General features: G+C 37.8%; 43 protein-coding genes, 2 long non-coding RNA genes and 3 pseudogenes across 57 annotated transcripts; 21 read left to right on the top strand and 27 right to left on the bottom strand.

The window, feature by feature from the left end:
* Nucleotides 1-3,954: 3,954 nt before the first annotated feature.
* On the bottom strand, nt 3,955-10,813 carry LOC110758747 (PHD finger transcription factor). Of its 5 annotated transcripts, none has more exons than XM_021960666.2 (10): nt 10,594-10,813; nt 6,779-9,439; nt 6,483-6,615; nt 6,285-6,373; nt 5,762-6,003; nt 5,480-5,566; nt 5,293-5,392; nt 4,912-5,119; nt 4,670-4,741; nt 3,955-4,374 (listed from the first exon to the last, which is right to left on the bottom strand). In XM_021960666.2, exons 1-10 carry the CDS (start codon nt 10,786-10,788, stop codon nt 4,145-4,147), a joined length of 4,017 nt encoding a protein of 1,338 aa, XP_021816358.2. In that variant the 5' UTR covers nt 10,789-10,813; the 3' UTR covers nt 3,955-4,144. The 5 variants fall into 5 exon arrangements, with proteins under 5 accessions (XP_021816358.2, XP_088111726.1, XP_021816356.2 ...); XM_088255600.1 differs by having other exon boundaries at nt 4,670-4,802; nt 10,594-10,810; XM_021960664.2 differs by lacking the exon at nt 10,594-10,813 and adding an exon at nt 9,567-9,919.
* Nucleotides 10,814-23,773: 12,960 nt separating this feature from the next.
* Nucleotides 23,774-25,605, bottom strand: LOC110758656 (2-oxoglutarate (2OG) and Fe(II)-dependent oxygenase superfamily protein). Its single transcript, XM_021960567.2, has 3 exons — nt 25,075-25,605; nt 24,378-24,699; nt 23,774-24,142 (listed from the first exon to the last, which is right to left on the bottom strand). The coding sequence occupies exons 1-3, from the start codon at nt 25,521-25,523 to the stop codon at nt 23,912-23,914; spliced, it is 1,002 nt and encodes a 333-aa protein (XP_021816259.1). The 5' UTR covers nt 25,524-25,605; the 3' UTR covers nt 23,774-23,911.
* A 2,068-nt stretch (nt 25,606-27,673) lies between these two features.
* On the top strand, nt 27,674-29,306 carry LOC110758721 (PHD finger-like domain-containing protein 5A). Of its 2 annotated transcripts, XM_021960637.2 has the most exons (3): nt 27,680-27,829; nt 28,471-28,620; nt 28,781-29,306. In XM_021960637.2, the coding sequence occupies exon 3, from the start codon at nt 28,802-28,804 to the stop codon at nt 29,132-29,134; it is 333 nt and encodes a 110-aa protein (XP_021816329.1). In that variant the 5' UTR covers nt 27,680-27,829; nt 28,471-28,620; nt 28,781-28,801; the 3' UTR covers nt 29,135-29,306. The 2 variants fall into 2 exon arrangements, with proteins under 2 accessions (XP_021816331.1, XP_021816329.1); XM_021960639.2 differs by lacking the exon at nt 28,471-28,620 and having other exon boundaries at nt 27,674-27,829.
* Nucleotides 29,307-31,158: 1,852 nt separating this feature from the next.
* LOC110758722 (protein PSY3-like) lies at nt 31,159-32,293 on the top strand. The gene is made up of 2 exons (XM_021960641.2): nt 31,159-31,267; nt 32,002-32,293. The coding sequence occupies exons 1-2, from the start codon at nt 31,180-31,182 to the stop codon at nt 32,145-32,147; spliced, it is 234 nt and encodes a 77-aa protein (XP_021816333.1). The 5' UTR covers nt 31,159-31,179; the 3' UTR covers nt 32,148-32,293.
* A 354-nt stretch (nt 32,294-32,647) lies between these two features.
* On the top strand, nt 32,648-36,531 carry LOC110758708 (internal alternative NAD(P)H-ubiquinone oxidoreductase A2, mitochondrial). Its single transcript, XM_021960624.2, has 8 exons — nt 32,648-33,294; nt 33,734-33,947; nt 34,052-34,212; nt 34,436-34,501; nt 34,866-35,029; nt 35,389-35,503; nt 35,754-35,933; nt 36,015-36,531. The coding sequence occupies exons 1-8, from the start codon at nt 32,842-32,844 to the stop codon at nt 36,165-36,167; spliced, it is 1,506 nt and encodes a 501-aa protein (XP_021816316.1). The 5' UTR covers nt 32,648-32,841; the 3' UTR covers nt 36,168-36,531.
* A 295-nt stretch (nt 36,532-36,826) lies between these two features.
* On the bottom strand, nt 36,827-38,579 carry LOC110758730 (selT-like protein). The gene is made up of 4 exons (XM_021960647.2): nt 38,319-38,579; nt 38,166-38,236; nt 37,500-37,818; nt 36,827-37,332 (listed from the first exon to the last, which is right to left on the bottom strand). The coding sequence occupies exons 1-4, from the start codon at nt 38,499-38,501 to the stop codon at nt 37,210-37,212; spliced, it is 696 nt and encodes a 231-aa protein (XP_021816339.1). The 5' UTR covers nt 38,502-38,579; the 3' UTR covers nt 36,827-37,209.
* Nucleotides 38,580-48,534: 9,955 nt separating this feature from the next.
* On the top strand, nt 48,535-53,518 carry LOC110758659 (U-box domain-containing protein 44-like). The gene is made up of 5 exons (XM_021960570.2): nt 48,535-49,253; nt 49,334-50,131; nt 50,513-50,819; nt 51,038-51,502; nt 52,248-53,518. Exons 1-5 carry the CDS (start codon nt 48,798-48,800, stop codon nt 53,345-53,347), a joined length of 3,126 nt encoding a protein of 1,041 aa, XP_021816262.1. The 5' UTR covers nt 48,535-48,797; the 3' UTR covers nt 53,348-53,518.
* Nucleotides 53,519-58,882: 5,364 nt separating this feature from the next.
* Nucleotides 58,883-61,202, top strand: LOC110758660 (acyl-lipid omega-3 desaturase (cytochrome b5), endoplasmic reticulum). The gene is made up of 8 exons (XM_021960571.2): nt 58,883-59,301; nt 59,440-59,529; nt 59,665-59,731; nt 59,900-59,992; nt 60,108-60,293; nt 60,377-60,457; nt 60,610-60,747; nt 60,873-61,202. The coding sequence occupies exons 1-8, from the start codon at nt 58,994-58,996 to the stop codon at nt 61,062-61,064; spliced, it is 1,155 nt and encodes a 384-aa protein (XP_021816263.1). The 5' UTR covers nt 58,883-58,993; the 3' UTR covers nt 61,065-61,202.
* A 6,132-nt stretch (nt 61,203-67,334) lies between these two features.
* LOC110758749 (omega-3 fatty acid desaturase, chloroplastic-like) lies at nt 67,335-71,234 on the top strand. 2 transcript variants are annotated; one of them, XM_021960668.2, is made up of 8 exons: nt 67,335-68,445; nt 68,548-68,917; nt 69,277-69,343; nt 69,437-69,529; nt 69,607-69,792; nt 69,882-69,971; nt 70,054-70,191; nt 70,298-71,234. In XM_021960668.2, the coding sequence occupies exons 2-8, from the start codon at nt 68,562-68,564 to the stop codon at nt 70,490-70,492; spliced, it is 1,125 nt and encodes a 374-aa protein (XP_021816360.2). In that variant the 5' UTR covers nt 67,335-68,445; nt 68,548-68,561; the 3' UTR covers nt 70,493-71,234. The 2 variants fall into 2 exon arrangements, with proteins under 2 accessions (XP_021816360.2, XP_021816361.2); XM_021960669.2 differs by having other exon boundaries at nt 67,336-68,445; nt 69,891-69,971; nt 70,298-71,233.
* Nucleotides 71,235-71,497: 263 nt separating this feature from the next.
* LOC110758748 (uncharacterized) lies at nt 71,498-73,157 on the top strand. The gene is made up of 2 exons (XM_021960667.2): nt 71,498-72,647; nt 72,769-73,157. The coding sequence occupies exons 1-2, from the start codon at nt 71,708-71,710 to the stop codon at nt 73,095-73,097; spliced, it is 1,269 nt and encodes a 422-aa protein (XP_021816359.1). The 5' UTR covers nt 71,498-71,707; the 3' UTR covers nt 73,098-73,157.
* Nucleotides 73,158-75,067: 1,910 nt separating this feature from the next.
* LOC110758684 (zinc finger (CCCH-type) family protein) lies at nt 75,068-78,420 on the bottom strand. Its single transcript, XM_021960597.2, has 2 exons — nt 78,263-78,420; nt 75,068-77,636 (listed from the first exon to the last, which is right to left on the bottom strand). Exon 2 carries the CDS (start codon nt 77,618-77,620, stop codon nt 75,518-75,520), a length of 2,103 nt encoding a protein of 700 aa, XP_021816289.2. The 5' UTR covers nt 77,621-77,636; nt 78,263-78,420; the 3' UTR covers nt 75,068-75,517.
* Nucleotides 78,421-84,174: 5,754 nt separating this feature from the next.
* Nucleotides 84,175-88,747, bottom strand: LOC110758683 (Double Clp-N motif-containing P-loop nucleoside triphosphate hydrolases superfamily protein). The gene is made up of 3 exons (XM_021960596.2): nt 87,159-88,747; nt 86,501-86,747; nt 84,175-86,309 (listed from the first exon to the last, which is right to left on the bottom strand). The coding sequence occupies exons 1-3, from the start codon at nt 88,331-88,333 to the stop codon at nt 84,420-84,422; spliced, it is 3,312 nt and encodes a 1,103-aa protein (XP_021816288.1). The 5' UTR covers nt 88,334-88,747; the 3' UTR covers nt 84,175-84,419.
* Nucleotides 88,748-95,466: 6,719 nt separating this feature from the next.
* LOC110758743 (Ribosomal protein S18) lies at nt 95,467-98,715 on the top strand. Its single transcript, XM_021960659.2, has 6 exons — nt 95,467-95,605; nt 95,921-96,022; nt 96,265-96,629; nt 96,885-96,980; nt 98,009-98,068; nt 98,152-98,715. The coding sequence occupies exons 2-6, from the start codon at nt 95,923-95,925 to the stop codon at nt 98,353-98,355; spliced, it is 825 nt and encodes a 274-aa protein (XP_021816351.1). The 5' UTR covers nt 95,467-95,605; nt 95,921-95,922; the 3' UTR covers nt 98,356-98,715.
* A 1,053-nt stretch (nt 98,716-99,768) lies between these two features.
* LOC110758657 (putative serine/threonine-protein kinase-like protein CCR3 pseudogene) lies at nt 99,769-102,469 on the top strand (annotated as a pseudogene).
* A 1,617-nt stretch (nt 102,470-104,086) lies between these two features.
* On the bottom strand, nt 104,087-107,528 carry LOC110758744 (phosphoinositide phospholipase C 2). 2 transcript variants are annotated; one of them, XM_088255715.1, is made up of 9 exons: nt 106,741-107,528; nt 106,334-106,530; nt 106,068-106,203; nt 105,797-105,961; nt 105,495-105,694; nt 105,281-105,398; nt 105,002-105,154; nt 104,807-104,893; nt 104,087-104,500 (listed from the first exon to the last, which is right to left on the bottom strand). In XM_088255715.1, exons 1-9 carry the CDS (start codon nt 107,044-107,046, stop codon nt 104,198-104,200), a joined length of 1,665 nt encoding a protein of 554 aa, XP_088111841.1. In that variant the 5' UTR covers nt 107,047-107,528; the 3' UTR covers nt 104,087-104,197. The 2 variants fall into 2 exon arrangements, with proteins under 2 accessions (XP_088111841.1, XP_021816353.2); XM_021960661.2 differs by having other exon boundaries at nt 105,495-105,691; nt 106,741-107,525.
* Nucleotides 107,529-107,871: 343 nt separating this feature from the next.
* LOC110758648 (phosphoinositide phospholipase C 4-like) lies at nt 107,872-112,551 on the bottom strand. 2 transcript variants are annotated; one of them, XM_088255714.1, is made up of 9 exons: nt 112,183-112,551; nt 110,331-110,527; nt 109,942-110,077; nt 109,615-109,848; nt 109,305-109,522; nt 109,046-109,163; nt 108,709-108,858; nt 108,504-108,590; nt 107,872-108,353 (listed from the first exon to the last, which is right to left on the bottom strand). In XM_088255714.1, exons 1-9 carry the CDS (start codon nt 112,498-112,500, stop codon nt 108,060-108,062), a joined length of 1,752 nt encoding a protein of 583 aa, XP_088111840.1. In that variant the 5' UTR covers nt 112,501-112,551; the 3' UTR covers nt 107,872-108,059. The 2 variants fall into 2 exon arrangements, with proteins under 2 accessions (XP_088111840.1, XP_021816252.1); XM_021960560.2 differs by lacking the exon at nt 112,183-112,551 and adding an exon at nt 110,921-111,386.
* A 2,739-nt stretch (nt 112,552-115,290) lies between these two features.
* Nucleotides 115,291-116,650, bottom strand: LOC110758692 (putative pyridoxal 5'-phosphate synthase subunit PDX1). Its single transcript, XM_021960606.2, has one exon. It carries the CDS (start codon nt 116,414-116,416, stop codon nt 115,478-115,480), a length of 939 nt encoding a protein of 312 aa, XP_021816298.1. The 5' UTR covers nt 116,417-116,650; the 3' UTR covers nt 115,291-115,477.
* A 447-nt stretch (nt 116,651-117,097) lies between these two features.
* Nucleotides 117,098-120,220, bottom strand: LOC110758690 (O-glucosyltransferase rumi-like protein (DUF821)). The gene is made up of 6 exons (XM_088255717.1): nt 119,994-120,220; nt 119,327-119,907; nt 118,726-118,915; nt 118,559-118,623; nt 117,819-118,029; nt 117,098-117,646 (listed from the first exon to the last, which is right to left on the bottom strand). The coding sequence occupies exons 1-6, from the start codon at nt 120,084-120,086 to the stop codon at nt 117,302-117,304; spliced, it is 1,485 nt and encodes a 494-aa protein (XP_088111843.1). The 5' UTR covers nt 120,087-120,220; the 3' UTR covers nt 117,098-117,301.
* A 761-nt stretch (nt 120,221-120,981) lies between these two features.
* Nucleotides 120,982-124,559, bottom strand: LOC110758742 (E3 ubiquitin-protein ligase APD2). Of its 2 annotated transcripts, XM_021960658.2 has the most exons (11): nt 124,429-124,559; nt 123,999-124,309; nt 123,528-123,634; nt 123,298-123,423; nt 123,066-123,162; nt 122,473-122,547; nt 122,312-122,394; nt 122,081-122,227; nt 121,863-121,935; nt 121,419-121,767; nt 120,982-121,293 (listed from the first exon to the last, which is right to left on the bottom strand). In XM_021960658.2, exons 2-11 carry the CDS (start codon nt 124,306-124,308, stop codon nt 121,218-121,220), a joined length of 1,443 nt encoding a protein of 480 aa, XP_021816350.2. In that variant the 5' UTR covers nt 124,309; nt 124,429-124,559; the 3' UTR covers nt 120,982-121,217. The 2 variants fall into 2 exon arrangements, with proteins under 2 accessions (XP_021816350.2, XP_088110168.1); XM_088254042.1 differs by lacking the exon at nt 124,429-124,559 and having other exon boundaries at nt 120,982-121,309; nt 123,999-124,406.
* A 1,052-nt stretch (nt 124,560-125,611) lies between these two features.
* LOC110758695 (peptidyl-prolyl cis-trans isomerase CYP19-4) lies at nt 125,612-128,108 on the top strand. The gene is made up of 7 exons (XM_021960608.2): nt 125,612-125,767; nt 125,924-126,002; nt 126,300-126,347; nt 126,440-126,463; nt 127,247-127,429; nt 127,556-127,631; nt 127,827-128,108. The coding sequence occupies exons 1-7, from the start codon at nt 125,702-125,704 to the stop codon at nt 127,963-127,965; spliced, it is 615 nt and encodes a 204-aa protein (XP_021816300.1). The 5' UTR covers nt 125,612-125,701; the 3' UTR covers nt 127,966-128,108.
* Nucleotides 128,109-128,841: 733 nt separating this feature from the next.
* On the top strand, nt 128,842-130,420 carry LOC110758675 (protein BEARSKIN1-like). The gene has a single exon (XM_021960585.2). It carries the CDS (start codon nt 129,071-129,073, stop codon nt 130,013-130,015), a length of 945 nt encoding a protein of 314 aa, XP_021816277.1. The 5' UTR covers nt 128,842-129,070; the 3' UTR covers nt 130,016-130,420.
* Nucleotides 130,421-130,459: 39 nt separating this feature from the next.
* Nucleotides 130,460-136,001, bottom strand: LOC110758685 (smr (Small MutS Related) domain-containing protein). The gene is made up of 11 exons (XM_021960598.2): nt 135,060-136,001; nt 134,798-134,823; nt 134,420-134,536; nt 133,513-133,598; nt 132,598-132,830; nt 132,305-132,381; nt 132,175-132,231; nt 131,620-131,687; nt 131,432-131,538; nt 131,263-131,333; nt 130,460-130,959 (listed from the first exon to the last, which is right to left on the bottom strand). Exons 1-11 carry the CDS (start codon nt 135,634-135,636, stop codon nt 130,837-130,839), a joined length of 1,542 nt encoding a protein of 513 aa, XP_021816290.2. The 5' UTR covers nt 135,637-136,001; the 3' UTR covers nt 130,460-130,836.
* Nucleotides 136,002-136,777: 776 nt separating this feature from the next.
* MIK (pfkB-like carbohydrate kinase family protein) lies at nt 136,778-139,617 on the bottom strand. Its single transcript, XM_088254238.1, has 2 exons — nt 138,355-139,617; nt 136,778-137,243 (listed from the first exon to the last, which is right to left on the bottom strand). Exons 1-2 carry the CDS (start codon nt 139,210-139,212, stop codon nt 136,947-136,949), a joined length of 1,155 nt encoding a protein of 384 aa, XP_088110364.1. The 5' UTR covers nt 139,213-139,617; the 3' UTR covers nt 136,778-136,946.
* Nucleotides 139,618-139,992: 375 nt separating this feature from the next.
* LOC148294103 (uncharacterized) lies at nt 139,993-140,919 on the top strand. The gene is made up of 2 exons (XR_015836377.1): nt 139,993-140,176; nt 140,312-140,919. It is a non-coding gene; the product is annotated as an uncharacterized LOC148294103 (long non-coding RNA).
* Nucleotides 140,920-142,785: 1,866 nt separating this feature from the next.
* On the bottom strand, nt 142,786-144,437 carry LOC110758717 (HSP20-like chaperones superfamily protein). Its single transcript, XM_021960632.2, has 5 exons — nt 144,279-144,437; nt 144,048-144,196; nt 143,906-143,954; nt 143,655-143,797; nt 142,786-143,088 (listed from the first exon to the last, which is right to left on the bottom strand). Exons 1-5 carry the CDS (start codon nt 144,325-144,327, stop codon nt 143,002-143,004), a joined length of 477 nt encoding a protein of 158 aa, XP_021816324.1. The 5' UTR covers nt 144,328-144,437; the 3' UTR covers nt 142,786-143,001.
* Nucleotides 144,438-147,141: 2,704 nt separating this feature from the next.
* On the top strand, nt 147,142-150,588 carry LOC110758716 (vacuolar cation/proton exchanger 3). The gene is made up of 11 exons (XM_021960631.2): nt 147,142-147,502; nt 147,618-147,685; nt 147,804-147,832; nt 147,930-148,126; nt 148,203-148,415; nt 149,203-149,322; nt 149,445-149,561; nt 149,653-149,706; nt 149,802-149,918; nt 150,004-150,094; nt 150,198-150,588. The coding sequence occupies exons 1-11, from the start codon at nt 147,200-147,202 to the stop codon at nt 150,260-150,262; spliced, it is 1,374 nt and encodes a 457-aa protein (XP_021816323.1). The 5' UTR covers nt 147,142-147,199; the 3' UTR covers nt 150,263-150,588.
* Nucleotides 150,589-155,386: 4,798 nt separating this feature from the next.
* LOC110758646 (NAD(P)-binding Rossmann-fold superfamily protein) lies at nt 155,387-156,535 on the top strand. Its single transcript, XM_021960558.2, has one exon. It carries the CDS (start codon nt 155,387-155,389, stop codon nt 156,533-156,535), a length of 1,149 nt encoding a protein of 382 aa, XP_021816250.2.
* A 1,237-nt stretch (nt 156,536-157,772) lies between these two features.
* On the bottom strand, nt 157,773-170,060 carry ABCG31 (pleiotropic drug resistance 3). Its single transcript, XM_021960626.2, has 24 exons — nt 169,560-170,060; nt 167,885-168,005; nt 167,688-167,776; nt 167,303-167,387; nt 165,782-165,944; nt 165,549-165,625; nt 165,278-165,422; nt 164,549-164,850; nt 164,189-164,470; nt 163,624-163,940; nt 163,386-163,546; nt 163,164-163,267; nt 162,878-163,034; nt 162,699-162,761; nt 162,455-162,582; nt 162,032-162,364; nt 161,643-161,933; nt 161,460-161,543; nt 161,190-161,323; nt 160,821-161,048; nt 160,131-160,302; nt 159,953-160,040; nt 158,508-158,674; nt 157,773-158,404 (listed from the first exon to the last, which is right to left on the bottom strand). The coding sequence occupies exons 1-24, from the start codon at nt 169,883-169,885 to the stop codon at nt 158,141-158,143; spliced, it is 4,281 nt and encodes a 1,426-aa protein (XP_021816318.1). The 5' UTR covers nt 169,886-170,060; the 3' UTR covers nt 157,773-158,140.
* A 3,608-nt stretch (nt 170,061-173,668) lies between these two features.
* Nucleotides 173,669-178,205, bottom strand: DDB2 (damaged DNA binding 2). Its single transcript, XM_021960650.2, has 11 exons — nt 177,837-178,205; nt 177,659-177,749; nt 177,407-177,534; nt 176,574-176,696; nt 176,351-176,439; nt 176,091-176,211; nt 175,525-175,616; nt 175,101-175,230; nt 174,699-174,947; nt 174,416-174,612; nt 173,669-174,258 (listed from the first exon to the last, which is right to left on the bottom strand). Exons 1-11 carry the CDS (start codon nt 178,050-178,052, stop codon nt 174,036-174,038), a joined length of 1,659 nt encoding a protein of 552 aa, XP_021816342.1. The 5' UTR covers nt 178,053-178,205; the 3' UTR covers nt 173,669-174,035.
* Nucleotides 178,206-179,921: 1,716 nt separating this feature from the next.
* On the top strand, nt 179,922-180,278 carry LOC110758674 (uncharacterized). Its single transcript, XM_021960584.1, has one exon. The coding sequence runs from the start codon at nt 179,922-179,924 to the stop codon at nt 180,276-180,278; it is 357 nt and encodes a 118-aa protein (XP_021816276.1).
* Nucleotides 180,279-188,036: 7,758 nt separating this feature from the next.
* On the top strand, nt 188,037-190,010 carry CPT4 (Undecaprenyl pyrophosphate synthetase family protein). The gene is made up of 3 exons (XM_021960552.2): nt 188,037-188,689; nt 188,807-188,874; nt 189,431-190,010. The coding sequence occupies exons 1-3, from the start codon at nt 188,246-188,248 to the stop codon at nt 189,876-189,878; spliced, it is 960 nt and encodes a 319-aa protein (XP_021816244.2). The 5' UTR covers nt 188,037-188,245; the 3' UTR covers nt 189,879-190,010.
* A 6,219-nt stretch (nt 190,011-196,229) lies between these two features.
* LOC110758689 (E3 ubiquitin-protein ligase AIRP2) lies at nt 196,230-199,127 on the top strand. Its single transcript, XM_021960604.2, has 5 exons — nt 196,230-196,501; nt 197,150-197,300; nt 197,788-197,854; nt 198,043-198,277; nt 198,754-199,127. The coding sequence occupies exons 1-5, from the start codon at nt 196,437-196,439 to the stop codon at nt 198,962-198,964; spliced, it is 729 nt and encodes a 242-aa protein (XP_021816296.2). The 5' UTR covers nt 196,230-196,436; the 3' UTR covers nt 198,965-199,127.
* A 48-nt stretch (nt 199,128-199,175) lies between these two features.
* On the bottom strand, nt 199,176-200,845 carry LOC110758688 (ammonium transporter 1 member 3). Its single transcript, XM_021960603.2, has one exon. It carries the CDS (start codon nt 200,607-200,609, stop codon nt 199,215-199,217), a length of 1,395 nt encoding a protein of 464 aa, XP_021816295.2. The 5' UTR covers nt 200,610-200,845; the 3' UTR covers nt 199,176-199,214.
* A 366-nt stretch (nt 200,846-201,211) lies between these two features.
* Nucleotides 201,212-204,340, bottom strand: NPC1 (non-specific phospholipase C1). The gene is made up of 3 exons (XM_021960602.2): nt 203,004-204,340; nt 201,868-202,044; nt 201,212-201,712 (listed from the first exon to the last, which is right to left on the bottom strand). Exons 1-3 carry the CDS (start codon nt 204,106-204,108, stop codon nt 201,387-201,389), a joined length of 1,608 nt encoding a protein of 535 aa, XP_021816294.2. The 5' UTR covers nt 204,109-204,340; the 3' UTR covers nt 201,212-201,386.
* Nucleotides 204,341-204,596: 256 nt separating this feature from the next.
* VLN1 (villin-like 1) lies at nt 204,597-212,969 on the bottom strand. The gene is made up of 23 exons (XM_021960600.2): nt 212,730-212,969; nt 212,401-212,512; nt 212,040-212,139; nt 211,713-211,781; nt 211,070-211,306; nt 210,609-210,786; nt 210,402-210,534; nt 210,107-210,272; nt 209,677-209,827; nt 209,479-209,567; nt 209,233-209,388; nt 208,856-208,924; nt 208,565-208,633; nt 208,318-208,455; nt 207,957-208,085; nt 207,568-207,715; nt 207,406-207,416; nt 206,413-206,553; nt 205,994-206,119; nt 205,697-205,759; nt 205,392-205,605; nt 205,126-205,307; nt 204,597-204,872 (listed from the first exon to the last, which is right to left on the bottom strand). The coding sequence occupies exons 2-23, from the start codon at nt 212,454-212,456 to the stop codon at nt 204,759-204,761; spliced, it is 2,739 nt and encodes a 912-aa protein (XP_021816292.2). The 5' UTR covers nt 212,457-212,512; nt 212,730-212,969; the 3' UTR covers nt 204,597-204,758.
* Nucleotides 212,970-213,729: 760 nt separating this feature from the next.
* Nucleotides 213,730-215,834, top strand: LOC110758669 (RNA recognition motif (RRM)-containing protein). The gene is made up of 3 exons (XM_021960581.2): nt 213,730-213,998; nt 214,100-214,397; nt 214,768-215,834. The coding sequence occupies exons 1-3, from the start codon at nt 213,826-213,828 to the stop codon at nt 215,650-215,652; spliced, it is 1,356 nt and encodes a 451-aa protein (XP_021816273.1). The 5' UTR covers nt 213,730-213,825; the 3' UTR covers nt 215,653-215,834.
* Nucleotides 215,835-216,309: 475 nt separating this feature from the next.
* On the bottom strand, nt 216,310-218,656 carry LOC110758670 (uncharacterized). The gene is made up of 4 exons (XM_021960582.2): nt 218,212-218,656; nt 218,067-218,112; nt 217,807-217,967; nt 216,310-217,715 (listed from the first exon to the last, which is right to left on the bottom strand). The coding sequence occupies exons 1-4, from the start codon at nt 218,398-218,400 to the stop codon at nt 216,690-216,692; spliced, it is 1,422 nt and encodes a 473-aa protein (XP_021816274.2). The 5' UTR covers nt 218,401-218,656; the 3' UTR covers nt 216,310-216,689.
* A 134-nt stretch (nt 218,657-218,790) lies between these two features.
* OTP81 (Tetratricopeptide repeat (TPR)-like superfamily protein) lies at nt 218,791-221,274 on the bottom strand. The gene has a single exon (XM_021960580.2). It carries the CDS (start codon nt 221,223-221,225, stop codon nt 219,009-219,011), a length of 2,217 nt encoding a protein of 738 aa, XP_021816272.1. The 5' UTR covers nt 221,226-221,274; the 3' UTR covers nt 218,791-219,008.
* Nucleotides 221,275-222,327: 1,053 nt separating this feature from the next.
* LOC110758655 (UDP-glycosyltransferase 71K1-like) lies at nt 222,328-224,106 on the top strand. The gene is made up of 2 exons (XM_021960565.2): nt 222,328-222,934; nt 223,045-224,106. The coding sequence occupies exons 1-2, from the start codon at nt 222,385-222,387 to the stop codon at nt 223,953-223,955; spliced, it is 1,461 nt and encodes a 486-aa protein (XP_021816257.2). The 5' UTR covers nt 222,328-222,384; the 3' UTR covers nt 223,956-224,106.
* A 1,117-nt stretch (nt 224,107-225,223) lies between these two features.
* LOC148294102 (UDP-glycosyltransferase 71K1 pseudogene) lies at nt 225,224-226,849 on the bottom strand (annotated as a pseudogene).
* Nucleotides 226,850-227,786: 937 nt separating this feature from the next.
* Nucleotides 227,787-229,422, bottom strand: LOC110758700 (UDP-glycosyltransferase 71K1 pseudogene; annotated as a pseudogene).
* Nucleotides 229,423-229,558: 136 nt separating this feature from the next.
* On the bottom strand, nt 229,559-232,669 carry LOC110758704 (pleckstrin homology domain-containing protein 1). 2 transcript variants are annotated; one of them, XM_088255158.1, is made up of 2 exons: nt 232,038-232,669; nt 229,559-229,739 (listed from the first exon to the last, which is right to left on the bottom strand). In XM_088255158.1, exon 1 carries the CDS (start codon nt 232,500-232,502, stop codon nt 232,065-232,067), a length of 438 nt encoding a protein of 145 aa, XP_088111284.1. In that variant the 5' UTR covers nt 232,503-232,669; the 3' UTR covers nt 229,559-229,739; nt 232,038-232,064. The 2 variants fall into 2 exon arrangements, with proteins under 2 accessions (XP_088111284.1, XP_088111283.1); XM_088255157.1 differs by lacking the exon at nt 229,559-229,739 and adding an exon at nt 229,880-230,171.
* A 139-nt stretch (nt 232,670-232,808) lies between these two features.
* LOC110758701 (RING/U-box superfamily protein) lies at nt 232,809-235,835 on the bottom strand. Its single transcript, XM_021960616.2, has 2 exons — nt 235,678-235,835; nt 232,809-234,499 (listed from the first exon to the last, which is right to left on the bottom strand). Exon 2 carries the CDS (start codon nt 234,490-234,492, stop codon nt 233,104-233,106), a length of 1,389 nt encoding a protein of 462 aa, XP_021816308.1. The 5' UTR covers nt 234,493-234,499; nt 235,678-235,835; the 3' UTR covers nt 232,809-233,103.
* Nucleotides 235,836-237,021: 1,186 nt separating this feature from the next.
* LOC110758702 (Quinone reductase family protein) lies at nt 237,022-238,765 on the top strand. Of its 3 annotated transcripts, none has more exons than XM_021960617.2 (5): nt 237,022-237,179; nt 237,606-237,720; nt 237,799-237,892; nt 238,005-238,270; nt 238,398-238,765. In XM_021960617.2, the coding sequence occupies exons 2-5, from the start codon at nt 237,695-237,697 to the stop codon at nt 238,621-238,623; spliced, it is 612 nt and encodes a 203-aa protein (XP_021816309.1). In that variant the 5' UTR covers nt 237,022-237,179; nt 237,606-237,694; the 3' UTR covers nt 238,624-238,765. The 3 variants fall into 3 exon arrangements, with proteins under 3 accessions (XP_021816309.1, XP_021816311.1, XP_021816310.1); XM_021960619.2 differs by having other exon boundaries at nt 237,138-237,179; nt 237,995-238,270; XM_021960618.2 differs by lacking the exon at nt 237,022-237,179 and adding an exon at nt 237,230-237,252.
* Nucleotides 238,734-244,093, bottom strand: LOC110758699 (anthranilate synthase alpha subunit 2, chloroplastic). The gene is made up of 11 exons (XM_021960614.2): nt 243,619-244,093; nt 242,990-243,174; nt 242,702-242,891; nt 242,149-242,300; nt 241,684-241,799; nt 241,151-241,397; nt 241,006-241,062; nt 240,614-240,766; nt 239,898-239,978; nt 239,595-239,681; nt 238,734-239,292 (listed from the first exon to the last, which is right to left on the bottom strand). The coding sequence occupies exons 1-11, from the start codon at nt 243,782-243,784 to the stop codon at nt 238,969-238,971; spliced, it is 1,758 nt and encodes a 585-aa protein (XP_021816306.1). The 5' UTR covers nt 243,785-244,093; the 3' UTR covers nt 238,734-238,968.
* Nucleotides 244,094-256,225: 12,132 nt separating this feature from the next.
* On the bottom strand, nt 256,226-260,841 carry CDC6 (cell division control 6). Its single transcript, XM_021960561.2, has 17 exons — nt 260,470-260,841; nt 260,253-260,343; nt 259,945-260,165; nt 259,709-259,783; nt 259,513-259,622; nt 259,187-259,293; nt 259,050-259,109; nt 258,867-258,940; nt 258,685-258,735; nt 258,527-258,576; nt 258,141-258,279; nt 257,758-257,847; nt 257,484-257,546; nt 257,296-257,391; nt 257,068-257,160; nt 256,844-256,957; nt 256,226-256,541 (listed from the first exon to the last, which is right to left on the bottom strand). Exons 1-16 carry the CDS (start codon nt 260,692-260,694, stop codon nt 256,925-256,927), a joined length of 1,578 nt encoding a protein of 525 aa, XP_021816253.2. The 5' UTR covers nt 260,695-260,841; the 3' UTR covers nt 256,226-256,541; nt 256,844-256,924.
* A 1,975-nt stretch (nt 260,842-262,816) lies between these two features.
* On the bottom strand, nt 262,817-264,509 carry LOC148294101 (protein FAR1-RELATED SEQUENCE 5-like). Its single transcript, XM_088255763.1, has 2 exons — nt 264,245-264,509; nt 262,817-263,679 (listed from the first exon to the last, which is right to left on the bottom strand). Exon 2 carries the CDS (start codon nt 263,654-263,656, stop codon nt 262,979-262,981), a length of 678 nt encoding a protein of 225 aa, XP_088111889.1. The 5' UTR covers nt 263,657-263,679; nt 264,245-264,509; the 3' UTR covers nt 262,817-262,978.
* Nucleotides 264,510-268,415: 3,906 nt separating this feature from the next.
* LOC148294100 (uncharacterized) lies at nt 268,416-269,581 on the top strand. The gene is made up of 2 exons (XR_015836723.1): nt 268,416-268,721; nt 269,368-269,581. It is a non-coding gene; the product is annotated as an uncharacterized LOC148294100 (long non-coding RNA).
* Nucleotides 269,582-271,004: the final 1,423 nt, after the last annotated feature.

Raw genomic sequence — 271,004 nt, 5'->3', positions numbered from 1 at the left:
AACACATGAGTTATGATCTTCAAGAATATGAGAGATGTTTTTTTTTTGGGGGGTCAAAGAGATGCTTCATTGAAATAAAGAGAAACCAACATAAAGTCTCCAGGAAGGAGGGAACAACACCTCCACTCAACCAGACAACAGTAAGGCAAAGAGAAACAAAACTAACAAAGAAAAACTTAGTTGGAAGGTCATTCACTAAGACGTCACCATCGGGTGCATGTTGTTGAAGTGAGTCTCCTAATTAATCAAGGAGATTTATTTCTTTGATTAATTAAGGGATTTACTTTCCTATTTTATAGATTTATTTCCTTGGTTAATTAAGAGATTTACTTTCCTATTTTTATATAGTTGTCAAATCATTGTATAATTAGGAGATACTTTCCTAATCCTTTACTATATCTAATTCCTTGTAAAACATTCATGTAAACTCTTATATATACCTCCTTATGGAGAAGAATAAAATAAGAATCTGAACATATTCAAAACCATATTCATATTTTAGCATGGTATCAGAGCAATCGATCCTCAGTTGTCTCTAAATTCTTATATCAAATTTTCTCCTCCCCTCCTCTTCAAGGGGGGGAGGGGGAGTGAAAAATGATATGTTTCTCTTTATCATGGAGATTTTGCCTCTTTCTTGACTCCGACATCCCTTCTCTTCAGGGGGAGAAGAGAATTGAAGAGAAGTTTCTATGTTCTTAAGCCGTGTTCACAGGGTTTCTGTGTCCTTTAGCCTTGTTCACAGGGTTTCTGTGTCCTTACGGGTTCACAGGGTTTCTGTGTTCTTTAGCCGTGTTCACAGGGTTTTTGTGTCCTTTAGCCGTGTTCACAGGGTTTCTGTGTCCATTAGCTGTGTTCACAGGGTTTCTATGTCCTTTAACCAAATTCACAGGATTTCTGTGTTCTTAGCCGTGTTCACAGGGTTTCTGTGTTCTTTACATTCCTCATATCGTATTCCTCGTACCCAAAATCACATTCCTCATATCGTATTCCTCGTATCCAAAATCACATTCCTCATATCGTATTCCTCGTATCGTATCGAATTTTCTTGAACCACAAACCCAAATCCAAATCCCTCAAATCTAAAGTCCTCAAATGCCTTATCTCAAATTTCTCATACTCAAATCTCAAATTTCTCATACTCAAATCAAATCCCTCAAATCTAAAGTCCTCAAATGTCTTATCTCAAATTTCTCATACTCAAATCAAATTCCTCAAATCTTATACACATACCTCTCAAATCCAATTCCTACATCAAATTCTTCAAATCAAATTCCTCCAATCAAAATCCCTCACATTCTCATATCACATCTTACTTCCGCTGCGATGTCAGGAATCCCTACGATTCTCCCTCTTATTGCAGACTCAAAATGACCGGTCGCCCGAAGCAAACGACCGGTCGCCCGAAGCAAACTACCGGTCGCCAAAGACTCTGCCTGAATTGCATGGATTATCGACTTGGGTGCTACGAATTTCATGACTCACTTACCAAGTTGGGCATTTGTGACGTATATGCACCAACTTGAGGAGGAGTGTTGAAGTGAGTCTCCTAATTAATCAAGGAGATTTATTTCCTTGATTAATTAAGGGATTTACTTTCCTATTTTATAGATTTATTTCCTTGGTTAATTAAGAGATTTACTTTCCTATTTTTATATAGTTGTCAAATCATTGTATAATTAGGAGATACTTTCCTAATCCTTTACTATATCTAATTCCTTGTAAAACACTCATGTAAACTCTTATATATACCTCCTTATGAAGAAGAATAAAATAAGAATATGAACATATTCAAAATCATATTCATATTTTAGCACATGTCAGCCTCTAACCAACCCAAACTAGGAACTAGGAGGGGGGGAAGCCCATCCGCCTACAGAACAAAGACTGGGGAAGATGGGGGTCTGTGTAGCCAGACATCCTTGCTCATCCTCAGTCTCGCACTCGCCACAATTGAATCGGCTACACCATTACGCCTACAAGGGATCCAGGGCCAACTGCAATAACTGAAGCAATTGCAACGCCTCGAATAGCAGTAATAATAGGATAGATAGACCACACGCTTTTACATGATCCCCCAATGATATTCTGAAGCAACACTTTCGAATCAGTTTCAACAATTACCCGTTGTACACTCACCAATGATCCCCCACTGTGAGAGATGTTTGGTGAGCTATAATTGGCCAATGTCTCCATTAGGTGTATTTAGGAGGAACCTGCAATGCAACTTGCAAAATGTGTCTAGTGCTGCATGAGCAGCCAGCTACCAGAATTCAAATCTTTCACAATCATTTATAAATGAGTAATGCTATGAGTAATGGCACATAAGGTGGTCAGCTAATATGATCAATTTTGTGTGTCTAAATAGCATTACTCTTTATAAATTTCCTTTTTTTAACAATACGATATTCTAAACTAGAGAGGAGGATTTAAACTCAGATGAAGGGGCAGACATACTATCCTTACATACCTAACTCACCTGCCAAATTTTAGATTTATAAACATATGCAATTTTGAGTGAAACTAAACAATTCCCTGCTTCCATTTTCCTTTTAGCCTTTGGGGCGGTGTATAAAATTGGACTAGGTTATTATTATTCTAATTGAATTGGATTGGACTATTATTTGCCAATATTGGATTGATAGGACAATTTAAGTATTATAAAGCATTTTTACTCCATATTAAGTTCTATGGTAAGGGTGCCATATATGGACTATAGATGTGGACTTTCGTATTAATCACATGATTCATTTGAAAAGTAACTTCACTTAAATTTAATGAAATAATCATGTGGCTAATACGAAGATCCACATGAGAAGTCCATATATAGCACCCTCACTATAGAATTTTGCTGGACTGAAAACCGATTGATGTTTCAATAGGACACTTACCAAGTTCTCAAGTGATTGATAAGTGTATATGCATATACGCAAATTGTTCAATTCTTATGGGAAGATTTGAAACGGATAAATTTATAAGTAACGTTAAATTGATATATGTATATGCAAATTATGTATAGGCCTAGGTAATGTTCCGTTACAATACTTATGTTATCATGCATATATACTTATGATATTAGACTATGATTATAAATACGCATTCAAATAAGAATCGATACAATCAATATTTCAGATTTACAATATAACATACTTTGTTGTCAAATATTATGACAAAATAGTATTTCCCTGTGCATTACACACACAAGGAGGTTAATTAGTGTGACTATAAAAAAAACACAGTGGAAAATAGAGCGACAAAGCGTCTGGTTATACACGTGAAGCGTTGTTGTTCTTCATCTTGGTTCTTATTTAAGTATTTTTCTAGTAAGGTTGGCATCAAAGCCAATTATATTTTGTTTTTGAATTTTTTTTCTTTCTAAAAGTAATAACTTAATTTCAATTTTGTTTGTGAAAAATGAATTGCTTGGAATACTATTGGACTGAGTGCTGTGGGCCTTAGCCATATTTCACTTATAGGATAGGACTTGATATTATGAGATAGCCCATTTAGGAAAATCCATAATGGGTTAGGGTTTACATTAAGCCATATATGCATTCCTTTATATATACGTAGCTTATGGGGAATGTCTTTGCTCTTGCTTCTGACCTAACAATTTTTCTAGCCTCCTTGTCACTCTCCAACTCAGATGCAAAATTAGGTACAAACCAAAGGCTATGAAGAGTTCTATGAATTCCCAAATTATAGGACAAAAATATTAATGTGAAATATCTCTCTCCTTATTGCTTCTCTCACATGTACAATATTACAATTATCAAAATAACAGTCACAGCCATCACTAAGACAGTAGACTGTGTGTTGTACCCAAAGGATCATCCAATACCATGCTATAGTAACATGTTATTAGACAAGGCAAGTGGGCTGAAAAGCATTTGATGTTTGATTGATCATCATCAGTTTAAGTTGGTATTAATTTGTGTATGCCGTTGGATCATATAAATAAATGGGTTGGCAACCTTCTTCAACTTTTTATAAACATGATCAGGCTTCAAAGAGACACCAAGCTATACTTCAAAATATGAACAAGACACCAAGCTCTCCCCCCACCTCCTTCCTCGAATGTTATGTACAAGAAAGAACGCCATATACATCCTCAGGCAAAAATTTGGAAACCGTACTAATACGTCTATGCAACTACGCCAGCAAAAAACATTCGCTGCACACTGCTGATTACGTTACATTCGATCATAGCTGTGAAGGTAAAGCATAAATCAGCTTCCATTGGCGGATATCCTCCTTCGCTTGTACTGCTTGTAGTAGCCATCCCATGCCCTCTTTTTAATGGCATTTTCCATGGAGGAAAACTCTGGACTGCTCTCACCGAAACATGGTCTACTTTTGTTGCCAGCAGCATTGCTGGTGAAAAATTGCACGGTCAATAATTGTGCACATGTAAAAAGAAAGCTTATGTAACTTGAATTAAACCAAAATGAACTAACAGGGGATTGATATAGGCTGGCTATCCAATTTCTTTTTCTTAATTGAACAAGATTAATTTTCATCCAAACTGCTTTAACCACAATTAAATCAATTGCACAAATTCTTTAAAATGAATGCAGAAGATTATCAGCATCATGACTTTTTAGTCTTAAAGAACATTATGAGTATCATTTCAGTTTCTAGATATAAGGTAGTGAGAGGTGAGACATACTCCACTCCTTGGTGCGCAATTCCGCTATCCTCAATTTGTTCTGCTTGATACACTTCAGAGACAGCACTGGACCTATCAACATCGACATTATCACGACTTTCATAGGTATCTAAACAAAGATCAAGCTGGGTTCCTGCAAAATGGCATATAAGAAAATGTATGGCAATTGGTATGGTAACTCGATGGATATCATTTTATCTCTCCGTGCAAAAAGAAAAAAAGGTGAAGCACATAAAAGATACCTTCTAAAGGGACTGCCTCAGTTGGAGGGTTTTTCATTAACTGTTTCTGACACATAATGGTACCCTGAAAGTCCAAGAAAGTATAATCCAGAAACTGTAGCCTCTCAGAAGCTGTCATCGTAGAGAACCCAAATGAAGTTGTCCATGTGTTTAGTACACTGGGGACAGCTGGCAAAACCAATCTCTCCACGCCTAACTGCATAAGCATCTGAGAGAAGAAAAAATATGGAGACAATAATGAGAATTTGACAAAATTACTTACATGTGCAACAGGTCCAGGTAGTACGGTCCATCTCACTTAATCATCCATAAAAGGACGTAAAATTGAAAACGAGCAAACTCAGATTGTCACAACAAATTGTAGGAACACTGATGCATTACCTTTTCAAGTTCATCCATTAGTATACGACACATTCCAAGTCGACGATATTGAAATCTGGTAGCAACAAGAGGTACTTCAGCCACCTTGTCTCCAAAGATCCTTCAAACAAGAAAATAGCAATTTAGGAATCAATCGCTTAGGACACAAAGCTCACCCATTTTTAATAAGAAGCTTAATAAAGCTCACCTTACAGTAGCCACAGTGATTAGTTCGTCATTTCTCTCCAAAAGCACAGTATAGAACCCTCGGAAGTTCAGACGATTGAGATCTGACCTGCAAAATTCCAACGAGTCTTAGGAAGTGAATAAGAAATTGATTGAATTATCACTAAATTAAATTTAAATGATAAACACTTGTTTATAGGGGAGAATCAACATATGTCTTGTGTGCCAAGCTCAACTGTTATCAGTATTTCAGCAAGTGACGCCAACAAAACAAGTTGTGACAATGACAGTTTGAATTTCTCACCCTCTAGTGAAGATGATATCTTCTACAAGATCTCTCCTGGTAAGAGGTTCCTTAACAGGCACAAAACACTCATGCATCACATCAAGAGCAACATTGAGTCGGCTGTAACTCTCAATGGCATCAATATCAGGTTCATCAGTATCATGAATATCAGACTTAATGGACTTGACTAGCGACCAAGATAGATTGTTATCTCCCACTGGAATCTGTTTCCCTAGAAGCTCGTGGAGGCCTAAAAATATCTGAAAATTCAAAACAGTCGTATCCAAAATTATCAACCTGGGGTTAAAAATGGATTGGACAAGTAACTCGTTCATATAATGTTAGCAAAAGTAAGATTCATAACTCGCACTAAAACATCTGACAGAAAAAATACAACACTGAAACTCTTTCAAAATAATTTAGATCTTAATGGAATGAAGAAAAGATAAATGCATGCTTCTGGTTTTTCTTTTCTTAAACAGGCTAAGAAACAAGCAACTAAGCTCTGAAGGGAAACAAGGTGATGACATGCTTGAGATACCTTTTTACAATTTCTGGTGCAAAACCAATTTCCTTTTGGATCGCTTTCCAACTTATCTGCACCCCTTTTCCTCAGGCACCCTTTGTGATCTACATCAAATTTAAAATTTAAAATCACAAACTTTTCGAATGTGTGCCCACATACACAAAGTTCATAGGCGCATCTGCTATAAGAGCTAAAACAGATAAAATTTCATACATTTATGCTCGCATTGACCACAGGTGAGAACACTACTATCATCCATAATAGGCTCTTTATCTTCTTTGAAGTTGGTTTGGCCACAAATTCCACAACAGCAAGATGCACAGAACCAGTCACCATCTGGAACATACTGCAGAAGCAAAACAATTTATGACTGGGACAAGAAGCCAAGAATCTCAAACACTTTTTAGGAAAGGATAATTTTTTTTCTTTAAACGAAGAAAAAAAATGAAAAAACTAACATTTTCCTTTTTATAGTAAGGCATTAGAAAAACTCAAGCAAAACAATCTACCTTCAAGCCAAGGCAACTTTTGTGAAATGATGATGGGCATTGATCACATAAAATTAGGTCACCACCATAGTGACACACGGTACAAATGTAATCATTTTCGCCACGGCGCCAATTGCCCTTTATCCTATCACGTGGTTCTTTTCGCAAGCTCCTCTTCCTTCTATCATGCATAATTTGCATCTGGCAATCTAAGAGAGACCTACCATCTTCCAGAAAAATATTTGCAGAAGGACTGCAGTAACTACTGCCAGCATGATTCCCAAAGCAACTAAGAGTATACACCTCTTGGCAACAGCTGCACCTGATCCCCTCACGAGTTATCCTCCCTTCTTTCATTGGATGACCATCCTTTGTGCTACGATGATGTACTTTTGCCCTTGGTAAAACCACATTATTGTCTATCAACCAAGATAAGACAGTACGAGGATTGTTGTGCGAGGAAGTTGATGTAACTGCTTCCTGCACCCATTTGCTTGACCTAAGCACACGAGTTGGGGGACTACCATCTATACCATTTTTTAATCGATTCAAAGCTCCAGATACCTTTCTCCTTTTCAACTTTGGAGGGCTGGTACATTGATCCTTTGTTGATCCATCTGTTCTACCATGTAAGTAAGGCTGTCTTTGAAGTAAGTCAGGTGCAAGATCTGATAAAGTATCATTTCTCTTCCTTCGGCGTTTTCTACGACCTTGAACTTTCACATTACCAAGTTTACTCGATTGTAAAATGCTACCAGAATCTCTAGACCACTTTTTGGACACAGTCTTTAACGGTACCAAGCCTTCCTGAAAATCCAAATTACTTTCTGCAGAACATAATTTATTTCTAGTCAACAGGCCCTCATCTTCCTCAACAACATACATGCATTCAGCAAGTCTTTTTTCAGAAACTCCTTCATCCATACAACTTTTGCATGCACTTTGAAGTGTACGATACAGTACTCCGCTGGGTGACCTGTAGTGCAAGTTCCTTGACTTTGCATTCAAGTACACGAACACCCACCCCACAGCTGAGAGGTGCTTCTTTGCTTTTGAAATCATTTTTCGTAGTTCCTTCTTGATTGCCTTGCCTGCTGCATGCATATAATATTCCACAACTGCTTCAGGGCAATATTCAGGTTTGAAAATAAATACCTTGGAGCAAGGAGACTCTACTTTCTGAGGATAATAATTAGGATGTTGAATCTCTTGTGGCTGTTCAATGAGAAGAGACTCTTCTGCTGAACCATGCAAATCCTGATGTGCATCTTGAGAGATTGAAAAAAGTGTATCTTTCTTGCGTTTCTTCAACTTCTTACACACTTGACGAAGAGAGTACTCGTATTCTCCAGCAGGAGACAAGTATCGTAGTCTGGGCCCGCCCTTATCCATTGCACGATGTATTTTCCAGCCCAAGTATGAAATATGCTGCTTAACAACTGTTGTTGAGCATTTCAAAGACATTCCCTTAACGGAATCTGCATATTCATCAACAGCATCAGGGCAAAACTCAGCTGGAATGTCCAAAGGTCGCCAATCTAGGGTACTTCTGCCTCTGGAATTAGTACTACAAATTCCATCATTGCTGATAACAGAATTGGTGCAAGAATTTCCATCAAGATTAGAAGGAAACCCCAACAAAACCTTAGGTGGAACACGCACCCCTTTATTTTGGAAGGATATATCAGAGTACTCCAAACTATTCAAATTTGGTCCTTCATCTCCTACCACAGAAATCAATTGATCCCTATAAGATTTCTCTTGAACCTGTTCCGTGCAGGTAGAGTCTGGATTGATAGACAAACCTCCATTTAGATGCCGTTCATCAATAACCTCAGCACTGCAGTTCAATGCCTTATTTACAGCATCTTCACGATCAACTACCAAATCACTATTCAGCAACTCATCAACAGGTACAATAGCCAAAGAGTCTGCCATATCTTCTTTAGGATTCATATTAGCATCAGAAACAAAAACAGCTGACTCCAATTCTACCTGGGTTTCTTGTGAAAAGAATCCTGACTTGTCTAATGCCCCAAATAGTTCATCAACTGTGATGCTTATGTTATCATTAATGACCTCCAAAACCAGCTCTTCCCACACATGTCTCCTTAAAGAAGTCCACTCCCTGGCCTTCTCGAAGGCCTCTTTTTCTCGCACGTCATACCAAATTTGCTTCACAGAAACGGCAATATACCTCTCCTGATTATATTGCTCAAGCAACTCAAGAAATATCCAAGCTCCACGCCGCTTCCAATTTTCTGTAACCTCATCCCAGTCATGAGTAATTCGCAAAGTGTCAATCCGAGCCTTTAGTTCATCACCCAAATCCGGGAAGAAGATCCTCCTCTCCTCTGAACCATCTTCATGATCAAAGATAACACCTTCCCACCAAGCCTCTAGATGATACACATCCACACATAGTCCATAGGGAAGGTCCCATTCCCCTGGCTGGATGTGAGGGGGTGTTGGCCTTATACACCCACGATAGTTACTCCAGTCCCGAGTGAATGAGCCAATACCATCCAGAATGGGTGAAACAGACACAACATCAACCAGATTATCAGACCCGTCATCATATAGAATATGGTCGTATTGAACTTGACGACAACCTTGCTTCTCGCATGCAGTAACAATCCCGGGGTGCCACGACCCCTGAAACCCATCTTCTAGACTCCTCACCTGCAAAAGTTCAGATTTTTATTTATTTTTACACAGATCTCGAAATTCCTAATGAACACTTTGCCATATCTATAATGAGTACCTTCGGGAAACAAACGAAGTAAAGAATAAGCATAATATCCATTACCTTAATGAGAACCAAAATCAAACCATGCATAAATGGAAAAATGAACCTAAATAAGCCATAAACCATAACAACGAGAGAAACATTAAAGGCAAGGTAGCCATAATCAATTTTGGAGAATTTGGCTTGAACCCAAAAGCTATTACAGAACACAAGGTAGCACTGGACCCAGAAATTAGTTTTTTTTTTGTTAACAGCAAACAACATATAGACAGAGTAGCGAAACATAATTTAAAATTTAAAAACAAGAACAAAAAGAGAGAGAGAGACTAGCAGGGGAAGAAAGTAAAAAGTTAAAAACAACCCAGATAAAGAAATAAAAAATTCCTATAAAATAAAAACACCCAAAAAATGGGTTTGGATCCTCTCCTAGGCTAAAAGTATACCAGATTTTGAATCGCAGCCATATAAGAAAAACAAGGGTCCACATTGGACCACATCCACATCATCTAAGTTACAGTCTTCTTCTCTACAAAAATAAAATAACTCAAATAAGGGAATTTCAAAGGGATTCACAGAGTTAGGGGCAGAGGGTGGCCAGTTTGCAGCTTGACAAGGTGAGACCTTTAGTTAAATATAAATCATCTCTAAAATTGCTCTACAAACCTTTTATTGCAAATACGCTTGCAGAAATTTGAAGCTCTTTTGTTGAAGGGGGAAGCAAAAACCCATTTTCCTGATAAGGATTCATGAACATCAGTGAAATCGGCTGGCATGCATTGCTCTTTGAGCCCCCAACATCCACACTCTGCTTGCTTGACTTCATAAAATTGTGTTAACTTTGCTACCTTTTCTTAAAACTTGTCTCTTTCCTTGGACACATCCACAAAGTCGCTATCTTTCTAAAACCCCTCTTAAATCCCATGTTTAAATTATTTTCTTTTTGCGGAGAAGAAGAGTGTTTTGCTTTAGATGATGCACAAAACCCAAAACAAAGCCAAAAAAATACAAAATACACAACAATCACAGCCCAAGAACTCATTTTTCTGCAAAGCCCAAAAAGACTAAAGCTGAAAGAAGGTGACATTACCTCAACTTTGTCACCAACAAGAAGCTTTTTTTTATTCTGAGTCCTGCGCTTTCTCTTCCTAAGGGAACCCAGTTCTTCAAGGTCCTTGCCCGCCATTGAAGCCGAGCAAAGAGAGGCAACGAGGGTTGAGAGAGAAGGGTTTTTGGTTTGTGTTCGGAAAGTGCGAGAGTTTCGGTCTAAGAATTCAATGGGCATTGGAGTCTATTGGGCTTTTTATCAAAACTTTCAATCTCAGTCGAATTGCTTTGGCACCAAGAAACAGACTGACACTCCGATACTCTGCCCCTCTGACTACGTTAATAAACTCTGCTCCCGTTTCCCTCTTCCGCCACGTCAGTGCCGTACGTACGGAATCGTGAGGTGGTAGGATCCCGTTTCTTTATTTGGTCTTTCTGTTTTGTACCCTTTTAAAATTCCATTGAATAAAATAATGAGGTGGAGGGATTGTCTGCGGCGAGGTGTATACTATGAAGGTTTGACGTTCGAGGCCTCAATAAGGGCCGTTGATATTGCGTTTAGGGACTTGGTGATTCTCGCGGTGGGTTATTCGCCGTTGGATTGTTTTGTACGATTAGGGGTGAAGAAATAGGAAACAGGAGGAGGCATTGAAGGGGAAACTTTCCGGTGCAGAACAATTGGGATTTGGGCAGATATAATTAGTAATCGACTTATTATCACAAAAGGTCCCTAAGGTTTACGAAACTATCAGATTTCATCCTTAATGTTTTTTTGTGTCATTAGTGGTCCTCAAGGTTAGTATGTATGATCACAATTGGTCCCTGCCGTTAGATTCCGTCAAAAACTCCGTTAGTTTGCTAATATGGCATATATATATCACAAAACATCCCTGAGGTTTACACACCTATCACAAATGGTCCCTGCAAATTTTTTTAATTTTTTAAATTTAAAATTCATAAAATTTTGGTTTTATTTTTTAAATTATTTTAAAATATATATTGTATTTTAAATACACATGACACTATATTATTTTAGATGTGGGCTCCACATAGATGCCACATCAACAAACTAATGGAGTTTTTAAAAAATAATTTAAATTCATAAAATTTAAAAATGAAAAAAACCAAGGGTTTAGGGATTATAAATGATCCTTAAGGTTAAAATCCTTATATAAATGGTTTTTTCATTTTTAAATTTTATGAATTTTAAATTATTTTAAAAAAACTTTATTAGTTTGTTGGTGTGGCATATATGTGGAGCCCACATCTTCAAAAATATAGTGTCATATGTATTTAAAATACAATATATATTTTTAAATAATATAAAAAAGAAAATCAAAATTTTATGAATTTTAAATTAAAAAATTAAAAAATTTCGCAAGGACCATTTGTGATAGATGTGTAAACCTTAGAGATGTTTTGTGATATGTATATATGCCACGTCAGCAAACTAACAGAGTTTTTGACAGAACCTAACGGCAGGGACCATTTGTGATTATACATACTAACCTTGAGGACCACGAGTGACACAAAAAAACATTAAGGATGCAATCTGATAGTTTCGTAAACCTTAGAGACCTTTTGTGATAATAAGCCTTAGTAATTAGCTATTGCAAATCACATTAGAAAAATCACTCATAAAATTGTTTATAAAATACATCAAAATAATTATTTACGGGTCAGTAATACGAGAAAAATTTAGTTGCAATGGGTACAACACTGTTTTGTTATCCTCAACTAATAATGTTATGTCATATGAAAGTGTTGTCACGCATGTTATAATGTTATTGGCCAGGAATAACAAAATAGTATTATCCCCATTACAACTATGTTTTTCTCATATTCGCTTATCCTGATTTTGAGATTAAGAAATTATTAATGTATTTAAAATCAATAGCTACTAGTAAGTGACTAGGAAATTTCTTTGTCATTAGAGATCAGGTGAACTAGATTACTAATAGTAATCAATAGAAGTGATACAAATAATTTTAATTGTCAATACATTCTTGACTTCATCAATTTTGGAAATGTATTTTAGAATTATTTCTTTAAATTCTGTTTTGATTTTCATTTTGGCATGCAAAGGAGATCTTAAGGATGGATGGTTACAAGTAAAGTATAATCCTTTTCTTTCTCATGTGTTTTTGGCCCCTGTCATCTCCCTCTCTCTCTCTCCTTTGACTATCATATTTTATATCAAAAAGACAAATCTTTGATATGTTTCTCTCCATACCATGTACATTATTCTTTCATTCCTATATAAGCAGAAAAGGCATGGACCAAATTATGCATGAATTGACTTTCAAGAAAGAAAATTATGCATGACATCCTTTTATATATATATATATATATATATATATATATATATATATATATATAAAATTAGGACGTACTTCAAACTTAAGATATTAATTAAGTAAGAGAATTGAACCTTTAATATAACATAATTATAATCTTATTTCTTCACCCACCTTCACCACTTGAGCCAACTCTCTTGAGTTAATTCTTAGGGCTCTTTTGGAAATGCTTCTCTAGGAAGTACTTTTAGTCATAAACACTTCTAGCAAAAATATTTTTATTATAAAAATATTGAAATTTTCATTAAAAAAAAATTTCAAGTGCTTCGTGAAGAAGCACATACCTAGAAGCACTAACGCTGTCATAAGCGCTTTGGGTTGTCAAAAAATGCTTTTGGCTATTCCAAAAGCACTCCCACACAACATGCCCTTAGAGCTTCAACCGTAAAATTTACGAACTAAAGTCGATAAGGTCAAGAGGATGATTTTCATTGTTCCATGTGTGACATTTTTTTCCCGATATATGGAATTTATTTATTTATTTTAAGACTTTATAAGCATGCATGCATGAAGGCAAAATAGGAATTGTATGAAGCTATATGTTCTCCCATTCTATAGTTATTTTCGAAGAGCTCCCACCATCAGTATGAAAGTGCATCCAATACTTCTTATATGTTCCTTGATTTAATTCATACTAGCGCCTCAAGCATGTGCCAATTGGTTTTATTTTTTATTTTTTATTTCATTTTTAGAATTAAGAAAAGATAACATGACTAGTTATGTTCCATAAAAGTATGACCTATTATATGATTTTGTTTTTAATTTCAATTTTTTAATATGAAAAAAGTGAATTTACCATATTATCCTCGTTTAATTAATAATTTCAATTCTTAATGTTTAATTAATAATTTCAATTCTTAATATTTGAATTAACCAAGGGCATTTTCTGGTATTTTGAATGTTTCACCATTCTCTGCCTTTGCTTTATATATATGGATATATATGGATTCACTTTATCTGATTAAAGAAATTTATTGGTGATTTTTACAATTAATGTATTTTTATATACACGCATAATTTGCTATCTAACCTTCTCTTTCTATGGAAAGTTTCGCAATATTGTTTTGTGCATTTTATAACGTAAAGATCAAATTTAATAGTTACATAAAGGAAATTTTATAGAATGTAATGTTATTTTTCCTTTCAGATTCGGTGTCAGAATTCTCATATTTTTTTTATTTAAAAAAGAATTAGTATGTGTCCTTTATACTCTTTATTCATATTGATTTAATAAAATTATATCACTTTTTTATATGAAAAAATATCTCCACTATGATTTTTATTGTTTGGATTTAATTCTATTATGTCTCCATTATTAGGAAGCTGTTTTTTTTTTTTTTTGGTCAAGTATTAGGAAGCTGTTTCATTGCACCAAAACGCACCTAACTTCAGAGACTGCAATATCTAAGGCCCAATCACCCCTGTGAAGCTGATGATGATCCTATCACATCACACATGTCAAGTGTCAATTCTCATCTACAATAAATTTGAAATTAATTATCAGAACCATAAAGTAATCACACCGGACTTAAAACTATCTAAAGCTCCAAGCTGTTCAAGCACTCGAAGAAGTTGTGCATTTTAAAATTGAATTTAATGCAAACAATCTCCAGATGGAAGGCTATGCAGGCTAAAAGCATTCACAATAGAGGGTGTATAATGGGGTGTATTTTAAATATACACCCTTTGTTGCCGGAATCATCTCCAATTGAAAGATATAATTGGTTATAAAAATACATCACAATCATAGAGATGTAAAATTAGATGCACATTTGCATCTTTTTCTACATCTTTTGCAACCAGAACCCACAAGAGAAAAAGGGAAAGAGAAGGATTGGAATTCAAAATGGAAGGCCCAGATTTCATGCAATTTGCATTGCACTTCCAATGGCCCAAATTTCTACATAGATATTTTTATGTTAGTTTGTAGGTAAAATCATATGTTCTCTAAATTTAAATTTTTTTAGGTCCATTTTTTGGAAAAATAAAATAAATCTAACACGCACAAAATTAATTTTAAAAAGTTAAAACAAAAAACAAACAAAAAACACAAAAATGAATTATCACAAACAAATCGAATATGCATATTTGGATTTACATCGTTTCCCATTGGAGTAAAAAACGTATTTACACCCCCTGAATGAGTAAAGGAGATGTAAAAGTGGCTTTACACCCCCGAAAATACACCCCCCCACTGTGGATGCTCTAACATATGAGATTCGAGCCTACCTTTCATTTGCTTAATCATGTTTAAAGGTATAGACCCAACCCAATTATATATCCATACTTATGCATGCTCACTTTTCTAATACTTTATATGAGAATTTATGTGTAAATAAAATGCGAAGTTGTCACGGTTTAGCAACAATTTTGATTTATTTCATAGGGAAAGTAATAATGTGCATTGGATGGAGCAAGTGACATTACATAAATTGCGGACATGTTTATTTACGTGGAGTGAGAGAAGTCATGAATCGAGAAAGTTAAAATTTTGATAGAGAATGAATGTGTATGAGATCAACTACGTACTTCAATCAATCTAATTTCTGATTTTTGAGGTATTAAATTGCGGAATTTAGTGTAGAACCTACATAATTCTTTTATTCATTACGCATTAGCAAACACATGAAAGTCAAGAATTAGAATAATCTAATATCCATGTGTTTATAAACTCATGCGAAATCAAAAATCGATATAATTTCAATACCTATTTGAGATAAGTAAATTTTAATACCTAGTGGCGAAGCAAGGATTTCATGTGTGTGGGGGCCTCTTACAAATTATAAAGAATCAAAAATTCGAACTCACAATACATACGAAAAATAGTATATATATATCACATATGTCAAGAATTATATTGCTTATTGGTTGCAATCATAATTGTCCTCAACAAAGGGATAGAAAAATACATTCTGAGCAAGAAAAATTGCAAGAGATAGACAAATAGTAGTGATTTAGCAAATATCTTTAAAGCTTTCTGATCGGTGCATAATTACATATCATTTTGTATCATTCTAACTTATGATTTGGTTATGTTTTTGAGTTAAACTTGTGCTTTTAATAAGTTTTGTGTTTGTTTCAGTGTAATAATCTTGAGACTCATTAAATGCATTTTGGAGACAAGTTAGCTCATCGGTGTCTGCAGATCAGTCAACTTCACGAATTGGACTGTACTTGCTCAAGAAGAACCAGATGATGAGCCATATATCATTGGAAAGATACGGAAGTCTAGTTTCTGGAGAATTTTACGGTTCATGATTCCAAGTCTTCTAGAGAAAGTTATACAAGTTTTGGCAGCTTAAGGTCAAATTCGGCAGCATCTGCGTTACTGGGCCAAAAATGACATTTGAGGGTCTTTCCGATTTTTTCTTGAGTTGGGCTGCATATGCTTGGAAAGATAATTCAAAGGGTTTGAAGATCCAGATTTTTCCAGATTTTGTAGGAGGGAAGATCAAGCCCAAAACAAGCCCACAAGCTGACTGCAATGAAGTCAATTCCAGTCTATTTTCGGCAGTCAACTTGCAAGGCCCAAAGGGCATGTTTGGTAGGGCTCACTAGATAGGACTGTGCTATATTGTACCTGAAACCCATGTTTGGTTTGAAAGGGGACTAATTTAAATGGGATTGTGGAGCCCAACAGTAAACAAAAAGCCTCACTAGCTCTTCCAATTTAGTGAGCCTCAAAATCGGTTCGCAAAATAGCGATTTCGCTAAACAGAGAACGCGAGTCCGACAATAACCAGCTTCTTCTTCTTCACCTAGAACTATAACCACCATAGACCCAGCCAAACCACCAGAATCACCACAGACCATCGTCAAACCCAGTCACTCGAACCAACCACCACCAATTCAAACTCAGTCACTCGAATCAACCACCATCAATTCAAACCCAGTCACTCGAATCAACCACCACCAATTCAAACCCAATGGAACCACAACCCAATTGAACCCAAATTCAACAACCACTGTCAAACCCAATTGAACCTTCCAAGAAATCATCCACCATGATCAAGAAAACTGCAAAGGGAGACACCATTAACGGAGATGTGGGCTTTCTTGTATGAGACTCAGAGAAGGAAGTCATGAATTCCCAGTCTTGAAGTGGTTTGACAAAAATTCTAAAAATTAATTGGTACCCATTAAAGGATTCTTCTAGTAAATGACATAGAAGCCATCAAGTTGAACTTATGGAATAAATAGCTGGTATTGAATTTTCAGCCTCTGTCTCTCTCTCTTTCTGCGCTTTTTCTCACCTAAAATCCTTGACCACTCTCTCTTTCTCTCTCAATAAAGGTTACAGCTTTCAATCTAGACAGTTTGATTAAGAAGGAAGGAAGAAGAAGAGAGGAAGAAAGGAAAAAAAAATGGGGGGGATGGCCTCGGAAGGAAGAAAGGAAGAAAGGTAAAATAAATTTAAAAAAAGAGAAAGAAACGGGCTGGGAAGGAGAGGAAGAAGAAAAGGAGAAAAAAGAGAAAAAAAGAAGAAGAAGAGATAAGATAGTTTTAGCAATCTTTAATTAAAATTAAATATTAGAATTTTATTTATTTTTAATTAAAATTAAATATTAAAATAATTATTTTTTAGTCCGACACAACACCAAACATAGGTCTTCACTATTTTTACAATCCAGCTTCTTAGTCCGATGCAGCACCAAACGTAGGTCAGGACTTAATCCAGCTTAGGCCAATCCGAGTTAATCCGAGACAGTCCTAGGATTTAGTCCAGTCCATGACAGTCCGCCGTGCCAAACGACCCCAAAATGTACACCTATACTGCTCCGATGGGAATACTTTCTTCATAGAAGTTGTTCCAATGGGTGTCTATGATGACATATCCAAATTTGAGCCCCATTGGAGATATATTGAAACCTCAGGCCTTCCTACACCAAGTCTGGTTCAGAATAATCATTTCTTTTCAGCAACCACAATTGAACACCTTTGAAAACCCATGTGAAGAAAGCTTCAAGAGCAGCAAAAGAAGTATGGGATGAAATTGATTCCAACCACACTAACATAGACAAGATGAAGTGAGAGTTATGAGTTGTATTAAAAGAGGAATGGTGGTGTTGGAATTCATCATGATGTTCCTCCCTCTTAGCCCTATAAATAGAGAAGTCTTCAAGCTTCAAAACACACCCCAAGGGGGGGGAGCTCTCAAACACTTCTCTAGAGCTCCATTCCCTTATCTCCCTCACATTCTCTTAGTTTCCTTTCAAGTTGTCAATTGTTGTAACAAAATGATTTTACTAAATTTTCCTTCAAGTTTTCAAGTTCTACTTAAATTTTATTTGTAATGTACATTCTTTCTTAAGTATTCAAGTTTAATTAGTTTCCAAGTTTCAATTATGGTTTTTGTTCTTATCCATTATGCTTATAAGTTAATATGCTAGTTTGAATGATTGATCACCATTTAGGCTTGCATGTTAGCTATCTTGATTTGAATTAAGAGTAGACACCATGCTTTAATTCGAATTGAACTATGGATAGGAAGAGTATGTATGGACATTCGACAACAGGGATTAGGTACATACTTGGTTGTTTAAAATGTTCTTCTATGCTTAATGGGTTCCTAATGCTTAATTTTAGGTTAGACAACAAATGATCAAATTAGGGAATTAGGAACACAAGGTTAGGACCAAACACTATGGCTTAATCATACTTTAGCTAGAATCAATCTGTTAATCTAATTGAACTTGGGAACTTATCTACTTGAGTTATTTTCTTTTCTTTCTTTATTGTTTTTCTGTTTTGTATAGGAAAACTGAATTGGATTATTCAATCACCAATCCATGTGGAATCGACCTCGCACTTACATATGCTATATACTACCGAACGGCTCGTGCACTTGCGAGTATCACAAGTTGAGGATGCAGCTGAATCCATTTTGGTGCAGCTAAATCCATTTTGGTGTAGCTGAATCGACGCAACACTTCCCCCCCCCCCCCCCCCCCCCATTAAACCCAATAGAAAGAAAAAATCAAAATTTCACAAACTAAAAAAAACCTTAGGTCCCTTCATGCATTCACATCATACATGAAAAAATGTTTTATGTAAAAATATTGACTAAGTATGAAAAATAGTTTTTCGGAATAATCATTTTCTCAAGATAATTTTTGGCGGCTTTTATTCCTTACACATCAAATAAGAAAACTTGATTTTATGGGATTTTAGTATGAAATATATATTGACTTATGAGCCATTATTTTTAGCCTAAATCATATTTTTCTCTAAAACCGATTTTTCATATTTTGATTTGGTTGGAATTTAATTTTCTAGTATTTTTATTTGAATCCAACTAGGGGGTACTTCCTTTGTAAACTTAAGTAAATGGAGTATTATAAAAATAAATGAAAGTAAAAGGACAAAGACATTTACTTAGATGTTGAAAATGGAAATAAGGTAATATGTACACCTGGAGTGCACAACTACCAACTAAGCAAATGGGCAATTTGAAGCACCTCCTTGTGCCTTAATAGATCCTCCACAACACATGTGGGTACATATCAAAACGTAAAGTATTTGAAATAATATACATATAGAAATACATAACATTATATTACTTTTAAAATATAAAAAAATTGAGTGGAGACCCGTGACCACACTGGTCCCAGTGTAGCTCCGCCCTTGATAATACCCATTCGAGATAAGTAAAAATGTTATAAAATGATGTTCTATTGAAGCACAAGAATATGAAAATTATTGTTTTTATTTTCTAAGAAAAGAAAGTTTGATCCTGTGGACTCTACAAAAGGTAGATTTTGTTATGAACATAGTATGAAATATCGATAATATCGACGAAATATCGAGGATATTTTGGATATTTCGAAACATATCCATGTACATATCGTATAAATATCGACAATATTGACGATAATATCGGAAAATATCGATGTCGATAATTTCGCTCACATTTCAGCAATATTTTGTCAAAATATCGGTGCAATATCGCTAAAATATCAAAAATATCGATGCAAATGAAAAAATGAAAAAGGAAAAAGAAGAAGAAAAAAAGGGGAAAAAAGGGAGAAAAAAAACACAAAGGGAATTTGAACCCCTCTCATTTTACTCCTCCAACACCTTAACCACTATATCACTTATGTTTTTGTGATAATATGCTAAAATATTTATATTTATATTGTTTTGTTTTGAATTCTTTTTGCAAGAATCAAACTTTCACATGAGAATGAATCTTTAATCCATTTAATGTTATTGATTATTTTATTATTCATTATAAGTACTTACATTACTAAATTTCTCTTCAAATTGTTGCTTAATTACTTAAATCTCTATAATTATTTTCTTTATCTACTATTTAATTCTTCCTTGGATAAATTTATTTATGTTCTTAGTTAATTTTCAATCTTCACTATTATTTTTTAAGCATGGTAAAGTGCCTAATTTTCATGAAAAATCAAGTTGGTTTACATCTTTAATTATTTTTATTTTTTGATAAATAATAAATATAAGAACGTGTAACATGTCCAGTGAATAATGTGAAATAAGGTTACTCATGTATCTTACAATGTAAAATATTGTACTAAACAATGATAAATAAATTATTAGGGGGGTGTTTAATTCTCTTTCATTAATTACTCCAGATTTTCTAAGTCACAGAGTTTGTCAGCTCGCAATATAATCAACTTAAATCACTCAAACCCACTATGCAATGCATTTCCTTCCAATTTTTTGTGTCAAAATAATAGATGATTGACTAAATAAACTTCTTCTAAAGTTTCATTAAAAATTTCCATGTATTTATCACAATTTCCGTGGTTTTTATTCAATTTTTATCGATATCGATATTTTTCTGATATTTCCATCGATATTTCTGTGTTTTTGAACCACCAATATTTCTGAAACTATCGATATTTAAGACCTTGGTTATGAATCTTTTGTATGATTTAGGCCTGTTGGCTTCAATTTGAATTTCGAAATTTTGAAGTGTTTTTAAGTTTCTGAGCTGTCTTTGGTTTCTTTGCGTTTTTTTTGGCTCTCTGACATGTCTTATTCTTGAAAGTGAAGTAATGACATCTCTCTTTTATATAGGCATCAAATTCAGAAAGATTCTGGACCAAAATTTTCGTCAAGAAAAGACGAACAGAAAGAGGCAGAATATAGACATCGAGAAAAAAAAAATTTATTTTATTTGCTTGTGATTTTGTAAATGAATTCTATGATGAATTCTGAACCATTTTTTAGCCATACAAAAACTAAAGCTCTCGTTGCCTTAAAACTCTCTAGTCTTTGTGTTGGGATTGATTTTTCATTCAAGTTGGTTACACAAATTCTCTATACTTTGCTTTAGTGCAGGCGGGCTATTTTAGATTTTAACTCAGGGCATTGTCTGTGAAGTATATATCACTTTGCATGTGGCATCTCGAAAGTCAAATTCATGGACAACATATATTCGATAGCGTAAAAGTATGTGTGATTGTTTGGTCTAATACTTGAATAGGCTATTGTAGGGGTGGGCACGGTACGGTATGGTACGGTATTGAGCCCGTACCGCTACCGATACCGGAAATTTAAATTGGTATGGTATGGTATGGGATTATCGTTTATCAAAATTGGTACCGTACCATACCGTACCGTGTCGGTATCGGTACCATTTAGGTATAAAAATGACACAACTAAAAAATGAACCAATTCAATATTCAACATATTCATTTACCAAAATAAGTGATGCCTAAGTTACAAATTCAAAGATTCAACATATTCAATTATCAATATCCAAATCCTAATCAACATATTCAATATCCATCAACATATTCAATATCCAAATCAACCAAATCCTAATCAACATATTCAATATCCATTGAATATAACATATTCAATATCCAAATCAACCAAATCATAATCTACATATGCAATATCCATCAACATATTCAATAGAAAATTATATATCTGAATAGTATTCGGTACGGTACGGTATTGATCGGTACCAAATACTTGATACCGCTACCATACCATACTCTATTGGTACGGTACGGTACGGTACCGAATATTGATCGGTACCGAATGAAACGGTATGAAATCGGTATGGTACGGTTTCGGTATTTCGGTTTTAGATGCCCACCCCTAGGAAAAAAACTTGCCTGCACTGGGGATAGGACTACAGTCCTATCCCCCTCCAATCGCAGCCCGCCATGTGTTCAATTTTGTCAGAAAATGGACAAGTGGCGAGCTGCGATTGGAGGGGGATAGGACTGTAGCCCTATCCCCGGTGCAGGTAAGTCTCTCTCCACCCCTAGGCTATTGTGATACCATGTTTATAATGTGAATATCTAATTTAAAACCAATTGATAACCGGTGTATAAATCCAAAACCATTAATGCATGACTTCTATTTTCGATGCGGATTGAATGCTCACCTTCTACAAATGTTATTTGCCTTGTACGAATAAGAATAAACTTCCCTTCCATGAATGCTTGTTATCTTTCAAACACTAGCCTATATACTGAACATTGAGTTATTTTTGCCTCAAATTAACATGGTCCACATACCGGCAAAGGAATGAACAAGAAAATAACTGTTTTTTTTTTTCTTTCTAAAAATTGAATTCGAAGTTATAAATTATTTCAACATTGGAAAGATAAATACCACTCATTGGTGAACCCATAAATTTTTTAGCGGAGATACAATTTTGGCCAGGATTTATTTATCTTTTTTTAAAAACAAGCGTGTTATGCAGTAGCCAATGTCGGCTTTTATTTCTTCAATACGTAAGTGTTAGGTTATTCTTGTAAAACTTTTTGTAGATTGAACATCTAAGGCTTTTTACCTAAATTGACCTTAGATCCCTTCATGCATTCACATCATACATGAAAAATTATTTTATGTAAAACTATTGTATGAAAAATGGTTTTTCGAAATAATCATTTTCTCAATATAATTTTTGGTGGCTTTTATTCCTTACACATCAAATAAGAAAACTTGATTTTATGGAATTTTAGTATGAAGTATATATTGACTTAATGAACCATCATTTTTAGCCTAAATCCTATTTTGCACTAAAACCGATTTTTCATATTTTAATTTGGTGGGAATTTGATTTTCTAGTATTTTTATTTGAATCCAAATGGGGGGTACTTCTTTATTTACATTGAAAACTTAAGTAAATTGAGTAATATAAAAATAAATGAAAGTAAAATGACAAAGAAATTTATTTAAATGCTGGAAATAGAAATAAGGTAGCAATGTGCAGCAACGCTGTGCAGCACATCAACAGACTGACTTCGTTTAGGCTTTTCGTCGAACACCTAGGCCCCGTTTGGCTCATGGGAAAGGATGCTCGGGGATGGGAAATCAATTGCTTTCCCATGTTTGGTAAGTCTATGGATGAGAAATGGTTGCCTGGCACATAGGAAAGTAGGGAGAAAGTAATGCCCTCTTCTCAACTTGAGTTTTGTTTTCCCTTCTCATGGGAAAGTTTGGGAAAATAAGCCAATATTCAATGCACATTTTTCATGACTATTTTGTTCCCATTAACAATTTAGAATTACAATGTATCATTAAATGCATTTTTTTAAAAATTTGATTTAATATGGGTATAATTGGAAAATTATACAAACTTTGTTTTCCATTCCTACCCAAAACAAACATGGGAAAGAAAATAAAATGAAATCTCCGGGTTACTTTCCCGACATTACCAAACGTGAGAAAGGAATCTTTCATTTCTCATCCCTTGGAAAATGACATGGGAATTGATTTCCCCTCAAATCCGTTTCATGAACCAAATGGGGCCCTAGAGTGCACCTCCCAGGACTGAACATAGGTGCAATATGCAGCACTTATAATGGTTTTTTGGGCGAGGAGAGGTGCATTAATAGGTTCGCCATTGGTACCACTAAACAAAGTGCTCGTTGATGAAAGAAAAAAAAAACATTTTTGATTATATCAAAAGTAAAAAACAAAAGGGTAAAAAGTGGCGTTCGTAGAGCACACAAACATTTTGTTTTTGTGCATAGCCCACAAACATATTATTGAGCCCATTAGCAACATCACTTAAACAGCTTCACTAATCTTGAACTTCTCAAGCCCAACCTTATACCCAACTGTTTTAATGTCTTGCTGCACTTGCTCTTGAAAATCACTGTAAGTAAAAGGCTTGTACTTTGAGCTCCGAATCACGCTGCCTTCACCCGGGAACACAAAGTAGCAGATTGAAATTCGCTCTTTGTTTTTGTTCACCTTCACTCTGTGTGTCACACTCTTATATTTGTCGTCGCTTATTGCCTAAAATTTGAACCATTCAAGAAAAAAATATCATCAAACAAAATAAGAAAAAAAGCCAAGGACAACCATCCACCAACTCGTAGGTGAGCGACTTCCAATCGTTGATGAATTATATCTACTACGTTCTCTCCATAAGACATCAACGATTGAAAGTCAATTGCATGTGCGGGGTCCGTGGATGACTCTCCCCATAACAAAATATATAAAAAAAACTCTAAATTATTTCTTAGAGGACCTGCATCATATCTCCAAGGTTGATAATTAGAGTGTTGGGAATTGGCTTAACAGTAAACCAGTCATTGTCTTTGAGAACTTCAAGTCCACCGACGTCATCTTGGATCAAGATTGAGACCACAGAGCTGTCAGTGTGGACGTCCAAACCCCATGCAGAGTTAGAGTTGGAGCAACGTGGGTAACGGTAGACACGTACAGAGCCAGTAGAATTTGATAAATTGGACTTCGATTCTATTGGATCCAAACCAAGGTTTTTTAACATAGCTTCAAATATAGTTGTGGCAAGTCTAGCCAGGTGCTTTCCATATTCTTCTAGCACAAGGCTTGTGAGACACAAAAAAGTTATAACCCTTTGTTAAATAAGTTCATGTATAAAAGGAAAGAAAAATAATAGCCTATTTACGCGCAAACACCATTTCGCGTTATAAACAAATCACAATGTGATACATATGCATAAATTTTATTCACTTTTAGTAAGTCAATTTTTGCATGTTTCATGCCACAATTTGCAGTTAAAAAAAGAAAGACTTTTTACCTGTAAAGAGCCCGACAATGTTTAGATGAAAGTTAGAAGAAAAAATGAGACTTTTTTTGTTTTTTAGGGTAAATACACCCAGCAATCAATCAATTGAAACAAAATTTGAATTGGGTCCAGTTTTTCCACACAAAAAATTAAAAAACCAATAAAAAAAGGGTACCTGAGAGATGCAACTATGTGATTATCAGCTTGAAATTGATTGAGTTGAGCTATGGGCACGTTGAACCCTTCAACCAAATTGATATTCTCCAGAGTACCCTTTCTGTATAAGGCTGCCCCAGTTGGAGTAAGGGCAGGGGTGCCCCAGAAGTAGGACAGAGGGCTGGTGATTAGGCTCTGTTTGGATTCAAAAGGCAGAGAAAAAAACGTTTCCGCATGGTCTTGAAGTTGGCTCAAAAGGGTTGGAGGAACCCCATGGTTGACCAAACGAAAAATGCCCCATTGCTCACAGGCCTCACCAAGCTGCTTGCCAAGTTTCAGGCTCTGGAGATCCACCAGGGGTATCGGATCCTCCAAATCATGAACCGGGTTGGCTTTTTCATCCGAATCTACGATCTGGGTCGAATTGTTGAGTGAACGGAATGGAGGAGGGTAAGATTCAGAAGCCATTTTTTTGCACAGATGGAAATCATCTTCTCGGCCAGGCTGCTTATAGCAATGAGGAGCAGCCAAGGTTCATGAAGGTGACAGTAACTATTTTTTAGTGAGACCAAGACATTTGTTTATTCTTGGAGTGGGACCAGGATGTTGTTTTTACGTGTTTTGCTGGTGACACCTGTCCTATGGTCCCTCCTGTGTCTTGTCTCTAATAACTATCTCTCTGACCCTCGCAATCTAAAAAAAAGTGATGTATAGGAAAGGTAGCCCTTAAATCAGTCGTATCATAGGTCTGTCTCAGATATCGCACATGTGCAATTTTTACTGATTCATATTTAACCATAATTAATTTAAACGATTAAGAGTATTTATTCACGTATAAAATATCGAAAACATAAGTGAATTGTATATGGCATATCATGGGTAAACATAATACGAGCGTCAGTCATTCATTGTTGTTGATTTGTTTTTTTGGATCAAAGTGAGATAACTTCATTGAAACAACAATGTCATAGTACAAAAGGAGAACGGTACTTTAATAATGTAACAAGTGTGGCCTCATTAAAACATTACCTTTAAAAACCCCGAACTTGAGGAAAATCCGATAAAAAAAAAAGTGTATCAACTACATCATAGCCAGTAGATCATTTGTTGGTATGAGTCTTACAATAAGTTTTATAGATCATTTGTTGGTTCAATTATTTGTGGGGTCTTCGATCTTATAATAAATCTTAAATCAATCAACGAGCAACATTTTATACTTACTTGTATTACCTTCCAACTGTACAAGAAGGCAATCAAATATGTATTCAAATTTACTATATTCATGCAGTGATTCTTATTTCATTACCTTCCTACATCTCAAATGGGTTATTGACAATTTAACAAGGGAACTGATTTCCCCACTTCTCTTTTCTCCACTTACACTTTTTTTTGCTTTTTAATATTTTTTAATCAATTTTGTTCTCTCTTTCCTATTCTATCCTTACCCTACATTAATTAATTTTTTACTTCAATTTTATATTATTTCTTTTTTATTTTATACATAATTTTCCAACTTACACTCCATTTTCAGTATTAAAGGGGAGAAAAAACCTAATTTCTTACTCGATTAAAGGAAAAAAAATACTGAAAATAGAGTACAAGTTGAAAAATTAAGTATAAAGAAAAAGACAGTGGCGGAGGTAGAGTTTGATATTTGGGGGGGCCACAAGCTTAGAACTATGGGATTTTTTGTGCAATCTATACTATACTCTTCATACAGTCAAAGACGTGAGAAGATGGCCATCTCAGGCGTATGAATAGCTCCACCACAAGAAAAAGAACTAATATAAAAGTGAAGTAAAAAGAAATTAATGTAGAGTAAGGGTAGAATAGGAAAAAGAAATAACAAAATTGATTAAAAAGTATTAAAAAGAAAAAAGGAGTGTAAGTGGAGAAAAGGGAAGTAGGGAAATCAGATCCCTTTAACAATTTACTATATTCATAGCACGTGGCTGATCTTATCTAACTAGTTGCTCGTTTAGTCAAGGTACAAACACTATGACTTTTATTTCATTACCTTCCCACAACTCGAATGGGTTTTTGACAATTTAGTAATTATAAAAGCATTGAATATTTTGTTGAATCCATTAGTACCCTTTTATTATATTTTTTAAGAACCTGTCTTATTGAGATGGGTGATGGTATATTTAACTTACATATACTACACGAATAGTAGGACTCGAACCTAAAACTTTACTTCGAAAAATAATTACCACAAATCACCACACTAGCAAGTCATTTACAAAAGAAAAACTAGCGGAGAAATAGTACCTTTTTGGACAATTTTCTTGCATCCATTTAAATGTCCTCCTGAGATCTTTGGCACTTTCGCTGGACCCCGGTCGATCTTAAAAAGTTATTGAAAGCTGCTCTTTTTGAGACACTAAATTTTGTCCTTTGTTAATCACACTAATTTTTTGTATATAAAAGAACTTAATATGACTCTCGGATTCTTTGTCCCCTTTATGAATAGTACAAAAAACAAAGGTCCCAACAAAGCAAAAGTCAAAAAAAAAGGGCCCAAACTGCAAGACAAAAGCCAATTTCGCCTTTGAAGCTAGTATCCATGGAGGCCCAATTTTAAAACCGAATTTATGGTGGGCCCGGCTTGCCACACCGACTCGAAAATCTGGATTGTTCTGAAATACCAAAGCATCTCTCCTCTCTCGTATAAAACATGGATTAGCAGAACTTGTACTAAATTTGCTAAACACCGGCGCCAGTTAGCACCTCGGAGAAGTTGAGGACAACTAAGCCTACTGTCTGTGGCGCAGGTTAGCCCTCTGCCAGATACTTTATTTATGTTATCTTCGTTTTGTGAGTTTGGTTTATAATTTCTTTATATATATATTTTAAAATTTGATGTGGTTAGTATTGAAAAGAAATTGTTTTTGGTATTTGGGTTTTTGTTTTTTCTCCAAAATTTGTGGCTTAGGCGTTGGCAATTGAAAAGAAAATGTTTTTGCTTTTGAATTTGATTGATGTTCTTATCATGCTTTGTGATTGTTGCATTATTTGATGGCTCGTGTAAACTTAACGTGCTCTGTCTGCACAAAGTTCTCTGTATTTGTGGTAATGTATTGGGCAATGTTTTCTTGATTCAAGAAATACTTTGCTGGTATTGACAGTCTAACAACGAGCAACATGTTAAATGAGTGTTCGGGTTTACATCGTTAAATGGGTGTTCGGATTTACATTATGTCAACATATAGTTACTGACATGTTATTTTGTATTAGACTGTGTGACAGAGAATATATTAATCGTCATGTATTTGATTTTTAATTAGTACTTTAATGTTTGAGCTTTGTTTCATATAAATTCCAAATTTGAATAAAAAAAAAGGGTCCCTTTCCTCCATTTGATGTCTTCAAGTCTATTGAGGCCACCATTTGATTGCATTCATGTTCGCTGCAGATTACTTGCTCTCCTCTGAACTTGGTCATTCTGCAAGAATGGCGTCTGCCCATGTGACTTCGGTTTTGTATCTGCTTCTGATGGGGTCTGTTTTGTTCTATTGTTTGTTCCTATGCATTGGCGTGACTTTGTTCCCTACTTGAGTGGCAGGTTGTGTGCTTGTTCGTTTCTCTATGTTGGCTTTTCGGTTGTTCTAGATGTTGGTCCTGCCTGTGTTTTGTAGTCTAGCTTCTCTAAATTCATTCATTTATAGAAAAATTTCCATATTCAAATGCTAATAAGACCATCCAACATGGGCATGTCTATGCAGGTCAATACAAAATAGCGAGGGATGGCCAAGCATCACCCTGATCTGATTATGTGCCGGAAGCAACCTGGGATCGCCATTGGGCGGCTGTGCGAGAAGTGTGATGGCAAGTGCGTCATCTGTGATTCCTACGTTCGTCCTTGCACACTTGTGAGGGTTTGTGATGAATGCAACTACGGATCTTTTCAAGGCCGGTGCGTTATCTGTGGGGGAGTTGGAATTTCAGATGCCTACTATTGCAAAGAGTGTACACAACAAGAGAAGGATAGGGATGGATGTCCAAAGATTGTAAATTTAGGCAGTGCCAAAACCGACCTCTTTTATGAAAGAAAGAAATATGGATTTAAGAAAAGATGATCATAAGCATCATCACATGTACTTTGATTTTGTATTTGTAGAATGTAGTAATTTATGTACTTGGGGAGATTATGGCATTACTAAATCGAGGAATATCTACAAAAGCGAGGAATTAGATCAATTAAGGGGGTTTGATGATCTCATATCTATTTATTTTCTCTCTCATTCCTGACATCCGATTTACAACTTTTTCTACTTCAAGTAAACATATCACAAAATAGTATGAAGTACCATAAGAATAGGCAGAGAAGTCGGAATTGAGAATTGTCACCATCAAATTTGTATGCTTGTTTTTGGTTGCCGACTTCAAAACGATGAGTGATCGTGGAATCAATCAAAACCACAAGCTGAACATTATGACGCTAAGTAAAAATATAACTTTTAGTGAAATACATGGCTACATATATATGAATCTAGTGTTTTAACTTTGATGGCCGAAGGTCAAAATGGAAAGCATATGTCACTTGAAGAGGTCCGTCCAATTCCCGTCAAGTCACTCAAGAAACAAAAGAGAAAAGGAAATTGTGACAATTTGGACGATCTCACCATTAAAGCATTGTGTCGACTAACCAACAAGCAAGCGTCAAGCATATGCTTGTAAAACCAATTGTAGGCTGTAGCTATAGGTGCTTTACCTATTTACATCAAGCCCATATGCTTAGCAAAGTTAATTTCTTAAATGGATGAAGCTTGGTAAGGCTCAGTGGATGAAGCTTTTCAGCTCTTGCATAGACTTCTCTAGGTTCATATTCCCTTTCCATGCAAATCTTCATTGCAAAGTTCAAACGCATAATGGAAGCTAACTCTTCGTCTGTGTTATGTATGGGTGGGCATTTGAATTAATGAACATAAGGATTGAATCGAAATAATCAGAAATTTTGTGTTGACACCAAGAAAAAAAAAGTTTTGATTCTACTTATGGGTTTAACCATTACAAGCAAAGGACTCACTAGTGTAGTGGTTTGGAGCAATTGCTCCCCGATTACTTTTTCTGGGTTCGAGTCCTAGCATCCATGTAATGTGCGTGAGTTTAGTATGTTATCGCCCCTCTCAATAGGAAATGTTCCTTTAAAAAAAAAAAAACTTTAGTTCAAACCAAACTGAATTAGTAGTATTAATTTTACTTTAAAAAAAAAAAAACCAAATCCTTTTGGAGGCCCAATTTATATCCAAATCATTTAGGCCTAACTTATACTCAACTAACCCTAAGGCCCAATTGATGCCCTTAATTACCTCACCGTGTCATTATATAGTGAGGGCGCCCTTGAATGAGGACTTATCTCTTAATTATTGGATCAAATTGATTAGTCTTTAGATCAAATTGGTTTGGTACCAAACAACAAACCGAACTAAACTCAGCTAATCAATCAGTTCGGACCGAATCGAAGATGCGGCTACGATTTGGTTGATGGTTTAGGGGTAGAATCAATCAAGCCGAATCGTGTCCACTCCTAACCCTAGTGTTATGTCATCAATTTTTTGGGCAAGCCAATATTTGTCTTTGTACTAGGGTGACATTGTAGCACTTCATCGCCAGACGTGGACTAAAAAAAGCCACTTTTGAAAACAAGTTGCTGCCTTTTCCTTTTCTGGTAAAAGAAGCGGTCATTCAGGACAGCAACGCCGTTGACCTCTAAAAATCGATGGACATAGATCTTCAGATGCACTGACACACAATCACGAGATGGTCTTGCCTTTGTTCATTCATGTGTGAACGTGACAACCATGATTTATAATCGTCGTCAACTCCTATCCTAACAGTCCTATAATAATAATATTACACAAATATGCAATCACTTTGCTAAACGGGTCTAGCATGGTGAAAAAGGGCATTGATAGGTTCGAGCCTCCATAACATCTTGATTGTGTGTGTGAGAAACCCCTCTCCTCTAATTTAAAAAATGTGCAATCACTTTGTGCCACGTCTTATGTCTTCAACCAAAGCCATATATATATTGTTGAACGTATAAATACAGCAATGATATTGGTCTCCCCTCTATATCCTTCTGCTTCTGGATCGAGAAGAGAGAGAGAGAGAGAGAGAGATGGGATTTGGAGGCAGTCGGCTGTGCTTGTGTCTCTTGCTTGCCTTTGCTTTAATCTCCTCTGCCCGGAACAACATTCCATTTTCAGGTATGCATGCATGTTGATTTCTCCATTCTCAGGTATATATATATATCCTCAAAACTAATTGCATAAGATGAGCAACTGAGTTTTGTGGACATGGGTTGGGGGAAAAAAACCATGATTTCCAAAACCATTTAATTTTATTCAAACCCAAGTATATATAGAGGAGTTCTGTAAAAACTAGAGATATAGAGGAGGAGAATCATTTTGTTGGAAATTAAATCTCAAGTGCTGCATACATTTGTCTCATTATGATATACAATAATATCTTAATATTAATTAAATCATGATCAAGATTAATCTTTTTAATTTTTTTCATTGAGCACCGTCAGGTATCCGTTGTTTGAGTTTGGAATCAATTTGGAAAATGGGGGGAGGGTTTTGAAGTGCGTGCAACACCAGCTTGGTTTTTGGCCTTACGGTCTCTCATCTCATGCATCCCTATATGTTTGTCTCTTTTATATGCATTCTATATTTGCTAGTGGTGCTTAATTAGGACACTAGTGTCACAAACTAATTGAGACCCAATATAATATAGTTATGTATGTTGTCAGATTGTATGTCAACGTAAGAGTTATGTTGTTAAACTGTGAATCTAAACCATTGATTAAATTCACAGTTCGGCAATAAATATATGTGTGGGATGATTTCATGGACTAAAGATTATGTAATGAAGGCTAATAATTAGTTTTTTTCTTTGTTTTGTGTGTTGCTGGTGTGTTTGGTTACACTGTTAATAGATGATGAGGTGGCAGTGGCCATGGAGGGTAGATCTTTGATGGTGAGGACAGACGACTACAGTGACCCAACTGCTAATCGTGGGCATGATCCCTCCTCCTCCTTCTCTAGAGCCAAGGCTGGGGGCCGCGGTGGCCGAAAAGGCTAGCTATGGTTGAAGAGGCACATATTGCTCTATAATATATAAACATGTTTTCGTTTTCTTTAATTGGCTTAACCAAAATTTGTGCTTACATGGCTCTTGTTTTGCATTGTATGTATGAACTTAACACGGCCATGGCGGATTCACTTGAAGATGACTCAAAAATTTAATTGTGCGGGTTTCAAATTGTGCAACGAATTATATTGAAAACTGAAAAAGTTGATATATATATATATATATATATTCCAAACTTATTAATTTGGAAAAGTTGATACGTATTCCAAATTCATGTTTCCTTCTAAAGCTAGCTAGGGATATGGAATTGTTAATATTGTAAAGTGCAAATTCCACCTTTATTTATAAAAAAAGACAAAAAAAACCGTATTATAATTCAACCTGGTTAAGGTGTGGATTGTTTCTCTAAATTTACAAAGAAAACACTAGAAACGGGACCAATAGAATTAAGGTCATCCAAAACGTTTTGCCCAAGCAAATGCTTCGTGTCGACAGGTGTAACAGTTGGAAACTGCCACGTTTACAAGCTGTAAACACTCTGCCACAAATTTAGCACAGCAGCAGAAAACGACACCCGATATTGTTGGAAGCTTCTTCTCCTTCTTCAAAGCTTCACATATATGTGCTGTAGATCACTCTCTGCTCCCAATATCCATTTCACTAGACGACGCCGTAATCCTACACTATGGCTTGGTTCAGAAGCCTCATCCAAGTCTCAGCCGCCGCCAGATCAGTGACCAAACCCAGAATTTCAGACCCATTTTCTTACACTCTGCTCTCGCGCTTCAGCTCGGAGCCGGCTCCGATCCATGAGACTCCGGCTCCTCAGCCGCCGATCCAGTACTCGGGTCTGGGCCCCACGAAGCCCGGCGAGAAGCCGCGGGTGGTGGTCTTGGGCACGGGTTGGGCCGGGTGCCGGCTCATGAAAGGCTTGGACACCGATATATACGACGTCGTTTGCGTGTCGCCTAGGAACCATATGGTCTTCACGCCTCTGTTGGCATCCACCTGCGTTGGGACTCTGGAGTTTAGGTCCGTCGCGGAGCCAATCGGGAGGATCCAACCTGCAATATCTCGCGAACCCGGGTCGTATTTCTTTCTTTCTAATTGTGTTGGCCTCGAACCTGATAAGCATTTGGTACGTCTTGTGCTTTTTGGGGTTTTAGGTTTTCGTGGAAAATATGTTTGTGAATAGTGAATTGGGTATCTCTAGATTTAGTAACTTTTTGGGTAAAGTTTGAATCTTTTGCGTAAAGCATGACATGGGTAATTGTTATTTAATTAAAGTTTCTCTTTTCCGGAATGGAAAATATGAATTATTTAGTTTATGTATTGTAAATCTTTGGGGAAGTATGATTTTTCAACTGAAAGTGTCTTAGTTTTAAGTTTTAACAAATTATTTGATTCGAAGATTATGTCTAGGTGAAGACTCGAAGAATGTATGTTAGTGGGAAAGTGCTACACTGTGATGCATATAGAGTTACAAGACTAGCCTATTATTGGTGGATAAAATATTCAAAATCTTGGAGATTATTTGGATTTTACAATGCAAGAAATTTTGGTTTTGGGAAATGAAGGTGCAATGCGAGACTGTAACCGATGGAGCAGAACCCTTGAAGCCATGGAAATTTGAAATTTCATACGACAAGTTGGTAATTGCATTGGGAGCAAAGCCAACCACTTTTGGAATACAGGGTGTAGAAGAACATGCAATTTTTCTTCGTGAAGTCTACCATGCCCAGGAAATCCGCAGGAAGCTGCTCCTAAACTTGATGCTGTCGGATGTTCCTGGTATGTACTGCAGTTAGATTTTAAATTTAATTACTTGAGACTAACAATAATTTGATGTGAGCTCTCGTTGTATATTTCACTCATGGATTTTTGGCTGGGGGCAGGTGTTTCTGAGGAAGAGAAAAGCAGACTCCTACACTGTGTTGTTGTAGGAGGTGGTCCCACGGGAGTTGAGTTTAGTGGTGAACTTAGTGACTTCATTCAGAGAGATGTTCGACAAAGATATTCCCATGTGAAAAATTATATTCATGTTACCTTGATTGAGGTTTGTCCATTAAATCTTTGCCATGGGATTCAACCTTGTTAAATACTTTTACAAAATAATTAGATATAATGCAGTCCATGCAAAAACTTAAAAGCCGTCAATTGTTTTTTTTTGAGGAGCTGTCAACTGTTTATTGTAACAGGAAAGTAGATTACCATTTCAGACTTAACCAAATCTTTTTGAAAGAAAGTATGGAAATTGAGTAGTGTTCTTGTCTTCACAGGCAAATGAGATATTATCATCATTTGATGATCGCTTGCGGCACTATGCTACAAAACAGCTGACAAAGGTAAGAGATATTTTATTCATAAAAGAACCTATTGGCTGTTATTAAGCTTGTTCTAGTTTTTCATAGTGCCCGCCTATTCTCATACTGGAATGTCTGGTCTGCCTTTAGATGTGTAAAAATGTCTTTCTAGTAATTAGTGAAAGCAAAATTGAAGCCCAGAAGCCCAGTTTCTACTGTTTGTGTTGGTATCTTCTCCCTACTACAGGTGGACCAAAGATTTCTGTTTTTTGAGGGATCATTTTTAAGCATTGATCTTATGTAATGGCAACTTTAAATGCTAATCCATGGTATTGGAATGACTGCTAAAGTTAATTTCCCATTGAATCTCAGGAATGTTCATGATTCATTTGATTGTTTCTCTCAGTCAGGAGTTCGTCTTGTCCGTGGGATCGTCAAGGATGTCAAAGCTCAGAAGATAATTCTTAATGATGGCACCGAGGTTCCTTATGGGCTGCTGGTATGGTCTACCGGTGTTGGTCCATCACCTTTGGTGAACTCCTTGCCACTTTCAAAAGCTCCTGGTGGAAGGTAATACCTTATTTGCTTTTATCAAAATGGATTTCTTCCTCATCTCAACTACAGAAGTTTCTCATGAATCTAACCTTGTGGTGGTTCTTCTGATTTTCATCTTAAAACCTTGCAAATTTTCATAAACTTTGGTATCTTCTGTTGAACTTTTAACATTTAACTTCTTCTATCCCCTGTTTAAAAAATTTCCATTTGCCTACCATATATATTTGTTTGCTATCAATGGCCTTTTGCTTTGTCGATCATAAGGTTTCAATATGCTTTTGGTACATGTTTCCACTTGCTGCCTCTTTTCACTACCCAAATTGTTAAGCATGCGTTTGAAATGGCATATCATATTAGAGTTTCTCTGATTGCAGGGTTGGTGTTGACGAGTGGCTGCGGGTTCCTTCCGTCCAGGATGTGTATTCAATTGGTGATTGTAGCGGTTTTGTTGAAAGTACTGGAAAACCAACCCTTCCAGCCTTGGCCCAGGTTAGGAACTGTTTGAAGAATAACTTGTGCTAACTGCTAATGTAGTACAGAGAGTAGTTGTAGACCTGTAGATCCCCATGCATGTGAAAGTCCATAGGCTTTGAATCATGGTAGTAAGTTGAATTTAGTTCTTTTCTCTTAAAAAGTGATTTCAGATTTTACAGTCTATTGTTAAGTGGTGGATACTGGTGATATAGTGTTACTGGTGTGGTACTAGACCTTTATGCATATCTATTTCAAATATTTGAAGGTTGCAGAGAGGCAAGGAAAGTATCTGGCGAATTTGTTGAACAAAATTGGTAAAGCTGGTGGAGGACGCGCCAACGGTGCAAAAGAATATAAATACGAGGATCCATTCGTGTACAAGCATTTAGGAAGCATGGCAACTCTTGGGAGATACAAGGCTCTCGTCGACCTCAGACAGAGCAAGGTGAATTTCAAGCCACTTCTATGCCAACTCTCTTGAGCTTTAAGTTAAGATAGCTTACCTGTGTAGCTTATCTATTTTCAGGACGGAAAAGGCTTAGCTTTGGCTGGATTCACCAGTTGGTTTATATGGCGCTCAGCATATTTAACACGAGTCTTGAGCTGGAGGAATAGATTCTATGTGGCGATTAACTGGGCTACAACTTTTGTGTTCGGGCGTGATATAACCAGAATCTAGATTCAACACGGAAAGCAAGATACTTAGTAGGATGGACAATGCTACTAGGTGATTCAGGCAGCACTGTGGCAATGACCGAACTGCGGTGGCACTGATCATGTGGCTGCGAGTGCTGTGATGGTGACTGTTGGATTCAATGGGTGATTGCTGGCAGGAGTGGCGGTTGAACCACTTCCATGGGAAATCCTTTTTTTGAATAAACTACAATATATGATGTGGAAAATGATATGATTGCCATGTCATTATGTAAACTAGAGTTTCGGGGTATTACTTGGTGCCCTACACGTTACTTTGCCTATGATCATGTCTATGACCAAACTTGTGTACATGCATTTTAGTGATTGAATAACCGGTTTACATGACATATTGTGGCTATTTTATATTGTGACTTGAGCTCTTACAAATCAATGAATCATATTCGCTCATCACTTGGGTGAATTGTTCACCTTGCAGTTCTCTTGGCAATGCGACCACCATGTTCCGTTAAATCTTGATTTCTAACGTTGGACATTATTTCTTATCAGAAGTTTTAAAGAAACGTATAGCATGTTACATTCCTGACCAAGTTTCTTCTTCTTCTTTTTAATCCAAACATTCAAGAAGGTTCAATATTTTGTTAAAATACACAAACTCAAGCAAATTGCAAAAGCACGCACAAGTTGAATTTCAAGAACAAAACTGGAGCTTGTTCATAGTGGAGTTTTGGGTCTGTGGTAAAATATACTAAATACATGCAAAATGGAAAATTAAAACCAGTGTACAATCCCAATTTTGAGTAAACACGGGAATTATATTCCATCAAACGAAATTGCCTAACAAGTTTCAGCCTGTCTCGGTTAATATGCAGAATAAGATTATCATAGTCACAACCCATCTGCAAAACATTCTATTGAGGTTTGTACTTTGTATGACAGGTAACAAGTCATGGCACCACCCAGCTTGAAGCCTTGAACCTACTACGCAACCAGCTTTGAGTCTTGAACTTATGCAAGATTACAACTCCAACAGTAAGGATTCAGACTTTCCGAACCCAACTGAAAGACTAGGACCATAAAGCTGCAGCTCCAAGGCCATCTGTGATTCTTGAACTACCCAACTTTGCAGCGATGTCATCCCTTAGTTCAATCTCACCTGGGAATCTTCCCTCCTTCAGCTTAGAGAAAACCTGGAATATACAAGAGCACAGAAGCTACAGTCAATCATACGCACCACTAAAGAAAAGCATTATTGAAAAGGCCAACGCATGTATTCACCAAACAAAATAACTGAATAGCAATGAAATTCTAGTTCAAAGCACACATATGGCCGAACAAACGAAAAGGGTTCACCCACCAATTCATCGTTGAGGAAAACTTCAAAAGCACCAGTGCCTTGGAGGAAGGACTGCAATGCATTGCCAAGAAGCCAAGTGGATGCGATGGTCCCAAATCTATTTGCACGCAGAGAGTGGTACCAAGGAGGGGGTGTCATAATCCCCAACATTGGAAAAATTTGCTCGCCCGCCATTACTATCCCAAAAACTCCAACTTGAGCAACGGGAACCAACTTGCTGAGCACACGCTTTGGAAGGGGTGGGGGGTGATTCAAAAGAACGACATGAATTCCAGGAAAAGAAGACTCCAACATCTTTGTTATTGTTACTGCATTCCCCCTACCAAAACCAACTCTACTCATAAGTAAACATAGCTCAATTCTTTTTCCATGATTCAATCTAACATGTGAATGGCAAACCAAGTAGCACATCACATATCTCTTTTGGAACACAAATTGGGAGCTAACATATAAATCAAGAGCATTTAATGGGTTGGAGGACAAAGCCCAGGATCAGAATAACATTCCAAAATTTCTATTGAATAGCTGTTCAAATTGATCTTTTATCATCTCACATCATAAACACAACATATACAAGCCAAAATCTATGAAGCAGGTGAATATAATAATTTGACACAAAATGAAAGACCCAATACGAGAAAGGCAGAAAAGAAGTAAGACAAGTACTTGTAAGAGCAAGAGGTGCAGAAACTAATCTTGACTGTGCTGCCGGCTCCGAGTCCAACAGCGCTTGGTTTCTGAAATTCAATAAAAATCAAATCAGCGCATGAAGAAAACGAGGGTATCAATTTTGGAAAACAGAAAATTAGTTTGAAGTACCTGTGAGGGGAAGTCTAGGGTTTCTTTGGCAACTGGTGATGGTTGGTGTTCAAGGTGGTGGTGGTGATGGTGATGGTGGGGAGGCTTATGGGGCGGAGGTGGAGGTGGAGCGAAGAGGTTTAGGAGGTCGGTGCAGAAGAGGAAGAGCGGTAACCCTAACAGAAGAATCTGTGCGCGATCCATTGCTAGAGTCTACAGAGTAGAGACGACGGAGAGAGAGAGTATGTGTGTGTGCGTTGGAGACGAAAATGGTTCTTCTTCTGTTGTAGTCTTTTACTTTGACTCGACTGGTTGGTTGGGATAATTTGGGCTCAGACCATTCGGGGCAGCCCAATAATTTTGGGCTGCCGGCACAGAACTAATACATGCATGGAAATATGGGGTATATTAACGATAGTCATTCTATGGGCACCCAATTTTCTCTAGCCACTTGTGTTGACATTTCAAGAAAACGAAATTTGCTTTGATTAGTCAAAACACATTTACAAGTATACCAAAAACTAAAGAAATGTAACTAACTATGTGGATATGGTCAGTGGAAGATGAGATGCAGTGTAATTATCCCCTATATACCATGCACGGGTTTGCATTAACATTAAGCAAACTATTTTTTTAATATATAAAAGCGATGTTAGAGGAAGGGTAAAGCGAAGGAAGGAATTCAAATTAAATGATAACAGTTCTTAATCATTTGAGCTACAAGAACCGAGTACAATTCAAATATTTTTAATAACAATTTAAGAATTCTTAGCCCTTTTTGTTATTCAATAAAAAAAAAACTATGCTTGGAATTAGAATCTTCTTCAATAAAATGAAGAGAGAATATAATTAGACCATTGACCAATTTCTGATATATATAATATTGTTGAGTAATTTTTGTGTTATAATATGTAGGCTTTTTATCACAAAATGTCCATGACGTTTGCGAAACTATCAGATTGCATCCTTAAAGTTTTTTTGTATCACTCATCGTCCCTAACGTTAATATAGGTGCTCTTAAATAGTCCATCTGTCAAAAAATCTGTTAAATCCAGGGATATAATCGTCAAATCAATCCAAAATCATAAAAAATATTTTATAAAAAATTTCCTTCCCTTCTCTCTTTCCTTCTTCTTCTTCTTTCTCTTTCTTTTCTTCTTCTTCTTTCTCTCCGCCAGATTCCTCATCTCTTCTCTCTCTGTTTCTCTCCTTTTTACGTATAAAATAAAGATGTCCCCAGCCAAATTGACATCTCTAGACTAGTTCTGTCCAACTCTCAAACAGTTAAAGCTTTGCCTCTTCTTCTCTGTCACTGTAAGTTGTGAGAGCCTTGAACTTCAAATCCATCTAAGCTTTTGAATTTGCTCTAAAGAAATAGCAACAAGATCTGCATATTTACTCTGCATGAGGAGCCCTGCATACAAACACAGCCGGCCATTTTTCCTCATCTCTTCGCTCGTATTGTGAGAATAATTGTATATATTTGAAGTTTTGCTAACCGGAAGAGGTGTTTGTGGTGGATCGAGTTCATGTGCGGCTAGCTCGAGCCGAAAAAATTTCAATGGCAATTTGCAGTCAGAGGCGCTAGAGGAACTGAATTCGAGGGTGGGATTTATCATGGGCGTGTCCTGTTTCCGAGGAAATACCCATTTAAGCCTCCTTCAATCATACCTTTGACAGAAAATGGTGATTTCAAAACCCATATCAAGATCTGTTTGCGACTGGATAAATGGCAGCCATCATGTAAGGTGCAAGATGTTTTGGTTGATTTCATTCATTCAATGCCCACCTACCCAGATGATGAAGTGTGTTCATTAAAATGCAGTAAGGAAGAAAGGCGTGCCTGGCCATCAAATCGCGTGCGGCAGCCACAAAAGATAGCACTTTTGACTTTGAACGTGAGGGAAGGGAAATAAAATATATATATATATTATAATTTTGGATTGATTTGACGATTATATCCATGGATTTAACAGATTTTTTGACTGAGGGACTATTTAAGAGCACCTATATTAACGTTAGGGATCATGAGTGATACAAAAAAACTTTAAGGATGCAATCTGATCGTTTTGCAAACGTCAGGGACGTTTTGTGATAAAAAGCCTAATATGTATGGATGTTACTGTTGATTTGTAACATTATGTGGTTATTTTCTAGTTACACGTTTTTTTTTATAATACAAATGATAGTCTAAATTACAACCCTCGGTTTGGATAAGGAAGAATAACTCCGAATTTAGTTAAAATTCGGGAATTTAAGATGAGAAATTGACAATTCCCTTGTTTGGCAACGTAAGCGCGAAATTTATTAAATGACACACATAAAAAAATGTGGAAATTGGGGCATTCAATTTCCAAGTTTAATTTCCACCAAAATAGGCTTCATTTCACAATTTTCATAGTGTTGGAATTCATATTTTCAAGTGTGCCAAAACTTAGGAAAAGCAACGCCAAAACTTATGATAACACTCCTCTATACAAATTATCTTATGCCAAATCTAAAAGATGCAAACCATAGAAGGAAGGAGAAAGAGTTCTTCTTGAGTTATATGTCCTCTGCATCAAATCAGATGTTGAAGGCACTCCCAATTGAGAAAAAAAAAGAAGAGTATGTTGTTGATGTTTATTGCACATGGAGAGTGATTTGGTTTGCTAATATGCTCTGTTTTTTTAGTCTGATAATATGCTTTGTTTTTCTTTCTTTCAATAAGTTGACTTATGTAGTTCATCAAACAATATATTATTTTCCTCTTCGTAGAATACATTCTATGTCTGTTATCAGTTTTTTTTTCTTTTGACACAAATGTGAGTTATGAGTTAGAAATCAATTTTTTGAAATATTTAATTTTTGTCATTTACAATTTACATGAGCTATCCAAACAATAAAATTTTCAATTTATGTCATTTACAAAATTTGACATACATAAATCCAAACACTGAAGTCTTCAATTTCTAGAAATTGAAATGATGGAAATCTAAATTCTGTCACTTTAAAATTTTATGTAATTTTCAATTTCTTCATCCAAACAAAAGCAAGGAGATGAGTTTTTCACACACACTATCAAAGTGTCATAAGGATTCGAACTTATTTTTTTATTAGAAAAATAATTCATTGATTAAAACATCGAAGAATACAACCTAAAAAAGGGAAGGAAAAAAACTAGAGGAGCAAAATAGTGGCCTCATTAAAACCTTGCCTTTAAAAACCCCCAAGGGAGGAAATTCCGGTCAAGGAAAAAGAGTACCACAGCTCCCCTCTACCCACAAAAACTAACAACTCATTCCCTCCCAATCTTTTGCTAAGAAGGCCGATAACCACGACAGCACAACATCATCCTAAACAAAAAACTGCCTGTGTCGCAGACCAAATTGAGCTAATTCATGAGCAACAACATTGCCCTGTCGTGGTTGATAGATGACATTCACAACATCTACTTGCTCCATTAACCAACAAAGGTCGCCGACAACATTCCCCACATGACTCCACCAGTCACCTTGACTCGATAGAATAGACACCAATTCCATTGAGTTAGAAGCAAGGATGAGTTGGCGATAGCCCCGTGAGAGCAACCCTAACAAACTCACTCTGGCAGCCATTGGCTCGGTCTCTAAGACATCCAGTCCCAATAGCCTTTCTCCCGCAAATCCAAAAAGAAAGTCGCCATTATAATTTCATAGGCATCCTCCCACTCCTCTTCGGCTTCCCTTCTTGCTCACTGCCCCATCAACATTAAGGACTACCAACGGGTAATGGGGTTTAATCCATCGAATATGTCGGGGTTCCTTAGGTGGTTTCACAAGGGCATTACACTCCTTATATCTCCTTGGCATTTCAAAGGTCCCCTCCACCACGTCTTTCAATTTACACACATATTTCCCATGTAGCCAGTCATTTCGTAGCTGCCAAGCTTTCCAGCACAAGTATGCAAATTTTTCTAAAGCCAAAACAAAGAAATTCTTAGCTATCATATCAAACAAATAAGCAAATAAGCCTTCATTTGCCACCTCGCTAGCTCCAAAAACTGAACAACACCAGAATTGCTTGATCTTTTTGCAACTCCATATTGCATGAAGTGAATGTTCTCCTTTTTTCACACATCTTCCTCATAAAGGGGATTGCAGTACATGTCTCTAGAACAAATTAAAAGCTATTGGTAACACGTTTGAGCAAGCCCGCCAGATAAAGAACTTAATCTTGTTTGGCACCTGTAACTTCCAAACTTTATTCTAGAAAGCAATTTGAGGACCCAAATCAGACCCCCCCCCCCCCTCCCCCCGCCGCCGCCGCCCCCCTTCCCTCACTTCATCTACCCACTGTAACTCACACTGGTGTAATGCAATACGATAACCACTGTTTACAGTATATTTTCCATTTTTTGAATAAAACCAGTACCTACTATCCTCCACCTATACAAGAGAACCCAAAGAAATTCTGAGTATCGCTGCTTGATCTTCGTCCCCAAATAGGCTTTCAAGTTTTACCATATCCCATACCCCGAACCAGTTAAAAGTTAAGAAACAATTGCATCTGGTCGCACTCCAGTGGTGAATAATGGCTTAAAAATGGATGGTTTTGGAATATGTCGATCTTGTAATATCCTTACTGGGCTGCCATTGCCGATTCACCATACCATGCCTTCCTCAATAACTTGTCTCCCCCACATAATAGATTTTCAAATTAAAGAAGGAGAGTTGCCAGTAACAGCATTCATAAACTTACTATGCGGAAAATACCTTGCCTTGAAAATTCTTCCCACCAAGGAGGACGAGTTCTCTAAAAGGAGCCATGCTTGCTTTGCTACCATTGCTTTGTTGAAAAAATTCTTGAAACCAAGGCCCCCAAGACATTTTGGTTGACATAATTTCCGCTAACTCATCCAATTTCCTCTCTTTCCTTCCTTTCCCCACCAATACTTGGCAATCATAGCCGATAGCTCGTGACGGAGGCTTTGCGGCACTTGAAAAACTGTCATTGTGTAAGTAGGCAGCACTTGAGCAACTGCTTTGATGAGCACTTCCTTTCCAGCAGTTGACAAAAGCTTTAAATTCCATCCATGCAATTTTTTTCCAAAGCATCTCACGAACATGACTAAACATTTGGCTTCTGTTGCGCCTTGCGAGAGTGGGCAGTCCCAAATATTTTTCATGGTAGTCCACAATCTTCACCCCAAGAAAAGAAGAAATCAAGTGCTTCATGATAGGATCAGTGTTGGGGCTGAAACAAATGGCTGACTTATCAAAATTGACATGTTGACCTGAAGCCTGTTCATAGAGTCGAAGGATATGCTGTGAACAATCAAAGAGATGAGCATTACAAAATAAAAGATTGTCGCCGGCAAAAAATAAATGTGAAAGGGTAGGAGCTCCCTGGTCAATTGAGACTCCCCAAATTCGTTTTGCATGTTGCGCACTAGTAAGCAAAGTTGATAATCCTTCCGCACCAATAAGGAAAAGATATGGTGAGAGAGGATCACCTTGTCGTAGTCCCCGAGAAGGCACAATCTTTCTAGTAGGTACCCCCAATACTTGCACTGAGTAGGTGACGGTTGTTACACAATCCATTATCAAAGCCACCAATCTTTCGGAAAAACCCAATTTGTTAAGCATCACCCCTAGGAAGCCCCACTCAACTCAGTCATACGTTTTTGACATATCAAGTTCCAAAACCATCTTCTTCAATTTACTTCGACCCCGACGCTTGATAACATGAATGCTCTCAAATGCAGCAATAATATTATCTGTAATCAATCAAAGTGTGATTTATGTCTTTAACACTAGCCCCACCATTGAGACAAAAAGCCACCACCTCATCTCCCAACAAATCCCAGTATTTTTGATAAAACAATGCCGTCATCCCATTAATCTCCGGAGATTTTGTCGGGAACATCTGACCTAGAGTGGACTTAATTTCTTCCCTTGTGAAAGGAAAGAAAAGTTGCCTTTGCTGCTCTTGAGAAACCACAGTCCTTACAACCTCCAAAATTTCACCATAAGAATTACTACCATTTGACGTGAATAAAGTTTGAAAATACTTGCAAAAGATGGAGCCAACCTCCTCGCGAGATGTACACCACTGCCCCTGCTCATTAAAAATCCTCTTTACTCTATTTTGTCTCCCTCGATGCTTAGCTTGCTCATGAAAGTATCTTGTGTTTTTGTCTCCAAATTTGAGCCAAGAGACCCTTGACCATTGTTGCCATAAAAGTTCCTCGTGCTCCATCAAAGTATCAATTTCACGTCTGAGGCCCCCTTGAATCTGTAATGTGGCCGAGTTTGGTTCTCATCCCAGTGTAGAATCCAACTGACTCTGTAACCGCTTAATCTTTGTCGGAATATTACCCACTGTTTCTCTATTCCAAGTTTGAAGGGAAGATTGACAGGTCTTTAATTTATCCATCACTGACCCAGAGCTCCCTACCCAAGCATTCAAAATGGTTTCCTGACATCCATCCAATGTTGTCCACATCTCCTCAAAAAAGAACTGTTTCACCCATTGTTGTCCGGTTTGGTGGGGTAAAACATATAAGCAAAGGTAGATGATTCGACACATGACAGTTGACATGCAAAGTGAATATCTTTGGGCATGCTGACATCATATCTGCATTTGCCAACAGCCTATCTAAACGAAGTTGTACATTACCGTCACCCTACTGTCTATTGTTCCAAGTAAACTTATAACCTTTGAACTAGAGTGAGAAAGGCCCACAGTCCTCAATAGCAACCCCAAAATCACGCAATTGTGACATAGGTCTAAATCTCCTCCTCTTATACTCACTAGCCGTTAAAATTTCATTAAAATCTCCCCCCCACCGGCCAAAGTCTAACAACATCCTCTGCAATACGCCGCAATAAGTCCCAGGAATATTTGCTCAAATTCATTTATAGGTTACCATAGAAGCCAGTAAAACGGAAAATGGTATTCACCAATCCCCCAATTATTGCATCAATATGACCTTGCGAAAAGGACTTGATAGTGACCTGGACATCGTGTTGACATAACAAAGCTAAACCTACTGCCATCCCATCACGACCAACACTAAAACCTCTTGAGAAACCCAACTTTCAAAGCACCAGTTCCATTTGACATTCAGTCTTCTACATCTCCATTAAGAAAACTAAACGAGGTTTTTTATTTTTGAGCAAGAATCTTAGAGCCCGAAATGTTCGTGGATTGCCCAAACCACGAACATTCCACACTAGGATCGTTATTTCTCGTGATGGGCCCATGAACTAGGACCCATCACGGATTTTCCAGTTGGACTGGTAGTAACTGTAGATTCTACAACTCCATTTTGCTTATTAGGAACTCCTTTGATTTGGCTTCCTCGAGGTCGAGCACTGCCCACTATGAAACCCCTACTTCTCCCTTTTGTACTTCTTCCTTCTGGGGATAGAGGCTCATGTGAATCGACAGTTTGAGTTTCACCTCCCAAAATACACTGTTTTTCCTACCATGGTGCAATAGGAACATCCCCCCTACCATTTTTCTCCCCAGCCAAGGAATAGGCAGCTATGACTGGCACGTCACGAAAGCCAGTCATAATATCCGTCACAGAGGGCTCAACCTTCCCATCCTCATTAGGGGTAACCATCACTCGTTGTTTCTTGGTATTTTGCTATACTGGTGAGACTTCTGACGCAAAGTCTACAGTCAGACTAGTCCCAACGTATGGAAACTCTTGTATGTCATTTGGGCGTGGTCTCACAACACCAGTAATTTGATTGTGCGGGACCCGAGGTACTCCTTCCCAGCCCATAAGCCTTCCTTTGTGAACCATTTGCAGTACAAATGCTAAACACATCTTTCATCATCGTTGTCCACCTCCTATATTGTCCATTAACCACCGTCCCCGATTGTCGCAATGCACAATTTGACCCAACATGGTCTAATCTTCCACAAAACAGACAAAATAAAGGCAATATTTCATATTCAATTTCATATTCAATTTCATATTGCTTAGCAGGTTCATCATGGGCAAGTGGTTCAGAGATCTTTAGCCCTACCTGAATTCTTAGAAAACTCCCCAAGCAGTCCCCGTTTAAGCAACGGTCCACCTGAACAAAGTTACCCAAAAAATTCCCTAATCTCTCCCCCATTGCTAGCGTAAAAAATATGGGAGGAATACGTCGAACTTGAATCCAAATTTTTTGGAATTCCAATAGAATCGACAAGTAGCGCCTTATCAAAAGTCCAAGGTGACCCTTGCATAACCTTTCGCCGATCCAAATTAGTTTTCAAAGAGAACAAAAATCGCAAATGATCATTAAGTTAGACCGTCGTAAAACCCTCCCTGGTATGTCAAATCTTCTTCATGGTACCTATGAATGACTCCTTATGAATCGATTTGGACGTAAGAAGTCTCCCCACCAGGAGGAACCACTCAGCCTTCAGCGCTCCGAGTTCCTCAATTCCAGCAACCTCGAAAGCTTTAGCATCCGAGATTGCCAGAGTGCTCGTCATCCCATTCGCCAACTCATCCACAGTCTCCATTGCCACGTCTAAACATCGATTGCCAACTACAAAAATACATAGACACCAAGTCTAAAGCCTCCCAATCGTGCCTTCCCTCTCACTCATAGATTAGGAAGCTCTTCTTTTCAGTCACCGTGAGCTGCAATCCACTAGAGTATGCAAAACCCTAGCAACCGCCATAGACTTTTTCTAAAACCCTAACCTAAAAGGAAGGGACTCGTCACTAGGTATTGTTTCTCGATTGTATGAGAATTCGAACTTCAAACTACTAATCCGCAAGGCAAACCCATATTTTCCTTGACTAGACCCGGCCGCGGTCCCACGTTATTATCACTGATTTTGATAGATGCAATAACCAACTTAATATACCAATATTGAAAGGGTATACTGCCGATTTACCCCCTGAACTTGAACATAATTCTCAAATTACCCCCTGACCTTTTTTTTTTAGTGAATTAAGGGCTCGAATTAAATTTTATTATCAATGTTCCCCCTACCGTCAAAATTCGAAGATTTCATCCATTAATCCGTCAATTTGAGGGTTATTTTGGTCATTTCAAGTTTGGTAGGGTTGGACAGTCACCATCTCCATGTTCATATCTCCCTCAGCCCCCTTCCCCTTCTTGGACCTGCAACAGCCCCACCCCACCCCACCCACCCTCCACTCCATTGCCTAGCCCTCCTAAACAAAGTTTCGCAGCACACCCATCCCTCCCAAAATAATAAAAATTAAAAAATAAAATTGTGACTATCAACCAGACCCATACCTGCAACCCACGACCACCTCAAGCACAAAATCAAACATGATATCTCCCTTAGCCCTCTTCCCCTTTCTTGGACCTGCAACAGCCACACCCCACCCACCCTCTGCACCATTGCGTAGCCCTCCTAAAAAAAATTCACAGCACACCCATCCCTCCCTCAAAAATAGAAAAAAAGAAAAAGAAAAAGAATTGACCTATACCTGCAACCCACGACCACCTCAAGCACAAAATCAAATCTGAAATGCCCAATTTCTCTTTCTTTCTCTCTTTTTACCCAATCCCTGACAGCCACAACCACCCTCACCTCAATCTCTTTACCCAACCTCTCAAATTCAAACGGCCATTGGAGCTTCATGAATCATGATAATTCCCAGAAGCCACTTGTGCCAATTAGAAACATAGAACATAGAGTAGAGAAAAAGAAGCACAAACCCTACCTCCTGCAACAAATTCTCTAGAAATTTCAGCAGCCCCACCCCTCTCTCTCTCTCTCTCTCTCAATTTCATTTCCTCATCCTCTCTCCCTTCTCTTAATTCCCACCCTCGATTTCTTCTTAGCTCCCTAATCAAAGAGGTTTTGTGAGGTGGGTCAGGGCTACTGGGTTTGAGGGTTTGGGAGGTGCGCAAATGGGGGAGATTAAGGTGGAGCTGTGGGGGTGGGGAGGCGATTGGGGGCTGGGTGGGTAGGGTTTATACGCAGGGGAGGGGGCTCTATTTATTAAAATGATTTTTTTTTTCATTTTATATGTCATATTATTTTATTTTACAGTATTTAATTATTTTTAATATATGAAATGACCAATTTGCCCTCATATTTAACGGCAAATTGGATGAAATGTTGATGATTTAGACGGCAGGGGGAATATTGATAATAAAATTTAATTCGAGCCCTTAATTCACTAAAAAAAAAGGTCATGGGGTAAATTGATAGTTATGTACAAGTTCATGGGCAATTCGGCAGTTTACCCATATTGAAAAACAAAACGTAAATACAACTGTTGCTTCCCAATCCTTCCCTCTTCGGTTTTTGGCGCCTCGTCCTCTCTTCTTGGTCGTTGAAACTTCAACTAAAATTCTGCACATGGTGGCTCAAAATGTAAAACAGAAGAAAATTAAACAAATAAAAAAACCGTCGGATTGGAACCTGAAGCTTGAAGCTTGAAGCTTGAAGACAGTGAAGAGTATGAGTCTCCATTAAATTTAACACTCAGAGTTTGACTTTGTCTCCTCTTTCCCCAACCAAAACTGCGAACGCGGCAATGCAATGACGTCATCGTCGTTGTATTCCTCCTCCGTCTCATCGGCGGTGGACTCAATCTACACCTCGCTCGCCGACCTCTGTGCCCCTCACTACCACCAATCTCCCTTTGACCTTCCTCGCCGCTTCTCCGGCTTCGCTAATCGCCTCCAGCTGTCACTCACTCACCTCACCCGTGCCACGTCATCGCTCGACGCCCTCCCCCCCTCCGTGCACACCGCCCTCAAGGGAATCGCGGCCGACCTCGCCGCCGCGCTTGAAACGCTGTCGTTTTACAGAACCAAAGGGAAGATTTCCGTCCTCATCAACTGCCTCTCCCTCTGCGATTCCCTCGGAGACCGTACGGTCGCCATCTCTGGATGGCTCGCCCTCCTTGACCTCGCGATTCAGGACCTGAACATCCCCGATCTTCGCAAGAAGATCGCCGATCTCTCCAGAGATATGAAGCAAGCTCACTTCAAAGTAGGTCAAGTCAATCCGTCTTCGAGTTTGATTCAATTATTCTGAATTTTATTTTGAAATTGGGGATTTTGATTTTCTAGGTTACGGAGAAGGAAGAAAGAGTTCATCATACACTACAGAAAGAAGGACGAACGACTCAATCGAAGACGAGCAAAGCCGTGGAGAGCGCGATAATCATGGACTTGGCTCGAGCGCTCGGCATCGACCCTGAGAATCACGACGAGCTATCCAAACAGATCAGGCTTCTCAAAAACGACGTCGCCAGGTCGAATTCGGTGTCGGAACGACGGATTCTGGTGTCGTTGGAGAGGATTGTAGATAACTGGGCCATACGGCCCAATATCTCGGCTTGGAAAGCCGGGATGGAGTTCGAAGACGACGACGTTCACATTTCGCCGTTTAAGAATTTTCTGTGTCCGTTGACGAAGGAGGTGATGAGGGACCCAGTGGTGCTCCAATCGTCCCAGACTTACGAGCGGACCGCCATTAACTACTGGTTCGAGCGGTGTCTGGAGGACGGTCGAGACCCGACTTGCCCGGTCACAGGTGAAGTTCTCGGGTCACTGGAGATGAAGCCGAACATTGGACTTGCTGGGGCTATTGAGGAGTGGGTCAACAGGAATGTTGAGATTCTGGTGAAGATTTCAGTTCAACATCTTAGCAAAGAGCCTCCTGTGGTGGATTGTTTGGAGGGAGTGTTGGATAATGTTTATAATATCTCAGAGGAATACCCCAGTTGTAGGTATAAAGTTAGGAATGCTGGGGTTCTTGTCCTCATTGTTAAGATGCTCAGAAACAGTTCCAAGAGTATTGGGACAAATTTGAGAAGCAAAGCTCTCATGGCTTTGCTTAGCATGGCCAAGGATGAAGAAAGCAAGGTGGGTTTTTTTTGTCACTTTCTCTAGTTTTTTGGCGCTTGTATGAATTTCAAGACTCAAACCAGTTCTTATTGATTATAGTCATTGATATGTGCACAAGCAAGTAGCTTAAGATTGTTTCTAAGTGAGTAATAATTAGTGGGCTGAGAAGGGGAAGGTAGAAGGAACCAGAAGAACAAATTTTCGTGGTGATTTTAATCCTTGAGATGCTTTTCTTTAAATCATGGTATACTCTTTCATGCTGAAGTTTTTGCTCCACTATGCCTAATCACAGTTTCTTGTCATTGTAGCTTTTTGTATTTGATTTTTGTATCTAGTAGGACCTTGTGGTGTGTCTTACATTTTGACAAGTTTCTAATAGAATGTGTTAAACATTATTAGAACATCATGCTTCAAGAGGGTATCACTAGATTGGCCATACATAGTCTTATCGGGAGCTCAGAGAAAGAGAAAGAGTATGCTGTGAAATTGTTACTTGAGTTCTCTAGTGACAAAGCTTGTTGCATTAAAATTGCAACAGAAAAAGGTGCGCTGGTTCTTCTCTCAAGCATGGCAGGAAACCTAGAGCATCCTGGTTTATCCAATTTAGCCGACGAGGTATTGAAGCAGATGGAAAAGGTGGAGGATAATGTTCAGTATTTAGCTGCGGCAGGGAGGTTTGAACCCTTGCTTACTCGACTTTGTGAAGGTATGCCTTCTATTAGCTTTTACTTGTCCTTCTGAAAATCATTACATTGTCATGGATTACATATAAAAAATCAATTTTGCAAGTTTATTGTACAAACTAATGGAATCAAAACAGGAGAGCTGGAGAGATCCATCCTTTTTTTCCCTATAGACTGCACAGTGTATGGTGTGATTTACATTCACATGTTATTATGGAATCTAAAGTCTTTTTGTCAACAGGTTCTGACGATGTCAAAATTGAAATGGCATTTATGGTGGGAAGTATGACCTTGACAAATAGCAGCAAGGAACAAATAGCCAGGCAGAGTGCGAAAATACTAATTCAGATGCTATCCAAACCAGAAGGAAGAGCAGCAAGCTTGCAAGCACTGTACAACTTGTCAGGTCTAGATGACAATGCAACCATCCTTGTAGATTCTGCTGTACTTCCCGCTCTTACAGATGTCCTTTTCAAAAACCAGGATTCTTCGCCCGAACTGAAAGAATTGGCTGCATCAACAATGGCTAATATAGTATCAAATCCAGGGAGCTGGGAATTGGCACCTGCTGACAAAGAAGGGCATCCTGTGCAGTCAGAATCATTTATATATAGTCTTTTGAGGATTTTACCTCTAGCATCCCCTCAATGCCAAATATCTATTCTCCATATCATATACGGAATTGCATCGTCCCCACAGGCATCAGGTTTGTTTCATTTAGTTTATGCATTAAATAATACTTTCATTAGTTATGGAATCATACCTTCCTATATATATCTTGTTATATCAATCTCTGCATTTAATTTGTGTTCACTGCTGTGTAAGTTCGTGCTTTTTTATTTTCCTAAATTTATTTGTTTGAAAAAGGAATCAGGAAAAAACTTTGTTGATGCAGTTAAACGAAATCCTATTATAGTGACTGGGTTATATGTTGTTTCCCAAAGAAGGCCAAATCCAACATATTACTGGAAAATTGGCTTTCCATAAATGATATTTGAAAGAAACAAAGAAGATGATCTCCATAATTGGCTTCCCAGAATAATTTGAAAAAACAACCTAAACCTCTATGCTGCAACAGCAGGAACAGGGCTCAAGTGAAGGATCTAATTTTTAACATCAACATGACAGTGGTTACCTTTGTTTCTCTTCTCCTTTACATTGTTGCCTCTGGATCTTAAGTTCTATAACCAAAATCTAATTGTATAATTGTTGTGCTTTACTCCTGATCATATATACCTGTGTGGGCTTGCTGCTGATAATATCATAAAATCCAAATTCTAGGAATATGTAAACCACTGTAGGTGAATTTATCTGCTGAGAATCGGTTTCTATTTTGTTGCTACATTTTATGGTTGTGAATTGTATGCATAAGAGTATCTCTCATAAAACGGAAACTCAGACAATTACCATGTTCTAACATGAGACCCGTGTTTTATTATTTCCATTGGCAGAGTCGGTAGCCTGTCATATAAAATCTGGGGAAGGGATTAAAACCATTTTACCATTCCTTGAACACCCAGAAGTTGAACACAGAATTCATGCTTTTAAGCTTACAAGACTCCTCTCAGATAGGTATGGTCAAGATATAGCTAATGAGCTAAGGCTTTCTACCAGGCTTCCCCTGTGCAGAGACAAACTCTTAGACCACCTTTCAACCGATAGTGAGAGATCCGATGCTGCATGCATACTTGCGAACCTTTCACTCTCTGAAGATGAAGTGAAAACACTCCTGGGAGTTGGTTTTGTAAAATGGACGATTACTACTCTAAAAAACCAGCGCCAAGCTTCCAGTGGGAGGATTTCACGGCCTGCATCAAGCATGTTGGAAGGTCTTCTTGGTCTTTTACTTCACATTACAAGGAACCTTGAGCCCCAAACTCTTGTTACATTCAAAGAGCACAGCCTTATCACTATCTTCCGTGAACATCTTGGTTATCCATCAAACCCAAGAGTGAAACAACTAGCTGCCCTTGGATTGAAAATCTTGTCCGAGTATGGAAGGTCACTAGTGGAATCAGAACGACCACCTCCCCATGGAATGTGTTCTTATCTGGTCTTCATGTGTGGACGCTCTTCTGAAGAACCTTCGACGTGCCCAATACACAATGCTCCATGTGAAGAAGACAGTCAGCTGTGCTTGTTAAAGAGTAACTCCATCAAACCCCTCGTTGATCTACTTACAGACAGCGACACGAGTGTTCAGATTGCTGCAGTGGAGGCACTGTCCACTCTTGTAATAGATACCTCCAGCAGCTTCAAAAGAGCAGTGGACGAGCTCGAACAATTGGGTGTGATCAAAGCCGTGATTTCTCTTTTCATAGAAGTTCGTCCGGGGGAGCTTCAAGAGAGAACAACCTGGATCATAGAGAGAATATTGAGAGTCGACAACCATAGACATTCTCTAAATCAGTCTCTGGTTTGGGCATTGGTGGAAGCCTTTAAGCATGGCAATGCCAACACAAAGAGACATGCTCAAGATGCTCTCACGAATCTGAAACAGTTATCGGCGGTTAGCGGAAAGTCCTCGAATCAAACTCGGGCACAGAGGTAGCCGATGACAGACATGGAATTTTTGTTGTAATTTTTAGTGAGTTTCTCTGTCTCAATTTGTAAATTTACTGTATAGTTGTGCTCTCAGTCGCTCAGTTTTGCATTCATTGTTGTAACTTGTAAGAAATCAGTAGGGTGTTGAGAATTGCGAGCTGCCTGATTTTCATCTTCAGTTAAACTCAAGCTTGATTTTCATCTGCATTAAAATAACATAAAAATAGGAGTCATGCTAGGAAGACCAACTTGTGTACTATCTCTCTAATAGAGGTGGAGCCCACCAATACAATGGGTCCCACGATCTATTAGAGAGATGTTATACAAGTTAGTATCTAAAGTTGATCTCCTAGCATTTTCCTAAAAATAAAGTGTTGCTGCATTTTGGGAACTTTACAAGAAAAGTCTCGACAGCAAAGCAACCAAAAAGGAAAAAAGCCAAAAGCTTGTTGCCGCCACTGTTGAAAAGTCATTATTTTCCGTTCAATATAAGCTCCCCACTAAGAAAAGAATAATCGAATAAAGTTTCAAACAAATACATATATTCCATCGAATATTCTTTAATTTCCCAAAAAGATCACCAGAATTCCATTTTAAGAAAAACATAAACGAATGTTCACGTATTAACATCAGATTTTCTTTCTCTAGACTCTTTCTTAAGGGTTAATTTTAATTTAATATCATGAAGTCTCAACCTTAAGGCATGTATGTTTGTTACTGCACTCTCAATTTTAACATGTATGTACCCTAATCTTTTTAATTTGTTGCAATATGGTTTCAACGTTAACCTCATCGTCAAAATTTTTGTTAATTGCCTAGGTAGCAGGTCTGGGTTCCACCTATTCGCCTCTTTCGATGTCAGTTGAAGATTATTTTAGGGCAAATGGTGTCTTTGGAGCGTACTGATGTTAAAAAACTATAACACATTTTCTGAAAGTTTGGGTGGGAAGACACCAATTGCTCGAAAATACCCTTTAACTGACATCGAAAGAAGCAAATAGGTGAAACCAGGCCTGCCACGTAGGTTATTAATAGAAATTTTGACGGTTAAGTTAACGACGGAATTATATTGCAAAAAATTAGAAAAATTAGGGTACATAAGCGTTAAAATTGAGAGTGCAGGGACACAAACATACATGCCTTAAAGGTGAGAGTAAGGTACTAAATTGAAACTAACCCTTTTCTTAACTATTAAAATATCACAAACTGCATTATGCATGTTCACATAAGAACTTTAATTTAAATACTTTTTTTTATTAATCAGAAAACGAATATTCGTACTTGGGATCTCTTCTCAACACACATACCGACATTCGAGTAAAACAACATTAAAATGATTAACATACTTTTAGTTTAATTGCAGTATGACATACTTTTAGTGTTCCCTGCATAGCATTGCACGCATGCAGTTGAACATGAATAAACGAATCAATCAATGAATAAAGTTTTAGGATGTTACAAAAACAAAACAATTAGGACGTTAGTCGGTGATTATGTTGGCAATTTCATGGCTAATTCTGGAACATGTTGATTACAAGACACTGTTTGATTTGCAATTTTACCTTAGAGTTTAATCATATTGTCCCTCCTCTGTTTTCTTTTTTCTCATTGTTTGTCTCTCTAAAGCGAAAACTAAACTCATGTTTAAGTTGTTAACAACATTTTTACATGATGGCTTTTCTAGAACCTCTGCATCAAAATTCAAAAGCATGGACCACAAATTCAAGGGTGATCATTTGCCTAGTAAGTTCAAGGACCAATAGTTAGACCACTTCTCTTTAATTAACATTGTATTTTTCTAGTCTATGCCTCTAGTCTAGTCTAGTCCCATATTACTTACTACATTTTTATGGTCAAACTTTGACTTTGCCTCTACAAAGAAAGGTTGCATATTACATTTCACATCATCTCCTTTTTGCTACAATTTTTAAATAATGTGGCAAATCTAGTCTTTATATTTTAATCTACCTTTTGGGTTTTGAGTTAAACTCAAACGAGTTCGGGTTTGCGATAAAAAAAAAGTTTAAATTATATGAATGAAAACGACTTTTTACCTATTATTAATATCATATTGTGTACCAACATCTAATTTCGTAGCATGATAAATGTGGTACAAGAGAAGAACCAATAATTTCTTCACCCTGCATTAAGTATGGCATTCATGGTCAATTTTTTAGGTCAGTCTGTGAACCATAATGGCGGTCTGAAAATACTTTTACATTTCATTTCCAACTCACAGTTGGAGACTGGCTTCATTTTCAACTCACAAATCAACCTCAATTAACTCAGTTGGATTGGAGTTTGGAAGGCACAACCTTAAATGATTCCTCATAAGTAGCTTCTGATGATGGCTGATGAATCTGCAGACCAACAGAGAAAATTCGAACACAGTGAATATACAAATAAATACAATATTATTCGTATATTTATACGTCCATCAATCATCTAGAAATATGAGAATAATTAATGATACAGACTGTGAGGAGGAGTAGGTCCCAAATTGGAAAATGATGTGACATGACCTCCCTGAAACGAGTGAATAAAAACCCACTTGCGAAAATAAATAAATAATAATAATAATTGTGGGACAAATTTGGAGAAATAGACCAGACCCCCAAGTTGGTAAAACAATATTGGTCTTCTGGAAATATTAATTAGAGTTTGAAGTTTCTAACCTGAACCCTAGATCCCTAGCCCTAGCTATACATTATATATTAATGCTTCACCTACAAAGGCAGGTGCTATAATTGAACCTCCAACAAAAGTCATGAAGCCTCTTATTTGGTTAATATTCAAAGTTCCAAACTTTTCAAACTTGTGTTGTTGGTGTTGGTCTTCTCAGTTTTATGTGTTTTCAACGTTTTAATGATTTTTTTTGTTAGGCCAAACATTCACATTTATAAATTATAGTCTCCAAAGCATATACTCTGCCACCGATGGCTTGATTGATTGTAGATCGGTCTAGCTTAAAAAAATATAATCCTAATCAATTTAACAACATAACATATTAAACTGTTCGATATCATGAAGCAACGTCAACTATTATATTGTTAGATAAGGAAAAAATCTGTATATTTATATTGTTAGAGATTACGAATTTAGACATCAAATTCAGAAGAGAATCAACCTTCACTAACAGGTGAGACAGTAATCTAGCATACATAGGGAACATATTTTTGAAATCCCATTTACCAAAAGAAATAAATAATCCCAACGTGAACATTGTAACCGTTATTTGTCACACTCAACCTTTTTTATTATTCATTTTTTCTGTTTTTTTAGTTATCTTTTTCTGGGAATGAGTGCAGCCAGACCTTTGCTTTAATATATTGTCATATATCTCTCTTGTTTTATTTACTGTCCCAATTCATTTCCGTATGATTCCTTTATAATTCAGAAATTTAAAAAGAAAGGCTCTTGTTGTAAAAACAAAAACAAAACAAAAGATAAAAAGAAATCATTTTCATTTATGTTTTAGGATTAATTTTAGATATTAAAATATTTTATGAAATATAAATGCCCTTTCTCACTTTTTTTCTTGACCATGTCAATTAATTTTAAAAGAAGTTGAGGTTTCATCACAAAATCAATTGGTAAAATAAAGTGTAGCCCAACTCCTTATAAACTATTGTTATTTTTCTCAACTTGTCCAATGTGGGGTATTTTCACCTTCACATTCTCACACTCTCCCGCATGTATAGTGAATTTTCAAGCCTAACACGTGAACAACACGTATCCCAAAACCAATTAGCAATGAAGTAGTAGCCCAACTCCTTATAAGCCCTAATTATGTTTCTCAACTTTTCAATGTGAAATATTTTCACCTTCACATTCTCACAAATCTCATTTAACTTTCCATCTTTAATTTTCTGTTCAGGGAAGAAAGGAGAAAAGAGACGTAATGCCTTTTCTTTTTGTGTCTGCAAATGAACAATGCCTGAAAAATATGCCTTTTCTTTGTGGGATCTACAAAGTATACATGGCTGAAACAATCAAGGAAAAGACAAACTATGACATTTTTATAAAAAAATATATTTTTCTAACCTTTATTAATTAGTGTTTTTCTTCCATACGTGACAAAGCAAGCATCTAAATATATTATTTATCTCTCTAATTTTCATATTTAGGATCATACCCTCCTTCCTTATCTCTGGGATTTCAAGTTTTAATTTTGGTAGATGGGGCCTGAATGTTTTTGGGATTCTGTCATGCAATTTTCTTTTCTCAGCAAAAAAACAACGAACCAGTCTTTTTAATAAATCAAGTGTCAGTGTCAATACAATATTCATAATTTCATATATTTATCTTTATTATTTTTCATTGCATCTGATTTGATTAACAAGAAGCCTTCTTATGACAAGAGTTGTTGATTTAGCAACATCTCCCATCGAGATTTCAAATGTTATATCAATGCATAGCATACATCAAAATTTATTCCGTATTGTCATGGCACGTACTACATCATTTGATTTGATGGTTAAAATTTGTTAATATTCGCAAAGCTAAGAATGTGACAAATTGGTGTTAATAAGTTGCTTGACCTATCAACTGACTCGAATTACAAAATTCATATGCAATCATAGAAAAGACTTGTTTGTGCATGAGACAAGTCTGTTGTTCGATATACAAGTGTGATTCAATACATTTTTCATTTTTCATACTTTCGGTTGCGCCGAATGGCCAATCACTTTCTGCCAAGTGGGTTCTGTAAAATGCCTGGGAGCCATAAAACCGCAGGCCAAGAAACATTTACTTGAAGGTGAAGCAAGGCATGTCCAAGTTCCCATACCCTCCTCCCTTTAAAAAGATGCAAAGCTTCTTCTTGGGGCGGGCAGCCAAGTAGAGAAAGTTATTCTTAACTAAATATCTTCTGAATATCTGTCCTGGTTTTTTATTTTTTAACAAACTATGATTGAATGGCCTTTTATTTATGTGCCACAGTATTTTTTACCATATTCATCCAACCCTATCCAACCCCCATTCCCCATTACTAACTGCAGAGAATTTTCAAAGCAGACGAGTGGGATTGGTATTTTATTGACAGGACTTTTCCATAGAAATGTTCAATGTTTGTTTTTTAGTATTTGTCATTCAAAGAAAGAAGGAAAAAAAAAAAGAAGAAGAAAAGAAGAAAAATGCTTCACTTTCATTTATGCAAAGCAATTAAATGGTTCTGAATCCTACGGTATTGGTCCTCTGTTGTCATTGGCCACACTTTCCTGGCCAAAATGCAATCAGACCAAGTTGGTGTGTGGACAAGTAGTCCTCCACAGCTGGCCTCAAGGCTTGGTGGAGGGCTTTGCTTTGCACATGGCTGGCTGGCGTTCAATCTTTGGAGGTAACATTTAGCCAAAAAGGCCACAACATGTGACCAAAGGTCATTGTAAATTTGTTAGATTTGATGGGCATTTGATGCTCTGTCTCTGAATTTTTCTTTTTCTTTTTGGCGTCACAAAAACTCTCAATGTGTGGTACGGTGTACCCTGGCACGGTGCACGCTCTTTCTCTCTCTCTCTCTGCTTTACGCTTATAAATATTAACATTCTGACCTTAACCTCACTGCCTATAGCAGCCCTCTTGTCCGCTTCTCAGTGGATACAGAGATTTTTTAGGAGCAGCGGTTATTCCTCCATTGAATCTACTTTTAGCTACAATGGTGGAGGCTCAGAGCAAACCCATGAATGGGGTTAATGGGATCCATAACCACAACAAACAAGATGAAGCTGATTTTGACCCAAGCGCCCCTCCTCCCTTTAAGATAGCTGAGATCCGCGCTGCCATTCCCAAACACTGTTGGGTCAAGAATCCATGGAGGTCTGTGAGTTATGTCTTCAGGGATTTGTTTGTGATATTTGCAATGGCATCTGCTGCCATTTACTTGGAAAGTTGGTATCTTTGGCCAGTTTACTGGGCTGCTCAAGGAACCATGTTCTGGGCTCTGTTTGTTCTTGGACATGATTGGTAATTATATCACTTTCTCGCATCTACATTTTTTTTCGTTTTTTCTTGCTTTTTATAATTTGGCATGAACTTTGGGTACCAGATTCTGTATGTATATATGTTCTCTGTTTCTAATGTAATTTGTTTTGGATTGAATAGTGGCCATGGAAGCTTTTCAGATAGTCGAACGCTGAACAGTGTCGTGGGGCATATATTGCATTCCGCAATTCTTGTACCTTATAATGGCTGGTGGGTTCCTCATAAACTTCTTTGCTTCAATCCATACATCAAATGATTTTTTTTTCCTTCCCTGTTTGAGCTCATATTATTAAATATCTTTAGATTGTCTTTTGAAAATGTTGTTGACGTGTGTGATTTCTACAGGAAAATCAGCCACAGAACTCACCATCAGAACCATGGACATGTTGAGAATGATGAGTCCTGGGTTCCTGTAAGTGCTTCTCTTAATTCACACTGCTCCTTCCATGTTTAATTTTGATTTTGTTTTTATTAGTCGCAATGCTAGCTCTTACTTTGCATTAATGTAAGTACTAGTTCTGATGTTTTAATTAGTTTTTAATTGCTAGTTAACATGTTTGTGTTTTGCTATCTTTGCTAGCTGACTGAGAAGGTTTATTCAAGTTTGCATGAAAGTACAAGAAAATTCAGATTCAGAGTGCCATACCCCATCTTTGCATACCCTTTCTATCTGGTGAGAAAACCCGTCTTTTATTGAACATATGTCTTCATGCTTAGATTCAAAATTGTGAGTTTCTGATGGTTCATGAAGCTAAGGTTTGCTTTTTATCTGCTGGGTTGCCATTCAGTGGACTAGAAGTCCAGGAAAGCAAGGTTCTCATTTCAATCCTTACAGTGACTTGTTTGCCCCAAATGAAAGGAAAGATGTGATAACTTCAACTCTTTGCTGGACAATGATGGTTGCCCTGCTCCTCTATCTGTCCTATGTAGTAGGCCCTGTCCAAATCCTCAAGCTCTACTGTGTCCCTTACTGGGTGAGCTCAATTTTAATATCTTCATGATAATTACAGCACCTGCAAACAGTTCATTTTTCCTAATTTTATACTTTTACTTGCAGATTTTCATAATGTGGATTGATTTGGTCACCTATTTGCATCACCATGGTTACGATCAAAAACTTCCCTGGTACCGTGGCAAGGTAAAACGATACATGGAACTCAACTATATTGATACTTGGATAACACTCACATGCTGCAAGTGAAGAACTTTTGTACTTAAAATTTGGAGATGTTATCAGAAGGGTTAATAAAATAAGAAGCTTTCTGTTCTCTCATGGTTTTCATTATGCAGGAATGGAGTTATCTACGGGGAGGCCTCACAACCGTTGATCGTGATTATGGAATGTTCAATAACATCCACCATGACATTGGCACTCATGTGATACATCATCTCTTCCCTCAAATCCCACACTATCACCTAGTGGAAGCTGTATGTTACTAACCTGTTCTTCCTTGGACAAATTTATCACTAGTTCAGAATTTACAATTTCAATCTATTAGCTAGCAGTAATTGATGGTAATTCTAATGCTGCCATTCACATGCTTATATTGCAGACCAAGGCAGCCAAGCCAGTTCTGGGAAATTACTATCGGGAGCCAAAGAAATCTGGACCATTTCCAGTTCACTTGATTGATAATCTAATGACAAGCATGAGCAATGATCACTATGTTAGTGACACTGGAGACATTGTATACTATCAGACTGACCCCAAGCTTTTCAAAAGTCTTAAGAGCAAGTCTAGTTGATTTTGTTTTTGCGTTAGCTCAATTGAGATGGCAGATATGAATTGTTTTCTCTATTGCATTATCTGCTGAAAAACCTTGAGAAGGATAGCTGTATTTGATGATTTGTTAGTTTCTAGCAAATAAACATGTTTTTGTCAATTTTGTTTTGAGTATTTTGTTCTAGCTTCTTAGTTTTTGACAATGGAAATCTATAGAGGTAGATGAAGTGGCTACAGGATAACAATTCATATCTTATGCAAACGCTTAAATCGCATTAGCCCCGTAAGGCTAAAGCCTAAAATCTTCATGTCAAATTTCAGATTTATAAATAAGCATAGATGATGCCAACGGGGTCTAGCCTAGTGGAAGAGGGCATTGAGCTTGACTTGCAGATAAGAGGTCTCAGGTTTGAACCCTCATGGCATCATAGTTGTATGTGTTAGAAATCTCCCTCCCATATAATTTAGACTATCGCTTGTACTAAAAAAAAAAGAATAAGCATGGATACCTTAAGATCAATAAGTCCTGGGTCTGGGCTGGGTTAGACTCGGCTAGGCTGGATCAAGAATTGGAAATTCATAATGTTATTGGCCCACTAGCGCGTAGACAGAGTAATAAAAGAATGAAGACTCCTAGGAATGATTGTAATTCTTATGTTTTTGAAATGAACACATTTTTAATAAGATAAAACAGGCAGATTCAATTAATGAATAATAAGTGTTTGGTGGGCCGGACTGGACTGGTTAGGATTGCACTTAAGGTGTTGAATTGAGCTAGATTTTAAGTCCTATGAGTTGACAGTTACTAACATCATAGATGCACACAAACGTTGTTTCTCTAACTCTATTGCAACTAGAGTTGTCATAATCTTCCTCTTTTTCTTTCGATCCATATCTATCATGCAATTAATAATATTGGCAAGAACAAAATCATAATCTGTGACTTTATTTTTTATACTCAAACATAAACCGATTCTCACATTATATGAAACAACGTGGAAATGGATTATCACTAGGCAGATTAACAAACAAGTTTCACCCAAACTCATTTCATCAGTAAAGACAGTATACTTTAAGCACCCACCTAAGACATTTCATATACACTGATATTTTAGGCTTTTTACTCTTCCAATAGACAAAGCTTCACAGTCAGTAGTTGATAGCAAAACTGTGAATCATATCTAACATAAATAACTCCAACATAATTTATTTACGATGCTCAAGAAGCTTGAGAAGCTGCAACAAATTGAAATATACTCATTTGGTCGAAAACAAAAGTTTAATGATGATTTTAAAACAATGGGAAACTCAGGACAATAGGCAAAACAAAAGTTTACCCTCCGTTTGGATAAAGGAATTGAAAATTACATAGAATTCTAAAATGAAAGAATTTAGATTTCTATCATTTCAATTTTTGGCAATAAAGATTTCAGTGTTTGGATTTATGTATGTTGAATTTTGTAAATGGCACTATGAAAATTGTGAAATGACTCCTATTTTGGTGGAAATTAAACTCAGGAATTTGATGCTCTAATTTCCACACTTTTTTTTGCGCGTCATTTAATAAATTCCGTGCTTAAGTTGCCAAACCATGGAATTGTCAATTTCTCCTCTTAAATTCCCGAATTTTAACTAAGGAGATTGTATTCAATTTAGATTTTAAATGATTTTAAAAGAGTTATAAAGTTGATGGAGTTTAATTGAATTTAATTGAGTTTGACTGAATTCTACAAACTCCACATAGATTTTGACTGAATTCATGTATAGATTTTAATTGAGTTTGTTAGAATTTTATTATTGATTTTAATGGAGTTTATGGCGGTGGTGGTGATGCCAATGGTGGTGATGGCAATGGCGGTGGCGATGGTGGTTTATGGGGGAGGTAGTGGTGGAGGAGGTATGGGAGGTAGTGGTGGTGGCGGCAGCAATGAGGTGGTGGAGGAGGTGGGGGCGATAGTGATGGTGATGGTGAGAGTGAGGTGGTGGAGGTGGTGGTGGTGGTGGTGGTGGTGGCGGTGGCGATGGCAATGACAGTGATGGTGATGATGCTGGCAATGGTTGTGGTGGTGGTGACGATGGGGCTGATAGTAAGGGTGGTAGTGGTAGTGGAGGTGGTGGCGGTGGCAGTGATGGTGCTAGCGGTAATAGTGGTGACGGTGGGGGCGGTGGTGGGTGGTGGTGAAGGTGGCGGTGGTGGTGGTGCTAGGGGGTGGCGGCGATGACGGTGGTTGTGGTGGCGGCGATGGCGATGGTGGTGGTGGCGACGACGATGACGATGACTGTGGTGGTGGTGGTGATGGCGGCTGTGGCTATGATGATAGTCATGATAAAATGGTGGTAGTAGAAGTGGTGAAATCATATCTTGAGAATAAAAATAAGGCTTTTTATCACAAATGATCCTTCACGTTTGCGAAATTATCACGAATGGTCATTGAGGTATTTTTGTGACACTAATAGTCCTTAACGTTTGGGCTTTTTATCACAAATGGTCCTTACCGTTACAAATTCTGTTAAGTGTGACGTGGAAGATAAGTGGAGCCCACATGTCCAATCACATTGTGACATGTGGATAAAAAAAAAATTATTTCTTAATGAAAATTCCAATTTTTTTTTTTCTGCAACTTTTCATCCTCTTCCTTACTTAGTCTCTCTCCCCCTTTGCCCTCGCTCTCCACGCTTTGCTCTCCATCTTTTCTCCCTCTGTTTTTTTTCTTTCCCACTGCCACCTATAAGAAAAAAAATATAAGATATACAGTTGCTCTCCACCCTTTGCTCTCCATCTCTTCTCGCAACCCGCAACCCATGCCCAACAAAAAAGCGTCCAGAACTTGCACAGTTCAACATCAGTAACGTCTCTTAAATCAAATGAAATGTTCTTGAGATAGATTATCTGAATGCAAAGCAATGGTATGCAGACATTCTTTATGGAATTGGAACTACTGGAATTAGAGTAGTAATCATCTACAGACTTGAAACCAAATGAAACTGCAAGTTTTCACCAAAGGAGGTGTTCTCAGAAGATGAATGTCATATGGTATAACATCCAGAATAAAAAAGGTTTCTTGAACAAAAAAACCTTAAGGACCATTCGTGATAATTTCGTAAACGTGAAGGACCATTTGTGATAAAAAGCCTAAAAATAATATAACTTTCAAAATCTTTTGGGGGGGAAGCAAAGATTTGTCATGGCCTCAAATTAGTCTATTATCAAACGAAATCCACCACTTTTTGTATTTCCTTTAAAATCAATGAGTTTTTGAATACACCTAAATTTTTATGAAATCTTTTAAAGTCGTGATTGAATAAATCTAAATTTGAATGGAGTTTAAAAAGTCTGAATTGAATACACCCATAATTGAATAGACTTTTATAAAATCGTGATTGAATACACCTAAACTTTTAAAGTTCTTTAAAATCTTTTAAAATCTAAATTGAATACACCCCCTAAATTCCAAATTATTTTCCCCCATCCAAACGGAGGGAGGGATTTTTACTGGGCAAAATAGAAAGGCACCGATCAAAAGAGTTTCCGATTGCAATAACAAAATGAATCAACTCAAATCCTTCTTAGAGAAAGTAATCAAATTACAAACACAGCCAAACAGCTCATACATGAGATGCAGAGAGAAGTGAGACTTTGTCTATCCTGCTAATGAGTATAGACTTTGTTTATAAATATTGAAATGCAATAGATAATCACAAAATAACTGAGAATGCAGTGACATCAAATATCCTGCTAACTGCTACCAAATCTAATGCCGACTTTCTAACAAGCAAGATCATTTTGATATCATTGAAGAACACGAGAGAGAAATCCACCAATTAGTAAAGTTAATTACCTTATCAATGCACCAAGAATCAAAGGAATGGTAGCAATTTGAAAGGTCCAACAACAATCAGTAATTGCTGCAGCAATGAAAATACTTGTTGTAGCACTTGTTCCCCACTGACTATCCACGTAGAAAGCTAGGACAATAAATGGAAAAAACCCATGCTAGCCAAATGAAAATGCATCCCAATCAAAATCTGCAGAAACTAGAGCACTGAAAGTAAAAGTCTAATATTGAAGTTTTAATTGAGAGAGAGAGAGAGAGAACATTTGGAAAAATAATCACATGTGTGTTTATGTACACTTCTCCACAGTCCCACAATAACACATTAAGGAAAAATAATCATAAACAGCAAATTGCTTAGCATTTTTGTGATTATCAGTACTCTAGGAAAAATAATCATATGTGTGTTTTCCATGTGTTAACTTGATGAATACTAATTTAGGTGAATATGCTTCTACTTCCAATGCTATATCATGTTGCCCACATCAATTGTAAAAGTTCAAGCCCTACACTCCACCTCCACTACAGAAAAAGAAAAAAAAAACCCATTTGATAAGAAATTCCATTATACATGAAACCTATTTGTTTTGCTACACACTCATAGTATGTTGGGTTCCCCTACTAATCCAAGGGGATAAGGCGTGCTTAATGCAACTTCACAACACATACTAAATAGCGATGAACATACTACATCATCTTACTCACCTAGTTTAATTTCCGTCACAAATTAATTACTTTGATCCCCTGCTAAGTTACAAGCCCACACTATGAAGCTCGGTCATGAAAGCCTATTTATATGCCATTAAACGTGCAATAATTGCATCAGAAATTGTCTTAAACTTCAACATGTATGTACTTTAGATAAGGAGTGCGTGTGTGGAACAAAAGTTTTTCATGAAATATGTTGCTGATTGTAGTTTGTTTGTAATTTTTATGGTAATGACATGTTCTGATTTAAAAAAAAGAAAAAAAAAGAAGACAAAGTGCAAGGGCAATGGTGGAACTGATGAGGCATCATAATCAAGAGCAAGGTTCAATGAATAATTACTCTGAGTTCATTTTACTTAATAAATAAATTAAATACATTTTTTATGTTAGATTTGTGTATTTTTTTAATGGGTTAACTGGTGATTTGCCCCATGAACTTGTACCTAACTTTCGATTTACCCAATGTCCTTTTTTGTTAGAAAATTAAGGATATGAACTTTTTTTTTGCCAATTTCCCCCTTGTCGTCTAAATCCGCAATATTTCATCCAATTTTCCGTTCAATATGAGGGCAAACTGGTCATTTTGTATGTTAAAAATAAATAAATAAATGAAAAATAAAATAAAAAACAGAAAATTGAAATACTCTTTCTCTTTTTTTCTTTTTTTTTGTAGGTGCAGGCTGGGTTTTGTGGGTGGGGGCAGGAGCAGGGATCTGTTGTCACCGCCGGGGGGGAGGGAAGGGATGGGTTTGGATCTGGAGGCAAGGGCTGGGGGATGGAATGGGTCTGGGTCTTGGGGGACAAGGGCTGAGGGATGGGTCTAAGCTGAGGGTGGAACTCGAGTAGGGATGGGGGTGGTTGTATGGTGGCGTTGGGCGGTGGTCTGGGGGTGGATCTGCTGTGGGGATGAGAGAGAGAGAGAGAGAGAGAGAGAAATAGATAGATAGATAGATAGAGATTTGAGGGTGGTGACAGAGAGATCAAAGGGGGAGGGTGGGGGAGATAGAAGGGGAAGGAAGGGAAGAGGAGGAGGAGGAAGGGAGGAGACAGAAAGGGAAGGAGGATTGGGTAATAATTTTTTAAAATGATTTAACTGAAAATTGGATAAAATGTTGAGGATTTAGAAGGTAGGGGAAAATTGGGGAAAAAAAGAAGTTCATATCCTTAATTTTTTATTTTTTATTATTTTTAAAGATAGAGACTGAATCGAAAGCTAGATACAAGTTCAGGGGGCAAATCACCTATTAAGCCTTTATTAATAACTAGTCATGAATACTCTAGTTCATGCATGCACTTGCCTATGATTCGTGCATCATCTATAGCTATATTAAGGGTGGCTTGTACCCTTAATCTATCCTTCCAATTTTCAACTTCACTATAAACTAAATATCTCTCTCTTTGAGAGTGTGTGTTTTTTTTTTCTCCTTGTGGATTCAAGGTACCCTTCCTAGTTGAAAACGTAGATTTTCTTCTAGTTTATGCTTTCGTGCTGCATCAGGAACCCCACAGAAACCTTATCTTAGCTGCTCTTCTTCTATCACAAGCACAATTACCATGATTCGTGCATCATGTATAGCTATATGAAGGGTGGCTTGTACCCTTAATCTATCATTCCAATTTTCAACTTCACTATAAACTAAATATCTCTCTCTTTGAGATTGTGTTTTTTTTTCCTCCTTGTGGATTCAAGGTACCCTTCCTAGTTCAAAGCGTAGATTTTCTTCTAGTTTACGCTTCCATGCTACATCAGGAACCCCACAGAAACCTTATCTTAGTTGCTCTTCTTCTATCACAAACACAACTACCATGATTCGTGCATCATCTATAGCTATATTAAGGGTGGCTTGTACCCTTAATCTATCCTTCCAATTTTCAACTTCACTATAAACTAAATATCTCTCTCTTTGAGAGTGTGTGTGGTTTTTTTTTTCTCCTTGTGGATTCAAGGTACCCTTCCTAGTTGAAAACGTAGATTTTCTTCTAGTTTATGCTTTCGTGCTGCATCAGGAACCCCACAGAAACCTTATCTTAGTTGCTCTTCTTCTATCACAAACACAACTACCATGATTCGTGCATCATCTATAGCTATATTAAGGGTGGCTTGTACCCTTAATCTATCCTTCCAATTTTCAACTTCACTATAAACTAAATATCTCTCTCTTTGAGAGTGTGTGTGGTTTTTTTTTTCTCCTTGTGGATTCAAGGTACCCTTCCTAGTTGAAAACGTAGATTTTCTTCTAGTTTATGCTTTCGTGCTGCATCAGGAACCCCACAGAAACCTTATCTTAGTTGCTCTTCTTCTATCACAAACACAACTACCATGATTCGTGCATCATCTATAGCTATATTAAGGGTGGCTTGTACCCTTAATCTATCCTTCCAATTTTCAACTTCACTATAAACTAAATATCTCTCTCTTTGAGAGCGTGTTTTTTTTTTCTTCTCCTTTTGGATTCAAGGTACCCTTCCTAGTTGAAAACGTAGATTTTCTTCTAGTATATGGTTCCGTGCTACATCAGGAACCCCACAGAAACCTTATCTTAGCTACTCTTCTTCTATCACAAGCACAACTACCATTTCCTCCCCCACCCAAAAAAAAAGCACAACTACCTCACCATGAAACCGAGTTTATGTTAAAACAGGAGTGTACGATCTTAAGAGACAACTACCCAAAAAGAAATTCTGTCCAAAAAAAAATGCCACAGAAAATTCATTGGTTAAATATTTAATTAATCATGCGTTCATTTTGAATGCATAATTAAGATTTAATTAGCAGCCTAAACACATATAAATAGCCAACCCCGTAATCAACCATATCAAATTGTCACATTATTAGAGACTCCAAGACCAAGAGTATCTGTTGTAAGTAGTTCTCTTTCATTTCCTCTGTATGTCTTGTAGTTTTAATTTTATAATCAATATTTTCTTGTTAATTAATTTTTTGTTTTTTTTCTTTTCATTTAGTTAATTACACAGATATGGAGACTAATGTGACCAGAGGCCAAGCTGATTTTGACCCAAGTGCTCCTCCACCGTTTAAGATTGCTGAGATCAGGGATGCAATTCCCAAACACTGTTGGGTTAAAAATTCATGGAGGTCTTTGAGTTATGCTGTTAGGGATATTTTTGTCATTTTTGCACTGGCAGCCATAGCCAAATACTCAAGCACTTGGTATGTTTGGCCATTCTATTGGGCTGTCCAAGGCACCATGTTTTGGGCTGTATTTGTTATTGGACATGATTGTGGCCATGGAAGCTTCTCAGACTCTCGCTGGCTCAATAGTTTTGTGGGGCATATTTTGCATTCTGCAATTCTTGTTCCTTTTCATGGCTGGTGGGTTCCTCATATTTCTTTGAATTCTTGTACCCTAAGCTTCATACAAGGATTGTAAATGTGGTTTAAATAGTTCTATTATAGACAGGGGAGTATTGGCTGGTATCAAGTACCATTATCAACTAGCCTAATAGAAAAGGGTCTCGACTTGCACACTAATAGTCTCATGTTCTAACTTCCATGGCACTTTGGTAGTTTGTGTGTGTGATAAATCCCCCTACCCTCGTAGCTTAAACTATTGCTTGTATTCGGAAAAAATATCCACGTTCTATGGACAAAATATGGATCATATACCATAAATTGGTACTTGTGCACAATAATTTCTTGATAACTATTAACATCACAATTTATACTTACAGGAGAATCAGCCATAAAACACACCATCAGAACCATGGACATGTTGAGAATGATGAGTCTTGGGTTCCAGTAAGTGTCTCTCTTATTATCTCAGTTATATTCTAATGCTTTGTATTTGATATTCCATTTTGCATTTCCTTAACTTGGGTTTGTTTGTTTTAGATGACAGAGTCTTTGTACAAAAGCTTGCCTAGCAGCACCAAAACGCTGAGATTCACAGTGCCCTTTCCATTCTTTTCTTTCCCTCTCTATCTGGTTGGACTTCTTAATTCAGTCATACAGATTGAGCTTCTGATTGTGTAATTAATTAGCTTTTGCTTTGTTTACTGAAGTGGTATAGAGCTCCTGGTAAAGAAGGCACTCACTTCCATCCTAGCAGCGACCTGTTCTCTCCTAATGAAAGAAGTTATGTTATTACATCAACTGTTTGTTGGATTATTGTGGCTGCTTTGCTTTTCCATTTGTCCATTGTGTTTGGTCCTATCCAAATGCTCAAATTATACTTTCTTCCTTATTGGGTAAGTAATTGGGTTGATCTTTTTTGTTAACTAGTACTATCTAATCCAAATTGTTTTTGATATATTTTTGTCTTTTGATCATGCTCTAGTTTTTACAGATTTTTGTTATGTGGTTGGACATTGTCACATACTTGCATCACCATGGTTATGAGACGAAACTCCCTTGGTACCGTGGCGAGGTAAAAAAATTTTGTTTGTACTTTTAAGAAAAGAAACACGTTTTGCATTGTGCTTATGTACAAAACGGCGTTGTTTTTTCAGGAATGGAGTTACCTACGAGGCGGACTTACAACTATTGATCGCGATTACGGATGGCTTAATAAAATTCACCATGACATTGGGACCCATGTTATACATCACCTATTCCCTCAAATCCCACACTATCACCTAGTAGAAGCAGTATGTTCTCCATTACTTGAGCAAATTGGTTTATTCATTTGTTGTGAGGAGTTGGTTTTGAACCATTGATTTTAAATATTTGCATGCCTGAATAATTATCTTGCAGACAAAGGCAGCTAAGCATGTTCTTGGTAAATATTATCGCGGGCCAGAAAAATCAGGCCCAATTCCATTTCACTTGGCGAAGATTTTAACTGCAAGTATGAAAGAGGATCACTATGTCAGTGACACAGGAGATATTGTGTATTATCAGAATGATTCAAAGCGTCTCAGATTTTATGAGAAGATGAAGCCCTCGTAATCTTTTGGAGCTAAAAATGTTTTGATGCAAGAGATTTTTTAGTTTATTATAAAATTTACAACTCCTCAAATTTTGTGTATTTGTTCTGAAACTGAAACCCACATATCAAGCCATCTGAATACCATAAAGGCTCAGTTGAATGAGTTTTCGCCATATATTTCTATAGAAGAAGAAAGGAACAACACACAAGGAAAAGGCAAGCCTCCAAATTGTATGCAGAAAGTCATAGCCTTGCTTGCTTGTTCTGTAAGGTAGCTACATTGCAATGGGCCATGGCTTCTGATTGATTGTGATGGGAATGCGACCAAAGTTGAAGAAGAAACACATGACAGAAGGGACGGTCGGGGGAACACTGCATTAACCATCCGGCCCAAAACTGCAATGTTTTCTTTTCTTTTAGCCACTAAAGGCTGACCCAGTTTTAACAAACCAGTGAAAGGTCATCATCTTCTTGGGCTGCAGATCCCAAAAACTGTTTCTCAATTAAGCAACTGGCCACACAATTCTCCTCCTCTTGCCTCATGCCTAAATAGTAATTACAAAATAACTGCAGAATCTAGACCACCCAATATTAACCCTTTCACACTGTCACACCATATACAAATTACTAATGTATTGGTGAGACCGTAACACCGCCATATTGTGTAATTAATTCACATACATTATATAATATGTATCTTTGTATTAATATTTTGTAGAAAAATTGTCAATGCTCTTTTAGTGTAGTGGTAAGGAATTTTGTCTCCATTCAGTTAGTCATGGGTTCGCAACCTGACATTATAAAATGTGTACATATATAAGATATGAACTTAACGTATACGTGAATTAGTAACATTTCACGCTATACAATAATTTATCTAAGAATGTGACCAAATATCTACAAGGAGACAGCATATTGTACAAAATTGACTTTACAATCCGCGTGGTAACATGTTCCCAAACAATCTAATATTCAAATGCAGAGCCCGCCACTTCTCTCTCACTCACTTACTCTGTCATTACCACACTTTTGCAGTTTGCTACTACAAAACAAATTTGAATCTCTCCTTTTTTCAGCCTTTTTTCTTTCTCGACAACTATTCATTCTTTGTTTTTTCACTTTTGCAGTTCCAACTTGAAAGTTGAAACTCCACTAAACCCAACTCAAATCACTCACTCACTCACTGTGTTTGTTTCTTCTACTTCCCTTTGCTACTTATCAGCTCAATTTCAAACATGAAGTTGCCAAGCTCTTCCCCTTCTTTTTCTTCATGTTCCTCATCATCATCAACCTCCACTGCTTTTGATGCAGCTATGTGCAATCCAAAAGGCGCTGCTGCAGGATGCCTTGCTGGCATTTTCCGCAGAATTCTCTGCTATGGCAGCTTCCCCACATACCCTTCTGATCATATCACAGAAGAAGAAGAACAAGCAGCCAATTCTGTGGAGTCTTACAAGGATCAGGATTTCAAGTCCATGGAGAAAACAGGGGAGAAAACAGAGGAGAAAACAGAGAGCGCTGCCACTCCAAGCCTGGTGGCAAGGCTGATGGGGTTGGAGTCAATTCCAGATGTCAACTTGGTCAACGGCCAGTCAACCCTTAACTCAATTTCACGTAGCAAATCCATGAATTCTGTGGACCGGTTTGCTGGAGGTGGTGATGATACAATGCAGGCACAACATCGCAAGGTCAAGTCGACGCAGTCGTTTCGAGAGATGCCAACATTTCTTGAGCTTGAAAATGAGGAGTTCTTTATTCTCAGCTTTGAGAATGAGAGCAAAGGCAAGGAAATGAGATCAAAAGGGAGGAAAGGCGAAATGGGTTGTAGAGAAGGGAAGCAGAAAAGAGCAGGGAAGAGCAAAAACAATGAAAACATAACAGAAAGAGAGGCAGATAAGAAAAAGAAGCAAGTTCAAGAAGGAAAGAGCCGAAGGGTTCTGAAGGATTTGAATGGGAGGGAGATTCTCAGAAGTAGAAGTAGAAGTAGCTCTGATAATCCCAGTTACAAAGTTGGCAATATTAATGGTATAGTTAAGGATTCAAAAAGTGCTTCAATTCCTACAATCTGTGATGTTCTTAAGAATGTAGAATCTGAGTGCAGCTCAGAAGATTTAAGCCCGGTTTCGGTTCTTGATTGTGGTCAATTTCTTGTTGATTCAGAAGCTCCTACCTCAGGTTTGTCTCCTCAATTTTGTACACACCATCTTTCAAACTTAAGCGTGAAATAGTTGTTTCATACAGTGACCAATTATAGCATGGTTTTAAATTTTAAATTACTTTAAATGTTGCACACCAGATCAAGAAGATTCAGGCTTGCCTTGTCCATGTAAAGACAATGGTTTAATTGGTGATGCAAGAAGAACAAAGGCAAGAGAAGGCAAATGTCTTGGATCAAGGAAGAAAGAGTTTCACAGTGGAAAGCACATTGAGATGTGGGGGGAAATTTGTAGGCTGGTTGAAGATGAATTGGTTGGCTCAAATTGGATCATACAAAACAAAGGCAGTTGGAACCAAGCAGGTTCTGCAGACATTGGTGCAGATTTTGAGTCACAAATTCTTGGTCAATTATTAGATGAGCTGGTAGATCAATTTGCTGACTCACCCTTGAAAATTCAAAACCTGTAAGATTTACAAACCTTTGTAACTTTGGCATTACAATAAAATTAAACCAAACTAACAAAATTATTCTACCCCTTCTTTTACTGTGCCAAGACAATCCACTTTTTCTTCTTCTGAAAATTCAATATTATAATGTGATTCTTTTGCCAAAACAAGAATATTATAATGTGATTCAAAACTCTGCACAACTTAATTCTGACTTTGCCACTGAACTCTTTGTCATCCAAAGAGTTAGAGCTGAAACTTCAAACCGATGACTTTCTGAGCTTATTTTAAACAAGTTATGGACACAGCCATGATTGAAAGTCATGACATTATAAAAAAGATAATGCTTCCTTACTTACGTGTAAGGATATACTCCTCTTTCCTCTTTCTATGAATTACAATTTCATATAGATGTAAAAATAATTCATTAAAAATACAACCGGAAAAACTTTTGCACACACGTCAAACTGTTATTGACAGTAATGTAAAAAAAACACTAGCTCCCACTCTTTCAGCTCAGCTTTGCTTTTTGGTTAGTCTCCCTCCCCTTTGTAAACTGCAGATTCAACATTCAAACTTGCCATTATAAAAAGGTGCTTAATTCTTATCCTCTCTACCAACAGAGGAAATTCTTATCCTCTCTACCAACAGAGGAACATATGCAATGAAGGCTGGTCCTAGTCAATCAATTCAGGCAACAATTTTTCATTTAAAATGCTTGGTCAAGTATTTTAGGCAAACCCATGTGGATTTAGAATTGGTGCACTAGGGTAAAAGAACAATTTCAGGAGGGGCCTTTTTAGGGTAGGAAAAAAAATGCTTTCTTGTTTGAAAATTTCAACTAGTAGAAATCACATACATGTCTCCACCACCAGCTCATGTAGTTTAAAAGTTGGTTGTACCTCTTCTTTCTATTAAATGAGGTTCTTGACTAGTAACAAAGTAGGCACTTCAACCTCAATTTTAGGTTACTTGTTTGTGATGGTTTAAAATAAAAGGGAATGCTGCCCATCTACACTCAACCATCTGTACAGTCCGGACTGGACTGGATGGTGCAGTCATGGGCATCGCCCGGGATAAAGTTCCAATGTGTTTTCAGTGGGTTTAGAGGTAGAGTAGAGACTCATGGGTGGCAATGGGTCGTGTTTGGTTTGATTCATTTATAGTCGTGTAGTGTTCGTTTGAACACACGGGTTAATGGGTGGCAATGGGTCGTATATGGGTTGATTCATTTGTAGTCGTTTAGTGTTCGTGTCAACATCCGGTTTGATCAATAAGCAGGATAAGCAACATGATACAAAAATAATAATGTAATAATACAATAACTCATATTATTCATTAAAAAAAATTGAGAAAGGTTAGCATTTTATTATCATAATATTAGTTAATCAGTGTTTATTGTGCTAAACATGTATCCATTGGGTCTATATTTGTGCAGAGAGGCTAGAATGAGGGGTTATAGTGATGGGGACTTAATAACCGTTCGATGTTGGACTATTGAATTGAACCCTCTCATTGTAACCCCAAACATAGCCTCTCGTTATAGAAACTCCCATATTTGTGTAGTGTTCAAATCGAGTGTTGTCGTATCCTATCATAAATCGCCACCTATACTTATGGGCCAAGGCATCTCTGGCTGTTGGGACTAAGCCACTACTATCCTTCCTTTTTCCAGTGCTCATACCACTAACAATTGGCAAACTACTAAAGTTAGATTCAAGGACCGAAAAAGTAGAGCAAGTAGGTTTGCCTTTTTCTGTTTGTGCTCAACAAATATCACCAATTGACAGAACCACTGACATTCGCCTTTGGAAAGCCGAAAGTAATATGCAGATTTCGGAAAAGACAAGAAACCCCATGGCAGTAACCACAGATGGAAAAAATAGAGGAATTTGAAAGCAAAAAAGTTTAAAACTAGGCACTGTTGATTGCCCAAGAATTTGGGAGGGGCAGGGGTGAGGAAGTGTATTTTCAATTGGTTCCAAGACACGAAAAGAAAAATGACATATATTTCTCGACTAGTAAAAGGTACACAATAGAATCAACATGAGAACATAAAGTTGGCCAAATAGGTATGAACATTATCAACTTATGAATAAATTCATGAGTTTACGAGCTGGCCATACATATGATATAAGGTATACAACCGACCAACAATATCTAAATTAATGATATCATAGGTGAAAGGCCATCTCAAGTCCAGCATCTTTCTGCTTGAGATTCACATGGATACTACAATGAAGACGAGATAAATTAAAAGGAAACAGTATGAGCAGAACTTGCATCCTGCATGACTTATCTTTCTTCTCCGTCAGGGGTATTTCCCCTCTTATCCAGTTCCTTGAACCTACTTATGATGAATACAATAAAAATTTAAAAAATGGCAAAAATTAATATCGTTAAAGGTTAACGAAGGAGCAATCCTGGGACTGAACTTAGAATTAAGCCACCATCTGCTCCTGCTCCAAGTAGAGCTGCTCCACCCAAGCAGGGAGCATCTCTGGACCTCCATTGTTAGGGTGGCACTGCGGCTGCTGCTGATCCTCAAAACCAAATTGCCCGCGTTGCGAAGGTGGTGGTGCATCCTTGACAAGAGATTGAACCCAAGATACATCAGGCTCATCAGCAGTTCCTGGCATCATGGTTGGAGCATTTGAAAAACTGCTCCCGCTGCTTCGGAATCCAAAAGAAGCCGATTTCCTCAGCTTGTTCAGCTCTTCCCCCTGCACACCCCAGTCTAATTTGCCACCAGGAGAGCCCCAATCTGAAATGTTTGAGGGCATTAAAGTCCCAGAATCGGCAGGTGAAGAAAACCCTGGATTACGGTTGCCAGCACTGCGCTCAATGAAGCTCTGACTCCGCTTTGCAAATGCAGCCGACCTTGAACTAAAAACAGCAGCTGCACTAGATGCATCAGCTCCAAACAATGGAGAAGCCCTCACAGGAGAGGATGAGAGGCTGGCTGAGTAGCTGGGACGGGGCTGCAGGTTCATGTTTTGGCGCATCTGGATCCCAGTTGGAGAATGTAACTGGGATGCTGGCCCATTATATTGAGGCAAAATTGCAGGATCTAGAGATCCAAAAATATCATCAAGGTTAGTAGGGTTCACTCCTCCTATCCTATTCAACTCCCCTGTTCGATTCCCGGAGGCAGCAAAGGCTGAAGGAGAAGATAAGCCAGTGTTCCAGCTGGATGGGGAACCAGATATCTCATCTATCAAGCGCTGCTGCCTGCGGCGATGACTTTCCAGACTAAATAATTCAATGTCTAAATCCATATCTCTAGCACTTAGGGTAGATTTCAACCTGCTACCGGGAAGCTGCAACGTGGGAGGTGCGATGTTTGGCTGGTTTTGCCACATGTTTCCACTCCTAGGAGAAGAGGCTCCCGAGGGAGTCATCGGTGGAGTTGCAGCAGGAGGAATTAACATAGATGGAGAATTGAGGGAAAGTGGGCTAATTGAACCCATGTCCAGAGAAGAAGCATTGGCTGAGAATGATCTCGGAGACGGCACAGCAGAACCTGTCGAAGCATACAAGGGACGGAGTTCTTCTGGCTTGTGAGCAAAGAAACAGACCCTTCTAGTGCATCCAGTCTCATCCTTGCAAAGACGGGTACGGTACTGGGCAGGGTGAAGCCAACATTCAAAAATACCATGTGCATACTCACAAGCATCTCCCTGCCTGCAGGCCCCCTTTCTGAACTCCGGGCAAGGAACACAGCTATAATGATATTTCCTTGGATCACGCCGCCTTGCATTTTCCCCTGGGTGGACAAACGGGCACTCTGTCCAGTCATGTGAATAAGCCCTTGAGCAAGGCTTGACCTTGAAAGTATACATTCTAAACTCATCTGTGCTATAAATTCCGTTCTTGATGTCTGGAAGAGAAAGATCAATCGGATACTCTTTCTTCTCTGTTCCATCCTTTGAAGCACGAGGAGTTGTAATCTCTTGCTGTTCTTGCCCTTCTGTTTCATAAACCATTTGCTCTGAAAAGTCAAAAGGTTCATCTATACTAAGAACACCCTTGAGCATGACCTCCAAAGCTTTCTTCTTTGAATTGAAGGTTGAACTATAAGCAGGTGCAATCAAGTCACCTGCTTGGTTTCCATTAGCATCAAGAGAACTTGCATCAGCAGAAGTAGCAAGCAAGAGCTTGACAACCTCAGCTGAAGCAGAAGAGCCACCAGCAGCAGCACAGTGAAGAGCCGTGGCTCTATCTGAACCACAGGCTCTATTAACATCAACAAGACATGTTTGGAGGATATAATTCAGCACGTTCTTGCTACCAAACATAGCGGCAATCATGAGCGGTGTCCTCTCTTCAAACCCCATCTTCTTTGAGCCAATTAGCCTTCCATACCAATAGCTTGCCTCATCAACATCATGACCCTCTTCTTCTACAGCCCTTTTGAACCCATCTAGATCATCGGAGGCCGATAATTCAAGCAAAATTGAAAAACTATACCGCATCCCTTCTTGTTTCTCACGCTCCATGATCAAGTCAGTGGAAGAAGGTTTCCTCTTGGAACCACTGCACATGGAAATCTCTCCCTTCCTATATAAAAAAAGAGGGCATAACATCAATTCAAAGACCCTCTGACAGAGATCACAAGCATGGGCACTTTATGGAGGAAAAGAAACATGAAGGAAGAGTAAAAATTCAAATTATGTAAAGGCATAAAACAAAATTCATAAAGAGGGGCTCAAAAAGGTGTACTAGGCATAAGATTAAAACACAAATATCCAAACTTCGGTTTCATTCTTAACCTTATGTCAACACATATGTTACCCAATTTCAAGCAAAACTGAAACAGAAATCTGTTACAAACCCAACAAACACAACCCTCATAACAAACACACCCACTTGTTTGGTTGCCAGGAAACTGGGACAAGCACACCATATACAGCTACCCTTCTGGCTTACCATCCAAATTCAACTCTGCACAATTCTTCTCCTTCTTCCAACTTTTAAGTCCCAACATATAACAAACCCATTAAAACACCAATCTTTGAAAAACTCCCATTCTCTCTTTCTCAATATCCAAACAGAAAATTCAACAAACTTCCGGAAGACGGAAAACCCAAGTGGAATTCAAACTCAAACATTCAATAAAACACAAAGAACACACAAAAATTAAAATTGACAAAAGGAAAAAGGAAAATAAAAGCAGGGGTACATACCTCACAACAGAGAAATGATAGAAGGAGCAGAACACCGAGTGGCTCAGAAAACCCAACTCCTCCTCTTTAAACTACACGACCAAACTCTAGCAGAGAGAGAGAGAGAGAGAGAGACTTTTCGTTTCTTCCTTTTAAGTGTTTATGGGTTTTGAGTCAAAAAGAAGAGCCTATGAAAGCAACCTCCTCTGCCTCCTTCGTCTTCGTTCCTTTTCTTTCTTCCGAAAAACCCAAAACACAAAAATCTTTTTTTCTAAATTTTAAATTCTCAGTGGGTCCCGATGTTTTTAATATCTTACAGCCTTCGAGTAACGGATGGCCGCGTGTCCTTGATCCTGTGAAACCGACCTCACCACAGTGATGTATTCAGATTCCGGATTTTCACCGCCTTACGCGTCTTTGTCTTTGGTGGCTGACGTGGACGCACCATCACCGTCCGTTCCTTGTGGGGAAAATGAACCAATTCGCTACTGGATTACGCTATTTTGACTGGCCGTCACTAATGAATGCATAACTGGCGAAGATGAGTGGACCTGGAGATTAGTCAATCTTATGGAGTTTGATTTTTGTACGGTCTTATACCCGTGAGATTGTCTGTCGTGGTTGTCTTTGGAGGCGCGGTGTGAGGTTATCGGTTCTGAGTTTGATGTTGTTGCGCACTTTAGAATTCTTGAAGGCATCGACGAATGAGAGCGGTTCGATGCTTTCTAGAACCCTCGCTTTCGTCTCGCCTGCAAAAAACATTTGAATTCTCAGTCGGATTAATGACGTCATAAAATGGGCCAAAAAGTCTACCATCGTGGGGCGCTCTCATTTATTGTTACCGGTTTTTCAGAAGAGTGCTGCTATTTCCACCCTGTCTTATTTCCCCACTCACCTTATTTTCAAAATTTTAGAGACAAATTTACCCATTTGTAAAATGACTTCTAAGGACTTAGGAAAAAAACATGTTTCACCTATTAAGAATTAAAAAAACTGAAAAATAAAATAAAAAGGAAAATTGAAAAAAAAAAAAAAAAAAAAAAAAAAAAAAACCTAACGCATTTTTGTTTTGCACTCTTGAGTCAGCCGTCACAACCTCCTCTGTTGCCTTCTCAATCTCATCTCATCCACTTCATTGGTTGGAAGATAAATTTTGAATCTTCATAAAAGTAATTGGCAGTCTATATTCCCATTATATTACATATACCTAAACAGTGTTTGCCTTTTTTTGAACGATATTTTCATTCTATCTGTATGGGCTCTTTGCTTCAAACATGTTGCTTTCATAGTGGATTACTGGGCAAGTGAGTTGTTCAACTGGGCAAGTGAGTTGTTCAAGTTTGTATGGGAAAAAAGAAGAAGCAAAAATTCAGTAGCCACCCACCCAACTACAACGCTGAAATTTTAAAGAACAGAAAGAGACCTTTCAATTTGGGAAAAAAAAAAAAAAAAAACGACCTCTCAAGATTTTCCGAAGATGAAGGAACCAACTTGCTTCATGGTGGAAGATTGAATGAGCATTGAATAGTCGGGGCAGGGGAGGAGAGAAGGAAGAGTATAAAGAATGAGAAAAAAGAAAAAGAAAAAATAGAATTAATAATTCAAGGGTATTTTAGGAATAATGGTGGGTGGAAAGATAGGATTGTGTTTTTTAAAATTTATATGTTGAGTGGGAAAATAAGGTGGGTGGGAAAATAGGACAGATGGGTGGAAATAGCAATACTCTTTTCAGAATTATCTTTGCCACAATTTAACTATTTATGTTTACTTCATTTTTCAGAATTTTCGATTATGAGACTAGCCTTTCCGCATCTGCGAGAGGTTTATTTTTTAAAAATATTTAAATTTATTTTAGAATTAAAAAAGATAATGGGTAGTTGTGCTTGTGTTCCATAAAAATAAGATCCATTATCTTAATTTTCTTTTAATTTTAATTTTTTTTAATATGAAAACTGTGAATTTATCATATTATCCTCATTTAATTAATAATTTCAATTCTTAATGTTGCATTAAAAACGGGCATTTTCTGATATTTTGAATGTTTCACCATTCTATGTCTTTTGCTTTACATATATAGATTCCTTTTCATAAATTAAATTAAATTATTATTTATGCATTTTTTAAGGAAAAAATTGCAATTAAAAGTATAATTATGCTAGGTACATTAACCTATTATACTAATATTGAGAAGAAAACTGATATGATTATGCTGTGGTGTGGATAAATTTAAAAATACAAATGAACTACTACCACAATAGATGATGTCAAACAACCAAAAAAAATTGGTATCTCTAGTATTACATTTTAAAATAATGGTTGTTGTTAACGGAATCTTGCCAAAAAAAAGGACCTTTATTTGCAGATAATAGGTCTCAAGTTTGAATCCCCATGACATTTTAGTTTTATGTGTGTGAGAAATCTCCGTACCCTTTAGGCCCCGTTTGGTTCATTGGAAAGGAGGCTTGGGGATTGGAAATCAATTGCTTTCCCATGTTTGGTAAGTCCAGGTGTGGAAAATCATTGCTTTGCACATTGGAAAGTAGGGGGAAAGTGAAGCTCTCCTTCCCTCTTGGGTTTTGTTTTCCTCCTCATGGGAAAGTTTGGGAAAATGAGCCAATATTAAATACATATTTTTCATGACCATATTGTCCCCCATTAATAATTTAGAATTACAATATAGCTTTAAATGCATTCTTTTTTTATTTGATTTCATATGGATATAATTGGAAAATAAAACAAACTTTGTTTTACATTCCTACACAAACCAAACATTTGAAAGGAAATAAAGTGGTATTTCTTGGTTACTTTCCCAGGATTACCAAATATGGGAAATGAATCTCCATTTCCCATCCCTTGGGAAATGACATGGGAAGTGATTTCCCCTCAAATCCATTCAGTAAACCAAACAGTGCCTTAGTGTAGAGACTATCGCTTGTACTAAAAAAAATTAATAGTTGCTAATTGCCTCCATTAAGTTTTGATTACCTTCACCAGCTCCATCAGATCTTCATCATGCCTTGATATTGCCCATTAAGCTTGATCATCTCCATCACTTTTGCAACATATTTTCATTTTCTCTTTGTCTTTCCTTTCTTTAGTGAAATTCTATTTTATAAATAGAAGGCTTTATCCCCCTATCAAATTAGTTGAATAATATTTCAATATTCATGTATTAACAATGATCACATTGAATGGTGATCTTCATTGCACAACTATAATCCAATCATGATGACCAAGCTCGCAACAATCATGATCATGGGAGCATAATGCGGTTATGATCAAATTTGATTATAGTCCTATTTCTTAACACGGCCGAATCATCTATTTGCTTTTTAACACATAAACAAATTTTAAAAATAAAAAACAATGGGTAAGTAGAAAGGCATGGTAAGATAGAAAAATATGGGTAAGTTGTATTTGTCGTGATCGAAGCAAATAAGTGTTCCATTGGAAAAGTATGTTTGATCTAAGACCAAATGGTATCAAGTTCAAAACTCTTAAGCACTAGTGCGGGTGATTAAATCCCTCTCCCTCTTCCTACCTTTAACCCAGAAAAAAGCAAGCAAGTGCTCCAATTAGAGTTCATTAGATTCAATCTAAAATTATGTTATCTTATTATGTATAGTCTAATGGAGATTTTAGAATGAATCTAAGGACTATCAAAATCGAGTACTTAAGTTTAGCGGTTCACTAGAGAGAATAAAGCTCAATAATTATGGAAGTTTTAGAAGCAAATTCTTCAACGATTACTAGAGAGAATAAAGCTCAATTATCTTAAAATTTTCAAGCATAATGAGCTCAATAGCCATACTTGAGTCATGCTTTTTTTAGTTCTACTAAGGAAAATCCAATCACTCTAATTTTCAATTACCAGGAGAGTTTTATTAGGTATACTCACAAAATGAGTGTTGGTCCTACAATCAAGTGGGCGTCCATCGATAACTATCAACAATTAATAGATGTATATTTCATAATTATGATAATAGATGGATTATGAAATCGTACATGCGCACATGAGTGACTTTCTTCGTTGAAGAGTCATAGGTTATTAAAGTTATGGATAGTAAATATTGAATTTTCTTTTGGAGAAAGCAGGAATATGAAGTTGAGCTCTAAGACACGAGCTAAAGGACAATTCATGACTAAGTGGATAAGCAGAAAGTCCATCTTCTGGGGCACTACATTTCAATAGAAAAAATAATAATAATTCCAACTTCAACACTACGACAATCGGACGGCCTTCCTCATGCACAGTTCACAATCAACGGCTCCCAGTGTGCCCCAAAGGCAAAGCCAAACTTGACTATGGGGAGCATAAAGAAAAGCCCTCCCTCGCCATCCAGATTGGAAAGTCAATGAGGTGTGATAAAAAACGACCCCACCAAGGCGTAAACGACATCAAAGATTGCATGTAAGATAAGAGGAAGTGGGGCTAGAGATGCGTGATAAGCAAAAGCAAGTCAGAATCACTTGGAGTCGTTTTCTTCGGTGGAAAATAGACATTTTTATTTTGTGTGTGATCACACTAGTTCCATTCCATCCTATCAGTATCAAATATTTGTAGATTCTCATTAGATGATGAGACAGAGGACGGTGCATGTTTTTGGTTTTCTCCTATATTTATTCTCTTTTTTTTTTTAATTTTTATTATAAAATTTTGTGATATTATTTGCGTTCCCATACGGTGTCGAAAAGTATACTGATACCCTCATAATTTTCGAGCTTAATAAAAAGATCAAATATACAAAAAATACAATCAAGATTAATTATTTTTAGATGATAAAGAAAAAGAAAAAAAAAATGTTGACAAGATCAAATTGGCTTCATATGAGATTTTCTTCTGATTTTTATGAAGAAAATCAGCTATACAAAAAAGGTAATCTAAGTTGTTCTGCTTTTTCAGAAAGTGGAAATACAATCACTTTGTTCCAAAATTTCGATTGTTGGTTTATCTTTTTCATAAAGTAAAGGAATATAATTTTGAAAGGGAAAGTAGGATGACAAACAATGCACAATTGTCATGATGCTAGTGGGATGGTGTCACAGCAATATGTGGACTTTTTTTTATTTATTTATTGGTTTGCCTTTTTCTGTTTTGAATAAGAGCATCCACAGTGGGGGTGTAAATTCGGGGGTGTAAAGCCACTTTTACATCCCCTTTACACCTCCAGGGGGTGTAAATATGTTTTTTGCTCCAGTGGGGGATGTAAATTCGGGGGTGTAGCCGTGGGTCCCAGCCTTTTATGTTGACTTTTCTTCATTTTTCTTCTCTTTTCTCGGGTGGGTCCCGCCTGCAAGAGATGTAAATATACATTTTATTTTACATCCCCATAGTTGTGATGTATATTTACATCCATTTACATCTCACCATTGGAGACCATTCCGGTGACTCGGGGTGTATATTTAACATACACCCCCATATACACCCCCCACTGTGGATGCTCTAAGCCAAAGAACTTGACAACATTTGGAGGTCATTCTTTTTCCCACTCAAGTCATGAACCAGCAAGAGAAGGCCCATTGACACAAATTATGGGCTGCAAGAGTCCAATCCAATCCAATCTAGGGACCCTGTTTAAAAATTTCAAACGTAGAACTTAAAAAACATTTGTTTCTGTCGACTCAATCAATATGGTTTGAATGATTCAATGAAGCCCAACAGAAAAAACCTGTTCCAGTGTAGCAATGCAGTTCTGGTTTTGCCAATTGTGGGATCTATGAGCTGTGGAATTTGCTTTGTGGTCTCTCAAAGTTACTGCAATTTGAGCAAGATCTTCTCTTAGGCATATGGCCCATACCGAAGCTCAATTTGGGCATGTTCGGCGCGTAAGATTGAATTAGATTGGATAATTCACTACATTTTACATTTTGGGCGTGTTCGGCGCATAAGAATGAATTAGATTGGATAACTCACTACATTTCACATTTGCATATAAATAAACAACTTGATGCTGATACATTAGATCAAGAAACAGACAATACAACAGTACAAGCTGTACAACTAACTGCTTGCAGATCAAGAGGGAACATGTACATTCTTACAAAATAAGTCAATACAACACAAAATGATTTACCCCCAAAAAAAATAATATAGGATTGATTAGAAAAGCAGCCAAATGCTATATGCTAAAACGCTACGGTATACATGTACTTACAAAAAGCACATTGAGCAAAAAAATTAGTTCAGACTAATTCTAGCAGGAAGGCAAACACTGGGAGTTTGCTCTTCGACGGACAGGGCCTCGCCGGCAACCAATTTCATTGCAGAATGACTGGTGAGGGGGTACTTCTGACGTGCTTCATCAAAGCTTCTACAGAGAACCTGTTTGACCCACTCCTTTAGTGCTTTCTTCCTTTCTGATAACCACCCAGCTGCAAGAATTTGCACCATGACACCAAAATCAATCTCCAGCTGCACCTCGGACCCAAAGATTTTCTTGAATTCTTGACTGATTTCCTTTACTATTTTCTCAGCAAGCGCATCAAAATCAAATGGCTTCAACACCACTTTTACATCCACTCGATCAAGGAAATCTTCCAACCAAGCTTCTGAGTTTTCAGAGGTGGAGTCACTGTCACAACCTTCAGAATCTATGCACTCGTCTGTCTCCTCCACTGGCAGATTCAAATCCAGAAAGGACCTTAACGCCTTGTTGGACCGTTTCTGTAATTCAAAGGATTGCTCGATGGAGACATTTGTGTCAATCAGCTTTCTTTTATTTACGGAGCATGGGTTTGAGGTTCCTTCTCTTGGTGCAATCCTCACATTCATACCCTCACTTTGGTTGACATCCCCAAGATTTCGTATCTGCATTTGACATCTCTTGGCGGAAAGTATAATCTCCTCAGAAAACTTAAGGGGCTCATTCTCTATATAGTGATTTTTGCTTCTCTTTTTGATAGCTGAGGTTGTCACAAAGATTATGTTGTTAATGCTGATTTCTCTCCCATGAGAGTCTGGAAACTTGCCAGTCGTAATGGCCTTCAACAAGTTACTCTGGGCCAGAAAGTCAGCCTTATCTACATTTTCCAATAAGAACACCGAATGGGGTCTCCTGCTTAACTCCCCTGCAACGTAATCAACAACTGTCTTACCCCTAAACTTCACATCGTAATCATCGGAGCCTTCGCATTGGAAAATCGAATTTGACTGGTAACCCCTATCTTGGGATCCCAGATCAACAGAGATTAGGCTTTCCCTGGTTCCAAACAATATCTCAGCAAGTGCTAAAGCAATTTTTTTCTTTCCAACTCTATCAGGCCCAATCAAAGTCAGCCATATATCACCTCTGAGTTTTGAACCCCGATTCCTTTGACCACCAGATCTCCAATGTGACACAGCTTGACTAATAGTGCGTATGGCTTCATCTTGCCAGCCAACCTTTTCTGTGAGAACTCTCCTAAGTGATTTGATATCTCTTGGATCACACTGCCCTCCGACATCAGATCCAGAGCAAGAAGAGGACTGGGCTATTTGCTGTGAAGTATTCTCACTTAATGCATCAAATTCAGCAGAAATGGAACCAGAGAGGTGTCCTAGACTCTCTTTATGATCTTGTAGTCTAGGACTTCTTGGTCCCAGACTAGTTGATGCATATAATGTTCCCAATCCCAAATCCGTAGTCACAGAAGTGACAGACGAAGAAGATGTGCGGTCAGTTGGAAGATTCACACTGTGGGTAGGGTAAGGAGAACGGCAGGGGCTCCCCAATTCAAGTCGCTGACCCTTTGAATCTTTTACCAATAGTTCTGACTGGGGACTAGCATTCTCGGCATTAGAAACTACTTGCATCGGTAAGTTCTGTTTTAATAGAAAACTCGTTTTCATGTTCATCGGCTGACAGCCATATTGAATAGCAGAACGGCTTTCATTTAGACATGAATCTTCACCACTATTTGCTTTCCCATCCACAACAGCTCGAGAGCCCCCAGCAGATGCAACTTGACACACTGTTTGATAACAGTCCACTTTAGGGAATGGTTGAGTGTGATGATTTTGTCGGCATATATCATTCCATTTTTTCTGCAGTGCTGATATAGCATTCAATGTTGTTTTATCATCTTTGGTCTGCACTGAATAATGAAGCACACTTACACATATGTTGTCACAATTTATTCGAGGAAATACAGCTAGCAGATTAAAATCCAAACCAGTTACAAGAAACGTGCATGTTAAACTGCAAGTGTATGTGCATGAAGGCGTACACAAAAGTTAGGCCAACTTGGGCCATAGAATTAAATTTCGAAGGGATTACACACCTTTTCTAGATCCACTCCCTTGCCAGAATCAAGTTCTGGAATTTGCAACCAAGAAGGCAAGCTATCTGAGCACTGATCAGCTGCTGCAATAGTTGATCCTAAATTCAGAATAGCAGCAACTTCTTGCTCATACTTCTCTGTGCACTGATGACAACGTCTAAAAGATTGATACGTGCTGCTCAATGGATTTTTAAAGTCGGACGGTCCAGGAAAGAATCCTCCAAATGGAACGAAGGACCCCATCAAGCTGTAAGTATATCATGAGCACGGAACTGTGAGATCCAACGGGCACAAAACAGTCAGACACTAAAGTGCATAACTTGAAAGATACATTCTTTCCATACATACACCACTAATAATAACACTACCGACTTAAACATTATAACATGTACTTCATAACATACATATATGGATTAAAAAACATCTATTCAAAAGCAAATTACAGAACCTAAAACCAGAGTGATGAAAAATACAATACTTGTCTTTTCTCCACAAACATCCAATTAATTTGCATATTAAACTCAAAACCATAATCCATGCATAACTCCAAGCAATTTCAGACACAAATGAAGCTTCAACCCACATATATATATATTTAGCATTTGCACAAACAAGTGGAAAAGGAGCACAGAAACAAAAACTAGAGTTGGATAACCACCTGGATTTAGAATAAATTCCTTCCATTGAAGCTTTAGAAGAAGTAATGGGAAGAAGATGGAGATCCCAATCCTTCTCAATAGTTGAAAACAGAGCCAAAAGCTTCTTGTACACTTCGTGACTCGCAGCAGCACCAATCAACCATAACTTCTCACTGTAAATCTCCAATAAGCTCTTCAACTGCATCACCACAAAGCTCACAGATTCACCCACCACACCCTCACCCACCAAAGCCTTCAAGTCACCATAGTTTACTATAATACCAGTTCCAGCTCCAGAGCAACGCTCAGCCATTTGACCCACGTCCTTGAACTTGAAACCCATCTTCTCCTCACTCCCGCCATCGACAACAAACTCGGAAATCTCCTTATCAATGCAAACCACGCTGAAACTAGTGATTTCAGCTGGCAAAAGCCCTGTTTTACCTTTCTGTACGGCCTCCGTGAAGCTCTTGAGAGCTTCGCTGGCACAAACACCGATTAGCAACGGATTTCTCCCGCTCTTTCTAACTAACACGTCGCCGATTCTTCTACTGTTCTCATCTCTGTCTTCGAGCCCGGAAAACGGGAAGCTGAAGCCAGGTCGGGCCGGGTCCGCATCCGTTAAGTTACACAAGAAAATGGGCGGGCACCGGGTCCGAGGAAACCGGGTCGATTGAGTCACCGGCGGGTGAAGAATCGCGAGCTTTATATCACAGCTCCGAAACCCGGCTTCACCGAACACCCGACTCACAATCGGGTCGTCTAAGATTGATAAAATGAAGTGCTTGAGCTCGACCTTCAAAAGCGACGCCGTCTGCTGCTGGTTGTGAATCTGGTGCAGGTGGAAGCTCTCTGGATGCCGCCTCTGGTTCGCCTGAGACCGCTTGATCGCCGCCATGAGCGAGTTCGAGACCGGAGGCTCATCCTGAGCTTTCGACGACGGCAATCGATCCAAGGAGACACCGACGGAGAGCTCAAGAGCTCGGAACTGGAGTCGTGGAGAGTACGCGCTGCTCCGTGCGCGTGCGCAGGCGTCGCGGATAGTCGATGACGGCAACGCCAGCAGGGCCGATACGGCGTGGAGTGACGTTGTCTGCGCGTGGCTCCTCCGTCTCGCAACCGCCACCGCGTCGTCCAAAGCACGTGCCGCATCCTCCGTCAAGCATTGCCTTGCTGCGCTCACCGGCGTCGGCATCGCCGGCTAGCTTATATTTATATATAAATATATGTATTATATAAATTATATATACACACGCACACACAAAACCCCTCTGTCTATATTTATACGTGTCTTCGTTTGGCGATTTTGAGGGCTGAGAGAGAAGAAATAAAATATAGATAAAAAATTATTCAGAAAAGGTTGTGAATAAATTATGCAATCAGAGGGAGGGAGGAGTATAAAAGAGGTAGAAAGAGAGAGATAGATTTTGGTGTCGTTGGCATGGTTGTATGGTTGGCTGAATTGCTGCGGTTGTAGGAACAGTAACAGGAGTTGTTTGTTTTAGAGTGTTCGAAGGAGGTGGGGCCTTGTCTGGAGCACTAATACAAACACATGGTGAGCATAGCATAGATTCGCCTTCTTTTCTTTCTCTCCCCTTTTCGTTTGGGTTGTTTTAAAAATTTTGGATCAGGCCAGTTGGCAAGGCTTTGTGTCCGTCCCTCCTTACTTTTATTTTTATTTTTTCAAAGATATGGAGGACAGAGGAGGTAAAGTCATATATACATACACGTAGTGTAGTATGAGGGTTTGAACCAAAGACTATTTGGAAGGAAGCACAACAAAGATCCGAGTTAATCCAACTTACATTCCGTTGATTGTGTTCATCTCTTACACCCGAGTTCAATCTTTCTTTTCTTTTCCCTTTTTCTTTGTTTTTAAACTTTGAATTAGATCAATTGATCAAAATAGTATGTCCGGTTCGTTTACACCAAAGTTCAATTTCATATTCGCATGTTAATAGAGTAGTTTGAATATCGATTTGTTTTTTTAAAAAAACTTGGAATATTATTTGTAAGTGCTACTTTTTGGGGGTTTTGGTGGGGGGATTTTTGATAATTTGACATACAGATGCCGTGTCCACTGTCCAACAATACAAATGGGCCAACAGGATGATAATAGCCGTCAATGTCAAGCTTTTCAGCCCTTTCAAAATTAGCTTTTTATCTTTTTCTTTTTAATAAAAGTTGATATTAAATTTCTAAAATTTTGATGTCAATTACCAATTGGAGTAATGTGAATTTTCTCACCCATGGGATGTTTTCTTTTATTCAGTCAATGTTTTTCTTACTGTAAATAGCATTACCATTGGCTTCTCTCAAGTCTTGAGATACGAGTCCATGACTAGGAGAGAGACCTCAAACTTGGATACTTCATGGTTTTTGTTTTTCTACAGCTGTCATTATCTATATCATTTTTGGGATGCTATTTTTCTTTCTTTTTCTTTTTTCGGAAAACAACCGCCTTATAATGATATTTGCAAAGTAAAGAGAAGTCCGATTTCTCCATCTAATAAACTCAAATTTATCCATTCTTTCTCAGTGACTAGTTGAATCGTGATTATCTTATTCATGTGTCATCAATTAATAATAAAGATGTAAATGATTAGGCCGACGAACAAATACCGATTATGTGTAGAGATATTCACCTAATCCTCCAACTATTCATCAATAAAATGCTATTAATATTTAAAATTTAGATAAACATTAGCAACCTGCATCAACAAAAGTATCTGAGGGGGGAACCCAACAACACCAAATGGCAGAGTCATTCTCAAGGCAGCCCCAACTTGCCACTTGATAAAAAGACTTTAGATTGGACCATTTTTAGGGGGCCTTGTGTGGAATTGGAGTGATGTATTGGACCATATATGCTCTCACGAGCGAGGCAGGCCTTTGCTCTCTTTTTCTGAATTTTTCAGTTTTCTACTCTAAAGTCCTCAAACCATTTCAGAAACTACACGTTGCTCAAGCGTATGGTGGAGTTCCTCTAGCCTCAGTTATAAAGGCAGCCAAACCAAAACTAAATGTTACTGGTGAGGAGAGAGACTTATTTTTCGGGATGTCATTATGACGGTAAGTTAAGTTAGATATTTTAGTCTTTTATCATATGACAGTATGCGTGATTAGTTTGAAATACCGTCACAGTGATTCTTGTCGATGGCAAGGGTCAAAAGTAGAGCTGCATCTATAGCCATAGCTTATCACAGTGCCATCCATCTCTTCTCTCCTGGTCTCGAGTCTCAAAGGAGAGAGAGAGAGAGAGAGAGAGAGATGGGCACAAAAGGTGCTTGATTTGATGTGTTCTTTTGGTTATTTGTAAGTTGTCCTTTCGTTCTTTCAACCTTTCATTTTCATTTCCCTTGTACTTTGTTTTTTGCTTGTGCTTCCTGTATACACTTTACCATTCAAAATCTCTTTTGAAGATGTGCAACTCTACTTTCAGATTCCCAAGCACACATGCGTACGCATACTTGCAAACTACCTTCAGGAATTTATTAGGTGAATTCCATTTTGTATGTACGTATAACGTATGGCTTGGTTGTTAATTATTTTGATAAATACATATTGAATAAGTTTTATATAATTAGGCAATAAAACTTTTTAGACGCACAATTAAGATATGTTAGACTCACGTGTACGAGTAGTTATCACTTGTACTAGTGACGTGATTTATCACTTAGCGTATAAAAAACTTTGATGAAATAACTTCATACACATATTTCCTATCTCTCTCATAATGTATAGGTAGATATCACTTTTGTTAGTGATGTGATTTACCATAATGCGATATGGAATATTAAAAAAAACACTTGGATGAAACGGATTCATAAGTTAAGTGCAAGTCAAATTCAAACAAATCATGTTGGCCCACTTCAGATTGAGTACAAGCCATTACATGTTAATTTTCAAGGTTTGTGGATCATCATAATAATTAACAAACGAGTGGTTCGATAATGAAGCCAACTAAGTCACTTGAATTTGACTTGCACTTGGATCAGATTTCACTAATTTCGTGTCGGTTCGAATCATGTCAGAAGTTAATAACCTTACATACACAAGGGTTGGAAATTTCTGTTAAACTTAATAACAGTTTTACAGTCGAAGAACATCATATGGTCCTACAACCTGTTTCCATCTTAAAATTTCAAGGTCATTTTTGCAGGGACATAAAACCTACCCTAGAAGCAAACATTTCTTTTGTTGTTGGACAGTTGGACCGACCCAACCCTGGAAGCAAACTTCATCGCAACCGTTCGTGTGAACATAATCTCTCTATCAATCTCTTTATTCGTATCGTAATCGATGCTTCATTCTCTCTCCCTCTCTCTCTCCTATTATGTTGGAGTTGATGTTTATGGATCCTAGTGCTATTCTTACACACATCACTTTCCTTTACTATATTACCCTTTCAATACCAAAAGAGTCGCGCAACCCAAAACCCAAAACCCACCCCCACAAAAAGCTCTTTGCTCGTGACAGCTTCTTTGGACTCGCATGAACCAACTTGCAAGCCAAAAGCACTTCTATTTCCAAAAGTCCTTCTTAGGGTTCGTGCAGCTCACTCTCCAATCACATGGCCATGGGGAGGGAGGGATGTGAAGCTCAAGCATGCTTTTAGATATTTGTTTGCGCAACTGGGCATTTGCATGCATTTGGTGGTTTTTTTGTTTTGTTTTGTTTTGTTTTTCTTTGGTGGTGTTATAATAATGGAGGAGGCGTGGTTCTCTGAGACTGAGGGAGCTTTCAATTTCATGAGCACATAGATGGGTCATGAATCTCGCTTTCTGCATAAAGTGGCTTTTACCGAATTTGGAAACACCCGCATCTTTCAGTTCCACCTCATTCAATGGTTTCTCTTCCTCTTTTAAGCCCAGACCAGGAAAAAAATAAATAATTAACCACTTAGTTTTGTTTTTTCTTTTTGCCAATTTCTCACATGTAATTTGCTACTTTCTTCTAAGCCTACTCTAAATAGCCTAAGTTGTTTCATGAAAAAGAATTGCCCCCTTACCTGTAAAGAGATACTTTTTCTTCCTCCGAATCATAATTTGACATATATATAAAAATAATTAATTAAAAACATAAAAATAAAAGCTTATGCACACATATCACGATTTTATTAACAAGAATATAAGAGCTCATAGGAGGTTTTTTTTAATTATTTTTTATAAAAAAAAAATTATGGTGATTGACCATTAAAAATTGAAGCAAAATTTGGACTATATGGAGGAGGGGTTGGTAGTTTCGGATTGCAATTAAAGAAGTAAAAATATTATTAAATGGGTATGTTGCAAAGTGAGAATGTTGACTTTGTTGCTTCATGCAAAAGTCAGAGCTTTGCACTCACATTATTATTATTAACAAGAAGGATCATTGGCATCATCAATAGTACTAGGTGGGTGTTGATATTTTGTTAAATAATAGAGACAAGAAGGCTGCAGTGCAGGGCACCAGAATCCTGCCAGGTGGGTTTTATTAATCATAACTTTAATCCTGCCATGGTGGGTTTTATTAATCATAACTTTCAGAATAATTATACTCTTATTATATTTCCATATCACCTTACGTGTCAGATGAGTTGGACAATCATATTAAAATTAATGTAACCATTTATTTTCTTTTATGATTTATTGACATTTTTTAATTAATGTGTCTGTCCACTTCATTTGCCACATAAGATGATATGAGAGTATGGTATACAAATGTAATAAGAATAGGATTACTCTAACTTTAATCTTGCCATGTGTTTTATTTTTAATGACAAAATCCAGCCGCATCCCCAAAGCTTTATGCTTATCCAATAACAAAATCTATATTATTTTTTTAAGCAATTGTCTCAAACTTTAATCTCGCAAGTGATTTCATGAGAAAGACAATAATTATTCATTAAAAAAATCCCCAATCTGGATTGAGCTCATTAATTAAGCTTATTTAATTATTTGTCTCTTCATTATTTGGAAGAATTTTTCAATCACTTATCACTTTTGCGTGCACCCAATAATAAAAAGTTTATTTGATTACCGATCTATATTCTCTTATGAAAGGGGGTGTAAAAAGTGGGAACAAAGTGGGCGATAAGCTTTAATCTATCATTTTCTCCTACAAAAGAAAAAGAAAAATTCTTTAACCTTATCATATATATAAAGTGAAAAAAAGCTAATGTTAAAAAGATGATAAAGTATCACAACAATTTACAAATAGTTGATTAACGAAGCTCGAAAGATTCGAACTTGACATATTTTTTTAATATTGGAAAGAAAAGTAAAATTAAACTAAGAACTAGTCAGTACTGTATTTTAATGGTATAAAACCCATGCATATTGCAAGAAAGATTATACAAAATCGCACTTACAATAATAAAGCAAGCTTACATTGGTGTTCTAATTATCCATGTTATGTCATTGTTCGGGTTGTTTTCATGCAATGCGAGGAAATCTATGATGAGCCAAACAGGTGATAATTCCTTGACCATTGAAAAACAGCAAAGGTTTTGCATTTTATGCCATTAAAAGATCCGAAAATTGAACGATAAGATTAGGGTTTGATCATGATGTGACACCATTGTGAAATTGTCCATGTAACAAGGACATCAACGGTGATCAAAAGCGGGGAAGAAAATATTGGAAGATCTAATTGGGGCAGTGTGTGGGGGACCAATCCCTATTTCAGACTTGAGAGAGAGAGGGAAAGATGGTCCCCTAAATAAATGATGGATTTCCAAATTATGTAAAGATTCTTGATGAACATATTCAACCTCCCACTCACTACGCGGTTGAAAACTACTTAGCACCATTGCCTTTTAACCTTTGCCTAACCCAACTCCATTCAATCTCCTATTTGTGATGGACGCCCCTAGGGTTGGTAATATTGTTTTTTTGTAAAAGTATTAAATCATCGAATGTCGACAGATATGACGGTATATAAACAAAATTTGAATAAATCTAAAATGTTATATTGTTAGACTGACAATCGAAAAATCTTTTTCATTCACGAGAGGAGGTGGGGATTCAATTTAGGACTTTATCCAACCTTGAAAAGAATAATATTGCTAGATTAAGTGTTGGTAGATAGAATTAGATATGTCATATTAATATTTGCATACAAGTGATATTGCGAGAGAAGAAAATCGAACACAGGATCTCAGTTGTAGGTAATAATGATATAAAATTAAGAGTGCCGCTAAACGAACCCTAAAATTAACTGAGTACACCCTACTATCATAGTATTTATTAAATTACTAATTTACCCTAATATAAAATGACCAAAAAAGAGAATTTTTTTTTTGTGGGACTGCTTTAGAAGATTTACATCACGTCTTCAATTCATGTGATTTTGTTTCTGCTTTTTGGGAGACTAGCCCGTGGTGGAGGCTTTTACAAAACAGTGCTGACCTGAATTTTAAATGTTGGCTTGTGCAACTATTTGGTGACTCATATAAAAAGTTTGTAGAACAAGTTTTGATGGTGTTGTGTACAATCTGGAATGAGAGGAATTTTGTTTTATGGACAGGCAGACGACGTGGGATGTTGGAAGTGGTTAATTGTGCTATGCAGGTGTTGCACCAATTCCAGGAGCACAACTTTCCTAAGGGTGTTGTCCTAGCTCGTGCAATAGTAAAATGGGGTAGACCCCCCTTGGGTTTTTAAAAACTCAATTTTGATGGGGCTTTTTGCGAACAAATTGGGTTTGCTGCTTTCAAGAGGGTTTTGCTGCTTCTTGGTTTATGATTTTAGTTTTATTGGTCAGATATGCAAACTTAAAATTTGAAAAGAAGGCACAAATTCATGTAAAAAGAGAAATCTAGTTTAGGATGTTGTTTGATAGAGTGTATTAGGGTGCACCAGGGATATTTTTGATAGTTAAATAGGGTGTACTTAGTTAATTTTACATTTTAATTAAAATATTAGGGTGCACTTAGATCATAGGATGTACTAAGTTAATTTTAGAGTTCGTTTAGCAGCACTCAAAATTAATCACTTGAGGTATAAAACCCTTCAATTATGTTGTCATGTTTGATACCCATCATTACCTACCATAACAAAGTGTTTGATAACATAACTGAAATTTAAGTTGTATAAATGTCAGACCAAAAACAAGGGCTCCCATCTATTCTTTCACTTCGTTATCGGTGTGAATCTATCAATAAAGTTGTATGTGACATTTGGTTTGGCGTCTTGCATGTGAAGAATGAATGGGCATAAGACTTTGATCTAGGCCCAACTCAATGTTGGGCTATTCAAACAGGCCCAAAATCAAATAATGGGCTTTTTAAATCGGCCCAAATTCTGAAACATCACTCTACTCAAATTTTGAAGCCCAAAAGGCCCAATTCGTACACAGTGTCAGTGTGCCTCCCTTATCGTTAAAGAAGCCCTAACAAAACAGACCCGAGCTCTCTCTCTCTCTCTCTCTCCTGCTCTCATCTTCTTCAGTCTTCCTTCCATCTCCTGCTCGCCAGTGGCCCCAGGTACTGATTAAAGTTTCATTTTGTGAGTTGGGTCTGTCAATTTTGAACTTTTCTTTGTTGCTTTTGCATCTAAACTCGTTTTTGCTTCTGTTTGGTTTAATGGGCATTTGCGAATTGTTCATTTCATTTTCATTTCGGGCATTTTTTTATATAGATTCTGCTTGCTGATATATTTGTGAAAGAATTGATTTGTGTTTGGAAATGGGATATAGTTCATTGTGCTTGCTGCTTTCCTCACATAATTAGTAGGTTGACTGGTTAATGCTTTTCCATCTCCCACACTTCTACTTCTTCTCAAACTTTGAACTTTGGCAGAAATGAAAGGTGTTCGATTTGCTTTGCGATCCTTCAACGATGACGTTTCACGCCGATTTCATCAGCCACATATGAGAACCCTCTCCACATATGTAACATCAGGTACTTCTCTGTACAGTTCCGTGTGCAGGACCCTGTTGGTGCCATTTTTCCATATGGTTTTGATAATTTATAAGTTGAAATTTTGCTTGAATCTCAATGAGTAGTATGGAAATAGATTTTTCTTTTGGAGGTTAAACTTAGGATTTGGTTTGTTTTTTCTTGTAATATAGCTTCTCTATTCCAAGAATTACTCAATCTAACTACAAATAAAAGCTTGACACATTAGCTTTTTTCTGTGTTAGGCGGTGAAGTGGATGATAAGAACAATCCTAATTCATTTGAATCTCCGGATGAGTTTGAGCGGCGTATTTTCGGTGAAACTTCTGGGGGTAATTTTAGATCAGATGCCTTTTTCACGAAGCTTGATAGGCTCGGGATGGGTCGTGATGGACAGGGTTTGAATCCTTCTGGAGGAGGTGGAAGTGGAAGTGGTTCTCATATACTCGACGGCTTAGATGAAAGTTTTAACACATTATCAGATGGAATGGATGGAAAATTAGAGAAAGCAGCCACCGACTTTGATATTGATTACGAGGAAATAAACCAAGAGGAATATTCTTACAGACCAGATGTGAATTTTGAGCTAGGAATGACTTATGACCTTAAAGTATGTTATGGAGCAACTTCCCTTTCTTTTCTGCCTTTTCACTTTTATGTTATTGTTATAATTACAGCTTGCACATATTTTGTGGTGTTATAAATGTATAACCTGCATTTGAGATTTGTTTGTCCTGAGTGGAAAAAGAATACAAGTTAGCCTGTCCTGCCTTACCACTGAACCATAATATTTTGCCAGTGTTGTTCTCTTTATGCCTCGTTTGTCTTTTGATATCTCATGTACGCACCATGTGGCCCTATGCAGGATCTTGATCTTACTAAGCCAGGAGTGCGTAAGTTTACCCAAAGGGATGAGTTTGAAGTAACTACAAAGGAAGTTCTTAGAAAAGCTGATTTCAGGGTATGTGCACTTGTCAGTCTCTCCAATATATGCATGTAGGATCCTTGTTGCTTTGTATATGTTTGCCTGTTTGGTGAAATGTAAAGGATTGTTTTTATTGTTGATGCCCCTATACCTCTTTTCCCTGATACGCATAAATAGAAGCTGAGGACTAAAATTAAGCAAAGTAGATTTATCCAATTGTTTTTTTTTAAGGGATAGTCTATCTTGATTGAGACTCAGTTTCAGAATTAAAGATCTAGATATTATGATATTTGGAGCTTGCTGGCTCAGTGGTTGTGAATGAGCTGCATATTGGCAGGTTGTTGCACTTGATTGCCTTAAGGCCTGTTTGACAACCATTTCAATTTTAAGTTTTAGTTTTCATTTTTTGTGCTAGAGTATAGAGGAAAATGAGAGTGAGAATGGGAGTTGGGATGAGATTGAGAGAGGATGAGAGGGGAGGATGGGAGGGAGGAGTAACAAAAGTGAAAAAAAAACTTGAAAGTGAAAACAATTTCAAATAGATTTCAGTTTTTAGTTTTTGTTTTTCACTTTTGTTACTCCTCCCTCCCATCCTTCCCTCTCATCTTCCCTCTCATTCTCACTTCCATTTTCCCTCTTTTTCCTCTATACTCTAGCACAAAAAATGAAAACTAAAAACAAAAATTGAAATGGTTATCAAACGGGCCCTTAGGTTTTCTTAGTTAATTTTCAGAATATTCTATATTCTTCATTGAATTCATCAATTGCAACTAATTTTGATTATTAGAAAACTTAAGTTAAAAACTCTGGGCAGGTTGTTGTGATTTCATTATTACTCTCTCTTCTGCTACTAGACATTGAAATGTTGGTTTAGCTGTCCTTTTTTGTCCCTTGCGTCCGTTGAGACCTGAAATCCTTTAACTTGTTTCGCTGGTTTTACTAGTGTGCTTGCTTATCTTATTACGTCTCTGAATCCCAATTTTAAATGTCAAATTTTGTTGTTTATGCTTTTGATTTTTGATCCTTTGGATGCATTCTTGCACCAACTGTATTGCTCTGTGCAGAATGTGAGATTCCTGGCAAATTTCTTAACAGATGCTGGAATTCTCATCAAAAGAAGCAAGGTAAAATTGAATGCATGCTGAATGACCTGAACTTTGTTGAAGCTGCATTGAAATACTTTTAAGTTCCCTTGTTCCTTGTGTAGACTGGGATCAGCGCCAAGGCCCAGAGGAAGGTCGCTAGGGAAATCAAAACAGCTCGAGCTTTTGGTTTAATGCCTTTCACGACAATGGGGACAAAGTCATTTGTTTTTGGGAAAACTATGGAGGCTCTAGATCAAGATTACGAATACGAAAGTTATGATAACCCTATGGATGCAGATGGAAAAGACCCACTGGGGCCCTTTTAGCTTGTATGGAGGGGATCTTGAATCAGTAGAATTCAGTTGACAGCACAACTACAAACCTGCCCCTATCCCCACAAGAATATACAGAAGGAGAAGAAAATGATGGAAAAAGATGGGTTCTTAATTAAGGTGAATTCCGGGATGTTGGTAACTCCATGTTTCTGGTTGGTACGTAGGTTAATTCGTTTTTATTTTTTGTAGTTGGTATACATTTACTGTAATAACAGCCCAAGTAATTCCCCTTCGTATTTCAAGCCTGTTGGGTTTTGGGTTTTCTTATCCAGTAGTTTGCCAATTTGCTGAACTAAGATGAATATTTTGGTACTTTTAGTATATACATAATTAATTATAGCAAGAACAAAATTGAGTGTGCCGAAGAAGTATATTTTGAGATCGGAAGTTGCATGACTTTTCTTCTCATTTTAGGGTTTTAAGTTAAAGCGACGATTATACGGAGGAACTTCAGAAACAAGTTTGCCCTATAAAGTCAGGAATTTGATGAGGTGATTGACATGCAATATTTTTCTTCTAGATCATGATGGAGCTTTGGCTCAATTATGAAAAACCATCTTCCTATATAGTCCTCGTGAGTTTACGTAAAAGAAGCATTTATATTTTTGCATCCTTTTCATTACTATTTGTAACTGGTTTCAGTTGAATGAAGTTCTTTCCTTTCGATTAAAAAAAGAAAAGAAAAAACCGAATAAAACCGATTTTAAATAAAAAAAACCTTCATCATCAAACCTAGTTGTCAACAGCCTTTAAATTTAGTGGCATTTTAGTCTCCCTTAAAAGCATATAGTAGTGCTGGAAGGTTAAGGGTTGCTTTCATAGTTCAATTTTGTGATGAATTATTCTTCTCTCATCTATTAAGAAAAAAAACAGAGAAGAAAAAGAGGAAGAAACTTAACCCTTAAACAGTACACCAATTATCGTTGTTACTCTCCCAAAAGCCTTCACCAAGTTAAGATTGGAAGTGACCAAAGTAGCTGATAACAAAGTAAGTTTAGGTTTATCCATTGCATCTCCATCTCTCAATATTCTAACAACAAAGCTCAGGCTTAATTTTGTCCTACTCGAACCACTATTAGAGACCAAAACTAGCTGATTGTTTATTAAGAAATTTTGTGCAAGACACTTTCAACAACAAGCAATTCCAATTTAGCTTACCTTAAACTCTTTCATGCCTCAGTAAAACATTTCATATTTTTTCTTATAATTATATTTGCTAAAATCGTACAAGATTATGTTCTCTTCTCAAACAGTCCGATAGTTTTTTTTCACTTGGCCTAAAATCAGTGATCTATGGCACATGCAGTACAGTGAAGAAATTTTAATTCTCCTGACTCTGAGGGATGTTTCCTCTTCTGCTAGATAGGCAACAACATAACCAATCTAAAGAGACCACATGCTCCACAGCCTGCTTATTATATTCTCTCTCATTTCTAGCATTGTCACCTTCTTCCCTAACCCAAATGCTCCTCTCTCTCCCTCTCTCTCCCAATGAAGAAAAAAAAACCAGAAACCTCCACTTACCCATTACCCAAATCTTCATAAATGACACTTGTACATCCACCATCTTCTCTCATTATCACCATCATCTTCACAGCCTTCGTATCTTCACTGACACCGCATGATAGGGTGGTCCATGGCCTTGGCTTAGCTTCTACCACAGCCATCACATATGGCACTTCCACTGTTTGTGGCATTGTGGCAGACAACCCTACACAGAGCATACAATGCTACCAAAACATTCAGACCATTTCAGTCCAGCCCATTGTTTCTTTTGAAGCCATCTCTGGGGGCAAGACCTTCTTCTGTGGCCTCAGGTCTGGTGGCTTTAGCCTTCTCTGTTGGGACACCAGCTTATCTAGCTCAAGTAGGTTCCAACCTAAACGCATATATCACAGTGACACAATAGCCTTGACTGATCTGGCTGTAGGTGATGCCCAAGTTTGTGCCAGAGAGGTCAACTCTAGAATTGTCAGGTGCTGGAGAGGAGGAGATGGCACAAGAGGGTCTTTGTTTCCCTCACCTGGGGAAGCATTGGACTTTCATACAATCACATCTGGAAAGGGGTTTACATGTGGGATTTTGGTGAATGGTAGCAGAGTTCTGTGTTGGGGTCAGAGTAGTGTTGGAGCTGAGATTCAAACAGGGTTTGAGAATGTGTTGATGTCAAGCCTAGTTGTTGGAGAGTCTCATGCTTGTGGGTTTAGTGTGAATGGAGCTTTGGTCTGTAAAGGGAACAACGATTCCGGGCAATTGAATGTACCTTCAAGTACTTCAGCTTTTGAGTTTTCAGGCCTTGCATTGGGATCAAATTTTACTTGTGCCATTCGTCGAAGAAGTGGCTTTGTTGTATGCTGGGGAGGAAGAAACAGATTTGAATATCACAGTGATGCTATTGCAAATGTTTCATTTGAGTTGATTGATGCAGGTTTGGATTTTCTTTGCGGCTTAACAACAAGTAATTTATCAATGATTTGTTGGGGACCAGGCTGGTCTAGTTCTCAGAATGATCTTCCACTAGGAATGATTGTTCCTGGTCCATGTGTACAAGGTCCATGCAGTAGCTGTGGTGTGTACCCGAATTCGGAGACTCTTTGCGGTGGTTCTGGGAAAATCTGCAAATCATGCCAGATTGAACTTCCAATTGCAGTGCCGTTGCCCCCAATAAATCCGCCGCCACCACAAGGTTCATCACCGGCTTCTTCATCATCCATAACCAGAAATAGGCTTTTGTTGGCGTTTGCAATAGTTGGATCCGTTGGGGCTTTTGCAGGGCTCTGCACTATTATCTTTTGCCTATGGACTAGAAAATGTGGTTCTTGGTTTAACCATCATGATTCTGTGCAACCCACAAGTGCTGTTGCCCCCAATGCAGGTTCTGCAGTTGGGATTGAAAATGATCCTAATGCTCCACCTTCAAGATCAAGTTCCATCAAGGGCTATATAAGCGGCTCATCATCAAAGCATGGAGACAAGACTGAGTCATTTCACCTAGCAGAGCTTTCCGCTGCTACCAAGCACTTCTCATCAGAAAACAAGATTGGTGCTGGGAGCTTTGGTACTGTCTATAAAGGCAAGCTCTCGGATGGTCGTGAAGTGGCCATCAAGAGGGGAGACACTAGTACCAAGACCAATAAATTTCAGGAGAAAGAGAGCGCATTTGATTCCGAATTAGCATTGCTGTCCCGGCTTCACCACAAGCACTTAGTGAAGCTAGTGGGATCCTGTGAAGAGAAGGATGAGAGACTTTTGGTTTACGAGTACATGTGCAACGGTTCACTTCATGATCACTTGCATAACAAGAAAAATGTTGAGAGAAGTAGCAGCATTGTGAATTCTTGGAGAATGAGGATAAAAATTGCTTTGGATGCAGCCAGGGGAATTGAGTATCTGCACAATTATGCAGTGCCAACAATAATTCACAGGGACATTAAGTCCTCAAACATTCTTTTGGATGAAAATTGGCTTGCAAGAGTATCTGATTTTGGACTGTCATTACTGGGACCGGAATCTGACCAAGAGATCGTGTCATCGAAGGCGGTTGGAACAGTTGGCTACATTGATCCTGAGTACTTTGTATCAAATGTTTTGACAGCAAAGAGTGATGTCTATGGCTTTGGGGTGGTGTTATTGGAGCTTTTGACAGGTAAGAGGGCTGTGTTCAGACTCAGTGAAGAGGGAACAGGTCCAATGGGGGTTGTGGAGTACGCCAGGCCGCGGATGATGGCGGGGGAGCTGCAAAGCATTTTGGATCAAAGGGTGGTGCCGCCAGATCCGAATGAAGCTGAAGCAGTTGAGCTGGTGGCTTATACTGCCAGGCATTGTGTGAACTTGGAGGGGAAGGAAAGGCCTAGTATGACTGACATTGTTGCCAATTTGGAAAGGGCACTTGCTCTTTGTGAGGATGAACGTTTTAGCTTCTCTACCACCACAATTTCCCTCCCTTCACTGTGAAATTTCATCCAAAAACAGTATTCATTTATTTATTTTTCCTTATTAATTCTATACCAAATTTTATTTCTTCACCATTTCGGCTTATACATGATTCTTAGTTTCACGATTTTTGCTATGGTAAAGATTAAGGAATGCCATAAAAGTGGTCTAATTCACAAGAAATTCTTTAATGGATAAGGCATATACACTTTTCTCTCACAATCATCTCATCATATGAGTAACACGTGATGAATAATTGTAAAAAAAGGGGCGTATACGACCGTCCACTGTAAAGTTATTGCTAACTTTAACGTACACAATAGGCCAGTGGTCTGGTCACTTGACATGATGGCCCTATCTTCTTGGTTGAGGTGTATGGTATCTCTCATCTTTTGCCTCCTGAATGTTGGCTGGTCTGGGAGGCAGTGGGGCATGAAGATTTTATTAGTGATTCCAATCAAAAGCATTATCCTATTCCTATATAGTGGGATCTTTGATCACCTTAGTGTACATTTTTTGGAATTCTAGTTACTTTAGCCAGGTAAACCATTTTCCACACGATGTTGTTTTAGAAAATTAATGTTATAATTAGCTTCCACAGAGAATCATATAAAGGGTACCAGTGGTTGCCTCCTTGTCTCAACAATCATATTGTTGTTTTTCACTTTGTCGGAGGATGTTTTAAATTTGATTTACGTGAATGTAAGATTGATATATATGCATGATTTGATGCCTTGATCGGTTGTGAAGGTTTAATTTTGATATGCGTGCTATCATGTTGTAAAAATAGTCTTACAAATATTAATATTCTATTGTTTATAAATAAATAAATAAATAAAATCTTTTAATGGCACTCCGATAACAATTTTCTGAGAAAAACAAATGTATGGCTTTTAAAATATGCAAATTTTAATTTTGTACTTAGCTGTTTGAAATCATTTTGTTTTTTTTTAACAAAAAGCAATTAGGAAATATTGGCTTTTGAGTTTTGAATACCCAAGTTGACCCCAAAGGAAAAAGAAAAAAAGAAAAAAGACTAGTGAGTCACACACACTAGTTGTAAAACGCGGAGTCTGCGGCCGCCGCACCGTTTGAACACAGGCTGTACAACAGCTGGGTGCTGATGAAATGATGAACGTGGGATTATAAAATAGGCTTAACTTTTGGTTAATTAATTATGTGAAGCAATTGGAAACAATAACCTATTACCAATGTGATCAAGACTTGGACATTCAAATTATTGTTTTATTAAATTGTATTAGGTGGCTTAATTACATAAAAATTAAGAGACACACGAGGATGTCAAAGGTTAATAATTGTCCACCCTCCCTCTTTGAATAAAAAAAAAGACAGGTTCAATGTTACTATTTACCATAGGCCATAGGCACAATTTTTAGCACATACTGTCGATGCACGCGAATCTCACAATGCGTTGACTTATGTATAGGAGATTATTCTTAACATCACTCGTATGATCTATTAAAAGTAACATATATGATTGTACTTGTTAAATAAAGTTAGCCGTGAATAATATATCGGGAGTTGATTTTCTCACTCCTCTTTCGTCCACTTACACTCCCTTATTGGAAATTGTATGTTATAGTAAAACTTATTAAAAACACATAAAAGAGTGTAAGTAGACAAAAGAGGAGTGGAAAAATAAGCACCCTAATATATGTGACATATGACACTTATAGAGCATCAATAAATAATGCACCATTAATGACGACGAAAAAAATTGCACTCCGTATTTGATCAACTAGCTCTTTATCTATTTCTTACATGTGGCTACGATTAAAAGAATTTGTTGTGTATTAGCAGCAGATGGAAGTTTAGCATAATATTGAACATGGATTACAGGAGAGGCAGAGCATGAGAAAGCAAAGCAATACTTATTAATTTATTCAGCATTGTCAAATTCAAATCCCATCAGAAGCCTCACGGATTTATATTTTTGGCCTCTTCTATTATGCAGAGGAACAGCTCGGATCCCAGTTCTGAGCTCTGGAATTGGGAGACATGTTTGGCCACCAAAGTCATGTTTCCCAGAAGTGTCATATTCTTTGACTTCAACTCGAAGCACAGCCAGTTCTGGAACGCTCAACGGGAAAATGAACTCCTTGTTCCATACTGGTACCCACTGGTCCTCAATTGGCTGGGTTTCCATCATTTTTGTATCATTTGGCACTCCAGCAATTCCAACCTACAAACACACCAAATTAAGCTTTCTCTTACCAGACTGTTAATCTGAACCATACCATATGTGCGTTCAAACAAAAATATATTAGTCAGTTGTCTAGATTGTTGCTTTGACAACATACCATGTCAGACTGTCTGTGACACGAGAACATTTTACTATGTTACATATACCGGTAAAGTTCTCTTACTAGGTACAAATGTAGAATTACGTTCAGATTATTATGCAAACAACATAATATGTCAGAGTATCTGTCTGACAAGAGAACATTTACAGGGGATGTATATTTGAATGAACATTTTGGTAACATACCCTCACATAAAAGTCCGGAGGAGAATAAAGATCAAAATGTGTGTGGTGGAAATCTGAATGCCAGCCTTCTCCCATGTATACTTTTACCTGCTTGTGAACAAGAAGGTTATGTAGAAAGTTCATGTATATACATATATATTTGAAAATAATAAGAGAAAGTGGCATGTTACAAGTTTGATCAGAGATTCAAAGCACCTTCAAATTTGTCTTCACTGGTAAGGGTTCATTAGGATCAAAAGCCTCATTATTTGGGCCAAGGGCCAGTAAAAAATCAGGTTTTTTCACATAACCACAGCCTCCATTGGCTCTGAACATTCCATCCATGATCCAAAGGTACTTTCCATGTCCCTTTGAGAAGAAATTCACTATTGTAAGATAAGCAGGAATTGAGGTGAAGTAAAAGCAGAATTCCCAGCAAACAACTATAAGCTAGTTATTTAAAAAGTTAGCTAAAAGTTACAAAAGAAGCCTAACTTGCATATTGAATGCCACCATTTGAGCTCCATGGGTCCATCCAAGCATGGGATCATAATTTGATGAGTCTAAACGTGCACCCTTAGGATATATCCTTAACAAATTTCTTTGTGTAAACCTAGAGAAAGATTAATTTAAGCACAATTGATCATTTAGATGGTGAAGAACATTAAGAATTTAAGAGTAGTTAACATGAAAACCAGTGTAATGTCACCTGACAATATCGGATCCACGGGTTCTGGTTTCATTTTCCAGTTCTTGCTCACTCAAGCTAAGACGCCGGACCTTAATTGGATCGATATGCCATATATCAAGCCCACCTTTCGGCTTCCCTGCATGAATTGCAATTAACTGCTTATATTCTGGAATGGCGTTCTCCTCATCTTCATCTTGATCATCTTGTTCATTGTCCTGCTTTCAAGTGTGTAATGATATATTAAAAGGGTACATGATTCTTGGTTCACTGAGCAAATGCGTTAGCACAATGTACACTAGTGTTCACATGCACCTTAATACCTTGTTATCAGTGGCTCCCGATTCCCTTGGTCTCTGAGATTCATGATACTCCGGTGGCTTGGTCGAAATCAGAATCCTTCTCTTCAATGAGTCAGGTGAAGGGAATTCCATTATGAATTCTGAATGAGGGCTGTATAGCATGTGTCCAAATGTTTCTGTGACCATCTACAATCACATTTAAAAAAAAAAGAAGTTCAAATCACAATTGAAGTGGTGCATAAAAAAGAATCATAAGATGGGAAGCCTAATTAAGGTATGAATTCCTATTCACCTTGGCCACTTTAGCTTGAAGACTTGAAGGTAGGTGGTCTTCAAATGTTATGACAACAGGGTATTCAGAAGCAGTAAAAGCATGATCCTTTATAGCCCGCAAACATTTGATGAGTTCCACTGGACTAGTAAGAGTCCTAAAGGTTCAAAGAGATCAAATTTTGTTATGCAAATATGACTAACTAGCTTGGACTGAGAATTAATAGTTTTCCAACCAAGACCATGTTCATAATAGAGTTTGAGAGCAACCACAAATTAAATTCATACCCTCCGTGACGAACCTCCACGCCATTTTTCTTAGAATTCGGCCACAAATCTAATTCGATAACTCTAACGCCTTGTAGCAGTGCGTTTATAATTGGGTGGACACTGCTGTCACTGCTGACTTGATTTCCTGTTAAGTAGGAGTTGTGGCCGGTAAATAGAAAATAATGAGCCAATGGCGCATTCATGTCATGGTGCACCTGAATCCAAACACAGCTGTTCTCAATTTTTGGATCATTAAGATGCATAAACTAATGCAGAAACTGCAAACTAATATATTTTTTTCAATCATCTTCATAGTTTGCATGTTCCTTAAATGTATAAATAAGTTAGAAAGTTTCATCACTCTGAACAGTGAATGCTTTACTCAATATATGAAATTGAAACAATACAAAGTTTGATGAAATTACCTTTGAATAGAAAGGAGGATTAAGGTCACCAAGGAGATACCGAAAGAAGGCATCGAGATGGAGACCCTTTCTTTGAAAGATGTTGAGATGCCTGAGACTGTTGAAAATGGTCTGAGCATCCTCCTTGGTGGCATTGGGTTCTCCTTGAAACTCAATCAGAAAATTCTGAAGGTTATCGATCGTTATGGTGCCATTTTCGGCGTACTGATTAAACAGGTTCTTTATATCTTCAGGAGGCTCAGCCACCTTGAGCCTAAATATTCTCTTGAAGCAGAAGCAGACCGTGAAAGACTGCTTATTGGACATTTTTGAGACTGGCAGCTTGTGATGATGCCAATAGTTTCTCTAGATTCTGTTTATATGAAGAGAGAAAGGACGAATTTCATTAAGTACATCACAGCCTTTTGTGCATGAAGAGACTTACCGTGGAACTCGCATACATCAACGGCTGACAAGCATTTGGAATTTCCTGACAAGAACTAATAATTTGCTTGAAATTCTTAGGCCTGGCTTTGCAGCAAAGTCAGAATCTGTGCTCATGCAAAACTTTAAATTGACGACACTCCACATTCCCTACTCTTTATGTAATTAATGTCATATATACACGCTATTGTTAGTATCATATGGCAATTCGTATCTCAAACCAACTTTTTCTTTGTCCACAAATAAAGAGAATGCTTCTCTCATACCTGGCTTTCTCGTCTGTACATTCTCTTTTGTCGGTGCAAATTGCCTAAAAAGATCTTTACATCAGGAGGCCTCGAACAAAATATACCCTTGCTTTCTTTTTAGATCATTAACCAGACTCTGTAACCAAAACATATCTATGCCATGGAAAGTAAATTTTCTTTTACTGAATTACATGACACGTTATTACCGGCCTGTACTTGAGCTATGTGATTGAAAGTTGAGTTGTTAATTTCTTCAATCTGGACAATGTTGCTACTGCTATTGTGGGGTTGGAGAAGGAAAAGTTTGACAGCCAGGTTGAAAGTTGAGTTTCACCTAAACTCTAGTAGATTTTGTCCATTTGATCTGCAGGTTGAACGGTGCCTTTATTGAGTTATACCAAAGATGGAATTGTCCCTTAAAACATAATTGAGAAAAAGAAAAAGGGAAAAAGGAAAAGGGGAAAAAAAGGCTGTCATTATATGCTTCTATAGATCATCCACTTCCAAAAAGAAAAAAAAAAAAGAGAGGGAGAGAGAGTACCAAACAATCTTTTACAATGAGCAAAATAAACAGAACTTATTGCAGAACTACAGGGGGCAACAGAATAAAAATGAACCGAGGACAATTCGATGAGCATAACCAAATGCTCAGATGAACTCAAATTGCATTAGAAGCCTTACTGAGTTGTATTTCGTTCCTTTACGGTCAAAGAGAGGGACTGCACGAATCCCTTGTCTCAATTCAGACACTGGCAAACAGGTTTGGCCACCAAAGTCATCCTTCTCAGACATGTCATACTCATGTACCTCAACTCGAAGCAAAGCCAATTCAGGAACCCTCAATGGAAATGTAAACTCTTCCTCCCAGACTGGTGTCCAATCGTCCTCCTTTTTCTTAGTTTTCTTCATTATTTCATCAGCTGGAACTCCTGCTATGCCAACCTGCCTCACAGATTAAATGGTAAATAGAAGCACTAAGAAGTGTGCATCACTGCATTATTATTAATCAAGCACTTAAAAAGCATACATTATTTGGTTTACCAGTAGACTGACCAAGGTAATCATTTGAAAATAAAACACAGACCATCTTACCCTAGTGTAGAAATCTGGTGGGGAATATAAATCGAAGTGTGTTTGTTTGAAATCCAAATGCCATCCATCTCCCATATATACTTTCACCTGTCAAGAAACATAATTAGTTTAAGAATCTTTTAAACGAGAGGGTATAAAAACAGTCTTGACAATCAACGTACTTACAACTTTACATCCAGAGAAAAGGAACAGAAAATGTGCTCACCTTTAAAGTCTTTTTTACTGGCAATTTTGCCTTAGGATCAAAGATCTGATTATCTGACTCGTTCATAATAAAATCAGGCTTTTTCACATAACCACAACCCCCATTGGCTCTAAACATCCCATGCATCAGCCAAAGAGATCTACCATATCCCTGCCATTGGACCAGAGAAATGTTCATTTTCTGTCTCAAAAATGCTACCAGTTTCCTTATCTTGAAATAACATTGCAAAGCATTATCTTGGTAACAGGGAAGAAAAAATACAATCAAAACAGGAGAAGGATATAAGAAAAAGAAAATAACTTTTTTTCGGGACAGAAAGGAAAGAACTTTAAACAACCTGCATATTGAATGCAACCATTTGAGCACCATGCATCCAACCAATAAGTGGCTTGTAGTTGGAGGAGTTGAACCGAGTACCTTTTGGGTACACCCTTAAAATGTTCTTCTGGGTAAATCTATGAATAACATTGTTACAGTTTATAGTTGTTCAGTTGGATAACATAGATCAAATACCAAGTAAAAGAAGATTTCACAATTGAATTCATCACATGAGGGAATCATTTGGCACCTCATTGTGCTAAGAAAACAAAACGTACCTAACAACATCTGTTCCATGAGATTCAGCAGCCTTTTCAAGTGCTTGTTCACTCAAGCTAAGGCGTCTAACTTTATCAAGTTCAACTTTTAGTGCCTCCTTTAGACCACCCTTGGGTTTCCCAGCATGGATTGTAATTAGACGTTTGTATTCATGTTCTCCTGATGAGAACGATCCACGATTACTGTGACTGTTATCCTCACTTGAATCACTGTCACTCTGCAAGACAATAGAGAAAAATTTAATCACCCAAGGGCCGGACATCAAGCATAAGTGATGCTAGCAGTAAATATTCTTTTCTCAAAACACACCGTGTCATCATCTTCGTGTTCTTCTGTAAGCTCTGAGGGTTCTTTCCCCCATAAGTCTTCCTCACTCTTATGTGAGTCATGTTCCTTTTCATTGGAAGTTTTAGCCTTGCGGTACTCCTCAGGAGGTTTGGTAGAAATAATAATTCGATACTTAAGTTCTTCCGGTGACGGTAACTCTTTCAAACAATCAGATTCCGGGTAAAACAACATCTCACCAAATGTCTGAATGAGCATCTGGAAATGAAGAAATTTGCAAATTTTAAACAGTAATTATAGTAAGAACATGATTTATTACTCACAGATAAAAAAAACAGAAAAGAAAATCACCTGTGCTACTTTAGCTTGGAGAGCAGGAGTAAGATGGTCTTCAAGAGTTATGATGACAGGGTATGGAGATTCAGAAAATGCATGCTCTTGAATTGATTTCAAGCATTTACTAAGCTCCACAGGGGTTGTCAAAGTCCTAGATTCACAAATACACACTTTGAATATCAATCCCATGAGTTGGAACACTAGGCTTTTATAGAAATATCAACTAAGAACAGCAACAAAAAGTATCCAGGCTGAAAATAGAATGCTTTAAAACAGAGTTGCCTATCTTCAAGCTTGCTTAGGATACACAGGCTTAAATATATTCAATGAAACTCATGATCATTAAGACGATTTCACTTTGAAGTCCGACGAGGTACCATTAGATTGGAGATAATTAGAGTTACCTTCCATGAAGAACATGCACATTGTCCTTTGTGGAATTTGGCCAAATATCAAGCTCCACCACTCTTACACCTCTCTTGAGTGCCTTTATGATTGGAACATCACTGCAGTCGCTGCTGAGCTGATTTCCAGTCAGGTATGAATTATGACCAGTATATATGTAATAATGGGACAATGGAGCTGTCATATCCTGATGAACCTGAAACAAAATAACAAAAGCAGAAATTTACAAATTGTCTCAACCAAAATAGAAGAAATACAAAAATGCACTTGTTCATTAAAGAAAACACTTCTTTAATGAATTCATGATCAATAAAACAGGGCCACAAATTTGCTAATGAATTCAAGTAACCTAGCCCAAGAATTTAAATGTCAAGATATTTGATATGCTGATGAGCATTGCTAGATTATGAGCTATCTATGACAATTCTCTAGTAGCATGTTGCACACGTGTCAAACTGGAATTTGTCCGCAAGGAAGATTCTTCCACTCAAGCTAGCTATGAGCTGACGGAGTTTCAATATTTACATTCTTGCAGTTTCCTATACTTTATCGGGGAACAAACAAAACCCAGAAAAGAAAAACCCAATACCTGATCTCGAATGGGAGGGTTGAGATCGGGAGAGAACAAGTAATGGTGGAAGTCGTCGAGGGTGAGAGTGCGCCTGCTGATCAACTTGGCAATGTGGTGCCTCTTCTGCAGCACCTGCTCCACGATCCGCTCGGCGTCGGACTCCGCCGCGCCGCCGCCTACGCCGCCGTCTGCCTGAAATTCCAGCAAGAAACGCTGCAGCTGCTCTGCTGTCATGTGGGTCCCTCCCTCGGCGTACTTGTTGAATGCCTCCTTGACGTCCCGCGGTGGCTCTGCCTCCGTCACCCTGAACTTCCTCGTGAAGCACATGCACATCCTGTAACTCCCCATCGACCTTAACCAATAATTTACACAACAAAAATCAGAGCTTTTGAGAAATGGCAGACAGAACAGAGAGAGAGGTTTAGGAATGTAAAGGGGTTGAGCTTTGGGGGGTTTATATTCTTTATTTATGGAATTGTGATCGTCAGATGAAGTTAGACAGACGACAGCCTTTTTATATTCTTTATTTATGGAAAAATTTGCCGTTTTGTTTGGCGCCTTTTTGGTTTTATTTATCCTTTTTTTTGGCCTTTTTAAATCATCGCGTATTAATTTTGATTGATGTTGATGGTTGTTTAATGGGAACTTTCTCCATGGAGGAATAATGCGAACTATTAACAACTCTTGAGCCACGAAATTAATTGAATCACCTGTTCACAATTGTTTCCGTCTGATTGTATTAATCAGATTTAGTCTCGATCAATGTATAAATATTTTTATCAACGATTCACATTCGTTCACATTTGAGTCATGACCCACAGCGATGCGTAGACCCAATAAAAAGTCAAGAAATAAGTTAATCTGTCCATGAGAAAAGATAGAGATTTGATAATGTAGAGACAGGACAGGAGGTCAAAGACTTCTTCTATTTTTTTAATTAAAGAAAATTTATCACGAGATGCACGTTGGTTTTCTTTTACTGAGCCATGCAATAAAGAAACACCAGAGTGAGTAAAGACCACCCAAAGGTACGTCTGGCCCGTTCCACCTGGTTTTATAAACTAAACATTATCTTTGGCGTCAATTAGCAAAGAGAAAAATTAAAAACAATAAGAAATGATGTAATAATCAAATGATTCGAAGACAAATAGAACAATCGATTGGCTTGGTGACAGTCTTGAAGTTTCCTATACTTTCCCGGGAAACAAACAATACCCAGAAAAGGAAACCCAATTAGTAAACAAAAAAAGTGAATTAATTACAGAAGAGCTAGCTACTACCTGAGCTCGAATAGGTGGATTGAGCTCGGGAGAGAACAAGTAATGGTGAAAGTCGTCGAGGGTGAGAAGAGTGCGCCTGGTGATCAACTTGGCAATGTTGTGCCTCTTCTGCAGTACCTGCTCCACGATCCGCTCGGCTTCTGACGCGGACGTGCCGTCCGCCTGAAGCTCCACCAAGAAATGCTGCAGCTGTTCGGCTGTCATGTGGGTCCCGTCCTCCGCGTACTTGTTGAATGCCTCCTTGACGTCCGACGGCGGCTCTGCCTCCGTCACCCTGAACTTCCTTGTGAAGCATAAGCACATCCTATAACTCCCCATCTATCTTAATGAAATAATAATTTACACACAACGAAAATCAGAGCTTTTTAGAAATGGCAGACAGAACGGAGAGAGAGAGAGAGAGAGAGAGAGAGAGAGGTTTTAGGAATGTAATTAAGGGACTGTGTTTGATCAAGTTATAGACGACAGTCTTTTCATGCCGTTCTTGTTTGGCGCCTTATTTTTCTTTGCATTAAAGTTGTTAAATTGCGATGACTTTGATGTATGACTGTATTGTTGTATTGTTGCACCTCTCCCACTAGGTTGGAATATATTCTCTAACGCCAGTCGTGCGTGAACGAGAATAAGTATTTTTTCACAATCACTCACGCCCAAGTAATTTGAAGATATAAAGGACGTGGAGTGGCCTAAGTAGTTTGCGCTCCCCCTTATCACCCAGCTGGTCTGGGATCGAAACTTCCTTTAAAATAGAATATCGTTGTAACTCAAAAAAGGTAATTTGAAGATATAATTTAGACAAAGTTTACAGTGATCGACGACCCACACATGCAAGTCTTTTTCATGTCTAGTTTTATTGTTGTAATAGTCTCATGCATTGTCTCACCATATCAACATTTCACAATCGTCTGTACACATGCGATGCGAGAGTAATCCGCAGTTAAGTCTAAGCACAATTAGAAGCTAAGAAAGAAGTCAATGATGTCCCTCAGAAAAACAAATGAAAGATAGTGATTTTATAATGTAGGGACAGACCGACAATAACCTCCTTTCTTCTTCTTCTTCTGCTTTTTTTTTTATATAAAATTTTTATATTTATAATTTAAAGAAAAATAAGGTTTATGAAGGGACACGTGGGTTTCTTTTAATGGAGTGATTATAGAAGACCAGGGACTGAGCCATGCAATAAACAAAGACCAAATTAAAAGATTGACCACCCAAGGCCAAGGGTACATCCGGCTCATCCCATGTGGTTACATCAGCTATGTAGTAAGTATGAACTAACATTATCTTTGACTTCGATTAACAAAAGGAAAAGAGTATTAAAATTAAGGTTGGTGTCTCTGAGCTAATTATGACAAAATTAAGGCTAATCGGAAATGGGCAAAACTATAAACATGCTACTGGAAGCCCCTTATAGTAGCACTAAAGAATTTGTTCCATTAATTACAATAATCTTCAGAGGTAATTAGTTGGTAATACATGCGTGATGCGTCTTAAGTCCTCAGTTCTCTCGAAATGAAAGTCTTCGGTTTTACAAGTTATGTATACATACATGCGTCTATCTCTCTAATCACTGGTTATATGGTAGATTCCCCCAAAAGCCCCGGAACCCAACCCAAAGCCAACCCACTTGAAATTAATCAAACATTTTTTCACCTAACAGACTGAAGGGGACAGACTGCATCAAGCCCTACATGAGATAACGAAATGATGCTGCTACCTGCTACCTGCTACACAGAATGACAGATAATTAGCATATTTTGGTAAGTACAAAGCCAGCTATATATGTTTTCCATATGGGTCCAGCCACGTTATTTAAAAATGTGAGGGGTTTTCACCAAAGGCCCAACAACACTAAAGATCTGGATCAGCAGCCTCCAAAAAACCCAAACACAAACTCAGTTTTCTTTTCCTGATGGCATGTTTACTAATCCGTAATTGGATTATAAGGAATTGAATTAAGGATGAATTGAATTGAGGAGAATTAGATTCCGGATTCTTAATGAAGTTGTTTACTAAACCATATGGATTGTTGGGTTAAAGTAGATGACATATTTGGAATTTTGAAATTTGTGTGAGGATATAATGAGTAAAAAAGATGAATTCCTAATGGGTGAATTCTCCGGGAATTAGAATACCACCTCCCACTCAAGAATTGAATTCCTCCAAAATCAGGAATTGAATTCCTAATTTTGTGTGGGCCCCAATTCCTTGATGTGAAGTAAACGCAGGAATTCTCCATAAGCGGAATTTAATTCCTGATTAATAAACACACCATGAGAGTCGTGTGAAAGCACTTTTGTTCATAATCGCAAGCACACTAGAATATTAAAAATTCATGTGCTATTTCCTTCTCCGGAAAGCACAATAACACTATAAGAAGCACATTTACCCCACTCCCTTTTTATCCACTTACACTCCTTTTTTAGTTATAAAATGGAGTGTAAGTGGATAAAATTGGAGTGGGGAAATCACCACTAAAACCAATCTTCAGAAATTTGACGGTGAGTTTTAGAATCTCTGTATGCAACGAATCTAAACTATAATATAAACTAATCTGATTATTAAAACAAATACGAGGTTAACCTGCGTTAGACCAAAAAGAGTTACCGCCAGTCGCACTAAAACATATAATAAAACAAATAGAGTAAAAAAGGTCAAGCTAATGAAAATGCTAAATCCGTTTTCTACTACAAACACTCAAATATGTAGAACTCCAAGGACATAGATGTAAACCGGCCAAACCTGTGACTAGTATTTCCTTTGGTTAATCTCTCAAACCAGAAGTTTACATTACCATACAACTCACAGACTTTTGAACCTGAATTCCGCGATCACAAGGCTTAAGATCATTTTCTATGAAACCAAGCATGTAAGAACCTACCAAGACATTTAAGTAGGGATGATTCATTCATAAATTTATCTTTGCTTCTCGTTAATTTCCAACAAATCCATCCATTAATCATTATAGTAGAATTGGATGAATATATCTTGCAAATTGCAATGAACTAAGACAAATAGAACTTGAGAATCCAATTGACAGTGATTCTAATTATATTGTTGCCTTGCCTACATCTATGAAAGAAAGAAAGAAAGAAAACCCAGCAATAAATCCAAGAGTAAAATTACTCTCTTGAGTCTTGAGCCATGAAAGTAAAATTACCACAGCTAATGAATCCAATATGAAAAAATGGTATATATGGGGGCAATGTTCATTTTCTTCTAAAAAAGAGGGGCTTTTAGCCTTTAGCCCTTTGGGCTTCACCCAAAAGCTCCAAAATTCAACTCACCAAATTCAGTCAGACCGAAACGCGTACCTCTCAACCTTCTCGTCGTTCAGATTAATCCCAACCATGGCCTCACCCAATCCACAGCTGATCTCAGCCAGCAAATCTGGGTCGCTATAATGGGTGGAAGCCTGCACAATAGCCCTAGCCCTCCGGGCCGGGTCACCACTCTTAAACACACCCGACCCGACGAAAACCCCATCGCACCCCAACTGCATCATCAACGCCGCGTCGGCAGGCGTTGCCACGCCACCGGCGGCGAACTGCACCACCGGCAGCCTCCCGAGCTGCTTCGTCTGCATCATGAGATCGTACGGCGCCGCGATTCTCTTCGCGTACGCGAACACCTCGTCGTCGTCCATGTTCCGCAAAACCCTGATGTCCCCCATCACTTGCCGTACGTGCCTCACGGCCTCGACGATGTTCCCGGTGCCGGCCTCCCCCTTCGTCCGTATCATCGCGGCACCCTCCCGGATCCGGCGAAGCGCCTCGCCGAGGTTCCTGCAGCCGCAGACAAACGGGACGCGGAAATTGTGCTTGTTGATGTGGTGCTCGTCGTCGGCGAGGGTCAGGACTTCGCTCTCGTCCACGTAGTCGACGCCGATGGCCTCGAGGATTTGGGCCTCGACGAAGTGGCCAATGCGAGCTTTGGCCATGACGGGGATGGTGACGGAGCGCTTGATCTCCTTGATGAGCTGCGGGTCGGACATTCGGGCAACGCCACCCTGCGATCGGATGTCAGCGGGGACGCGCTCAAGGGCCATGACGGCGCATGCGCCGGCCTCCTCGGCGATGCGGGCCTGCGCGGGGTTGACGACGTCCATGATGACGCCGCCGCGGAGCATTTGGGCGAGGCCAACTTTGACGGAGAATGAGGAGGATTTGGTCGTGGTTTCGTATATGGCGCCTTTGCCGTAGACGGTGACGACGCCGCTGCTGTCAGCCATTTTTGGGAAATTGGGAAGGTGAGATCGCGAAGAAGAAGGAAGGTGGTGGAGAGTGGAGAGTAAGTGGAGAGAGAGGGGGAAGAAGAAGAAGAAGAAGATGATGATGACGACGATATGGGAAATGGAAATTGGATAAAATAATGGCTAGGGACTAGGGACTAGTTTTGATTAGTTAAATAAATCCCCAACCCCAGCTCTTAATATTTGGTCTAAATTTCCATTCTCTATTTTTGGCAACTCCAATTTTCGTTTTCTTACTCATAAAACTTTTATGATAAAAGAGAGTAAAAGAGTTGAATGGAACTTAGATTTTACTTGTAAAAGAGAGTAAAACAGTTGAATGGAACATAGGTTTTAACATGGTAATGTAAAAAATTGAATAGTGTTTAGTTTTTAAATATGGGACGTCTTTCAGACATGAAGAAGAGAAATATAATTAGATTAAGAATTAGTTGATAAATAATATTAAATTTATAATTTCCTTATTTTACTACATTAGTGTTCTTTCTTTCTTACAAGCATATAGGAATGCCTCTTTAAAAAACAAAAGCAAATAAATGTTAAAAGTTATGATTTGCCAAACTACAATGGCGAAAAAAATGTGGGTTTGGCCTTTATTATCTTCTTTTCTTCTTTTCTTCTTTCCTTCAAGTAAAGTAATGACATGGTGACCAATAATAGTTTTCAAGGGAAGAAAATAATCACAAAGTATTTTATTGTTGTATGTGTCTTTTTCCAGTCCCAAATGTTGTCCACCAATGCTATACTCTTTACACGCAAAAAAATAATTACGGGGGAAGAAAACCCTACTTCAGGGGTCATCTAAGACTACCCACCAACTAAAAACTCTATAAAATTATGATTATATAAAACTATGGCAGCATCCTAGTTTAATCGTCTCAATTCTTTTGGATTCATATCCTCCACAGCCTCCATTATTTCCTTCTTTTTCTGCCTCCATCTCTTGATGAGATTACTATCGGCCGACTGGAGAGTGCATGGGGGGCTAGCAGAAGGGTATGCAGTTGTCTTTTCAAAAAAATGCCTCTGTTTCGTGTCGGCAAGACAAATCAGGGATTCCGCACACACTTCCAGAGCAGAATCTGGAGGGACTGGCTTGAAGTCCAGTAGCTTCGAGTACTCTGTGATGAGGTGAAACATGTAATCATAGACCCGGTCCATGCTTAGGCTTTCCATAAAATCTTGCCCTCTTTGTCCTATTTCCTTAGCCTGTTTAGCCATTTGGGAATATTGTAGCCACGATTATGTTCTTTTCGTGAAAAATATAAGGTTAGCGGGGGAGAGGGGAAGGAACGGAATTGTACCATAACGATGGAAAGTGTTACACAATGAAACAACAAGAACAACATAATGTACAGCATAACTAGCAATCGATACGTACCTCAGATTGGTGTCCATGGGCCCAGTCAACAGCAGACTTTATGGACGGGCATATAGCATTGGGAGAGATAGGCCAATAGTTAACCCTAGGAATGAGACCACGGCTGAAGAAATCCTCATATTGAGGGGTTATTATTAATGCAAGAGAACCACATGATACAATATATTTCAAGCTCACGGACCAAGCATAGCCTTCTGCATAGATTTTATACCTTCAACAGGAGGAAAAGATTTGTGAGATGCAGGATCGGAGCCACATGCTAATTAGATAATAAGATAATAAATCAACGCAATATAACCATATATAACAGTTATTCATCAACCAAGAAGAAAGAGGAGTGAAAGTTTTATGGATCGTCGCAATAGTCAAGGTCCAGTTAGATAAGAAGACAGCATGCAATGAAGAATGTCTAAGTCCTCTTTGAAAGTGAAAGAATGCCCCCAAACCCAAAAGGGGAATTTTGAACTCCAAAACTATAATCTGAAAACGGCATCCTTTTTGTGTTTTGATACTAAGGAGGACGAAAAATGGCATCATTTTCATAGATAACGAAAACTGTACTTAGATAGACAAAAGCAAAAGAAAAAAATCCTCCAAGGACTACAAAACAGAGACAACAGATGATCTGTGTGACCATATATTATGCTAATAACTGATCAAGCTGCTTCTACGTAGCTAACCAGTCAGACTATCTAATGAGAATAAGATAATAGGCTATCACTTTTAGAAGCTGTGCTTACCGATGATTACACTGATTAGACAGTTTGGACTGCTCGTAACCAGCTCTTGCTTCTGCTTCCCAATCCTATAATGTATATTAGAAAGACAATGTCAGGATTGGTCCTAGGCCTATTAAATCCAGAGTTCAAGTTAAAGAGATATCAACATTTGCAATTTTTAATACAACCTGACGCATAATCTGTGCTCTCCACATCTTAGTGTCGTTACAGTTAAGTAACTCTGTACGAACAGGGGAACTAACATCTGGGTTTCCTTTCCAATACGCGAAAGGCTCCTTCTTTCTCCAACTTCTTTCCTTAGAACCCTGTTTGATATTTCGGAACTGCTCATTCCAGGGATAAATATGTAGCTCCGGCCTGTGCAGTAATCATAGACTATAAAGACAATCAGCAAAAATAAAACCATAACCAGGCATTTGAAGCCCACATAAAAGCAACATTTTCATGCTACTTAGTACAAGTTTAGCAAACTATGTCAATCCTGGAAAATTCCATTTATGACAGCGGTGATTGATCCACCTAAAACGGGGACAGCGTAAAATTGATGCAAGCATATTCCAATTTACAATTTCTTATAGCAATTCAAGCATACACAAACAAATCATAAATGTAGGTTCTTTCCCATTGAGTCAAGGGCAATGCGTATAAAACAAGCATATCTTTTTTGCTCAAAAAACAAGCATAATTACCCACATAAAAAAACTGTAAATTTGAAAAGACAACAATAATAAATGTAGAAGACAATAATCAAAGACTGATGATTCTTACCAACCCCAGAAAGACCAATCAGGAAATGGGATATCAAAGTGATCTTCATCCGTACAGTACCGGAAAAGTGGCAAAGGCATTGATTCATGCTCGGTCCGGTTAATAATGGGCTTGTCCATACAATCAAACATGATATCCACATCCGGAACCCGATCCGGGTACCTCGCAAGGAGCTGCAGCAAACCCCAAATGGTGAACATGGCTCGGCTCTGCACACAAGCCCAGTACAAATCCACATACAGCTTCCCGCCAACAATCACCACACGAAACGCAGCGTACTGCTTTGCCGCCTCCAGATGGGCCGCGGAGATCCGGGTTCGGGCCCACGGCTCCAGATCGTGGTGGATCCATCGGAAGAAATTGGGGCATTTTGGGGCTTTCGCGCTGGACGAAGGAGGACGATGCCGTTCAGGGATGTCGTTGTTTCTGTAGCGGCAAGCGAGGTAGGAGCAGTGGATGAGCTTGTAGGCTCGGTCGTGAAGGGCCTCGTCGGAAAAGGTCTTGGGAGGGAAGAGGTGCCATGGCGTTGGGTCAAGGTTGTGGCCCGCCAATGTCTTCGTCTGAGTGGCGAAGTCGTCCACCTGTTCGACAAAATGCCCAAACGAATTGAGACTGAGAAACAAGAAGAAACAATGACGACGCAGAAAACGATGCGGCGTTTAAAAACCTTGTAGACAACGACAACGAGAGAGAGGAGGGATAAGGCGACGACGGATGGAAGGATGTAAGAGGGCGAGCGAGCGGTGGCTCTTGGAGCCATAGTCCGATGAGGTGGCTGTGGATGAGTGGTGGTGGTGGTGCTGCATTGTCTTTTCTTCTGTCGCCTTGTAAATTTGTAATCGGTCGTCACCTGGGAATGGGATGAGCTCCTTGGTTTTTTGCTTCTGCTGGGACCCACTCAACAGTGGTGTGTTGCCACGTGGGTGGATTTTAATAGCTTCCTGACCCGTTTTCTCCTCGTTTGCGTTTCGCGGGAAAAATGGATGGTGTGGGACCCTCTGCGCAATAAACTGGTGATTTCATGAATCAACAACACTTTCATTTCGTACCAAGAAAATTCTTCGGACACTAAACAATAGCCTATGCAGATGTGAGTTAAGTCAATTTGTAACCGGCGAAATTGTCTTTCCTTGAAGTAGGTATGCAGTGTTCCATTCTCTTGTATTCGAGTTCGAATTCCTCATTTCATGAAAATATTTATCATAATTTAAGGGAATTACAATTTCGATGCTTGCGGTTTTGATAATTTTATTTATCTGTTTTGGTTTTGTGGGTTTATTTTTTATTTTGCCAAAGTTAAGAAGAGAAAATGAAATCTGACAAACTACCAAAGTGTCATGTAAATTCAAATAGTTTATTGTATATTGAACCCAACCTTGGTTTTTAATTTGTTTTGTTATATTTGAAGCTTGATGACCACTAAACAAAATTACCTTGATTCTTGTTTATAACAAATTGCACTTGATTCTTCTAGATTAAGCTAAATAAGATAACCAATAATAGCAGGAAAAATCTTCATCTTAAAATCGAGCGAAGGGTGTATGAAACATTTGAATCATACAAAATCAGCTCTAGTTTGTGAACAAATTACATGTGTGAGATATACACATCCGGAAAATCAAGCTACAATATTGATACAGAGAAAAATCCCAAACTTCAGAATAAGGGAAAGTAAACTGCATTATGTTGCCAACCTCCTCAAAAGCTTCATGTGAAAACCGTATGAATTGTACAAACAAAAAGAAAAGAAAGAAAAATAAGGAAAAAAGAAAAGTCTCATATTACAATAAAAATCACAACTTCATCTGTTAGTGAAAAATATCCACAATGGACCATTAAGAAGTATGGTGCAAGGGAGCTCCTACAAACTTGGCTCACTTATATACACAGCTCAGACTGTAAAGATCTTCCTCACTTTCTTCATCCTTCTACGGCATATGGGACAAGTACCCGCCTCTTCGGCAATCCTGCACGGTGAATCCACTAATTAGGATTTAGCAGAAGTTACAATGATTTGATTAATATTAGTGATTATGTTTAACAAGGTATGGTGTCTTATGTTGCACAAGAGGCATGATGTAGATTCACATACCTTGTTCCACAAGTAAAACAGGCAGCACAGTGCCCACAAGGAAGAAAGAAACAATCTCTTGGACCATCAAAGCAAATAACACAAAGACGCTGAGTATTGTTGTTATCCCCTTCATTTATTGACTTTCCTACAAGGAAACTCACTTCAAGGCTCTCTTCCAAATCTTCTTCGTTATTTGAAACAGATTCATAAGATGAACCCCAACTCAAAACATCGTCATCTTTTGGCGAAAGCAATGGGGTTTGTTCGGATTCTGCCTCCCCTGCTTGAAATTCTGTTCTGTCTTCACCAGAGTTTTGGAATATGTTACAAAATCTAAAGGCCATTAAGAGGAGCACAGTCATCACACCTATATGCAAACATAGAGGTAGGTGTTAGTAGACCTTTTCTTTTTCCTTTTTTATCAGTGTTATGAGAAGTATATGGAAGCAAACAAAAAGTAACCTGATCCAAGAAAATACATGACCCATCGCGGTCCATAAGAGAGTCTGATGTACCAGTCATCGTCAGGGACACCCTAGAAGAATCATGACTGAAGATTAAAGATACATGATTGGGATTCAAAGAATACATTTATCGTGACAAAGTATTGGAAGCTGCATTGATGACCTAAAAGGGGCAGAAGAGAAAGAAAACTAGCAAAGGAGAGTCTTTTGCATTACCTCTTTAGGACCTGGAGAAGTTATGACAACAGCACTTGTCCCCAAGAGGGAAAGCTTTAAGCTACATAATTGGTTATCTAAGGAGCATTTGTAATACGCCTCGGTTGTGTTATAAAGAACAGATTTAATGTTGAATTCCAACTCTACCTGTTGGAAGGTCAATAAAGCTGTTGATGTTTATTTATGGATATATAATTATATACAACAGGTCATGCACATTTGAATAATTACCTCAACATCCTCAGGGTTCAAGTTCCCTACTGCAATATAATAATTAGAAGACTTTGGAATTTCCTGCTGGATCTTACCACTTTCTGTGAAGAAACCAGGTTGCTTAGAACAATCTAATTGGTGCTAAAAGGGAGGATAGAGCATTGATTGATGAAGCTCACCATAAATTATATTCCAAGACAATGTTGCGTTACCATATGATGGATCCTCTATCCACTCAGCCATGCTTTCACTACCTGCAGGTTCAGATGAAAGTTTTCAATACACGAAAACACATTTGAGTTCTTCTACCACTCCCACCACCACCACCCCCCAAAAATAGAGAAGAAGACCAAAAAAACAAAAGGCTCCCCCTACGATAAGGGCTAGATAATAAACCAGCAGTAGAGACATTTGGCCTCAGGGGAAAGTGGTTTAGTTTCAAGAGCAGCAGAGGAAGCAAGACACAGAAATTGGGGAAGTTTTGAAGTGTCACTAATAGGATGCAATTTCTTTAAATGTACTTGATTATCAGTCCTAGTCTCGAGAACATATATCCAAGTTTGCATTCTTATAAAGTTATTTGATGATTGTTGGCATGACCTTTAGATGATTGTAGCAAAGAAGCTGCCACAGAACATTATTCCAATCTTCAACTAATTGATTTGACATGAAGCCTAGACCTTGATACCGTAAAGTTTAGATAACCATAGAGGAGGCACTTCAATCATAATAACAAAATTTCCCAATTTGAAGAGCAGAAGTTGGGAATTACCTTGTGCGACTACAAGCGTTAAAGGCAAGGAACTTGTGGGTTTTACACGGTAAAAAATATCTATTCTGGACCCTTTGTTTAGAAAGTATATCCATTCCTGTTACATGAAAATAAAAGAAATTTTATCCCATCAATCAAAATATATGAAAAAAAAAAAATTTTGAGTGAAGATGAGAGAAGAGGAGAAGAGAAGAAACTATAGATACTATACGGTAAATGGCAAACATCTTACCTTGTGATAATTGGCTGGCACAAGTGTATCATGTGTTTCAGTCCAAGCTATTTCAACATCCAGGGGAGGAGGTTTGTGAAATCCATATAACATTGGCCCAGGTTTTGGCTCATCAAGTTCTTGTGCCTGTTTATAGACTAAATGAGTTTACTGCACACTAACAGCTGCAGCAGAAAGGAAAAAGGAAAAAAAAAAAAAGAGGTAAAATGAGAATTATGAGATTGAATCACCTTAATGGACTGCACAAAGAAGGGATTAGGTTGTATCAGGAGTGAGCAATTCGGCCTCAATTTCAAATCGGCCGATCCATAAAAACCGAGTATCAAAGTCATGGATGCTGCGGGTGAGGAAAATCGAAACCACAAGCAATCCAAGCAAACCAAATGAGTTAGATGCTCAAGTCATTAGTAAATGAGTTCATTATGTAACAACAACAGAAGGAAAAACTTCAAAAGAAGAGAAAAAAAAAGAGAGTACAAGTTTGGCTCTTCTTGTCTGCTTGGATCATATGGGAAAAACCAATATAGCAAAATGAAAATTTTCAGATCATTTCATACCATTTATGAAAGAACCAAATGCAATCCTATCCTTAAATGCACATGGCACAAGCGAAATGGGTTGATTGGATTCTGGAATTTTTTTAATTTATTTTTTGACAAAGCAACGCCCTAAACTAGTAAAGGATGGAAAGGGAAACTGACCAAAGAACCAAAACGTGACAAGCACAACAAGGCAAGACCAAACATCATCCTTCATCTCGGATGCTGCTACATCAGACACCAACAAATTCACATGATAAGTAAAAGTCCTAGAAATCCTCTGCTGCTGCTGTTGTTGTTGTGGCTGCTGTTCAATATGATTGTGTTGGCTCTGCTCATCAGAAATATCATCCCCATTTTGAGGCCTGTGATTTTCTTCATCTTGCACCTGTGAGCTAGATGGTGAAGAAGAAGAAGAAGAAGAAGATGGAACAGAAACATGTTGACCCTGATCTGGTTCTGGGTTTTCCATTCTGAACACAAAAAATAACCAAAATTGATTCTTTGGCTGTTATTTTTATACATAGCAATTAGCAAAGAAGCAAAATTATTAAACAAAGTTATATTAATATTTTGAAAAAAAAGCACTCACCTTGAGTAATGTAGTGGAAGTAGTCGGCCATTGAAGATGGAAAGGCGGTGGTGAAGAGGCTGTGACACTCTCACCAAGAAGTCCTCTTTCTGCTTTCCTTCTTTGTTTTTTACTCCATGGGGAATGGTAGTTGGGCCGTGACGGTTAGTTTATGTGTTTTAAATGCTTGATTTTTCACTTTGGAAGTTGGTCTTGTCTTGTGGTCCCACAAAGTAGTCGGTCAACGAGCTTGAAATGGTGTGGTTGATAGGGTCCCATAATTCTTTTTGTTTATTTATTATTGTCGAACATTTTATGAATTGTCATGTTGTTTTGGATTGGTAGTTGGGGTATAATTTTCAGGGCTACATGATAGCACAACTTGAACACGATAATGCAAAGGTTAATCACAACTTCTATCCAAACCTAGTTACTTTATGAATGTTTCCATTTGCTCTTTAAGGGAAACAAAAGTTTTCCTTTTTTGGGAAATTGAATAAAGATTAAAATAAAGGTTTAAGAAAGAATATTGATCTTCCCACTCATCTTTTATCCTCTTACACTACATTTTGTTTTTAATACTTTTTATTATACCATACAAGAAAAGAGAGTGTAAGTGGACAAAAGAGAAGTGGGAAAATCAACTTTTTTTAAGAAAAGAGATATGTCAACGAGGTCTACTCCAATGAAAAATGATATTGACTTGCACACCAGTGGTCTCCTCAGATTTAGACCCTCATAACCACTAGTCTATAAGTCAATGCCCTTTTCACTAAGTTAGCAATGCTTGCATTATTCCATATAAGGAGACAATCCTCATTCCTGCAAATTACAATTTAACACATATACAAAAAAAAATCATCAAAACCACAAATTTTATTTGTTTGCACTCAGTGTCTATAATTGGAAAGTATGAGTTACTACTTTCCTTTCCAAGAGAATGCGACCACTGTTGATATTGACAACAAAAAAAAAAGAACAAATGTTGACATAAACAAAAATTATGACGCATGTAGGCCCAAATGCATCTCACCAATCAGCCCGTAGGCCCAAAACAGCTCTCAGAAATCGGCCCGTATCCATTGACATCAAAAAAGTTCGAGACTGTCGACGGCACCATAGACGGCTCAACCAATCGCATTCAACCAAAACACCAAAATTTCCTACGTGTCGAAATCGTATTGGCTGGAACACTGAACCCTAAGACTCTTCTATGTGAATGTGTACTTCATCAGTACCATATCTGAGAGAGAGACAGAAACACTGAGACTTTGAAGAACTGAAGAAGCAAGAGATGGCTCGGACGACGTCGTTTTTGCTCTGCACCCTCGTCCTTTTCGGAACCCTAGCTCTCATCCAGGTGAATATTTTTGATATTAGCTTAATTCCTTATCACAGTCTCACTCTGATCCAATTGCAGCCTATTGGGTATAATTTTTTTTTTTTTCTGTAATTTTTTAAATACATAAACTTGGTTGAAATAAGTGATTGATGAAGTGATTTGATGATCATTCAGGCAAAGAAGTCAAAGGAGGATCTGAAGGAAGTGACCCACAAAGTTTTCTTTGATGTTGAGATTGCTGGCAAGCCTGCTGGTATGTTTTTACTTTGTAATATAGTTTGTTGATTAGATTGTAAAACAAAATTTGACCCATCACTCAAAATTCAATGATTTTAAGTGGCTGCTCTCAAATTTGATATTGGTATTATATTAATATGATAATATACAAGCGCAATAGGGAACTGAAAGGTGATAATTTCTGTAGAGGTGGGAATGTGGTTATGTTCATAGAGTGTTGGCAAATGAAAATTGGGGATTCCGAAGTGATGATTTAGAGGTTTTTTGGTTTTGGCTAACAGATATTGATACTGTTCTGATCACTGGGTTTCAGGTCGGGTTGTAATCGGTCTCTTTGGGAAGACGGTTCCCAAGACTGCAGGTATTGTAGTGAATAATCACTCATTTTGGTGGGTTCTGTGTTCAAAGCTACATTTGCAGGACATTACTAACTTATTCCTTTTCTTTTTTCAGAAAATTTTCGAGCTCTTTGCACAGGTGACCAGCCACTCATCTTCATTTCCTTGTATATAGCTTAATAGATTATATGCGGTATCTGCTTTTTGGGGTTTATTATTAGAAATGCATATAAAATGAAATTTGGTTAAGGCCTCAAGCTTGCTAACAACTGGACGTTTACAATGGGAGGATGCATATAATTGGTAGATATATAGAAATCTTCCTGTATTCTGTATTGCCCCAAAACAGTAGAGATTAGGAAGTAGTACGAGTTAATAGAGGAATGTTTCCTTGTATCCCTTTGGAAACTGCTATTCAATATAGAAGTTGCTTATATATATATATATATAGAGTTTTTCTCTAATGCGGACGTCTGCATTATGTTAAAGTCCAGTCGTCTCCTTTGCAGCTTCTTTTTTGCAAGTGGATTTGGTTCTTAGTGGAACCCACTTTGCTTGAGGAACCATACTAGCTTAGTGGAACCCGTTCATCACTGATATGGCTCTATAATTAAACAGAAAAAGAAGCCAGCTTACAGTAGCAACCAATGGTATTGCTTATTGTTCTTCTGCACACCTTCCCACCTTTGGGATACTTTTTGGAAGGCCCCATCCTTAATTATATATTAATATATGGAGTGCTTACCATGTTTTTGCTTTATATATATGTATGCAATCAAATCCACCTACAGAAAAGAAGCTGGAAGGACATGACCGGACTTTAACACAATGCGGATGTCCGCATTAGAGAAAAACTCTATATTTATATATATATATCTTTGTAATGTTGTTCGTTTCCTTTTTGTTTTCCATATAATTTCAGGGGAGAAGGGCATTGGAAAGAGTGGAAAACCTCTCCATTTCAAGGGTAGCAAATTTCATAGGATTATACCCAGTTTCATGATTCAGGGAGGTGATTTCACACTTGGTGATGGAAGAGGTGGAGAATCAATTTACGGAGAGAAGTTTGCTGATGAGAATTTCAAGCTGAAGCACACTGGCCCAGGTAGACAAATAATACAACTCCTTCCTCCCCCCCCTCCCCCCCCTTTTTTATTCTCTGAATGGAATAGATGGTTGCCACCTATCATAATGCTGATGTGAACAAAAATCACTTGACTCTTGTGTACAGGGCTTTTGTCAATGGCAAATGCTGGTTCCGACACCAATGGTTCACAGTTCTTCATCACAACTGTGACAACTAACTGGTAATTTAATGTGCATCCGTGCATACTTGTAAAAGAGAAAAAACTTCTAAAACAACTGTCGTCTGCTACTTGATGCATGGTTTCCTCACCTTACATATTTGCATCTTTGCACTCATTCGAATTGGGGTTGAACTACCGACTTCATCAGGAGTTGCTCCGAAGTTTCTGAACTAATATTTGAATCCCTATTTACAGGTTGGATGGCAGACATGTTGTATTTGGAAAGGTGCTGTCTGGAATGGATGTGGTTTACAAGATTGAAGCCGAAGGAAATCAGAATGGCACACCCAAGAGCAAAGTCGCGATCGCAGACAGTGGCGAACTTCCTCTCTAGATGTTGCTATCTTTCTCCATATACTGAGTGATAGTAGTTGTAACTGTTCTACTTATCCTTAATTTTCCATGTTTGAGATCGCTGAAGATGTTATAATAATGTACCAATAGATTTCTTAATTTGAAGTGGATATTTCAAGCTCCTCCTTTGGGTGCGGATCCTCTTTTCTCCTCTCCTTCCAAACTCTCCTAACCTTGCCAACCTTTTAACAACAAAGTGCTACGTTTCAAGTACGAAATCGTGAGGCTGTGAAATCCAGCAAGATCATCGAAAACCGCCAACCCACCTTTTTGTTATGGTAACCCATTATGTTGAGCCTGGATCTGTAAATATCAAAATGATGGTGGGAAGAAGGGTCGAGAGCTCTGCAGTTGTGGGTTTTCAAGCCTGTCGGTGAGAGAGGTGATGGCTACTTTCTTGCAAGTCTATTTTCCAATGACATGATTTTAAAGAGGATTGGTCGTGGACTGTTCAAGAAAGTTTGGCTCTTTGATGTACAACCCGACGCTGGGGTTTATTAACAAAGTTCTTTCTAAAGAACCCAACAGAAAAATTATAATTAATATGAGTTCGTAGGATGTAATGTTAATTACTTGGTTTTTTTTATGGTTCAAACTTTAGGTAGGTTGGGAGATTAAGGGGATTAGGAGAGGATTCCGAATCCCTTTTTCTTTTTATTTAATCAGCATGATATAGTTTATTATATTTCTTAAATTCAGGTTACAGGTTCCTTTTGTTATGGAGCCTCACAAATTTTTAGCCTGTAATATAATAAAGTGATTCAAAAAAAGAAAAAAGAGAGAGCTAAGTGCCAACATAAAATAAAGATTCAAAACAGGAATCCGAGACCCAACATAATTAGGAAAACAACAAGTGATAAAATAAAAGAGAGCTAAGTGCCAACATAAAATAAAGATTCAAAACGGGAATCCGAGACCCAACATAACTAGGAAAACAACACCACCCCATGCTTATAAATCACTCACAAGCAAACACAAAGTCAAGTCAGTCTTTCTTTCTCCTTTTCTGATCAAAGATTTAAGCACAGAGAGAGAGAGAGAGAGAGAGAGAGAGAGAGCGTGAATTGCTTTCAAATAGGCTAACAATGACTAATTATAGTGGTAATCGGCTGGTGGGTTTTAGGTTTCACCCTACCGATCAAGAACTCATCAGTTACTTCCTCTACAAGAAAGCGATAGCCAAGGAGCCATTAATGGCGTCATACAGCAACATTGTGCATGACTTCAATCCTTTGGGCGAAACAGAGCCCTGGGTCGTCTGGGATATCTTCGGAGGACCTGACCTCATTGACGAAGACTTGTATTTCTTCTCGGAGCTCAAGAATTCAAGCCCAAAGGGTTCGCGCATCAAACGCAAGATTGAGGCCGGAGGTACTTGGAGCGAAGCCTTCTCCAAAAAGGTTTACGACGAGACGACTGGAAACCCTATCGGGCGAAAAAGGAATTTGCGGTACGAGAACGAAGGGTGTGAGCACCACGGCAAGTGGCTGTTAGAAGAATATAGTCTTGTTGATCAAGAGACACAAAAGATTGTGCTATGCCGACTTAAAAAGAACAACAGGGTTTGGAACAAAATAAATAATTCAACTCAAGAATTGAAGGAGAAACCCTCAAACAAGAAGGCAAGAAAAGGATTGGGATCACCATGGATCAAGATTGAGGATGAGGAACCGCACAGAACTTCTGGCCAAAGTAGCGTCTATAATAATCTTGATCAAGAGCTGATAATCGATACTAATTATAATGCGATTTCGAATAATATTTGTGGTGATAATCAAGATAACATGTTGATGACCAGTGACTTTGCGTCTGATCCGGTATGCTTCGACTATGGTGGTCTGACTGATGAAGAATATGTTTTTGACGTCAATGAATTGTTGGCAACAGTAGAGCCACAACCATTGTCAATGGAGTTGCCTCAGATGGCTGAAACCCTAGAGCCTTTGCTAAGTTCTGGGCTTGGTGATGATAGGGCAGTGGAAGCTTGGAACTCAGGTGGTTTGGAGAATATATATGCAACCAACAAATAGACGACATCACATATTGGTTCAACAATTAAAAAATATTTTGAAAATTTGTGAGAAATTTTTTAATGATTGTGAATTTTCCTTTCTTAGTACACTAGAGGCCTATTGTAATTTCCTTGTCGGTCTATATGATAGTTTTTTTAATTTCATATTCTTCTTTAGTTCATAAAGTTTCTTCGGTATATATGAAAGTTTTATATTATTTTTTAATCAAAGAAAGAAGTTGAGATAATAAATGTAATTGGATGAGGAAGAATACAAAAGGCAACTTTTGAAATTTAAACCGAAAAATGGCAGACACGAGCTTAGCCAAGTTGGCCACAACAGAAACAATAAAAATAACAGAGAACTTTTAGTTTTCATTCTCCTTTATCTCTCTACTCTCTCCAATGAATTAAAAAAATAAAAAATACAATAAAAAAACAAAATTAAAAACACGAAACCGTATGGAACAAGGGATATGTATGTATTTGATGGAGTGTATCAGGTCATTGACAACTAAGTTAAATTACACAGTTTTTTTCTCAAGTTATATACATGCCCTACACACGGTAAGTACAAGGAGCAACTTGAGCTAAGCTTGAACTTTTTCAAATATATAATTTAGCCACCTATGGTATGGTATGTAAAATGATGAATATCAACATCTGAGAAACCTGATCGACCTTCAACAATACATTCACTACACTATCCCTAACAGCTGTGACAATAAACAATGACCCGAAACACAACCTGTGGATGGTTTTACATAAACTAGTCTTCGTTACAGTTTAATTCACTCATTCCGGCAAAGGGATCATACTCAGTAACTATGTTAAAGGGGGTTACTCAGGATCACTCTCCGAATCTAGAAAGCTGAACTCTTTCTGTGCACCTAGCTTGATTAATACCGTTCCCCGATTCTCTTCACTCCATTTTATACCTTCATTCTCAATAAGTTTGATGACCTGTGCAAGGCAAACAGTTAGGTAATGTATCATGTATACATACGAAGATTTTGTCCCTATAAAGCTAAAGATTAAAAAAATTCAATGAAAAACATACGTTTCTCTTTTGCTAAAAAAATTTTAAAAGATGGAAAGGTCAAATTCACTAGCACATACAAATATGGCACCATCATGAGTTAAAAGAACATTTTATTTGCACATAAATTAACAAAGGCACCAGTTTGATCATTTTTATATGATTTTAAAACCACCAAGGCCTGATTTTCCAACAAATTTAATGCAATGGAGCAGCTAAACCCATACCGATTGCTTCAGCTTTGACTTTCCAACACCATGTGACCCACACCCTGTGATGACCCTCAGGAATTGAACCGCTGGACCAGACATAGAAAAGTAATTAAACTCACAATACCTAACAATTTATCAGAGCAAATTTGTTTTAAAATGAGAAAGTGGGGTACAAAACACTTACATTGTGCATATGTTCCGAATAGGAGATGGATTTTTAAAAGCTTCATTGCTTGTTTGACATGTTGTCCATGCAAATCAATTGTTATCACATTTTCTATGCCCTTGTTTCTGCAGATTATAACATTAGTTTAGTTTGTCTACAAAGAAAAAGCTAAGAGTTGAAAAAGGCAACGAATATATCATGCCAACCTAGCTTTAAAGATATCCTGGCTTGCCCTTTCATCAGCCTCTCGGGCCAACTTTGTCTGTACTTTCCCCTGGCCAAATGCAAGATAAGAGGTCAGGTAAATATCTCAACTTGATACAAAAACAAGAAAAAAGAAGAACGACAACAGCTTTCCATGAGGCTTGGCCCTCTAGAAAATATGAACAAACTTAAACTGACAAATAGAGTTAGATGCCTACTAGCCCTCATATATGGACATTGATAGGGAAAAAAACCAATGAAAGCGCAAACAGCACACTTTAGCTATTGTCAAATATTTACTAATAATTTTGATAGGAAGTCCAAACATCTAACACATTGTGCTTACCACTCCATCATCGTGCATGCCTCAAATTACATCATTATAAAACAATCCAGTGAAAGCACACCTCCCAAACAACAACCTTACATCATTATAAAACAATCCAATGAAAGCATACCACCCAAACAACCACCTTACATCATTATAAAACGATCCAATGAAAGCACACATCCCAAACAACAAACTTGCAATATTATGCTCTTAACGAAGTACAGACCTGGTCAGCGAGGTAACCTGCGTATTCCCGTGATCCTTTTGAATATGCCGTTGCAGCCTGTAGATAAATGCGCTCTTGTCAGTAAGTTACTAAAATAACCAATAAAAGTAAGGTGCTAAAACCATCTTACTTTCTGATAATGCGACCTCACTGAATCCCAGTGCTCCTTTGCAGTTCCTCTGAATGCATGATACTCGTCTCCTTTAACTAAATGAAAAAGGAAACAGAAAAACATAAGAATAAATGCAACTACACTGCTACAGTTGGGTAAATAACCATTCATTAAAAAGTAAACAAAAGAAGCATTAAAAAAATGAAACCTTAATTATGACGGAATTAATCACTAATCTAAGAGGAAACAAGTCCTTCGTACAAGAGAAGATGCAATTTCAAAGGAAACATCAGGAAATCAAAGTTCAATACCAAAGGTGTCCTTCTGTGCTTCTGCAGAGCTAGAAGTGCAAACATCAAACCCGGGTGCCAATGTTTGTAACTTATTTACAACATTCTTCCAATTCATGGCTGTTGGTTCATATTCAGGACTCTTGGAGATGTTAAACAAAGATTCCAACACCTTTTGAGGGAGTTCTGCTGGAGTACTTCTTGGGCTGACGGGTGATTGAGTGTCAGAACTAGCAAGAACCTTTGCATAATTCCTAAAACAAAGAAAGCAACTTAGCTTGTGAGACCAGGCTCTACACTTCTAACATTCTCACAGCGAGAAGTACATTTAGCCTCAAATAAATGACCTAAACAAGCTTTATGCCATGACATATTTGCCTAATCTGCATAATAGCATATAAATGGTATATGAAATACTTACTACCATAAGTGGCACAAACTGAATGATTCCAGATAGAAAAATATGTATATGTATGGTTTGAGACAAATATCAATGGTATCTCCTGGAATTACCCCAAGAGTGAAAAAACGAAAGGACTAAAACTCCAATGACTTAAGCTGCTATACAAAAGGTTCTCCTCATACAAAACTAACATCATATGCTATCCAAATGCATAGGCTCTTCAATCAAGTTTTAACATAAAATTACAATGTACATCCTTGATGCAAGATGGCTAATTGGCATAAAAAGCAATGTTCCTAACCATCAAAATCCTACACTGCCACACAACACCTAATAGATGCCATGCCAAAAGAGAAAAAGGGGAAGGGGAGAGAGAGAGAGAGAGAGAGAGAGAGAGAGAGAGAGAGCAAATAACAAGATTATCACTATAACTATACTGTATACTCAAAATGAAATGATCAAGGATTTCATTGGGTTAAGAAAAGAAAGAAAAGAAAAATGGAAAACAGAAGCGTCGAATTAGAATAATTTACCAGCAAGTATATCCGGAATACCATATATTATCCTGGAGCTCGCTTTCAGATGAATGAGAAGTGCAATCAGATGCCCTATCTGTCAGCTGTCACAAAATTCCATAATCAATATAGACAAAGCACAAAACCAACTATTATGAAATTTTAAAAAGAAAAGTATAAGTAAAAAATTTAGCGGCCAACATATGTATAAAAATAATTCACAAAAAAGTTAAATAAACTAAACTATCAATCATTATCCTTCATAAGCGCATACAGCAAAGCCACTCACTAGTCTCTTACAGAAGATATCATAAACATCTCAATTTCAGTAAGACAACACTCTGGAAAATGTATCAACTACATCCTACTAAATTAAGAAAGAACAAGAAAAGGGGTGGGGGATGTTTGCTGCAAATTCACAATCAGATGATGTACAGACACATCTAAATAACACTACGTTAGTCATGTATATTTGACATGAGTTCAACCAACCCAAACCCTCCACAAACTCAGTCCCCTACTTGTCAAGATGTGAACAGAGGAGTCTTTATTCTAACATAGGGTAAATACAAAAGTAACTTCTGGTGAGGGACTGATAAGAAAAACTATCTTAGCAAAAAGACAAGGACAAGAAAGCCTCTAGATGGTCCTGAATGGTAAGAAACTAAAGGCAGTCATATCAACAAAAAGCAAACCACCAGATGCAAAAACCTACAGACTCACACCATAACAAATATGAGTGCCACCACAAACTTGTGCAGTTAAACTCTGCATATTAACTATCCAAAAATACTGTTCAGAATAATAAAGTGACACAATACTATTGAACGAAAAAGAATCAAAAGCACAACCCGACAAGTTTATACTATTATGTTTAACAACAATGCCTTGACACAAAATAAAGAGCACAAAATATAGTACTTACAGTATCAGACTGATCGATGCGATATCTACCATCTCCTTTAAAAATCAAACTATTGTTAGAACTACTACTGGACTGTTCAAACGAGGAAGAAGATACATCAAGTAATGCATCCAAGGCCTGGAGAAGCATATAAATGGTCATTAGATTATAACAGAAAACCCAGTAGGTTCAAATAGGAAATTTCTTTTAGCTCGAACAAAATTTCCATAATGCTCATGCCCCCTGGCGAATGTTCCATAAATATCTTAAGCACTCAGTGAAACATGATACAAACTCTATACACGCTAGCCACAACTAACTCATCTTCAAACCGACATATGCAAGCCCTTAGAAGAGAGAAAAAAAATGATAAGCTCCGACTCACAATGCTCTTAGTACCTTTTCAACATCATACCCACACTGACCTGCAAAAACAAACTTTCAGGTCATGCAACAGCATACAACATATCCTACTCTGCTCGACTCAACTCAACTCAAACTTACAGAACAAAAGACCTTAAAAATAAAAATAAACAGTAAAAAAAAAATCTACAGGGCTTCGCTTCAGTTAGTACGTAAATCATAGTTTATACAACACTACACATACTACAATTTGAATAACTTAGCTCGGAAATAAATAAAAAAATTAGTGGCTACTCACACAGGACATCTCTAACAACAGCCAAGCTTAGCTCAGACTCATCTCCAAGCATAGAGCAAAGGAACTGCTCGGCATCTTCTTCCCCAGCAGCAACTCCATTACCAAAACCCTTCAGCTTCGTCATCGTCGACCATGAACCTCTCCTAGGATTCGAGCTCACGTAATCTTTACCCAAAACTGTCGATACCGTTCCCGCGGCCGCCACAACCCTCTTCTGCTTACCCCTAAAACCCTTCTCGCCCACTAAATTCTGAATACAGCCCGACTCGAACCCTTCTGACGAACCCGAACCCGAGCTCGAGCCCCAACTCGAACCCGCATCCGATCCAGAAACGACACTCGTTGTGGAACTCGTGAACGGCTCTTCGGAGCTTTCAGCCACAGCTCGCTCAAAAATCTCTGCGGCTTTGTTCGGGTCACCGTTGGCTTCGCGATAAGAAGAAACGGCGTCGTCGAGTGAAACCGAGGAGAAGACCTCTGTAAGCGCGCGGATCACCTTCTGGCCTTCGTCTTCTTTGGCGACTGGCTTCGGATCTACCGAGCTCTTCTTCTTCCTTCTCCTCTTCGTGTGCTTCATCGATGCAGATATAGCTAGGGTTTGACGTAACCAAGAGAATCGGAAATGATAATTATAATGATGAATAAAACCCTAGCGTGAGAATAGAATACGATCAGGGATGATTTTGTTTCCGAGAGGATTAGGGTTTCTGAGATAGGTCGGTGCACCAGGGGAGGATCGGATCAGAAACCCTAAATTGGAGAGGCAGAGAGGGGGCACAGATGGAGAATTAGAGAAGGGAGCTTGGCTAATTTGGGGATTTCTGAAAATAACAAGAGGAGAAGGTGGTGGTGGTGGTGGTTGGCGAATGGTTGACGGGGATTCATCTTTGTTTTGTTTTTTTCGGGGACGACCTTTAGGAATTCTGAAGCTAAGTAAAAAGGGAAAAGGATTGGACTCAGCCATTTTATGGGATAGGTGGGCCCCATTTCTAACACCAATAATTGGAGTGAAATTCTATCACGTTTTGATATCTTGAACAATAATGTAATGGCACGTATGATAAATTTTCCACGTAAAATCGTATATTATTAACTGTGAATAGCAAAATAGTACTATATGATATATGTAATTTTTTTTATAACAATTATTAGCTGCTCGTGACACAGCAGCCAATACACGTGGCACCGTCGATGGAAATAAACGGTCGAGTTAATTAAATCGGGAGTGTACAGAAAAACAAAGCGACCGTTGAGTTAATGAAGATTTTTGATCCCCTATTGACCAAAATCTAAATTAGGAAGACAAAGACGTCCACATCCCTAATTTTAATCACAAGTTTACAACTAATAGGGGTAGTTTTGGTTGCTAATGGGTAGCTGTTTTTTTTTTTATATAAAAAAAAAACTTTTTAATAGGATGGGCTCGTATAGCAAAATAGCCAAACCCCCAACTCGGCTTGATGGGCCGGAACTCCCATCCCAGCCCAAAATGGTCCGAGCAGGTACCGAACCGTGCTAATACAAAATTGGGTCGGACTTGAACAAACCATGCCCCTACCAAGCCTGAATTTGTCCATCTCAATTAAAACATTCGAATCTTCGATCTTATCAGAGAGACACTTGCCAAGGAAAAACATGCAGAAACCATTGTTATTGCAACCAGATGGATAAATTGAGCACATTTTTCTTGTCTTTTAAGAACAGGGAAAACTTATCTCTTTCAGTGAAAGCATTTTTCATTTTTACTGTTCTACATTGATCTAAAGAGCGTTAAGGATACAAGCATCTGGGATCAGAAATGTTGCAATCGCAGCCTACCCCATGCAAATAGATTTCTACATTACACATTATTTGATACACCATCAGATACAGCCACACTGTCAAGATTCACGGTTTACTTTCAACGTCGACTGTTTTAATTGCCTCCTCGTAGACAGAGCCAGTTAACGATTTAGGCTGTGTCGTGTATTGACAGAGGACAACCTGCTCTGTGGGTTTGGAAGGAGAACTTGGCAGATCCCATTGAGGTTCATGAGCAAGGCATTTTGTTGTCTGCTTAGCTACTCCAAGAGATGCATGAAATTGTTCTTGTCCTGCTGCGTTCACAAACCTAAACTTGTCATCTTTTCTTTCATAACAGTTACCACACTGCATTTTTCTTCTCTGCACCTCTTCCCGAGCTCTCTGGATGATAAAAGGAGAGCGCAAACAATGAGATATTTCTAAAAGAGAACATTCTCAGTTCACTATGGAAACAATCAGTTAATAGTTACATAAAGGAGATGAAAATCCAAAACAGAATAAATTTGAGCACAAATAGAACCACATAATGAGTCTTGTGCCCTTCTTACTTAATCATTGTCACTCTATTTAGTGATGCCCTTATTCTCATGTTTCTCAATAACCATTGCACTACGACAATGTATACAAATTTTCGGCTATGGAAACAATCAGTTAGTAGTTACATAGAGGAGATGAAAATCCAAAACAGAATAAATTTGAGCACAAATAGAACCCATAATGAGCCTTGTGCCCTTCTTACTTAATCATAGTCACTCTATTTAGTGATGCCCTTATTCTCATGTTTCTCAATAACCATTGCACTACAACAATGTATACAAATTTTCGGTTTGTACAAAATTACCAATAGCAGAACAAAGAAGCTAGTATGGCATGTAAAATACAGTAAATGTTTTGAAGTGCTTATGAAAAAAATTCCCTATACATCTTCCCTGTAGGACTTGTCCAGAAGAACTTTATACCTCATGACTATTATGAGAAGTAGCATCTCGTTTACCAGAGCAAAATATTTCATGACACACACTAAAGAACATCGAGTCACATCTCCAACAGAATAACGACATGCAAGGTTAAGTGTTGCATACTGCACAATACAACCTATGGATCTCCATCCATCAACTACAACTGTTAGTAAACTACAATGTTCGGAGCTACTTGAAGAACTTCTACCCATTATCCATACCTGAACAGGTGATCAACACCTCTCATCTACATATAACTCAATACTCCCCAGTGCTCCAAGTTGGATATCCAAATTGCACACAGGGTGATGCCTTGTTTTCAGAAATTATTATCAACTCTATATTTCAGAGCAAAATCAATTCTATCATGTCAAAATACCATTAATACCATAATCATAAATCGCAAATAAGATTTCACCTATACCAAACTTTCGAGACGATAGTAGCAGCATCAAAGCTAAGCAGCCATACATCAACTAAATAAAACTAAAGCAATCAGTGAGAGATTATTTGTAAGGACAAATGAGACAAACCTGTAGCAATCTGATATCGAACTTGGGCAGTCCAATTTGCCCAACAGTCAATGACCCAAACAAGTTCCCAAGCAATGCAGCATCAGGCACAGTTAACCCATTAACAAGCCCAGCAACAAACCCACCTAAGAAACTGTCTCCGGCACCCGTCGGATCAACCTGGTTCGTCGGAAAAGGCCCAACTTCCACTTCCCCATCTCTCCAATACACTCTGCACCCACGCCTCCCGTTCGTCACAACAACACAGCAGAGCTTCCTCACTTCCTCAACCTCCATGAACAAGGCCTCTTCCGCCGACGCCTTTAAGAACCCAATTCGCGGCAATAGGTGGAAGAAACCACTCTCTTTCAAAGCCACATGCTTCACAGTCCCATCGACGCCATCGAAAGCTCGGATCAGAGCCTGGATGTCCACAAACACAGTGTTGCAAATCTCAAGCAGCTTCTCCATCGTCTCGACCGTGACCTCCCCTCCGACCCCGACCGCCATTCCGAAATCAAACCTGGATTCGGGGAGATCCGAAGGCTTAATCGGGTCGCAGGAGCTGACCCGTTTCAGAACCCGGTCCTGGCGGCCGTCGCCGTCGACTCCCGAATCAAAATGCGCGTGGAACAGAGTGGTTTTGCAATTGGGTACAACAATGGGGTCACGAGGAACCGAGTAAGCGAAGTCGAAGCCGACTTTGGAGACCAGATTGTAGGGAACGGAGAGGCCATCGAAGACGTTAGAGATGAAAGAGGCTGCCCCGCCGAGAGTCTCGGCCAAAACGACGCCGTCCTTGATGAGAACGTCGTGGCAATAGTTGCCGGAGACTAGCACTCGGTGAGTGGAATTGGGTTGGTTTCGGTCTCGAACCATGTGGGGTTTGGTGGGTTGGGATTCGATTGTGTGATTTCAGGATCATGGGTGAGAAAGAAGAAGAAGAAGAAAGAAAGTTAGGGCTTGAGAGGCGCCAGTGAAGAAATGAGGAGAGAGAGAGAGAGAGATATTTAAGAGATGACGATGGCCGCAGAATGAAGACAAAGTTCGGTTTGGGTTGGCAAATTGTACGTGCAGGTGTCGCTAGGAAGAAGACGCGCTGCGCACCAGAATATAGAGATGATATGAGAGAGAGGGAAAGATGGAGAGGACTTGAAGCGTATTTATAGTGTGCATGGATGGAGAGATCAATGGGTTGGGGGAGGAAGCTGACTGTTGTCGGTGATGGCCTCTCCTCCGTCCTTTGCTTACTTTGATTTGCGGAATTGGGACCATTGGCAATTGCCACTATGATTTGTTTATACAAAATTTATACTTATTAATTTCTTCTTCTTTTTTGGGTCAGAATACTTATTAATTTCTTCTTTTTTTTGGGTCGAAAACTTATTAATTTCTTGGGTATATGGTGAAATATCCCCTGAACTTGTACCTCACTTTCAATTAGCCCCCTATCCTTTTTTTTAAAGAAAATTAAAGATATGAACTTCTTTTTTTTTCATCAATTTCCCCCCTCCGTCTAAATCCACAACATTTCATCCAATTTGCCGTTAAAAATGAGGGTAAAATGGTCATTTTATACATTAAAAATAAATAACAAATGAAAAATAAAAATAAAAACATAAATACTCTCTCTCTCTCTCTGTGCAAACAAAACTATCAAGAATGGCACTTTCTCTTAGATTGCGCACCTTGCTGTGCCGATCTTTGCAGCCGGAGGCCCTCGAGACGTGGATGAAGCAGGGGTGGTGCCATCGCGGATGCGGCAGGAACTGGCTTGGAAGTTCTTTCTCCTTTATGTCCACAACTTTTTCTTCAAGTTGCAGGGCTAGGAAATTTTGCAAAGGTATTGTTTTCCATACAGATGCATACATCTGTATATTCACTTTGTCTTCTCAATCCTCCTCTCTCGTTTGATTTTTCTTCACTGCACGTAGATATAAAATTTCCTTTATGATTAAATGTTTATTTCAATCAACAGCTGGGTTGCTGCCATTTCCTGTTCTTTGGAACTTACAGGCTTGGGCTTGAATCTCCTCCACCTCCATATCAGTACTTTCATGCCCTTCTCAAACAAAGACTCATTCAATTTGGGGATTTCTCTTGTTTTTCTTTTTTCTTTTTTCTTTGGTTGCTGGGTTTTAGGGTGCTTTGGCTATGTTGATGGGGTTGATGTGCTGGAGGAGATAGAGCTAGGGGAGGGGGCAATGTGTTGATGGGGTTGATGTGTTGATGGGGTTTTAGGGTGCTTTGGCTGCCAGCCACCCTTTCTTCTTCCACGACGTCGTCTCGGCCCACCCCGTCCAAGCCCTCTCTGTCTCCACTCTCTTCCTCCACCAGCCTGAACCCGCCGTCCCCGCCTGATGTCTCCAAGTCCAAGGAAAATGTCACCGTCACCATCGGGTTTCGCCCCCTCAAGTATTGCTTCTTCTACGATTGGGCTGTTGTCATGGGTTTGATGTGTTGGAGGAGAGCGATAGGGTTGCTGGTTCAGTCTTCTTCTTTTTTCTTCTTTTTTTTGGGTCAAATTTTTTTTTTCAATTTTTAAAAATAATTTAACTGAAAATTGGATGAAATGTTGAGGATTTAGACGGTAGTGGGCACATTGGCGAACAAAAATAGTCTGGTTCCTTAATTTTCTAAAAAAACAGGATAGGAGGCTAATTGAAAATTAGGTACAAGTTCAGGGAGCAAATCACTAGTATACCCTAATTTCTTAGATATTAAAAAGAGTAATGCTATTTGGACACACAACATTGACACACTTAGTTGACACCAGCTGATGTGTCAATGTATCATTCGTTGAACAGAAAACGAGGAGAAAAGAAGAGCAAATGATACATTGACACATCAGCGGGTAGGTGTGTCAATGTTGTGTGTCCAAATAGCATTACTGTCATCTTAGATTAAATTCTCTTTTTGGGTCCAAGCTTGACATTATAAAGCCCAATGGTACAAAGAAGGACTCAATACACTAGGCCCAACAACACAAACGCCCCACAACACTTCAAGAAGAACCCTAAGACATCCTATTTCAAATAGATTGGAGTACTGCCCTAGTCTCTTTTTGGCAAACTTATAAATTCTGGGATTTTGGAAAATACTTGCCTCTTCAAGAAGTAGGAACTCCTACTTTCCTGCTAATCACAATTTGACATGTAAGAATGCCTGCTTTCAAGTAAGGAGAGAAGCGGTGTCCTGGGATTTAGTTTACTAAATTGGACAACATGTCAATATATCGTGTCTTACAAGGATGAGACTCATAAAGACTGATTTAGACATGATTCCAATTCCGTTCACGCCAAGCCACTAAACAATGCCTAAAAGCTCTACTAAGTGTCGAAACAAGAAGAGAAAAGTCTTTGTAACAATCCAAAAGTACAACCTTATTCTCAAGGTCACTTATATCGCAACTCTACAATATCACTATTCATTACTTATTCTAACTTTGGCATCAAAGAGAATATCACTATACATTACTTATTCTAAATTTGGCATCATAGAGTCTTTAGCTAACACCACATCGGTGTTCCTCAAATCACGGAAATCAGTCCTTTGTGCAAGATATTGAGCATAGAAGACCAGCTCAATAATCGAGCAGAATTTTACTTGGGTTCGAGCAAGAACATCATTGAGACCCTGCTAGGACAGCCATTATTAACAGGCCAAATTTAAGTATCACGGTCCTAATGGACGAGCTCACCACTTTAGGACCACCCCATGGAAGAACTCCTCCTTTCGTAGGAGCTCCCGGAAAATATTCAAAAAATACATGTACTAAAGTGCTAGAGAAGCAGAGCATAAAGCGGTAATCATAACCGAACATCCATCACGTATTTGCTGCTGTTCTACAAGCTTACACAATTGGCTAATAGCTATCATCCAACGGCGGGGCTGGGAATGCGATTCCAGATCACTTACAACCCTCTGAAATGGCATAATGTGTCACAAATTGCACTACTTTAGAATACGATTCTTATTCGAACTCCAAATGCTACCTCTGACTCTAAAGTAAACCATTTGAGACCCACATTAAACAATAAGAGGAAAAGAAGAAAAAAAAGTGGAGCACATCCTTTTCGGGCCACTCTTTAACTTCAGAAAGTTTTTCCAAGAAGATGGTGTTTTTCTTCATCTCCTTTGGTCACTTTTTAAAGCTAAAAGGTACGGCTTTCCAACCCTGGCAATTTCATCTTTATTTTCGAACCTTCCAAATGAAATCTAAACATATATTTACAGGATTGATTCAATGCCCAACATTCTCATGTAGACATTAAATTTTCACAACAGAACAGGGTGGGGCATTTACTATATGATAAAACATGTCTGCTGAAAGAATGCAAACTCTAACTCCTTCCAAGTATTGGGTACTAGATATTCGCAAACTTCTTTACCTCTTTTAATTGCATTTATAACATAAAAAGAGATGGATTTGGCAGTGTCATTGCAGTAAAGTGAGGAAGCAGACACTGGAAGATGAATTGCACAAAATCTAGGTTGGTTACTTTACAGTTATAAAAAAGAAACAACAGACCGTAAGTAGTATTGAAGTTCGTACAGAGATTGCATGAAGCCTAGTTGGCCAGCTAATCAAATTGTCTTATTTACTAGATGTTGGTCAGGATGCTATACCAGGCTAATGCAGGCAACTAATGCAGCATACAAAGCTCATCAATCAGAGCGGATGCCACCCATAAAGGTCCTCGGATCAGGGCAGTCTCCATTGAACTGGGCTTGTGAAAAGTCAAAACCAGGGTTCTGCCAAAAGAAAAAAAATCACAAACTATATTACCAGGAAAGTCATATAAGGGCAACTTTGGTTAAGCTTCATTTGATCTGTACAAATTCATTTCCATAAAAGAGCCCTTTTCTGTTTAAGATAACTAGAATAAAACTAATTTGTAGGCCATAAAGCAACAACCAAATGGAAGATGTCAGGAACAAATAATTACATCTAATGTAAACACCATGCCCTTTAAGATCCTGCATCAACATTTCATATCGATAAAAAATCAGAAGGCTAATTTTGAACCTCTAGTTAGTCAAGACTACTACTGTATATAGGGAAAATCATGCGAAAAACGTTCTCATCTCTTCCTGACGAGTAAAATGCAACATATGCGGAATCTTGGGCACAATTAACGATAAAATTTCCACATGTTAATTAAAGAAATCCTAGTAAAACCACCTAACAATATTAGTTGCACTATCTGTTAATCATTAGTAACAGTAAGATAATCAGCTAGCTTCACATTCAGTTCATCAATTCAAACACTAAAACATAGTTCCATACAACGAGAATAAGATGCATAAGTGTAATTCACCTCTTCTTGAAATCTCTGAAGCATGAGGCGTTTCTGCTCAAGGTCAGTGGAGTAAGGATCTAGCTGACCCTCCCCCACTATAGGTGAAGCCCATGTCTGCCCTTTGTCCCTCTTTTGCAGTGTAATGTGCATTATATCATCCTCTACCAAAATATTAATTTTAAATAAAAATCAGCATAATTCAAATTTATGAAGAAATAAAAAAAAAAAACAGAGAATATAAGGGAAAAAAGAAAACTAACACTAATTACCTAGTGTCCAGAAAGAACAGTCTGTCTTCACTGGGCTAGTAAGATCATGCTGTACAATCCGCATACGAAACGCACCGTTTAAACCACCTATCAAAAACTTCATTTTTCGAGGAAATAAATCAAATGGAACTGAATTACTTACATTGAGGTAGGGAGGATTGCCTTTGATGCCGACTTCGACGTGCTTCGACTGGATTTTGCAAAAAAATTGCTTTGAAGGAACATTTGGGGGCAGATTTATGTACATGTTCACCTCCTCTAGGGTTTGGTCCCATTCAAACACCTTCTGACCTAATAATTTGAATCCGCACACAAATTTCAGTCACTGAAAACCAAAATAAAATGCAAAAGCCGTGAAAGGAAAGAGATTTACCATTGTGAACGAAGCTGTGGCGCTTCTCTGGAGCCAATTTCTCGGCCATTCGGGTCGCTAGGGTTTGCTTATGCTCTGCGTTTTGGGTCCTCTGTTCGCGCGCTTGTCTTCCTCTTTGTCTTTGTTTCTTGAAGCTTCTAATGCGAAAGTTGGAGATTCTTAAAACTTGACCCTAACATTTGTGAATTTTTATGTTTATTACCCTTTTACTTTTGTGAATCTTTTTTTTTTTTTTTTTGACAATAAATTTCGTCATTTCCATTATTGCCACATTTTACTATATTCTTTCCCCTTCTGTTTATGATTGTGGAACTTGGGTCTTCCTAGAACATCAACACCTCTCATATGATCATATCCACCACCAATTCATTGAAATTGTGAATTATCCACCACTTATTTGATGAAATTTGTGAATGCACACGTATTAAGTAAATTCAAGTATTTTGTTTTTGTAAGACATTAAAGTTAGGAGTTTCGAGTTTAGAACTTGCTTTGTGCTCATCTTGCTACTACTGAGCCAAATGAAGTTTGTAGAATATGTCCTAATGTTGGAGGATGTTCCCACATCTCCATTAATTTTATTAAAAAACATACAAAATAATGACATAAATTGAGATAAATAATGCGTATATAGCGACAGGTTTGTAGTTTATGATCAATTTGTGTCGTAATATGCATGGCATGGCACCACTAAAATACGTACAAAAGTGACCCATTAGGGTTGGCTTTCATAATATGAGTACTAATTTGATTTTGCATGGGTTAGCCAATACAGTTCCATTTTTGGAGTGTAAAAACGAGAGAGTATGTCTTTGAGGAAACTTCGTCCAGTATTTTCTTTTGGCCAAGAATATCTGACCAATCAGTTTATGGGTTTTTTCTTCTTTTCTTTCTTTTTGGTTTGATCAAAGTGTAAAAGAAATGCCAACCGTTTGATTCCTTTCGAGGAAAAGGCTTGAAAATTCCACGAAAGTTCTGACTCTGTGGGTACATCACCTCTTCTCTCACATATGTACACGTTTCTCTCACATATGTACATATTGATTGCTTGCTTGCTTCCATTGAAGCATACTGAAAGATGCAGGTAGAAGCCAGCAGCAAGCTTAACCAATGACACAAACTGAGTGGAGATGCAAAACCCAAAAGAGACAATTGGACATAATATTATTAAACGAATATATTTTGTCATCGAGTCACTGCCACTGGCAAGTGTGGCGGGTAAAGGATAGAGAGCTTTGCATGTAGTGCTCTCCAAGTGTTGATAAAATTCATGCATGTTTCCACATCAATCTGCTGCTATTTATCACTTTTGATACAAATCAGCTCCAATGAAATATATACACAAATATAATTTTCTTCATAATTAAAGTCTAATAATACTCAATTCAAAATTAGAAAAGAGGAAACTCAATAAAGACCCAATTATTTTTTAAAATTTATAATTTAAATCAATTAACCAATGGGGTTTAGCCCAGTGGAAAAGGGCCTTGACCTACAGACAAGAGGTCTCAGGTTCGAACCCCCACAACATCTTTGTTGTGTGTATATGAGAGAAACTCACCTCCCCTCTAGTTCAAACTATCACTTGTACTTTAAAAAAAAAAAATCAATTAACCTAGTTGAATCAATTAGGAAATTGAAAATGACATAGTAGTTGAATCACTTGATGCATTTTATAAAGTTGTTGCGTAAATTACATATTGATTGTTTTTTTTTTTTGTTACAGTTGTGAATTTGAGTTCATATAATATTTTTTTAACTTACCGAAAAAAATCACATAGATATACATATAGAGTAGAAGATCCCATTTAGAAAGTTCGCCTAAGACCTCCAAAACATTTTAGCAATCATCCACTTACATTAGGAAGTCCAAACATACACCTTCATCTAATAAAATAACTGCATTGATCCTATGTTTACTCTTTCCATATGTAATTTGTGCCTGCTTATTGAGTATACAAGCAATATTAGGATAGGGAGTAAAATTCTCCAGTAATTACTTTTAACTACTTAAGTTGTACAAGTACCCTCATATACAGTTTTTATTTTTTTTTTTTTTTTTTTGGGACCTTCATATATAGTTATACTTTTGTAACTGATACTTTTGTCCGCGTTTTGGGCCTCTCCTAAATTTCTTTTGAGTTGCGTTCACGTGTATGCAACCCAAAGGACTATGCGAAAATCCTGTTGTAATAACCATGAGATGTGGTGTGGTGGTAGCTCACCTCATTCCTTAACCATGAGGTTGGGGGTTCGATCCCCGCCCATGGGAATGGAGCGCATTTCGTGGCCAGCCGTTTACCTCCATTGGGAGAGCTCCTGCGGCGAAAGGGATTAGTCACTTTTGTCGGCGGTGGATACCCTTGGGTCTCACCTAAAAAAATCCAGTTGTAATACAAAATTTAACGGTGTCAAATCTCATTTTATTTTATTTTTCAGGTTTTAAAAAAAATTATAAAATTATAATTATAATTTTTTTTAGTACAAAAGTCTAAACTAGAGGGGAGGGGAATTTCTTACACACACACAAATAATGTCATGGGAATTCGAACATGAGACTTCTTATCTGCAAGTTAAAAGCCTTTTTCTGTTTTGATTGGGCTTTGCCCCTTATTTTACCCCAAAAATAAAAAAATAAAAAAAATCCTTTTCCGATGCACATATTCATCCACATTTTCATTTTTGCCAACCAATTGTGGATGAATATGTGCACGTTTTTTGTTGCCATCCGGCTACGCCGCTTGTAACTCCACCTGCTGATTGAGTACGTGGTATCCATGCAAGAGTATAGAAACAAACGTGAGAAAATTCCAGGAAGTTGCCATGCCTACTTATATTATTTATATCCACGACCCATTTTTTCTTCACAGAGAGAGAGAGATAGTTAGTCAAGAAACTGAAAGAGAGAGTCTCTAGCTACCATGGAAGAATCACAGAACAACATAGAGAATGGGATCATTAGTGATAATTACAAGGGATTATTAGACAATAATCACAAGGAGCAGTGGGCTAATAATATTAATGGATCAAGAACACCACCACAAAACATGGCAGCCTCCATGGTCCGCAAGAAATCCGACCCGATACTTGTTTCCAATGTTCGCTTCCAAATGCTCAGAAGTTTGCTCAACAATTTGCAAGAGGTGGTTCTTGGCACCAAGCTTGCTCTGCTCTTTCCTGCCATTCCCCTTGCAATCGTGGCTGATTTTTATCACTTTGGAAGAGTAAGTCTCAAGCTAACTATTTTGATATTCCCTTATTTTTCTTATAATTTATTTATTTATTTCTGTAAATTAATGATCATTTTCCTTAATTTGATTGTTCTTGTGCAAAATGTAGCCTTGGATTTTCGCTTTGAGCTTGCTTGGACTCACCCCGCTTGCTGAACGTGTCAGCTTCCTCACTGAGTAAGTTTTTTTTCTAATTAATTATTATTTACCATATATATATATATATATATAGATGTACAAACTTTTTCTAACATTGTTATTTCCTATTTTGTATGTACCAAAAAAAAAAACTCAGACAAATTGCTTACTTCACTGGTCCAACAGGTAACAATCTCAGTTAATTATAAATTAATTAGAATGTTTAATTATTTATAATGACAATATTTTTGTGAATAATGATGATTTTGATTTAAATTTACAGTTGGAGGCCTTCTTAATGCAACATGTGGCAATGCAACAGAGATGATAATAGCATTATTTGCTCTTCGCCAAAACAAAATCGACGTTGTGAAGTACTCTCTGCTGGGTTCCATTCTCTCCAACCTCCTCCTTGTGCTTGGGACCTCTCTCCTCTGCGGGGGTTTGGCCAACCTGAAAAAAGAACAAAGATATGATAGAGTAAGCAAAATATAATTTATTTAATTTATTTATTAATTTGCTGTAATTAAATTTTGTGCGGCTTGAATTGAAACAGAAACAGGCTGATGTGAATTCACTCCTGCTGCTGCTGGGGTTGCTTTGCCACATGCTGCCACTGTTGTTCAGATATGCGTCGGGGCTGAACAATCCCTTTGCCACCAACACTCTCCAGTTGTCTAGAATAAGCAGCATTTTTATGCTTATAGCATATGTTGCCTATATCTTCTTCCAGTTGAAAACCCACCGCCAGTTTTTTGAATCACAAGAGGTAGTAGTGATCTTCGTAGCATGTTTAATCCATAATGTAAAAAACAAATTAAGTTTATATGCGTTAACAATAAAATCCAGCATTATTAATATCCATTCCTTAAACAAAACAAAAAAACTCTTCAGTGTGGACAAGGCGTACGCTTTCCTCTCACAATCATCTTGCCATGTGAATGGTGTTAGGTAAATGTAAGAGCGAGGGTGTATGAAGAGAATAAATTAATTTGCTCACCACCACATTATTTGTTATTATATGAATTTGATTTTTGGAAACCGTGCGGTGAATGCTAGTCATGCTACATTTATATATCACATTGTGTATCACCTTTTTAATAGAGGTAGACCCCTTTGTATTGGTGGGCTCTATAGAGGTGGTATGCAAATGTGGTATGCCTAGCATTGCTCATAGGCTAAATCAAACTCATTCAACGACACGACCATTTAATGGTGATGAGCAAACTATTCTCCGTATATGATCATTTCACTCCAAAAATTATCAATCATCCTCACTTGCATAATGTGACTTCCACAATATTATGGTCCTAACCCATATGAGAAAATTAGAATTAAAATTAAGAAAAGATTATGAAAGCATATTCCATGTATTTCCTCTGTTTCCATAGCTTTCACATACTAGGATATATGCAATATATATGAGTTCCCTTTGGAACAAGTCACCAGTCCATAGACCAATCTTTTTGGGACATAAAACTAGTTTTATAAATAATATAAAAGTCACAATTTGTAATATTGGCTAGTGATTAGCTTGTTTCAATGCCAATGAACAGGGAGATGAAGATGAAGAAGAAGAAAAACCTGTGATAGGATTTTGGAGTGCATTCAGTTGGCTGGTTGGTATGACAATTATCATAGCTCTGTTGTCTGAGTATGTTGTGGGAACAATTGAGGTATATATTAGATAGGCCTGATCATTATACTAGTTTTTGGTTAAAATTCCTTGATGGTGACTTTTGAAGCATAAATTATTGCATCAATTAGTACCTAATTATATACATTTGGCCTCAATTAGGCTGCATCAAATTCTTGGGGCATTTCTGTGACCTTCATCAGCATTATTTTGCTACCTATTGTGGGGAATGCTGCAGAACATGCTGGATCAATCATCTTTGCTCTCAAGAACAAGTTGGTATGTTACAGCAACAAAAATCACTCTAATTTCCCTTTTAGATATTACATTGGTCTGAAATCTGATTGCCCTATCTCTGATTTTTATGCAGGACATATCTTTGGGTGTTGCTTTAGGTTCTGCATCTCAAATTTCTATGTTTGTGGTAAGATTTAAAGTATACCAAGTCACATAACAGAGAAAATATTTGCTTCAAATTCTCTTATAAGAAAACCCAATTGCCTATCTTCTTTTTTTCAGGTCCCTTTAAGTGTGATTGTTGCCTGGATAATGGGTGTCCAAATGGATCTTGATTTCAATCTCCTTGAAACTGGTTCTCTTGCTTTCACTATAATTATCACAGCCTTCACATTGCAGGTTTTCTCCTAATCCACCCCCTTTGTTTTCACTTTTTGTTCTTCTTTTTTAGCTGAGAAAAATACCCTCTTCTGTTATTGTCCAGGATGGAACATCACATTATCTGAAAGGGGTCATTCTTTTCCTGTGCTACATTATTATTGCTGCTTGCTTTTTTGTTGACAAAATTCCCATGAGTAAGTATTTACCCTAAATTTATAAGGTACTAATTAAGAGGAACCAACATTAAGCTTGTGATTATGTTATACTAATTAAGGACATTATGGATTTTGATGACAGATGAAACAACTGTGGGCAATTTGGGAACTGTACTTGAACCATCCTCAGGAGTCTTGGTTGCTTGATTAGCTTGGCATCCCAAAATAAAAGTTGAGATCTGTTAAGCATCCATTTTGGTTAAGAGTTGAGATGGGGTGTGTTCTTCTCAAGAAGCAAGGACTCTTGGAAATGAATGGAAGTTCCCCTCTGAAGATGTTTGCTTCATTTTGGTTAAACTGGTGGCAAATTGGCAAGTGTTTTTATATTCAATATTTGACTTTTCTCTCTGTGACTAGAGAGCATGTATTTGATATTTAAGCAAATATGTGGTTGAAGCAGAGGGAAATGCAGCTATGTCTTCTTTTGGTGGCAATAATAGCATGGAAATAAACAACTCTAGATTGGAGTTCAACTTTGCTTTTTTAAATAAATGCTATGAAATGTCACAGGTTTGACAAACTGTCATTATATAATTTCCCATTGCAGGAAATTATTCACATTACTTCTTTTCTGTTGGAATTTAGGAGGTGTAATGTGTGTTGCTTTGATACCACTTGTTGGTTTTAAGTGATTAAGGGGTTTAGGATAATAGACAATAGTTGAAATGAAGTAATTTTATTACATTGGAGGAGAATAGTACATAGCTTGGTGTAGGCTAATTGGCCTCCTTCTTAGCTTATTGACTTATTGGTCACCACACTTAATTAGCTTGAGCTTTTGTCTTCAAGCATCTTTCATAGGTTGGGTAGCTCACCTGTAGTTCCCTGAGTTTTAGTGGTTAACTCCCACCGCCTTTAGTTGATTAGCTAGATAGATTTGGGTAGCTTCTTTGCTCCCACATAGATTGGGAGTTCTATTAGTTAACTCCACATCGTTTGGGAGTTCTTTTTGTTGACTTCACCTTTCATTGTAGGTTGCATGCCTATTTATAGATGACCTTTCATTGTAGGTTGCATGCCTATTTATAGATGATTGTTTGCCAACTTAGCCTTGGTCCACTGACTTGGGCACTTTCTCCCAACCACATGTTTGTATGCTCTAGAGATTTCTTCCACCATCATACTTTAGCCAATCACTTGTCACTTTTTCTAGAATATTCTACCATATTCATTTTGCTTTGCCGCCATGCAACTTCTTTATTGTGAGCTCGAATTTTTCTAGAACTTTGTATAACAAATGAGCATTAGTTTTTCAACACTCTTCCTTAATGCGCATTTGTGTTTCTCCGAGCATGCACCTCATGAAGCTAGCATTAATGAACATCTAGTTGATGTTGCAGCACTTTCTTCATGCTCTTGTGGCACTTTCTTTGTTCGTAGTTAGCTTGATAGTTTTTTGTTGACAATATTTTTTTTCTTCTCAAAGCCCTTTTTTTTTTTTTTTTAAGCTTCAACATTCGGGTTTTTTGTTTTGTTTTTTTCTGGGTGCCTTATTTTTTTGCACACCCCACATGAAGGAAAGTTTTTCCTCTCATGCCCATCTCTTTTATTTTCACTATCTCCTCCTCTAGAACTTTCTCTAGATCTCCATCCCCTTATCTAGATTTCTTGAAACTAGGGGTGGGAATCGGAACCGAAGAACCAATCAACTGAACCAAACTGGGCTGGAAAAAATTGAAAAAAACCATGTTGACCAAAAAGTCAAACCAATTCAAAAAAACCGAACCAGACCGGTTCCTATTCCGATTCTATACCCCAACAAACCGAATCAGGCCAAACCAAACCGGCCAAATTAAAAAATATATAATTTTAATATTTATTTATATCCAATGCTATATTTTTAATCTCATAACTAATATTTACCCAAGCTCAATTTCCAAACATCTCTATTTTCTAGCCCCAATATTTCTTTTGTATGAAATTGAATAATTTGTTAATTTTTAAACCAAAAAAATAAAATATCAATTGAAATTTGTATAAAAAAATTAATTTGAAGAAATAATAAAAATTCGGTTCAAAACCGAACTGGACCGAAACCGATTCAACTCAAATAAGACAGTTTTATGATTTTTTTTGTTAAAACTAGATCAAACCGAACCAGATAAATAGTACCGATTCCAGTTCCAATTTGAGGTGAAAATCAGCATGAACCAGACCGTGCTCACCCCTACTTGAAACCTTGAATTAAGTGTTGATAACACATACCTTGCTTCCTTAGAATCAGCCCATGCGCCTAGAGTTGATCGAACATGGCTCTGATAGAGACTTGAGTCAGCCCTTACGCCCAAAGCGATTGAACTAGCTCTGATACCACTTGTTGGAATTCAGGAGGTGTGATGTATGTTGTTCTGATACCACTTGTTGGTTATAAGTGATGAAAGGGTTTAGGACAATAGACAATAGTTAAAATAAAGTAATTTTATTACATTGGAGGAGAATAGTACATAGCTTGGTGTAGGCTAATTGGCCTCCTTCTTAGCTTATTGGCTTATTGGTCACCACACTTGATTTAGATTAATTTGGGCTATTTGGCCCTAGCTTGAGCTCTTGTCTTAAGCTTCTTCCATAGGTTGGGTAGCTCACTTGTAGTTCCCTCGTGCAGTAGGAGTTGTAGTGGTTAACTCCCACCACCTTTAGTTGATTAGCTAGATAGCTAGCTAGTTTAGGTTGCTAGCTTACTGGCTTAGATTTGGGTAGCTTATAGATTGGGAGTTCTATTTGTGAGAACCTGTAAATATATATATATATATATATATATATATATATATATAATTATTCATACTACATATTAATTATTTATTAATATGAATTTTTCTTATTTAAATATTTATTGTGAAGACTTATATGTTATTAAATCTTAAGCTTAGTATGAGATTATCCCTTTAGTTAAAAGATGACACCATTTTTATTTTCCACGTGTAGAGACTTAGAATTGGTTTTAATCGAATCATCATTGTCATGCCACCTTGCATGCTAGTAACAAGTGGTGTTGTGGTATCATTGGCCAAAGGTGGATGACTCACATTATTCCCTTACTTTTCTATCTTATCTTTTGGTGGTTTAAAATATTGTATATAAAAATATTATTTGGTTGCATCCGTAGCCTCTCCTATAAGTATATGCTTCCTTACTTCAATCATTCATTCCAATCCTTTAAGATAGATTTCTACCATGAAGGAGTGTTTGAGAGAGAGAGAGAGAGAGAAGAGAGAGAGAGAGAGAGAGAGAGAGAGGGAAGAAAAAGAAACAAGATGAAGAGCGTGTGTAAACGTCTTGCAATATTTCATACTTATCATGGTGAGTGGGTTATGTAGTGTGTTCTAAAAGTTCTTATTTTGTGATAAATGTGAAAATCATGGGTTTAATCTATTTACAAAACTCTCTCTATTTTCAAGTCAAGCATATTTAATTTGTGCAATATTTCACACAATATATATTATTTGAAGTTTTTGTGAAGTATATATTATTCATGGAACATGAGAACTTCAGTGACGAGGTATCCGAAGGATAAATGTACCGGACGGGGACATAAGGCAGTGAGGCCGATAGAGGTCACGTACTGGGTACAATTTGTGAAGGATAACCAAGATATGAAGTAATGATGTGATATGATTTGGATTGTGTATCTTTTTATTATATTTTTCTAAAGTGTGTAAAATGACATTGCTTGACTGGCATATTACATAATCTACTCACTGAGCGGTGGTTTGCTCATCCCTCACCTATTTTGTTTTTCAGATCAATTAGTGGGTAAGACAAAGCCGAAACCAGAGAAGTTGGATTAGTTTAGAGTGATAAACTTTTATTTATATCTTGTACACTAGTAAGATTATTATAATTTATATATATATATAATGGTAATGTATTTTAACCAATTTTTCAATTTTTTTTATTTACTTCTTTTAATTCATGCACCCTAATTCTGAAATATTCTTTATTTTTGGATCGAAGCGCGACATTTTAGTTGACTCCACGTCGTTTGGAAGTTCTTTTTGTTGACTTCACCTTTCGTTGTAGGTTGCATGCCTATTTATAGATGATTGTTTGCCGACTTAGCCTTGGTCCGTCGATTTGGGCACTTTCTCCTAACCACATGTTTGTAGTCATGCTCTAGAGATTTCTTCCACCACCATACTTTAGCCATTCACTTGTCACTTTTTTTAGAATATTCTACCATCTTCATTTTGCTTTGCCGCCATGCAACTTTTTTATTGTGAGCTCTTGACTTTTCTTGAACTTTGTAGAATAAATCAGCATTAGTTTTTCAACATTTTCCCCCATTAATTTTGTGCATCTTCTAACTTTGCTACTAGTTAATATGTCATGTTAGAATGAGCGTATTTGTGAAAAGCCCTTAAAAGAAAGTCTGGAGATTGCTTCCCAACAAAGGACTGAAACCCTGAAGGACTGCTATTTTATATGTCTTTATGTTTCCAAACTAGCATTCTAACTGCATTTGATCAAAAATCACTTATTCCTAGCACCAATCATTTCTTTCTTTCTTTCTTTCTTTCTTTCTTCAATTTTCATATAGGGGGCTTAGCCCAAGGACTCAAGGACTCAAGGGTAGGCCTTAAATCATCAATGTCAGAAAATGTGTTTAGAAGATTATAAACTAAAGTAGAAGTATGATATATGTAGGATAATCCCATAACAGTATGGTAAATGTATTATGATCAATAATCAATGATTATTTAAAGAAGAGGAAGCATGAAAGTCGAACTCTTGTCATGAGTGTGTGTGAGGTGTGTGAGTTCACTACCAAAATAAAGTCGTTAGCCCCACATTGATGGCCAAACTTAGATATCACAAAACCACTCAATATTATATTTTAAAATTTTAATGTAACCACAAAGCCAGCAATATAACGGCAGGGTCACATTCTGCCGGCTGACTTGCCCATGTAATAGGCTTTGACGCCGCAATGAATTGGCATATTGTAATGGATCTAACATAAGCCAAAAGATAAACAATATAAATAGCCATCAGCCATCAAAAGGAAGCCATTTAAATAAAGATGTTGTTCATCTTCATTACAAACAACTAGCATGCATCTTATTATAATTCAATTATTTTCTGTCGTAAAATGCAAGCTTGAAATTGTGCCAGAAACCCTCGAAAGCAGGGGATTTTATATTTCTAGTTGTTGATTTTAACCAAGCACTAGACCTTTTCAAAAACAGTGAGGTCAAAGTTTTACCGAAGAAAAGTTCTTGCATATAATAAGACTTCCAAACTCAAACTTGAGGCAGAGCTTCCATTTCTGTGTTAATGGCAGCTGAAGAAACTAAAAGACCAGAGGCAGCTGGCATTGAACATGTTGCAGCCATTTTTGGGGTTACAGGGCTAGTTGGGACGGTGCTGGCCAAAGAGCTAATCTCAAAATCCAAATGGAAGGTTTATGGTATAGCTCGAAATCCGATGATCATATCGAATCAGCAATGTTCAAATTTCCATTTCATCCAATGTGATTTGCTAAACCCTTTGGAAACCCAGCAAAGGCTCTCATTGTTACAAGATGTGACTCATGTGTTTTGGGTCACTTGGGCAAGCCAATACCAGTTAGATAGCATTGAGTGTTGTGAGCAAAACAAGGCCATGATGTCCAATGCCTTGAATGCCATCATCCCCATGGCCAAGGCATTGAAGCATGTTTCTCTTCAGACAGGGATGAAGCATTATGTGTCATTGCAGGGGCCTTTCGATGAAGCAGAAGCTCGGTACTACAACGAGAATGGCCCGAGAGTGAATGCAGGCTGCAATTTTTACTATGTGCTAGAAGACTTGCTCAAGGAGAGGCTGGATGGTAAGATAGCTTGGTCTGTACACAGGCCTGGTTTGTTAATTGGTAGTTCTTCTAGGACTTTGTACAACTTTATGGGTAGTTTATGTGTTTACGGAGCAATTTGTAAGCATTTGAATCTTCCCTTTGTGTTTGGAGGGACAAAGAAGTGTTGGGAAGAGACCTGCATTGACGGCTCAGATGCAAGACTAGTAGCTAAACAACACATTTGGGCAGCTACCAATGATGATTTAAATGTACAATCCACTGATGGCCAGTCATTCAATGCAATCAATGGTCCAAGTTTCACATGGAAGGAGATCTGGACAGCACTTGCAGAAAAGTTTGGACTAGAAGTAGTACCCGAAAATGCATTTTCGGAGGACTTCTGGTATTCGAAAGCAATGGCTGACAAGAAAGAAGTTTGGAAAGAAATTGTAGCAAAGGAAGGGCTGATGCAAACTGAGATGGAAGATTTGGCCAATTGGGCATTCTTTGATGTCTTGTTTCGTTGTCCGTTTAAGCTATTGGGAACCCGAAACAAAGTTGATCAGCTTGGTTTTACTGTAAGGTATAAAACACTGGATTCAATCATGTATTGGATAGATTGTATGAGAGATGAAAAATTAATACCTTAAAAGCTTATGCTTTTGATGCATTGTGGCTGAATGCGTGGAGCACCACAAACTTTTCCTTCAAGAAAATTGAAACTGGTGGAAGGCTGTACCTATACATGTTTGTTTGTTGACTGCCTATTTCTTCTTTCCTTATTTTATGATCATACAGGTTGTTTTGGGGAAATTGAATAATACAGATGCGTTGTTTTCTTCATAAGTGTCTCCTCTTTTTACTCATCTTGTCTTTGGGGTATCTGGTCAGCCAAAACTTCGCCTAGTTCCATGCCCCAGCCTCACTTTAACTGCACGAGTAAAGGGGGGCATCACTGGCCTAAGTTTTATATTTTCTATGTCCTTTTTATGAAAAAATGCCAATGGGGTTTAAGGAAAAGGACATTGACTTGCAAGCAAGAGGTTTAAGGTTCGAACTTCCATGGCATCTTAGTTGTATGTGTGTGAGAAATCCTCATTCCCTTTAGTTTAGACTATCACTTGTACTAAAAAATAAAAAATATAGAATTTGAAGTATATGTTCACACCATTATTTTAGTATATTTGACACGTGTCCTATTTGTATAGGCTAAGTGGGTAGGCATCTCTCTGTCTTGACTTTTGCCTTTCTTTATACAGTTGACTAATCCAGGCCGTCTGTATATGAACATGGAGCAAAGCATATTCTATTGGCTTACATGCTTTTAGTATATTTGTCACATGTCTTATTTGTGTGCTGATTGCACATAATTGGGCTAAGACTTGGGTTAATTCTTTTTATTTTGGTAGATAGACTGTAGACATAGACAACTGGTTTTATTTGTCGTTTTCATATAGTTGACTAACTCATGCCTCCAATCCTCTGCTTATGTTTCAAAACTATGTAAGTTATCTCTCAAACAAAAACCCTATACTCGGGCAACGAGGGTTGGTTGAGTTGGTAAGGAGCATTCTCTTCGCTAGTAAGGCCTCGATTCGAGTCAGCTATCAACAATCCCTCTTGGTGATAATTTGTAAAAACCCTAAAAAAGGTTGAGGCCCTTTTTGTAAGTCCTTAAAGAGGCCTTGATATGTCATGGCCTTGGAATGAGATAGCCTCCCCTGCTCCTAAACATTTTTTTATCATAAAAAAATAAGAAAAAAACTTATACCCGAAATGCTTAACCATACGTTAAACAAATGCGAGGCCACTTAAGCCATAAGCATAGCAGAAAATATAAGCAGATAATCCTTGAGAGATGAAGTACAAGACAGCAAATCAGTTATATCGTCTTTTTCTTCCTTATAAAACTATATGGAAAGCCAATGGATAACAGAAAGTACAACTGACTGTAAATCTATACCATACTGCTAAAGTTCAATTGTTAGAGCTAAGGGGAAAACTGTAACTATCCTCAAGAATTCTAGTAATGAGAAGGGGAAAACTGTAATGTTTCTGACCAGGGCATAACATTGTGAAAAAAAAAAAGGGTTTTTATTTCAGCAGATTGAAGAGCCTCCTCCGCCACTTGAGCTTTGATTTCTGCCAAAACTTTGACATGGACTTTAGTCTCTTTCTCGCGACATAGACGGACCGCTCTTTCAAGATTGTATGATGCGGGAAGGTCATGAAGTTGATCTAAACCAAACCTCCACTCATCTTTTCTGAAAGTTGAGCAGTTTGACTGAAAAGGCAAAGACACCAAAGAAAAGGATGCAAAAGCCAACAAGCACAGCTGCTGAAACTCCAATCATCCCAGGACCATAGCCAAGACTGACTTCCAAATACTCCTTCACAGTGCCCTGAAATGTACCTTCCATCTTGGTCTCCACATCACCAAGTTGCGAGGTGATAATACCTCGAAGTGTCCATGCAACCGGGCAGACGTAGTAAAACCAAATCCACCATCCTGGGATATGCTGAAATGAATTTTGTAGAAAAACCAAAGGCTGGTTAACAAGTGGGAAAAAGAAAAAATAGGTTTTCTTTTTTTAAACAAAGGTATGAAATCAGACAACTTACTGGCTTTGGGACGAGAAACCCGGAGAGGAGGTTCCACAAAGAGTAGAAAGCAGAAGAAATGACAGCGGCCAAGTGTTGAGAAGGTGTAAGACCAACAGCCGCCATACCATAGAAGGTAAAGTAGGTGAATGTGAGGAACAAGAACACAATATAGAGCAAAAATTTTCCTGCAACAGAGAACCAAACCGAAAATGTAATTTGAATTTTGAGTTGAAGTTTTCACTATTCCTTATCTTTTCTTTTTCCTCTTCTCACCATTTTATAGATGAGAAACAGTATTGTAGGTAAGTCAGTCCCGCCAATGGCCCTGGGATGATTGGAGTTTCTGCAGCTGTACTTGTTGGCTTTTACATCCTTTTCTTTGGTGTCTTTGCCCTTGTTGCTCAACTTTCAGAAAAGATGAGTGGATGGTTGGGTTATATCAACTTCAAAACCTTCCACTCCAGATTGTATGATGCGGGAAGGTCATGAAATGATATAAACCAACCGTCCAGTCATCTTTTCAGAAAGTTGAGCAATTTGTCTGAGAAGGCAAAGACACCAAAGAGAAGGATGCAAAAGCCAACCAGCATAGCTGCTGAAACTCCAATCCCTAGGCCATAGCCAATACTGACTTCCAAATACTCGTTTAACGAATCCTCAAGTGTACAAGGTGTACAAGAATTGTCTACAAACTATTGCTGCAAAATATATTTTTAAGAGTCTTTTTTTTAGAGAATAATGGAGAAGCAATGGAGGGAAAACTTGCTGGAATTGGATATGAAAATCTGCAGACGCTCCTACTCTATTTATAGAGATTCCTGTTCTCATAGATTAAAATTATCTTGTTGTAAGCAAAAACGTGTGAGCTAAACCAACCACTTACATAGAAAACCTAATCAAACCAAACTAAAAAGGAAAGATGATTACACCTTAGCTTAACCTATATTCATAGTGTTGCCATGAATAGAAATAGGAGGCATTGGCTTAGGCTATATTGGTATGAACCGGGAAAACATCCCTTTCTTGGTGAACTCTTTAAAACCTAAACACCGTATGATTTATCCTACATTAACCAGTTCATGGAGCTGGAACACATGAGAAGAGAGAGAAAAATATTACTGTAATATCCTAGGATTTGTTCTTCCAAGATTTTCTTTAAGTAAATTCTATGAACAGTGCATAGGCATTGATTGTATTCTGTGCAATAATTTTGGGGCAGTTGAAGCAATATGAAAAGGAAAAATGGATGCTCAGCAAGCAACCTATAAAATCTACTTGCTTCTTAAATTCTGGCCAGAGATATTATGTATAAGGTAAACCTATATCTAGCTTTAAAATGGTACTCTTCACACCCTAGTTCAAAGATAGAACAGAACAGAACATTAATGATATTATCACAGTTAAGGAAGAAATCAATTTGAAATAACACAAAGTGTATCAAAAGGAAACATTAGAAATCTTACGAAGTGTCCTTTCGAAGTTAACCATGAAGTAAGTGATTACGCCATATATTATTGTCTGTACAGCAATGTATGGGATCTCTACAAGGCCCTGCATGTCGAGAAGGCAAAGAAGTTATTTATATCACCTGTTCTTTCCTAAAATGTGCTTTGCTAATGTTTCCAGTATAATGACACTTACCTGGGCTGATGCATAAGCTATTGGAGAATACATTCCGGCTGCTTTCTCTCGATAGAACACTGTCCTCTCAATTGAAACAATTGGTTGCACTGAAGAAGCATTATTGACCCCAAGAAACAAGCAAGCAGAATAAAGAGCTCCCATAACCATCATTACTGCTTGAGCTGAGTCCCTATGGAATATTTATAGATTCAATTGTTCATAACTTTGTTAAGAAAATTGCAATAAGGGGGGAAAAATTGTTGACCTCATGCTCAAGTGGGAAGATGCATATACCATTGTCATATATGTGACATGTAAAGTTAAAAATCTAGGAATTCTTATTTCTTTGACTTTTGTCAAATCATGAATACTATAATAGGCTCATCATCTGGTGTTCCTCAACTTCAACACTCATTTATTTTTATAAAGATTGCTACTACCAAATACTTCCCAAGGAAGGGATCCATACCGAAGAATTTGGCTCCCCAAAATGTTAACAATGCTCTTAAGATCTAGGATCTATCCTTGAATGACATTCATCATTCCCAGCTAATTATTCTATCAAGTCTGCTTTGATGTAGAAACTTCAAAACTATGAGATATACCAAACATCCAACTCAACAGGCCAGTGAATACTATGCGATTACAGTAAAGTGAGCTCACAGTCAAACAAATTTCAAAACTTACTATAACAGATATGATATGTACCTTTTTTTACCAATGTCCCAAAATGCCGAACCAAATATTAATGCACTGATTGTCGTAAAGATTAACCTCATCGCATTATATTGTGGACTTCTCCAATATACAAGATTTTGTTTCCATAAGCAAATCCAAAACTGAGACAGCGTGTTTTGAGAATACTTGGAAGCAAACTTTAATGGTTCTGAGTCAGCTGGGGGAGTACTAAATTGCTTGATGGACTCTTCCACTTCCCTGAAGCAAGGAGGTCAAGACATTTATTAAACACTACTATTAAACACTACCATTAAAGTTATTAACAATAATGAATAAAGAACTAGACAGAACCAGCAGAGGTCTTGGTCACACTACAAGCACAACATGAAACTAAAGTACCTGTATTGCTCTGAATTTCTGTAAATGTTAGCGAAGTCATCACCAATTCTCTCTTCACAAGCAGGTGTAGTAACCTCAAGCATCCACGTAGCTGGATTGTACCCGCTGGGAATTGGAGTTATTCCACTAAGTCCCTGCACACACAAAAGAATCATGAGGGAAAACTTGTCTTACGCAGACAATACACTAGATTATTCCACTTTGACACAATATCGAGTGGACCAATTAAATTGAGGATTAAGTAATACACATAGGTTTTTACAATGTTACCTGAAAATAGTTTATCATTGTCTGTGAGTGCAAACCAAGCTTTCCTCCATATATAACTTGCCCCCCTCGTTTCATAAGAAGAAGCTGTACATAAAATCATTTTCAGAATTATAAGAAGATAGTGCATCATAGTTGGTTTTCATAGGTGCTTTCTTTCTGCTGTAAGACAAGGATCTAACTAACCGCATCAAATGCCTCAAATATATCAATACTTGGCTGATGTATAGTGCAGACCAATGTTCTTCCTGTATCAACAGTATTACGAACAGTCCGCATCACAATGGCTGCTGCCCTTGCATCAAGTCCAGATGTAGGTTCATCCATAAAGATAATTGAAGGATTTGCAACAAGCTCCACAGCAATTGTTAAGCGTTTTCTTTGCTCTGTTGATAAGCCAGAACTGCCTGGCAAACCAACCAAAGCGTGCCTTAGAGTATTAAGCTCTACTAATCTCATTACTTCTTCAACAAATTCCTGCAATGAAAAGTAGTAAAATTATGCCCAAAACAAATTGGAGAATTTGGGAAAAACAAAACAGATATAAACATCTAAAGTCGTATGCAGAAACTCACATGTCTTTTCTCTTTGCTGACTTCCTTTGGAAGTCGAAGAGCAGAAGAAAACCATAGAGATTCCTCAACTGTAACTTGAGGAGAATGTATGTCATTTTGCTCAACATATCCTGATATCCTGGCAAAAGTGCTTTGCTCTTTTGGGTAACCAGATATCTTTATATCTCCTTCTATGTATCCACCAGTTTTCCTACCAGCAAGGACGTCCATCAAAGTGGTTTTGCCAGCTCCACTCGACCCAACTAAAGCAGTAAGAACACCTGGTGAGAATACTCCGCTCACACTTGACAAGAGTTGCAACCTATCTTCCGGTATACCTTGCGACTTCATTTCCTAAAAATCTCACAAAGATGTCAGTTTGCATTCATATATATATATATATATATGTAACTGAAGGAAATCAAAAGCACTAAGGCAACAGACCTTTGGCATGTCAACAAAGTAATTGACATTATGGAAAGTCATTGTTAATGGCTGAAATGGTAAGATCATTCCCTTTTTTGGGCTGTTATCTCCAGCTGATGTTGGATCTGATTCTTTGTTACCGTCCACTGCATAATCATATTGATTTATTAAGGATATTTCTGCGGTATTTTAATTAATACAAGCCAACTGGAGCCTCTAAATATATAGTAGATCACTTATGCAAATTTTGGTGAGTACTGACCATCTGCAGGAGGACTCCCTTCTGTGTCGTCAACGAGAATCACTGTCTGGGCTTTCCTAAGTGCTGTGAAGAAGAACAACACTCAGCGATGAAATACAAATAAATATGAAGAGAGAAAGAAACTAATTACTTGAAATGTATTAAATGGACACATAAACACAACTTTTTTTCAAACTTACGATTTAGGTAGAGCAAGGCCAAAGTCACAAGGCTATTGAAAAGCACTGCATAAAGCAATAAAACAGCAACTCCAATCCAATACCAATAATCACCACTTGGTAAGCTGTGTGATTGGAGAACATTGTGCCCAATAGTGTTATCACCAATAGCAGATTTCTGCAGAGTAACAGTTTCCAGAACCAGTAGAATTAATGCATATGGTCCCGAACAAAATAAGGTACTAATGGATATTTTTATTATTTGGTGAATTATTTGTTAATCTATCTACAAGTCTGAAGAGCATACCTTCATCCACCTTGTAGCAGAAAATTCATTGACGGAAATAGCACGTTGCCCATAAGATAGTGGTGATACCCAAAAGCCCCAAACCCACCATGGCTTAATGCTTGCTGAAGAAGAAAATAAACAAGCAAATTACCAAACCTAACCTTTTAGTTTAAATTATACTTCTAACAAGTTAAATCAGTAATAATAACTAATGTCCTACTCATAAAAAAGATTTAATACCTTTCGGAATAATGAATCCACCCAACAAAAATATAATTAGTAGTGCAGCTGATCCGAATGTATTGGCAATGACCATATCCCTTGTAATAGCCGCCATCATCCGAAAGAGACCCAAAGCCATTTGGTGCACTGAGAATAGTAAAAGCATGAAACGGAAAAACCTGAACATTGACAGAAAATAATGAGTATAGGAATAATTGTTAGAACATCTTCGAGCATATAAGTGAACTGAGGATACCTCCCAGCAGCTGGAGCAAAACCAACAGTGTAGTATACGACACAAGACCATACAATAGCTTCAATAACAGAGTATGGAACACGCAGAAGCCAACTAACTATAGACCATGCCCATGCAGGATGAAAGAAATTGTCCCTTTGCTTGTAAAAGACTGGAAGTCGCGATATCATAAGAGACAGCTCAGAAAATCCATTAAACATCATGTGCACCAACCCAAAAAACAAGCAAGACAGATAAAGTTCGCCGTTTCCCTCATCTGTCGGGTGTAGTCTTGTTCGCAGAAACATTGTGCAAGTGACAAATCCAACAAATGCAACCTTTAACAGATACGAGATATAGAAAACTATGTTAAGAACAATTTATAATGGAAATGAAAATATGAAATTGCAAATAACACTTTATATATGCCTTTTAGAGAGAGTTATATATCAAGTCAAGTCCCTATTGGAACAAAACATCTTAAATTCCACCAAATATATGACTTAGCATGTAGACAAGCAATGATATTTCTGATCAATAATTTGTAGACAAGAAAAAAGGACAGAAGTGACAGAGTAAAGCATACCTGGCATGTCCTAAATATGTAAAGAAACCTATGCCTGCTGATCAATAATATTTCTCGTGAAAAGCATGCTTTACAAAGCTCCCATCTTGTGACTGCATATTTTGATTTTGACAAAGCTGCAGGATGACTGCTAGACTTATCAAATGGATCAGAAAGCTCAGACTCCACACTCCTTCCAAATTTGGAATTTTTAAAGGCTTCAGCAATTTGTGGAACAGAAAGGTACACGTATGGTTTTGATTTATCAGCCCAGTACTGAGATTGATCCTTTCTAGAAGTCACCTGGAAACAAAAAAAGTTATATCAATGCAAGCAGTTAAAAAAAATGAATCATCAAAGTGTTGTTACAGGTACATATACCTCTTGAAGAAAATCTGCAACTCCCTTGCGTGGGGGTAGACGAAAGCCTAATGACTCAAAGAATTCCAATACTTGGGCTTGAGGGCCCTGATAAACCACATGCCCTTCTGATAACAGCACCAGATCATCAAACAGTTCAAATGTCTCAGGTGCAGGCTGAAGAAGAGCCATTAGTATAGTAGCATCCATTAGATGAACAAAATTCCGAAGGCATTTTACAATTTGGAATGTAGTAGAACTATCAAGTCCAGTAGAAATTTCATCCATAAATAGGGCCTTTCTTGGGCCAACAGCCATTTCTCCTGCAAACACATAGCAGAGTTTTTATAATTGGTGAAGGGATGTTACATAGGCAACCCAAATCAGTCCACAGTTTCTATAATTGCAATTAAAACATGTGAACAAAACTCAAGAAAGCCTCAAGCATTTATTGGTTCTTATGAAGGAAAAAATAAGAGCTTTTTGATCTTGGATTTAATTAGTTAGCAATTCTCCAGGAAAGTAGTCCAATAAAATAAAATCTATCCAGCCGAAGAACACTCTAGAGTTTCGGAATTTGCAACATAACTAAGCATAACACCAGATGACAATGACATGACATGCACTCAAATGGATTAATATCTTTACAAAACATTAGCATGCAGTTGAATGAGTACTTTCATATTCATGATATATATATATATATATATATATATAGAGAGAGAGAGAGAGAGAGAGAGAGAGAGAGACCTGTGGTAACTCTTTTCTTTTGTCCACCTGATACGCCTCTTAGCATGTCGTTTCCAACAATTGTCTCTGAACATACATCAAGACCAAGCACTTTCAAAACATAATCTGTTGAAACACTGTGCTTTTTACCGCCGACAGATGATGCCTGTATGTTCAAATTCATTACAAGAACAAATCAGAAAAATAAAGAAAACCTTGGGTATGCAAGCTAAAACATTTACAAAATCCAAGATTGACTTTTTTTTCTTTTTTTCTGGGGTACAATAACAACCTTCATATATGCATCAATTTCTGGATCCGGCCTTATGTCCCTTTCCTTCTCTACCCGTTCCAAATCTTTCATGTATGCTACAAGCAAAAACAATAGAGCAAAACAGGGGAAGAATACAGTTAGCTCTCAAATACTTTTCGTACTTGATTACAATACTTTAAAACTATTGCTAAATTTAAAAATATCCACATAATACATGCAATGTTACGAAATTCAAATTAATGTGAACGAACCTCCAAAACCTTCGCTTGCACCTTGACATCTAGCTGCAAAGTCCAAGGTTTCTCTTACAGTCAGCTCTGCAATGTGATTATCTGTTTGGCTGATGTAAGCAGAAGTTCTTTGAACGCAAAACTCGTTCATCTTGTGGCCATTGTAGGTAATGCTACCAGTTTTCTGAAAAGAAAAAAAAATGCCAAAACGTTAAGAAGGTGTGCGTTCTTAGAAACATACTGGGTTAACAAGCGCAAAGGGTAAGTATTAACATCTTATTTGTTTGTTCAACTTAAGGTTGTAAAATTTCATTACGATCAATCAACACATATATTCTCAATCTCGGATATAACACAAACAACACCAAAATCTTTTCAAAATTTAGCTGATAATTCTTTGAAACATATAAGATTATTGTGTGTATCTGAGCAAACGTGGACAACACATATTGGGTGAAGTGTGAGTACGTGTGGCCGTTGGGCCCAACACGTGAAGGCCGTTGGGCTTTCACACGTGGGCTAACATGCTCTGATACTACCATGAAGGAAATTGAGGTTCCACCCCAAAACCAATTGGCAATGGGGAGAGTAGCTCAACTCCTTATAAGCTCCTCAAAACCAATTGGCAATGGGAGGGAGTAGCTCAACTCCTTATAAGCTTTTTCTAGGTTTCTCAACTTTCTAATGTGGGACTTTTTACCTTCACATTCTCACACGCTCCCACACGTGTGGCGAATTTTCAAGCCTATTACGTGGACTACATATATTGAGTGACGTGAAACACGTGTGGCTGTTGGACTTTCACACATGGGCTAACCCGCTCTGATACCATGAAGAAAGTTAAGGTTCCACCCCAAAACCAATTGGCAATGAGGGGAGTAGCCCAACTCCTTATAAACCCAAGCTAGGTCCCTTAACTTTTCAATGTGGGACAAATACTCTCAACAGGTGCTCCCCTCTTTGTTAAGTACTCAAATCCAAAAGATTTTGTTTATGAAATATGACATAATATTAAAATTACATTTTCTCAAAAATTAATAATATCATGTACTCTTATTTAAGAGAATGCTCTTTGTCAACCACATTGTCAATTATTTCCTTATTTACATAACATTAGTGACAACTGTAATAAACAATCAATTAAGAAAACTAAAATAAAATAAAATTTTCACATCTACTTCCCCAACAATAACTACCTTGCATGCATAGCATGTACAGTTTCTACAATCAATATTTAATTGTAATTTGTTATATTTTTAGTTTTAATATTTCTATGTGATCACATTATTAAAGCAACTTCAGACATTGATGACGAACCCTTCTTCCGAGTAATTATGTATTTAATTTTAATTAGAAACAACTGAGTAGTAAAATGATATGTCATAGATGAAAAATGCGAGTTTACAGAAACTTCTCTACGTAATCAAACAAGATATGATGCAAAATTGCAAAGCAAACTAAAAAGGAAATATGATTCCACACTCGTGATAACTTGTGATATTCACCGAAAAATGAAGGGAAAAAAAATCACCAACTACTGACCTTTAAGTTGGGGTCAAGTTTCCCTGCAAGAGCCAAAAGCATAGTGGATTTTCCAGAACCTGGAGGCCCTAATAGCAGTGTCATCCTAGAAAAGGAAAAAAAGAAGATGTATTAAATAAAGTGAACCTGTATGCTGATTTATGGTTATATCACAACAACACGTGAAAGTAATGAATTTCTGTCACACGGCACCAACCGAACTAGGCATATACACATGTAGCTAGTGTAAAAAGTAATTTAAACTTACATTTGCATCCATAATAGGTAATTTTATCTATCAATAATAAATACGAATGGGATTTCGTTACCCTTTCTTCTTGGGTTTAACCTTCAAGTAAATAATCAGTATGTTTAATACAAAATTAACTTCCAAATTAATTCAGACCTTCCTGGTTTGATAACCCCGCTAACGTCATTCAAAATGGTTAAAGAGTGTCTCTTGGGTCGAAAGATCCTCAAACCAGTCAAAACATTCTGCATCCAAATACATAGCAATGTAAATACTTTGCAATGCAAAAATAGGATAAATCAAACCTTTTTAGCGAAGAAAAGATTAAGGAAATTAATTAATTAATTACACACCTCTAACAAATTACGAGTAAAATTAATTAGAGTAGGCAAAGCTCTTGATCCAGTTTGAACATTTGCCACGACTTTCAGGTTCTCAAACCGCACTTCAACCTTTGGGACTTCCAATCCGACTCTTTAAATTAAGATAACAAAGAAGAAGAAGAAAAAGTAAACAAAATTAGTAACCACATCAAGAAAGATGCCGCAAAAAAAAATATGTATGATGCATATATGAAGAAAAAAAAAATTATGTATGATATATGCATATGAGTAAGAAATGTTATCAATAATTTTAATATCGAGTGCTAACACAACTTCTAATTTTATTGGAGAAATGTTTTAAAATTAACGGGTTTAGGGTTTAGGGTTAATCGTTTTATTAGTCTCTGAACTTAGACTTAATTTGCATTTGAGTCCCTCAATTTCCAAAATGGTTCCTATGGTCCGTCAACTTTAGTTTCGTTAGGACAAATGGTTCTACCGTCATTTTGTTAACTTTTCTGTTAAATAAAGGGGCAAATGGTATTTTTGTATCAAAATTGATTAAAATATGAATAAAAAATTATAAAATTAAAATTAAACTCTCTCACTCCCCTTCTATCCCAATTTCTACTCCCCCAAATGTGATTTTTCTTTTTTTTTTGGGTTAATTTTTTATTTGATTTTCTTTTATTGTTATTTTAAAGATATGATTTTTTATTCGTTTTTTTTGTTTTAACATAAAAATACCATTTTGCCCCTGCACTTAATAGAAAAGGTTAACAAAATTTACGGCATGACCATTTGTCCTAACGAAAGTGAAGTTAAAGGACAACGGGAACCATTTTGGAAATTAAGAGACTCAAATGCAAATTGGGTCTCAATTCAGTGACTAATAAGAGCATCTGCAATGATGCTCTCTATTTCTTAACTAAAATTTAGCTAAAAATATAATAAAGCTATTTTAGGAGCTCTCTAAAAAAATTCAACTCCAACCATACTCCATAATTTGGAGAGTCATAAATGTTATAACTCTTTTTTGATTGGTCCTTCTCTATTTTAAAAAAAAAAAAAAAAGTTAACATTAAATAAAGGTTTGAAATACTCATTAAATAAGGCAGCATTAAATTATAGGGAGCCACTAGGAGTACTTTCTCTCTCCTCAGATTTAGGAGCTCCTAGAGGACTCCCTATTTTAGGAGATGGATAGGGAGCATTGTTGGAGTTGCATTTTTACAATTCCTCTCTTGTCTAAGGAGGTGGTTTAAGGAGCCCATTGCGGATGCTCTAAAACGATTAACCCAAAATTAACACAACTCCAAACTTGTGTTAATTAAATAGCATGTAATATGGGCCCCACTAACAACCACTTATTAATTACAAATCCCAATCACTTAATTATAGTCCAATAAATTCCAAACACTTTACATGCATGCAAGGCCCGGTCATGACAGAATTGCAAATAAAAATTTGCATTGTATATATATATATATATATATATATATATATATTGATAAAAATCACATGCATGCAACAACATCAACAAAATTCATCACTTGCATAAATATCTTTTCTGCGATCTAAAATTAGTAAAAAATAATAATTATTATGTTTTCTAAAAATTAATTAAGCTAATAAAGAGATCAAAGAACAAACATCAAATGCGCAGAGAGATCGAGAGCGAGAGAGAGAAAATGGGCGTACGTACCTATCAAGGCGTTCTTTAATGGCGGAGAGCAAAAGAAAGTTATCCTGATCGGTGGTGGCCAAAGCTTTCTTGACGACGAGCTCGCGATTCGTCCTATCGAGCTTCCGCACGTCGACCGTCTCCGTCTTAGCGCCGCCCTGCCTATCGGAGCCCTTCTTCCTCAGCAGCGCCATGTTCGATCGCTTCTGCGACGGCAATCTCGCGATCGCCGCCCACATCAGCTCGTCCTCATCCTCCGCCACCGACTCGGCGTTCGACGGCCGAGCGAATGACTCGCTCCCCGCCTCTATCTCGAAGTACTCGCTGCCGTTCGATGCGGCCGCCATTGCCACACCTCCGATGCGTACCAACCGTTCTCTCTCTCTCTCTCTCTCCCTCACTCGCTCTTTCTCTCTCTTTCTCTTTCTCTCTCTTCTCTGTAAACGAACTTTTGATTTTTGTGTGAGTTTGCTTTGGTGGAGTTAAGCGGAAGGGAATGCTAACAGACTCTCAGAAAAGAGAGGAGCTGGTGGCATATAGTGGCACAAATATGAGCTGTGGGGGCTTTATGGTCATTTTCACTCTAATTTTTGGGCTTTTAGCCCCGCGAATTTTGAAGACTGTGTATTTCCGGTTTTGCCCTCTTCATTTTGGTATTTTTTCGGCTTTTGTTCTAGAAAAAGTATGAGTTGGTTGCAAAATTTCTTAGGTATGATGGGTCTTTATTCTTCAAATTTTTTTTGGGTTCTTAAGACAAAGGCCATACAACTATTATATTCTCTTCTAAAACATTCAAGAAAAACCCAAATTTAAAATTTTCGCCATATCAGATAATATATATCCTGAAATTATATACAAGAAACTCATGTTAATTACAATTAAAAAATTTGTTCTAGAAACTCATGTTAATTACAATTAGAAACATATCCTAATTTCTAGCATATTAATAAATTCCACTTCTTTTTTGGCTGTTCATTCCTCTAATATTGTACCTACAAATTTGTTAACTTAATAAGGTGGAATGAAATCATTTTCCTCAATTTTAGGAATTACGTTTCCACCAATCCAAATCTTAATTAATTCAAATTATCCTTCTAAAGCCTTTCCATGTGTACAGGTGACATTTACTTTACACACAAATTTACTCAACTTTAAAGGGCAACAATTTACCTATCTTGTATATATCCCATACCAGATAAGTAAGTTTTGATTAAAAGAAGAAAAACGTGACTTTAAAATTTGATTAAAAAGAGAAAAAACTTACCCAAGCAAATCCCTAAATTTAAACCACCATTTGAACTTAATGGAATGGACATTCATGGCAATTAAGTTGCAGTGAATATGTTCAAATACATATTCAGCACAATAAATGGAGATACCAAAAATATGCCAAGACAACTCAAACTTTACTACTTCTTTTTTTCTTTCCGGTTTGAGAGAATTTGTTTTGCAGAAAGAATTGGTGTTTGGTGGGATAATTTCTGGAAATAAGAATATGAAACCAATGAAAATAATGAATTGGACACTTGATAATTTCTATAAATAAGAATATTTAACCAATCAAACAAGTTTTGATTTTGTTAATTACAAGCCTATACAATTCATGTTTACCAAGATTTGCACAAGAAAGAAAGTTTTTCAAATTGTGGGTAAATGCAGGAAGCCTAAATGCAGAGGCTCGGAATCCATTTTTCAAATTATACTACATCTAGTAATTTCAAATGTATGCAAATGTAACCAAAGTGGTTGGTGTGAGTGGTTCAGCACTCTCATTCCTTAAGAGAGGTCAGGGGTTCGATCTTTGCTCTCGTATGGAGTCACCACTTTGGCCAGCACTTTACCCCTTACGGGCCGACCCGGTGTAAGCGGGGATTACTTTGGGTTGTGGTTAAGGCTTAAAGGTGCCACCCATAGTTGGGGTCCATCCAGGACCACCTCGTGGTTTAGACTAAAAAAAAATATATGCAAATGTAGTTTTTTTTTTTTTTTTTTTTAGAAAGAGAATTCATTCATAAAACCAAAGACGTACAAAGAGCGACATGATACAGTGGCCTCGTTAAAACCTTCCTAGGACAAACCCCAAGGGAGGAAAAAGTACCACACATGTCATGGACTAACAAGAGAGTCTAATTCAAGTCACTTTGGACCGTTACAATAAAAGAACAAATCAAAAACAAAAACTAACACAAAGACCTCCGACGAGAACCGCAACTAGAGACCAACACAATAGACCCACATAAGAGGACCGCAAAAACCCCAAATAGTAAACCCACATAAGAGGACCGCAGAACATCCCATCTATCAAAAAAAGCCTTCTACAAGCAAAATCATCGTCCTTTAACACCCACACAAACTGCAAGGCATACCATAGCAGAAACCAGGAGAGAACATGGAGGAGGAACACAGAAACAACAGTAAAAGGATCCATGAGAAGCACTACACTTCAACTAAGAACCTGATAAAGAAACCTCCTATGACCAAGCATAGTTCTTTGGTCGGCGCAAAGTAGGGAATAGCACCACAGCCCAACAATTACCACCAGCGTCGTTGCTGCCACCGCCATGAACACATAGACAAAACATCAGCCATCATGTATCACAACTCTCCCGAGGAGAGACACAATCTAGTGTCACTACTGTTGCTGCCGTCGAGACAAAGACAACACCAGTCATCTAAAATACTGCAAAAACAACCAAACAAAACAAACAGATCTAGACTATCTGGAGAGGGGAAGGGAAGGAGAAGAAGGGATAAGAGAAAGGGCAAAGATGGGAGAAAAGAAAGGGGAGATGAGAAGAGGAAGGGGAAGATGGGCGAAGGGGAGGAGGGGCAGTGGCCACCTCCCCCCTTACCCCCCCTCCTTAGCTTCCTTGTGGTTGATTGTCGGCAAGAAGAAAGGGGACTATGGTGTGACTAGGGTTTTTTGCCAATTATTCGACTACCATGTGTTTTTGCAAATGTAGTTGTTTATGTAGTAAATTTAGCATTTCAAATCCCTCCACCCAAATGATGCATTAAACCAATCAAAATAATGAATTTAGACAAGTTATGATTTGATTAAATACAAACGTATACATGTTATTTCAAGCATTTTTTTTTTGGGTCAAAGTTAGGGACGGGGAGGGGGGAAAACTTACACACACGTACTCATGGGGACTTAAATCCAGAATCACTTGAGAGCACACCAAAAATCTCGATCAATCCAACTAACACCTCATTATGTCATTTTTCTACTAAGAATGAAAACTATATATATTACACGTCAAGATTTGACTTTCGTCTTTCTCCCCTACATATGTTAGTTCAAAATGTGGTTTTTCTTTTTCATTAACATCAACTAGACATGTACCGTAGGAGCTACTTTCGTCTTTCTCCCCTACATATGTTAGTTCAAAATGTGGTTTTTCTTTTTCATTAACATCAACTAGACATGTACCGTAGGAGCTTTAATTACAAGGGCATTCTATTGTTTATTTTGTATTTTTCTTTTTAAGTAGGGGAGGGGGGAAACTCACACACACATGTACCGTAGGAGCCAATCCAACTAACACCCATTGTTCTAAAACATTACTTTTGAACATCATTTACATATGGTCATTTTCATTTTCTTAAACTGAAGGTATCTTATCATTTTTGCTTTTTTTTTTTTAATGCTAACATAACATTCTGAATTGTATACCATTATTTGTAGCAGCACAGTTGATCACACTATGCTTTCAACGTGGATGATTCAGTACGACGACACTTAGCAGGAAACAGTCACCATCAAAACACAGTAAACAACATGCCGCCCTGCCCGCACTAAGTTGAGCTCACTTTTGTGCCCTCTCGTTTCCAAGTTACAAAGCACATTTCTTTGGTGACCACCAATAAGTAGTATGCAAGAGTAAAAAAGCCAATGCAAATTTTTGCAGCATTTTTAAAGCTGAATAAACACGCCACCAGTCAAAAGATTACCCTTTTTTCCTATTTGAAGAAAAACCAGCCAATTTAGCAGTTCTTGTTTCGGTGTGACAATAATCAATCATCATCTGCCCTCCACAGCCAGGTAAATTACTACAATCTAAACATGAATAACCAGAAGGTGGAACACAAACCTGCTTGCCATAATAATACAATGCAAAAGGACCTTGAGCAGCAACACAATAGAACAATATATATTGTAGGCCCTCCCGAAAGAAAACATCTTGTATGGGGCAGGTCCTACAGCCCCCTCTCACAGTAAGGTGGGGCCCGCACACATGGTCCACCTGACTCTGAGAGAGGGTCACATAAGACCTTCATGGACAAAATAACTTCTCCTCTCAGTCATTCACCTTCTTAGGCGTTTACAAAAGGCAGTGAGATGTTAAAGCACTAGTAATGCTATGTCGAAGAAACACTGGGAGGGGTGAACACGTTGGTTTATTTGTACAGGCTTGGCGGATGAAAAACCTCAACACCACCTCGAAAACAAAATTTCTGCACCATTAGATATCAGACTACGTTCTTGTGAGATCAGCGTTTAACCTTAATAGTATATTGACTTGATTTCAAAGCATATTTTTTGGACTTTAAATTCTTGCCCTTGGGGCGGAACTTGTCATCATCAGAATCATCACTTCCATCCCCAAGCTTCCGGTTCCGCTTCTTCTCAGCTCCAGCACAAATAACAATCTTCCCTTCATCCTTCTGTTCCACCAGCTCGCACTTCTCCTTCGGCTTCCAAATGAAAAGTGACCTGAACAAGTAACATGGTTACTGTAGGGAATTCCAAGTTTGGTAATCTACATTTTAACAGAAACTAATTTCCTATACGACCATAAAAGAAAGATCCTCGGTTGTTAAACTGAACAAACTGCAACTTATATTAGCGATGAGCGTAACAGTGCTCAAACCTTGAACTTCCAGATGCCAAAACATCATCACGCGGATGTAGCTTGTTCACTGGACTGATTGTAGTGATGTTTGGATCCATGACCTCAGCAACTAGTTGTCCTGTGCTGACGTCTATAAAATCAATGGGATGCAAGGCAGCTCCGTCATAGTTCTCACTTATATAACGACCAATAACTGCAAGGGACTCTGACGAGTCCTGAACCAAAAGGCATATTAGATATCCAAAACATGAAACAAAAGAACTTAGGGCAAAAGAAAAATAATTCAAGCCGAAATATTCACCCTTGGATCCCATTCAGCTTTGAAAGCAGTCAGATGGCGATTAAAGTCATGACTGTGTACAATCTCTCGGCTTGGTGAATCCATATTGCCAAATATGGAGTCCCATATACGAAGACGGTTGTCCTGTGAAGTGCTAAGAATTTTGCTGCCAGACACTGGAGAAAAATATGCAGAGTTAACAACACGGCTGTGCGCAAGGTCATAAATGGAAGAACCAGCTTCGATTCGACGAATGTCCCATATTCGAGCCTAAGGAGTAGAAACCATGTCACTTGAAGTCTTACATATTTTACCATATGGGAGAAAACAGACAGGAAACACATGTATTTAGGCTGAAGAGAAAGCCAGACAACCAAGCAGTCCATAAATAATTCAAATAATTAATTCAATCAAAAAGCTTACGAAGTGATCATTTCCACAACTCAGGAGAAGGTCTGGTTGAACAGGATTGCAGTGGAGTCCAACAACTTTGCTACCTTTCTTATGGATCAAAATTGGCTTCCCAGTTGGGTCATTGGAGCGAGTATCAACCCTAACAATAAAATAAATCAATAACCAAACAATATATCAACCAACCCCCAGAAGAAAGCAAAGGAAGCACCGCATATCTTACCAAATGATCTATGGAACGAATATAACTATTATGATTGCTGGACCAAAAACTACAACTTCAGACAGAGGATAGGGAAAGAATGGAAACACATGTTAAACGATGGATCGCTGTACCAACGAACTAAACAGTTCATTAGTTGCTTTCTCTTTATTATGCGATTGTACATCTCTTTCTCTTAGTTAAGAACATAAGATAAACAAAAACAGTACTTACAAGTACAGAAAACCAAAGTTATCAGCAACAAGCACAGCACCTTTTTCTGCATTGATATCCATGCCATAAAGCATCCTCCAGCTGTTTCGCCCCTACAATCAGATCACATATATAACACATTCTACCAAATTAAATTGAAAAAATTGATGCAAAAATAAGTTAGTCTTCCTCCAATGTTCACCAAACACAAGCTAGACCTCAATATTTTCTATTGTCCTTGTAGTCTGAATAAGAAAAATAAACTGTCGCAATACTGATAATAATAAAAATAATGATATTACTCCTACTACTACTCCTAAATAATAATAATAATAATGATCATTGCAGCTAAGGTAGATAAGACTAAGATGAACATTGGTACAACAAACTTTTCAAATTGGGCAACAGAAACAAGGATGCGACAGTTCGAGTTAAAACAAAGTTATGTATTTATATCGAAACTATTAACTAAGGTAGGCATCCTTCAAACTTTTTTGGATTTCAAAAAACACCAGGTTATAGAAGCTCAGACGCTCCTCCTTGACGTACATCATTAACAGCGAGAAAAGAGTTTAAAAAATGATTACCTGCCATCCATCAGGGTTAAGGTTCATCAGAGATACTGAAATTCCAGTCTCCAAATCAGTGCAACTAATGGTTCCATCTGAGGATGCAGCATAGACTGTATCATCACTTGCGGGTTTAAACCTACAAGAATTTTAATGCAAAATTTTTGAACAAGTAAACAATAAAATCAACATAAATTAGTACATGCATGTGCATGCAAACAGATATTCTACATTTATAAAAGTGCATATATAAATTCATATCCAGGTAGAGAACTCACTTCATGTTGTTGAGTATACATGAGTGTACATTTCCATAAACAATCTTTTCGTGTACTTTGACAAAATCCCAGACTCCAAGTTGTCCTTTCTTTACAACAAAGCAAGAAGAAGGACAGAAAGATAGAGGGAGGGAGTGCCAAGGTTAACCATCATCAACCAATCACACTCTTGAGTAAAATAAACCTAAATCAAGTCACAATGAAAACTATATGCGAGACTTACCTTATCCCCAGATAAAAGGATGTTATTTTTTGTTGGATGGAACTCCAAGCTAGTTACCCGTCTACTGTGATATCTGATAACTGCACAACTTACTTGATCTGGGATCACATATGCTGGCTTGATCTATAAGAAGAAAATAGAAACTATAACAAATATACCAATGGCAACAGAGAATGCCCAAAACAAGACAGTATAGTATCCCAGAAATAAAATATATACAAATCAATGGTAGAACTTTATGAGGATCCTGAAAATCATCAAGGATCTATAACAATAACAAAATTACTCATCTTGGAATTTAGTCTCTAAATGCATAAATTTTATACACAGAAACAATGCCAAGAAACCAGGAAAATATGTGCAAAACAGATAACAACCACTTCAAGTTGCAATAAAAAATTAAATATACACTGTTTAGGGGGGGGTGGTGGGGGGCATCATGGCTAATTCGAAACACTATTAACATCAAATTTCAATAACCAAGCACCAAAATCGAATAATTCACTATAGTGTTAAATTATACAAACTTTGCCATACAATTAGTTTCCATGAAAACAAATGCAAAAACATAATTTCACCAAAACATTACATGCTCACTTGCGTTTGATTCACATGATAGTAATAATTTCAAAAGCGAAACCAATAAGAAAGCACCAAGAGTTCCTTGTCATGGATTCAACCAAGCTAGTAACACCAAATGCTTCAGAGACAATGCGGTATCCAACAAAATTAAAACTACACAGTTTCCGGATCATATCCATATGCTGCAACTATAAAACCAATAAAATCTCAGCTAACACAAAACACAAGCAGATAGTTGACTTGAGGCTTACTGGAGGAACACGAGGTCTAATCTGGCGTTCAAACATATACTCCAACGCGTTCCGGGTACTTTTATGGGGTGCTGGGACGACCCCATACTCGGTAGCCACTCGGTGTGGGCATGCCACTGTAGTGTGGCCTTTAATTCACAAAACCCACATAGAAATTCAAAGAATTAAACTTTAAAAGAGGGAAAAAAAAAAAAAGAAAAAAAAAAAGGCAAGACCAGCCCAATAAAGTAACAAATTTCTAGCAGTTATTACCAGGCATTTTACAAAGAAAGCAAGGTTTCATTGGGCAATCAATGTAAGTAGCCCCTTTGAAACCAGCTTCATGTCCAGGCTTTTTGCACACCTAAATGAACCACCAAAAAAAAAAATTCAAAACAAACCCAAAACCCCAAAACCCAATACGGAAGTAGAAAATGTTAAAGGACCTTACTTTGCAAACTTTCTTCAGACTAATCGTAATAGGTGATTTCCCTTTCTTCTTTTCATCCAAAGCCTCTTCGACTTTCCCTTCCTTTTCGCTCTCCAACAGTTCCTCTTCCTCTTGTTCTACGTCTGCTTCGTCTTCTTCGGATGAGCTTTGCTCAGAGTCCGTTTCTCTCTCAATAACCACCTTCGGGAACGCCATTCTTCTAGTTTGTGGGGGCATTTTCGGAAGTTAAGGATACTGGGGTGGAAAAAAGGGGACCAGAGGAACGAGCACTGGAACAGAGAGTATTGAGAGAGAGAGAGAGAGAGAGAGCGAGCGAGAAGTTGGGGGCGAAGCGAAGGGACAGAAGCCGACTTTAACTTCGAAAGACGGGAGAGAGTTGAATTTACTAAAGTATCCTCCATATTTTGATATTGGCGTCCGTAGTTTTGAAAGCTTTTACACTTTCGAACAGACAACCAGGGAGGAGAACGATGTGGAAATTGTATTAAAATATAAGGGTATATCCGAACTTACAGAATTAGAGCGTGGCGGGAGAAGACGTGTCTCACTATCTGCCGCTTGGTTTGTTGGCACGACTGTCATGTCATACCAGGGGATTGAGAGACTGTCTTTTTTTCTTTTTTTAATGCGGAAAATTAAATTACAAAACGAAGCTCTTGGGACACGAATGCCCAAAAAGGTCGAAATAAAAGGAATTAGTCACTGTTGTCGGCGGTGGATACCCTTGGGTCTCACCTAAAAAAAAAAAAGGTCGAAATAAAAGAGGGAACAAATTGACAAAGGAAGACGAGAGGATCAAGAGACTGTCGTTTTCCATGTTTTGTCAAACTATTTTTCGATGAGATTTGTCAACTATTTTTGTGTTTGAAAATAACACGATTTTCCCCGAAATCTAATTTCTCGATTCAAAATTATCATTCACCAAATTGAGGTATTCATAAACTAATTTCAGGCTTTCCTATATCAAATTTTAGTCTTCAATTATAAAGCTACTTAAAAAGTCAATGCACTGATTGCCACTTATATGAAAACTCAGAATAGAAGATTGACAAGTATATCTAAATAAATTAGTCGGAATTATATGGTACTTGCAAATTATGGAGTAAATGATATAATTATTGTGGGGGGAAGCTTGGCCATAAAGCCAAATCTCATGAAAAGCCTACTCATCGCTTTAATCCTTTGCTATTATAGTGCATATTACAATAACAAAATGAGATTTCTTTCCAAACATGAACAATAAGGCATTAATTCAAACACTTAATAAAAAGGAGTTGATGGCCCAAATCTTTTCATCAAACCCAAAATTTCTATGATCGGGATGGCAGAAGAATCGAGAGTAAAACGTCTAAGCGTTACTTCTGACAAAGTTGGACACGTGGCAGGCTGCGATTGGAGGGGGATAGGACTACAGTCCTATCCCCGGTGCAGGCAAGTTTTTTTCCTACTTCTGAGGCTTCTAACATCTCAGTCACCTCGGATGGCCCACCACCAACACAAAAAGATGGCCTTGAAAATCTTAATGAAGATGAAATTGAAAGAGAATATTGTCATTGATGATTCTGATGACGATGATACTCAACAACCCCCACAACAACCACCGCCACCACCAGCCATCAAATCATCATCGTCGCCATCACCAAGTTCTCGGCTCCGACTTGATTTAAAGCTTTGCAACGACGACCTTGCTTGTGGATTAGGGTCGTTGTCGTCGAGAGGCTTGAACTCAGCTTGTTCAACCCTTCCAACATGGGTTCTTCCAACCCAGACTCATCAAACCCGGTCTCATGGTACTCTCAACCCAACGAAACCACAGATGAAAACCCACGTGGTGGTGATGACAAAAGATCTCAACCTAGGGTTTTCACATGCAACTTTTGCAAGAGGGAGTTCTCTACTTCCCAAGCATTGGGAGGGCATCAAAACGCTCACAAACAAGAGCGCGCGTTGGCCAAAAGGCGGCAAGGAGAACTTGAAAATATGGGAGCTGTCTTGGGACATTCACCATTTTCTTATTACAACCCATATTCAAGTCTCTTATCACCCTCTCTCCATGGATCTTTCAATAGATCTCTTGGGGTAAGGATGGATTCCATGATTCACAAGCCCTCTTATCCATGGTCCTCAAACCCCAGCTTCGGGCTATTTGGCCATGGTTCTGGGGCATGGTCATCTAGGGCTGGAGGCCTCTTGAACTTCCAATCCACTATTTATAGGCTCAACCTGGAGGGCCTTCATGCTAATGCTCCCCGTGGAATATTAGGGCTTCCAGGAACTAGCAGCTCTCCAAGGTTTGATCAAGAAATCGGTGATGTTCGCAACTTTGGTGGTCCGAGTTCGAATTTTGGAATAAACAGGCCAATCCTTAGTGATCTTATTTGCCGCGAGCCTCCAACATCCGAAACCGATGCTGCTGGCCTAGATTTGTCTCTTAAGCTTTAGATTTATTGTTGTTTGCTGTTGTTGTTTTTTATTTTAATTCCTGTAGTACACAGTGTGTGATTATTATTTTTTTGTCTGAACCGCGAGGTGGTCCTGGATGGGCCCCAATTATGGGTGGCACATTTAAGCCTTAATCACAATCCAGACTAATCCCCGCTCACACCGGGTCGGCCCGACACAGTGCGTGATTTGAGTTTGATTAGATCCTAGGTTTTTATTTATTTATATTTTTTGTATTTCCATCCACAGATCTTTTGTATTGTTACGAAAATGTTGAATAAAAATAGTCGATGTGTTTGTACATGTATTTGATTGGGTAATTATTTTGAAGTGCTGCTATTTCCACCCATCTGTTCTATTTTCCCACTCACCATATAAATTTAAAAAAACACAATCCTATCTTTCCACCCACCATTATTCTTAAAATACCCTTTAATTATTAATTCTATTTTTTCTTTTTCTTTTTTCTCATTCTTTCTACTCTTCATTCTCTCCTCCCCTGCCCCGACTATTCAATGCTCATTCAATCTTCCACCATGAAGCAAGTTGGTTCCTTCATCTTCGGAAAATCTTGAGAGGTGGTTTTTTTTTTTTTCCAAATTGAAAGGTCTCTTTCTGTTCTTTAAAATTTCAGCGTTGTAGTTGGGTGGGTGGCTGCTGAATTTTTGCTTCTTCTTTTTTCCCATACAAACTTGAACAACTCACTTGCCCAGTAATCCACCATGAAAGCAACATGTTTGAAGCAAAAAGCCCATACAGATAGAATGAAAATATCGTTCAAAAAAAGGCAAACACTGTTTAGGTATATGTAATATAATGGGAATATAGACTGCCAATTACTTTTATGAAGATTCAAAATTTATCTTCCAACCAATGAAGTGGATGAGATGAGATTGAGAAGGCAACAGAGGAGGTTGTGACGGCTGACTCAAGAGTGCAAAACAAAAATGCGTTAGGTTTTTTTTTTTTAATTTTAATTTTAATTTTCCTTTTTATTTTATTTTTCAGTTTTTTTAATTCTTAATGGGTGAAACATGTTTTTGCCCTAAGTCCTTAAAAGTCATTTTACAAATGGGTAAATTTGTCTCTAAAATTTTGAAGATAAGGTGGGTGGGGAAATATGACAGGGGTGGAAATAGCAGCACTCTTATATTTTTTTTTCAAATTAATTCAACATCTGGCTTATAACCCTTCCTTTGGTGTTTGATGCGTGTGCTATTTAGGAAGATGCAGGCATGATAAACTAAGATTTGAATAGAGCATGAGTGTGTGTGTCAGTTTTGATTACACTCAAATAATCTTTATTGCAAAATTATTATGTTAGTATAAACCTCTCATAAACTCGATATTTCAAAATTCAAACTAATGCCTTGGATTCATTTGACCATGGACAAATTTATGGCTTTCAAAACTTTAGATCTTGATGATTAAAGCTGATCATTCCTTCATGAAAATTTTAATTACAAAAGATCATTTCAGGCATGCATGGTTAGTTTGGATTTCGAAGAGAGAGTGACACGTAATCGGGTGTACATTTTTTCCTGTATATCTCTCTCCACACGTGACTCGTCATGTGAGGAGAGAGATAAACACTACAAAATGGTATGTTATGTTGCAATAAATTTTAGCCAAGTTTTGAGGAGATTGAACTTCCTCTTTTTTCCTTTGTTATGCTTCATTTTATGGGGGTAAGATATTAATGAAATATGAACTAGTGGATTTGCGAGACCTCTCTTCTTTGACCAATTAATTAACTTTCGTCCTTTTTCTCGAAATAAGGTTAATTAACCTTCTAAGATAATTGAACTGACCGTGAAACGAACACGTGGACTTCGGTACGAAGGCAAAGTTGACAGGTTTGATTGTGAGCGTCCGATGCATTGCATCTTGCAAATGGAATAAGTTGGTCCATGGTAACTTATTTAATCTTTCTTTCTTTTTTAGGAACAATATGGTAACTTATTTAAAATAACATTTAAAATTAGGGGATAATCCTAAATCACAGCAAACAAGGTATTTAATCATCATCATCTCCATCCAAGAGGTCAATCAGATCCACTTGAAATGCTCGAAGTCAACTCTTTGTGTTGAATCCATTCGCCATTCCCTCATTTTAGAGCAGAAAATAAAATTAAAATAAAAACGTCCTGAATAGCAGATTCACAAAGAAATTTAAACATCAATTGGGGTAAATGGTAGTTTAAACTCGAAACGGAAAGTTGTTCCTCACTTAATTGCTAACATCTGTAATTGAGTTGTGGCCAGAAATCTATCCCCTAATAGGAAATCTGCTGGCTCTTAATTAATTTACAACTAGTTGAGCCTCTCCCGCATATGTTTAATTTATTGTTTCACTTGTTTCCTTTTCTTCTTGTTTTCCGAATGAGACATTTTTTTAATGACCCACACTATGTGCGACTTTAACATTTTTGTTTGTATCATTTTTCTAACTAGTGTCGAACTTAATAAAATGAGCTGGAAAACTATCAGTACATAGTGTGAAATTTTATTGTAGTGAGACCAAATTATACACCTTTACATGTTCCTCCCCTGAAGACAATCAATCAGACATGGGATTTGATTTGGTGATGTGGTTGCATCTAGATTGAACCTCTAGATTGCCTACGTATCCTCATCAGAATCAAATCGGTGGTAGTTCGATAAGTTGAAATTAGAAATTTATATGTAGTGAGTTTCTTTGGTTAATAAATAACTTTGGGAATGAAAATTTAGCCGGGCGTATCTGAGGAGCCCAAACATGTGCTGATGAACTCGTTGACTATGCCCATTTGTTATTGGGGTTTTTATTTTGTAGACAAAAGACCCAATGCCTCATGGTGGACCGATGCTCCTTCCTACGCCTTAATACCTCTCATTAGAAAAATATCTGCAATCAATTTTGGAAACATCATAACATCAATGGGGCATTGCAGATATTTTATTTTTCAGTCAATTACGTGTTAATTTGAGCAAAAAAACATACAAACTCGTTCAAGATTTATGAGAAAGAGATTATGGGAACATTTCTCCCATTAAGAGAAGGCTCATTTTCTGGAACATGACATGAGGCTGAATCTATTCTGTCATTCCTCTACTGTTTGGCATTATTCCAAGAAATATATTCTGTACGTTCTGGTTATATATTTGGGACTCAATAATGACCGCCCAAAAGAGTATCTCTGACCATTTTTCCTTAAAATGGTCATCTTCAGGAACCATTTTTTTAATTAACGGAGCATAGCATGGCAACACAATATACATAAAAGAAAAAAGAATTAGACAAGTGAATAATTATAATTATATGTCAAAACGAGAAAAAAAAAAAAAAAAAAAAAAACAAGAAATAGGCTTTTGCTTACATGTTCTATTGGTTCCTTCGTACATCATCAAGAAACATTACCCATAGATTGTGTTTGGAGAAAAAAAGAGTGTCCCCGAGAACCCATTTCATAATTTCGCTAGATGGTAAAAATATAGGAAGGGGAGGAAGGAGGAGGAAGTGATGGTGATATGATATCAAAGATGGTAATAATGACAATGACCTACTAAATGGTGATAGTAGAGAGGATGAGTATGATAGTGATTGTGATGATGTTGATAAGAAATTAGGGTTAGGGTCAGGTTTAAGGAGAACGTTAAGAATAGTACTAGTGTATTGACCATATGGATGTGGGGGGTGAAATTAGTTTATGAATACCTCAATTTGATACAAGTTATGATCATGAAGTAAGAGTGAGTGATTCAATATTAATTGTACTGAGGCTTTCTGAGTTACACATGAATGGGAAATTTGGGCCTTGTATAATGTATTGAATTTTTGGTTAAATTTGAGATAATATTGATATTAGTTTTGACTTAATAGTGTATTCCGCTAATTTGTTTAACTGCATGTTCTAAAGTGCCAATGGGTCTAGCTAAGTGGAAAAGGATCTTGATTTGCAATCATTGATTTCAAGTTTGAATCTGCATGACATCTTGGTGATGCGTGTGTGAGAAACTCTCCTTCCTTTAGGCCCCATTTGATTCAAGGGAAAGGAGGCTTGGGGATGAGAAATCAATTGTTTTTCCATGTTTGGTAAGTCCAAGCATGGTAAATGGGTGCCTGGCATGTGGGAAAGTATAGGGAAAGTGAAGCCCTTGTCCCCGCTTGGGCTTTGTTTTACTCATTATGGGAAAGTTCGGGAAAATGAGCCAACATTAAATGCACATTTTTCATAATCATGTTGTCCCCCATTAACAATTTAAAATTACAATATAGCATTAAATGCAATTTTAGGCTTTTTATCACAAATGGTCCTTCACGTTTACGAAATTATCACGAATGGTCCTTGAGGTTTTTTTGTGACACTAATAGTCCTTGACGTTTGGGTTTTTTTTATCACAAATGGTCCTTGCCGTTATAAACTCTGTTAAGTGTGATGTGGAAGATAAGTGGAGCCCACATGTCCAATCACATTGTGACATGTGGATAAAAAATAAATAAATAATTTTTTAATGAAAATTCTTTCTTTTTTTTCTGCAACTTTTCATCCCCCTTCCTTAACTCTCAGTCAGTCTCTCCCCCTTTGCCCTTGCTCTCCACCCTTTGCTCTCCATCTTTTCTCCCTCTGTTTTTTTTTCTTTTCCACTGCCACCTGCAACTTTTCATCCCCCTTCCTTAAAGTTGCCTAGAGATGGAGAGCATCAGTAACATTGTATTGACCTTGATGACCTTATAACCTAGAAAGGGAAGAATATTAGCCTCAGTATGAGCCACGAAACAGCAAAAAATCCAAATAACACACTTGCGGCAAGCTCCTTCTCAGAATACTTGAAAACCTTGGCAGCTTCCATAAATACATCACTCTCGTCATGCATGGCAAGAATGATTGAGCCAATCCGAAAAAAGCTACAAGTGGCCGAAAAATGAAAAGAAAGTCATTGCATGAGATCCTCCATACCACACAAATGCACATTGCTAAATATCTGCTTTGTGGTACCAACATATTATTGTGCTCGCAGAAAACCTGAAAAATACCTCGTAATGTATGAGAACCCAATCATGAGAACAATAATTACATGGTGACCCGTCATCACTGAGAAATCCTTCCTTCAAGTCTCCCATGTAAAGAGGGCAACAATGCTGTAGGTATAGAATCCACATTGACCCATATACAAAAGCTTTATGGGAAGCCTGAAATGAGAAAGGAATAGAGTTAGAATAGACAATTTCAGCATGCTATGTCTGTAAAACTTATGTCTGTAAAACTCAGATTATGCGAAAACTCATCATTGATCTAGAGATGGAGAGCAACTGTATATCTTATATTTTTTTCTTGCAGGTGGCAGTGGGAAATAAAAAAACAGAGGGAGAAAAGATGTAGAGCAAAGGGTGGAGAGCGAGGGCAAAGGGGTAGAGAAACTGAGTAAGGAAGGGGGATGAAAAGTTGCAGAAAAAAAAATGGAATTTTCATTAAAAAATTATTTAATTATTTTTTACCCACATGTCACAAAATGTGGGCTCCACTTATCTTCCACATCACACTTAACAGAGTTTATAACGGCAGGGATCATTTGTGATAAAAAGCCCAAACGTTAAGGACTATTAGTGTCACAAAAAAACCTCAAGGACCATTCGTGATAATTTCATAAACGTAAAGGACCATTTGTGATAAAAAGCCTTTTTTAAATTTGATTTCATATGGGTATAATTGGAATTTACATTCCTCCTACACAAACCAAACATGAGAAAGGAAATAAAGTGGTATTTTCTGGATACTTTCCCACGATTATCAAACATGGGAAATGAATCTTCCATTTCCCATCCCTTGGGAAAGACATGAAAAATTATTTCCCATCAAATCTTTTCTACGAACCAAACGAGGCCTTATAGTTTAGATTATTGCTTGTGTTCAAAACCACATGTTTTAAAGTTGAACTTTAGCATAAATGAATGCCCAATCAAATTCGAGTTAGGCCGATTTACAAAATTTAAAACTACAACCAAACCCAATCATTCCGATATGATTCGATTTTTAATTGTTTAACTTTGTTTGTAATTTAAATGGGGTTAATTTCAATTTAGTTCCTCAGACATTCAATCTTAAGGCATGTTTGCCCATACACTCTCAATTTTAACAATTATGTATCATAATCTTATTAATGTTTTGTAATTTGGTTCCAATGTTAACTTCACTAGTAACAGTTTGGTTAATCGCCTACGTGACAGGCTTATGTCCCTCTTATTCGCTTCTTTCAATGTCAATTGAATGGTATTTTCATGCAATTTATGTCAAATGGGTTTGGTGGGATTTTTTTTGTGTTGGATGGGTTTGGGCGGGAAGACATCAATTATCTGAAAATACCCTTGAAATGGCATCAAAAGAAGCGAATAGGTGGAACCAGGCCTATCGCGACTCATGTAGCCAATTAACAAAAATTTTGGCGGTCAAATTAATGGCGTAATCAAATTTCAAAAAATTAATAATATTAAAGTACATAATTGTTAAAATTGTGAGTGTAAGGACAAACATATTGAAAATTCAAGGTACTAAATTGAAATTAAGGGGGCGTTTGGTATTGGGCTTGAATCCATCTTTATAAACTCAAAAACATAATTTGAGTTTTTAAAAAAAATTTGTTTGATAGGCCTATTTTTGAAAACTCAAACTAAAAAACAACCCAATTTTTAAGATTACAAAATATCTGTTTTTTTAGTTTTTTTTTTCTCCAACACTAGTGTGCCTCTCTCTCTCTCTCTCTCTCTCTCAACACTGGTTTTATAAGATCTGGTCGGGTTGATTTTCGGGTATCGGTGCGAGATTCGATTGGAGGATCTGAACTCCAGCAAGCTTTTTGCTGCCTGCTTCGTCCACCCGAGCTAGCGTGAGACTGTGCTTGACTCTCACGATACTTCGTGCTCAAGATCAAGGACGGCACCGAAAAACGCATGTTCATTAGGCTAGGATTTGCAGAGCGAAACGAAGCATTTGATTTCAAGGTGGCCTTATCGAACGATTAGAAGTACGTTAAGAGAGAGCACGAGAAGGAGAGCAATGACGCGCGAGACTAGTGATGATGGCACTACCGATATTCTCTCGCCCATGATTTTTGTTTTTTAATTTTTATTAATTCAAAATTTTAAGATTTAAAAATAGTTTTAAAGTTGGATACCAAACAAGTTTTTAGATCTTAAAAATGAGTATTTGAAAACTATATTTTTAGAAAGAATCATTGTTTTTGAGTTTCAATTTTTAAGTAGGATACCAAACGGGCCCTAACCCTTTAATACTGAATCAAACCGACAGCTCAAATCAGTCAGTTAGGGCACTTCCAGCGGTGCCCCCCAGCCCAGGCAACAGAGGGCCCAAGCCCCAATTTGTAGTTCCCGGGCATCTACAACCCTAGTAGCACATGGGTTCCACCAAACCAGGCCAGCCCAAAGGCAAGAACAGCTTGGGTTTGCTGACGTCAGCAATGAAAAAAATCAAAACAAAATACTAAAAATTTCAGAATTTTTTTAAATAAATACTTAGTTATATTCTTCACTTCCCACACCAAAACTCTATACAAATTCATCTCATCATATCTCATGTGAATAATGGTTACCCTTAAGTTGCCATGACAATGGATGAAAACACCACAAGCCTTTTGCAAGGGCTGCAACTATTCACATAAATAGTAACAGCCTTTGTCTTGCTCTTGCCCTTTGCCATGGCAAATGGGTGGAAGTGATCTTAGATTGGTTCGGCTGGATTGATCCACCTCCAGGTTTGTGTCACACCAAATATTTTCGATACTTAAAACGCGCCTGCATTGTCTTTGTTGTGGTCGCATAATATTGGCTCCAATTGTGGCTTCTGAAAATATGTGTACGAGTGTCTCTAAGGCCTGAACGGTCAAAGCCACTGAGGCGCCGACCAACATAGCCGAAGCAGCAGAAGCAGAACAAGAACTTCACAGTTTAAATCAAATCCCTAACACGGATAATGCTTTCCCTACGCTTCCCTATTTCATTCGATAACGCTCTGATCACTCCCTTCAAACCCAGACCCTCGCGCTTCCAAACACCCACAGTCCAATCACTTCCACGCCTCTCAAGCTCACTCTCTCTTCCTCGCGCAACCACAGCTGGCGTGGTTCTCAAGGAAGAGGACAGAGTGTTATCAAAAAACCGATTTGCCCCTCGCGGAGACTTCCCGCCAGACGGCGAGCCTTTGCCGGCAGGTCTCCGGCGAGAGCTGATGCCGAGGCACGTGGCGGTGATAATGGACGGTAACGTGAGGTGGGAGAGGAGGAGAGGGTTGCCGGCTGGGTCGGGTCACGAGGCTGGTGCTCGGTCGTTGAGAGAGCTCGTTGAGCTGTGCTGGAAATGGGGGATTAGGGTTCTTACTGTTTTTGCGTTTTCGTATGATAATTGGGTTCGGCCCCAGGTCAGTCGTCCAAAAGCAAAAAAAAGAGTGCTTTCTATAGTTCGAAAAAGCTGAAAAAGTGATTTTAATTTTTTTTTTTGTGGAACTATGTAATGATTTGGTTTGGTTATAGTGTAGGTGGAGGTTGATTTTTTGATGAATTTGTTCGAGAAGATGACAAGCTCAGAAATCGACAGTTTTGCAAGGTAGCACATTTATGTTCAAATTAATTGTTGCTTGTTTAAATTCTTTATATTTCTGCTCTTGTATGTTGTAAAGGGAATTTTTTTCTCTAATGTGGAAGAGCACGCTGCATAAGTTTTGTTAGATTGTGGTGGAATTGGAAAGTTTGTGCCATTTTTGGTCACTTATTCAACCACAGAGGAGGACTTGGCTCCCTACAGAGCTTCGAAACCATTTTTACTTCCTAGGGGATTGCAGCCAGTTGTAAGTATTAGCTCTAAAGACTTCTTTTGCACATTTTCTTTGGTCAGTGGTGCATTTCTACATGGTAAATTGTAACCTAAAACTCCTCATTCGAACTGGTTCTGGTGCCGCTATTTGTATATTCTCTTGGTGTAGATGTTAATAGTTGATGGATATATTTTCTGAAAATTGGCCAGCTAGGAAAGAATTGTTTCAGATTTTGATGAGTGGTTGTTGTGGGATGTGAATATTAATTTGTCTTTCTTTTTGTCTCTCATCAGACTCAATGTCAATGTTATTGCAAAACATCTGATTATTACCTTTTTGTTTTGACAGGGATGGTATTCGAATATCGGTCATTGGGGATGTGTCAAAGCTCCCTAACTCTTTACAGAAACTGATAAGTGATGCAGAGGATAGAACGAAAGGCAACTTTAGACTCCACATTGTTGTGGCAGTGAGCTACAGTGGAAAGTACGATATTGTGCAAGCATGTAAAAGTATTTCTCAGAAGGTGAAAGATGGCCTTATTCAAGTTGACGGTATCAATGAAAGCCTCATTGAACAAGAACTGGAAACTAACTGTACTGAGTTTCCATACCCTGATCTACTAATAAGAACCAGTGGAGAACTCAGAGTTAGCAACTTCTTGTTGTGGCAGTTGGCCTACACGGAATTTTTCTTTGTATCAGCTCTTTGGCCTGATTTTGGGAAAGCTGAGTTTGTTGAGGCCTTGATTTCCTTTCAGCAGCGGCAGAGGCGTTATGGTGGAAGAGATTTATAAGTGATCAAAAGTCACGAATTTAAATCGTACATTTTTTGCTGAAAGTTTGTACTGTTATGTAAATATCAGCATCAAGTACTGGTTGTAAATGTAATGAATAGTATTTATGCATCTAACTTCTTCTGTCCCTTACATCCGGACCTGTGTAAAATATTTATGCATACACATATCATGTCCGTGTGTGCCTAGATGCTTGCTAAATCATCGCCATCTTTGTCGAAGAATCAATTGTTCATGCTCTGTAATTTCATTATTTCTGCATATCTTCACTCTCATCTGATTAATTTAGATTTACAGGCACTTCTGCAATAAGGGTTTTATTAATTTTACCCTGGCTTGTCCATTTACATGGCAGATAGCATGAAGGCATATTTAACTGCAGGGGCAATAAGCATATGTGAAGCAATATATCTCATTCAATGGTTAGAGAAAGCTTAGTGACAGTTTTCTGTACTCGCTATTCCTTTCTTGTCCATTTTACTTAATCTTAGGTTTTAAAAGTAATTATTGCTTCACATTAAAGAAAACTTGTGTGCTTCCTGTTTGATTGATTGTAAAGCAGGTGCTAGTCTATCTTTGTTCACAAGAGAGATACATTCTAATTTGAACAGTTGGGCTTACCGGTTGCATAGTGCAGGTCCCCTGATGAGTGTTTATTCTGAAGGATGTTGTGTTCTCTATTATCCAGACCGGAGCATGGATACATAATCAGCGCAGCGCCTTTGAATAGGAGCAGCTCATGCATAATGCCGTGGAGGTTCCTGTCCTGAGTGTGGTGTACATGGGATTATGTTGCCCCACACTATGCAGTCATTTAGGTTCAACTTCATCCTACTTGAGTGTTTCATGGTTTTCTATTGCTGCAGTCTTTGCGCTGATTCATTTAGCTAGGTTTTGCACAACCATGTTTTCAGGGCAGAATGCAGATCATGAACAAGAACAAGGTTAGTTCTGCTCCAAGGTATTTGGCTCTTGATTATGCCTTTATCTGTTGATGATGGTTTGTAGTCATATGATTGAATCTGATGGCCGCTAGATTTGGCCAAAACATTTACTCAAATATGGCAACCTTATCCGACTAATGGGAAGACGAAGATTTAGAAAATGGAAAAGAATAATGAGAAAAATGAATTTGAAGTTTAAACTTTGAACAATAATGCGGTCGATAGCAGCCCCAAATTGGGTGGGATGTTAATAATATATTAGAGCATGTCCACCCATGAAGGCTAAGGCAAGGCAAGGGCTGCCACTATTCACGTGAATAGTGGCAGCCTTGCCTTAGTTGGCTCCACCCTTGGAAGGCTAGGGCAAGGGCAAATACTATTCATTGTACTTTATTTTCTATTTTTTTTATACTTTAAACCATTAATTTTGATAAGCTTTTTATATAATATTTTCGGTTGCCACGTGTCACTATTTATTATAAATTTATCACCTAAAATTTCAGATTAAATTTTCGAATTAAATTTTCGGATAAGATTTTAATTATGGTTTATTTTGTGTGTTGTTTGCAATAAATGAAGGTTTGTTTTTAATTAATCTTTGTTGTGATGTGCAAATATTTTTAATAAATAGTCATATTATTTAATGCTTTCTTTATTGGAAAGTAGTAGAAAAATGTGAGTGGAAAGTAAAAAATATTGGAAGGAGAAGAGTTTGTATGAAGATTTGGTGTGGAAAGTGAATAAAATTGTTATGTATTTATTGGGAAAACATCCATAATTTTTTGGTATTTTTTTATAAAAAACTTGAATTTTTTTTGAATTTTTTTTGGCTCATTGACGTCAGCATGACATCACACTGACATCAGCGCCTTCGGGCTGAAGCCCAGGTAGGATTTGCTTGTGGGCTTGCCCAGGTTGGTGGGACTCAGGGCTTGCCCGGGCTTCTTCTCTCGCGCTGGAGGCGTACTGGGCTTGACTGTAGAGCTGGCAAACGGGTCGTTTTAACGGGTTTCGGGTCGTTAACGGGTTAATCCGTTTTCTTAACGGGTTGACACGAACACGACCCGTTAAGTTAACGGGTGACAAATACTAGACCCAAACACGACCCGTTACAATTCGCGAATATCCGACACGACCCGTTAACCCGTTAAGAATAAACCAGAAAGAAAAAAAAAAAAAAAAAAAACTATCACAGCTTCTCTACCAACACGCCTTCTCTGTCTTTTTTCCCCCAAACCCCAACCCTAACTTTTCTTCCCTCTTTCCCTATTCATTTCAGTCCTCTCACCCCAAAACAGTATATATCTCTCTCTCACAGATATCTTAAAAACTTAACAACTAAATAAATTGAGGAAGAAAGAAAATTCAAAATTAACTGAGAGAACCAAAACCAACAACTCTAGAATCAATCACCCTCTGTGGACCGACCTAGATACCTCCTCCTTGATCCCTGGTGGCTGGGTTGGCGAAGTCATCCCTGGTGGCTGGATTGGCGGAGTCTATTGAGTGGAGAGAAGAAGAGCAGAAGAGAATCTTGACAAAAAGATAGCAGAAGAGAAAAAGAGAAGAACAGAGCAGAAGAGAAGAACGAGAGGAAGAAGAAAAAGGAAAAGGGGAAAGAAGAAAAAGACAAAAAGGTAAGAAGAAAAAGACACGGAAAGAAGAAAGAAAAGGGGAAGAAGAAAAGAAAAGAAAAATATTTTGCAAAATTACAAAATTAACCTTCTTAACAGGTGGTAACGGGTTAACCCGTTTTCGACCCGAAACGACCCGTTAGCTTAACGGGTGGCTAACGGGTTCACCCGTTTTCAACCCGACCCAATAAGCTCAACCCAAATACTGATAATTTCGTGCGAATTCGTGTCGTGTTAACGGGTCGTGTGCAATATTGCCGGGTCTACTTGACTGGGGGGCCTCCTGCCCGGTTTGATGCTAACGCTAGACATGCTCTTAGAGTTAGTCGTTGACTTTCTATTTGATTCCTTTTGCCTGGCATGGGTTAGGTATATTGATGGTTAATTAAACATTCATTTTGCCTTGGTTTAGGCATATCCAAAGTTCATGGTCTTCAATCTTCAGGTAAAGAATTGATTTGGTTTTGATAATGTCCTGGCAAATTGCAGGCTTATCTCAATTCTTCAATCCACGACTGATTTGTGGTTGAAGGTTGAATGTCACAAGAAGTGGCCCCAAATACTAAATTGCGCACGTGTTCAAAGGAAAACTACTTTTAAGAGATGGGCCATATTTTATTGTTGCTGTCGAAATCTTGACTTCACCAATAAAGATAGGTTTTTTTTTTTTTTTCCCCACAATTGGAGACTTTTCAAGTGAGGAACGGACTCATGGGACAGAAATTCTCTTTCTTTCTTCTGTTAGCAACCTTCTATCTAATTTTCTCTTTTGGATTGTCTCTATTCTTCTCGTGCCATGTGTCACTTTCTTTATACTAAAATAATGTCATTGATGCATAGCTTTTGTTTTCCAAGATTAACTTTAATATTACATTTAATTTATCTAAATTTTTTTACAAATTGGAAAATTAAAAATAGAAATTAATAAAATAATATTTTGTTTTACCCACTAGCCTCAGCCATACGCCCCATCTCCATCTCTCAACTATGTTGCTTCTCTTGCCAGCCACCCACCACTGAGTAGCATTTTCCTCCCGCCGCTTGTGGCTGGGTTGTTTTTTCAATAATTTCACCTTTTTAATGTTCTAATTATTAATATCCTAAAACTGATATTTTTAATTTTTTTAAATTGAATTTGGTATTTTTTTTAAGAACTGAGGGGGTATTTTATATCATTCAAAATTTGATATGCTACCAAACTACAAAAGGGTTCTCCACTGATGTTTCAGAAATTCATATTGTCAAAAGTGAGTAGTATAATTATCTATATATATATATATATATATATATATATGGGGGCGGATCCGTGGCACCATATTTTTGACACAAGTTTTGACACAATTTTTGGGCCATTAGATTACTCTACTTTTAATGGTTGAGATTAAACTTAACATGACAAAATAATATTTTTCTCTTTAATTAATATTTATACATTGAGATTAAAATTCTGATATTAATTAAGAATTCATTCTCTCTCATCTCATTAATTATCTTTAATTCATTCATTCTCTTTCTTTCTTGGTAATCTATCTTCTTTCTCACGCACACCTCTCTCTCTCTCTCTCTCTCTCTCTACATAGATGATTTAGAAGATATGTTGAATGAAGCTATGCACAATCAGCTTTCCATTGGAGGTGGCCAGGAAACGGCTGATGGTTGGACAATGACGAAAAGGAAAAAACCCCCACACAGAACCTGATCAAAATGGAGATAGAAAGAATGATCAGAAAAAACAAAGTATAGGAAGAGAGAGAGAGAGATTGCAGAAGAATCGGTGGAGAGAGTAATATTTGGTGGGTTTTATTATTAATGTGTTTGTATTTTTAATCAAAGGAGGTCAGAGGATGCCAACTTGTTCTTTTTTGGGTTTCTGAGTTGTGACATGAACCTTATTTTTTGATGGTTGGTTGTGATGTTGAAGGGCATCTACCTTCTCTGGTTTAGTTTTAGTCTGTAAGTTGTGGCTATAAAAATAAAATGCTTGACAATAACAAAAAAAGAGCTAAGAATCCTGTTCTTCGTTTTTCTATAATTTATCCATCGAGTCTAATTTGTTGTGTTTCAGTTTGGAATTCCTCTGCTTCTTGACTGGTCTGGACATTTTTTCATGCCGGGATACTACAGGTTTCTCTCATCTTTTGCTGACCCTGTAGTTTAGATTATAAGTCATGAGGTACTGGAAACAGGGAGCAGCTGCGTTTGGATAGGTACCTGGAAACATCATGGGACTGAGAATGTAAATGGAACCAGGCTTATGAATACATCATAATTACAGTTTTTTTTTAACAAACGTTCATCTTCTTGTGTATTGGAGAGTGGTTTTTATTAAAATCCAAATAAAAAAATACAAGGGCTTACAAGTATATACAGGCAACTAGTATCACTTATACAACATCATGCCCTCAAGGAAAGGCATCTTTTATTCATACAACACTATTCCTATTAGTTTCCCTAGGTTGTGCGATGGAGTTGCCGGAGAGGAAGGGGAGAGAGAGTCCTTGTGATTTGTGGTTTAGGTAGGATAGGAGTTGGAGTGGTGGTGGTGGTGAGGGTGGCTTTGGGGATGAGAAGGGGATGGGAGAGTGAGAAAGAAGAAGCAAAGGCAGAGGAGGCGTCAGTTATCTGTAGAAGAAAGAGAGAGAATGAATGAATTAAAGATAATTAATGAGATGAGAGAGATTGAATTCTTAATTAATATCAGAATTTTAATCTCAATGTATAAATATTAATTAAAGTAAAAAAAAATATTATTTTGTCATGTTAGGTTTAATCTCAACCATTAAAAGTAGAGTAATCTAATGGTCCAAAAATTGTGTCAAAACTTGTGTCAATGCAAATATTCAAAATATCAGAAAATGCTCTTAGTTAATGCAAATATTAAGAATTGAAATTATTAATTAAATAAGGATAATATGGTAAATTCACACATTTTTATATTTAAAAAAATTAAAATTAAAAGAAAAATTAGATAATGAATCATATTTTTATGAAACATAACTATTCATTATTATTTTTAATTCTAAAATAAATTTAAATTTTTTTAAAAGAGCCTCCTTGTTTTTTTTTCTTTCTGTCTTTATAATGGTTTTTTTTTTGGGGGGGTAAAGTCAATAAAACTTTATACGGCTTCTTGTTTATCCACCAAAGATATGAAATAATGGTTGTGATCTCTCAATTATTCAATGTGGGCCAGTACAGGAAGGACAAGGTGACATGTATATCCCTTATCCAAAATCCAGCTACACATCATAATTACTTATATCGGAATTGGAAATGAGTTTTTTTTAATTTAAAATTTTTGAGTAGTTTTTCTATTCTTATTGAGAAGGACGTTAATATACTAACCTCACACACGCTATATATATTATGACTCTAACTAGGACATTTCTTAGAGGAGCAATTGCTCCAAATCACTATACTATACTAGTTGGTTCTTTGCGAATTGTTAATCAGTTTTAACATTTCTATCCCTTAAGACTTATCAATCATGTAAAAGTCATCAAGCTAATCATAATTAATAAATTACACGTCATGGTTGGCCTTGGACAAATCGTCCTTTTTTTACTAGTTTTGTCAAATCCCCCCACCCGCTGCGCCTACTGGTTTTGGCTCCCTTCACTGTCTTCACTGCAAGTTTCTCAAACCACCAATTAAATCCTGCCACGTTACGACACTAAACCACTTCAAACTTTCTTGTCTCCCCCATAAAACCACGTGCCTTATGATTATTGGCCACTGCATAGGCAAAGGCAAAGTCTTCACAGGAGAGAGAATCATAAATTCATAATCCATTATAGATGAAAAGAATTTAAAAATCGGCCCCTTCGTTTGTTTTAAGGATTTGGAGCGGACAGTGCAGTGGCGGTCTGAGCTCGTCTCTGGTTTTGGATAAAGGTTGAGACTTTTGGGTTTTTAAAACTGTTTTTTCTCTGTTTTTCTGTTTGGTGAACGGGAATTGTTTTTCCCGGAAAGTCCCGGCCATGGGAAAATCGTTCAAGGACTCTCTTAAAGCGCTTGAAGCAGATATTCAGCACGCCAATACTGTGTAAGTCTCCGTCTTTTTCTTTGTTCAGCTATCAACTCCTCTGTGTAAATTTAGGATTTTTTATAAAAAATTTCTCAACTTTTTTGTTTATGCTCTCTAAAACTTTATGAGTTTTGTTTTCTGGAACCGTCTAGTGTTTTTGGGACCAACCCAAGAAGAGAGAGGAAAAAAAAAAAATTGAAAGAAGCCAAACTAAAATTAGGGAACCTCTACAGTAGCTTCAGTTCAATGCCCCTGTTTGGGTGCTTGAATGAATTTGGAAAGATCAACAAATAAAAATTGTGCTTGAGCTGGTGCTATGAAAATCACAGTTATTGGCATTAAAAGAAAAAAAGAAAAAGAAAAAAGAAGAGCCATTGCAATTTGCAGAGGCCCCATCTCATAATTAAACTCTAGTAGCATACACTTTTGTTTTGGTTATTATATTTGCTTTGACAGTGTATGGTAGCCACCCAATATTTTGGGCAATTGGGTCTTCCCTAATCCATTAGATTTGTACTAAAAACTCAAAATGTGCAATAACTTGATTTGTACCATGTATAAATGCTGTAGATTTTATTTTTTGTGTGCAATTATGTCACTTTGGTGATATAATAATTGTTGAATGCTTGTTAATCAAATGCTTTGCTGGGCCATTGTTTTGTTTAGGGCTTTAGATTATCCAAGGGAGAAAGATGGAGCACGTCTCCAGATGAGACTATCCTACTGTCCAGCGGCAAACTTTTTTCTCTTTCTTGTCCAGTGGACTGACTATCACCTTGCTGGGGCCCTTGGTTTGCTCAGAATTCTTATTTATATGGTATATTTCTTTTCCTTTAAAAAAAAAAATTGAGTTCTATAGGTTATGTCAATGCTCGTTTCTGTTTTTGTTTTTTGTTTTTGTAATTAGAGATATAGAGCCAAGAGAGGAGAAGGAGATGAGAAACCCAAGCGAAAGATAATAGATGAGAAAGATAATTTAAAAAGTTGAAATAGTTTTTAGTTTTTAGATTAGCACATGCTGTTTATTTCTTCCTCTCTTGCTCGCCTTTTTCCACTCTATCCTCCCTCCCTTCCCAACTCTATTTTTAATTAGAAAAAAACACATATGTTAGCAAAAGAGCACATAATTTTTTTTTTGTGTAGTACTTTTTTTGTATGACATGCTTTGTAATTTCATTATCCAGTTTCACCATTTTTAATTCATTCAGATCATATGTGCCTAATATTAGATTCCATCTTCAGAAAACGTAGTGAGTTTATTATGACTTTTTATTTGGGTGTGGCAATGTGGTGGATTTGCGCAGACGTATCCTGATGGAAAGACCACCATGTCAGTTTATGAAAGGAAAGCCAGCATTAGAGAATTTTATGGTGAGTGATGAAGTAAAGATGAACTTTACCAATGTAGTAACATTTGTAGGCACATGCATAATACTGAAAGCTGATCTTCTTGGGAGGCTGTGAGGGGGGAAAGGATGGGAGGCAAGGGATATATTTTTTTCCTTCATTGATATTTATGGATGTAATTTGTGTTCGCATGTTTTTCTTTTCATGAACAGGTGTGATATTTCCTTCTTTGCTGCAACTTCAAAGAGGCATCACAGATTTAGAGGATAGGAAGCAGAAAGAGGTTTGCACTGTCAGATACAAAAGAAAGGAGGAGTTGGACAAGGGAAAACTCTCTGAAATTGACATCGAAAGAGAAAAAGAGTGCGGAATTTGCATGGAGGTGAACAAAAAAGTTGTGTTACCTAACTGCAGTCATACATTGTGTTTGAAGTGTTACCGGGACTGGTAAGCTTGAACCAACACAACCACCCCCCCCTATTTTTTTGTCTTCGTTATAGTTTTCAACTTATTCTTCACAACATATTTTGTTGTGTATAAATCATGTTTTCTATTGTGTGCAAGAGATTTCTGCTTAATGTTTTCTACGGAAGCTTTTGGTCATAACAATTTTATAGGTGTGGATGGATTGCATTTCTCTGTGCACATTTATCCCCATATATGGAAAGAGCATTGTTTTCAGAAACCGTTGTACCTTCTCTGTCATTAAGTTGTTTGGTTACCCTTTTTGGCTCAGCTGTAAGATTAAAATGGCCGATGACTTAGACCTTGCTTAATTGAATGATATTTTGAGTAAAGCTGGCATTTGCATTTCAAAAGCTTCATGACTTGTTTTTTTGTATTATCCCTTTTCTTGTTAAAAAAGGTTTTTGCCAATTTTGAATATGGAATGGAACTTGATGTTATTCTGCTGATTGTTTCAGGCGTGGGCGGTCTAAGTCGTGCCCCTTTTGTCGTGATAGCCTCAAAAGAGTCAACTCAGGCGACCTTTGGATCTACACTGAAAAATGTGATGTTATTGATTTATCCACAATATTAAGAGAGGATCGCAAGAGACTTTTTATGTACGTTGAAAGATTGCCTCTTGTTGTTCCAGACCCTGTATTTCTACCCTATGATTCTCATGTTCGGTGAGACTCATGTACAGCTTTTGGGAACTACTTGTAGATAAAATGCCTGATTGTACTGTGTAAGTAGTAATCTTTTAAATTGTAAATGCACTTTGGCCATAGTTTTGATTGCCTTAAGAGTAACTTGAAATACTGGTTCTGCGTAATAGTACATGTTTCGTTCTTTCCTTTTGAAATGTAATGATAACTTGAAAGCAATACTTGCAAATTTGCAATACCAAGAAGCAGAGTATATATGATTTGGTGGATCAAGATCAATTATCTTGCAAGCTCACATATTCTGCATAAAAGCGTGGATGATTTTCGTCTGAATGAACATAGGCATGGCCTCCATGACTGGAAACATCAAGGCCTGCAACTTCTTCATCAATAGAGATCCTCAAAATCTCAAGACTGTGAAGGGCGTAGAAAAGAGGGCCCATTGTCAAGCTGACCCAGCCCGCAATGACCAAAACCTCAGTCACTTGGGCTCCGAGCAGACCCCAGCCGCCACCCATCAAGAGACCATAAGGCCGTACCGTACCCACCGTGCCCGAATTATAGGCTTGGATCACAAACTCCTCTTTTGCAAACAGCCCAGTAAATATCAATCCCCATGCACCACACCCGCCGTGCAGTTGGGTCGCTTCTAATGGGTCATCAAACTGTAGCTTTAAGGCCAAGATGTTGAGCCCAATTAAGACCCAGGCTGCGAAGAACCCACACACGACAGCAGCCCAAGGCTCGACCACAGCACATCCTGATGTAATTGCCACAAACCCACCAAGCACTCCATTGCAAACATCTAGAGCATCCCAATGGCCCACTATTAAGCGCCGACTGAATAGGGTTACAATTCCGGCAGTTGAACCGGCTAATGTGGTGATAACCGCTGTTCGGCCCACCGAGGTCCAATTCCCTTGATCAGTTGTGTCTGGATAGGCCACAAGAATCTTATCAAATGAGCCCGGGTTAAACCCGAACCACCCGAACCATAGCAAGAAAGTCCCAAGCACCACAAGGGTTGCATTATGGCCTCTAATGGGTATGGGCTTCCCAAACGCATCAAACCGGCCCACTCTCGGACCTTCAATGAAAGAACCCCAAAGCCCAGCAACTCCACCAACCAAATGAACCACACCGCTCCCAGCAAAGTCAATGGCACCAGAACCCAAGAACAAGTTACTTGAATTGGGGCTGAGCCAACCACTCTCAGACCAAACCCAATGAGCCACCACAGGGTACACAAACCCAGATAGAAAACAAGAGAAGATCAGATATGCACTGAATTGGGTTCTCTCAGCTATGGACCCACTAGTGATGCCAGCAACCGCAATAGCAAAAGCCCATTGGAAAAGGAAGAAGCTGTAGTCATAGCCATAAGAGGAGCTGGGAATGTCTTTGAGAGCAAAGAAACTTGTACCAATAAAAGGGTTGGAACGGGCGCCTTCTCCAAATGCAAAAGCAAAGCCGAAGAGGTAGAAAGAGAAACTACCTACCACGGCGTCGACAACATTGGTGAGCATTATGTTCATGGCGTTCTTGGCTCGAACGGAGCCAGCGCAGAGCATGGCAAAGCCAAGCTGCATAACGAAGACGAGGTAGGCGGAGAAGAGGAGGTAAATGGTGTTGATGGAGTATTCGACACTTTCCTCCCATGAGGCAGCCATGAGAGGGAGAGGGAGATGGAGATGGAGATGGAGATGGTTGGTGGTGAATTGAGAGAGGTGGATGATATGGGTTTTGATAGTTTTGCGTGTACAACTCTAAATGAGAGGCTTGAAGTTTTGAAGGGTAGATACACATTGGTGGGTCGCTATATAAATATTCAAGCATGGGTAGAGTGGGGACCAACTCGGCCGTTCCCACTCAGTTGTTTGATTTTGACTCGAGTCTTGTACATGTAATTAAAGTTTATTTGTAGCACTTTTTCCTAAGTGGGAGGAGCTTCTCTTAAAGTTGCCAACTGCCATAGCTAAACCTAAAACAGTCTTTTTGGCTTTTAAACCAAAACAGGTGATAACAACATCGATTAGAATGATGCAAAGGCTTCCAAGATTTGACATAGAAGTCTACATATTTCAATGCTCACCTGAATTTGAGGAGATTCTAACTGCTTAGTTCACTACTGACCCTAAAAGATTCAACCTAGTTGGATTCTGTACCAACCATTCTTCTCTATGTGTGACATTATAATTTTGAAAAGAGAAAATACGAATTCGCCTATTTTCTTTAATTTTGGTGCCACACATCAATTATCACAAATACCAGATGGACTAACCCAACTATAAATTGCTATTATCTCTTGGCTAGCTAATAATATACCGATAACAATTAGTTGTGGAAGGCTCCAAGCCATTTTCATACAGTTATTTACTTAAATATAACTTATAATATACACATATGGAGTTTAACTCCTATTTACAGCTGCTATTTTTGAAGTATAATCATTGAGTTTGTAGGTAGGAGGAGCCATGACCTTGCATATTAACTCGGCTAGTGAGGGAAGGTCTCATCGTAACGATTGCAGACTCGTTGGCTCCGGCTTTAAGTGCAGCTCGTCCAGCTTCCAGGAACCTCTTAACAGCATCCTCTGCATATCTGTTGGCTTCAGCCACTCTCATGCTTTCGCCGATATATGGGTAAGTGTTGAGAAGATAATCACCATTGAGCTGGGATGCAAGCTGGATCAACTCAACTTGAAATTCTGAGAGGCTCACATCTTCTCGGGGTCCCCCAGGCCTCAGTGACATAGTCACCTCTGGAAGAGTTTCTGTTACAAAGGAATGTGGATTAACATTGACTGATTTGTGCAAGAAAACAAAAAAGGAAAAAACTACTCCAGAGAGAAAGTGCAGCTCTTTTTGTAATATGCAAGGGCATTACACATCAGAAAGAAAAGAAAAAATCAGAGGGATCGATGCATACCTGGACAGTCGTCACGAGGAGTACTGCGGAGGTAAAAGTAATTCTCAAAAGTACCAGCCCATGCATCTCTCTTTGTCAGGAAGTTCGATTTTAAATTGAAAAGCTTCTTTACAGTCGCAGGAATAGAAGAATGCTCAAAATGTGAATCTGGTGTCGGCCCTGTTGGCTCATGGATAACTGCACCAAAATACCAAAAGTCAATCAATAGGACAAAAGGCCTAAACCTGTAATGGCATGGCATAGAAGCATAACAAGTACATGCCTGAAGAATTATTCCATGAGATTATTTGCTAAGACTTTATACCCTATATGCATCAAGAAATAACAACGAAGGAGGGAGGGGGAGGGAAGGGATTGAAAAAATTGTGGTTCTGATTGGCCTCGAGTTAGATGCATAATGCAGATTCTTCTAGTCTAGATGTAATAAAGCCCCTTTCTTTCAGGAAATTTATGCTGTCTGAACTCAACCCCAACATTGGAATTGATACAAAGTTTTAAGCATGGCCAGCCCATTGGAGGTTTTCACTCATTTGTAATGCATAAAAGACCATTTTCCAATATATCATGTTCATGACCCAATTTTCTCTCCTTGGATGAATGGTGAACGCGGAAAAATTGCCGCCTTTGGTGGCTTGCATCTAACACATGGACAATAAGGACAACTTGTGCAGACACCAAAGATCCTTGTCTACAAACCTTTGTTATAGAGGGGAAATAGAACCAACTCCCTTCCCTTAAACAGTAACTATTGGGCGTAGGCGTAGCCACAGAGAAAGCTCAAAGCATAGCCATATGAAAAAATACTCATTGCAAACACAACCCAAAGACCAAGACTTGAAAAATTCCTTGTATATATTTCAGAAAACAGACCAATCCCACATACATTACCAAATTCCAACTGAAAAACCAGTTAACAGACTCAAACTTGATTATTTTCCCCAATTAAGAATTGCATATAAAACAATTTAAGAAAAGGGTCCATATCCAATTAAATATCAAAATTAAACCCATTTACCTCAAATATCACTCATTAATCAGCCGCATTATCTATCCACCACAAACCTCAACAAAAACAAAAACCAAATAATTCTAAACTTATTAAACAAACCAACCGAGAAGAAGCAGAGAAAACTCACCGGTACCCTTTTCGACCCAGGGCGAGACGAGTATGGTCGGCACCCTCACACCCAACCGGTCAAACCTGAAATAAAACGGGTCGGGCCCGACAATCCCATCCGGGCTCGGCACACCCGAAACCGGCGTAGGCACGTGGTCGTAAAACCCGCCGTGCTCATCGTATGTAATCAACAAGGCCATTTCTTTCCACTGTGGGCTCGCCCTCAGCGTCTCGTACACTTCCTTCACGAACCTCTGCCCTCGCGCCACATCATGCGACGGGTGGTCGTCGTTGGCGGGAAGCTCCTTGACGTCAAAGTACCTCTGCTCGATCACCGCGTAGTTCGGGAGCTTCCCGCGCTTCGCGTGGAGCTTGAATTTCAGAGCATAGCTGTGAAATTTCGTCACGTGCTTCAGCTTCCTCAGGCTTCTGAAGAAGAGGGTGGCGGGGATGTTCTGGTAATAAATCCCGAAGTCGAGGGCATTTTCGTCCAGGGAGTCGAAGATCGTTTTCTGAGGGAACCCGTGGATGAGGTCCTTGCGGACGTTGCTGGAGGCGCCGTGTGATGTGGCCGAGTGGACGTAGAACCGGTTCGGCTGAGTCGACGCGGGTACGGACGCGAACCACCGGTCGAACACGGCAAACTCGTTCGCTAACTCGGTGTAGACCGGCAAGACCTCCGGCTTGAACCCGCTCATCACCTTGCTCGACATGCCCTCGACCATGCTCTCGGCCTGCTGAGCGAACCCGTTCATCGGGGCTGGGTCCTCGAAGCTCCGGTTGGACCCGAATATCTGCTCCCTGATCGCCTGGATCGAGTGGCCCGGGTCCGAGTCAATGAAGAAGGCGTCGCTTGAGACGGGGACTCGGGGCGAGTTGGGGTCCGAGACGGAGAGCGGGTTCGACTCGTTTCCGGTGAGGCCGTCGATTTCGGGTCGGGTCGACTTCAGCCAGCCGAGCATGTGGTCGAAGGAGCGGTTTTCCATGACCAAAACGACGACCGTTTTGATGGGTCCTTGGATTTTAGGGGTTTTGCGTGCCGTAGCAGTATGAATGGATTGGGTCGATACTAACAAGAGGTAGAGGGAGACAGTCCATGTGATGGGTATTCGCCGGAAAGCCATCTCCGGTTACCAGAACTGGGAAACGCCGGTGACCCACAGAGCAAAGCGAAAGGCAAAGCCTTTCGAGCGTCAACTGTTGTATTTGTAGAGAGAAATGGTATAAAGGTATATGCTTTGAGAATAAAACCTTTCTTTTAGATGGAGTTGTTTCTTCTAAAATTCAACACCTTATCAGAAGAGACTCCACCAGATAGTGATCATTCAAGAAGAAGAGAAGTCTGAAATTGGAATATTAATTTTTTCGGAGTTAAAAGTACTCAAACTCAGACGTGGCATTTCAAGGCCCAAGGATGTTTTTGGTTCAGTAGTTGGATTTTATTGAAATTATCGTCATTGGCGATCAAATTAAAAATATTTAATTTATGTATTTATAAAAGGTCGCTTTGCATCTTTAAATTATTTATTTATTTATATAAACGTGACGTGCCTTTCATTCTCGTCGAATGAATTACGAAGTCACTTGATTCTATTGGCTAAAAATCCAGAAATGGAAGAAAACAAAATTGCCAGTCTTTTTCAAGCAAACCTTCTTGTTTTGGCCAATACAATCAGATAAACAACATAATGACATGATCAAAAGTTGGGATGTCGATTAGAAACCAAGTTAATCCCTTGGCAGCACTAGCATATCAAGAAAATTGCATCTGAGCTTAGAAAAGGTGAAGTGCCATCTTGAGCTTGTTCTGTTTCCATTTAGCAAGCTTATAGAAGTCTCTTTTGGTCATTCCAAATTGTGCTTGGAACTCTTCATCAGCTAGATATGCCTAAAACCCACCAGAAGAAGCTCATCAGTGATTGCTCACTAGTAGCTAGACTGAAGATACATTAATTACTTGAACTTTTAGTTGCATGGTAACCGAAAAGATTTAGCAGACGATAAAGAAAATCGACATAAAAGAAAGCAGTCCTAGAAATGAAGGTGACTGTCATGGCATTGGCAAAAGGCAAAAAGGAAAGAATACAACACACTGAACTGAATAGATCAGGTTATCACTAGATGAGTGCAAAAAGGGGTACCTCTCTTTTGGTTATGTCGATGCCTGCTACCGGATTTTTGGAAATCACTTTTAATCGTTCATATGGGTATGTTAACAAGTTTATGCCAGCCTCACTAGGCTCATTTCCATCAGCTTGAGTGCCACCTGTAGCAGGTAATTTTGCCTCTGCTGCTGGAGAACCTGCAGATGCCAATGACACATCTGCCAAAAGAAATTAAAGACACAATAATAAGGCACGCATTCACAACAAGAAAAGAAAGTCTGAAATTCAGGATCCTTCATTACCAGGACTACCGTTAGGAGAGGATCCTGTAAAGATTTTCCTGTTAATTGGCGTTGAGCTGAACACGATGTGATTGTTTGAAGATGTGACACTAGAAACCGAAACACCAGATGCAGGAGAAACACTTCTCTGGCCATTGGAACTCATGGACTTGCTTCTCAAACCATCTGGGGTCGTCTCCCTGGAGTATGCTTTCCATGAATTTCGTTTTGGTGCCTAAGTAATTCAACGAGAGACATGAAGTCACTTACTTCTAAACGAAGACAAATAGAACTTACATAAATTTAAGCATCATGAAGTCACTTACTTCTAATTGTTGTGGTTTTCCCTTTAAAATAGCAAGCTTCCTTTCAAAAGAGTTGCCAAGCATCTACAAAGGCAGCAGCTTAGTTCAATAACCTCAGGCCACATCGTTTAATAGAAATCAAGGAAATCTTAGCTAATAATTTCTTCTAGTTTCATCTTCAAATTGTTAGATAATAAGTTGGGTCATAAGAACTTCATGAATATTTTGCGATACATAATGAAAGCACTAGCCAAAAGATACATAACAAATTCAGCAGGAGCTCAACATGCACCATTTTAGTTGGGAAAATGATCTTACATTTGACTTCGAGGAATCCCATTCAAAGAAACGAGTGAAAAATGGTGGTTCATGCCCTTCACTAATGACATAAATAGGAGTCTCCAAAGATAGCCCTTCGACAAGTACATCTGTCTCAAGAAATTTCTGCGAGAGCCCAGAACCAATACAGTTACAGGAAAAAAAGAAGAAGAGCATCAAGTATGAAAAGATACTAAGATTTTATACGTCCAGCATTTGATTTCATTGGTGTTTTCAATAGAAGCAACAACAAAATTGTGACCATGAAACTTAAAGTTTGAATGATGAATTAATATGCATTAAAATCAGATTACCTGAATTAGGGGCTGTTATTGTATAGTAACTTATGAAACAATCTATCCATGAACTAAACAGTTCTGATATAAAATATAATATAATTTTCATGGTGGATAATTTACCAGGCCAAGAGTAAGGGCTTGTTGCTTTGACCTAACATTTGAGTGGCATCCAATCCAAACATGAATCTCTGTGTGGCAGTCAAGGACTAACACGTCTTCAGTAGTTAAATCGTCCTGTGTAAAATTGTATATCTCTTTCACCTGAAATATTCAAATTGATTCAGGTGAATGAAGTATCTCTTAAGTTCAAAGAAACCTAAGCAAGAGTTTTAACATTTGACACTGAATACTAAATATGGAAAACATAGCAAACCTCAAATTTGAAATGAAATTCCTACAAGTATACGGTGAACATAACACTATTTGTTTTGCAAAGCAAGTGAGCTTCACCGTTCAGATAGTCATTTGGAACGAGGCAAAAAAAAAAGTATGCACATTGCATTCAAAAAATGGTGCCAGTAACCAGCAAAACTAATTTATAGAAAAATAGTTGATAGCTGCATTATAAACAAAACAGTTGAGTTGGTTTTGGATCTAAGTGGTGGGGTTGGTAAGGTCCAAGGCCCATCCTTTGATTAATAAAATAATTATTATTAATCAAAGATTGGGCAATGGGCCTTACCATGGTCACACCTCTTAGATCCAAAACATACTACTTGATAAATGACAAAACTGTTTTGATTATAAAGCATAAGGAAAATTTGGCTTTTGTCAATGTGGGACAAGTTCAACGTCATTTGCTTTCAAAACTTCCAACAAATTTCGGTTGAAACTAATCTAGTTATCACAATAAAATGCATGAAAGTCAACATTGAACAGCATGTTATTGGGCCTTCAATGCATAAAGTGGGATGAAAAGGAATTCATTTAATACTTTTTGAAAGGATTAAATGAATTGATGACTGCATTCAGCTTTCCTTATCATGAAACCTGAAACTCTCATAGTCTGATAGATTGTATGTGGAATTTTGTTCCAAATGTATGCCATATGCTGAAAGGTCGACCAACTGTTGAAATGAAAGCATGCCTATAGAAATGTATGTGAGAGTGTACCTTGAAATCACCTGAACGGGAAGTTCCAATGATCATGAAAAAGAAGCAAAACCCATAATTAGCTCAGTTTTAAGCAATGCAAAGCCAGGATGATTCTGAACAAGGTAAAAGTGCATTATCTTTTAAGAGAACAATTTAGAAGAATGTGGGTATTTTGTGTACCGTCAGTTGTGCTCAACATAAACAAATGCGGGTCTTCTATGTATCCTTTTATCTCTTTTGCCGTTGCATAGTCTGCCTTTCCACCAAGTGCATTCCAGAAAATATCAGATTCACTCCCTTCCCTTACTGATACTGCTTGCCATGTTGGCTGATTGGCATCAAAAGAAAATAAATATGTCTCTTACAATTATGAGTGAAGTATGAGAAAAGAAAGACAGTAATCTCCAGTATGATATGTTGCTATAAATTTTATATAGCAACTGCTAAAAACTTAATGCATTACTTTGCTTAAAATTTTCTTTTCAGATTGCTTTGCTGCACATGATGTATTTACAATTCTAATAAGGAAGAGGTTGTGGTATATTATAAAAGTTTAAGGATTGAGTTACAATTATTAGTTCCAGCATTCTGTCAAGAAGGTCATGGTCTCTGGTTGAGGAGAGATTCCCAATCCAAGTGAAAGCAGATGTACCAGTTTGCAGGATGTAACAATAAGACGAGTTCAATGAGCCCGAAACCTGCAACAGTATCAACACAGTCATGCACTTCAGATACTGGAGGACCAGAAGCCAAGAGACACACTTTCATTAGCTGAATAATATAGTGTGAACCCCCCAATATTCTTTTCATTGTAAAGAGCCTAGCGAAAAAGAAAATGAGAGATATAGAAGTTTCCATCATAAGATGAATTCTCCCAGACAAGATAGATTAAAGGTTTCAATATTAAAAGATCCTGGCTCTCAAGCTTACCGGATCAACTTGGATGGCCTGCATATTATTGGGACTTGTCCCTTGAACACGAAAAAGAGCTGTCTTGCTTTCATCATAAGTTTCATCCCCAATACCTTTGTCTGCTATAAACTTCTTGTATCGTGTACTCATTCCTCCCTATAAGAAAGGAATAGCAAATATCCAGAAGATGCCTCATGATTAACACCAGATTAACTTTAAATAAAAACAATATTTGACTAGAGAAAAAAGGGACAGAGGTATGAACCTTGAAAATAATTAATGTCTGGAAAATTGAAAAAAACTGAGATGGTTCCTTCTTCTCCATAACTTGGGCCTGAACTTGAAAAATGTGAGGTAAGTCAGAGAAAAATAATCCACCTGAGTGATGCAGTTAAGCCAAGAAGTCAGTCAACTAGATGTAAATAACATGGAAAATGTGTTCTAAACAAACTAGGGTATACTGAGAAGGCACTATTATGTAGAATAGTAGAACTACTACTAAATCCCAGAAGTATTTCAAAAGATCATGCATAGAAGAAAGCAACATAGAACTTACCAAAACAGGGTTCCCCCTGGTTGAATCAACTATGGCATTCAAATGAGAGATAGCATCCCTCCTATCTTCCTGCACGCCGAACATATAAATAATGACAACAGGTCTTCAACAAGTGCTACTAAATACTGAATGGTTGCTTCATATCCATAATGAGAGAGCCATTAGGAAAAATAAGTGAGTGCTAAATCATTTAATCAGAACAGTTTTTCCAAGTAACCAGAGCTTATCAAAGTTTTTTTTTCTTTCTCTTACTGTTTTACCCTCCTATAATTAGTCAAGTTGTCAACTATCATTGATCTCTTAAAGTTACTACAACCTGTTAATATAAGTCATAACAGCCACAAGTTCCAGGGAAATAAGCCATGGTTACCACTTACCATTACACTCCCACATCCAAGCCATGCATAAAATAGATTCTCACTCCTTTCATTGCCAAGATATGTATATTGCACAACATAGCAATCCCCACTGAAAATTTTTCTCTCTTCTGAAGCTGGAAGAAGGGACAATTTCTCACAATCTACACGCCAAACCTGAAATGTTATAGATTGCATTAACATAAAGGAGCAAAGGAATCAAACACAAACTTTAAAAGAGTATAACTGCTTCCAGTAAGAAGCTACTTTCAGTGTGCCTCTGCAGTCTATAAATGGCTGGATATCTTCTTCATCAGGAAGCTCCTTCACCTCGTAACCCTGTTGCTTGAACATTGCTGGCAGAAAGTAAATACTATAAGAACTATAATGTCAAAAATCCTACTTTAGCTACAACACTAGTACTTATACTGCTACCAAGTTTGGTATTAGGTAAAGGCATTAAACCTGCTACTTTTCCTCGACCTTCTTCATACAGCTTGGTTTCCACCGTTTGAGGCCAATTATCGAAGTATGACCTAAACTTAGCAGGTTCTAATCCTTCAGTTATAAAAGTTGAATGGGTCCCAGCTGACCTGCCTTGGTTTCTGAGGAAATCCTGCAAAAGAGCAGGCGAAATCATTACTTAGAAAACAATGCCTATAGCTCAATCATGATCTTCAGTTACAACATTTTACTTTCTTCATGTAATTAATTCTTGTATACTTCTTGAGCTTTGATTTATTCCCAAGAAATGATAGCACTGTTCCCTATACTAGAACATTCCCTTACTGTTCACACCTGAAAACTTCAACTGCCCGCCTTCCAGGGGTTTGCTCCTTTTCAAAGAGTATGAAAGAGGGGAGAGAAAAAGAATAGAGGGAGGAAAAATTCTTACTTCTGCAGCTGACATTGACGTTTTCCTTTCTGTAACCGAGGTATGTTTTCCCATCCAAACAAAAATCTCAGAATCACAGTCTACCATATAGCACTTGTCTGTCTCAAGCATTTCTTTACTTAATGAGTCAGTTTGACATGCATGCAGTTTACCCTGAGTTGATATCCTACGAATGAAGAATATCATCAAAGAACACTTCAAGAAAAGAAAAGAGGGAAAATCAAGAGCATTGAAGTCTCAGAAGAAAAGAAAAATAGCCAAGAGCATAAATGTTTTGAAACTAATTCATACCCACCATGATAGTTTCACAAAGGTTGTGTCAGGTTGTTTCTGGACAGAGGAAGGTGGATCCTGGGGAATGGGAGCATAACCACCAAATAAGCTCCAGAATTCACCCACTTCAGGATCACCAACAAATTTTCCATCCTCTGCAGCACTTTAACAATTAACAATTGCCATGGTTTCTATGAAGGAAAGAAAGAGAGGTCAGAAGATTGCCAACCTACAGTTGCCACCTCGCAGTTTGCACGATGTTTATTCTCTTTGATGTACTGCACAACCTCCAAAGCCTTAGCTCTTTCTTGTATGCTAGAGTTGCACCCACTAAAGAGGAAAATTTTGGATGCAGTATCAAGTATGAATACATCACTGTGGTTCAATGATGACCGAGAAAACAGAACCTGGTAAACATGCAGAGTGCAGAGGGGACAAAGTAAACAGTTAGCCAGTAGTATAGTATAGAACTAGTAGCTGATACTTATCAAGAAAGAGTGAAAATATAGTATCAGTAGTGGAAACTCAAGATTTTAGGCTTTCCTGAGCATAGGATTTGATTATGTGAAGTAACTCAATGGCACACATTCTTGAGATATATAATGCATGAAAATCATAATGAATTGAAACCATTCCAACAGCACCTTAATTATTATAGCAGCAATGCATTAAATTGCAAAGAAAGCTTACTTCTTTAACATGAACAACATGGTCCCCTTTGCAAGCTAACAAGCTGACTTTATATGTTTCACCATTTAAGTGCTCTTTCTGTGATGTATATACTCCTTCAATGGGAATAATACAGGGTTTGAAGTATGATAAGAACTTCCCTGTTTCTTGGCCTTGAAGTTCCCTATATTGCACAGTGCAGGACCCTAGGGCTGCATCTAGTTCTAGTGCTTTATCTGATGCCAACGTTGAGTCCACCTGCCAATTTGGTATTAGTTTTAAACACCGAAATAATTTGGGTAACTTATCTTTCAAATTCTTTGTACAACGATTACTTGGAATAGAAAAACAAAGATGAACATGAACATTTTCTCAAACAAAACTTGATAGTTTCCTGTCATCAATTTCCCAGGTAAAAATGTCATTATATAACAGCATTATACACAAAGATTTCCATAAGCAATTCCTTCTCCCCCTCCCCCCCTCCATTTCCTTTTGGCTAAAGGTAGAATTAATTGAAATTATATAAAATTCTTCTATTATCAAGCACAAATTATAATTATCTAGAATCTTGCACGACATCTCACCTAAAAATCTTCAGTTCCATAAAACCATTAAATTTGTGTATTTGTATAGCTAGAATTCATGTGTAATAAGTGAAAACCTTGGTTGTATCATGTCCGAGCCAATAGTGTATGTCATGCTGAGGAAGGCCACTTTTTGGTAGAACTGTCTGTCATGATAAACAAGTGAAATAGTTAAACTCATTGCATACCCAGATAGGTAGCTCTACTAGATAGCACAGATGATCCACCACTACAGTTGCAACTTTCTAAGAAGATTACATTGTTCTGGATCAACTTCAATTGTGATGATATAGTATTGTGAAGAAATGCTTAGACTAATTGTCCGGAAAAGTTCAGTTGAATTTGTGCATCGTTAAAAGAAAACTAAATGCCAATGAAATGAACACAATGTGCCAACAACTTACATTTAAAATTACATACGCACTTCCAGAATAGAACCTCCCATGTGAAGATTTTGGAACAGAAACCAATTTTAGATTCTCAACACACCAAATTTCCAAACCACTAGCATAAGCAGGGTAAGGATAAAGCAATGAATTTGAACACAAGATGTATGATGATTGTATGTTTCCATTAGTTATTGCTAGCTATTAACAATTTTACTTAATTGGATACTGACAACAACATAATTTTCTATGATGACTGTATTTATGTTCCTGGCAGCTTACGCTTTTGGGAAATAGTGCTAAACCAACAAATTTCCCATAAGACAAGATCTTGATTACGAGGTAAGAATGAAATAAAATCATTTATAAGGAAGGATACAGCTTTGCTCCTGCAGCCTGGAAAGCTGGATCTGTGTCTTTAGCATAAATAGACATTGCCTTTCATGCCCTTGACACTCCACCAAACAACCACTAAAAATGCACGGTCATTTCTGCAGTCCAACCACTGAATTTTCAGTAATTCTAAAACAGGCAATACATGAGGCACAATGTGTAAACCAAAACATCATAACAGATGGGCTCATCCCAGATAGAAAATCAGTATTGACTCTTGATATATTGCATTCATACAAAGTCACAAACACAAGATTACCAAATTAAGGGAAAAAAACAGAAAAAACCAAGATTGAGTGAGAAATTCTTACTTACCTGGTTAATATTACTGCACAATTTTGTTTTTTGGAGGATTGAGTGAAATGGGTTGTGTCTGTTGGATCTTATTTGCAGTGAAGGAACAGAAGAAGACAGTAGGAGTATATTCCTCCTAATGCTTTTGACCCTTTAAAAGAATGATGATTTAATAATGAAGTTGAAAACTTGGAATATAAATTAAGTGTAGAAAAGGAGTTCGGTGTGGTGGAGGTATTGTTCATACAACAAGTGAAGCAAGAAGAAAAAGTGAGACAATGTTTGGCTTTATTATCCAGCTAAAGCTGGGCCCATATATGCTCAAAAAGTTTTGGGGTGAAAAAAAAGAGATGATTGAAGGGTTGGCGTGGTCTGTGTGTCGTCTTGGTGCATGGCATGTGAGATAGATAGATCAGAGATGTTTCCCGCCCTTCTCCTTCAAAAGTTTATGAGTTGTGAAACTGGTTTGAGGCCATTCTTGGCATATATACAACATCAAAATCAGACAGCAAATTCGACTTTTAAATAAGGATCACATTTTTTTTATTTTGGACACACTTTTTACCTATGCTGATCCATGATTGAGCTATGGCCATTGGTTTCTAAGTGATCATCGCCTGCTCTAGTGCTGTAGCTAAAGTAGGATTTTTGTCATTATAGTTCTTATAGTAATGTTCAAGCAACAGGGTTACAATGTGAAATAGCCTACCCATAACACCCTTCACATGCAACTTCTTCTTGTAAGATAAATTTATTCCACTCTATTTTGAAATCATAAATTCGTCCCTTAAAGGGTTTTTTGTGTGCATAAGACGTGAACTTTAATTTTTTTTTATTAATGTTATTATGTTTGATTTTGGTTATAGTTATCAAATAATTGTGTGTGTGAATAGCAATCGACTTCAACTTTTTTTTTTTGGGGGTTATATTATTGGATACTCTATGTTGGCCAGATGGGCTGAGATTGAGAAAGAATCCAAGCCCAATAAGACCCGCGTGGAGATCCGCTCATTTTCGAAACAGTGTAGAAGAATTTTGGCAAAACTTAGGGTTTAAGTTCAACCCAGGAGACCCCGAGAGTGAAGGGAGAAGCACAAAATTTTGTTGAATTCAAGCAATGAACCCGCTAACCCTAGTGAAACGAATTCAGAACATCAATTCCAGAGAAGCCCAATTAGGGATTTCAGAGGAAGCTTCATGGCACGCCAAGTACAAAGACTCCGCTTACGTCTACGTCGGCGGCGTTCCTTTTGATCTCACCGAAGGTGATCTTCTCGCTGTTTTCGCACAGTAAGCTCCTATTACCATACAATTAATTTGAATTTGGGATATACATATATACAATTTCTTCTAAAATTTTTAATCTTGTTTGATATTTTATTCGATTTCAGATATGGAGAGGTCGTCGACGTGAACCTGGTTCGCGATAAAGGGACTGGGAAATCCAAAGGGTTCTCATTTATTGCATATGAGGACCAGAGAAGTACGGTTCTTGCTGTGGATAATCTGAATGGAGCTCAAATTTTGGGTCGAACAATTAGGGTGGATCATGTGACTAAATACAAGAAGAAGGAAGAGGAAGATGAAGAGGAAGAGCAGAGGAAGAGGGAGGAACGAGGTGTGTGCCGTGCTTTCCAGAGAGGTGAATGTACTCGCGGAGCTGGGTGCAGATTTTCTCACAATGAACAAGTGAGGTCTCCATTATCTGATTGGTTTTAGTTTTCTGTGAACTGCACGTTAATTTTTGCAATGTTTCTTCATATTTGGGTTCCGATGATTGAGAAATTTATTGTTTATGAGTAATAATGGAGCTTGATTGCTGCTTATTGCAATATAATTGAGTATGGATTCTTTTTGGGAGGTGTGGTTGCTGGGGGATTTTGATTTTGTTTCCAGTATGTTAATTTAGTATGTTTCTGATTTCTGTTTTTGTTTTTAACATGCTTGAAGTTGGGTGAGTTTATGCAGAGAATCATTTGTGTTTTGTCCGTTCTATATAAACTAAAATTTTATCTACATATTTTGGTGCTCATGTGTGCTTTGTTCTATTTGTATCCAGAGAGCTGCAAACACAGGTTGGGGTGATCAAGACTCGAAATGGGGGCGTGACAGGTATGATGGCCCAAAACAGGGTGAGAAAAGATCTAACACTACTCCATCAAATCGTGTTCCAGAGGCTGAAGTTCAAGAAGATTTACACTCCAGAGGAAAGGGATACGGGAGGGCCTTCGAAAGTCACCCTAAGCAAAGTGATGGGAGGGAGGAAAAGAGATTGGGAAGACGTGAGGATGATGAAAGGTTTGAGCTTAGATCAAGAGATCATGGTAGGGGGGAAGAAAAGAGACCAAGAAGACGCAGTGAGGATGACGAATTGGGGCAAAATTCAAGAGAAGATTATGGTAGGAGGGAAAAACAGAGATTAGGAAGGCAAAATGGTCATGAATTGCAGCCAAAGCCAAGAGAAGATCATGACAGAAGGGAAGATAAGAGACCCAGAAGTCAAGGTGGTGATGTTGAATTTGAGCCAAAGCTGAAGTCTAGAGACAATCATGATCAGAGGGAAGATGATAGAAGGGAAGATAGGAGAACAAGAAGGCGTAGTGATGATGGTGAATTTGAGCCAAAATCTAGAGAAGATCGTGATAGGAGGGTAGATGATAGTAGGGAAGATAAGAGACTGAGAAGGCATGCTGGTGATGATGAATTTGATCCAAAATCTAAGGATCATGATAGGACAGAAGAAAAGAGAAGGGACGCTGATGATGAATATCAGCTGAAGTCAAGAGAAGATAGGTGGGAAGAACAGAGGTCAAGAAGACGCAAGGTTGATGAATTTGAGCTGAAGTCAAAAGCAGGCGAGGATAAGAGGAAAGGAGAGAGACTGAGAAGGTATGAAGATGATGAGTTTCAGCCAAAATCCAGAGAAGTTCGTCATAGAGAGTAAAAAGGGAGTTAATGGTGTGAAGCAAATACAGATTCGCTTTGCAATTTTTATGTCTATTTCGTGCAATAACATTGTTCCTGTTGTATTTTCTAACTTTATTTTCATGGAGATAGTTTAACATGCTTTGACCATCAATGCTTGCGCAGCTGGGCATAAAATACCAGATTTAGTTGTTTTTTCTATCTTTTGTTGTTGTGGTCCTCTTTGTGTTTCTCTTGGGTGAGGTTTAGAGTTGATATATGCCCTGGACCAGCAAATAGTTATGCAACTTTGCATAAAATCATTTATTGATTCCCTGTTTCTCCTTGTTGAAATCCATTTAAATAGAAAGTTGTATCTTGGGACTCGAGTTTGATGATCATGGTGGTGAATGGATTTGGTTGGTTCCAACTTTTTACAGAAAAAAATTGTAGTTTAATTTTGGGCTGAAATTTGCAGGTGAAACCATGGTTAACAAGGCAAGGCTTTGAACCACGATGTAAGAAGAATTGACCAGATGGATGGGACATTACGGGTAATAATAATGTTTGCATCTATGGAAATGCACTCTCAGCATTTCTGTCCAAGACGGAGGCCTATTTTGGCCTATGCATGGGGTTAATTTCTTTTGTTCAGAAATAAATTTTTGGGAGCATTTTAAGAAGAGCAAGGATCGAGTCTTCGTGATGCAATTAATTGTTGGGGCTGAATCTATTTAAGTTGGTCTTTTCCACAGAAGAATTTTAGCATTGAAACATAACCCGGACTAAAACAAAAACATAAAAATATCAGTTGTCTTTTCCAAATGCAACAAAATCTGTAGAATTGTAATCAACAAGTAGGCTGTTATATATAGGTAAAAACAAAATACCTGCTCGAGGTGAGCGAAAGCATACTCAAACAAAGAGGCTAACAACCAAATGCTGAAAGCCATATTTACAGTTTCATAGCCGGTTTCTGATCTCCAGTCCCCAAATGAGGCTGAAACAAAGTTGTAAGCAAAAACAGGTAAAGAAAAGAGTGACTTGATTCATTGAGGACTGTGTTCCTCTGTTGAATCAATCCGAATTGTACCCATCACTAGTGATGGATTTTCCGAGTTCTTTGGGTAGTGCTTCTTCAGAAGACATCGATCTTCCAATTTCTTTCAGAAGTGCTTCTTTAGAAGTCATTGATTTTCCAAGTTCGTTTGGAAGTGCTTCTTCAGAAGAAATGGATATTCCGAGTTCTTCTGGAAGTGCTTCTTCAAAAGACATGGTTCTTCCGAGTTCTTTTGGAAGTGCTTCTTCAGAAGACATGTATCTTCTGAGTTCATTTGGAAGTGGTTCTTCAGAAGACATTGATCTTCCGAGTTCTTTTGGAAGTGCTTCTTGAGCAGACATTGATATTCCAAGTTCTTTTCGAAGTGCTTCCTTAGAAGCCATCAAATTTTCGAGTTCTTTGGGTAGTGTTTCTTCAGAAGATATTGGTTTTCCAAGTTCTTTGGGTACCGTTTCTTTATAAGGCACCCCTTGTATTGGAGTTAAACTAGGCACCAGAATATTGCCTCCTTCATAAGTGGGCAAGGTCTCTTCATCTTCCACATTTTCCGGAATCTTGCTTGTTACTGTTGACGGGGTTATCTGCCCTATAGATTCCTCTTTCATGACGTAGTTACCATCATCTGAAACACGTACTTCCTTTCTTATACCAAGCAAAGTTCCATCTGCTGATTTGATAGCCTTCTCTTCAAGAACAAACTCATTGTTGCTGCTAAATGTTGGCTTGTCATCTGCAGAGGCAATCTTGTCTGAAACTTTTGCACCCTTGTTCACATTCAGCATAGATTCTTCTCCTGGAAGAGCCACATTCCCAGGAACAATTGGTCCCAAGCCGGGGTTTACAAGTAGAGCCTCATTTTGATTCGTAATTTGCAGTTCACTAATTTTCTGAAGTTCAGAATCTTTCCAGTCTTCAGCAATGGCTATATTGTTCTTGGTGTTCCAGGTATGAAGAATTCGGTCTGGACCGGGTTGCCACGATAGATCTCCTGTGCTTTTTTTCAGTATAAACTTGTATTGGACTGCTATGCCAACTGGCATATCCTAATCAAATTTAAAAAAAAAAAACCAATCAAAATTGTTAAGAAAATAAGATATGAACAAAACAAGGATCAAATCCTTTAGAAGTTCTTACCAGCTCAACAGTCCAAATGTTTCCATCTGACCAGTTCAGAGGTATAGCACTTGCAGGGTTCCACTCTCCCATGATAGGTTCATTTCCCACCAGGAGGAAACTCTCACCAAAGTTGCACTCCTTGTGCAATTGGAATTGAACATGAACAGTTTCTGATGTCTCTGAGAAGCAGAGAGTAATTGTCACTTGATATGGGAAAGTAGGGAACTCATTGTTTAACATGCTGAACAACAAAAGAAGATTGAATACAGTAAACTTACCTGTTGTTTGGATCCCAATTCCTGCTGTCTCCGACGTCGTTAAAACCTGCTAGTGAATTTTACGGGACGAAATTGAATTAGATGATCAATTTTGGATTGAAACAAACCAGCTACAGTTTGAAAAACTCAAACATAAACAAACCACCTCTGTTTGAGAAGGAGCAACCAATTGAAGAGCTTTGTGTCGAAGCAGATGAACATGTACATTGGAGTTCAAAGACCTTAGAAAGCAAATGTCAGATCGACCCAGAAGAGATTTTAAGGGAGGCAGAGTTTTGTTAATAATATTAGCCTTTGGAAACAAGGTTGTAGAAGATCTTACAAAGGCTTCCATTGGCTCTGTTTTTTCAGAAAGAGAGACAGAGTCCTAAAACATGTTAGAAATGAAGTAGTTGTATATATAAGAGGTTATACGCATGAAAAATGAGAAGGGTACGGATCTGACATCAGGTGGGATTCTAACACGTGGCAGAATGAGGTTGGATTTGCTAGTTTTATACTCTGTTCTTGTGCATAGAAAGAGTTTTGATGCGCTCAACTGAATGAGAAATTAGCGACCTTTCCTTGTGCGGTTTTTCAGTTTTGCCTTCATACTATTGTTTGAAGTCTTCAACCCAACTTGACCCAAAAAGAATTCTTCAACTCATTTGCAAGAAAGAAAAGCCTGTTTCTGAAATCAGCGTATATGAAGCATGGAAAAAGAGGAGTAATAATAAACTGAAGCTAAACAGAATATAAGTTTAAAACGTTGTTACTTCTCTTCCAACTTCCATTATCGGCATGTTTGTACAACAGAGAAGAGGGCAACTTTAATGGCACTTCTCTTCTAATTTCTGTGATTGTACGACATGTTGCTATATAGAGGAGAGGGACAACAAAATGGATAATTTCATATCATCCTGTAGGGTTTGAGGTTTATGGTCTAGCAAAAACCTTGTATTTTCACCAATAATCATTACATGAGCAGTGCCCGTCTCTAAAATGATGAAACCGATATCGATCTCTCAGCAATATCTCCCTATCATAAAGCTTAGATATAAGCTTAGCAACTGAGTGGCAGTCTCCGCAAACACGAAGATTCTTCACAACATGAATTGGTTGAGATGGACTCAAGCTAATAAGCCCAAAGGCAATGGCTAATTTCTCACTGTGAAGGATTAGGGCATGGTCCTTCATGTCTTCTTCCTCAACAAATTGCAGCAGATGTGATTTGTTTGGCACATATCCGTTTGACTTCAATCTCAGTGCCATCTCATCCAACTTTGAGTAGATTTCCTTGCATAGAGGGTGAGAATTATCGCCAACAAGAAATTCATGAACGCTACCATTGACTTCGATTGAGCTACAACCTGGTTCTTTCTTTATTCCTGCATCTCGCATATGCTTCCTTAACCCAGAAACTTCATCCCATTTCCCTGTTTTGGCATAGATATTTGATAAGAGTACATAGGCTCCGTGGTTTCTGGGATCCAACTCAAGCAAATGACTACAAGCTTTTTCAGCAAGCACAACATTCCCATGAAGTTTACAGGCCCCAAGAAGAGCCCCCCATACAGAAGCAGTAGGAGGTATTGGCATTTTTTCTATCAGCTCTACAGCTTCGTCCAGATTTCCAGAACGACCAAGAATATCGACCATGCAAGCATAGTGCTTTATTCCAGGCACAACCCCGTAAACTGGCTCCATTTGATAGAAAAATGTTCTTCCCTCGTCCACCAAACCTGTGTGGCTACAAGCGCATAAGACATTGGTAAATGTCACAGCATTGGGCTTCACCTTAGCTTCTAGCATTTTTGAGAAAAACTCCAATGCATCTCTCCCTTGCCCATGCATCGCCAAACCAGCAATCATAGCACTCCAGACGAATACATCTCTCCTCTCTACCGAATTAAATACCTCAAGTGCCTTATCTAGATCCCCACACTTTGCATACATATCAATAAGCGAGGTTGTGAGGTGACAATTCAACTTCATCACCTGCTTCTTTATGTAAACATGTATCCACCCACCAAGATCAATTGCTCCTAATTGAGCACAAGCTGCTAGAGTACTAACCAGTGTGACTTCATCAGGTTTTGGACTCTTGCTTTTCTGCAACTCATTAAAAACAGCCAAAGCCTCCTTTGGCTTACCACTTTGTTCATAAGAAGAAATGAGCACATTCCAAGCAGCAATGTCTTGACTAGGCATTGCGGCAAATACCCGCCAAGCCTCCTCATAATTCCCCAACTGAGCATACCCATCAAGCATAGTGGTCCACGAAACAATATCCTTCTCTGGCATCCTATCAAACAATCTTTTTGCATCTTCAACGCTCCCACATTTCACGTACATATCAAGCATAGCATTGTTCAAAGTCAAGTTCTCTTTAATTTCATTCCTTTGAATATGTGAACAAACCCACCTCCCAAACTCCAAATCCACCTTCTTTGCACAAGCCGACAACACGCTTACCATCGTTACATCATTGGGCTTCACATTCTCCGCCTCCATTTCCTTAAACAACTCCAATGCCTCCTGGGGGCAATTCCCCTGCGCAAAAACTGTGATCATAGAGTTCCAAGAAACAACATCTTTTTTAGGAGTCTTCACGAAAACCCGACGTGCCAAATCCAAATCCCCGCACGACCCATAAAAATGAACGAGCGAATTAAGAATATAAATATCCGACCCAAGCGAGGCCTTTATTGCCATGCCATGAAAACCTCTTCCAACCTGCAAAGCCCGGAGCTCCGAAGCCGCTTTAATCGCAAAGGGGTAAGTATATTTATCGGGACATTCAGAACAGTGATCAAGCATTTCCAAAAATACGAGGATGCTTTCAGCCGGGTCGGAGCTAGACGCATAAGCGCGAATGAGGGTGTTCCAAGTGTAGACATTTGGTTGCGGAATTTGATCAAACACCTGGCGGGCATAGTCGAGACTCGAGAACGAGGAGAGAGCGCTGGCGGCGATAAGTTTGCTGGCGGAGTACGGGTCAAAGAGAACACCTGTACGGAGCATTTGGGCATGGACTTGCTTTAGCTGCTTTATGCTGGTGCATTGGTCTACTAGTGAAAGAGCTGGGTGGCTTGAGAAACGAAGGTCGGTACTGAAGGTTGGGGGCGAAGAGTTTGGGTGACGTGGCAGAGAGATTACTGGGGTGCTTAGAGAAGCCATCTCTTCTGTGGTCAGTCTCACACTAACCCCATTCAATTTAGGTTCCAAACCCCTTTATGTGATATGATCTATCATTATCACACCACAATCGCGTGCCACGTCACATATGATTTTCAATTTTTTTTTTTTATGTGTTTCACATATTTATAAAAAACAAAGAATAATTATAGAATGGGAGGGAATTTCATCATATGGATGTCTTTTGGTTTTGATCTTCCACTTATGTTCAAAAAAATGTCACTTGAGGTTTGAGGGTTAAGCACTTGGAGTTGAAAGTTCAATATTTAGATTTAACAGTCTAAAACGATATAGTTTTAAGCATAAGCGCAAGATTAATAAGAAAAAAAACTTTGATTTATCAAACGAAATAGTTTATTTTATTTTATCACATAGTGGGCGAAATCTAAATCACATTCATTAACTATTAGAAATCTTCTATACGACTCAACTTAACATAATTATCTAACAAATTTGCGGGTTTGACATCATTTCTTGCAAACCAAGATCAATATTTTACCATTTAACTACTTTAAAACACTAATAATACTAACTACTTTTGACTTCATTGGTTAATTTAATAGTAATACATATTATATATCATCACCTTTCTTTCATTCTTGTTCCGAACCTAAGCAGCAGGTGTGATTGTTTGTCTTCTTTTTAGTCGAAATCGTCATAGATTTGTCAAGTTATTTTATAGTGGAGGGCATCCCCCGTTACAACAAGAGTACGACAGTAGTGATGTATTTATGCAATCACTCTTCTTTCTGTTTCATTTTAACCATTTTTTTTTTGGCTATGCTAATGCGAGATTAGACTAAAGAAATTGCCAAGTTCTTAACAGGTCATGTTTTCCCATCCAATACTAATCTTAGGACGTCACAATTGAGTTGAGTAAAAGTGGTGAAGCTTTGAACAAATGAACAATGGATAAGAACAACAAATATTAATGTCTAATTAGTTTTGTATTACCTTTGCTCAAGAAGATAACAACTACACATATTATATGTATAGACATACACGTTGTCTAATTATATTTCATTCATTAATCATCAATCTCAATCATTGATTAAGTAAATATATAATAAAAGTTGATGTGCAAAGAAAGGAGAGAGAGAGAGAGAGAGAGAGAGAGAGAGAGAGAGAGAGATCAGTTGAGATGGAGGAAGTAAGACTAGTGTTCATCCCAGCACCAGGTTCCGGCCACCTTGTATCAACCCTGCAATTTGCAAAGCGACTCATCGATCGAGAGGAAAGAATTTCAATCACCATTCTTGCAATCCAATCAGCCTTTCCTACCACCTTAAGTTCTTATGCAAAATCTGTTGCAGCCTCAGAGCCCAAAATCCAACTCCTTGATGTCCCAAAACCTCAACCAGAGCACCCACCTGCACAAGACTCATTCAAGTCACCAGCAAAATCGTTCTCTCTTTACATTGAAAGCCACCTACCCAATGTCAAGAAAATCGTCACCAGCCTCGTCTCATCATCCCATGCTAGCAAGAGTTTGGATTCAATTCGAGTTGCTGGGCTGGTGGTTGATTTCTTCTGTGTGTCCATGGTTGATGTGGCCAAGGAACTCCATCTTCCTACGTATCTTTTCATGACAAGCAGTGCAGGATATCTAGCTCTCATGCTCCACCTTCCGATCCGGCATAAACATAACGAAGTTGAGCCAAAAGACTCCGATCCAGAATGGTTAATTCCAGGTATGTTGTAACAAAAAAGAAAATAATGAGGACATTGATTATTGCCCTTGAAGCTATCTTTTGGATTTTATTTCAAATACTTATTATATTTTGCAAATTTCTACAACAAGGTATTGTCCATCCAGTGCCTCCTAGAGTTCTGCCTGTGGCTTTGACAGATGGTAGTTACTCTGCTTATGTTAAGGTGGCTTCGAGATTTCGAGAGGCTAGAGGCATTATAGCAAACACATTTGTTGAGTTAGAGACATATGCTATCAACTCATTTTTCCATGACGGCCAAACCCCTCCGGTGTACCCAGTTGGACCGGTGATCGATCTCGAGGACTGTCAGGCTCATTCCAATCTAGAGCAGGCACAGCGTGACAAGATCATCAGATGGCTTGATGATCAGCCTCAGTCCTCTGTTGTGTTTTTATGTTTTGGCAGCATGGGGAGCTTTGGCGCTGAGCAAGTGAAAGAGATAGCTGTTGGGCTTGAGCATAGCGGGCAGAGGTTCTTGTGGGCTCTGCGCATGCCACCACCCAAAGGCAAAGGCATGATGCCAATTGATTGCCCAAATCTTGAGGAGGTTTTGCCAGATGGGTTCTTAGAGAGGACCAATGGGAAGGGACTTATCTGCGGGTGGGCCCCGCAGGTGGAAGTCTTGGCCCACAAGGCAACCGGTGGGTTTGTTTCTCATTGTGGATGGAATTCAATCTTGGAGAGCTTGTGGCATGGGGTGCCTATTGTGACATGGCCTATGTATGCAGAGCAGCAGCTGAATGCTTTTAGAATGGTGAAGGAGTTGGGATTGGCATTGGAGATGAGGCTGGATTATAAGAAAGGTGGTGGTGAGGTTGTGAGGGCAGATGAGATTGAGAGAGCTGTGGTTGCTGTCATGGACAAGGAGAGTGAGGTGAGAAAGAAAGTGAAAGAGATGGGAGAGATGACCAGAAAAGCTGTGAAGGATGGTGGGTCTTCCTTTGCTTCTGTTGGAAGATTTATTGAGGATGTGATTGGGAACAATTGTGGTTCCAATTGATTGGAACAACTTTCAAAGTAGTAATTATCATGTTGTTGGATCTTTGTTTAGGATATTTGTATCAACTATTGTTATGTTTTCAATATACAACTTTTGCAAAGTATGCTACAGCAATCATGAGTACAATCACAATGTTTGTTTTTTCTGTTAACTAAGCATGGAAAGAGTGCATATTAAGGATAATTGAGAAACACGCATATGAAAAAGGGATTTCGATCCTCCAATTTAAAACCTAAATACTCCACAACAAAGGTTTTCTTTTTTCTTTTTTGAGAACCAACAATGGTCGTTATGAACTCGTAAAATCTACACCAAAGAATATTTTAAATGTATAGCCCCGCGACAATCTCTTTAAATATTTGTATATATTTTAAGAGTATTGCCGCACGGCTATACGTTTAGAAGATATATTAATAGTTTAAACGTAGAGTATAGTTGCACTGCTATACTCTATAAATAGAAATTTTAAACCTATAGCCGCCCGGCTATACTATTTTAGAGGTATAGCCGAACGGCTATACGCATTAAATACAAAAAGTGAATAGTATAGCCGCACGGCTGTATGCTTTAAAAACAAAAAGTGAATAGTATACCCGCACGGCTGTATGCTTTAAAAACAATAACTTAAATGTATAGCCGCACGGCTGTACTATATAAATAGAAATTTTTAACGTATAGCCGATCGGCTATACTCTATGAATGGAAATTATTAACGTATAGCAGCGCGGCTATATTCTATAAATAGAAATTATAAACGTACAGCCGCACGGCTATAATATATAAATAGAAATTTTTGACAGTATAGGCGCGCGGCTGCTCTTTAAATGTATATATGAATATTTAAAGAGTACCTTTAGAAGGCTATACTGCACAAAATGGTTTTCCTTTTTGTAATTAAGTAATATCTTGGTTTTTTTTTAATTAATTAATTTAGTAATTATGTTTTAATTATTATTTATTTATTGAATAATTAGTATTTAAATATTTTACTAATTTCATCAATTACTTAATAAAAGTAATTAATTATTTTAAATTATTTTGTGGACTTTGTTTTTTATTTTTTTAATACAAAATTAGTTTGTTTAGTTTAATATTTGTAATTAAGTAATATCTCAGCCTTATTTAATTATATTAATTATTTTTTATATTTTAATTCTTCTTTATTTAATGAATATTTAGTATTTAAGTATTTTAATTAATTTCATAAATTACTTAATAAATACTAATTAATTACATTTACTTATCTTAAATACTTTTGTCGGCTTTAATCCCTAAACAAGAAGGGTGAAAGTTTCTAGACATCTACTTGTGGCAATAGAAAGAGAAACACTTGCCACTGAATAATAATGAATACATAAATTGATCACATAATCCCTGAACAAGAAAAGGCCAGAGTTTGATGAACAAATTTATTGTTGAAGCCTTTCCACTGATCAAGAAGAGATCAACCCTTCCAAGTCTGACCAAATCCCATTATATCATCACTGAGTTTTCCAATAGAAATGAAAGAAGATCCACCATCCATTGCTGCTTTTCTGACCTTCTCTGCCATATCTTTCACTTTTTTCCTCACCTCACTGTTTCTGTCCATTACTTTTGTCTCACCATTCTCTATCTCATCAGCCACAACAAGCTCACCACTGCCTTTCCTATAATCCAACCTCAACTCCTCTGCTAACCCTAATTCCCTCACCATCCTAAACGCATTGAGCTGTTGTTCTGCAGAAATTGGCCATGTCACTACAGGCACACCATACCACAAGCTCTCCAGAATTGAGTTCCACCCACAATGAGACACAAACCCACCAGTTGCCTTGTGGGCCAAGACCCTACCCAAGAACCCATATGGCAATATGTCCTCAGAATTTGAGCTATTGCTTGCCCTGGAGGTTTTGCCTTGGGCTTGGGGTACAGGTGGCAAGTGCAGAGACCACAAGAACCTCTGACCACTGTGCCCAAGCCCCAAAGCTATTTCTTTCACTTGGGTTGCACCAGAGCTCCCCATGCTTCCAAAACGAACAAAAAAACACCACAGATGATTGAGGTTGTTCATCAAGCCATTTGATGATTTTGTCATGTTGATCTTTGTCGAAGTTGGACTGATCATCAGCTTGACCACCCTTGAGATCAATCACTGGTCCAACTGGGTACATTGGAGGGGTTTGACTTTGACTTTGACCACCTAAGAAAGATTTGATAGCATGTGTCTCTAACTCAACAAATGTATTCACTACAATACCTTTTGTCCCTCTAAATCTCTCTGCAAGCTTAACATAAGCAGAGAAGCTGCCATCTGTCACAGATGAAGGCAAAACACTTGGAAGAACTGGGTTGATAATACCAGAGACCAAAATCTCAGGATCAGAGCCTTTAATCTCAGCAGTGATCTGGTTATTTGGTTTTGGAAGGTGAAGCATGAAAGCAAGAGATCCTGCATTACTTGGCATAAACAAATAACAAGGAAGATGGAGCTCATTGGCCACATCAAATCAATCATGGACACACAAAAGAAATCAACAACCAAACCAACTTGGAATTGGATTGAGTCGGAGGAGTTGGTTTGGGGTGATGAGAGATTAATGTTAGTGACAATGTCTTTGACATGGGGCTTGTGCCTCTCAATATATTGAGAGAAATACTTTACTGGTGACTTTGATATATAATTCTTGTGGTGGTGGGTCTACCTTGGGGACATCAACAAGTTTGATTTGGGGATTTGAGGCAGCAAGTGATTTGGTTTTTGAATCTACAGAGGAAGGGAAGGTTGATTTGATAGCAAGGATTGTGGCTGAAAATCTATCATCATGATCAATTAGGCGCTTGGCAAGTTCAAAAACTGGCACCAGGTGGCCAATTCCTGGTGCTGGGATGAACACCAATTCTAGTTTCTTCATCTCAGATTTTTTATATGGGGAATGCTAGCAACCTTCTCTCTAACCTTCTCCTTTGGACCTTCTCCCCTCTTTGCTTGACATGTGTCATTCTCTCTACACTTAAAATAATGCCATTAATATATTATACAAGCTAACTTTTACTTTCCAAGTTTACCCTTATTACATGTATTCAATTTATCCAACAAATATTCCCAACTTTCTTACCATCTTATTAATATTTTTTTAATGTAAATTATTTTTTTTTAAGAAAATATGTGCTTTTTTTCTTAAAAGAGGAAATGTCCCTTTTTTTATTTTATTTATAAAACACAAAGGGTTTAGATATATTTTTTTTTAAGTCTAAACTTGACGTTAAAAAAAAGGGGACATTTCCTCTTTTTTTTAAAAAAATAGATATTTTCTTTATAAAAAATAATAATAATAAGATGGTAAGAAAGTTGAGAATTTTTTTTGGATAAATTGAATACATGTAATAAGGGTAAATTTGGAAAGCAAAAGTTAGCTTGTATAATATATTAATGGCATTGTTTTAAGTGTAGAGAGAATGACACATGTCAAGCAAAGAGGGGAGAAGGTCCAAAGGAGAAGGTTAGAGAGAAAATTGCTAGCATTCCCCTTTTTATATTTCTTCTCGGTACCTGTTGCTTCTTGGGGCTTGGGGGCTCCGATTTCTTGCACTCGAGTTCGAATCCCCTTTTTCATAGATTTAAAATACATCAAATTAAAATGATCCTAAAATAAACATTTTACAAATACAGTATTTGACAAATTATAAGTTTTTTCAACGTGGATACTTTGAGATGATCAAGTTCCTATTCATTTTGTATCCAAGTCCAATTAGTTGTTTTGACAAAAAACTTCTAATCAGAAGTAGATAGTCAACCATTAGAATTCTTAAATTTCTAAATGGGACTTGTTTGGCACACATTGAACTCAATTCAACCACAATCTGTAATCTCATAACTCTCTTAATAAAAAAGAAAACAACAACTCTTATTATACTTCGAAAGCATAAAATAGATAATAGAATTCCAAATCAAAGATCCAACAACATGACAATTACTACTTTGAAAGTTGTTCCAATCAACTGGAACCACAATTGTTCCCAATCACATCCTCAATAAATCTTCCCACAGAAGCAAAAGAAGATCCACCATCCTTTACAGCTTTTCTGGTCATCTCTCCCATCTCTTTCACTTTCTTCCTCACCTCACTATCCATGTCCATGACAGCAACCACAGCTCTCTCAATCTCATCTGCCCCCACCACCTCCCCACTACCTTTCTTGTAGTCCAGCCTCATCTCTATTGCCAATCCCAACTCCTTCACCATTCTAAAAGCATTTAGCTGTTGCTCCGCATACATGGGCCATGTCACAATAGGCACCCCATGCCACAAGCTCTCCAAGATTGAATTCCACCCACAATGAGAAACAAACCCACCAATTGCCTCGTGGGCCAAGACTTCCACCTGCGGGGCCCACCCGCAGATAAGTCCCTTACCCTGGGTCCTCTCCAAAAATCCATCTGGCAAAACCTCCTCAAGGTTTGAGAAATCGCTTGGCATCATGCCTTTGCCTTTGGGTGGTGGCATGCGCAGAGCCCACAAGAACCTCTGCCCACTATGCTCAAGCCCAGCAGCTATCTCTTTCACTTGCTCTGCCTCAAAGCTCCCCATGCTTCCAAAACACAGAAACACAACAGAGGACTGAGGCTGGTCATCAAGCCATGTGATGATCCTGTCACGCTGTGCCTGCTCTAGGTTGGAATGAGCCTGACCGTCGTCTAGATCGATCACCGGGCCAACTGGGTACAGCGGAGGGGTTTGATCATCATCGGAAAATGAGTTGATAGCATGCGTCTCTAACTCAAGAAATGTGTTTACTATAATGCCTTTGGTCTCTCTAAACCTTGAAGCAAGCTTAACATAAGCAGAGTAGCTACCGTCTGTCAAAGCCACAGGAAGAACTCTAGGAGGAACAGGAATTTCAATACCTTTGATTAACCATTCAGGATCTGAGTCTTTAGGCACTTCACCATTTTGCTCATGATAGGCTGGAAGATGGAGCATGAAAGAAAGATATCCTGTATTGCTTGGCATGAAAAGGTAAGAAGGAAGATGGAGTTCCTTGGCCACATCAATCATGGATGCACAGAAGAAATCAACCACTATCCCAGCAACACGAACAGAGTCTGATTTGGCGTGCGATGAGACAATTTCTGTGATTATGTTTCTGATATTGGGCAGGTGGGTTTCAATGTAAAGAGAGAAAATTTTTGCTGGTGATTTGAATGACTCGATTGAAGGTGGTTTTTCTGGAGGTTGAGGGACATCAATTAGTTGGATTCTGGGTTCTGAGGCTACAAGGGAGTTTGTGTATGAACTTAAAGAGGAAGGGAAGGGTGATGGGATAGAAAGAATGGTGATCGAAATCGTATCATTTCGACCGATCAGATTCTTTGCGAATTGCAAGGTTGATACAAGGTGGCCAGAACCTGGTACTGGGATGAACACTATTTCTACTTTCTTCATCTCAACTGATTTTTTCACTCCGTCTCTTCTATCTCATTCCACTTTGTCTCTCTACTTGGCAGAATTGACATATATATATATATATATAGAGAGAGACTTTCTTGCTGGACAATTAGATGTTATGTTATTAAATTGTCAATTTTTTTTCTATTGTATTTAAAAAAGAACATAACTCACTTGATCAATGATTCAGATTCACCACATAAAAAAAAAAAATTCAGATTAACAAATCCAACTACATAACATGCCAAATTATTTCACAAGGATACATGGCCATATGGGTCTTTTATCAAATAATCTAGACCACATATATGCGTGAATCCATGATATGTACTCCTTTGACCATTGCAGGCATACCCTTCAAGGAAGAAAATATTAAACAAATTAAACCTTTCTTCTTGTTCCAAGAGAAATAGTGATGCATGCTCTTCAGCTTCACAAATTTGAAAGCTCACCTCTTTTGACGACCTCAGTCAGTGTGCCGTGCTAAGAAATGTATTTAATGGAGAAATAACGGACAATGTATTGTTAACTTAGAAATAAATGGTTCAAGCTAGTACAATTACAAGTAGATCCCTGCTGCCGTACTCCATGACATTACATTTTACACCTACGTCACTGCTGCCGTAATCCACGTCAAGCTCATTTTGCAGAAGATTAATTGTGGGGGCATGCTCCCCTAATATAATAGCCATTGTGCATACGCATCACATGCATGTAATTATTGTAAAAGACAGGAAAGCGGCAACTAACGCAAACCCATGTAGAAGACCAACTTTTTCATTTCTGTCTGCATCGGGGAAGAAAGAAGGAAAGGTTTGACGTAGTCACATAGGTAATCAAGAACTTAAATTAAAATGACAATTAACCTAAATTACTATCATTAACGTTGCTAAGATCTGATTACTATAATGTAAAAGATAGATTGCAAGATGTCCAGAAAAAATTTGTATTGACTGAATCACCATGATCATCTCTATATTGTCAAAGCAGTTGTCTAACTTAATGAAAGAAGATGGACCTTCTACACCAGGGTTCCTGGCCAGGTCTTCCATCTCTTTCACCTTCTTCCTCACCTCACCTCACCATCACCATCACCACCCACAACACATCTCACTATCTCAATCGTGTTGGCACGCACAAGATCTCTATCACATTCCTACTCCACTTTTATATTCGCTGCTGCTAATCCTAAATGCATTGGGCAGTTATTCTTCATATGTAGGCCAAGCTCTCAATTTCTCCATTTCAGTCAGATATATAAACCCTCCAACAGTGTGGCTACGGCCTCCACCTCCGCAGCCAATCCACAGAAGACCCCCCGTCCTCCCCTCAATCTGTTCTAAGTATCCTACCTGCAACATGTCTGAGGGACGGACGCATTAGTTGTGTGTGGAACTCCCAAAAGCCTGTTAGAGGCGAGCGCATTGTGCTCGTCTTACAGGAGAGTGAGACTTGAGGTGAAGCACTGACCCATCTATGTAGACTTTGAGGTGTAATAAGTTACAAGCATGTGGCTCTAACTCGAGAAATGCATACATCATACATGGCTTGAAAAATTAAGGAGCCATCTTTTAACATTTCAATACACAATTGAGGGAAGTCAACAATCTGCCTCAACTCTGCTGCAACTAAAACTCAACTGTAATGAATTTCAAATCTTAATTTACACATTTGTAGCAAAGTACCTTGTTTTGAATTTCAATGTTGAGACTTCTTCGATGTTTTGTTGGTAATCACAGATAGTATTGAAATTTCTTCTTCTCAGGTTTGGACTAAATCGACAACACATTCTTGGGGTATATGGGATACATTATGCTTGAATAGACTCGACTCTATATTAACAAACAATCTCTTTACCTTTGGATGTGTGAATTTAAGATGAGGATTTAAATTTTCATTTTGGCAATGATTTGAAATTGATCACAGTTGAATTCACCACCACTATCAGATATTAATACTTCTAAAAGCTAGCTTAATAACTTATACCAAAGCATCCAAATCCAAATCTCTTCTCCTAAATTCACTAATCCAAACCCAACAAGAGTGAATTCTATCCATGACACTAGATGGTGGCAAGCATAATGAGAATATTTGGCTAAACCATCCGACCAAGATTTAGTGATATAACCTCAAGAGGTGCACACAGCCATAGAAAACTACTCAAAGAAGTTGTCCATTTTCAAACATGATCACAATATGAGGTTGACTCAACTCCAAGACATCAATGATCCGCCGACTAAAGCGTAGAAATTCGAAAACCAAACCCGCAATTATACACAGTCCAGTTGAATGCAAATACTACAAGCACCAAGCACTCTTCTGAGAAATTAGCTGTATTCCATTTGCCAACCTCAACTAGCTAGCAGAACCAAATCACAACTTTCACAAATTACACTATCAAGTTCGATCTTTTTTTTCAAATTACCTAAAAGAAATCACAAAACTCACCCAAATTGATCTCAATTACACAAAATATGTACAAACAAGCAACAGATAAACAAAATTCAGCCTGAATTGTCCATTGATAAGAAGAAGAACCAGAAAAGCTCCAAACTTCAACAATTAAGAGAAACATTGCATCAAACAAACTATTTCCTTTTCAAGTAGAAAAAGAACAAAGAAAAATAATTATACTGCGATGCTATTACTGTACCATGAAAATCGATTTTTCTGAAGACGATCACCCTCGGCGGCTATCGTAGTCGACAACCTCGGAATCCGCGAGCGATCTCGAGTGCTGGACTATGGACCGTCCGATGGAGTTGATCCACTCCTCCTTCTCCTTCTCCGAGTCGGCGATGAAGTACATGGTGTCGTGGGTGTTGGTGGAGAGCTCGAAGGCGCAAGGCTTGTGGACCACGTCCTCGGCGCCCTTCACCGTCAGGCACGTGCCCACCGGGATCACGCCGCGCGGTGTCGACGTGCGGGTAACGTGACCATCCTTGAACCAGAACAGCTTTCCCTGTTTCAAGACGAACCAGCGGCGCCGCCAGGTCTTGATGTACTCGCCTTGCTTGGTCAGCCACGTGGCGCGTTCCGGGTTGGACCAGAACTCTATCCCGGTGTAGTCTTCTGGGCTCGGGTCTTGGCCCGTCGCGGCCCGCCAAAGCCCCTCCATTTTTGGTTGAGCTGCTGCTGCAGGTGAGCTGTGCTGTCTGCAGAGCCGGGGTTTTGAAGACAGAAAGATAGATAGAGAGAGAGCAGATAGAGAGATGGGCTTTGTTTCGGTTTTGGCTTGGATTCGGAAACAGAATCAGTTCCCTTGTCTAATTTCGCAACCGGAGAGATTTGCCAGCTTGTGGAGATGCGACACGACATCGTTTTGTTCGCAATTCAGATATTTCACACAAACAAAACGACTTTTTTGTTGTGTGAGTTGTTGTGTTCAAAACTTATCATAAAAAATAAAAATAAATAAAAAAGCTTAAAATCGGAACACTTCTAGTCTTTATTATTAACGAAGAAGGAATTCGAACTAAACGAACTACTAAATGTCAATGGGGGAATAGAATTCGAATGTCGAATCTTTTCACAGGAAACGACAATTTTGAAAAGAAAAGTACCACTAGACCAAGAACTGAAGAGTCGACATAAAGTGAGGGTGTGTCCATAAATTGTGGCTAGCTGTCCTGGTAGATCAGAGAGGTTAAGCTTGTCAATAAACTTCTAATTCACGGGTAATCGGCCACACCATGCCCAAAACAGATTAAAAAGAGAATCTACATATTAGAACCTTTTGTTGGCCGGCAAACATGATTTCTTTTGCGAGCATGTTCTTCATTATGGTGCTGTGTTCGACATGCATATCCGTACCAGCAATTTTCCCTGTTTGATGCCTCCGGAGGTAGATGATTTTTGGGAATCGAAATCCGAAACCAGTACAAGAGGAATGAGATCAATTTCTCATAACAATTGTTGCACGTAGGTGTCCCAGAAGTTATCATCTCAGCATGATTCAATGGCATCCTTGTCCGGTCAATTTCTCTGTTGTTCAACTTTGCAATCCATTCTGCTATAACATCCTGCAATGTTCTCCCCAACTGTGCAATACACTTCTCAGTGATAACTTGTTCGTGTCGATTGTTTTCGTGTGCCGAAGTAGGAATTCTAGAGATGGTGTTTTCTGAGATTGGTTTAAAAGTCTCCCGGCTGCACATGCGATGAGAATCACTATGTCCAACCCTTTGTGCATTCCAATATGCACCACAAAATGCCTTATCACATCCTAAACAGTGTTGAGGTACACTGATATTGGTTCGCGAAGGCATCATTCCTCCGCATCCTTGACATTGCAGATGAATAGTGTTTTGATTGCAGCGAAACCCACCAAATTCAGTACCACATTGAGGGCATGGAAGTGGTGAATCATCAACTGCCCCATTCACTTCCGAGCGAGCCCTTTTCCCACGGAGGCTTTTTCCAGAGCTTACGACAAGATTTGATCGTATTGTTGCATAGGAATTTAAAATTGCCACTTCTTCATCGGAGCGTTTTAGTGAAGAATCCGCTTTTAGTATTTCCTCCGCAATGTTAAGCAGGAAATGATTTCTTCCGACAAATTGGACAACTGCTCGACATTGGGGACAGAGTACACTTGAGCGTTTCTCCTGTGATCTCCTTAACCACTCTGAAAAGCATCCATTGCAGAAGTTATGGAAGCAAGGAGAAACGGTAACAACTTCATGCCATATATTTAGACAAATGCAGCATTTTGCATGCTCAACATCCATAGAAATCTTTAACTGCTTCTGACAAGTTTCAGGACCAGGCAATACATTGAACCTGTAGCTTAAGTACCCTTCCTTATCAGGACCTGAAGTAATTTCACTTCCACATCTGATAACAACAGTGTCTTCAGCTTGGATTACGGTCCCATCAACGAATATTGCATTTGAACTTTTATTTTGTATGGTGGCAGAAGAACGGTCTGAGCTCCTTGTTATTTTGCACCACTTCCATTTGTCAGTAGAAGAGAACAAGATCTCTGAGCAAATTACAATCTCGTCTGAGCTAATCTCAACATCTGGATATCTCGAGTCTGATGGAACAAGCTTGGCCCAGATTTCGCAAGAAGGTTTTGCACCTGAGCTTTCTCCAACTTCCGCCATCCCTTGCCTATATTACAAAGGAACCCGGAAACCTTTAACTTAAACCTCAGAGATAAGCAACCAACCATTTTTGTTTTCATTAAACAAGTCCAAAATAATTATATCTGTTCAACTATTTAATAGCCACAGAGAAAAACTTCATTAAATATTTAATCAACCAACAAATTCTTACCAATCATAAAACTCTCCACATCCAAACACAAACTTAAAACAAGCCAGTTTGGAACTCAAAAAACCTTCTTTCAGTGAATGCAAATAATCAACTCCAAAAATATGCTTAAGTATCCAGCCACACCAACCAAACATTTCAACACCAATAAACAGACCAACTTCAACATTCAGAAATCTTACAACCACATAAATTGAAGCATAACAGTTCCAATTAACCATAAAAGCTCTTAACTCAGAACATTTCCACATGCAAGAAAATTTCATGGAAGACAGTACGTGTCAATTAACAAGAGAGTAAAAAAGGATTGAGAGAAGGGGTCTCCAGCAATGGCAGCAGTTCTGGCTGGAAATGTTTCATTCTACGATTCATATATAGAACACATACAAACTGATTTTAGGGTTTTGTAATTTGTGAACGGGTGGAGCCAGAATTGTCATTCTAAGAAAGCCACTTTCTCAATTTTGAATTAATACCTGGATTCCAAGATTGTTAAACCACAGAAATTGTATGTGCTGATTTCCCCCAAAATTTTCAATTCATCAAAGATCCAAACATTCATATCTAGAACCACATGTACATGTGTATCATATTTTCTCTATGGTCTTAGTTTTGAACCTTCTCCCTCAAGATGACATCACTGTTGTTTTTGCTTTCTTGCATGCCCTAATCTCCACAGGATTTTACATATAGGATATTGAAGTATCTATTAGGTTATGAAGAACTGAAAGGTTTCACTAAGGAAAATTGTAAATAAATAAAAAACCAAAATTTAACCCCTGATAATAAAAAAAGAAAAAAAGTTTGCAACTTTAGCCAAAGTTTCATACTTGAACCCTTCCAAGTATTTGAACCACTTCAAGCAGTACTAAAACCTATGTCTAGAGAATATTACCAGATTTTTCTATCCATAAAACCGCAATAAAATTCCAGCCATTACAAGAAATTAGAAATGAGATTATGAACCCACGCAAAAAGCAAAACAAGAAACCAAAAAGATCTGAAGAAAGCAATACCCGTGGGAACAAAACAAGGCTGAAAGGTCAGAAGGGTAATAGTGGAATGAGTGAAACCGCCAGAGACAGAGCCCCAAGAACTGATTTAAAGAAGAAGAAGAGAACTCCGTCAACAAAAGTAGAGTGCCGAAGAAGGCTCTGTAACCAAAAAAGACAGAGAGAACTGAAGAAGAGCAAACACTAAGTATTGGGCTTGTCAAGACTGGGCCCGCTATTGTGTTCTTGTAGTGGGTTCGCTAAAAGTTTTGATCTTGACAACATAAACAAGTTTGTTTCGACCCAAAATAAAACATAACAAGTTATGCCTCGTTTGATAACACAATTTCAATTTTATTTTTATTTTTATTTTTTGTGCTAGAGTATGAGGAAAATTAGAGTGAGAATGGGAGTTAGGATGAGAAGGGAGGATGAGCGGAATAAGTAAAAAAAGTGAAAACAATTTCAAATAAATTTCAGTTTTTAGTTTTTGTTTTACTTTTGTTACTCCTCCCTCTCATCTCTCAATCTCATTTTCACTCCCATTCTCACTGCCACTCTCCATCTTTTTCCTCTACACTGTTAGCACAAACAATAAAAATTAAAAACTAAAATTGAAATGATTATCAAATGATCCTTAACAAGCTTTGCACCAAGTTTTTGCTCATCGCACTATATTTCATATTTATTTATTTCTTTACTTATTTTTGTGGTTGGTGTAGTTGTCAACGTAGCTGCCAATTTTTTTGGGTGAAAATTAACTTAAACTAATCAATTTTTCTCTGTGCAGGACAGGCCATGTATTATTTGAGGGGTCGGGCAATCTCTCTCGAATCTCGACTGACAGCGACTTCTCATGATATTCTTACTAGTTTTGATTATTTTGTGACAGATTGTTGATTTAAGGTATAGTTCAAAACTCGAGAATTAAAACCTAAAGTCTAATTAATTAATGTGTCGGATGATTGACACCAAAAAAAATATTAAAATTACTTGTCACTAACTTTTAGTAGTGTAAAAACTCTTTTATGTTCTCCAGTGAACCTAAAATTTATCTACATTAACCATCAAGAGTGGTCCAGTGGTTTGTCCGTCATTTGGGTAAGGCTCTGGGGTTCAGTTGGATTTGCTTCCTAGTTTGAATCCCAACAGTTGCAACACCTGGTGGCCGGTAGTAGGCTCAGTTCCGCGAGTGGGGATTAGTCAAGGCGCGCGCAAGCTGGACCGGACACCTCATGGTAATTACCAACAACAACAACAAAAAAATTTATCTACATGTGGACCATGTCGTGTACGTTGAGGGCCAAGTGGTCTTGTCCATTTGTGAAAGGCAAAGTACAGAAGAAGAAGATAATGATGATGATGATGAGAACAAGCAAAGAAAAGATCACGATAAGGCTTCCTTCCTTTGACACGTATAGTTAGCTCACACGTTATTATCTACTCTCCATCCCTCAAACTGCAGGATTGTCCATCAAATTTATCATTATTAGCTTTCTCCTACCTCCAGTCTCTCCATTTTCAAGGTAACAAATTCATCTCTTTCAGCTCCTTTGATGTTTCAGTTCATATGTTGCTGCTTGCTGCTGATTGTCTGTGGTCTTTGCTCTCTCTCTCTCTCTCTCTCTCTCTCTCTCTCTCTCTCTCTCTCTCTCTCTCTCTCTCTCTCTCTCTGACTGTTTTGGTTCTATATACATATGTTTCTACTTTGTTTTCAACTTAAAAACATGTGGAAGAAAGAGGGGTTTGTATTGTTTTGAGCTTCTGATATTTTACAGACTTCAAATTATAGATCAATACTTGCTCTTTTTTACACTTTCTGTGGATCATCTAGTTTTTGGCCTTTTCATTTATGAAACTTAACTAGAAGGATATGTCCATGTATAGTAGTATAGCTTGTTCAATTGTGCATAAGTTGCCGCTAATCAATGAAGTTTTTTATCATCAAACAGGTCGCGTTTTTCGGAGAAAAATTGTATTAGTTTACATGCATAAGTAGTTGGAAGATCAGGGTCAAACTCTCCTACCTGAGACTGCAGCTATGGCTACCACCAAGATATACGTGGTGTAAGTATCTATCTATATCCTTTTTTTCTTAATTTCTTGCGCACATGAGGCATTGGATGTTGAAACTACTTCTTGCAGGTACTACTCCTTACATGGACATGTCGAGACTATGGCACGCGAAGTACAGCGCGGTGTTAATGCAGTTGAAGGTGTTGAAGCAACACTTTGGCAGGTAAAATCTTTGATTTGATTATAATTAACAACATATTCGAATGCTTGTAAGGCAGAGTGGCCCTTTAGTTTTTCTGAATTGATCTTTGTTTGACTTGATTAGAATGGAGCAGGTACCTGAGACACTTCCCAGTATCATTCTGCAGAAGGTGAAGGCCCCTCCTAAGGCAGATGATGTGCCGGAAATAAGGCCAGAGCAACTTGTGGAAGCTGATGGTTTCCTCTTTGGGTTTCCTTCTCGTTTTGGTGTGATGGCAGCGCAGTTCAAGGCCTTCTTCGATGCCACTCATGAGATATGGGAAAAGCAAGCACTTGCTGGAAAACCTGCTGGGATCTTCTGGAGTACTGGATTTCATGGGGGAGGGCAGGAGCTCACAGCGTGAGTTTTCGCTTCTCCTCTTAAAACATTTCGGCTATATATAGATTTACATATGCTCAACTTTATAGGTGCAATGCAACATTGTTTTCTCGTAGTTGATTCTTTGCCATGATCTATTTGTTTGCAGATTAACAGCCGTAACACAATTGGCACATCATGGCATGATATTTGTCCCTCTTGGCTACACATTTGGAAGTGGCATGTTTGAAATGAGTGAGGTGAAGGGTGGATCGTCTTATGGCTCCGGAACTTTTGCAGCAGATGGATCTCGTCAACCAACGGAGATAGAACTCCAACAGGCATTTTACCAGGGTAAATATGTGGCTCAATTTGCCAAGAAGCTCAAAAACTAAACCCTTTTAGCATAACAAATACGCTTAGGCTCTGTCTGGACAGAGGCATTTCAAGATGTTATATGCTTTATATGATCTCAATATGAAAATAATTATTAACCATAAGTTGATGAATGAAGAGTTCATCTTACTGCTTCCTTGATATTGCAATTGTGTAAGCTTTGCATATGCGATTGTTATTAATTTGGTTAAACAGTACATTCCCATACCCTGACATATTATAGTGTCCTAACATCAGATCTTTTACTTTTATCAAAATCACTTGCCTCACCTCAACTCTGGAGTAAAATTGGAATTGCTGAAGAAAAAAAGGTGAAAACAGATTCCTGTAGGTGAATAAAAACTTCATTTATCAACGAACGAGGACTCAGCAAGATCAATAGCCCGCGCAAGAGCAGCAGCTTTGTTTTCACACTCTCTCTGCTCATCAGCCGGATCACTATCGGCCACAATTCCAGCCCCAGCTTGTAGATGAGCAACCCACTCTCGTCGCTTGTTCGCATCCTTGTATGAATACATTGTATCATACCGGAAGCTAGTTGGGAAAACAATAGTTCTCAGAGCAAGGGCAATGTCCATGTTGCCAGAAAAAGAAATTCCTCCAAAACCACCACTGTATGGACCGCGTCTGGTTACTTCCAGCTGATCAATCAGCTCCATGGCTTTTACCTGCATTGCAGCAGAGAGCTAAAAATGAGGAAATTCAAAAATGAATTATAAGCAAGTCCATCTAAGATAGATTAGGAAATCATGACACCAGGTTGCATATATCTACCTACTACATGTACCAATAATGATGTGATAATCCTATCCCTAACCAATTAGGTTAACCCTCTTCGACAGTTCAATGTCTGAACTTGCAGTATACAGGTTAATCAACTTTTGGATTAAATGGATGGCAAATTATCCAATTAATTAGAAATGAAACAAATTTGCAAAACAAAAGGTGGAAAAGGGCTGATGATGAAAACCTTTGGTGCTCCACTGACAGTCCCAACCGGCAATGCAGTACGTAGGGCATCCCAGCTAGTTAAATCATCAAGTAACTCTCCAGTGACCTGCAATGACAATTGTAAATTTTCGTCCCTAAATTAAATTGACTGTTGTTGAGTATAGTACACTGATGAAAATAACCTAAGAGTACATTCTTGTCATCCACAGACTTTGGATATTATATCCATGAGAAAAAAAAATTATGAAAGTAATGTCTTAGTTATTAATCACTAAAAGATATTAGGCTACTTATTAAGTGCATTGAAAAAGGAAATACTTACCGTAGAACTTATGTGCATGACATGGGAATAACGCTCAATGTTCATGAGCTTCTCAACCTTGACAGAACCAGGTTTTGAGACCTGCAGGAACAAATTATTAAGCATGTGATTATGGCTACAAGATACTAAATGAAACATAGCAGATTATGATACCAATCAAATAAATATAAGCAACAGTAGCCACTTAAGGCATGGACAGAAAAGCCACTAAGTGTAAACGTTTTTAGCCGATGCTGAATAACGAAATATTGTTTTGTACCACTGACAGAAAAGATACAGCAGACTGAGAATTGCTTTCTACAAAAATAGAAAATAGTTCCACTTCATACTATATGGAACCTCCACATTGGCCCAAAGTCAACAAGGCACACCATCAAATATTGAATCTCTAGTTCAAAGCAAAGTATACTCTTCAGACTCTCATTCAAGAATAAACCACTACAAAGTAACAGACCTTTTTGGGCGAAATTTGCAAGATGGTAATGCATATTGACTTACTAGGATGTTTCAAACACCAAGGGATAAGAATGATATACAATTTATCCGTCAGAATGAATCCTCGGGACATTGGCGTCTGCCAAAAGTAGACTATTAAGGATTGCATCCTAACCTCAAAATTACAGTATATTTACAGTTTTACAATCTTAGAGAATAACATTCAGCATACATTAGAATGTGAATAAATATATAAATAGGAGAAAGATAAAAGTATAAACCTTCCCGACATCATTCCTCCCCAAGTCTACAAGCATGATGTGCTCTGCACATTGCTTTTCATCATTCAAAAGCTGTTTTTCCAACATTAAATCTTCTTTAGGTGTTTTTCCTCTTCTAACAGTCCCAGCAAGCGGTCGATTGGTGATCGTTCTCTATTAACAAAAATAAAAAAAATGCACAGCTGAGCAAATTTATAGCTAATGAAAATGACAATACTACTGTAGGAAAACCAAAGTAAACAAAGAAAACATAATATGTAGGACATCTCGTACAAATTATCAAAGGTCAAGTAATATTACGATTACACACATAATAAGAGGCTTAAGAGCTAGCAACAGAATAACATAAAAACTCAGATATTGAAATTTTTAGGACATCTAATTGTGCTTACCTTCTTGACTTGTGTAAGGATTTCTGGACTTGAAGCAACCAGAATACAGCCTCGAGCCTGATCACAGAAGTATGTACTTATAATCTCAGAATTACAAGGTGAACAGGAAAATTAAAAACAAGGGTTCACTGAAAAGGACACAAACCTGTAAATAAGTCATATAAGGACTAGGATTCACTATCCTCAATGCTCGATAAATTTCAAATGGGTCTGCAAATGTTCGCCTCTCAAAACGCTGACTTAAGACAATCTGAAATATATCCCCAGCTAGGATGTGTTCTTTAGCTTTCAAAACTGCCTCGTTGTATTCCTCACTTGTCAAGCTCGAATTCTTCAATTCAGGACCAAAAAGTTGAGTGTTGAACTCTATTGAACCTGCAGGCAGCCTCGGGCTGAAATTGACAGTTGATACATTCTTACGTCAACCTTACGATTACAAAAGAAAATGTAATGAAAAGTATGGAAAACTAACTCCCCACCAAATAAAATAAAATAAATTTTTTATATAAAATAAATCAAATAAAAAACCACACCCCCAATACCTTTATTACATAAGCATAAGTTTGAAATAAAAAATTGATTTGAAAAGGATGGGATGAGTAGAACATAGGACAGGAACAGAAACTCAACAAAAGAAAAATATAAAAGAAACACGAAAGAAAGGAGTTGATTACTCACGTGATAATGTCATGCACTCTAGATACCAATGTTTCCAATCTATTTATTCCATCATTGAAGGCCTCCTCAACAGAAGAATATTGATCTAATTGCACCCAGTGAATTACATGTGCTTTCTATAGTAGACAAAATTAAGAAATAAAAATGGTTATACTCACAAAAGGTAGCATCTTATTTTGTTCAAATCAAAATTTACAACCAAAGCTTGCAATTACCTAATTCTCCTAGTTCTACATATGGAGTAGGATACAAATATCTTGTTTCGCCATGGAAGAAAAAGCAAACAAGAACTTTGAAGGGAAAAAAAAGGAAAGAAAAGAATATAAGCAAAAGAGAGAGTAATTTGGAAGAAAGAAACTCTTTTAGCAAAGGAAGTAGATGAATTTATGTTGACATGCATTTGAATCTAAGTGTCTCAATCTATTTATTTCTCTTCACTGAAATCTAGCGTGAAAATCTAAGTACCTTCTCCACATGATCGAAGACTATCACATCATCATAAAGGCCAAGATGAACATCAGGAAGATTTCTGTCATCTGGTGGTGCACTTGCAAATGGCAGCTTTTTCGTCTCAACATAACGCACTGTATCATAGGAGAAGTAGCCAACCCACCCACCTGGTTAAAGAGAGTGGATGTTATTAAGCACCACCTAGTGACTTCGAAGATCTCCATTGTCCTAGGACCGAATTAGACAATAATACGAAGATAAATTTATGGCAATTTTGTGACAAATAAGTATATCAAATAATACATAGCATTTGTTTCAACACAGTACATGTACAGATTAATAAAATGTACTGGAAGAATATGAGTAAGGCTTGTAGTACACAACTCTATTTGCCGAGTCCAAAACTTTCACACAAACTAGGTGAAAAAAATTAAGCAAAGCATGTTCTCTTTTTTCAGAATAACTTCACCACAACTTCATGAGTCTACGTTGTGGAGTGTTGATTTGTTTATAACTGATAGGATTGAGATATTGATACTATGAGAAAAATTAAAGTACGTTATTCTACCACAAAATGCTTCTGGAAGTTCATCAACAAGTTGGGGTGTCCATCCCTCCATGATTCTCCGGGGCACAGTCATTGGATCTTCCACGATCTCCTCTGTCCTACACCCTTCTCTGTGGTCCATAATGGTAACCATGTTCTCTTTTGCTACGATTTCAATGGACGGTTGGGCTCCAATAACACTGTACCTCCCCTAGCAAAAGATTGACATAAAAATTTAATAAGTGATCCAGTATTATCTAAGGTTAAACCCAAACAAATACAAATGTGAAAAAGACTGAAGGGGCTTACAACATTAGAGTCCTTGGAACCCGGCTCAACTGACTCAAACAGAAAACTTGGAGCATCTCTGTCATCCTCCTTAACCAGACACCGGTAAGCGAGCACAGGAGTTAAGTGATCAGAGAATATGCTTCGATATAGAGGAATTAAATTCCCCTTCTTTGAAGCCTCTACAAACTTCTCTGATTGGTCCGCTGGAGGAAATAATCACACCAATCAAACCTCACATTACAAACAAAACTCATCTTAAGATGACAATCTACTTTCCTATAAATGAAATACCAGAATTTCTGAGAAAGGTTGGGAAAGTAAATTTTGAATTATGATATTGTTTATATACTTCTCAATTTGGGACCAATTATAACAAGGACCACAACTATCAGTGTTCAGCTTATAGGAGCCAAATTAGCTTTTATAATGTAAATCAAAATACCATTAAGTACAAAGCTTAGAAATTCAATTTCTTTTCTTTCCACCGTTTTCTCCTTGACCAAACAGACACCAATACTCAAAATGTGAATGTTCAATATGCATTTCCCCTTAAAAGTTCTACACTTTCTCGGAAACCAACCAATCATAGCCAAGAAAATCAACATGCATATTCCACCTTTTCCTCACAAGATAACGAGAAAATGTACCTATTGAAGGAGATGAGAGGGCCGAGCATCTCAATGTACGGACACGCGGAGTGGCGCAAAGCAGAGCTAGAGAGCTGGAGGCTCTGCCGCGAAAGTTAACGGAGACCGTTGACGGTGATGTAAGAGTTGACGGCAGTTGACGGGAGCCAACCGCTAGGGTTTCCATGGTGAAACAAAACGAAAGCAGACTGATTTGAACTTTCTGTTTTGGTCGGTTGAGTTTTGAACAGACGAAGTCAGTTGTCACAGGATGAGACTGGAGAGGAGTGTAGCAGAGCTATATAGGCTATTGGGCTTTTGACTTGGGCTCAAAATCTCTCAAATATGGAAATACATAGCACTTGAATATGGAAATAAAATTATTAGAGATTATATTTTCGAAAAATATAAACACTTGAATATTTGATGCAGCACGGAAGCGTAAAGTAAAAGAAAATCTATGTTTTCAACTAGGAAGGGTATCTTGAATCTACAAGGAGAAAAAAAAACACTCTCAGACAGATATTTAGTTTATAGTGAAGTTGAAAATTGACAAGTGCATACATGAACTAATATCGCTATAGATGATGCATGAACCATGGACAAGTGCATATGTGAACTAGACTATTTATGAACAGTTATTAATGAAATACATGAATCTAACATTAAACATGTGTTTAATTTATTTATTAAGTAATTGAACCTTGCTTTTGATTATGATGCCTCATCACACTCCCTTGCGTGGAGAAAACTCGACTCTGAGTTTTTGCTAGGATTGTCAACGCCATCTAGAGGATAATAGTCAAACAAGTCTGCCGCATTAAATGTGAACGAGATGCCCAATGGTAGCTCAACAACACAAGTGTTGTCATTAATCTTTCGCGTGATCTGGTATGGTCCATATTTTTTGTCTTTCAGCTTATTGTAAGTTCCAGTAGGAAACCGACCCTTCCTCAAGTAAACCATCACTAAATCACCTTCTTGAAAGACCTTATAGCGTATCTTCTTATCAGTGGCTTCTTTGTACTTCATGGTTGCTGCTTCTAGGTGTTCTCGAACCTCCTTTTGGACAACTTAAATCCTTTCGACCATATTTTCTGCAGCGATGCTTTTCCCTGACAATTTAGGTAAAGGGACCAAAACATGCTTGTATATTCCACATACATAGTCCAAAACATGCTTTAGAGGATGATAATAAACAATAGTAAATGAAGACTTTCCAGTTGAGCGATTAGCCATGCTGTTGTATGCAAACTCAGCTTGTGCTAAAGCCAAATCCTATTGTTTGGCCTTGTCTCTATAAATACAACGAATAAGATTTCCAAGAATACAGTTGACCACCTCAGTTTGCCCATCTGTTTGTGGGTGACTAGTATTGCTAAAGTTGAGAGTAGTATCAAATCTGTTGGCGAGTCCTTACTTAGTTAGAATTTTGGTTCCTTATTTCATTAGAATTTTGGTTACTTAACAATTATTATTTAGTTCTATTGTTTGTAATAGAGATTTACTTCATATTGTAATTTAGATATATTTCCTATTTTATTTAGGATTAACACATCTTTGTGCTTGTATAAATACCTCAATATTGGAGAAGAATAATAATATGAGCGTATCTGAGCATAACTAAATATTTACCCTACTTTGTTTGACAAAATCGTCACCACAAAGTCCTCCAAAAGTGGGACAAGAACTTAGTATCACGATTTGAAGTGATGGATTTAGGGACACCATGCAACCGAACAATCACCTTGAAAAAAAGATTGGCAATGTTTGTATCGTCTGCTGTTTTCTTACAAGCCACAAAATATGCCATCTTTGAACATCCATCCACAATCACAAATATTGAATCCATACCTCTTTGAGTTTGAGGTAAACCCAAGATAAAGTCCATAGACAAATCTTCCCAAGAAGCCTCCGGTATAGGTGGAGGAATGTAGAGACTTGTGTTATGTGACTGCCCTTTACATAATTCCCCACGTCACGCTTCAATTGTGGCCAATAATACCTTTCTTTTGTAAGAGCTATTGTTTTATCTCTGCCCAAATGCCCACTTAATCCGTTGCTATGGAGGTCGCGAATTAAATGCTCTCTCAATGATCCTCTTGGAATGCACAGCTGATTGCCTCGAAATAAATAGCCATCATGAATATGCATATTATCCACAACTTTTCCCAATTGCAATTTTTCTCAAACACCAGCAAAATCTTCATCTACACAGTACAATTCCTTGAGATAATCAAATCCAATTACTTCAGCACGCATGGTCACAAGGATGCCTTCCTGCTTAAAGCATCAGCAACACGATCAAAATTGCACACTTGTAACTAAATTTGAAAATCAACTTATAATTAATTCTTCTTGCAGTCACTAAACAAGCATTCAAAATCTCTTACGTATCAACTGGACCTGCACAATTCAGTGCTACAATGATTAGATCCTTCTAAATTGGAACCAAAATCATATTAAGTTAGTTTGCTAAAAAAAAAAGGGTGTCGCGAGGTTGCCAATGCATATAATTGGAATATATTGGAAGATTGGTAACCGTTAGCTACCTATGATTAGCTTGGTGGCTGCTAGCTGTGATTGGCTAGTGGTTGTCTCACTTCCTTATTTTAGGGGATGTGTTGTAATTAATAGTTTTTCCTATAATTATGGGTTAAAGTTAAGGGTTGGTGTGTGTTGGCAGACAGCCCCTAAACTGACCACGTGTGTGTGTTGGTAGACAGCCCCTAGAGTGGCCACACCAGCTTATGCATATATATACCTCTGTAACCGTGGAAACATAATATAATGAGAAATTACATTCTCTCTGTCATTTTCAATATGGTATCAGAGCAGGAACCTTAACAGGCCTGTCTCCATTTTCTTTTCCTTCGTTCCTTCTGTACATTCTATTCAATAATGGCAGAAGATAATCCTTTTGGCTCTGAAACTGAAAGCTTCACAGCACCTCGTTCTAGTTTTCCAGAAGCTGAAGTCAACCCAAACCAACGATTGTGCTCTGTGTTGTTAAATGAGTTTAACTATCTTCCATGGTCTAGAGCAGTATCTCTTGCCCTTGGAGGAAGATCCAAACTTGGATTTATTAATGGAAGCATTGAGGCACCTGACGCCTCATCTCCGAAGTATGAAGCATGGCTGTGCAAAGACCAATTGGTCATGTCATGGCTCCTCAACTCCATGGATCCTAAGCTGTCTGAAATCTTCAGTTTTTCAGAATCCTCTCTTTCTCTTTGGAAGGCAGTCAAAGATATGTATGGAAATCAAAACAATGCAGCTCGAGTGTTCCAACTTAAGAGGAATCTTGCAAGTCTCCAACAAGGTGATAAATCCTTTGTTCATCATCTCGGTTGCATGAGAAATATGTGGAACGAACTAGATATGTATCGACCACATACTATCGATGCTGACGTACTGTTAAAAAGGTCTGAGGAAGACAAAATCTTTCATTTGCTAGCAAGTTTGGGCTCTGAATATGAAGATCTTAGAAGCCATATTCTAATGAACCCCGAACTTCCATCATTTGCAAGTGTTTGCACTACTGTCCAGCGAGAAGAAGTACGTAGGAAAGTCATGAATGTTGACATAAATTCTAGTATGTCTGAGGCTAGAGCTTTTGTGACAAACCAAAAATCATATGGAGATAAAGTGTACAAGGGAAAAAGGCCAGATCTGAAGTGTTTACACTGCAATAATGTTGGACATCTAATAGATCGATGTTGGATATTACACCCTGAGTTGAAGCCAAAGTTTGAGAACAAGCCTTCAAGAGACTACAAGGGCTCACAAACCAGATCACATACAAACAAAAACCATGCTGCTGCTGCCACATCAATTAAAGGGCTGACAAACTTCACAGCCAATCCGGCTGACTTGATAAATGAGTTCTCAGCCTATCTTCAAACCAAAAGAGGAAGCACAGGTGAAGTATTGACTGGTGAAAATCAAACTGCTCTTCTTGGGCAGTTTGCAGGATTCTTAGCTGAGTCTAATCGTGTACCTCAAGGAAATATTCCAGGTATTATGTGTGCTCTTTCAACTGCTCTAAATGTTAGTCATTCTCATGATTTTTGGATTATAGACTCAGGTGCCACTGATCACATGACAAATCAATATTCAAAGCTATACAATTTTGAAAGCTACACTAAACCATCACTAGTTTCTGTAGCAAATGGTAGAGGTGTACCCGTTCTAGGTAGAGGGAAAGTTAAACTGATTTCAGATAGTGTTGAGTCCACAGCATTATATGTTCCATCCTTCCCTTTTCAATTGTTGTCAGTAGGAAGAATTACAAATTCTCTCAACTGTCGTGCAATTTTCTCTCCTCACAATGTTGTTTTTCAGGATCTAGCCACCAAGAAGCTGATTGGTGAAGGTCACTACCTAAATGGGCTGTACTATTTTTCAAAGGACCTTAATGTTCCAAAAGGGTTCCAAGTCAGTTCAAATCTAGAACATCAGTTGTGGCACCAACGTCTAGCACATCCCTCAGAATTTGTTTTGTCTACTTTGTTTCCTAGTTTATGCAAATCCTCACTTGTATGTGAAATTTGTCATTTGTCAAAATTTACTAGACTTCCATTTAACTCTTCCATATCTAGAGCTAGCAAGCTTTTTGAGATGGTGCACTCCGATGTTTGGGGACCTGCACCTCTAGAGTCTTTTGATGGTTATAGGTACTACGTTACTTTTGTTGATGATTTTTCAAGAGTCACTTGGTTGTACCTCCTAAAATTCAAAAGTGAAGTCATGGATGCTTTCAAGAATTTTCATAATCTTGTCATGAACCATTTTTCATCTCAAATTCACATACTAAGGTCTGATAATGGCACTGAATATACATCCAAAAATATGACTGACTATTTGAGCACACATGGAATTATACATCAAACAAGTTGTGTAGGTACTCCTCAGCAAAATGGAATTGCCGAAAGGAAGAATAGAGACCTACTTGAGAAAACCAGGGCCCTAATGTTACAAATGAATGTGCCTAAGAGGTTTTGGTCTCAAGGAGTTCTTGCAGCCACCTACCTCATCAACAGACTGCCTAGTCGTGTTCTGGATTCAAAATCACCATATGAGGTCATGCAAAACAAAAAAATTAACCTTTCCCATCTGAGAATCTTTGGATGTACGTGTTATGCTCATATTCAATCCCATCACCGAGACAAGCTGGATCCCAAGGCAGTTAAATGTGTTTTCATGGGTTACTCCTCCAGTCAAAAAGGTTACAAATGTTACAATCCATGTTCCAGGAAGCTATTTGTCTCAAGAGATGTAAGGTTTGATGAGATCAAACCTTATTTCAACAAACCATCAGATCAAAATCGTCAGGGGGAGCAATTACTAGATCTCTTTCCATTACCAAATTCAGGGGAAATAAGTGATTGTGTTCATTCAGTACCTCACGACAGTGACTCTCATGCAACCATTAATGACAACGTGATTATTGGAGATGAAACTGAAGCCTCAGAAGCACAAGTTGTTCCTCATGACAATGACACATCATCTATAGAGGAGAGTGGAGCTGAATCTACTATAATCCCATCTCAACCTCGAAGGAATCCAACTCGAAATAGGCATCCACCATCAAGGCTACAAGACTATGTAACGTACAATGCAAGGTACCCAATTCACAAGTATGTAAATTACTCCAAAGTCTCTCCCTCCCATGCAGCTTTTCTCAGTAAACTGTCAAATGAAAGTGAACCGAGGAATTTTCAAGAAGCCAATCTTCAAGATGTTTGGAGGCTAGCCATGGAAGAAGAACTCAAGGCTTTGGACGAAAATAAAACCTGGAGTGTAGTCCAACTTCCAAAGGGAAAGAAGGTGGTAGGCAGTAGGTGGATCTACAAAACCAAGTTTAATTCTGATGGCTCAATTGAAAGACACAAGGCAAGATTGGTGGCTCGCGGTTTCACTCAAACGTTTGGAGTTGATTATAAGGAGACATTTGCTCCCGTGGCTAAGATGAGTACAGTGAGGGTTTTGTTATCTGTTGCAGTTAATCATGAGTGGCCGTTGTACCAAATGGATGTAAAAAATGCCTTTTTGCATGGAGACCTTGAAGAGGAAGTTTACATGCAATTGCCTCCTGGTCATCCACAAGCACAAAATTCAGGTATGGTTTGCAAGCTTCACAAGTCAATTTATGGATTGAAACAATCTCCACGTGCTTGGTATGCCAAGCTGAGCTCAGTACTTGAAAAATTTGGTTTCAAGAGAAGTCATGCTGATTCATCCTTGTTTGTTCGAACTGGATTAGTTGGTAAACTAGTTGTTCTAATCTATGTTGATGATATTATCATCACAGGTGATAATATTGATGAGATTAACACTCTTAAGCATTCTCTTCATCAGAAATTTGCCATTAAAGACTTAGGAGTGTTAAAATACTTCCTTGGGATTGAAATGGCTACTTCTTACAAGGGAATGTTTTTAAGTCAACGGAAATATGTGATTGACTTGCTTCAAGAAGTGAAGATGATGGATTGCAAACCGGCTCGTACCCCTCTTGATAGCAAATTGAAGTTGGACTTGGAAGGAGAGCCTCTCAGTGATATAAGTTACTACCAAAGACTGGTGGGTAAGCTTATATATCTCACCATTACTAGACCGGATATAACTTACGCCGTCAGTCTTGTAAGCCAATTCATGCATGCACCCAGTGAGGCTCATTTAAATGTTGTTAAAAGAATTCTAAGATACCTTAAGGGCTCTATTGGTCGGGGAATTATCATGAAGAACAATGGTCATACTCAAATCATGGCATACACCGATGCTGACTGGGCAGGGAATGCTATTGATAGAAAATCCACTACTGGCTACTGCACGTTTGTTGGAGGAAACATCGTGACATGGAAGAGCAAAAAGCAAAATGTAATTGCTCGCTCAAGTGCCGAAGCAGAGTACAGAGCCATGGCTTCCACTGCATGTGAACTCATTTGGCTCAAGGGCCTTATCTCAGACTTGGGTTTTTCAAGCAACAAACCTATGTCTCTTTTTTGTGACAATCAGGCAGCTATGCATATTGCCTCCAATCCCGTGTTCCATGAACGCACCAAACACATTGAAGTTGACTGTCACTATGTTCGTGAACAAGTTCAGTCCAAGGTAATTCAAACCACATTCACTCGGAGCCATGATCAACTTGCTGACGTTTTCACCAAGTCTCTTGCTTCCACGCAGTTTCAACGTTTGCTCTCCAAGCTTGGATCAATTAACCTCCTTGATCCAGCTTGAGGGGGAGTATTGGAAGATTGGTAACCGTTAGCTACCTATGATTAGCTTGGTGGCTGCTAGCTGTGATTGGCTAGTGGTTGTCTCACTTCCTTATTTTAGGGGATGTGTTGTAATTAATAGTTTTTCCTATAATTATGGGTTAAAGTTAAGGGTTGGTGTGTGTTGGCAGACAGCCCCTAAACTGACCACGTGTGTGTGTTGGTAGACAGCCCCTAGAGTGGCCACACCAGCTTATGCATATATATACCTCTGTAACCGTGGAAACATAATATAATGAGAAATTACATTCTCTCTGTCATTTTCAATAGAATAAATCTAAAAAAATAAACAATTCAGATCATTGAATCTCGTTCGAACGTTGAACACTGATGCCGGTACTTTCATGAAAAGGGAAAGAGAGATTGAGGCCAAGAAATTAGTCAAATTGTATTGAAGAACGTCCATGGCCGACTCTACACATTCCAAAGTACAACCGTCGACAACATTTGAGCTATGATCATCAAGAGAAGAGCTATTCAAGAAAACTACACAGTCCTTAACACATTGCTTAACGCAGCTGTAATATCCAGGAGATCAATGTCCTTCGCATCCATTCTAACAGGTCATGCTAAGAGCTTCTCTGATGAGAAATTGAAACCCCATTGTTTGGATGTGGTCTCCAAATCCAAGCTAAGTCAAGTGGTCTACAAGTCCATACTTCAAAAAAATGAAGGCAGGGGGCACTACCATGGTTGGATGATCTTCAATTTTGGATATGTTATAAACAAAACAATTTCAAGCAAATTTCGTGAAGCAATCACAACCATCCGAGAATCACATTTTAAAATCAAATGCAGAAACCGAGTCTGCAGAAACCCACCAGCCATGGCTGAACACAAAAGCTGCAAACCCGTTTTGAGGCATCAGGAAAATTCAGAAATATCTACAAATTTCACAGATTTTATTCCTCAGGTAGACGAACAACTTTCATGAAGGAAGTTTTCTGATCAGAGCTTCCGAAATATGACTTCTGGATTTCTGAATAGTACCCTCGGTTTTGGGTCTTGAAGAAGTTGGCTGAAGAGAAGTTTGCTGAAGAAAAGTTGGCCGAAGAAAATAATAGGTGGATGAATGAGAATTGGCTGGAGAGATAACATTGGCTGGAGAGATAGCATGGGGGTCTGCAAAAAGAAACAATGCAAGTGCGGCCAAAGTTGGATGTTTTTTGAGAAGATGGGCCAAAAGTTATTGTGTCCTATTATAGGTGAATGAATGAGAAAAGCATGGCTGGAGCATTTGGATGGTCTGCCAATGTGGCTGAAAAGTTCTTTGCTTAATATATATATATATAAAGTGAATGAATAAGTGTTGCCAAAATTTGGAGTTTATGGAATTGGTTTGGCCGAAGAGTTTTTGTAAAACTTGGAGTTTTGCCCTATTATACATATATATATATATATATATATATATATAAAAAATAGGGAGATGAATGCAAATTGCAAAGGTGCGGCTGAGCTTTGGTTAGTCTCCAAAATTGGGGCTGAAAAAGTTTGCAAGGAAAAAACTGATCTCATATATATAAGCATGCATGGTGGCTGAAAAATAAACGAATATGCATGGTTCATGATTTTATATATATAAAGTGAGTGAATGTTTGGAGGTAGGAAAATTCACCCAGGCACCTTGAGATTACGGCCGGGTTTTGGGGATTAATCACGGCCGGGTTGGGGTCTTGCAGTGAGGCAGCCGAAACTTGGAGAAATCGTCCAAGCTAGGAACTGAAAGAATGCGGCCGGGTTCTTGGGCAAAGGAGTGTCGGCCGAGTCTTCTTGGTTTGGAATATTAGAATTGTTGTGGCAGGAGGTATTTGAAATGCCGCAAGTTGGGCTAAAGGTCTCTAGGCTGAAAACTAATTGTTCTAATTATATATATATGTATGTAAATGAGTGAATGAAGACATGCGGCCAGGTTGGAAAGTTAATGCTTTCTTCATCCTTATGCTATATATATATATATATATATATATATATATATAATAGGGAGATGAATGAATGCAAAGTTGCAACCAAGAGTGTTGTTTTGTTAGCTAACAATTGGACAAAGGAAGTAGCAAATCACATGGGAAATGCTGAAATGTTTGACTCAAATATGCTTTGGGTGGATTTGGCATTATTTCATGGGAAAAGTTTAATTGGTTTGTCCATTTGGGGGAAGAAACCTTTCTTTCTTTTTCTTTGTTTAGTGTTTCAAATGGGTAGGTGTTTTATGTCAACAACAAATGACTTCCAATGCAAAGAGGTGGCTGCAAAGAGTTGGCTGCAAGGAGGGCATTAATATTGGGAAAAAAGGAGGGCATTAATATTCGGAAAACAGGAGGGCATTAAATATCGGGAAGATTTCCAAGACATCGGGTAGTTCATGCCTAGAGCTCCGGAAAGCATTAATATTGGGAAGATTTTTAGCCACCCTACTATCCGGATATCATTCTACTGACCAACCATAGGGGTTGATGATGGTTGGAAAATTTTCATTAAATGTCTAGAGCTCCGGAAGACATTAATCTTGGAAGGATTTTCAATGAAAGTTAATTGAGGCCATTTAATGGCCAAACCCATGAGCTGAAGGAAGCTCTATAAATTGATCGTCAGAAGAAGAGAAGAGGACCTCCAACTGAACACACAAAATCTATCTTTTCATCCTGTACTTTTCAATTCATAGTCTAGGATTTTATCTTTCAAGCTCTTCAGATTACCCAAGTTCTTCGTTTTCCTAGTGTAAGCTTACTTTCTTGCAATTTAATTTCAATTGTCTTTACATTCAAGTTTAATTCAAGTCTTTATTGCTTTAATCTATCTTATCGCATTTACATTTCTGTCATTTCGTTTAATGCATTTACGTTCACTGCACTTATCACAAAAATCCTAAAAATAGTCATACAATTCTCAATCATCTTTGACCTCAAGGAAGAAAAAGAACCTAGGCCAAGAGGAGGTTCCTTGCTTGGTCGATCAATCGTTTGATCAAGAAGTCAGAAGCGCGAACACACTCGCACAATCTTTCCATTCAAGCCATCAAGTGGTTTGGTGGTGGCACGCCTACGCATCTCAAGAGAAGAAGGACCAAAAACTCCTTCCATCGGCCTACCCGGCCGAAAAGAGGGAAACATGACTTCTGATCAGAGCTTCCGAAATATGACTTCTGGATTTCTGAACAGTACCCTCGGTTTTGGGTCTTAAAGAAGTTGGCTGAAGAAAAGTTGGCTGAAGAAAATAATAGGTGGATGAATGAGAATTGGCTGGAGAGATAACATTGGCTGGAGAGATAGCATGGGGGTCTGCAAAAAGAAACAATGCAAATGCGGCCAAGGTTGGATGTTTTTTGAGAAAATGGGCCAAAAGTTATTGTGTCCTATTATAGGTGAATGAATGAGAAAAGCATGGCTGGAGCATTTGGATGGTCTGCCAATGTGGCTGAAAAGTTCTTTGCTTAATATATATATAAAGTGAATGAATAAGTGTTGCCAAAATTTGGAGTTTATGGAATTGGTTTGGCCGAAGAGTTTTTGTAAAACTTGGAGTTTTGTCCTATTATACATATATATATATATAATAGGGAGATGAATGAATGCAAAGTTGCAGCCAAGAGTGTTGTTTTGTTAGCTAACAATTAGACAAAGGAAGCAGCAAATCACGTGGGAAATGCTGAAATGTTTGACTCAAATATGCTTTAGGTGGATTTGGCATTATTTCATGGGAAAAGTTTAATTGGTTTGTCCATTTGGGGGAAGAAACCTTTCTTTCTTTTTCTTTGTTTAGTGTTTCAAATGGGTAGGTGTTTTATGTCAACAACAAATGACTTCCAATGCAAAGAGGTGGCTGCAAAGAGGTGGCTGCAAAGAGTTGGCTGCAAGGAGGGCATTAATATTGGGAAAACAGGAGGGCATTAAATATCGGGAAGATTTCCAAGACATCGGGTAGTTCATGCCTAGAGCTCCGGAAAGCATTAATATTGGGAAGATTTTTAGCCACCCTACTATCCGGATATCATTCTACTGACCAACCATAGGGGTTGATGATGGTTGGAAAATTTTCATTAAATGTCTAGAGCTCCGGAAGACATTAATCTTGGAAGGATTTTCAATGAAAGTTAATTGAGGCCATTTAATGGCCAAACCCATGAGCTGAAGGAAGCTCTATAAATTGATCGTTAGAAGAAGAGAAGTGGACCTCCAACTGAACACACAAAATCTATCTTTTCATCCTGTACTTTTCAATTCATAGTCTAGGATTTTATCTTTCAAGCTCTTCAGATTACCCAAGTTCTTCGTTTTCCTAGTGTAAGCTTACTTTCTTGCAATTTAATCTCAATTGTCTTTACATTCAAGTTTAATTCAAGTCTTTATTGCGTTGATCTATCTTATCGCATTTACATTTCTGTCATTTCGTTTAATGCATTTACGTTCACTGCACTTATCACAAAAATCCTAAAAATAGTCATACAATTCTCAATCATCCTTGACCTCAAGGAAGAAAAAGAACCTAGGCCAAGAGGAGGTTTCTTGCTTGGTCGATCAATCGTTTGATCAAGAAGTCAGAAGCGCGAACACACTCGCACAATCTTTCCATTCAAGCCATCAAGTGGTTTGGTGGTGGCACGCCTACGCATCTCAAGAGAAGAAGGACCAAAATCTCCTTCCATCGGCCTACCCGGCCGAAAAGAGGGAAACACCCATTGATAAAAGAAGCCACATTATTGCCTTGTAAAACAAGAAGCACAAATAATGCAATCAACAATGTCATTAAATTCATATTGCAATTGTGTGTATAATATTTCTAAATATCCATGGTTCCCTTGAGCAATTTATAGTGTAATTTTTTGTAAGGATGATCTATGAATGAAGACCTAAAAAATAAATAATTTGGATCATTGGAAAAAAAAAAATTGTAGGGTAAGGGCGTCTATACATATATAGTGAGCTTCGATTGACGGATCCCTCAAATAAACTTATTTGATAAACATCTTTGTAGAGCCCACCATACATTGTATTTCATTTCATTAATCCAAACCGTCTATTTTGTAGATATTTATTTTGTATATAACTTTTTAGATAAAGATCAAAGAGAAATCCTGGAATATTTTATTTGTTGAGAAAATCAATTTGATGGCTTTTCAGCCTGTCTTGCTACTAATTTTGACTTTACAAAGCCATAGGCTAGGGGTCACTATTTAAAAATTGCAGTATTTAATTGGGATATAAATTGGAATAGTGATAAGCCTTTGTTTGCAGAAAATCAATGTGTTTTCCTATTTTTATATAATTTTTTCAAATATATTTTTTTCAATATTAAAGTATTCTATGATAAAATAACTCAATTTTACTACACAAGACAAGAACCTGTAAATCACATTGAAGAGTCAACTCAACTGTTATTGTATTTCTTTTGGCAAGCCAACTGTTCTTAATGTGATACCAACTCAGATTGCAATCTGAAGCCAAAGAAACAAATCAATTCAATTATGTTTTCAGAAAGAAAAAGAATGTACAACAATTAGTAAAAGCAATGACAAAGTTACATCTTCTGTATAACATAAACTATTCAATATGTTTTCTCTATTATTTTGTTCTGTATCTTAAAAATAAAAAATTTATGGAGGATGATATGGCAACATTGAACTCCTGGGCAAACGAGTTCTGAAATTAGACGGTTCACATCATTGGTAATCTGCATTTAAACAATAACATGAAAACTATAAGAAATAAACCTAGACAACAATAATTTTAGCTTACAAATCATCAGCAAGTCAGTTTTCATAGGGCAAAGCTATCATTTCTTATTTCAACTGTGCAATGAATAATCTTTTACCAGCATGTACTATTTACTAAACCTATGCAGTCAAAATGAACATATTCATTCTTTTGGTTGATCATATTCACTGCAATGCAGTTATCTAACTGTATGAGATGCAGAATTCATACTCAAAGAAAAAGCATTTCAAGGCAAATGTAAAAGGCAAGGTTTCTGACCTTCTATTGAAATTTGAAGCAGGATGAAAATGCGAGTCACCAAGATAATGATGATTCAGAGTCCATATTCTTTGAACATAATTATTGAAGGCAGTTCCGAAAGAAACGAATTCCCTGTGCAAACATGAATAGGTAAACCGTAAACATCAAGAAGCTGAAAGAAATGATAAGAATACAACATAAATGGAAAGCTCAGTTTAAGAGGCTTAGATATGCGTCCTCACCTGCAATGCAAAGGTGATGTCCGCTTCATCTACATTCAGTGTTACTCTTTTAGATTTTTCATCTCGACATTGACCGCCCAGCTTCAGGAGGCCCTGCACTTAGGATTATGCCTCAGTAAGTAACTTATTTATCCTTCTCCAAGTTGGTAAATTAGTATTAAATCTAATTGTGTAGTATCAGAGAACAGCAACACGAAGAATGTTATACTAACAAATGCTTTTTCTTACCTGGTCACTTAGCACTCTGCACATACTTGAAAACTCAAAAACTCCAACTGGGGGAATTAGTGTTGATTTGCAGATGTCTATGTAAGATTTATTTAGCTGCAAATGTGTGACAAATTCAGAAATCAGTAACATAATTTTTCCATGCTTCCCGTTATCTTTTATCGTCAAACAATGGCCAGGAAACACACCTCTGTTACAGTTGAATCCTTCTTTTTCCTACGGAAAAGCTTCACAGCAGAGCAAAGTATAATCTGTGGAGAGAAAGGACAGTTGTATTAAGATTAATGATATGAGATGCAGGGAAGCAAATATAAGACTGGTGTAAAATTAGTTCACAGCACTTTAATATAAAAACCTAAACTGCTTGGAACTAAAGAAATCAATTTTCAAGAATTGAAATACTCTTAAGTCCCACAGCTGCATACAAGTACAAGTAGTACAAGTCACCAGAAGAAGGATTACCTGTTGATGTTGCGGAAGACATTGTACGGTATCCACTACTGGTGATTTGTATGTCTTTGACAAAGCAGCAGCCATGTGACCAATTTTCACCTGCAACACACGCAAGTGAATATTTAACACATATATACTTCAAAGTATTTACTTGAAACTTTTAGGATTTCAGAATGTCTTGGTACTAATAAGACCTTAGAGTTACAAATGAATCAAATAAAGGTCATGGAGTTGGAAAAATCATGAAATATTGTTGCAAGAATGAAAGGATGAACTTGAAAAGAATGCTTGATAAGAAAATGATACTGAACAAGGAAAACAAAACTACATTTGTCAGTTTGCTGATTTGGATAAATTCAAGAGTCCTGTGGGGACCAATGGGGATCACTTACAATATCAATCTCCAGTTTTTTCACGACAGGAGCGGGAGCAGGAGCCGTCTGCTGCTCAAAAAATGCATCTACTACTGGTGATGAATTCAAGTTGTCATTAGATTCTTTCAGTTCTGCTTCCAGAATCTCAATTGCACTCCTGAACAATGGTTTAGCAAAAGTTAGCCTCATAACCCCACACAAAGCTCCTACAAGTACAATCAAAGTCACCAGCCTTATTGGGACATTCGCTGATACTAATATGACTCCTAAGTCCTCCTAAGGCATTTACATTTTCTGATATATTGATGAATCTAAAGTGCTTGTTCCTTTCATACATATTCTCGATTCCACAGTCAAATTCTTGCACTTTTCTACAGTTTATGATGTAACTCAAGCAAACTAACCTGCAAATACAAAGAGCTTTCCTCATATCTCCAGATGCAGCAGCAACTTTCTGCCATTTTTCAGTCAGTACTCAGCCTATGAAAGTGCTTATAATATAAAGAACCATAACATCCAAATCCATTAAGGATCTTCTGGATAATATAATAAGCAAACTCACTCTGGCACAAAGTTCCAATGCTTGTGGTTGAAAGACGGTGTGAGGAAGTGTCTGTTGGAACAGAATAACAGCTGTTATTAAGTAACACTAGATACCAAGACAATAATTAGTTTCTCCTCATAATTAAAAAGTATGAGAGAACAAGACTTGTTATTACATGCAAAAAAGTAGCACAACCATACCATTAGCCTCTCTTGAAGAATCCTGATAATCTGCTCCACATTGTAGGCCCGAAAAGTTATAACCATAGGCTTGCCTAAAGCAAGAATATGAAAGCACAAACATCAGTAAGTACTACACCCCAAATACAGTTTAGCTTCTTACTGCGCAAAAACGAGGTTAAAATATTAGGTATTTGGACTCACAATTTAATGACTGAAGTCTTGGAAGAAAACGATCAGCCAGGTCAATAGCATTTGCCACTCCTGCAAACATATAAAGAATATGAGATCTAAACACAATACAATCTGCAATGGAGTTAAACTAACTTTACAATTATTACCTATGAGTATACATCTTGAGAATGGGTACGTTGTGAGCATGAAAAGATCATGAAGCACCGCCCGGTCTTTAGTAATTAAAAAATCCAACTCATCAGCTATTATCAACCTGAAAAAATGGAAACCACTTGAGTATAACCACACTCTTAAAGATAACATCCAATTTGTTAAGATGAGCAACTAAGCATTCAATGTCATAAAGACATCCTGCTCATATCTAATTTTTTGGATTTTAACCCCAACAAATATATAAGGAAAGGAGCAATGTGTGTTTATGCGGGCATCAAATATTGCATGGATTGTGGCAGATTGAAGATAATTTTCTTACGTCATCTTCCTTCTAGATGTCTGAGGCTTTTGAGAATACAAGTTCTGGAGAAGCTGCAGTGCTGAGGTAGTACTTTTAACTTTCTTTGGCGGTTGGTCTTTACCAAGTATCTGCCAATGCAAACCAAACCAAATGTAAGCACATTCTGCTACTATAACTTATAATCAACAATAGAATAAGCTGTAAGTATCATTACCTTGCTAAAAATATCAGAAGTCTTTGTTAGAGAACTGCAATTCAAAGCCAGCACATCTGGCTCCTGAAATCCAGCCTGGTAGTGAGCACAATTCACATTGTTAACACTTTGGATTGAAATAAACACAAGCACTTAACAATAAACACATTTTAGAACTTAAAAATGAATAAAACATTCTAAAAATTTTGTCATCTACATAATTAAGCACCTAAAGTATTGAGGTGCAATAAGCTCACCTCTCCTGCCCAGCCAAGCAAAGCCTGTTTCACTTTTTCTATGGACAACGATTTTCCGGTCCCTGGGCAACCACAGATATATAAACTCCCAGCCTTCTCTTGCTCTACGCATGCCTTCCAGAACTCCAAAACCCTCTTCTGCTCGTCTTCGCGGCACGAAACATTAGTAGGCACTGTTGACACGTGTAATGCCTCCTTCGCCTCACTGATTTGCTTAACATCTACAGTCAAAACCGTTTGTTAATTCTTAGACCAAACAAACACATTTTCCCTGAAATTGAAATTGATTTTGCTTAAACAATACTTGCCTTTGGGATCCCATTTCGGTTTATCGACTGACTTCTCAACTGATTTGCAAAAAGTTCGAACCTTCTTTTGGCTGAAATATTTCTCAATTCCCTGCAAACAATTACAGATGAATCAGAAACGAAAATCAAGTCCTCCATGAAATTAAACCAACATCTTAATCAATCTTGCACAATTATTTAGCGGATTCTATTTCATAAAAATTAAAGCGAATCTCACATTTGCGGAACTGTTAGCGCAAGCACTGAGCCGCCGGCGAGGCGATCCGAGTTTCATCGGCTTGGAGATCGGACTAAGCTTCATCGGCGACGAACTGGATCTGAGCTTCCGCCTCTGAGGAGTTGAATCGCCGGTGGATCCGACGGCCTCGGGTGCGTTCTCCGATTTGATGACCATGACGTTGTCGTCGTTGAGTTCGAGGCTGCGTTTGGCAATGGCAGGCATTGTGTTTGGGGAAAATTAGAAAACGAAGGCTTGAACTAGCGGCAATGAAAATTGGGTGCAGGCACGCAGGGCTTGAACACGCGGGAACGAACGGGTGGGAACCCATAGATAAAGGTTTTTTTTTCGCGGGAATAAAAATTCGTTTTGGCGCGCTGGCGCGCGCGAGTTACAAACTCAGGGGGCGTGACAACCGAGTTATATATGTCCGAAGGTGGGCTCCACCTGGTCGTCCTTGGTTCAGGCCCATCCATAGGAGAGAAACTCTCATGTAATAGGAATAACATTTTTTGTTATTCCCGGCCAATAACACAGTGACATATAGGATAACTTTTCGACTTGTCATTGTGTTATTGGCTGAGGATAGCAAAACATTGTTATCCCCATTATAGGTAAGTTCTTTTCCATCCATAGGAGCTGAAGGTTAGGGTCCTGTCAACCCATTTGTTGTTCGACATGATTAGTTAAACGAGTTATATTTGTGTTGATTTATATACTCGCGATTTTTTTCTTTACACAAAAAAATATTGGAGAAATTAGGAATTGAATCTATAACTTCTGGTATATGGGTAAATATTTTTAACCACTATTACATTAGATTCTCAAGGGCATTCAAGCAAAGTTTAGGACCCTAAACCCTAAACTCAAGCACGTGCCAATAATTTGTTTTTCATTTTTATAATAGAAATGGGTATGAAGTTTGAACTAGGCACGACACATGGAGCATGAATTTCTTCGTACTTTATAAGTTTTTATACAAGAAACTTAAGTTTTCACGCAAAAAATTTAGATATATTTAGTCATATACCTATTTTCAACACTAATGATAAACCATACACCATTTAATTTCTATAAACAAACCCAAAAAAACTCAAAAAATGACAGCTGACCCTATTAAATTTAATTTTGATTATTAAAGTACTTTGATGCCCTATTGAGTGTTTTGAGTGTTTTTTTAATGAGGTTTTGGGGTTGTGCTTATTTTAAGAAATCGATGACAGTTTTTTAAGTTATAAGAAGTTAAAAGCCTCTTTGTTATGCAGTAAATGAGTTTTGATGTGTTTTTAAAGTCTATTTTATATATGAATTTTTTATAATTTGGGCCTCTATATTGGGTATAATAGTGAATCTCCCAAAAATTTATTTATATTTTATTATTTGAAAGAGGAATAAATTTTAAATCTTGAAAAAAGTATATATAAAATTAGACCTATGGGTCCGACGCTCTTAAAGTACAAATGTATCACGGGCCATCAGTGTGCCGGCCCTAGGATCTTAGTTATTTGGGTATAAAAGAGCACGACACAATTTTTCAATGGGCCAACACAAATACCGGAAAAAAGTACGAATTAACCCAACTTAAATGGATCGGGCTTGCTTCAAGACATAGAAAACCCACTTCAATCCGAAATACGAACCACTGTTTTGTTCGCATGGCTTGGATTCAAGCACAATGGAGTACAAAGGTAGATTTGAGTTGGCATATACGCAGACTTGAGGAGATTCTACACGCAAGCTCATCCAGTAGTACGTTTGTTAAGTACTGACGTGACGAACTAGTGATTATAGAATATTACGGTAGTATATATATTACATCTTGTACACGTGTTATAATATAAGTGGATATTTATTGATGTTATTTCTTAAAAGGGAAAAAAATAAATCATATCAGTCATTTATATTATAACATGTGTACAAAATATACCACATAATCATACTAATGCAGTATTCTATAATTTCTCGTAATAAACACAGGCTCCATTTTTTTTAATGCTAATGTCGGTTTTATGTTTTGAACTCATTTTTTTTTAAACAAGGGCATCTATTTGAAGAGCGTGTGGTAAGTATGAAGATAGAAATTTAAGCTATTGACTGTAGGTGTTATACATGTGGTTTATAATAGCCCCTTAATATTCACGACTCACGCCCCCAGTCAAATTAAGTTGTGTGGTGGTGTTGGTAGTCAAGACCAAGGATTGTTAGCGACATACATGGCTGGCTTTCATTTGACCACAATGCCAGCTTCATGCCACTTGAGATAAGGCTCATGCCTAGTAGTCCCGTATAAATTACTACTATAAAAAAGTAAAGCAACAATTTAAAATGTCTTACTTCATTGGCATTTTATCCCCAAATGGACCTTAAAGCATCCCCGCCGCCAATCTTCATACATCACAAATTCTTCAACAAATTTTACAAAACGATATTTTAAACTATTCTAATGTACGGAAAAATTGAATTTGGTGTAAGAAACGGACACACTGCCTTGCCCAATTAGGGAAGATATTTAGCTTTCGATGGTAGGCTCCATTCGTGCCATTCCACACCCATTACAACGCCGACCTTTGTATTTTTCTCTCGCCAACTCCTTTCTGCCCTTAAGTCTTTTCCCACTTCCTTTTGCTTTAACAGGATCTGGTTCATTTATACAAGCTTCAAAAGCAATACTTCTCCTTGCAGAAGGTAGAGTGGATACATTTACGGATATTAGTTGTTGTGCTACAAGTTGATCAACACCAGAAATTCGACGATGGGACTTTAATAAGTGGCGTCTTCGCGGGGTTGTCATTGGATGAGTATGAGCCTCTTCAAATATGGTGACTACGTATCCACCATATTTTGATTTAACAACTATTAGTCGTGCCTTGCAAGACTCTCTGCCTACTCCACGACGCCTTTTTACAGCACCACTTGTTTCAGTTGACCAACTTCCCTCTTTATTGCAAACGTACTCTTTTCGTATGACCTCTCCGTCTTTACTCTTCTTACTAGAGTATGATCGAACACTAAACCCAGCTTCCCTTGCATACTGATTGTAAAAGTCATACACTTCGTCTAATGTTTCAAATTGTTGACCTTGGAAGGGAGTGAGCTCACCAATTACTTGAGGATAGAAAATTGATACAGAAGGATTTGTTTCCGAATCAGTTTCCATGTGAACTAATATGCCATTATTAGCTTCCATAGTTGAACAACAGGTGAGCAAATCTGTTTACCATAGAACATGCACAGATACACTTTAATCACAAAACATGGACATATATATGACATTCTGTTTTTTCTTCTCAAATATCAATTAAGAGTAGATAAAAAAAATATATTATATGTAAGAAATTTTGTTTTCTTGTATTTTTTTTTTCCTTAAACTATGTTGAATGGAGCATTGAAAGCACGATGGAAAACTACAAAACTACAGTACTCCCAAAAAACAAAAAAATAAGTAGCTATGAATCACAAGAAACACAAACCATGTTGAAAGGAGCATTGAAAGCACAGGTTTGATGGAAAATTACAAAACGTACTCAATAAAAAAAAAAGTTGTAGAATTGTTGATGAGTTCTTAAAATCCATATCAAAACTCAGGATACCATACCCGTTTATTTGTGTTTATTTTTACTTCATACACACGATATTCCAAAACTTTAAGAAACCATTAAAAATCTGGAGGAGTGATCTTCAAACCCATTGAAACCATATCAGAATTCATCCCAGAACTCCAAATCGAAGAACCATGGCTCAGATATTGAAAGAATAAGAACCTATGATAGCATACCTCTGTCGCATAGATGGTGGGTCTTCTTCTTCAACTGACGATGGTGGGTCTTCTTCTTCAACTGACGATGGTGAGTCTTCTTCTTCACGTTGGGTCGTTTGGTCTGCGTGATAGGTCTCCAAGCGTTGGAGGAAAAAGAGAGACGTTTGGTTTCCCAGCGTACGTCGTTCCCTCATCTGAAGTGGAGTTTGTGGTGGGTCAGGAGTGTGAAAACGGGTTAAAAGATGTAATTCAATCTCAGCCACACAAGGTCATTAAAACAAATCCAACGGTTGAGCGCCCCATCCCTCAAATAACACTATTTGAGGGATCTCTCAACTGAAGGGGACTGTATATATATATATAATGATTCCATTTGCAGAGATTCATCCTTGTGAAGTCGTGATTAGTTAACTTATATATTCAGGAAAGGAGCTGGTCAGAAGACCCATTTGGATTTCATTTGAGGTAGGCGATAAACCCTAATGTTGCATATCCAATCAAATCCAGAGAAAACTAGGCGTGAAATATTTAAATGATATAACGTAGATATCTCACAAGGCCACACAAGAAGTACCCTTGCATATATTTATATGATAAATATGACATTTTGTGATATATATTTTATATGGACTTGAATGGCCCGTTTCAATTAAAGGACTCGGCGGGGCTCGGCGGTCTGAAAGTGGCCCCTCTACAGGGACACAGTCGGGGAAGAAAGCGACCACTTGCATGTCGAAAGGGACCAGTTAGATATTTCTACAGCAACACATGCATTATATTACCGAAATATCCTCCTTCAATAGCAATTAAGCATTCAACGTTAAGTATAGGCCAAGAGATTAAACAAAATTAAATTTTAACCTAATTAAATGCTTATCATCCTCCCCTACCGTACTACCGTATCATTGTTATCAATGTATATGCATAATTTCATCATGTCAACTTTTTGGGAACGAGGTGAATCCACAAGTCTTTGCTAATAAGGGTTTTTAATTCGATCTCGATTTATACATGTGTATTTTCTTAACAACAATTCATTTTAAAATGGCATATATATATATATAAACTTACTCAAATAATTGTATATAACGTAGAATATTCAAAAGGTAGACACATAATGTCAAACTTTAGTGTTTATACACTCCACCATCTAAAAAGGAGCCAATGACTTTCAAAACCAATTACAGAAGAAAGCAAAAAAAGTTTCGATGTATTTATATAAGGCTCATTCCCAAGGATAGATTATTCTCATATATAGTGTTGAAGTATACAGGGAGCTTCTATTGAGAGATCCCTCAAATAAATTATTTGAGGAACACCGTTGTAGGGCCCACTATGTATTGTATTTCACTAATCCAAACCGTCTATTTTTTAGATAATCATTCAAAAATCATATATACAAAAATTCACTTAAATCCGATATCATTTGACCACTCAATTGAGTTATTGAAAGGGTTATTGATTTCAATGGTCCCCCAACTATTGCTCTAGTATTATTTTAGTACACGAACTAAAATTTTCATTTCAATGGTCCTTCAACTCTTCATTTGGTATCAAAACAATCTTACTGTCAAAATCTGTCAATTTTATTGTTAAATTGAGTGGTAAAACCATCCATATAAACTAAACCCCATCTTAGCTCTCTGCTCTCCCCTTCCCCCACCTCCCCTTTGTTTGTTTTCTCATCTACAATAACATAAGCAGCAACCAACACCTCACTCTTGAGTTTTGGGCGATAATATCATTTCCTCAATTTTGATACCAAATCAAGAGTTGATGAGGAGATAAGAAATCTGGCGTGGCATTGGCGTCTGCATGTCTTTGTCTAATTAGAAACCCATGTGGGTTGGAATTCCAAGGCCCCTCCTTCCTTGCGATTGTTCAATTTCAATTCCTTCTATCTCTCTTATATATATATATTTTTCTTCCTTTGGAACTTAGGAAGCCAGTGGCCACACAAGAAACCCTAGGGCTAGTGCTTTCCTATCATAATGCTGCAGCATTTGTACGTACCTTCTTGTACCTTTTTTCATGATAATGCTAAAGGCAACAGCATGCGTATTCATTACGATATATCTTGAATGCACTTCAAGTTTCAACCAATAATGTATATCCTAAACCCTTTCCCTAACTTCGTGTGTTCTAAAAGTTCAATGCACTTGTAAGCATTCAATTGGTTTATATACAAACAATTTTTTTCCTTTCCTTCCTTTTTAAAGTAAAATATAAATAACAAAATTTACAAAAATTCCAAACTAGCTAGGAATTTGCACATACTCGTATCATATGGATCCTGAATGCCTCGATTCAACGTGAATTTCATGCCGTTACCATATAGTATTCATCTTTACTTGGCGATAAATAAAGCATCATTTCCAACCTTATGAGTGTTTACAAAGCAAATTGTCGCATTTGCCCTTTTCATTGCTCGTGATAAGAACTTGGTCCACAGCTCTGGTGCCACCAGACGTGTCCAATGGCCTGCACACAACACATGGAACATCGAGCACACTTGATGTGAAACACATCCATATATGCATTCTCCGTAATATAATTAATGAAAACTGTTGCCATCAATCATGCATATAACTGATAGGTCGTCCAAATGTTAGGTTGTTTGGTTACGAGGCATGATTGGGGGGCCATGCAATATAACATGTTTGGGTCATTGGGAAAGTGGGTTGGCCAAAAGCCCTAAAAAAGTTCTTAGAAAGCTTAGAGAGCTTATATGTTTGGATGGTTTTATTGTACGAGAGATAAATTGAATGCAATGAGACCTTCAACGATTTCAGTTCAAATTGAAGATATAATGTGCTTGTGCATGATCATATTAAGTTTTTGGGAGGAATTCTTGGTTCGACCACTCTCACAATTTGTTCTGCTTAGCCCTAGAATAATTCCTCCCTTTTTAATGTCACGTCGTATACGACAATCGCAATCAAGAATCTGTCATATTTTGTAAGAAGTAATAAAGTTCTATCCATGGGCTTAGCAAGTGTTGGAATCTACTTCTTTGCCTCATGCTTGTTCTATCCTTGAACAAACTTTTAACTCATCGATCATGCCTCATGCTATTTAGTGCATTTATTTAGTAATAATGGCTATAATTCCAACTACATTAATAATAAAAATATAAAAAAAGCTATTGTATTTCAACACTAAACCCTACCTCTCTGACCTTATGCAGAGGGAAGTTTGTGACGACTACTTTTTTCACTGTGGCCCAACGTGGCTGTGTTTGTACGGGACATTCCACCGTCCCCCACATGCACATTCACATATTTTTCTTTTTAATTATGTACCCTCAGTTGCTCAATTTCCAACTAATATGCCCATATTCATCTTGGATCTTGGTTTTTTCTTTATAATATGTTTCAAATAAGCATCTCAAATCGGCGTTTTCTATTTGCAAGCAGTCTTTTTTGTTTGGCTCCATGCTCATTGTCTTGGTATAGAGCCCTTGTGAGTGCGCTTCACTTTTCCTTGACAATGTGAATCTCTCAGTGATGGTATTTAGGATCGAAATGATCTGGCTGTTGCTGCTGTTTAGCTTCAAAGAAAATGAACTCTTGGATTCTATATATGCTTGAGAAAACGATCGATCATTCTTCGGATAAACTATTTACACGATGACCTATTGTTGTGTATGATGACTTATTTTGGACTACTTAGCTTTAGGGTATGTTTGGGAGTGCTTCTGCAAAGGGTAGAAAAACTTTTGGTACTGAAGCACTTGGATTTTTAACAATGATATCGACCTCTTTTTTTAATAAATAAAAGTACTTTTAACAAAAGTAAGCAGAAGTGTTTCTTATAGAAGCAGTTTCAAACGAATACTTTGTTTGTAGTGTCTTTGTTGTAACCCTATATACTCCCGCCACAAGAAGACGAATAACATGTCATAATTTTACTATACTTGCTTATCTGACTTGGTCTGATAAACATGGTGAAAATATATCATTATCTTGTATAAGATATTTTCCATGTATATCATTTCTTAGACGCCAAAACAATTTTCGAATGGGATCCTTGTTGTTGCCGACTTATGCTATTATTTCTTGTATATGGCAACAATTGATTGGTCATTAGATTTGAGAGTTATTCAGGTTTTACTTGGATAGTAAGTACTTAAGTTATTATCTTTTATCTTGCCGCCAATTACATGAATAATTATCTAAAACTTGGAGCACAATTTTGTAAGCTGCTGCAACTCCAACCAATAGGAAGCCATTAATGGCCACTTCTTTTGTAGTATAAATAGGAAGCCTTCTAAATAATTTTGAAGAACATGCATGGCAGTACATGCGAAGAGAAAGGAAACAAAGAGAAAAGAAAATATAGAAAGAAGAAGAAAAATTCGAAAAATAGTGAGAGAGAAAAGGGAGGTAGAGAGAAGAAGAAATATTAGGGAGAAATAGAGTAGGAGACTGAGTTTGTGAATGCGGTGGAAAAATAGAGATCGCCTTACAAATCTAGCAAAAACTTTGGTGTCAAGGTAGGGGGTTTCTTTGGGGGCCTTTTATAGAGATTGATTTAATTAAATTTCGTGAGCATTATATTATGCATGGTATTACAGTTTGGTTGACGTTCGTTGTTATTAGGTGTTTACTTGTTATTAATTATTTGATCAATGTTGGTGTGGTTATATTTTGATATATAAGATAAATGAAAGGCATAATTATATTATGTCATGGAAATTGGTTGGAGTTCTTAGGTTGAGAAAATAATGATGGAAAAGAGGGTAATAGAAATGATCTTTTGTGTAGTTGAGTCTAACTCTTGGCAGGTACCATATCTCAGGGATCCCACATTGCACGTGTTTTTTTATTGGGTAATGCGGGACTAGCGACAGTGAGTTAAATAAAATGACTAACAAAAGGGGAATTATGGGATGATTGAGATGGGGGTTAATTCATATAAATGGGCATTCGGAACCAAGTGGTATAAGCATGGTATGGGACGTGCAGATATGCTTGTCCAGTTATATGAATTAACGAGAGTATATGAAGAGCATTCATGCATTATTATTATTGATATGATAATTGACTGAGTGATTGCATGTCAGTTAATTTAGTTATATCAATTTACCATTAAAAGATTTATGTCCCTACTGAGTTGTGGTTTCGCTCACCTCCTAACAGATTTTGCAGGTAAGGAACCTGAAATATAGGGATTTGAGATGAACTTGGCTTGTCTATAGCGTGTTTCGTGTACATAACTTGTGATTGAATAATGAGCTACTCTTTCAATGAACTCTTGAGTAGTTCTAACTTGTAAAATATTGTAGTGGTGTAAGTTTTTGAGTAATGTTGTTACTTCCACTGAAAGGTTCAATGTGAAATATTCATTTATTTATTAATGTTCTTCACATTTTAGTTATAGTTTTTCTTAAATTCTATAATTAAGTTGTGAATTACGTTTTAATCACGTTAACCCCTGGGTTGGGGCGTGACACAAAATGATCTGGTTGTTGCTGCTGTCTAGCTTCAAAGAAAATGAACTATAGGATTGTATATATACTCGAAAAAAAGATTGATAACTTTTCAGATAAACTATTTACACGACGAACTATTGTTGTGTATAGTGACTTATTTTGGGCTACTTAGCTTTAGAATATGTTTGGGAATGCTTCTACAAATAGTAGAAAAACTTTTAGCGCTTTCAAATGAAGCACTTGAATTTTTAACAACGATTTCAACGTTTTTAAAAATAAATAAATAAAAGCACTTCCAACAAAAGTGCCTATAAGTAAAAGGGTTTCGTATAAAAGCAGTCTCAAACAGATACTTTGTTTGTAGCGTCTTTGTTGTAACCCTATATATTTCCTCCACAAGAAGACGAAAAGCATATATATCCTAATTTTACTATACTTGCTTATCTGACTTGGTCTGATAAACATGGTGAAAATGTATATCATTATCTTGTATAAATTACCTCATATATGGTGTTACTAGAATGTGCCAACTTTTCTGAAAAGGAAAGGTTTGAATTGAAGGTTTACATATTAAAATGAAACTGCGCGTTTTGGTTGCACATTTGTTTGTTTGACTGTCCAACTTCATACATATTGGCACACTGTTGAATGCATGAGCTGTAATAAGTTGGCAACGTGAGCTAAACGTCAGTCCGTCAAAATTTATAGAACCAACATAGGAAGAAAAAATGCATATATATATATAAGAAAAAAACAGATTTGTCTTCTTTATGAAAATAGAGATAAACCCAAAAGGGATCAAAGTCAATTGAAGTTTATCCCCTCTTGAACCAGCAGATATAGATGATAGTGGAACCTTTTGGTGTAAAAATCTTGCAGGTGCCATGCTCAGTGAACCACGGCTGGGCCAGCCTGACCCTACATTTCATACAATATTTCTCTTTTTTTTTTTTTTGATGAGATCCAAGGGTGTCCACCACCGACAGTAATGACTAATCCAATATTTCTCATTTCTTTAATGAACAAGAAGAGCAACAAAATTTGTGACTGGTTTGGACGGCTAGTATCAAAACAGAGGGACCAATTTGTATGCACAAGTTGAGCCAACATGTTATTTGAAAATAACTTTGATGTGCTTCAACCCTACAACAAGTGGGTAATCATTATCCTCAAACATTGTCCGTTTGTACCTTGTGTTTTTCATGTTTGGTGAAGAGTAGCTACCACTTGGAAGCAATAGCTATCTCATTCACGGTTGAATTCATTACAAAATTCTTTTCTATGTGGTGCTAATGGAATTATGAAAGTTGTCGCCATGATGGATGAAGCTTGAGTTTGAATGAT

The sequence above is a fragment of the Prunus avium genome, chromosome 6 (assembly GCF_965620075.1).
Source record: "Prunus avium chromosome 6, drPruAviu1.hap1.1, whole genome shotgun sequence".
Classification (NCBI taxonomy): Eukaryota; Viridiplantae; Streptophyta; class Magnoliopsida; order Rosales; family Rosaceae; genus Prunus; species Prunus avium.
This window is presented reverse-complemented; position numbering and strand designations above follow the sequence as displayed.

Bases quoted from the DNA above. Each gene is read 5' to 3' on its own strand.
- LOC110758747 (XM_021960664.2), bottom strand. From the start codon at position 9,791: ATGTTTCGCTACTCTGTCTATATGTTGTTTGCTGTTAACAAAAAAAAA. The intron at 6,004-6,284 runs GTATCTCAAGCA...TTGAATTTTCAG, and splicing joins GCACCAGAAATTGTAAAAAG to ATATTTTTAGGCCTCCACGA. The intron at 5,393-5,479 runs GTGAGCTTTATT...TCTTGTTTGAAG, and splicing joins ATCACTGTGGCTACTGTAAG to GATCTTTGGAGACAAGGTGG.
- LOC110758656 (XM_021960567.2), bottom strand. From the start codon at position 25,523: ATGGCTTCTGAATCTTACCCTCCTCCATTCCGTTCACTCAACAATTCG. The intron at 24,700-25,074 runs GTACCCTTTTTT...GTGTCTCACAAG, and splicing joins CACATAGTTGCATCTCTCAG to CCTTGTGCTAGAAGAATATG. The intron at 24,143-24,377 runs GTCCTCTAAGAA...TTCAAATTTTAG, and splicing joins ACCTTGGAGATATGATGCAG to GCAATAAGCGACGACAAATA.
- LOC110758721 (XM_021960639.2), top strand. From the start codon at position 28,802: ATGGCCAAGCATCACCCTGATCTGATTATGTGCCGGAAGCAACCTGGG.
- LOC110758722 (XM_021960641.2), top strand. From the start codon at position 31,180: ATGGGATTTGGAGGCAGTCGGCTGTGCTTGTGTCTCTTGCTTGCCTTT. The intron at 31,268-32,001 runs GTATGCATGCAT...CACTGTTAATAG, and splicing joins GAACAACATTCCATTTTCAG to ATGATGAGGTGGCAGTGGCC.
- LOC110758708 (XM_021960624.2), top strand. From the start codon at position 32,842: ATGGCTTGGTTCAGAAGCCTCATCCAAGTCTCAGCCGCCGCCAGATCA. The intron at 33,295-33,733 runs GTACGTCTTGTG...TGGGAAATGAAG, and splicing joins TCGAACCTGATAAGCATTTG to GTGCAATGCGAGACTGTAAC. The intron at 35,504-35,753 runs GTTAGGAACTGT...AAATATTTGAAG, and splicing joins CCCTTCCAGCCTTGGCCCAG to GTTGCAGAGAGGCAAGGAAA.
- LOC110758730 (XM_021960647.2), bottom strand. From the start codon at position 38,501: ATGGATCGCGCACAGATTCTTCTGTTAGGGTTACCGCTCTTCCTCTTC. The intron at 38,237-38,318 runs GTACTTCAAACT...ATTGAATTTCAG, and splicing joins CCCTAGACTTCCCCTCACAG to AAACCAAGCGCTGTTGGACT. The intron at 37,819-38,165 runs GTACTTGTCTTA...TGGTTTTGGTAG, and splicing joins TGCACCTCTTGCTCTTACAA to GGGGAATGCAGTAACAATAA.
- LOC110758659 (XM_021960570.2), top strand. From the start codon at position 48,798: ATGACGTCATCGTCGTTGTATTCCTCCTCCGTCTCATCGGCGGTGGAC. The intron at 49,254-49,333 runs GTAGGTCAAGTC...TTGATTTTCTAG, and splicing joins TGAAGCAAGCTCACTTCAAA to GTTACGGAGAAGGAAGAAAG. The intron at 50,820-51,037 runs GTATGCCTTCTA...TTTTGTCAACAG, and splicing joins GCTTACTCGACTTTGTGAAG to GTTCTGACGATGTCAAAATT.
- LOC110758660 (XM_021960571.2), top strand. From the start codon at position 58,994: ATGGTGGAGGCTCAGAGCAAACCCATGAATGGGGTTAATGGGATCCAT. The intron at 59,530-59,664 runs GTGGGTTCCTCA...TGATTTCTACAG, and splicing joins CTTGTACCTTATAATGGCTG to GAAAATCAGCCACAGAACTC. The intron at 59,993-60,107 runs GTGAGAAAACCC...GTTGCCATTCAG, and splicing joins TTGCATACCCTTTCTATCTG to TGGACTAGAAGTCCAGGAAA.
- LOC110758749 (XM_021960668.2), top strand. From the start codon at position 68,562: ATGGAGACTAATGTGACCAGAGGCCAAGCTGATTTTGACCCAAGTGCT. The intron at 69,793-69,881 runs GTAAGTAATTGG...ATCATGCTCTAG, and splicing joins TATACTTTCTTCCTTATTGG to TTTTTACAGATTTTTGTTAT. The intron at 70,192-70,297 runs GTATGTTCTCCA...ATTATCTTGCAG, and splicing joins ACTATCACCTAGTAGAAGCA to ACAAAGGCAGCTAAGCATGT.
- LOC110758748 (XM_021960667.2), top strand. From the start codon at position 71,708: ATGAAGTTGCCAAGCTCTTCCCCTTCTTTTTCTTCATGTTCCTCATCA. The intron at 72,648-72,768 runs GTTTGTCTCCTC...GTTGCACACCAG, and splicing joins TTCAGAAGCTCCTACCTCAG to ATCAAGAAGATTCAGGCTTG.
- LOC110758684 (XM_021960597.2), bottom strand. From the start codon at position 77,620: ATGTGCAGTGGTTCCAAGAGGAAACCTTCTTCCACTGACTTGATCATG.
- LOC110758683 (XM_021960596.2), bottom strand. From the start codon at position 88,333: ATGCCGACGCCGGTGAGCGCAGCAAGGCAATGCTTGACGGAGGATGCG. The intron at 86,748-87,158 runs GTGGTTATCCAA...ATATACTTACAG, and splicing joins GGAATTTATTCTAAATCCAG to CTTGATGGGGTCCTTCGTTC. The intron at 86,310-86,500 runs GTGTGTAATCCC...TATTCAGTGCAG, and splicing joins AGGGAGTGGATCTAGAAAAG to ACCAAAGATGATAAAACAAC.
- LOC110758743 (XM_021960659.2), top strand. From the start codon at position 95,923: ATGAAAGGTGTTCGATTTGCTTTGCGATCCTTCAACGATGACGTTTCA. The intron at 96,630-96,884 runs GTATGTTATGGA...GGCCCTATGCAG, and splicing joins GAATGACTTATGACCTTAAA to GATCTTGATCTTACTAAGCC. The intron at 98,069-98,151 runs GTAAAATTGAAT...TTCCTTGTGTAG, and splicing joins TTCTCATCAAAAGAAGCAAG to ACTGGGATCAGCGCCAAGGC.
- LOC110758744 (XM_088255715.1), bottom strand. From the start codon at position 107,046: ATGTCCAATAAGCAGTCTTTCACGGTCTGCTTCTGCTTCAAGAGAATA. The intron at 104,894-105,001 runs GTGCTTTGAATC...GTTCACAAGCAG, and splicing joins CAGTGAAGACAAATTTGAAG to GTAAAAGTATACATGGGAGA. The intron at 104,501-104,806 runs GTATGTTACCAA...GTGTGTTTGTAG, and splicing joins CTCCGGACTTTTATGTGAGG to GTTGGAATTGCTGGAGTGCC.
- LOC110758648 (XM_021960560.2), bottom strand. From the start codon at position 111,250: ATGGGGAGTTACAGGATGTGCATGTGCTTCACGAGGAAGTTCAGGGTG. The intron at 110,528-110,920 runs GTATTGGGTTTT...ATTTTGTTTCAG, and splicing joins ACCCTCCCATTCGAGATCAG to GTTCATCAGGATATGACAGC. The intron at 108,859-109,045 runs GTTGTTTAAAGT...GTCCAATGGCAG, and splicing joins TGGTTGCATTCAATATGCAG to GGATATGGTAGATCTCTTTG.
- LOC110758692 (XM_021960606.2), bottom strand. From the start codon at position 116,416: ATGGCTGACAGCAGCGGCGTCGTCACCGTCTACGGCAAAGGCGCCATA.
- LOC110758690 (XM_088255717.1), bottom strand. From the start codon at position 120,086: ATGGCTCCAAGAGCCACCGCTCGCTCGCCCTCTTACATCCTTCCATCC. The intron at 118,624-118,725 runs GTTGTATTAAAA...TATACATTATAG, and splicing joins GAGCACAGATTATGCGTCAG to GATTGGGAAGCAGAAGCAAG. The intron at 117,647-117,818 runs GTACGTATCGAT...ATGGCTAAACAG, and splicing joins CCCATGGACACCAATCTGAG to GCTAAGGAAATAGGACAAAG.
- LOC110758742 (XM_021960658.2), bottom strand. From the start codon at position 124,308: ATGGAAAACCCAGAACCAGATCAGGGTCAACATGTTTCTGTTCCATCT. The intron at 122,395-122,472 runs GTGAGCTTCATC...GTTTCTTCACAG, and splicing joins GTCTTGGAATATAATTTATG to AAAGTGGTAAGATCCAGCAG. The intron at 122,228-122,311 runs GTAATTATTCAA...ACCTTCCAACAG, and splicing joins TGAACCCTGAGGATGTTGAG to GTAGAGTTGGAATTCAACAT.
- LOC110758695 (XM_021960608.2), top strand. From the start codon at position 125,702: ATGGCTCGGACGACGTCGTTTTTGCTCTGCACCCTCGTCCTTTTCGGA. The intron at 126,348-126,439 runs GTATTGTAGTGA...TTCTTTTTTCAG, and splicing joins GACGGTTCCCAAGACTGCAG to AAAATTTTCGAGCTCTTTGC. The intron at 127,632-127,826 runs GTAATTTAATGT...CCCTATTTACAG, and splicing joins ACAACTGTGACAACTAACTG to GTTGGATGGCAGACATGTTG.
- LOC110758675 (XM_021960585.2), top strand. From the start codon at position 129,071: ATGACTAATTATAGTGGTAATCGGCTGGTGGGTTTTAGGTTTCACCCT.
- LOC110758685 (XM_021960598.2), bottom strand. From the start codon at position 135,636: ATGAAGCACACGAAGAGGAGAAGGAAGAAGAAGAGCTCGGTAGATCCG. The intron at 134,824-135,059 runs GTGAGTAGCCAC...TTGTTTTTGCAG, and splicing joins TGTTGTTAGAGATGTCCTGT to GTCAGTGTGGGTATGATGTT. The intron at 133,599-134,419 runs GTAAGTACTATA...ATTTTGTGACAG, and splicing joins GCATCGATCAGTCTGATACT to CTGACAGATAGGGCATCTGA.
- MIK (XM_088254238.1), bottom strand. From the start codon at position 139,212: ATGGTTCGAGACCGAAACCAACCCAATTCCACTCACCGAGTGCTAGTC. The intron at 137,244-138,354 runs GTTTGTCTCATT...TTTATCATCCAG, and splicing joins TCGATATCAGATTGCTACAG to AGAGCTCGGGAAGAGGTGCA.
- LOC110758717 (XM_021960632.2), bottom strand. From the start codon at position 144,327: ATGGCCGAGAAATTGGCTCCAGAGAAGCGCCACAGCTTCGTTCACAAT. The intron at 143,798-143,905 runs GTAATTAGTGTT...ATATTTTGGTAG, and splicing joins CTGTTCTTTCTGGACACTAG to AGGATGATATAATGCACATT. The intron at 143,089-143,654 runs GTGAATTACACT...TTCTTTTGGCAG, and splicing joins TTCAGAGATTTCAAGAAGAG to AACCCTGGTTTTGACTTTTC.
- LOC110758716 (XM_021960631.2), top strand. From the start codon at position 147,200: ATGGAAGAATCACAGAACAACATAGAGAATGGGATCATTAGTGATAAT. The intron at 148,127-148,202 runs GTAAGCAAAATA...GAATTGAAACAG, and splicing joins AAGAACAAAGATATGATAGA to AAACAGGCTGATGTGAATTC. The intron at 149,707-149,801 runs GTAAGATTTAAA...TCTTTTTTTCAG, and splicing joins CTCAAATTTCTATGTTTGTG to GTCCCTTTAAGTGTGATTGT.
- LOC110758646 (XM_021960558.2), top strand. From the start codon at position 155,387: ATGGCAGCTGAAGAAACTAAAAGACCAGAGGCAGCTGGCATTGAACAT.
- ABCG31 (XM_021960626.2), bottom strand. From the start codon at position 169,885: ATGGCGGCCGCATCGAACGGCAGCGAGTACTTCGAGATAGAGGCGGGG. The intron at 162,583-162,698 runs GTCAGTACTCAC...ATGATTATGCAG, and splicing joins AGGGAGTCCTCCTGCAGATG to TGGACGGTAACAAAGAATCA. The intron at 161,544-161,642 runs GTTAGTTAGATC...TTTTATGTACAG, and splicing joins TATTTGAGGCATTTGATGCG to CTTCTTCTTATGAAACGAGG.
- DDB2 (XM_021960650.2), bottom strand. From the start codon at position 178,052: ATGCCCCCACAAACTAGAAGAATGGCGTTCCCGAAGGTGGTTATTGAG. The intron at 176,440-176,573 runs GTAAGTCTCGCA...TTTGTTGTAAAG, and splicing joins TCCTTTTATCTGGGGATAAG to AAAGGACAACTTGGAGTCTG. The intron at 174,948-175,100 runs GTAAGCTTTTTG...TCTACTCCTTAG, and splicing joins GTTGTGGAAATGATCACTTC to GCTCGAATATGGGACATTCG.
- LOC110758674 (XM_021960584.1), top strand. From the start codon at position 179,922: ATGGATTCCATGATTCACAAGCCCTCTTATCCATGGTCCTCAAACCCC.
- CPT4 (XM_021960552.2), top strand. From the start codon at position 188,246: ATGCTTTCCCTACGCTTCCCTATTTCATTCGATAACGCTCTGATCACT. The intron at 188,690-188,806 runs GTCAGTCGTCCA...GTTATAGTGTAG, and splicing joins ATAATTGGGTTCGGCCCCAG to GTGGAGGTTGATTTTTTGAT. The intron at 188,875-189,430 runs GTAGCACATTTA...TTGTTTTGACAG, and splicing joins GAAATCGACAGTTTTGCAAG to GGATGGTATTCGAATATCGG.
- LOC110758689 (XM_021960604.2), top strand. From the start codon at position 196,437: ATGGGAAAATCGTTCAAGGACTCTCTTAAAGCGCTTGAAGCAGATATT. The intron at 197,301-197,787 runs GTATATTTCTTT...GGATTTGCGCAG, and splicing joins TCAGAATTCTTATTTATATG to ACGTATCCTGATGGAAAGAC. The intron at 198,278-198,753 runs GTAAGCTTGAAC...TGATTGTTTCAG, and splicing joins TTGAAGTGTTACCGGGACTG to GCGTGGGCGGTCTAAGTCGT.
- LOC110758688 (XM_021960603.2), bottom strand. From the start codon at position 200,609: ATGGCTGCCTCATGGGAGGAAAGTGTCGAATACTCCATCAACACCATT.
- NPC1 (XM_021960602.2), bottom strand. From the start codon at position 204,108: ATGGCTTTCCGGCGAATACCCATCACATGGACTGTCTCCCTCTACCTC. The intron at 202,045-203,003 runs GTGAGTTTTCTC...ATTTTGGTGCAG, and splicing joins CTGGGTCGAAAAGGGTACCG to TTATCCATGAGCCAACAGGG. The intron at 201,713-201,867 runs GTATGCATCGAT...CCTTTGTAACAG, and splicing joins TCCTCGTGACGACTGTCCAG to AAACTCTTCCAGAGGTGACT.
- VLN1 (XM_021960600.2), bottom strand. From the start codon at position 212,456: ATGTCTATTTATGCTAAAGACACAGATCCAGCTTTCCAGGCTGCAGGA. The intron at 208,086-208,317 runs GTAAGCTTGAGA...ATACTGTTGCAG, and splicing joins AGGCCATCCAAGTTGATCCG to GTTTCGGGCTCATTGAACTC. The intron at 207,716-207,956 runs GTAACTCAATCC...GATGCCAATCAG, and splicing joins GAATGCTGGAACTAATAATT to CCAACATGGCAAGCAGTATC.
- LOC110758669 (XM_021960581.2), top strand. From the start codon at position 213,826: ATGAACCCGCTAACCCTAGTGAAACGAATTCAGAACATCAATTCCAGA. The intron at 213,999-214,099 runs GTAAGCTCCTAT...ATTCGATTTCAG, and splicing joins CTTCTCGCTGTTTTCGCACA to ATATGGAGAGGTCGTCGACG. The intron at 214,398-214,767 runs GTGAGGTCTCCA...ATTTGTATCCAG, and splicing joins GATTTTCTCACAATGAACAA to AGAGCTGCAAACACAGGTTG.
- LOC110758670 (XM_021960582.2), bottom strand. From the start codon at position 218,400: ATGGAAGCCTTTGTAAGATCTTCTACAACCTTGTTTCCAAAGGCTAAT. The intron at 217,968-218,066 runs GTAAGTTTACTG...TCTGCTTCTCAG, and splicing joins AATTGGGATCCAAACAACAG to AGACATCAGAAACTGTTCAT. The intron at 217,716-217,806 runs GTAAGAACTTCT...AAATTTGATTAG, and splicing joins ACATTTGGACTGTTGAGCTG to GATATGCCAGTTGGCATAGC.
- OTP81 (XM_021960580.2), bottom strand. From the start codon at position 221,225: ATGGCTTCTCTAAGCACCCCAGTAATCTCTCTGCCACGTCACCCAAAC.
- LOC110758655 (XM_021960565.2), top strand. From the start codon at position 222,385: ATGGAGGAAGTAAGACTAGTGTTCATCCCAGCACCAGGTTCCGGCCAC. The intron at 222,935-223,044 runs GTATGTTGTAAC...TTCTACAACAAG, and splicing joins TCCAGAATGGTTAATTCCAG to GTATTGTCCATCCAGTGCCT.
- LOC110758704 (XM_088255158.1), bottom strand. From the start codon at position 232,502: ATGGAGGGGCTTTGGCGGGCCGCGACGGGCCAAGACCCGAGCCCAGAA.
- LOC110758701 (XM_021960616.2), bottom strand. From the start codon at position 234,492: ATGGCGGAAGTTGGAGAAAGCTCAGGTGCAAAACCTTCTTGCGAAATC.
- LOC110758702 (XM_021960617.2), top strand. From the start codon at position 237,695: ATGGCTACCACCAAGATATACGTGGT. The intron at 237,721-237,798 runs GTAAGTATCTAT...TACTTCTTGCAG, and splicing joins ACCACCAAGATATACGTGGT to GTACTACTCCTTACATGGAC. The intron at 238,271-238,397 runs GTGAGTTTTCGC...ATTTGTTTGCAG, and splicing joins GGAGGGCAGGAGCTCACAGC to ATTAACAGCCGTAACACAAT.
- LOC110758699 (XM_021960614.2), bottom strand. From the start codon at position 243,784: ATGGAAACCCTAGCGGTTGGCTCCCGTCAACTGCCGTCAACTCTTACA. The intron at 241,800-242,148 runs GTACTTAGATTT...TGTCTACTATAG, and splicing joins TCTTCGATCATGTGGAGAAG to AAAGCACATGTAATTCACTG. The intron at 239,682-239,897 runs GTAAGTATTTCC...TTGTCATTGCAG, and splicing joins TCATGCACATAAGTTCTACG to GTCACTGGAGAGTTACTTGA.
- CDC6 (XM_021960561.2), bottom strand. From the start codon at position 260,694: ATGCCTGCCATTGCCAAACGCAGCCTCGAACTCAACGACGACAACGTC. The intron at 258,577-258,684 runs GTGAGTTTGCTT...GAAAAATGGCAG, and splicing joins CATTGGAACTTTGTGCCAGA to AAAGTTGCTGCTGCATCTGG. The intron at 257,392-257,483 runs GTGTGTTTCCTG...ACACATTTGCAG, and splicing joins AGGATTCAACTGTAACAGAG to CTAAATAAATCTTACATAGA.
- LOC148294101 (XM_088255763.1), bottom strand. From the start codon at position 263,656: ATGGAAGCTAATAATGGCATATTAGTTCACATGGAAACTGATTCGGAA.